Source organism: Lynx canadensis, chromosome D1, assembly GCF_007474595.2.
Source record: "Lynx canadensis isolate LIC74 chromosome D1, mLynCan4.pri.v2, whole genome shotgun sequence".
NCBI lineage: Eukaryota > Metazoa > Chordata > Mammalia > Carnivora > Felidae > Lynx > Lynx canadensis.
In genome coordinates, this window is record NC_044312.2 from 96417704 (window position 1) to 96681658 (window position 263955).

General features: G+C 41.8%; 3 protein-coding genes and 1 non-coding gene across 5 annotated transcripts; all 4 read left to right on the forward strand.

Moving 5' to 3' along the window:
- The first annotated feature begins 13138 nt into the window (after window positions 1-13138).
- HSD17B12 (hydroxysteroid 17-beta dehydrogenase 12) lies at window positions 13139-180357 on the forward strand. Its single transcript, XM_030331660.1, has 11 exons — window positions 13139-13443; window positions 72969-73015; window positions 76353-76428; window positions 119882-119989; window positions 135911-135975; window positions 137064-137108; window positions 154721-154755; window positions 162427-162508; window positions 164570-164635; window positions 178756-178905; window positions 179289-180357. Exons 1-11 carry the CDS (start codon window positions 13284-13286, stop codon window positions 179391-179393), a joined length of 939 nt encoding a protein of 312 aa, XP_030187520.1. The 5' UTR covers window positions 13139-13283; the 3' UTR covers window positions 179394-180357.
- LOC115526603 lies at window positions 149574-149677 on the forward strand. The gene has a single exon (XR_003972659.1). It is a non-coding gene; the product is annotated as a U6 spliceosomal RNA (small nuclear RNA).
- A 14440-nt stretch (window positions 180358-194797) lies between the features above and the next one.
- ALKBH3 (alkB homolog 3, alpha-ketoglutarate dependent dioxygenase) lies at window positions 194798-227702 on the forward strand. 2 transcript variants are annotated; one of them, XM_030332555.1, is made up of 10 exons: window positions 194798-194901; window positions 196011-196159; window positions 196466-196569; window positions 198023-198057; window positions 200917-200964; window positions 202585-202688; window positions 204162-204250; window positions 209370-209579; window positions 226505-226603; window positions 227337-227702. In XM_030332555.1, exons 2-10 carry the CDS (start codon window positions 196081-196083, stop codon window positions 227445-227447), a joined length of 879 nt encoding a protein of 292 aa, XP_030188415.1. In that variant the 5' UTR covers window positions 194798-194901; window positions 196011-196080; the 3' UTR covers window positions 227448-227702. The 2 variants fall into 2 exon arrangements, with proteins under 2 accessions (XP_030188415.1, XP_030188416.1); XM_030332556.1 differs by lacking the exon at window positions 194798-194901 and adding an exon at window positions 195220-195241.
- Window positions 227703-248485: 20783 nt separating this feature from the next.
- On the forward strand, window positions 248486-249465 carry CD1H11orf96 (chromosome D1 C11orf96 homolog). Its single transcript, XM_030332045.1, has one exon. It carries the CDS (start codon window positions 248507-248509, stop codon window positions 248876-248878), a length of 372 nt encoding a protein of 123 aa, XP_030187905.1. The 5' UTR covers window positions 248486-248506; the 3' UTR covers window positions 248879-249465.
- Window positions 249466-263955: the final 14490 nt, after the last annotated feature.

Genomic DNA, 263955 nt, shown 5'->3' on the forward strand with positions numbered 1-263955 from the left:
GGCTCGAACTCACGAACCGTGAGATCGTGACCTGAGCTGAAGTCGGACACTCAACCGACTGAGCCACCCAGGCGCCCCGGTCTCTATCCATTCTTATTGGCTCAGAGCTCCCCAAGCCCTTGGACTTTCCTAAGGAAAAAGAGCAATGGGAGCCTCTTTTGTCATAATATTTGGCCTTATGTGATCAGTTCCTGAAATAACACCATAGTCATAAAGGTGAAAGGAGTGTATTGTTGTTCGTAACAGGCCCTGTCAGCCACGTCTAAGTTTATGTTAATGAGGTGAGTTTTGAAGAACCCTTAGGAATGGGGCTAGTTGTCAGGGGAGCCAACTGGCATTAGGGGGTTGGAACTTTCAGTCCCATCCCTCACCCTACCTCTGGAGAGAAGACAGGGGCTGGAGGTTGAATCAGTGGCCAATGGCCAATGGTTTAATCAATTGTGCCTAAGTAATGCAACTTTCATAAGAAACCCAATAGTATGGGGTTCAGGGATCTTCCAGGTTGCTGACCATGTGGATGTGCTGGGAGGGTGGCATGTCTAGAGAGGGCACTGAAGCACCACGTCCCTTCCCACATATCTTATCTTCCCCTATGTGTGTTTTCCACCCGGCTGTTCCTGACTTATATCCTTTCCTAATAAACTGGTAACCTAGTAAATAAACTGTTTTCCTGAGTTCTGTGAGCTGTTCTACAAATTAATAGAACCCCAGGAGGGAGTCTTGGGAACCTCCAGTTACAGCCAGTTGGTCAGAAGCACAGGGGACAGCCTGGACTTGGAACTGGTATCTGAATGGGGAGTGGTCTCCTGGGACCTAATGCCATCACCACATAGCATCCAAATTGAGTTCATTTAATTGCTTGGTGGTTGTGGAAAACACATTTGGAAATGAGATAACTTTTTTTTTCACTTGTAGAATTGACAGAGAAAAAAGTTTAACAATAACTACTATTGACGAGGATGAGGTAAAGCAATAGTCCATTTACGACTCACTAGTAGACAGATAAATCCAGTAGGTCCCTAGGGATTTCTTGGTTGTCATCTCTACCTTCTCTGAAGGGTGGGCATTATTTGTCATTCCCATTTTACATGTGAGCTTACTAAATACCAGAATTATCCAAGGTCACACAACTAAGGGCTTGTTTTTTTCCTTCTACTACTGGAAAAGAAGATTCTGTTGATGAAATATTTTGCAATATATATGATAATGAGTTCTCCAGAGTTATTTTCTGACCTGGGTGATCCCAGATGATTGAGAAACAGAGCAGACGTAAGCCCAGCCCATGGCTGGGAGCAAAACCCAGCTGATGCCAGCCTGTATCAGCCAAACCCTAGTCTACCCACGGACTTGGGAGTGAGAAATAAAAGTAGTTCATTGTACACCAAGGAGGTTTTGTGGTTGCATGCAGCCAGCAGCTGCCTGAGGCGTCACCTCCCTCCCCTCCCTACTGCTCTTACACAGCAGTCCAGCTAGTGCTTTAGCCCTACAGACACTAGGCATGCTTCTCCCTCAGTTCCCTCAATACTGGGGTGTTAGGAAAGGCAGGCCGCTTATTTTTCCACCTTTTTACCTTGTTTCAAAGAAGACTTGAGGAAGCTTATTAAAATTCTCATAATGCAAAATAAAGAAAACTAGAAGGGCACTAGAGATAGGGAAATCTGTTTAGATCCCCTATATAGATAAAGTGAACATAGGCCACTAACGATATCTATCTCAGAGAAGTGTAACAGGTATTCTGATTTTTTTCCACGTCCTATATATAAACTGGGTAACATGAGATACTTTTCCAAAGATCCCATCATTCTTGAGTAAGAGGTGGCAATGAAGTTGGAGACTTACTACATGGCCTACCTGGGATGACAAATAGTAACTGATAGTTCACTACTTTTAACAGCTTGCTTTTCCCACTGCAGACAGCAAACAAACTAGTTTCGGACAGCTGGACAATAAAACGTGGCTCTTTCCATTGTTTCACAATTTCGGTTCTTGGTTCTATATAGGAAAACTCCATGAGTTATAACTGAAGAGAAAAGTAGAGCCAACAGACAAGCTATATAGTTTAAAATTTTTAAATTATTATTATTGTTTTGAGAGAGACAGACAGAGCATGAGCAGGGGCAGGCAGAAAGAGAGAGAGGGAGACACTGAATCCGAAGCAGTTTCCAGACTCTGAGCTGTCAGCACAGAGCCTGACGCAGGGCTTGAACTAGTGATCTGCAAGATCATGACCTGAGCTGAAGTCAGATGCTTAACCGACTGAACCACCCAGGCACTCCAAGCTATATAGTTTTTTAAGTGGTGACTGATTTTTTCAACTGGAAGTTATTGCTCCCGGCCACTAATATTTACTCTTTTCTTCAACAGTAATCCATTCAGGGGTGCCTGGGCGGCTCAGTCCATTGAGTGTCCAACTCTCAATTTCAGCTCAATTCATGATCCCAAGGTTGTGGGACCAAGCCCTGTTTCAGCTCCATGCTAAGTGTAGAGTGTGCTTAAGATTCTCTCTCTCTCTCTCTCTCTCTCTCTCTCTCTCTCCCCCCCCCGCCCCTCTTCCCCTCGCACACCTCTCTCTCTCTCAACAAAACAAAACAAAACAAAATAAAACAAAAACAAAACAACCCAATAATCCATTGGTTCACTTAATGAATGCTTATTGAGAGCCTACTGTACATTTATCAGGACTACATTGGTGAATGAAAAAAATGGACCTTTATGGAGCTTTAAGTATGGATGCCATAGGATGAACTTTGGTGCTTTTGAAGACCATAGGGTAGGCCCTTATGGCTTTGAGCTCGGTAACAAGAGAGGGCAGGGGCCAGAGTCAGGTACGCTTCCTTAGGATATATCCATGCACAGTATTAGTTTTCTATTGTTGCTGTTACAAATTCCCGCAAATTAGTGACTTAAAGCAACACACACTTAATATCTGACAATTCTTTAGGTTAGGATTACCAGAAAGAACTCACTGGACTAAAGTTAAAACGTTCCTTTCAGAGACTGTAGGGAAGAGTTTGTCTCCTTGCTTCTTTTCAGCTTCTAGAGGCTGCCCACATTCTTTGGGTCACTGACCCCTTCCTCCTTCTTCCAGCCAGCATCACTGCAGGTCTCTGACCATTCTCCCATGGCTGTATCTCCTTTTCTGACCAAAGTTGTGACAGGTTCTCCAATTTTAAGAACCCATGTTCTTAGGTTAAGCTCACCTGGAAAATCTCCCCATCTCGAGGTCCTTAACTTAGTCATATCATCACAATATGTTGTCCTATAAAGTAGCATTCACAGGTTCCAGTAGTTAGGATGTGGATCTCCTTAAGTGTGGGGAGTATCGATGTTTTGCCTAACACACACTTACACATACAAAGGTAGTTATGTAATGAATATTAAAACTTATATAGAAATTATTTCAAAAAATGGAAATAAATAAAATGAACACAAACAAAAGACTGGACCCTGAAACAGGAGCATAATCATTTAGAAAGAATAGTTTTTCATGTATATATTATCAATATGTCTCTGATGAGATACTGCCACTGACATGGAAGAAAAAAGAAATCGAGAACTACAGCTATAGTAAACAACATGGATAATTCTTAGAAACGTGATGTTGAGTAAAAAAGCAAGTCCCAGACGACTACCCAAGTACAGTTCATAGGTCTATAGATGAGTTTCTTTAGGGCTACAATGCAGATTGATAAACTAGGTGGCTTTAAAGAATAAAAATTAATTCTCTCTCAGTCTGTTGGCTAGAAGTCTAAAATCAAGGTATGGGTAGGGTCATACTCCTTCTGAAGGCTCTAGGGAAGAATTCTTCCTTGCCTCTTCTGTTTTCTGGTGGTTGTTGGCAATCCTTAACATTTTTCGGTTTGTGGCTATACCACTACATTCTCCAGCTCATAGGACCTTCTTTCCTCTGTCTCTCTGTGTAACTCCAAATCTCCCTGTCCACATAAGGATACAGTCATTGGATTTAAGGCCCATCCTAGTTTAGTCTCACCTCATCTTAATTTGATTACATCTGCCAAGACCCTATTTCCAAATAAGGCCACATTCATAGGTGGGGGTGAGGGGAGTTAGGATTTCAGCATATCTTTTGGGGGACACAAACCCATATAGTCAGGTTTCCCAGGAAACAGACTCTGAGACTGAGATTTGCTTGCAGGGGATTTATTTATGGAGTACTCTGGGAAACAACATCAGTAAGGGAGGAAGGGAATTGGGATTAAGCTGAGGGAGAAGTTGAACTGTGACGCAGGAGTAACAGAAGCCTGGGATGATGCCACAGAGGGCTCTGAAGGTAGGATGGCCTCACAGATGTCCATATTTGGGATAAGTGGGCCAGGCATTTGTATTTCTGCTTTAACTAGGCATTGGATGCAGCCTGCCCATGTGAAAGGGGAAAAGAAGCTCCCTTCAGCCAAGAATAATTCCATAGAGGAACACAACTGGAACTCAGCAACCAGAACTCTGCAAATAAATGTCTTGGTCCTGGAGGGGATATCAAGATTGCGTACCCTACTGTATTATGGTTTTCAATAGATCTCAAAAATCAGCAAAAGTGAACAATATATTATTAATTCATATAACTTTGTGATAAATTATTTACATGTATGTATATGTCTATATATGTTCTTAGTTTTTTGGTTCTTGAGTTGGATGGTGAGTTTATAGTTTTTCATTATATTATGATTTATAACTAACTTATGTATTTCATGTAATCTTTTGCATGTATCAGGTATGTAATCTCTGTACCCAATGTGGGACTTGAACTCATGACCCCAAGATCAAAAGTTTCATGCTCTACTGACAGGGCCAGCCAGGCGCCCCTGTGTCAAATATATTTACAAATATCATAAGAGGAAGAAAGAAAACTAGGCAAAAGTAATAAATATTAAAGTAGCTAGAAATTTTAGAAAAAACATGAGTAAAGATAGCAAATCCTGAGTCCATTGCAAAGTAAGAATTCAGAGGAAGAAAAACTTCCCCTGAAATTCCCTAATGTTCTTTGCTTTAGTTTGCTTGTATTACCGTCTAATGTTATGTTATTTTTGGCTGAAAGTATGATATTGATGAAGTATATTGTTTATTTTCCTTTTCACTTAATTTTGAATTGATTTGTTCACCATGGCACTAATTTATTTTAAGTGAAAGAGGGGGTAAGGTGTTGGAGTGATTAATAGATCTGTTTGGTGCAATAAGAAATCCAGTTAATGCACAATATTGATATGTCAAGTTTTCACCACGGTATTTTTTTTAAAGTGTATTTGTTTATTTAAGTAATCTCTACACCCAATGTGGGGATGGAACTCACAACTCCAAGAACAAGAGTTGCATGCTTATAGGACAACTGGGTGGCTCAGTGGGTTAAGCCTCAGATGCTTGAGTTTGGCTCAGGTCATCATCTCACAATTCATGAGATCGAGCCCTGCGTAGGGCTCTTCTGGGTTCTATTGGGCTCTGCGCTGACAGTGCGGAGCCTGCTTGGAATTCGCTCTGTCTCTCTCTCTCTCTCTCTCTGCCTCCCCCTGCTCACACTTTCTCTCTCTAAAAATAAATAAATAAACATTAAAAAAAAAGTCACATGTTTTTATGCCTGAGCCAGCTAGGCACCACTCACCATGGTAGTTTTGATGGTATATTGAGTGGAGAAAGAAAGTTGTTGGAGTATGTTTGTATGATCACAGTTTTTACTTTAAAAAACGTGTGTGCAGGGGCATGTAGGTGGCTTAATTGGTTAAGCATCTGACTCTTGATTTGGGCTCAGGTCATGATCTCACCATTTGTGAATTTGAACCCCATGTCAGGCTCTGTGCTGAGAGTAGAGAGTTCACTTGGGATTCTCTCTCTCTCTCTCTCTCTCTCTCTCTCTCTCTCTCTCTCTCTGCCCTTTCTCTGCTCATGCTCTCTCTCTCGCTCAAAATAAACTTAAAAAAATTTTAAAAGTGTGTGTATGTTGTATATATCATATAGCTTTATATTTACGTAGAAAAAGAAATGGAAGAATGCACTCCAAGTTGCCAGGTGCCATCTGTGGGGATCAGAAATGGAGTGGGCTACTTTTTCACTTTATATACTTCTGTGAGCTTTTGAAACTAAAAAATAACATTAAAACATATGTTTTAATCACTTGTTTCAAAATGACTGGCTTTAGTTTTTTTAGGCAAGAGTTCATCTTCATGCGTTTTTTTTCCTTGTTGGAAAAATGGCAGTGCTACCATGACATTCGAATGGGAAAATAATGTATGTGAAGTCGGGGCGCCTGGGTGGCGCAGTCGGTTAAGCGTCCGACTTCAGCCAGGTCACGATCTCGCGGTCCTTGAGTTCGAGCCCCGCGTCGGGCTCTGGGCTGATGGCTCAGAGCCTGGAGCCTGTTTCCGATTCTGTGTCTCCCTCTCTCTCTGCCCCTCCCCCGTTCATGCTGTGTCTCTCTCTGTCCCAAAAATAAATAAACGTTGAAAAAAAAATTAAAAAAAAAATAATGTATGTGAAGTCAAGTTTGAAAATGCTAATGCAGTATTGCGGCACAATAAATGTGAATGTGCATGTCTTATGGTAATATTATTTTTTAAAGAAATTAAATATTAACCTGTTGGAAATCTCCCAATTATTTTTTAAAGAAATTAAATATTAACCTGTTGGAAATCTCCCAATTTCTCATGCCAAAAAATTTAGTTTCTTTTATCAAAATTTTAATGTTTATTTATTTTTGAGACAGCAAGACAATACGAATGGGGGGAAGGGCAGAGAGAGAGAGGGAGACACAGAATCTGAAACAGGCTCTAGGCTCTGAGCTGTCAGCACAGAGCCCGATGCAGGGCTTGAACTTGGGAATGGGGAGATCATGACTTAGGCCGAAGTCAGTCATCCAATCAACTGAGATACCCAGGTGCCCCCAAAATTCAGTTTCTTTTAAATGTGTTAGTTCATCATGCACTTTTTTTTTTTAATTCTAGGATTGAACACCTTCTCACCTGAATTTAAAGGAGAGATTAAGTGCAATGTTTTGAGCTATGCTTAAATGAAGATGAAATAGAAGAAGACAGAACTGTTAAAAATACGTAAGTTTTATTACATGGCCAAATGAAGGATTCAGCTTTGTTGTCATGGTATTCTTAAAAATTCCTAGCTTCTATGAAATTCCCTAATTATGGAATTTTCTTTCATTGTATTGAACTACTCCTGATTTCATCATGAAAATTTGATCTGAAACTCAATTTACAGAAATACTGAAAATGAATTTAAAATTAAATGGGACCATCTGTATACTAATATGATTCAATGTTGTTGATTCACATTTTCTCCAGATTAAAGACTGTTCTGAACTCTAAGTCTTTGAAATAAATGAGACTGAAATTTAATGTGGTTGTGTCTGAGTATGTTACTTGTAAAATGGCCAATTATTTCTAGAAACTCTTCTACTCTCTGTTAATCATTTTTTTTATGTTGCCTTCTCTGAGCTAGTATTGAGACACAATTTCATAACCACACCTTTTTAGCCGAAATCCCAATTCTGCCACTTACTCTCTATATGTCCATAGGAAAGTTACTGAAATGTTTTAGGCCTCATTTTCCTCATCTGTAAAATGGGGTAAGAATAGTACCTACCTCACTGAACACTTAATGCCTCTCTGCCAATCACTGCTAAATGCTTATATGGTCTTGTCCCATTTTACTGTTGTAAAATTTTAATGCTTAATAGCTAAATCTGTACAAGATCATACAGCCAATAAGAGGTGGAGTTGGGATCTGGTCCCAGGTTTATCTGACACCAAAGCCTGAAGTTTTATAGTACTCCTTCCTCTTTGGAAAGTTATTAATGGTTCCATATGTTTGGTTAGGATGGCTCTGCAAATCTCTGGAAACCCTGGTCTGTACATTAAATTTTAGCATAGAATACTGCTGAATAGGAGTAGACCATCATTAAGGGTTCCTGTATGCATTAGAGTTTTTAAGTGGTTCATAAAATTTATCCATAGACAAAGGACTGCTGTTCAATTCCAAAAGTCTATAACCATCTGGAACCCAAAGGGCTTACTCTGGCATAGATCATTTCACTCTGTGGTGCTACTGTTCTTCTAGTCAATAGAATAGTTAATATTCATAAAAGGCTGAGGTAATCAGAATAAATGTGTGCATTTTTAATAAAGATTATTCCTGTTAATTGCTCAGACATTATAGGAAAAAAAATGGCTACCAAAATGAGGTGGTTTCAGTCTTCAACATTCCCTCAGTAAAAATACCATACTCAATATGAATTCTAACAACAGTAGAAAGTCAATTTCTTTTTTTACTTTTTTTTCTTTTTTAAATTTATTTTTGAGAGAGAGACAGACAGACAGAGTGTGAGCAGTGGAGAGGCAGAGAGCAAGGGAGACATAGAATCCAAAGCAGGCTCCAGGCCCTGAGCTGTCAGCACAGAGCCCGACACGGGGCTCGAACTCACCAACTGTGAGATTATGACCCGAGCTCAAGTTGGACACCTAACTTATTGAGCAAGCCAGGTGCCCCAAAAGTCAATTTCTATGGTACCTGTCCTTGTTTATTAAAAAAAATCCAAAATCAACAATTATTTTTTATTGTCTGTTTATTTTTATGTCAGTTGCTGTGGTAGGTCCTGGAGGCACATGTGTGTGTTCTTCAAAATCACAACCAAACCCTTAGTGGGTATTTGTTGCTCTCTCCTTTCCTCTACCCGGCCTTCCTCTGCCAAGTTTATTTCTACTTAACCTTAGATCCCAGCTCAAAAGTCACTTCCTTAGACCTTTCTGGGCAGTCTTCTCTTCCCATGAAAATTAGGTCCTCCCTTTATCCTCTTTCCTTAAGCCCTATTCTTTTCTTCTTTGTACTCATTACAATTTTTATCATATAATCAATTGGAAATGTACTTAATGTCTGCCTCTCCAGCTATTTTCATTTATTCGTCATTCATTCATTCCATGGGTATTTATTGCATACCTACCAAGTGTCAGTTACTCTTAGATGCACATCTTAGGTGAACATACAGTGGTGAACAAGAAAAGGTTATTGTCTTCATGATCTTACGTTACTGGGAAGATGGACAAAACCCAAGTAATCAAACACTTTGAAAGCATTAAGTGTTATAAGGAAAATAAATTAGGGTAAAAAGATAAGTAGTGAGGGGGCAAAGGAGAGGAGGCTATTTGGTCTATTCATGTAGGTCCATCAGAGAAAACCACTTTAAGTGGGAGATCGTGTGAACAGAAGCCCAAATAATATAAAGAAGTGAGCTTTAGGAGATAGAGGGTAAGAGGTTCTGGGAAGAGAACAGGAAATAGAACTACTCTGAGACTGCAGTGAACTTGACTTATTTGAGGAAATGCAAGAGGTGTGGCTGGAATCAAGTGAACACAGGAGAGCATGATCGATGCTGCTGGAGAGGTGAGGGCAGAGAAACGAGTCTTGGAGGATTTTGTTTTTAATCTGATTTATAAAGTCATTGAAGGGATTTGAGCAGAAGAAATGATATCTAATCTACTGGGGGGAAAAAACCCACTCAAGTTGCACAGAGAACAAACCCCACGACAGATTCAGGGAGACCAGTTAGGAGGAGGCTATTCCCATATTCCAGGCAAGAAATGCTTGTCGTTTGGATTAGGTTGTTAGTAGCAGAAGTGGGGAGTAGTGATCAGTCAAGATATATTTTGGAGATAGTGTGAACAAGACTTGTTGAAGAATTGAAGACGGGAATGAAATGCAAAGAAAAAAAATCTAGGTTGACCCCTAGGTTTTACACCTTAGAAAGCCAGTAAATAGTGGTGCCTTTAACAGATTGGAAGAAAAGACGAGGTGTGTGTGTGTGTGTGTGTGTGTGTGTGTGTTTGATGGGGATGGATTCCGCTTTGAACACGTTTCCCTTGAGATGTTTATTTAAAAAAAATTTTTTTTCAATGTTTATTTATTTTTGAGAGAGAGAGAGAGAGAAAGAGACAGAGAGTGGGCAGGGGAGGGGCGGAGAGAGAGAGACATAGAATCCGAAGCAGGCTCCAGGCTCTCAGCTGTCAGCACAGAGCCCGACGCAGGGCTTGAACTCACAAACTGTGAGATCATGACCTGAGCTGAAGTTGGATGCTTAACCAACTGAGCCAACCAGGCGCCCCTGAGGTGTCTATTTTTATTTTACATCTGAATGAAGATGTTGAGTAGGCAGGTAGAGATTACATGTTTATATACACCTCTGAGCAGAAGTTGAGCCTGCCTAGAGACATTAGGAATTCATCAACTTACAGTTGATATTTAACGTTTATTTATTTTTGGGACAGAGAGAGACAGAGCATGAACGGGGGAGGGGCAGAGAGAGAGGGAGACACAGAATCGGAAACAGGCTCCAGGCTCTGAGCCATCAGCCCAGAGCCCGACGCGGGGCTCGAACTCACGGACCGCGAGATCGTGACCTGGCTGAAGTCGGACGCTTAACCGACTGCGCCACCCAGGCGCCCCAACAGTTGATATTTAAAACCAAGGGATGGGATAAAATCATGTAGGGAGACTGCGGAGAGAAATAAAGAGACCTGGGGTCTGAGCCCAAGGGCACTGCATCATATAGAGGCCAGCATGATGAGGGGCCACTTAAGGATTCTGGGAAGGATCAGCTGTTGAGGATAACAGTGGTTACCCATTGTTGAATGGTAGAGCAGGATGAGGACTAACAATTGACCATTTGCTCACTACTGTATATCCAGTACCTAGCTCAGTTTCCGGTACATAAGGACATAATATTTGTTGAATGAATGAATCTTCACTTCCATTTATTTGACACATCCTAGAGTGTCTCTAGGATCCAGGCACTGTTCTACATTCTATGGATTCACAACATCGTGTTCGCAATAATTTTAAGTTCTAGTGGGGGTCATAGACAGACATACAAATGCATCAAAAATACACATTGTCAGTTTATTTTTTTAAGATTTTAAAATAATCTCTATACCCAACGTGGGGCTCAAACTTACAACCCTGAGATCAAGAGTCACACACTCTCATGGTGCGCCCGGGGGGCTCAGCCGGTGAAGCATCCGACTTCAGCTCAGGTTATGATCTCATGGTTTGTGAGTTGTAGCCCGGTGTCGGGCTCTGTGCTGACTGACAGCTAGGAACCTGGAGCCTGCTTTGGATTCTGTGTCTCCCTCTCTCTCTGCCCCTCCCCCACACTCACTGTCTCTCGAAAATAAACATTAAAAAAAAAGAGTCACACGCTCTTCCTACTGAGCCAGCCATGTGCCCCTGAATTATTAGTTTATACCTCTCTTTCCCTCCTAATGCCCTATTCTATTTTTTAATACAAAATTTTTAAGTTTATTTATTTTGATAGAAGGAGAGAGAATCCAGCGTGGAGCCCAAGGTGGGGCTGGACTCAGGGCTCCACCTCACAGACTGTGAGATCATGACTCGAGTTGAAACCTACTGATCTGCCCAGGTGCCCCCCTTCTGCCCTATTCTAAGGAGCATGAATATTTGGAGGGCCCTTAGCAGATGAGCCATGATGAATCAGGATATATACATTTGCGGCTATATGGCACATGAAGACTTTGGCAAAAGGGAGAGGCTGAGGGGGAGGAATGGTGGGATTTCACTGAATTGGACAGGCAGCCTCAGCCAAAGATATCAAATTCAATTAATATAAAATGTGCCTGCTCAAATCCCTTGGCTGAATTCAGTTGACAGTTTATAAAAAACAGTAGCAGCCTTAAGGTTATACTTTTATAAGAGAGTAGAAAAAGAGTGGGAGGGTGTGGTTGGGCAGGGAGAGAGAAGGCTCTTAAACTAAATATTAGAAAATTATAGGGGCGCCTGGGTGGCGCAGTCGGTTAAGCGTCCGACTTCAGCCAGGTCACGATCTCGCGGTCCGTGAGTTCGAGCCCCGCGTCGGGCTCTGGGCTGATGGCTCAGAGCCTGGAGCCTGTTTCCGATTCTGTGTCTCCCTCTCTCTCTGCCCCTCCCCCGTTCATGCTCTGTCTCTCTCTGTCCCCAAAATAAATAAACGTTGAAAAAAAAAATTAAAAAAAAAAAAAAAAGAAAATTATGATCTTTGCTTCAAGTTAACCGTTGACCCTCAGAAGTATTACCCTTAAATTCCTGCCTTTTTTTTAAAAAAAGAAAATCTCCAGTCTTGAATCAGCAGTCTCTACTGGTTAGGAAAAATTTTAGGTGTCTTACATGAACTCAAATCCATGCCAGAAAAAGAAACAACTCTTGATGGGGCGATGAGAGTTGCATTACACAATTTCTTTATTGCATTACACAATTTCTTATACTTAACTTTGCTGAGGTAGTTTTCTTATCTCTACTAGGACCGCACACTTTTGTGTCCCCTCGCACCCATCTCTCCTCACAGAAAATGTAAATTAAAAAGAGAATAAAAGAAACATCTCTATTGTCCTTTAAGGTCCAGTTAAACAAGGAGTCCCTTCCTCAAACTACTTATTCGTCAAGCTGTGTTCCTCCATTTTTCATTCATCTTACAGCTCTTCTGCCACTGTGCATTATAGTTGTTTGAGTCCATGTAGTTATTTGCTTTGAACTCCAAGACCTTGGGAACCGTGCTGTTTAATGCTCAGGGCGGAAGGGAGCATTTAGAAGGTCCACAGTAAGTGCCTGTAACCTGAGGGAAGATGCGCTGGGTGGAAGGCATAGAAACGGGAGATGCAAGCCTTTATTCGGAAAAGTTTATGGGAACAATAACGGCACATTTAACAATGAAAAAGAAGTGTTTAATAAAGAGGTGAAAATAAAACCATGACTCCACGCCCACTTCTTACTACCACCTTTCCATTCACTCGTGGCTTCTCAGACCCCATTCCCTCCTAAATCCCGAGCTCAAACGAGGCTGTCTCACTGGCCAATCGGAGCGCTGTCTTCCGTAGTCGTGAGGACTGCTGCAGCCAATGAGAGACCTGGGCGAATTGGTGGGGTGAGACACGCCGCCCTCTGGCGGAATCCTGGGGGCGTGGTGGCGTGCTGGGCGGGGCTGAAGCTTGATTGGCAGGCGAACGATCAGCAGTCTTAGAACGGAAACGCGGCCGGGGACACGCCAGGGGGGACATGGGCGGGGTAGCGAAACTGGAATCAGCCAATGGGTGACGCACTAAGCACAGAAGGAACGCTAGACCACCAATGGCGGCACGGATATGGCGCCGTGGGCGGGGTTTAGGCCGAAAGAGGCGCAAGAGAAGCGCCTGTTAGTGTCGTCCTCACCGTCACGGGCAGGCGCTTCTTCCTGGATTCATTCATTCGTTTTTTTCATTCACGAAGGTAGTAAGGCCTAGTTGAAAGCCATGGAGAGCGCTCTTCCTGCCGCTGGCTTCCTGTACTGGGTGGGCGCAGGCACCGTGGCCTACCTGGCCCTGCGCATCTCGTGCTCGCTCTTCACGGCCCTTCGGGTCTGGGGTTTGAGTCACGAGGTAGGGGTCGGACCCGGCCTCGGAGAATGGGCAGGTGAGTGCAGTCCAGCGCCGCCGGCCCCTTCGCCTCTGCGGCGGCTCGCGCTGCTCCGGGCCGGGGCCTGGCGGGTGGTGACCAGCGCCGGGCCTTCCCCTTTCCAGGTCCCCTGTCCTTCCTGAAGCTCCTGCGTCCCGCGTACGCCCCTGACCCCATTAGTCAGCTACTGGCTTGCCTAGACTTGTAGAGGTTTTAAATACTTAATACGTTGTTGGCCCAGCTCAGCGAAATCTGAAGTGCCACTTGGTGGGTGCGGGAGGAATCTGGCCGGAACTGCCAGGGGCTTGTGTCCTTTAAGCCATTCCTGGTTCATGGCCGGGAGTCAGTCACCTTGCTGCCTCCCCAGTCACGGTGTACGCACCTTCGTTAACCCCTAATGAGTGTTTTTAAAGTAAAGTTTTTCGCTTGACCTGAATAATGGCCCCGTGCTGACGATGAAAGCATTTTGTTGACTTTTTTGGGGGGCAGGGTGGACGAGAAGGACATAGAATTTCAGAAGTCTTTCTGCCTTTTGGAACTTTACCTCTCTCTAGTTACTTGGATTCGGCCTATTTCGTATCATTTGCAATTTTTAAAAAAAATTCTCCTTAAACTTTTCTGGAGCCTTAATGTGCAACATAAGTATTGCTTCTGCAAAACGGTAACTTGCTCTCTAGCAATCAGAAATACTTTTTGCAGAAGAACATTTGTAGCAAAAAGTATTCCCACTAAGAGCTAAGCACATGGATCTAGTTCCATTCAGTTGGAGGATTTTAAAAATGAAAGAGAAAGGTCGGATTGGAGAAGTTGGGAAAATTACCTGCAGGGAAGTTGTGCACTGGCTTTTTTTTCTATATTTTTTGTTTCTGTATTTTTCATTTCTTTGGGCTTAAACTTTAAAAATTTTTTTTAAAATTTATTTTAGGGGCGCCTGGGTGGCGCAGTCGGTTAAGCGTCCGACTTCAGCCAGGTCACGATCTCGCGGTCTGTGAGTTCGAGCCCCGCGTCGGGCTCTGGGCTGATGGCTCAGAGCCTGGAGCCTGTTTCCGATTCTGTGTCTCCCTCTCTCTCTGCCCCTCCCCCGTTCATGCTCTGTCTCTCTCTGTCCCAAAATAAATAAACGTTGAAAAAAAAAAAAAAAAAATTAAAAAAAAAAAAAAAAAAAAAATAAAATTTATTTTAGAAAAAGAGAGCACAAGCGGGGAGGGGCAGAGGGAGGGAGAGAGAATCTTAAGCAGGCCACACACCCAGCGCTGAGCCTGACTCTGAGTCTGATCCTACCTGTGAGCCACCACTCTGGGATCAGGACCTGAGCCGACATGAAGAGTCTGACCCTCAGCCAAGTCAGCGGCGCCTCTGGGTTTTGTTTTGTTTTTTTAAACCAAGTAGTGTGCTATGGTTGTTCTCTGTAATGATTTATTCTGCTGGTTTATGATTGAATGTTCACTTGACTGAGCATTTTATTGAATTTTGGGATAGTTAAGGGTTTGCCTTCAGACTAGGCTCAAGTAAGGTAGACAAATAATGTAACAACATAGTCTTTATTCATTCAAAAACATTTAAACATAAGATGTAAGAAATTAACCTTTTGGGACAGCCACATAAACAGAACACATCTCAAGTAGGAATGGATTTGTATGAGTTCTGTCCATGATGTGAAGCAGCTATTCACATTATAGTACTTATTTTTAAAAAATCACTTAGTGTTTTTTGATATTCCTTGAAAAACAAGTGAAGTGCTCAAGTTGATTAGAATAAAGTTTATGATTTTGCAATTGACTTGCCCAATTTCTTGATTGTTGTTTGGAAAACTTGCTTGTGAACTTTTGAAATAGTTACACAAGATTCCAATGCATTAGGAAATTCTATATCAAGATGAAGTTTTGTGATTTGTAAGCAAAGAGTAATGTTAATAATTTTTTTTTAACTAAAATTGACCCTGGTGTCTAATAATTCTAATGATCAAAGTCATCTATATATGAGTTTACAGTAAAAGTATTGAAAAGATTTGATTCCAGAGGAAGGATATTTGATAAATTGAAGGAAATGTTTAAAAGATTTAGAAGTGGAATTTGAACCAGAACACTGGGATATAACTGAAAGGATCATAGTGTCTAAGTGACACTTTGTTGAGTTCAGTCTACCTTGGATTGTTAGAAAAAATCTCTTTTTCAAGTACTTATGCAGAAGAAATGATCAAGTTATTATTTGTAGCATTACATGTATGTTGTGGCCTGGATCTTAAAATATTTCCTTTACCTCTCCAAATTCAGGGAATCTTTGAGAAACAAAATTAAGAGTAGCTCATCTTAAACAGGTTATTTGTATCAGTTGGAGGGATGAACTGCAATAATTTGACAAAGAAAGCAGCAGAGATGACACTTGAATAATTAGGGTTAAACAGATTAAAATTAGATAATTTTTTCAACCAAAGTTATGATTTTGGAATTAATTTTTGTGCGTAAATAGCACTAATAAGTTTTTCCCCTATAAAATGGGTATCTTAATCCTGTGCAGCCTTCTTCGAATAAGTGGTGTTAGCAGGCCGTATTATGGAGGCATTATCTACTTTCTGGTACTAACATTTAACATCTTCCTCTCCATAACCTATTAAATATTTTAAGTGTTATGTAGTAGTGTGCACTGAGTTGATAATATGTTTTTATTCTTGTTATTCTTAAGTCCCTTCGTGTGAGTATGTTTAATTTCTCAGATTTTAGAATCTGAAGGGGAGGGAGTGTGGGTCCCAATTTTTTTTTTTTTTTGTCTTTTCCTATAGTAACTGGTGCATTGATCACATAGCTTTTCTAAATTTAAAAACAAAAGCTTAGAAAAATAAATACATCGTATGTATAGCATGGCAACTATAGTTAATAATACCTTACTGGAAATCTGAAAGTTGCCAACAGATTAAATCTTGAAAGTTCTCACAGCAAGGGGTGCCTGGCTGGCTCAGTCAATAGAGCATGTGACTCTTGATCTTGGGGTCATGAGTTCAAGCCCCACGTTGGGCATAGAGCTTACTTAAAAAAAAAAAAAAAGTTGTCACTACAAGAAAAAAATTCTGTAACTATTATGGTGATGGATGTTACCTAGACTTATTGTGGTGATCATTTCACAATATATACAACTGTCAAATCGTGATTTGTATACTTGAAACTAATATAATGTTTTATGTCATTATATCTCAACAAGAAATAAACAAACCCTGAAGGTTTGCAAAAACTCGAAAGCAGGTATTCTTTGCAATAAGTAAAAATATTTCAGATCACATATTCCTAGTTAGGGTCTTAAGACCATCCATTACTTGGCCCACACTCTAATCTATCTCCTTTGTGAGTTAGGTCATCTCTTTTCCCTGCTTCTTTTCCAGTACCATTTCCACCCGAGTTAGGAATTGTGCTGATTTCACTAGGACCGGGCGAAGAGGGTTTTGCCAATATTGCCTGTCATTGTTATGCGATACTTGTATCTCTTAGGAGAACAAAGAACTCCTGTGAAAGTGGAGCTTTAGTTGTTGGAAGGTCACTGTTGCAAATAATCAGAAGAAGATTGCTAACAAAAGTGGTCAGTTTGTACTAAATAAAGGAGAGAACAGTCGTTGCTGTGGAGAAATAAAGAATGTAATCTGTAGGCTTTGGTTTAAGCATAGATAAATTTTGCATTTATTTAAGCAGTTTTCATCGTACAATTCATCTAAAATGATTGATATTGAAATAAAGTGGAGGTGATAGATGTAAAGGCAAGGTAAGTATACTTCTAAAGCCAAGATACTTCATAACTTTCAACCCACGACCACACTCTGAGCTCTTGTGTTTAGTTTTTAATGGAGAGGATATTGCTGCAAGCAGCAAAGAATAAAGGATCCACTAGGGCGCCTGGGTGGCTCAGTGGGTTAAGCGGCCGATATCAGCTCAGGTCATGATCTCCTGGTTCGAGAGTTTGAGCCCTGCATCAGGCTCTGTGCTGACAGCTCGGAGCCTGGAGCCTGCTTCGGAATCTGTGTCTCCCTCCTTCTCTCCTCCTCCCCTGCTTACACTCTCTCTTTCTCTCTCAAAAATAAACAAACATTAGAAGAAAAAAAAAAAAAGAATAAAGGATCCACTAACCAGTTAGATTTAAAAAATAACTTCATTGAGATATAATTCATACCATACAAGTTACCCATTTAAAGTGTATAGTTCAATATTTTTATTATATTCACAGGTTGTGAATATAACCATTATAATTTAAGATTGGAATGTTTTCATCCTCCTTAAAAGAAAACCTATACCTGTTAGCTATCACCCCCCAACCCTCACCCCTTCAAGCCCTAGTCAACCACTAATCTACTTTCTGTCTATATGCATTTACTTATTCTGGATATTTCATATAAATGGGATCCTACAATATGAAGTATTTTGTGACTGCCTTTCATTTAGCACAGTGTTTTAAAGGTTCACCCATGTTGTGGCATATTTCAGTGCTTCATTTCTTATCATTGCTGAATACTATTCCATTCTGTGGAGTGAGTTTAGATTTTGCAAAGGGTTTTTACCTCTGCATTTTGCTGTCTGCACATCTATATTAGCAGATCCCTGAGATTTTGCAGCTTTGGATGCTGATGGAACTCCATTTGGCCCTGTAATATTCCAAGGTTTTCCTAATTTAGTGGACAGTGAAGACTTAGAAAGGTTATGGGTTGGTGGGGTTCTTTTGTAGAAAAGCCATTCATCAAAACTGGCTTTGTTTAGCCAAGCTCCAAGAATCAAAGGATTCTGAAAATCAGGTGTGATGCATAATTTCTGTTTTTACAGTGGATAACTACACAGGATTGGTCTAGTTACCTCCAGTGGTTGAAGGCTGCTTGAGTAACTAGGGCCTGTTGACAGTAGGTCCCTTTCTTAGGCTTTGCGGTATCACATCATTTGAGGAATTATGTATGAAATGTTAATTATTTCGATTGGCAAGCCCGGAAAAAATAAATACCATTGAATGCTTGAAGTGTTCCAGGCACTTGACATAGTCTATATTTAATCTGTCTCTGAGCTATGCTCTATTATCCCCGGTGTACAGAGGAAGAAACAGAGGCTTAGGTGAATGACTTCCCTTGTCTATGGTTTCATAGCTAGTGAGAGAAGATCAGGATTTGAAGCCAAGTTGTCCATTCTGCAGTGCACGTGTTTGCGTGTTGGTGATTGGTTTACACACTGCATGAGTAAGTACTTGGGGGGGGTGGCTTCCTTTATATCCTAGGCATATATTGCTTTTTATTAAATAATTCTTGAAGCTTTTATTTTTAAGTAATCTTGACCCTGAGATCAAGAGTCACGTGCTCTACCGACCGAGGCAGCCAGGTACCCCAGAACACATTGCTTTTAATTGAAGGCACACTTTCAAATTTGCACATGCTTGGTATGTCTGGAAGCATTGTAGACTAGGGTAGAACGTTTTGGAATCAAGTAGCTCAGGATTTTCTTCAGATTTATAACCATGAATCTTGTTGCTCCATGAAAAAAACACTGGAAAGGCAGTCAGGCGCCTTAATAAAGCAAAGCGTTTGACTACCATCACTATGGGTGGATCTGACCTCAGATGCTGTTTATTTTTTGTTTATTACTCTGGTGTTCTCCGATGGATTCAGTGATGCCCTGGAAGTCTAGCTTGATACATGTAATATGCTTCCTGTTGACATTCAGGAGACTTGAGTATACCTGTTCTTGCTGGTGAGCTGATGTTGTTCACAGTCGTGCCATGTTTTTTGAGAACCCAATTTTGTTTGTTTTTTGTTTTAAAGCAGGGCAGGTGAAGGAGGGCAGAGAAACAACATAACAGTTCTGGAAGGTATTTGTTCGTTCTGCAAGTTAGCTCCAAAAAGGGAGTCCATGGGCCTAAATGGAACAAGGTTTCCAGATTGGAGTTAGCAGGACAGCCTTAAAGACGTTGTGCTAGAGCTGTGTGAGAGGAAGCAGAGGCGGAGGAGAGTCAGGCCGAGAGCATGCCTTGGTCTTACTTGGAGGAGAAACCAAAGAAGGTTTTCTGGAGTTAGAAATTCAGCCTCTGTACTCTGAGCTAGAATATCTTTTCCCCACACCCTCCCATTAGCCCTCACTATCCCCCTGCCCCCCTCTTTTTTTCTTCCTTCTTTCTCCCCCTCCCCCCCTTTTTTTATGCAGTGTTAAAGTTTCCTATTTAGAGGTCAAACCTGAACCCTTGGAGGCTCACACCTAGACTTGAATTTTAGCTTCTCTACTCACGAGCAGTGTGTAACATTGAGGAGGGTAGTAAACGTCTCTGAGCCTCACTTTCCTCATCTGCAAAATGAGGATAATAGTGCGTGCCTGTTTCATAGGATTCTTTTAAAGGGTAAATGGGAATACTTATTCTATGTAAAACAGATAGTACAGTGCCTGACACACAAAGGCTGATAACATTATTAGTAATCTTATTAGCCTCACTAGCATTATGTACTAATTACTTGAGCTAATTGACAAGGTAAGTCTTGGTAAGAAAAAGTTAATATCTGGGGCGCCTGCATGGCTCAGTCAGTTAAGCGTCTGACTCTTGATTTAGGCTGAGGTCATGACCTCACGATTCTTGAGACTGAGCCCCGCGTCGGGCTTTGCGCTGACAATGCAGAGCTTGCTTGGGATTCTGTCTCTTTCCCTCTCTCTGCCCCTCCCCTGCTCATGTTCTCTGTCTCTCTCTCTCTCTCTCTCTCTTTCAAAATAAACTTTAAAAAAAAAAAGTTGATATCCGGGTGACCACAGAAAGATAATCTTCAGAAAGAAGATTATCATTGTTGTTGCAACTGAGATTATTGAGCTTCAAAACTATTTTTTTTCATTGTTTTGCTTGTTTGAATTGAGGATAATTTATTTCTTTCAGTTTCTGAAAAAAATATGCTGAAAGATTTAAATAATGAGATTTATAAGTTTAGAATACATGGGTAAGTGGATTTGAATAGATCAGTTTCCATGCCATCAAATGCCATTTGTAGAGAAGGATAAGTTAAAAAAACGCTTTTTAAAAATAGTGTACCTTGGGGTGCCTGGATGGCTTAGTCGGTTCAGCATTCGACTCTTGATTTTGGCTCAGGTCATGATCTCATAGTTTGTGAGTTGGAGCCTTGCAGCTCCTTGGAGCTGATAGCACAGAGCCTTCTTGGGGTTCTCTCTCCCTCTCTCTCTGCCCCTCCCCTGCTCTCTCTCTCTCTCCCCACTCTCTCTCAAAAAATAAAAAAAATAAAAATAGCGTATCTTTTTCACTTGAGCTGCTGTAACAAAAATACTGTAGACTAGATGGCATCTATAGACACCATAGACTGTGTCATCACATGGCAGAAGGGCCAGGGAATCCTCCAGAGTCTCTCTTATAAGAGCACTAATCCCATTCATTAGGCTTTACCCTCATGACCCACTCACCTCCCAAAGGCCCCCCTTCCTAATGCCGTCACATTGGGAATTAGGATTTCCACATAAATTTGGTCCTTACCACACAAATTCAGTCTATAGCACAGTGGATCCTTTATTCCATTTCTCTTCTCATATTTAGTGAAAATAAAAATTTGGCAGTTTTCATCCATCTTCTGGGATAGATGGAGGTTAATGTTGGGAAGCTGGGTAAGCAGAGCCTTCACTGTGCTTGGTGGAGAGTTTGATATATTCATTTGTCCATCCACAACCACAAATACTGTTGAGTGCTGTCCATGGACCTTGGAATAGACCAACGGGCTGGTGAACAGCAATCAGATGAACAAATTGTGCTGTTAAGTGATAAAGAAGACCTGCTTAGTTCTGTGAGAGCTTGTGAGTGAGGCCCAAGAGAGCTGCCCTGGGGACGTGATGAGGGAGCTGAGATCTGAAGGGAAGGGAAGAGTAGCAGCAGGAACAGAAGGAACAGTAGGTGTTTGGCTCCTGAGGCCGGATGTTGGGCGGCTTGCATGAAACAAGGCCTGAGTGACTAGAGCCGAGAACGGGTGGGCACGATGCAAGATGAAGAGTGGAGGGGGGGAGATTGGGCCGGCAAGCGGGGCTACTGAATCTAGGCGAAGGTCAGGGAGAACAATTGAAGGGATTTTAAGCACAAGGATAATGTTGTGGATTGCAACTTTAAACAGAATTCCTTGTTTCTATGACCTTCCTGACACTGTTGCATTGCCATAGAGATGGACCAGTGCAAGTTATTCAGATCACCACAGTCAAAATTGCCTTAAAAAACCCAAACAAACCCAAAATGCAAATTCATACTTTAGAGTGTGGGTGACTACTCTTGTGCCATTCATTCCTGGTTATCATCTTTCAGAGACCATTTCTTCCCTGGGGAAAAATATCTAATCACCATGGTGTAGGAAGTTCTGCTCTTACCAGGGACTGGGTGATAGGGTTGTTGAATGAACTCTGAAACTGGGCTACTGCTTTTTCGAGGTCAGTCCATAAAACCATGGTGTGCTAGCTGAGAAGCCTGCCATAAATCCAGCACCAGAGGGAATGCTGTGTTTTATTTACTCATTTTGTCTAGTGAAACAATGGGTTTGCCCTGTCTCTGACTGGCAGTTCCAGGGAGACTATCCAGTTTCTGCAGAGTTCATCTTTACCACCATTAAGTGAAGTTACTTCTATTTAAATGATCTAGTCAGTGGGGCAGGGGAGGAAAGGCTAGCAGACTTACGATTTAGAACAATGACTATCTCTCAAGAGTATTACATGGGTTAACAGTAGTGATAAGGGGACCATTGGCTTTGGAATCAGAATAGCAAGGGTAAGCTTTGCTAGTGGCTAAAATGTTTGAAGTTGGGGTGCCTGGGTGGGTCAGTCGGTTAAGTGTCTAACTTTTTTTTTTAAATTTTTTTAACGTTTATTTTTGAGAGACAGAGAGAGGCAGAGTATGAGCAGGGGAGGAGCAGAGAGAGAGGGAGACACAGAATCTGAAGCAGGCTCCAGGCTCTGAGCTGTCAGCACAGAGCCCAACACGGGCCCGAACTCACAAATCACGAGATCATGACCTGAGCCTAAGTCGGACGCTCAACCAACTGAGCCACCCAGGCGCCCCCCCACTTTAAAAAAAAAAAAATTTTTTTTTAACATTTATTTATTTATTTATTTATTTATTTATTTTTTTCAACATTTATTTATTTTTGGGACAGAGAGAGACAGAGCATGAACGGGGGAGGGGCAGAGAGAGAGGGAGACACAGAATCGGAAACAGGCTCCAGGCTCTGAGCCATCAGCCCAGAGCCTGACGCGGGGCTCGAACTCACGGACCGCGAGATCGTGACCTGGCTGAAGTCGGATGCTTAACCGACTGCGCCACCCAGGCGCCCCAACATTTATTTATTTTTAAACGTCTATTTTTTTTTTTTTTAATTTTTTTTTTTCCTTCAACGTTTATTTATTTTTGGGACAGAGAGAGACAGAGCGTGAACGGGGGAGGGGCAGAGAGAGAGGGAGACACAGAATCGGAAACAGGCTCCAGGCTCCGAGCCATCAGCCCAGAGCCTGACGCGGGGCTCGAACTCACGGACCGCGAGATTGTGACCTGGCTGAAGTCGGATGCTTAACCGACTGCGCCACCCAGGCGCCCCAACATTTATTTATTTTTAAACGTCTAATTCTTGATTTCAGCTCAGGTCCTGACTTCCTGGTTCGGTTCAGGAGATCGCACTGTGCTGACAGCATGGAGCCCTGCTTGGAATTCTCTTTCCCGCTCTCTGCCTCTCCCCTGCTCACACACGTGCCTCTCTCTCAAAATAAATGAACATTAAAAAATAAATAAAATATTTGACATTGGGCAAAGATAGTTAACCTCTGAGAATAACTTTCTTCATCTATCAAATGGGGCTGATACTTTTCAGGAGTATTATGACAATGAAGTGAGTTGTGAATGAGGTTCTAGTGACATCTTTTATTTGTATACATTACTCTTATTTGATGAAGAAGGATTATTGAAGCCAAGAATAATGTAGTTCACTCAGCTGATAAACTATTAGAAATATGAAGTTATGAACTGATCAGTTAAGAGGAGATTAGTGCCATGAGAGGAAGATTTCTGGCTTTGTGAAAAGATTTACCAAGTGTTTCCTTGAAATCTGGCTCCCCTTAGTGAACCTCAGATACGAAGGTTTAGGAAGATTCAGTTATGTGCAACTTTTCCACTGAATTTGTAAAGACCTTAAAATTATCTTTGACTCTTCTTCTCTCACCCCACGTACAGTCTGTTAGGAAAGCTCATTGACTTTAACTTAAGAATATCTAGAATCCAGTCCCTTCTACACTCTGGTGTAAGCCACTGAAATCTCTTATCTTGATAAAATAGCAGCCTCCTGTCTCTCTAATCCAACATTGGCATCCCCCTACAGTCGATTCTTCTACAACAGCCAGAGTGATCCTTGAAAAGCTCATGTTGAATCATGTGATCCTGCACTCAGATCCCTCCCCTGGCTTTTCATCCTGTTCCTATTAAAAACTTCTGTGGTTGACAAGGCTTTCAACCACCTGCCTTCTTGCTTCTTTTATCTCTGACCTCATTTCTGCCTACTTTTCCTCTCTCTCTCTCTGTCTCCCTCCCAGTCACTTTCACTTCCTGCTTGAACACGCTTCCTTGAACTCACTTCCTTGGACGTGTTTGGCACTGCTGCCTTAGAGCCTTTGGTTAGTCATTCCTCCTGGAATGTCCACCCCTCCGCCCCTGCCCATATCCACATGGCTAACTCTTACCTTCCTCCTGCCTTTAAACTCACAATCCTCTGTCCCTGACCCCACTTCTGATCCCCATTACCCTGCTGTCCTTGTCCTTTCTCATAGCACTTGTCACTGTCTCCCATGTTGTATACTTTGCTCATTTATGATGTTTCTTGTTTGCCTACCCCTTTTTTGAATGGAAGCGCCATGAAGGACCAAAGTCTGTCTTTTTTGTTCACTTATGTATCTCAAGCACCTAGAACAGTGCCCACACATAGTAAATGCTGATATATATTGGTTGAATGGATAAAAATATCTATTAAGTAAGGTTTTCCAGTATTGTTGAGACTGAGGGTTAATGAACTTGGTGGGGGAATTATATTTTCTTTCTCTATTCTCTTAAGTGATTAGTTATAAATGTAAGAAATATTAACAGTTTCCCAATCTCTAAAATGAAATTATTTATTTATTTATTTGTTTGTTTTTAATATATGAAATTTATTGTCAAATTGGTTTCCATACAACACCCAGTGCTCATCCCAAAAGATGCCCTCTTCAATGCCCATCACCTACCCTCCTCTCCCTCCCACCCCCATCAACCCACAGTTTGTTCTCAGTTTTTAAGAGTCTCTTATGCTTTGGCTGTCTCCCACTCTAACCTCTTTTTTTTTTTTTCTCCTTCCCCTCCCCCATGGTCTTCTGTTAAGTTTCTCAGGATCCACGTAAGAGTGAAACCATATGGTATCTGTCTTTCTCTGTATGGCTTATTTCACTTAGCATTACACTCTCCAGTTCCATCCACGTTGCTACAAAAGGCCATATTTCATTCTTTCTCATCGCCACGTAGTATTCCATTGTGTATATAAACCACAATTTCTTTATCCATTCATCAGTTGATGGACATAAAATGAGATTATTTAGTATAAAACCAAAATATAGATTATAATCTCAGGAAGAAGTTCTCCCAATATAGACTCTGGAATTAGACAACCTGCTTTTGAACCCCAACTCTGCCAGTTACAAACTACATCATGCTGACTTCTGTGTGCCTCAGTTTTCTCTTCTGTCAAATCGGGATAATAATAGGTTTGATATGATGATTACATGAGTTAATAGGTGTGAAATACTTAGAACAGTCTTTGGCATTTATTTACCAAATGCTATATAAATGTTAGGTGATACTGTTGTTATATCAGCTGTCACTTTTACTTGTGGGGGTAATTCTTCTTCCCATCTATATCCATCTTCTTTTTCCCAGAGTTTTCATAATAATTTACTGCATATTCCCTTCGGGATGGTTATCAAAGATCTCAATCCTAGCATGTCTAAAATTCAGCTTCTTTGCTCTGTCTTGCTTGTTCTGGACATCCTTATTTTTGCTAATTTTAGAGTCACCCAGCCTCTAAATCAGGATGGCAAATTCAAATGTCTCTAGCAGGTTAAGCAAATGAGTGAAGTGGACCAGGTGTAAATGCGTGTGTGGGTACCGTCCCAGAGATCAGTCATGGCATAGACTCCTCCTCCAGTTGTTACCTGTCAGTAACATTGGCCCTGTCCCCTTGGATTCTTCCTGAGAAGCCCCAGATAGCAATTTTCAAATGGAAAGTTTCTTAATTTTTTCAGACTGAGGCACATTTCTCAAGTGTACTCTGTGGACCAAGTAAATTACTCCAGGGGGTCAAATGCAGCAAGTGGCCAGCCTGCTCCTTCACCTCACATCTTAGAATCACACTCCTTTCCCCCTCTAGCTAGGAGAGTGCCATCACACTGAATCTACCAGCACAGGCTCTCTCCCATCCGTACTTTTCTCCAGGTTCCTTGATGTATCACCTCCCTATGGTGGTGTGTTGCAAGTTTCACATTCCCCCAAAATCTTGAAACAAGTTACCTGGTACACCTTACTCAAAAACTTCAAGTTACCTAATTTCTACACAGATACCAAGCTGCTTAGCCCTTTTTCATCATGTTCTTATGTCTATTTCTGGTCTCATTTCATAATGTGGCCCTTTCTGCATCTTTTCTTGGATGCATCTCCAAATGACTTACTGTGTCCTAGACATGCCTGTCCTTGAATATTCTTTCTGCTTCTGTGTCTTTGTGCAGGGACATGTAGTAGTTTCATTGGTTGTTGAATGTTGATCTCACTCTGCTAGGAGTGCTCTTTCTCTTCCTATTACACACCCTTCCTCACTCTTCCTCTGTGTGAAATTCTACCCACTTTTCAGAGGCCAGATTATGAATTTTTCTGGCTGCCCAGGTGGAAGTGTACTTTTGGAACCCTGATAGTGCTTGTTTTCTATCTTGTGGGCTTTTCCCCATTTTGCCTTATTAGTCATTTGTGTATACACACACATGCATATGCAATACCTCATTTGTTCTGAACTATAAGCCCCTGCATAGTGCACAGTAAGTAATATTTGGTGAGTGAATATTTTTTCCTTGAGGTTCTGGTGTATTTCAGTTGGGGGTGGGGTGTTTTGCTTGGGTTTTGTATTTTTTTTTGCAAAATGTGCACACCATATTTGTTTTTTGCTTAAAAAATTTTTTTTTAATGTTTATTTTTGAGACAGAGTGCAAGTGGGAGAGGGACAGAGGGAGACAGAATCTGAAGCAGGTTCCAGGCTCTGAGCTGTCAGCACGGAACCTGATGAGGGGCAGATCATGATCTGAGCCAAAGTCGATGCTTAACCAACTGAGCCAAAATAGGTGCCCCATTTTTTTTTTAAGTTTATTTATTTTGAGAGAGATAGTGAGGTAGTGAGTAGGGGAGGGGCAGCAAGAGAGGGAGAGAATCCAAAGACTGTCAGCATAGAACCCAACACAGGGCTCGAACTCGTAGTTCAGGAGATCGTGGCCTGAGACAAAGTCGAGAGTTGGACGCTTAACCAACTGAGCCACCGAAGCACCCCCATTTTTCTTTTTTGCTTTAAAATTTCAAGTGACACACACCTAAAAATCTAGATTGAAATTAAACCAAGGCTGGTTAGATAAAGAATGGTTATAGAATTATTATATTACAGCAGGGCCTGGATAACAATTTGAAAGTGTGAAATGCAGTGAGATCAAAAAGATGTCCTTAAGTAGAATTGGTAATAAGCTAACCTTTTTTCATCTGTGGTTTTAGGAAATTGTTACAGGGAACCAACCACTCTGCCACATGTAATAAACACTTAACTATTAATGGAATTTTAATAATATATATATTGTTCATCTCCAAATCTTTACAGAATTCTTGGAAATAGATTTTCTTTTAGGAAGAAAGACTTTTCCAATTAAAGTTTTGGCAAAATCTTGCTAATTGGTAAGGTTGAGTGAATTAGTGAAAAAAGAACTCTAGGATATGTTATTTTGAAGTCCTGCTAAAATGTGCCCAAACCTTCTAAACACTTAGACTTTTTAAATTGTTGGAGACATTGAACCAAATTCCCTGGAAAACCTCTTGGGTGGGAAAGTCATTGATTGGTAAATATGTATAGCCAATAACTTCTAGAAAGTTCGACAGAGTGTGTTGGATATGTAGTTTATTTGCCTCATGGAAAGAAATGAATATGACTGTTGGTTGATAATTTTTACAAAACTTTAGTCAGTCATTTTGTGAGAAACTTAAGAAAATTGGAATGTCATCAGGAAGCAGAAGAGAACAATGATGGAGTGATGAAACCAGAAGGGCTATTGAAGAGGGTGACCTCTTCAGTTGAACTCTTAGGGAAATGTTCTGAAAGAGGTAATGACTTGCTCAAGATCATACATCCAGTTAGAGAATGGCCAGGCAAGGCAGGTCGGTGGCAAAGGGCAGAGAATGGTGGACTCATCCATGGTAGACTGAGCTAAAACAGTGGCAGGAGAGATGTAGAGTAGAAGGGATTTGTCAGGGTGGTCGGTGCTGACAACAAGGATGTGGGCAGAATTGGACTTCTTTATATATTCAGCAACTGGTATGGGGCAAAAACAGCCCTCACTGTCCAAGTGCCCGACCTCTTGAAGAAATGACATGCACCTCTACCCATCAAGGGTGCCATTATGTCATGCTCTTGGTACACCCTTTCACAGTCATTAAGACTGGGGTAACTTTCTCATTAAATACAATGGTGTAAGCTGAGTGAGTTGATCCAAATATCTTACCTACTGTCTCAGCTGTGCTTATACCCCCAACTACAGATTATGTTGATGACACTGAATTGCCAAGGAAATATTGTATTGTTTTAGTATGTGTTCCTCAAGGTGGCCAGGAAAGGCTACAGTATCTTTTAGAAGTTTAAATGCCAGTTTTAGTGCTCCCTTAACATTCCTAGTATGTAGAAAACTCATTCTCCAGATTGGTTTTATTGTAATGACTGGCATTAACTGCTCACGACCAAGCTAACTCCAGTAGAAATATTGCCAAGCTTGCTTTAATGATAGCTGAACCTCCAGACTTGTCACATAAACAGAGCTAATGCAGTAAACAAGCTTTCCTAATCTTGCGCATTCAGTCTAATAATTTTGCTATGGAACAGGGAACTGCTGCTTATCTGTGTTTTCCAATACCTCTCTTTGCCTGTCATGTGAAAGGAGGTGATGATCTCTTTATAGATAATGTGAAAAAAAAAACACAGTGGGTTAGACAATAGTGTTTACACATTCTGAATTAGAGGAGGCTGAATTAATGAAATTTTACTGTAATGATGACATATTAATTTGCAAAGTGATTTTGCAAGTATTCTCAGATGGTTTCCACAACATCCCTGCAAAGCAGGTTAGGGTTGGTTTTGTTATTTCTGCATAATATGCCAGAATCAGGGGGAGATACAGTGACCGACATCAGGGTTACAGCCAATGACAGAAGAAATTGAACCTAGGTTTTCTGGCTCCAGCCTCCATGTTCTTTCCACTTGCCTGCCAAAGTTCCTGATAATGATTTTTAAGGCAAGTTGGAATACCTGTACAAGAGCTTATACGTTGGAGACTTCCTCAGACGTTGTCTAAATGTGAAAGGTCTGTTTATGCCACGGTAGTGTCCAAACTCCCATGGATCACAAGAATAACTGGATGTGCTTGTTAAAAATAAGGACTTGTAGGTCTTCGCTATAGACCTACTAAATCAAAATCTCTAAGAAAAGAATGTGGGCAAATGTATTTTTAACAAATAAAGAGGATTCTTAAGATCATGCATTTCGGGAAACACTGGACTATGGTCAGGCTAGCCATAAAAGAAGACAGGGGACTTAGACACGCAGGCTTTTTAGCCAGATGTCTATTCTCCGTACCAGGGCTTGATTTATAATAGTGTTAAAACTTCGGCGATTTCTGTACTAAATATTTACTAATAGTTTTGACAGTGAATAGAGATTCTATTTTAGGCTATTTCTGTGTTTCTGCATTTGAAATAGATTCGGAAAAAAATAAAACACTTGGAACTTAAATATGTTGCTATACAATGAGAACCACAAGCAGCACATTCAGAATTTCCCAGTCTTTACTAATTGGAGATTTGGGGTGAGAATAGGAGTGTTAATAAGAATGCTTTTTTGGTAGATGCAAATAATAGAAGTTTAATTTGCTTTTGGTTTAAGTAGGATCATAGAAGGATAGCTGAAGACTTTGGAAGCTTAACTATAAAGAATTGAGAGAATAATACTTTCTTCTTTTCTGTTTGTGATACTATTTTTTTAGTGACTTTTTTGTAGTTTATTTTTATAACATTTAGAGAAAAGAAACCTTTAAATCTGCTTTCTTTCTTTATAGGTAGATTTAAAAAAATTATCTTTACTATGAAATTAATGTAAGTGATACATATTGATGGTTCCTTTTTAAAAACTTTATTTATTTTGAGAGAGAGAGAGGGCACGCGTGCGTGAGTGGAGGGAGGGTCAGAGAGAATCCCAAGAATGATTCCATGAACTGTGAGATCGTGACCTGAGCCGAAATTAAGAGTCAGATGCTCAACTGACTGAGCCGCCCAGGTGCCCCAGTATTGAGTTTTAAAGGGCCAAGAGACTAGAGAGGATGTTCTAATTATTTTTTTCTCTTTTTAAAAAATGTTAAGTTCTTCAAATGATGAAGAAGGAAAATGGGTTTAGGTTTAATCGAAGGAATTTCCATTTTAGTTGGCTATGGGCCAGACTCAGTACTGAGTATGGGAATATAGTGGTGATCAGGAATGCCGTAGTCTCTGTCTCCACTGGTCTAGCAGAGGACACAGATCATTACATAAGCAGCTCCAGAAAGGGCTTAGAGAAGGTTTTCTGGAAGAAATAATGTTTAATCCAAAGTATGGAAGAAAAAGAGAAGGAAGATGATGATGTTAATAATGGTAATAAGACATAATACTTATGAAAAATCTATGTCCCAGATACTTTTTTTTCCCCATTAAATTTTTTTTTGTGTCCTTTTAGGGGTTTTTAAGAGCTGTAAATTCAAAGCTGCCCATGACAGAAAAAATGTAACTTTAACAATCGCATAACTCATTATGGGGAACCCCAGATACTTTTCTAAATACCTCATCGAACTTACTTAATCCTCATATAATCCAATAAGGTAGGTCCTATTCATATCCCCATTTTACTGAAAGAAAGCTAAGTTAATAGAGGGAAAGCGATTTGCTCAAAGACACATAGCTAGTAAGTGGAGAAAGATCCAGGATTTGAACTGTCCCCTGAACTTACTGTTAACCACTATGCAAACTACACTGATGAATTAGAGATGAGCAAGTGAGGGCGGCTGGAGGACCAGGGAGCCTTACCAGCCAAGGGACTGAACATTCAGGAAGTTTGGGCCGAATGTCCTGGAGGAGAGAGGCAAGAGGTAAGGCTGGAGAAATGGGCGGGGTGGGGGGAGAAGTCATAAAGTACCTTGAGGCTCTGGTGAGGGTTTAGTATCCTAAGGGCCTTGGGAAGTCATTGAAAGATTTCAAGCAGTAGAGTGTCATGATCAAATTTATAGTTTGGACAGCTGAAATTTTGGAGAATGGATGTGAAGGGAGCAACTCAGGATGTAGGAGACCCGCAGGAGACCGGTTGTTGTTGGTGGTGGTGGTGGGGGTGGTTTGGGTTAAGATAATGGGGGCAGGGACTGAGACAGGGAATCAGAGAGAGGAGGTGCAAGTCACGGGCCTTCACCATAAATAGGTCGTGGGGGAGAAGGAGACGGCAAAGTCCAGAAGGATTGTGACACGTCTGGACTCTGGGCAGATGATGCCACTAGTCACTGATGTTGGAAACACAAGAGAAGGAGCAGACTTTGAGGGGGGAATAATGAGGTTGATTTCTTACAGGTTCTGTGTGGATGTCAGGCAATCTGGCAACAGATTAGGACCAGGCTGAGCCTAATGTTGTGAGTTCTTTACTGAAGTCCTTTGGTTTAGCTGTCATTCTATAGTTTTCATAAAGTTTGTGCTATAGGAAAGTTTGGAGACTCAGCATGTAATATCTTAGGAAAGGTAGCATAGTATTTTTGAACGGTTTGAGGGAGTATGGCCCATGTAGCACTTTGTGCCTTAGTTCAGTGAATGTTGGCTGTTTCCTTGTCAGCAGAAAAGCCGGGAAGTGTAGTGGACAGTGTATTAAACTTAACAGAAGACCTGAGTTCATAGTCCACCTTCTCACCTTTGACACTTACTGGCTGTGGAATCTTGGGTCAGCTATTCTATTTCATCTCTCAAATATGTCTAAAAATACCCACTTTATGTTCAGAGATGTTGAATCTCTCTCTGAATCCTCTTTGTAGAAAGTACAAAGCATTTTATACATATTAGACATTGGGCCTTTTTCCCTCTTCCGTTTTCAATTAGAAATCTAGAAATAGAATTGCTCCAGAAGTTGATTAAATTGTTTGTGTGAGGTTCAAGTTGCTTCCGAGATTTATTTTGAGATTTATTGCAACTTTGTCGTGATCAACACCTGAGTCTCTTCTGATGTGATTATCTAATATTATCTAACATATGTCAATTTTAGAATGTACCTAAAACAAAAAAAATTTTTTTACAACTTTGTTAGAACATAAGCTTGGTTTCTGTATTTAAAGTGAAACTAATTTGGGGTGGGAGCCTGGGTGGCTCAGGCAGGTAAGCATCTGGCTCTTAACTTTGGCTCAGGTCATGATCTCACAGTGAGTTTGAGCCCCACATCAGTTTCTGTGCTGACAGCTCAGAGCCTGCTTGGGATTCTCTCTCTCCCCGGCCTCTCTCTGTCTCACTCTCTCCCTTGCTCATGTGCTCTGTTTCTCTCTCTCTCTCAAATAAATAAACTTAAAAAATTTTTTTTAAAAAGTAAAACTAATTTAACCACGAATTGTGTTAGTTTCTTTTATTAAATTTTTTTTTAATGTTTATTTATTTTTGAGAGAGAGACAGAGACAGAGCATGGGCAGGGGAGAGGCAGACAGAGAGGGAGACACAGAATCTGAGGCAGGCTCCAGTTTCTGAGCCGTCAGCATGGAGCCCCATGCAGGGCTGGAACTCACAGACAGTGAGATCATGACCTGAGCCAAAGTTGGACCCTTAACCGACTGAGTCACCCAGGCGCCCCACGAACTGTGTTAATTTTAAAGAAATACCTTCAGCTTCAACTTTATTTTTAATATATACAAAAGCTATGATTAGCTATAGTGGATTAAGGATATAGTTAAATTATTGGTAGCAAAGTGTTATTTCAACTGTGACATAATTGGAAGACTTTCAAGCTTGACATAACTGTTTAAAGTCCCATTTTTGTATTATAAGCATTATTATAAGAGGTGATTATAAGTTCCCGTCATTTCTTACTCAATACCCCACTGTTCCTGTCTTAGGCTTAAAGATATTTAGAGAGTTCTTTTTTCTTCAGTGAAAGATTTTCTTTTGTTCTCATCTTTATTTCAGCTAGATTCTTATGAATTATAAGGTTGATGACAAAGCAGTACCTTTTAGATCTCTATAGCAAAGGTATTATCTTTGAAATGAGGGCATATTTTCCAGAATGTACTTGGAATCTAATTTTTTAAAATATAGCAAAATTTAGGACCATATATAAATATCCAAATCTTTTAATAATATTTGCTTCAGAAGTACATTGCTTCTTTGAAAATTGTGAGTTAATTTTTTTGACAATTTATTTGTTGATATTACTACAACTGGAAACATTCGCTTTTCTCTCCTTTTGCACTCCTGTCTTTGAGTTGTCTCAGAAGCAGGTGTTGAGGGACAGGGATTCTCAGGTGCAGTCAGTTTATTTGGAAGGTGATCCCGAGGAACCCCAATAGGGAGTGAGACAGGGAAGGGAACACAGCCAGTAAAGGGGGCATTTTATCAAGCACTGTGGTGAACTAGAACCTAATCCCACCGCAGAACTCTGGAGCTAGTGCAGAACTCAAGTTTCAGAGTTACTTCACCTGCAGGGCCAGGGAGCTCGGATATTTATACACCAATGGCCATTAGTCACTGGTTGAGGGCCGTTGGTGGGGAGGAACATTAATTTGATAGAACTTCTGTCTTCTGTGCACTTGGGTGTTGCTGGCTTCAGCCACTTAAGTCCTTGGGCAAAGACATGCGTTTGAAGTGTGTGCTCCATTGGTATTGCCAGAGTAGGGGGGCACCAGCTTAGCCATATTTGCCATCAGGCTAGTTACTCTTGGTTTCTTTCTCCTTAAACAAAACAAAATAAGCCCAAGGAAAAGAGAGAAGGAGCTAATTCCTGGAGAAATAAAAAGAAGTACGGCAAATCTGAGGCATAAGTTGATGCCTGTTGTAATCTTCCGTTGGGGGTGGAGGCTCTGCCACCTCTCGGGGTTGAGGTGTTGGCCTGTTTTCAGTATTTTAACATTAAAAAGATACAGGTGACTGACTAAATATTGAATGGACCTCATGAGTTTATGTTTGTGTTAAAGTATGCATTAATCTCTTCATAATTTAATTCTGATCTAGCGAATAGGAGATGGTTTCCACATGGTCAGTACAGAGTGAGTACAGCATTTGGAGGACTTGGAGGCAGATGTGGTTCGTTGCTTGTTGACGGAATCCTAATTTTGTATAAATACTGGATAACCATATACTTCAGGGGAGGTTGGCTCCCTCCTCGGCCCCGGGGGCCCAGTCTTGGGTAATTTCAGCTTATCTTGCTGATTGTTTTCCCCTTGCTGGAGGTTGGTTTAGGAATAGGCATGTAACGAGGTTCTGGCCAGTGAGATGTAAGAGGTGATCTGCCGGAAGGAGGGCTTCTGAGAAGGCTTTCCTCCTCAGTAAAAAGAGGCAGAAGGAAAGGTGTTATATAAGGATGCGAAGGCCTGTGTCCATCCTTGGGACCAGAGGGTACAAACTGGGGAAAGAACCAACACATGAGGACTGCAGAACAGAAAGATGGCAAGCACCTGGGATTTGATGCTGTCACTGAGCTTCTGAATGTACTTACTGTGGAGGTGCCTTATACTTCCTGTTAATTTGAGATAATAAATTCCATTTTTCAGGGCACCTGGGTGGCTCAAACAGCTGAGCATCCAACTTCGGCTCACAATATCTATCTATCTATATCTATCTATCTATATCTATCTATCTATGTATCTATATCTATATCTATATCTATATCTATATATCTATATCTATATCTATATCTATATCTATATCTATATCTATATCATGACCTATTTTGTGGTTAGATCATCAAGGATAAGATACCATCAGGGAGACTGTATCCTCTATTCTCGAGCTCTTTCAATACTCCCATAATTATCCTTTCATGTACAAATATTTGTTCACCTTTGGTGTGCCAGATACTTTGCAATGTGCAGGGGGTATAGCAGTGAACAAAATGGGCAAAGTCTTGGCTCTCATGGAGCTTGCCTTGGAATAGGAAAGATGAACAATACACAAGTAAATATTTGGTAAGTCTGGTGGTGAGAGATGTACTAAGAAGAAGAATAAAACAAGGTAGATAATAGAGCATTACTGAGGAGGATGGAGGGAAGTTTGTGTCCTCTTACATAGGGGGGTTAGGCAAGATTTTCCCAGTAAGGTGACATTCGAACTCAGACCTGAATGGAATTTTCTCTTTTCACCCAACCGTAACGTCCTCCTTGCTGTTCTTTGTGCGTCTCCAGCACAAGCTTTGCACTAACTTATTCCTCTGTCTAGAATACTCTTTTTAACGGATAGTGGTGATTTGAATAAATAGGGAGGAGGATTGGGAGCTGTGTTATAAGGCAAATGGAATTCCTTCTTCTCTTAGAACTGCAGAGGTAGGTCTGGCTGCCAGTGAATTCTGTTGAAGACCGTAGCTGGGACTTTTGTTTTGTTTTGTTTTGTTTTTTTGGTGAGTCACTTTTAAAATAACATAAATATGGCACAAAAACAGACACATAGACCAATGGAATAGCATAGAAACCCCAGAACTAGACCCACAAACGTATGGCCAACTAATCTTTGACAAAGCAGGAAAGAACATCCAATGGAAAAAAGACAGTCTCTTTAACAAATGGTGCTGGGAGAACTGGACAGCAACATGCAGAAGGTTGAAACTAGACCACTTTCTCACACCATTCACAAAAATAAACTCAAAATGGATAAAGGACCTGAATGTGAGACAGGAAACCATCAAAACCTTAGAGGAGAAAGCAGGAAAAGACCTCTCTGACCTCAGCCGTAGCAATCTCTTACTCGACACATCCCCAAAGGCAAGGGAATTAAAAGCAAAAATGAATTACTGGGACCTTATGAAGATAAAAAGCTTCTGTACAGCAAAGGAAACAACCAACAAAACTAAAAGGCAACCAACGGAATGGGAAAAGATATTTGCAAATGATATATCGGACAAAGGGCTAGTATCCAAAATCTATAAAAAGCTCACCAAACTCCACACCCGAAAAACAAATAACCCAGTGAAGAAATGGGCAGAAAACATGAATAGACACTTCTCTAAAGAAGACATCCGGATGGCCAACAGCCACATGAAAAGATGCTCAACGTCGCTCCTCATCAGGGAAATACAAATCAAAACCACACTCAGATATCACCTCACGCCAGTCAGAGTGGCCAAAATGAACAAATCAGGAGACTATAGATGCTGGCGAGGATGTGGAGAAACGGGAACCCTCTTGCACTGTTGGTGGGAATGCAAATTGGTGCAGCCACTCTGGAAAACAGTGTGGAGGTTCCTCAGAAAATTAAAAATAGACCTACCCTATGACCCAGCAATAGCACTGCTAGGAATTTACCCAAGGGATACAGGAGTACTGATACACAGGGGCACTTGTACCCCAATGTTTATAGCAGCACTCTCAACCATAGCCAAATTATGGAAAGAGCCTAAATGTCCATCAACTGATGAATGGATAAAGAAATTGTGGTTTATATACACAATGGAGTACTACATGGCAATGAGAAAGAACGAAATATGGCCCTTTGTAGCAACGTGGATGGAACTGGAGAGTGTGATGCTAAGTGAAATAAGCCATACAGAGAAAGACAGATACCATATGTTTTCACTCTTATGTGGATCCTGAGAAACTTAGCGGAAACCCATGGGGGAGGGGAAGGGAAAAAAAAACAAAACAGGTTAGAGTGGGAGAGAGCCAAAGCATAAGAGACTGTTAAAAACTGAGAACAAACTGAGGGTTGATGGGGGGTGGGAGGGAGGGGAGGGTGGGTGATGGGTATTGAGGAGGGCACCTTTTGGGATGAGCACTGGGTGTTGTATGGAAACCAATTTGACAATAAATTTCATATAAAAAAAAAAATACGTGATCTTTAGGCGCACCTGGGTGGCTCAGTTGGTTGAGCGACCCGACTTCGGCTCAGGTCATGATTTGTGAGTTCCAGCCCCGCATCTGGCTCTGCGCTGACAGCTCCGAGCCTGGAGCGTGCTTCGGATTCATTGTCTCCCCTTCTTTCTGCCCCTTCCAAGCTCATGCTCTGTCTCTCTCTGTTTTTCAATAATAAAGAAACGTTAAAAAATTTTTTTAAAAAGAAAAAAAAAAAACCGTGATCTTTAGATGATCTTTTTGAAGACTTAAACCCACCCAAGTTATTTTGCCCCATTTGCTGCTTTAAAAAAAATTAACTTGGACTGTAAGAAAAAACAAAGTTAAAATATTTTGTCAGTTGACCTAATAATAAAACATGATGCCCTGGGTAATATCTGTAGAGTATCCTCTATCACAATACTTTCAACACAATAAAAGCTTAGAAACCTTACTGGTAAGTTGAAGTTTAATAACAGTTTTATTCACAAGTAATGTTTAAACAACAAAAGACCAAAGTTTTATGAGCTCCTCTGAAAACTGTACATTTATTGACTTTATCTAGAAGTTCAGTGTTTATATGTCTCTTTACTAGTCTTTTTTCTAAATGTATTGAAAATATTTTGCACCACACCCGTATGATTGCTTAGGTTTGTAAAAAAAAAAAGGGGGGGGGGTACTTTGAATGAATTGCCAAATAGCATCTCCCATTGGCTTATCTCTAAAGTGATAATGCAAAAATAGAAAATAAAAACAAGTATTTTTGCTGAGCATGTGATTTATGTTATAGCAAAAGAACCAAGTGATGCAACACTCCATTTCCTTGGCGATGCCTTGTTGGGACTCTAGTAGCTGTGCATACTCTTGTTGAAGAGGAGAATTTCTGTTTGCACTTTTTCTTTGGGTTATTCTGTACCTAGAGTGGCTCATTTCCACTCTTTTTTAAATTCATTTTTTACTGCCCATCTTATCTTTTAAGTATACTTTGTAGGTAGTGGTGTTTGGAACAAAGTTTTTTTTCTGTCTTTGCTGTTAGCCAATTAGTGATTATCTTTTATAATGGTTTTCAAGGAGAACAGAGATAAATGAAATTCAGATATATTACTGAAAGATCCTTTTTGAGAGCAGCTTTAACCTCTTCTCACCTATACTTTTTCTGGAACTGTAGAACAGACCAAATTAGGTTTCACCAAATTTTCTTTTAGCTAACTGTGCCCTCCAGTGGAGAAAACACAGGGCAGTGAAATAGCCCAAGTAATAAAAGCAGCAGGGAGGAGAGGATGTAACGCATCCAGGTAAGATCCAAGCTGCATAACAATTTTCTACATAAAAGAGGTTGTTTTCACTCACCATAAGCAAGAATATTATGCATGAGTACTCCGTGAGTTTTTTGAAGATCCATAGAGGGATTTATTAGCAGTGCTTTGACATAATTGCCTTTCACAAAGTAGCTGATTCAGTGCGTTGCTGTGTTTTGTGCCCTCCATAATGACGTATTCAGTGTATGAAACGTTCGGCAAGTCTGGTAAGAGTTGAGAGTAGGGAGTAATTGGCTTTTTGTTCTTCCCCTAGAATGAACTCAGATGATGACTTCTTATATTTTTAATTTTTGAAGACAAAAGAAAATCCCACATTAATTTAGTGGGTATAAACAAGAAACATTTTGATGCAGCACCTGTGAATGATTATAGCACTCAGAAAATTGCAAATTGACCACTACTTTCCTGTTTTCTAAGTAGAAAGGGCTGCTGTCTTTGCTGTGACTCCTGGCCTCTTCTGTGGTCTCTTGGTGTCTATGAGAATGGTGATTGCACACGTCTGAGCCCCTGAGAGCGTTGCAGTGGCTCATGCTCAGAACACGGGCTGGTACACGTGCAGGTCTGGGCTGGGCATTGGAACCAGAGTTAGCGGGTGCTGAATTTTGCTGCATGATGATGTGCACATTGTGCCTGCAGGCTTCCTCTGTCTCTGTCAGCGGAAGGGAGGGAGAACTAGATTACTGAGTTGAAGCAGGAATGTAAAACATTTGATAGTAGTTTTGTGCTTGGTGCAAATTGGAGGTATGTTTCACTAAAATAATTTAGTGAGTAACCTCTGAGAAACAGTAAACGCAGGCTTTCTTTTTCTTGACACTTACAAAATTTGGGCCAATTGTCCTTACCACAAATTGTTGTCATTTGAATTTTTCTATATATCCAAGAAATAGAAGCTTTCTTCTTTATCTTATTTTAAGTGACTATGTATTATATAAACCTTTCTATATTTAGAGTGGTCCTAAGATTTAGGCATAAGGAGGACAATTAGAAATAAAAATACATGATTAAAAACCTTAATAAATTTATAAGCTTTTAAGCAAGGATCTTTGCATAGTAAGGTTTCAAAGGCATAGTGTCTTTCATTTGAACCATCTTGCAGAACAACATAAGTTTCTTAAAGAGATACTGCCAAACTGAAGTTAAAAAAAAAAAAGCATGATATGGGGCGCCTGGGTGGCTCGGTTGGTTGAGTGTCTGGTTTTGGCTCTGGTCATGATCTCACTGTTCGTGAGTTCTGAGCCCCACATCGGGCTCTGCTGACAGCTCAGAGCCTGGAGCCTGCTTCAGATTCTGTGTCCCCCTCTCTCTCTGCCCCACCCCTGCTTGTACTCTGTCTCTCTCTGTCTTTCAAAAATGATAAACATTTAAAAAAAATTAAAAATAAAAGCATGATATGTGGACTTTTAGAGGGGAATTTTGAAATACTTGAAGGAAAATTATAATATGAACGTGATTGGGGCGTCTGGGCGACTCAGTCGGTTAAGCATCCGGTTAAGCATCCGACTCTTGATTTTGGCTCAAGTCTTGATCTCACAGTTAATGAGTTTGAGCCCTGCATTGGGCTCTGTGCTGAAGGCGCAGAGCCTGCTTGGGATTCTGTGTCTCCCTCTCTCTCTGCCCCTCCTTTGCACCCTCTCTCTCTCAAAATAAATAAATGAACATTAAAAAAAGTTTAAAAAGGTAATAATATGAATGTGGATTTATGTTTCTTAAAAATTGTTTACCTCTATTTTATCACTTTTATTTTAAATAATGAATTACTATGTTTTAAGATCTGTAGTAACTGTAATAACTGAACTCTTGAGGGTGCTGATGAGCACCGAACACTTTCTGACAGTTTGTACTGATGATCCTCATTAAAATTGAGTTTTCTCTGGGTTTTAATATAGTTACGTGAACATAGGCATATAGCTTGCTTCCCAGGATACTTCAAAGCAAAGATACTTAGTTGTTGTTGTTTAGTTGGGTAAATAATTTACCATGTGCTTTGAAATTCTTCGAAAGTTCCACCGAATTTGTGCACTTTATCAAAACTATCTTTGGATCCCATTTTTTTTTTTAGTGTTTATTTATTTTTGAGAGAGAGAATGAGCGGGGGGTGGGGCAGAGAGAGAGCGAGATAGAGGATGCTAAGTGGGCTCTGTGCTGATAGCAGCATGCCCAATTAGGGGCTCGAACTCACGAACTGTGAGATCATGACTTGAGCTGAAGTTAAACTGTGAGATTGTGACTTGAGCTGAAGTCGGACGCTCAACTGAGCCATCCAGGTGCCCTGGATCCCACTTTTGAATGCTTGTTTAATATTTCAAATGAAAAGACCTATTTCATCACTATGAAATGTAAGTTTTATTACTGGATAAATTTGTTATCTTTTGATTTTGGGTAAATTTGCAGAGATGTTTATTTTATCTTTAGAAAGAAGCCATTCAAAAGTGTATGCTAACGTTAGGTTTCAGAGAATTAGCATTTAGCTGTTAGGGTCCCAAATAACATATGCCTTCTATCTCTTAGCAGGTAGAATACTTTAAAACTATAGTGTGGTATATTAATTTGAAGAAAATGATCAGACTTTCAGGATGGGAAGGCTTTTAGAGTATGGCTCCCTTCATTCAAATTCTAGAGGTGGTGATGTTGAAGATGTAGGTTAAGAAAAAGGTCTGTGTTACAAGGAGAGTAGTATACTAAACAAAATGAATTGTCTTTAATTGGAATATTAGTCATTTTAAAGGATGAATTTTAATGGAAACTTTGCATCCTCTCAACCTGTGAACAAAATGATGTATTTCCTTTTCCCCAGACTGTGCCCCTCTGTTTAACATTTCTTCTGAAATATCACACTGTTTTCATTACTGGGAGCTGAAAGCCATATTGGAAGATTTCTCTCAGCAGTTTGGTTTGAAACTGTGTTCCTTTCATTTAAGGCAGTGTTGTCCAATAGAACTTTCTGTGATGCTGGAAATGTTCTGTGTCTGTGCCGTCCTTGGCAGCCACCAACTACATGTGGCTTTTGGGCATTTGAAATATGGCTAGTGCAACTGAGGAACTGAATTTTTAATTTTATCTACTTTTAATTTAAGTTAAATTAACAGCCATGTATGGCCAGTGGCTATGGTGTTGGACAGTGTCGATTTAAAGTGCCTCTGCTAGGTGATAGATGGATCAGGGTTTGAATTATGACTCTCACAGTACGTGTGCATAGCCATTCGGTCCTCTGCATTTTTATAATGTTGTGTGGGATACTGTAACCTTACTTTCAAATAACTATATGCGAAAAGAAGAGGAATTATGTCCTGAAAACGAAGTTGGTAAGTCTAAATAGACTTAAATAGGTCTAAGATCTTGTGGCTCTTAAAACCCACAAATTAAATTGCATTTGCCCTTTGGGTGTGTCTCAAAACCCAAAGGTTTGTTTTTGTTTTTGTTTTCCTGGTGCTTTTGAATTAAAATACAGCTACCTAGGATAGAATAGGTGACCGCAAAATGGAGTGACTGATTACACAAAAAAAGAAACAACAAACCAAAATTCATATGTACCTGTGCAGGAACTTTATCTGGGAGTTGGTATGCTTTTCTGAACGTCCTTAAGTGTGGCAAGTCTTCCTATTTTGAGAGTAAACTTGAGGATTGGAAAGAGGACATTTGTGCTCATGTCTGGTAAATAATGATAAAAAATTTGAATAATGCTTTAGAGTTCCCCAGGCAGTTGCAATTTCATCTTGTGCCTGGATTATTAGCCCCTTGTTACAGATGAGAGAACAATGATTTCATCAAAGTTTTAACATTCATTCATTGAACAGACATTTATTGCTTACTATTACATGTAAGTTTCAAGGTTGGGACTGGAAGAACAGTCACTTCCCTGGAGAAGCAGGGAATTTATAGCAGGGGCAATTAAACAAAAACCACAAGAAATTATAATATGGTGTGCCTGATACTATGCTGTACAATTCTATAGCTTTCTCTGGTTTCAGTTACTTGTGGTCAATTGTGGTTCTGGAAGCAGAGGATTTTCCTTTGGATATAACTGTCAAACACTTCATCTTTATCACGTAGGCATTTTATCATCTCATCACAGGAAGAGTGAGTACAGTAAGATATTTTGAGAGAGAGACCAGATTCACATAAATTATTACAGTATATTGTTATAATGTTCCATCTTACTATTAGTTATCATTGTTAATCTCTTAATGTGCCTAATTTACAAGTGAAACTTTATCAGAGGCATGGATATATAGGAAAAAATACAGTATGTATAAGGTTTGATACAGTCTGTGGTTTCAGGCCTCTGCTGGGGCTCTGTGTTGGGGACTACTATATGTATGCATGGGATGCATCGAGAGAGCAGAAGCACCTGGGGTGGGGGTGATTGATGAGGGCAGCAGGACTCCTCCAGGTGGAGAAGGCAAGGGAAGGGCACTCCAGGAAGAGGAGACAGCAGGGGCAAAGGTGTGAAAGTGCTAATGTTCTAAGTCAGGGAATAAATTTAGTACACGGAAGATATCTGAAAACTCAGGTGCACAAAATTTACTCGTGTTCTTATATCATCTTGACCTTGTTTTTCTTCTAGTTCAGTCTGAAGAAGGGCTGGGCTAAAAATAGCTCCTGGTACAGTGATAAAACATTCAAGTAACAATTTCAAGGAGAAAGTTAAAACTAGATTTAGTTATTTGGCAAACACTTACTTAGAATATTGATGGGCTAATTAAAAATCACTTTCGTTATTAAAGCAGATCCCTAAAGGCCTCTCCTTGTTCTCACTAAGCTTTATGGGGCTTTAATTCATGGCTTTTTTTGCAGGGCCCAGAACAGTGCCTGACACATACTAGATGCTCAGTAAATATTTGTGGTGAATGAAAAAGTGAATCCTAGGTTATTTTAAAAGTCACTGTGAATGTTTAAAAGTATTAAACATGTGTTTTTTCAAAACTGGAACATTTAGACATTTCCATACTTCAGACTGGCCTTTGTCCCAATGTTTCTGTCATCTATTGCTATATAATAAGCTGTTCTAAAGCTCAGTGGCTTAGAAAAACAACCAAAAATATTATTGCTAATGATTTGTGGATCAGGAATTTGGGCAGGGCCCAGTAGAGACAGTTTTTCTCTATTCCACATGATGTTGGCTGAGGCAGCCCCACTGTGGCTTGAAGATTCAAGATGACTTCACCTCCTTGTATGGGGTCTTGGTACTAGTTGTTGACTGGGGAGCCTTAGTTCTCCATGTAGCCTCTCCATAGGGTCACTTGTCATTCACTAGACGTCACTGAGCTGTCCTTCCATGGCATGGACGTTGTTCTGAGAAGGTGAAAACAGAAATTGCAGGATATCTTAAGGCCTTGACCTGGAAGTCATACAGTGTCACTTCTGCCACATTCTTTTGGTCAAAGCAAGTCATAGGAGCAGCCCAGAATCGGGCAGAGGAGAAAAGATTCTGCCTTATGATGGAAAAATGGCATATTCCTGTTGCAAGGTGGCATAAGATGGGAGGTATTTTTGCAGCTGCTTTTGGAAATATTCTACTATAGCCAGCTCACTGAGTATATATAACAAGTCATACCTCTTCCACACGCAGAAAACACTTCCCCTCCCCCAGAAGTTTTATCTCATTATGGCATCAACTTGAAGTCCAGGATTGTATCATTTAAGTAAAGTCCAGATGCACATGAAGTTTCTCAGGCACAGATGCTTAGGCAGCTTCTGATCTAGAAATCCGTGAACCAAACGACAAAGTTGCCTACCCTTCCACCTCATCTGCCCACACCCAGCATCCAGTGGTGAGACAGGGATGGGAATACTGCAATAGATACTCGAGGAACGTAGGCATCACTGGTCCATAGCAATTTTGAAACCCAGCTGGACATATGTTACCAGTTCTTTTATGACACACACTGAGAATCATGAGAGTAGTAAGAGAGTTTTGCTCTTGACTTAATTTCCTAATGTATTGTTTCTTGAGGCCATGCGTTGTACCCTCTGCTCTTGGCTCTCTTCTGTGCTGTTTTGTTTTGTTGTTTTTTTCTTTTTTTAAATAAGAAATGAGTCATTTTGCAGCTGAGTACCTTTTCAGCCTACTTCTTCTCTGTGTGAAGTCGCAACCCCTCAGAGACTTTTTTTTCATTTTGAATGACTTATGTCTCTTTTAATCCAACTTTGTGGTACTTTTAACACTGTCATTTTCTTAAAAACATCGAGAGTTTTCTATGAATCTTACTGGGGGTTGATTCCATGCCCCCAAAGCAACATCTATAATTCCGTGCCAAGGCCGACTTCTCTATGCTTTGGAGCAATTAGACTGTTATGAGATAAAGTCCTCAAGATTCTTAGAAGTACCTTTATACAGGTGAGAGGGTTTGTTGGGCAATACTTAAATCTTTCCAAGGTCTCAACAAAAGATTTTATGGACAAACTCTTGATTTGATACTTACCCTGAGGCCATTTCTTAATTTGAGAATATTATGCTGGGTGGCAAGACTGTCTCGTGCCCTCTGTATCTTTAGGTTCTGCTTGAAAATTACACAGATCTTTATTTCTCTCTTCCTGTATTTTATGACATGCATTCAGAAGAAGCCAGTTGGCACTTACAACATTCTACCTGGAGATATCTTTAGCCAGATCCACCAGTTGGTTAGGTAAATAGTCGGTCTTTCACATTATTGCGGGCAACATCCTTGCCTAGCATCCCACTGCTGTATAACCTGGCTGACACTCTACATGCCACTTTTCCAGCCTCCACCTGCCACTTGGTCCCAAACAAATGCTGCATATTTCAGGTTTTTGTTTTTGGCACCTCACTTTTGGGTATCCATTTCTGTCTCAGTGAGCTGTTACTGAGAAACTACTGCAAAATATAATTGCTTAAGACAGCAGTCATTTTGGGACGCCTGGGTGGCTCAGTCAGTTGAGTGTCTGACTCTTGATTTCAGCTTAGGTCATAATCCCAGGCTTGTGGAATCGAGTCCTGTGTGGGGCCCTGCTCTGAGCATGGAGCCTGCTTAAGATTCATTCTCTCTGTCTTGCTTGCTCTCACTCTCTGTCTCTCCCCTTCTATCCTTCTTTCCCACTTTCTCTCTCTCTCTCCTTCTGCTCCTCTCCCCTCCCCCACCCCATAAACACACACACACACACACACACACACACACACAACCCACCAAAAACAGCAATCATTTCATTTCTCCCCACAATTTTGTCAGTCAGGAATTTGGGCAGGGCTAGCTGGGATGGCTCCCCTTGGTACCATATGGAGTCAGTGTAGATGGCTTTGATGGTGCAGGAGGATTCAAAATATGTTCTCACATGTGCGGGGTCTAGTGCTGCTTTTGGAGTATTGGTGGAGACTAAAGGATCTCAGATGGCCCCTCTCATCTTTGGGGTCTTGGATCTCCACATACTCTCTCATCCTTTAGTGGTTATTGCTGGACTTCCTTACATGACTGCAAGACCTCCAAAGGCCTAGGTCAGAAGAAACAAAGCAAGTAAATCAAAGCAAGCCATATAACCAAAGAGAGGGGAAAATAGATTACCTCTGTTGATAGGAGGAATGACAATTGTACCTTGTAAATGGACATGCAGAATGAGGGACTGTTCTTCAGAATAATCTGTCACATTGAATAAGTCTAAATTTAAGAATGATGGCCTTTGTATGTATCTGGTTTACAGACATGGTTTATTTGGCAATATTTGGTACAGAGTTTTAATTAAAAAAAAGAAGGCCCAATAAGTTGTCAACATTAAACATTTGGAAGATTTCATCTAGAAGTTTGTGTATCTGACCTCTCTTGAAAAATAGCAAGCAATTATATTAGGCCTGCATTTCCACATTAGCTGGAAATTGCCTGCTTTATTCATATTATCTGTCTGGCTTCTATAGGTATTTGAGTTTGTATTCTCTGTTCTGTAGATGATTGATTTATACACTAAGATTTTTAGGGGATACAGTGATGTATAAGACAGATACAGAACTTACAGTAGGGGAAGATTGACAATAATCAACTCGACCCATACATAATATAATCACTAATGGTGATATGTGCTCTAGTGGAATAAAGCAAGGATAAAGAGGATAGAAGGTAACTGGTATGTGAGTCAGAGGCCTCTCTGAAGACATGTTGAGTGGAGGACTTAGTGATAAGAAGGAGCCAGTCTTCTGAAGTGCTGGGCTAAGAGGGTTCTAGACAGGGAAAAGCAAGTAAAAGACCCACTGTGGGACTGGGCTTGATGTGTTTGATAAAAGGCAAGACCTTTGGCTGAGCTACATGAGTAAGTAGACAGGGTGCAAGGGGGGGAAATGGTTAGTAAAAGAAGTGAGTGTGGATGAGATCATGAAAGATCCTGTAGGACGTGGGAAGATCTTTGGATTTTATTCTGAGTAATGGAAAGTCACTGGAGGAATTCAAGAGGGGTAGTGATGTGATGTCATTTACTTTTTATAAAGATGACTCTGGCTGCTGTGTGGTGAATAAACTATAGGGGCCTAGGGTGGACATTAAGGAGCCTTACGGTCATCTAGGTTAGATACGAATGATGGAGCATTGAACCTAGGGAGCAGTACTTTAGGGAATGAGGAGTGCTCGTATATGGTATGTACTTGAGAGAGAGTAGACAGGTCTTGGGGATGGGTTAGCTACAGAATGTGGGGAAGAAAGGACTCAAAGCTGACTATGAGGCTTTTGGCTTGATCAGTGGAATGAATTGATGAGCCCAAGGGGAATTCCGACAGAGAATCAAGCTTGAAATGAGTATCAAGAGTTTTATTTTGACCATTACTAAGTTTGTGATGCCTACTCTGACAATAAGACCAATGATAAGGAAAACTCCTGAAGTTGAAATTGTTTTTATTTTATGGTTTGTTATACATGCATGTTTTTTCATTAAGAAACTTTGCTCTTATTTAGATTGAGATGTGAACTGCCATGGAGGGAGTACATGGATGTGTACCGGAGGATGTATTTATTCAATGTGTAACTATTTAGTGTGCAATGAGTAGGACAACTGAATACCATTAAGAATTAGGTGGTGTTGGTACTGTGTTGTGAAAATGTCACTGGTCCCTGAAATATTGATCTGTTTTTTTGTTTTCCTATTTATGCCAGCTGGGTGTGTGTGGTTATCAAGTATCGAGTGTAAATATTATTCATGTCATATTGTTATGGAGAATGAATTTATCTTTACTATTAAAAATAGTGGCATGATAGTAATCTAAATGTTCTGGGAGAGCTTCCCAGAAGTTTGTAACTCTTAAAGTTGAAACTACCATTTAGCTAAGACCAGAATCATAGCACATAAGGCAGGATGGAGTAAGGTGAATGGACTTGATGAATTGAAGAGCTGCTTGGGAAGGACAGAAATTTGCTTTTGCATTGTAGCCCACAGCTTTTCATTATAGAATTCAGCTGCAAAATGAGATAATAGCTTTTCACCCCATCACCAGAGTCATTTGGACATAGCATTTTGACTAGATCTGCCATTCAAACCAGCCTGGCTTAGACATAATTTATAATTTTATTTTTAGATTGTGACTTTAGGATATTATCACGAGATAGCTATAATACCATTCTGTTTTACTGTAATTGGCTTGGGAGGAAAATCTTTTATATAAGATGAGTTAATGGTTTATTGCTATTACCATTTATTTTACCTCTTTTTAGTAAATGAAAATCATTTGAACTTAAATTCAGATGTATATTGTACAGAGAACGTAACTGATTTAAAACCATGTAAAATATCTTATCTTGCTAACAAAATGTTCAGTTTTTCTTTCTTTGTGAAACCTTGAGTCAGAATGTACTAGTGAGTGAGAGTGTTTGTATTCCAGTGGTGTAGCTGAACCAGACAGGTCTGCAGAACAGTGGTTTATTTTTAGACACTGGGTTGCCATTTTTATCCTGCAAAAATATTCATCAGTGTCTCGCTGACAGGCCATCAGTTTTATAAATGTGTCACACAGACCAGATTTTGTTCTTTGTCTCATTCTCTTTCCAATTTCTTTCTTTTCCCTTTGACTTGTTCATACAACTATTTGGAGGAGGAGAATGTTTTTTAGTTCAGTTCATGTATTAGATACTTCAATTCACAGATTTTCAGCATCACACAATTCATTCAGCTATCTGCAGCTGCTTACACATCTCTACTTATTGTCTGTCATGGGAAACTGTTGTAGATCACTGAGTTGAAGGTGAGGAAAAGAGAAACACATGCATTGTAGGCTCTTTTCATGGGTCCATTCAGCTTTTGGCTTTGGCTTCTCCAAACATGCTGTTTTATGTATGTATGTGTATGCAGGGCATGCGTGTGTGTGTGTGTGTGTGTGTGTGTGTGTGTGTGTGTGTCTCACCCAGCTAGAGACTGGCATTATTTTGTATGAGCCATGGCTGCGTAAGGGCCTAGAGGTTACCATGTGGCAGACAGCCTACTGGCTTGCATTGGAAATAAATCTGTCATTATCTCTAAATACGTACAACACCAATCACTTAATTAGTTAGGAGACTCCCCTTATTTTTATTCTAGATCCTTGAGTGGCAAATACAATCACAACAGGAGAATCCCTGCAATCAAAAGAAAGCAAGGGGCAACTCATAAATATAGTAAATTAATTTTTTAATAGTATATATTTACATCTCATTTTTATAAAGGTTCAGTTTTCCAAAGCAGGTTTGGTGTTCACTTGTCCATGCAAACAAATGTTTGCAGAGTAGATATTTAAGGGGCTAACACATTAATTGCTTTGGTGGATGGCAGGGCTTGGAAAATAGGATTCCTACCTTGTAGAGCTTAGTTATTTTAAGGGGAGAAGACGTATTTATGGATATTTCACAGACCTAGCAGTATGGTACTAGGTAAAAAGTGTAGGCACTTTTTACCAGAAGTAGTGCCAGAAACTTGGGTTTACAACTTGTGCTCATCATTTCTTATCTGTGTTACCTTGAGCAAGTTGTTTTAGCTTCTCTGAGCCTCAGTTTATTCATCTGTAAAATTGGTATGTACCTCAAAACTTACTGTAAAGGTTAAAAAAGATGATGCTTATTTAGTAATATGTAAAAATATGGAATATCATATCTAGAACATAGTAAGCACGTAATGCATACTAGTTAATTCATAATAACAGTAATAATACTAGCAGGGATAGTAACAAATATTTTACAGGTATTCTATAGTGCTTTAACAGTCAGGAATGTATTCAGGGAGCCTGGGAGGCTCAATAGGTTAAGGGTCCGACTCAACTTTGGCTCAGGTCATGATCTCGTGGTTCACAAGTTTGAGCTCCACATTGGGCTCTGTGCTGACAGCGCAGAGCCTGCTCGAGATTCTCTGTCTCCTATCTCTCTGCCCCTTCCCCACTTGTACTCTCTCTCTCTCAAAAATAAATAAGCTTACATAAAAAAAGCATTTAAGGGGCGCCTGGTGGCTCAGTTGGTTAACCGTGGGACTTCAGCTCAGGTCACGATCTCGTAGTTCTTGGGTGCTTGACAGGTCAGAGCCGGGACCCTGCTTGGGATTCTGTGTCTCTGTCGCACTCTGCCTCTCCACCCATCGCGTTCTGTCTGTCTCTCTCTCTCTCTAAAATAAACAAAAAAATAATGAAAAAAAAGGAATATATCCAGCCATAAGTAGCAGAACACCTGAGTATGGTGATTTAAACAGAGATTTATTTGATAAGTTTGGGGTAGGCCAGATTGAACAGTCAGCATTTAACAATATTGAAAATCTATGTGCCAGGTACCATTCTAGGCACAGGGATTCAACTATAAATAAAATTTAACAGTCCGTATTCTCAGGAAGCTTATATTCTAATTGAGGGGAGAGGCAAAATAAACAAAACGAAAATGTAAGTTATTAGTGTATTAAATGGTGGGCCTCAAAAAGCTTTGGAAAGGAGAACCCATTTAATTAGGCCACAAGAGAACAATTGAGTTTTAATAAATGAAAGCTCAGTAGGAGAAAGGCACAATAGAGGTATAAATATGAGAAAGGATGGAGGTGCCATCCTCAAAATGGACTTGGGGTGAGAGTGCGGTTAGTCAGCAAAGTAGTCAGGAACCAAGAATATAAGATAAGATTTGTGTAAGATTTCTAAATTTAAAAAAGTTTCCCATGTTGTTGTTTTTATTCTCGCTGTATATTACAACTAGCAACCGGATAGTTAAAACAAATACGGATACTAATATACAATGCTCTTCTAAACAACAGTAATAATAACACGCAATGGCTGACACTTAACATCGTGCTAATTGTGTGCCAGGAACTGTTGCAAGGATTTGATATCCATACTTCCATCTTACTCTGTGAGTTAGGTACTTTTATTGTTGCCATTTTATGGATGAGTGAATTGAGCTAGTGAAGTAACTCAGACCAGGGTTATTTGTCTGTGAGGACAAGAGGGGATGGGGTAGGTGGGAGTAATACTGACAGAAGTGGAAGCAGACAGAATCCCCAAAGCCTGAGCAGAGGAAGAAAGAAGAAATTGAGAGTCTGTGTCGGCCTGTGATGGCTCATATAAACACACTTTCCCCTGATTTTCTGCCGCTCTGACTGAGGCTTACTTTTGGATGTAATTTGGTCCAGAGCTCTGTCCTGCTTCTGACACAGGCTTCCCAGTGTTAAGGCCCAAGAATATACCTTGCTCAACAGGTACCATTAGAGTCCTTTGCTCATGGAGAGGATATCCTTTTTTTGTTTGATTCTCTACTTTAGGTTATCCTTTGAATGAAAGAGGAATTTCCCAGCTTCATTATTGGCAGTCTGATGGACTGAGTTTCCAAGATTAAGCACATTTAGGTAGTATCTGAAAAACCCTTATAAGAACAAATGTTATGATATACATGGCCTGTCTATTAAAATTTCCATCTGGTTTCTTCTACACATTCTGTCCCAAATTAGAAGCTGCCAGCCTGTCAGAATACAGGTGTGGTCCACTCTTAAGAAAACTTGGTGTAAGGAAAATATAAACTTACAGAAATAACTAAAGTTGGGTGGGGGGATGTTTGCATTACAAAGATTCTTTAGCGTTCTAAGTTAATTGGTGGGTGAGGGGAATTTGTTTTACATAATGATTCAAAGAACAGATTTTATTTATATAGTAAGTATATAAATGTGAAGCCACAGCTATTACTTTGAGGGTAAACCTACTTAAATATATTTTACATTGAGGACTTGGTCATGATATAATATCATGCTCATTCTCAGTGAAGGGGACAGATAGTATATGAGGCTTGTTACAGACCAGGAGTCCTGCTGAAGCTGAGGGTGGCCTTGCTCGTCCTGTTGGATTGAGAAGCCCTTGTTGGAAGGAATAAGTAGATTCTATCAGACAACAGATTCAGTGTAAAATATTACAGCGGTCCTGATTATTTCTCAGTAGATGTTGCCCTGAATATTCTTAGATGGTATCTGCTAAGTCTCCCAAAGTGACCCTTTGTATTTAAATAAAACCTGACTGGAAGACTCCAGTGAAGACCCAGTTTAGAAGGAACTTTATGTGAACTTTGAGACTATGTGAATCTTTTGGATGCTAGAGGAGTAACTCATGATTACAAGGCACTTTGTTGGTATAACTTACCCTCATAGAACAAACCCCCATCTCTTAATGCTGTTTTACAACTCTTTCTTCAAGTACTTGCTATTAGGGTGAAGCAGTAGAAACCCAGAGTAATTCCCCCTTCGGCCCTTTTATCCTTTCTTTGATCAGTCCTGTCTCTCTGTGCTTTGTGTTTTGTACCTCTTACTCTCCGGTCAGGAGAGGTGGATTGAAGCAGGCAGTACGTGTACAGTGGGCAGTGGCTGTCCACTTTTGCAGAAGTGGTAGGGTAGATCTAGTGCTTTTTTTTGTTTGTTTCATTTCTGGAAAGCCTGAGCTTATCAAGTGCTTTTCTGTTCTCGGCTTTAAATGCTAACTAGTGAAACATACCACCTCACCGTGGCGGTTACCATATAGGAGCTTCCTTATTCTGGTTAAGTTAGCATTTACAGAATGTAGTTTTATTTTAATTTTAAACTTTATAAAGAATTAAGAAATACCGTTAGTTATTATTAAAAAATAGAAATGCCTCCAAGTAAAGAAAAATTACTTAACCTCTGAAGTAACTCCCATCAACGTTTTGGTCTATGTTTGAGCTTTCAGACTTTTTAGACCTTCTCCGGTGTGCATACAAACATACACATATGTGTGTATATAAATCTTTTTTTTATACAAAAGATGGTAACTGGACTTGTTACTCCTGTTGCATCTGTTAATTGGCTTATTTATAAGCTAGATTTTTGGCAAAATTCTTTTGGCTCATCATTAGTTAATGGTCATTAGAAATTCCAATTAAAGGTCTTCAGGAGAAATAAACATTGTTAAAACAAATATGGTCAATTTTGCTCTATACAACTTTGCTCTAATTTGTCCTCACCAAACAATATATTATAGACACCTTTTACTGTCAACTGTTCTTTGGTGCTATAATGTTTGATAGCTGCATTGTGTTTCCATTGTATTGATGTACTATAATATATAATATAGATATTCTACATATAATATGAATATAGGTATACTATATATTCCCATATATGCCATAATTATATACCATTTATGCTATATATATATATATATACATATACTATATATACACTATATACACTCTATATATATTCTTTATGTATTATAATTTATATATACACACTATATACACACTATATATACACTATATACACTCTATATATATTCTTTATGTATTATAATTTATTTAGTGGTTCTTTGGTGTTGAATGGTTTCAATTTTGCTCTTGCAAATATTGCTGCAGTATACCAGCATCTTAAATGTCACGTTCATTCTGAAAAACCGAAAAGGAAAGGCATTGGAGCATTAAGTTAGTAAGGGCCAGCAGATGGCATGGAAAGGCGCATGACATTTAAAGAATTGCTTCAGATGCCCTTGTATCTTAAGGAGCAACAACCAATTAAGCAAAACATCTAATAAAACCCAATAGAATACTGAAACTTATAAATTCAGCAGTGTCCTAATCTTATGAAGAATTGAAGGTGTTTTCAAAACATTAAATAGCAGAGTAGTGTTATCCTTCAGCATACCTGCAAGGTAGGTGAGTAGGTCAGTAAACAAGATGACTTTAACCTAAGGCATCAGACACCTTATTCTTTCAGTCTAGGTCAGGTAATCAAACTCTGTTAAATAATTTACATTTGAAAAAGTTATGGGAACTTTAACTAGACCAGTGACTTTCTATAGTTCCTTTTTTAGAATAAAAAGAGATGTGAGTAATGAATAAAGACCATTGAAAGAACATATGATTGCATTTTAGATCAATCAGATTTTTGTTAGAGTTGTTTTTTGTTTTTTTTTTTTCAGAACCATGTAGTTATCAATGAGTGGGTTTTTTTTTCTTTTTAAAGTTCATATATGTATTTATTTAAAGAGCATGCACAAGCAGGGAAGGGGCAGAGAGAGGGAGAGAAAGAATCCCAAGCATGCTCCATGCTGTCAGCGCAGAGCCTAAAGCTGGGCTCAGTCTCATGAAATGTGAGATAATGACCTGAGCTGAGATTGAGAGTTGGGTGCTTAACCAACTGAGCCACCCAGGTGCCCCTGGAAGATCTGTTTTTAAGAAGTAGCATCTTGAAGGAAGGAGAGTATGCTTCTTTTGATTCCTTAATGCTCCAGTCAGCTATGTCTAGAGTAGTAGGTTATCCATGAACTTGAATGAAGTAGGCTTCAAATGGCAAGGAGAAAATTATTTCACTAGTTTTTAGCTCCCACCCAGGGGTTCACAGGTAAAATACAAATTCCAGAAACAGACCTCAAGTTTTCTACCTTTCATGTTAAAGATCTGTGGAAGAAAAGTTCAAAATAATTAAAAGACTGTTGGGGGGAGTGTGCCTGGGTGGCTCAGCCCATTAAGCAACAAACTTGATTTTGGCCCAGGTCATGATCTCAGAGTCATGAGATTGAGCCCCACATTGGGCTGTGTGCTGAGTGTAGAGCCTGCTTAAGATCCTTCCCCCCGCCCCTTCCCCCCTTCTGACCCTCTCTTGCACTTGCTTGGACACTCTCTCTTAAAAAAAAAAAAAAAAAAAAAAAGTTTTTTTTTAAATTTAGTAATTCATGTTCTTTCTCCCTTGAATTTCTGACAATGAGCTAGCTATAGGTGTATTTGATCATTTTCTTTTTAAAAAAAAATTTTTTTTAATGTTTATTTTTGAGAGAGAGAGAGAGAGAGAGAGAGAGAGAGAGTGTGAGCAGGGGAGGAGCAGAGAGAGAGGGAGTCACAGAATCTGAAGCAGGCTCCAGGCTTTGAACTGTTAGCACAGAGCCAGACAAGAGGCTGGAACCCAAAGACTGGGAGATCATGACCTGAGGCAAAGCCGGATGCTTAACCAACTGAGCCACCCAGGCATCCCTCAATTATTTTCAGTAAATCACAGCTCTGACTTCACTTACACTTTCTTTTTCTTTTCTTTTCTTTCTTTCTTTCTTTCTTGAGAGAGCACGCAAATGAGGGAGGGGCAGAGGGAGAGAGAGAATCTTAAGCAGGCTCTGTTCCCAGCATAGAACCCAACATGTGGCTTGATCTCATGACCCTGGAATCATGATCTGAGCCAGAATCAAGAGTTGGATGCTTAAGTGACTGAGTCACCCAGGAGCCCCAACTTACAATGTTTCTAAAGTTTCTGGATGTTTGTTCCAGAAATTAAAGTTGAGAGAGAAGTTACTACTATAACTTTATATTCATCATAGGTATGGGATCAGAGTCTTGGCCATTCATTTAATGTTACTACACTTTAAGAGATGCTGGAAGTGAGGCTCAGAAGTGTTATTTACTGGTCCAGGGACACTTAGCTAGCAGAGCCAGGACTAGATCGTAGGTTTCCCAACTGCTGGTCAACTCACCACTATTTTATGTAGAATCTAATCTCTGTAACTGAGAAAAATAGTAGTGGATTGCACAAAGCTCCTTTAAAAGATCCTGTTGGAAATGTATCTCATTGAGTGTTCATTTTGAAAAATGTGATAGGCGTGAGTTGCTGAGCATAATTACATTGGCAGCATTGGGTTTTCCTAAAAAGTAGAATGAGGATCAGCCAGATGTTGTCTGACAGGCAGGAATTGTGCTTCCATGGTTTTGGCTCTTCCAGGATGAGGAGGAAAAAAAAAGACCTTGGAGAGAATAGATTAGATTTCTTCATTTTCTTCCTCAAATTTGTTGTTGAGGAGTGCTTGGCTGGTTCAGTCGGTAGAGCATGCTACTCTTGATCTTGAAGTTGTGAGTTCAAGGTATATATCAGACTGTCTTTTGGGGTGGCTGTTCTGAAGTTCTTGTCCAGACCTAAGTTAGGCATGACAAGTAGATGAACTTGATTTCTCTTACATATAACCTACCGAGGAAGGTGGTGAGGCTTCTTTGACTGAAGCATTACCGTTTAGGCCTTTATGGAAGTATTTAATGCCTTGAGGAAGAAAGTATTCACTAGGAGACTCTGGCTCAAATTATGACTTTATTGTAGTGTTACTGTGATAAGCCTAGTGGCTTAAAAGCAGCATAACTTCTTAGTGGGGAGGGACTTATTCATCAGAGTGAATGAAATCCAAGTCCCTTTGTTCTGAAGGATTTTACTGACTTCTTATCTGAAGAATATTGTTAAAAGCTTAAACTGTATGAGTTAAGTTGAAACAAGCCAACTTATCTACACCCTCCCTGGATACTTATCTACCTAGGTGTGTATAGATTTGTACCATTCAGAAGTTAATTGTTGGAATTACCAAGTAGATCTCCTTACAACTCTCACTTTTATCAGGCCTGAGTTCTAGATTTCAAGGACACTCTAAGTGCTATTGTCCTACTAGTGTGTTTGCATACTGTTTATAAGCTAAGGAAATGTTGGACTTAGTTATTACTCTACCAGTTGAACGTGTACAATCATAAGATATGGCAAAAGCTAATATTTCTTATTTTGAGCTACAGGACTGTTCCAATTTGGACTTGTTTAAGTAACTTGAAGCCTACAGGCATTTATGAGATGTAAATTTCTTACATGGGAGTAAAGGGAATGTGATGGTTTATGTTGAAACATAAAACAGTTGTATAGACAGGGCAGTTATCATTTGAATGTTAGCTAGTCCATCCACATTAAAAAGAAAAAGCCATGGGGCACCTGGGTGGCTCAGTCAGAAAGTGTCTGAGTCTTGATTTTGGCTCAGGTCATGATCTTGCAGTGCATGAGCCCCACATCCGGCTCTGTGCTGACAGCACGGATTACATAACATATCAGAAATAAGAATCTCATAACTATAGGATCAACTTTTTCCTTGATCTGATTAATGATTAGAATTAAGAACTGGCCAAAAAGTCAGGGAACTTTAGTTCTGTTTCTTTGCTGCTTCTAGTTGTTTTAAACTTGTACACATTATTTAGCTTCTACTAATAGGAGAATGGTCAGGGTTTTGATATCCCAGAGGCCACATAGCCAGACTTAATGACTGTTGTGGTCTGTAAGGCTTAGAAGCTCAGGTGATTGAAAGGTGGCTGATGGCAGTGGGGAGTGCAGAGAATTGCCATTCTCTATATGAGGGTTGACTTGGGCACAACATAGAGCTGATTCCATAGCATGTTCTTTTTGGGAAACATCAGGCAGACGGGCTTGGGCTAAGAGGCTGGTTAAGGAATAATGAAAAATAAAGTTGGATTCTGCATGATCAGACTCTTTGGAGTATTTGTGTATGCACCGTGCATTATTGGTAATGTGAGTGTTGTAGATAGTTCCAGGTTTATAATTCACATTCTGTTGTATAGTGGGTTAATGTTCTGGCAGTTAGACTTAGGGTGGTGTGACCATATGCAAGTCACTTAAGCTCTCTTGAGATGGTTTATTTGTAAAATTAGATGCTATAATAAGCTGTTATTTACTGTAACCCTCATTTAGTTGCTGGGGCAGCTACTAATTGTGCTCAGTAGAGTGCTGGGGACAATTCAGATAGTGTCTATAAAGTGCTTGCTACTGTGTTTGGCACATATTAGGTACTCAGTATTAGATACATGGAAAGGGGCTGTTCTCCTCATAGGAGCAGTCCAAACTCAGGTTCCTCTGTATCCTGTTGTGTGAATTGAATGCTGTACCGATTGGAGTTTTGCTTCCTAAATTCAAGGGATGGTACAACAAGAGAAATAGCAATTTGTTTTTCTGGTCTAGCCCGTGGTAAAAAGCTAATCTTTACTAACTTTTGAAAGAGGGTTTTTTTTTTTTTAATTGAGGTAAAATTCTCATATCATAAAATGAACCATGAACCATTTTAAAATGTACAATTCAGTGAGATTTAGTACCTTCACAATGTACAACCATCACTTCTACCTAGTTTCAAGACATTCTTATCACATCGAAAGGAAACACCATACCCATTGAGCAGTCACTCCCTGTCCCTCTTTCTCCTGTTCCTGGTAACCACTAATCTTTCTTTCTCTGTGGATTTACCTATTCTGGATATTTCATATAAATGGAATCATACAGCTTGTGATCTTTGTACCTGGCTTCTTTCACTTGCTATAATGTTCATATATATGGTTCATCCATATTTTAACATGTGTCAGCACTAAATTCCTTTTCATGGCTGAATAATATTTCATGATATGGGTATACCACATGGGGTTTATCCATTTACCAGTTGATGGACATTTAATCATTTCCACCTTTTGGCTATTGTGAATAGCACTGCTACAAACATTCATGTACAAGTTTCTGTTTGAATACTTGATTTCAGTTCTTTTGACCATATATATAGAAGAGGAAGTATGGTGTCACATGGGAACTCCACGTTTATCCTTTTGAAGAACCACTGAACTGTTTTCCTCAGCAACCGCACCTTTTTACATTCCTACAGCATGTAGTAGGGCTCCAGTTTTTCCACATCCTCACCAGCACTTGTTATTTTCCATTTTCACTTTAAAATAATTATGGCTAAACTAGTTTGTCATTATAGTTTTGATTTGCATTTCCCTAATGATGCTGAACATTTTTTCCTGTGCTTGTTGGTCATTTGTATACCTTCTTTGGGTAGATATCTCTGGAAATCCTTTGCCCATTTTAATATGGAGTTGTCTTCTTATTGTTGAGTAGTTAGGAGTTCTTTATATATTCTGAATCTGGACCCTTATTAGAGCTATGATTTACATATTCTCCCATTCTTTGGTTTGTCTTTTCACTCTCTTGATATGGTCCTTTGATGTTCAAGAAGTCTTAGGTGTGTTTTTTTTTTTGTTTTTTTGTTTTTTTAAGATTTTATTTTTAAGTAATCTCTGAACCCAACGTGGGACTTGAACTCCGGACCTTGAGATCAAGAGTCACACACTCCAGGGGCATCTGGTTAATGGGTCAGTTGGGCATCCAACTTCAGCTCAGGTCATGATCTTGCAGTCTGTGAGTTTGAGTCCCACATCAGGCTCTGTGCTGACAGCTCAGAGCCTGGAGCCTGCTTCAGATTCTGTGTCTCCCTCTCTGTCCCTCTTCCATTTACACTGTCTCTCTCTCTCTCTCTCTCTCTCAGAAATAAATAAACATTAAAAAAAAAAATTAAAAAAAAAAGTCACACACTCCATGGACTGAGCCCCTAAGAAGTTTTAGTTTTGATGAAGTCCACCTTGCCTATTTTTCTTTTGTTGTTTGTACTTTTAGTGTCATAGCTAACCTTAGTTGCTCATTTAGTTTTCTTTCTATACTTTCACTTTCTAGTGTTTCTTGTCTGTTGCTAACATTTATTGGGAATTTAGTATGTCTCAAGTTGGGTGTTAAGTACATTGTATTATGTATCCTGTTTCACTCTCAAACAATCTTGAATGATGAGTACTATTATAAAGATTATTTTATTACTTTTTTACAATACTATACTATCTGTCCCATAGTCATTGTCTTCACTTTACAAATAAAGAAATCGAAACTAGCCTCTGATAGATAGCAGAGTTGGGATTTGAAACTGGACTTGAACTTTGAATGTGGTCTGATTTTTCTGCCCATGTTCTTTTTTTTTCTTTTTTTTTGAGAGAGAGAGAGAAAAAGCAAGTGCATGCATGAGTGGGGGAAAGGGCAGAGAGAGAGAGAGAAAGAGAGAGGGAGAGGGAATCCCAAGCAGACTCCATGCTGGCAGCACAGAGCCCAGTGCGGGGCTGGCTTGATCTCACAAATCATGACCTGAGCCCAAACCAAGAGTCCCACACTTAAAGACTGAGCCACCCAGGTGCCCTGCCCCCCTTCCTCCCACTCATGTTCTTAACCACTTCACATGCTGATTTTGTACGAAAATAGCAAAAGTCTCAAGTCCTTCCACTGTAGGTAAGGAAAAATTGTTCTACCCTGGAGGTCTTCCATCTGAGCTAATAATTAAATTTACATGAGATAGTTTAACAGGAGAAAAAACTCAGTGTTTTATTACATGTACTTGGAGGCCCAGATTGAAATTGAGACCCAAAGAAATGACCAAGGCAGGCAGCGTTTATACTTTTTGGGCAAAGAGACAATTATATTTGTGAGGAATTGTTGGGATAAAGAAAACATGTTTGGGAGCTTTAACCAGTATGGAATTGTAAACAGAATTTGGGCTGAGATAGTAAAAAAGTAACAGGTCTGTTTCTACAGCTTTCTTGGTTTTAAAGTTCCTGTCTGGTGATAAGGATGTCTTTTTATTTCTTCTTGCAGGGAGGGTAACTTTCATGTGGGAAATTTATTTCCTGTTCTCAGAGGGACAGGGGAGAGTCTGAGTGTCCCTGCACCAGCTGTTTCTTCAGTAACTTTTTAAAAAATAATCAATATGCCAAAGTGGCACGTTTGGGGGCAGCTTGCCCTTGGCCTGGACCCCACTGTGGTGTCTTCCTAGGTTTATGATCGAGGAGTGGTAACTTCTCTGTTCCCGGTCAGAATTCCCACACTCATGATACCCTTTCCACGTTCCCTTCCCACTTTGGGTATTCCCAAAGGAAACCACAAAGCCCTCTGAATGCACTAATTCGCTGAGGCATAAGGATTAATAGCCTTTTAATTCTTACACAAGGGTTTGCATTTTTACAGAGGATGTAACATTAACTGAAATGAATCATTAGCTGGAAAGGTTTTCAGTTAACCAAGCAAGTGCAAAAGTCAGGCAGAAGATATTTTGGGGTTGAGGTGCCACCACAAGAGATATAAGTAAGGCCTTGCCAGGAAGTTCACCCATGGGATTAGCTGCCTTAACCAGATTTTGCTTCAGTTTCTCCTTTTTCTGTGTCCTGAACCAAGGTGCTTTGAATGTTGTTTTATTTTGGTTTTCCTGTTTGTTAGTTTTTTAAGTGATAAACTCTGTCTGCAGTGTCTGGTTGGGTCAAGATAGGAAGAGGAAGGAAGGGTGAGAGAGGACCTCTCTCCCTGGTGGGCCAACTGAGTGGGAAAAGGGGCTCCTCTATTGGGATAGCACCTTTGGGAACTGTGCATTTTCTTTCTATAGTAATGCACTCTGTGTTCAGGAGATTGAGCCCCACAGGGTTGTGGGAAATGCCCACACTATCTGGGTTACTGCATAATCTGATTATTTTTCCTGTAAAATTATTTATTTATTTTTTTATTTTTTTTATTTTTTTATTTAAAAAAAATTTTTTTTTTCAACGTTTATTTATCTTTGGGACAGAGAGAGGCAGAGCATGAACGGGGGAGGGGCAGAGAGAGAGGGAGACACAGAATCGGAAACAGGCTCCAGGCTCTGAGCCATCAGCCCAGAGCCCGACGCGGGGCTCGAACTCACGGACCGCGAGATCGTGACCTGGCTGAAGTCGGATGCTTAACCGACTGCGCCACCCAGGCGCCCCTCCTGTAAAATTATTTTTTATTAAAACATGGTTAGGAGACTAAGTTATAGTTGTCTTATTTTGCATCCCTCTTACTGCCTCTCTTGGATAAAAATGCAGGAAGTTGCCGCTGTTTTATTAACCTGCAGCCTGCATGCTTCTCTTTGTTCTTTGTTAAATATGAGCTGGCATGTGTTAGACTACGTTAGCATTTGCTCTTTGGGACTTCAGTGGTTTCTAAATTCAGCACTGCTAAGCCCTTCCCGGTTTGCTTGAATCAATTGAGACTGCTATTTTTAGCAACAAAAGGGAATTGAAATAGCAATTTTCTTTCCATGTAATAGATCCCCAAGAGGAATACTGATGCAAGCTCTCTGCCATTTTCTCTTCTTCCCATCCCCCAAAAGCACTCAGAGGAAAGGCAGCTGTCATGGTTTGCGGCAGTATTAATCTTTAATCAATTGAGTGTTTTCTGCATTCAGGTGTTCAGGGAGAAAAAAAAAAAAAAAGCGTAAGGAGAAGGAACCTGCCTAGAATAACTAAGTGCTTATGCATGGGCTGTGCAGTCAGAATTTGGTGGGTAGTGGCAGAGAATAGTCAGAAGAGCTAAAAATAGCGTATTTGCTTCCAGTGTTCCTCTAGTCTATTTTTGATGTTTGATTTTGATAAGGTTGATTTGGTTTTACTAAAAATATCTGTTCTTAGCAAGTTGAGGACAAAAAGAGTAGAATATTTTTAACCTACACAAACTAAAGTATTTTTGTTGACTGTATAAAATCTGGAAGCTGAGTTCTGGTCAGTTGCCAGTATTTTATATAATCTGTAACAAGCTAGACACTTCTGGATGCCAACTTGGGATATTCTTTATAGTTGTCAGTTTCCATCTTCACAAAGGCTTGCAAATTTGGGTTCTGGTGTTATATTTATATATGAAGACAGAAACCTTTTTTTTTAATCTCCCATTTCCCTCTCCCTTCTTTACTTCCTCTACCTCAGTTCTGGCCATCATACATACTCTCGCAAAAGGGTTATGGGCGATACCTGTAGCTTTTTTCTGTGTATTGTTGCAAACTAACTTTGCCACTCACTCCATAGCAAAATGGAATCTGAGGACATTCAGTGTTAATCGAAGAAGCAAATCTTAATGACAAGAACAGTGAATTGTCACTACTTTGGTAATTTGCCATGCCTTTTACTAAACCAAAATGGTTCATCTCCCCTCCCCCTTAATCCTGCTTTGGATTTGTTCACATCCTATCCCCTCTGGCACATTATGAATGAAGTAGTTCTCTGCCATTGAAAATCATCTCTTTTCAAAGACAGCCTCAGATTCATCTACAGAAAATGTGTACCTACAGATTCATCATAAATAAAGTTAAATTTCTCTCTGTTAAATTTCTTAAATTTCATTTTAGATCACTGATCCTTGATGTTGAGAGGTGCTATGGAGTATATGGGGTTGTGTATAGTAGGCGATTCCACCTTATTTCTAAAAAAAGAGTTGACAAAACAGTGGATAGTATCCTAAGAGGCTGGTTTTCCATTCATAATTTTTTTTCATTCATTCAGTCATTCATTCATCCAGCAAAACCTCATTAATCATATACTTGTTGCCAGGCACTGTGCTAGCAGTTAGACTGGGTGACCCAGACAGACCCTTATGTAAACCTTTGTGATGAATGTCATGAAGGGGGGAAGTACCGAGTGCTGTGAGGGCAGAAAGCTATGAGATTTCTGTTAGTGTAGAAGGAAGGCTTAATGGGAGAGGAGGTGTTCAAGTGAAGACCTCAAGGATGGGAGGGAGATGCTGGTTGAAGTGAAATTGGGACTAGAACAACAGTTGTGAGAGAGAGCTTGGTACCTTGGAGGAACTGGAAACATTTCAGCATGTCCAGGGCAGTGAGTGGTAGGAAGAAAGTAGTGGACATAAGATAAGCCCATGGAAGACCTTATGAAGAATAGGGACAGTGGGAAGCCATTGACTAGTTTTAGGTAGGGAAGTGATGTCAGATTTGCCCTTTGGAGGGATCACTTTGCGGTGAATTGAAGAGGAATAGGAATGGGAGCAGGTGAATGATTTAGTAGACTGCTGGAGTAGTTATTGTGAGAGATGAATGATGGTAGCCCTGGGTGGTGGCAGTGGGGAGAAGCGAATGGATTTGTGTTTCAGGTTTTATATAATTGGCAATAGGGAAACATTATCACTTCTTGACAGAAGAATGAGATCATAAAAATGGTGTTTGAGAAAGAGAATTCTTAACTATGTAGGGTATGAATTGAGTGAGAAAGGACTGAAAGGGTCGTTGGACGAGTCTGTATATGTTGGGATGATAGCTTAGGTTGGGGTGATAGCTATTGTGAGAATTAACTGGAGAATATGAATGAGGTACCTTGAGCACATATTCTTGTAATCATGTGAATAATAAATATTTTGGTTTAATAATTAACTTTATTGACAGCTTACTCTTGCTTTTCTGTGCCTATAATCGTAACTTTAACAAGACAGAAGTTTTTCACCCAGTTTAAAGGAGACTAGAATTTCTGTGTATGTTTGATTCTCTGTGGGAAGCAGTAAAAAAGGAAATGATTAGTTAAAAAAAAAAAAGTGGCATGGTAATTCCATGGAGTCCTCAGGAACCTTGATTCCTGTGAGTATGTTCCTTCATCTTAGCCCGTCTTCTACCCTCAAAGTTACTTATGATTCAAGACCGCCGGACTTACAGCCATTGCTTGGGAATTGGCCAGATGAAGGTCAAAAGGGGCCTCTCCCTGCTGAGTAAGCTTCCTATGAGCGGCCTTTCTCAAAGACCCTCATATTCCTGTTTGCATCTTATTTCCAGAATCTAATCACATGGCCACCCACACCTGGCTGCTGGGGAGTTTGGGAAGTAGGGTCTACATTCCAGGCCATAGATGTTAGCAAAGAAGGAAGGGGAGACCGTTGCTAACTGGACTCTGGCCCAGATGTGCATATCACATGAGAAAGATGGGTCCCTGGGGTTGTTTCTCTACTTTGTGCCTTATTTCATTGTGGCTTTCATTTTAAGAAACCCAACAAAACCCAAGCAAGACTGCAAATATGAATGATTTGGGAGTTGCTCTTTGCTTCTTTGGTTTCCATTGCAAGGTGGTAGGTATTTCAGGGTGGTTAGTGCTTATATCAAAGGTTTCCCAAAAGATAGACCAAAAGATGATCTTAGGTACTACATTGATGAACTAAAAAAAATTTTTAATAGTTATGTATATACATATTTTACACTAATATTCTGTTTATATTAATTGAAACTGGTGGTCTTTTACAATAACCAAGTAATTCAGTAAATAGTAATCAAGTAAGTTTTCGATTAAATTTTATTATTAAGAAATCTGTTTTTTTGTTTTTTTTTTAATCTTTTAAATTTTATTTATTTATTTTTGGGAGATAGAGCGCGAGCACATGTTAAGTGACCTTTGGAAGTAGGGTTAAGCAATGCTGCACTGATTTTTGGTAAACTGGAATAGATAAAGAGTCTGCTCTCTCAATTTACACCATCTTTCTATTCATGGTGGGAAAGCACTTCTTTGTTAAAAAGGGAGGACATGCACATGGGCAAAAAATACCAACAATAAGAAGGATAAAAAAATAGTAATCTATTTCATGTTTTTTTCCCAATGCCCCAGAAGCAATGCTAAAAGACTTTTGATTTAAGATATGGTATGCTTTGATTAGCTTCCTAAAATTAATGATGATGAGTTGACTCCCCAGACAATATGGTATCATCTTAATAGTGAGAATCAGGGGCGCCTGGGTGGCGCAGTCGGTTAAGCGTCCGACTTCAGCCAGGTCACGATCTCGCGGTCCGTGAGTTCGAGCCCCGCGTCAGGCTCTGGGCTGATGGCTCAGAGCCTGGAGCCTGTTTCCGATTCTGTGTCTCCCTCTCTCTCTGCCCCTCCCCCGTTCATGCTCTGTCTCTCTCTGTCCCAAAAATAAATAAACGTTGAAAAAAAAATTAAAAAAAAAATAGTGAGAATCACACTATTATTTTATAAAAGTAAAAAATTAATGAAGTCGATTAGGGGATTTTTCTGTCCCAACTACCAGCGGCTACCTCTGCTGCTACTGTTGGAAGATATGTAGCTTTAAAGCTAAGAATGGATCTTTCAAAGTAAAAGCAGCAGGATGATCCTTGTCTCCATTGCCTGTGTCTTAAATAAATTAAAGTTCTCTTTTTGCATTGCATAAAATGTTTATGATTGAAATTTGACATGACTGAGTCATGTTTGTATGCCGTTCAAACACTTACCTATCATATGACATAGAGAACTAAAGAATTTGTCATTTCCTTTGATAGAAATGATCGCTGATCCCCCATTGCCTGGCCATTGTAGGTGACTGATTATTGTAGAACTATAGCGGTGCTTACCGGGATGCTTAAGGGAGCCTGTGAATTTCCAACTTTATTTTTTACTTCTTTGTGCCCATAAAAATGATTTTTATACTTTACAATTTTCTCAGAAAAAAAATGTACTTGTGAGGTCATATTTGGCTCATGTATAACTATGCAGCTCTAGATTTGATTTTAATTATTAGAATATAGAAAAATGATATTATCGTCTATCTAAAAAATCAGGCTATGTTTTGGGGCGCCTGGGTGGCGCAGTCGGTTAAGCGTCCGACTTCAGCCAGGTCACGATCTCGCGGTCCGGGAGTTCGAGCCCCGCGTCAGGCTCTGGGCTGATGGCTCAGAGCCTGGAGCCTGTTTCCGATTCTGTGTCTCCCTCTCTCTCTGCCCCTCGCCCGTTCATGCTCTGTCTCTCTCTGTCCCAAAAATAAATAAACGTTGAAAAAAAAAATTAAAAAAAAAAAATCAGGCTATGTTTTTAATATTTGCACTATTTAAAGTCATATTGTTTCTGCTTAATATTTGAAGTCCTAACTGTGGAATGGATGACTTATTGAACACCTAATAGAGTGGATCTTCTACATTGTTGTAGTCTCTATAGCTGTGCACATAATAGTTTCTAAAAACTGTTAATTTGATTTAAATTTGATAGTCAATAGACGAAGATGATAGGAAAAAAATTCTTGCTGGGAGCATAAAGCCAAATTTTTTTTGAGAAGAGTGTTTAGTACCTTGTTCTCAATTAAAGTTAGTCTACTTTTAGTATAATATGTTTAAGAGGAAACTTGGGTAACTTACAGTTTTAAAATGACCAAATTGCTATATTTCTAGCCTTTTATTTCTTGGAAATCCTCTCTAAGAATTAGGAGAATGAGAAAAAGAGAGCTCCATTTTGATGAAACTAGGGAACTTCTGAAATCCCTCATTGCCCAGTCACCGCAAATGAAGGTGGAAGAGTGGTAACTGACTTCAGAGAGCGGAGACCACAGAGTGCTCACAGACAGTCCACCATTAGGAAGCAGGAAGCATACAGATTTGCTTTTGGATGCCAGAAAAGCACAGCAGTTGGAAGTGTCAGGTACTTCAAAAGACAGGGGTGGGGAAGGGCACTGAGCCAAATGTGCTTGAGACTCAGGAAAATTGGGCACAACAGAAGGCAGAGGTGAGATACCTGACTGAGAACAGGGGTTGAGTAAAAAATCTGCAAACTACCCAGCAGCCAAAAGATTTAAATTGGGAAATGCTTCTTAAGAGATATTGAAGGGTCTCAAAAAAGACAAATACTTTTATGGAATCCCTAATAAAAAAGGTCGTTTGTCCTTTGATTACCCTAGAGTGAGGCTAAAAGTGTAATCACCCCACATGTGCACACTAATTGCTATATTAATGCTTCCAAGATGAGACAGCCAAATCAGTCAAAAGGAAAGTAGAGGAAACAGAATATAAGGAGTAGAAGAAAATATAAATGTAGTTGACCCTTGAACAACGTGGGAATTAGGGGCCCTGTGCAGTCGAGAGCCTGCGTATAACTTCTGACTCCCCAGTAACTTAATTACTAATAGCCTGCTGTTGACTGGCAGCCCTACTGATAACAACAGTTGATTAACATATTTTTGATATTATGTGGATTAGCTGACTATATTCTTACACTCAGCTAGAGAGGAGATAATGTTTTTAAGAAAATCTTAAGAATGGGCGGGGGGTGCCTGGGTGGCTCAATTGGTTAATTACCTGACTCTTGATTTTGGTTCAAGTCATGATCTCTTGGTTCATGGGATCGAGCCCTGCATCAGGTTCTGTGCTGGGCATGGAGCCTGCTTGAGATTCTCTCTCCCTCTCCTGCTTGCATGCATGCAAGTGCTTGCATGCTCTCTCTCTAGAAAAATTTTAAAAAATCATAAGGAAAGGAAAATACATTTACCATATTATACTGTCTTTGTATAAAAAAAATCTGTATATAAGTGAACTTGTGCAGTTCAAACCCCTGTTGTTTAAGGACCAACTGTATATAAATAAAATATAATTCATATCCTCAGAGATAAGAGAAGATAATGGGTTTATAATAAGAACAAGATGCTCTTTAAAAAAAAAGGTACAAGCAATCAGAATAGAGGAGAGCTCTTCAAAATTAAAAATTTGACCCCTAAAATTTAAAAGTCATATAATAGAAAGTTTGGAAGATAAAACTGAAGAAATTTCCAAGAAAGTAGGACAAAAAGAAAAGTATGATTAATAGAGAAACTGTTAAATCTAAATTCTTATTAGGGGCGCCTGGGTGGCTCAATTGGTTAAGCATCTGGCTCTTGATTTCAGCTCATGTCATGATCTCATGGTTTGTAGGTTTAAGTCCCATGTCAGGCTCCATGTGGAGCCTGCTTGGGGATTCTCTCAACCTCTCTGTGCCCCTCCCCTGCTCACATACCTGTGGACATGTGCTCTCTGTCAAAAATAAATAACTAAACATTTTTAAAAAATCTAAATTCTGATTAATAAGAATTATACATTTTTTTTTAATGTATATTCATTTTTGAGAACAGAGGCAAATAGGGGAGGGGCAGAGAGAGAGGGAATTTGAAGCAGGCTCCAGGCTCCAAGTTGTCAGCACAGAGCCCGATGTGGGGCTTGAACATATGAACCATGAGATCATGACCTGAGCTGAAGTCGACACTTAACTGACTGAGCCACCCATGTGCCCCTGATTAATAAGAATTGTAGAAAGAGAAGTGGTGTAGAAAGAGAAGTGGTGAAGAAATTATCCAAGAATTAATGGAAGAGAATTGCCAGAATTGAAGATCATGGATTTTAAGGCCCACTAGTATCTAGCACCAATGAATGGAAAAAAAAACACTGAAAGATACATTATCATGACAGAGTGTTAAAGATTAAATGATAATTCTAAAAGCTCCATGACAAAAAAGCTGGTACTTACAAATGATCTGAACTCAGAATAGTGAAACACATATTAAACATTATTGGTGCTGGAAGACAGTGGAGAATTGTCTTCAATATTTTTGTTAAAAATTATTTCCTGCTGAGAATTTTATACCCAGTTGAACTATTATGTGTGAAGTTAGAATATATAGACTTAAAAAAAAAAAGATACAATCAGAAAGTTTCTCCTAAACTGTCAAAAAACTGTCTCTTAAATTGTCACATGAAGAAACATGACAACTAAATAGGATATTCTGGATGGCATTGTAGAACAGAAGGACATTCAGTAACAAGAATATCTGAAAAAGATACAGGCTTTTGTTAATAATATAGTAGCCCCCCTTCTTTTATGTATATATGTATGTATGTATTTTGAAAGAGACAGATTGTGAGTAGGGGAGGGACAGAGAGAAAGGGAGAATCTGATGCAGGCTCTGCTGTCTGCATAGAACCCAACTCAGGGCTCGAATCCACAAACCATGAGATCATGACCCGAGCTGAAGTCAAGAGTCAGAAGCTTAACCAACTGAGCCACACAGGCACCCTGTCCCTCCTCTTATTTGAGATTTTGCTCTTCACTGTCAAATACCTGCGTCAACTGTGGTCTGGAAGCAGGTGATCCTCCTCCTGCCATATTGTCAGAAGGTCAGTAGTAGCTTGACACTATGTCCTAATGCCTACATCGTTCACCTCACTTCATCATGTGGACCTTTTATCATCTCACATATCACAAGAAGAAGAAGGGTGGGTACAGTACAATAAGGTATTGTGAAAGAGAGAACACATTGGTATAACTGTTATTATGGTATGTTAGAATTGTTCTATTTTATTGTGAAGTTTTTAATCTCTTACTATGCCCAATTCATAAGTTGAACTTTATCATAGGTATGTATTTATAGGAAAAACCATAGTATATATAGGATGTGGTATTATCCACAGTTTCAGGCATCACTGGGGGTCTTGGAATGTATCCCTGGTGGAAAAGAGGGGACTACTGTAATGTACCAGTATTCATTGATGAATTGTGACAAATATAAGATGTTAGGAATAGGAGAAACTGACTTGGAGTATAGGGATCACCCTGTATTATCTTCACATTTTTTTTGGTAAGTCTAAAATAAAAAATTTATTTACAAAAATGTTTACAAAAATGTGTCTTCATGTATCCATTGTTGGAAAGCTTCTGGTGGGTGTGCTTCCTAATGAGAGACTAGAACAAGATCTAGAAAACAAGAGCTTCAACATTGGAGAGAGAGGCCAAGGGAATTCTCATGGTTAGGTTCTAGAATAATAGCTGTGCAGCAGAGTAGCCATTCCAAGGAGGAGCAGGATAAAAGCTGGAGGGCTCAAGGGAAGTAATCTCTAAGGGGAAAAAAAAGAATGGAACACATTCATGGGATTGATTGTGTGGAAAATTGTATCGAGAGACTGTTAGAAAATGGGGGAAATTTTAAAAAGAAAACTATGGAAATGGAAGAAAAAGGCAATTTTAACTACAGGAAAAGAAAAATGTTGACCAAGAAGGGAAAGGTAATTATACTATACTATTTGCTTCAGTAGTGAATATTATATTTATCTAACCACAGTAATTGTTGTATAATAAAGAATATGAAAAGCCTTCATCCCTGGTTTCTGCTGGGGAGAATCTAAATCCTTGGAATTTCCTGAATGATAGGATTGTCTTTGTTATTCACGATTGGCCCTGATACTTTATGCCAATGAGATGACTCATGGTAGGACCTAGATAGCTTCAAGATGGGGGCTGGTCATGCCAGAAAGACCAACCATTGATTAGAAGATTGGGGATTTGAGTCATTTGATGATATCAGCTCAACCTTCCAACCTCTGGGAAGGGAAGGGGGGGGTGGAAGTTGAGTTCAGTGACATGGTCCGTGATTCGGTCAGCCATGCCTTTGTAATGAAACCCAATAAAAACTCTGGACACTGAAGTTTGATGTAGCTTCCTAACTGGTGAACACATTGATGTGCTGTGAGGGTAAAATGCCCTGATTCAGGCAAGGCATGGAAGCTCTACATTCAGGACCCTCCTAGACCTCACCCCATGTGGCTATGCATTTGGTTCGTTCTGATTTGTATCCTTTATTTAAAAACTGTAATTACAAGTTGTGAAGTTGTCCTGAGTTCTGTGACTTGTTTAGTGAATTACTGAACCTGAGGGGTTGTGGGAACCCTTAATTTTATAGTCAGTTAGTTAGAGTATGGATGCCTGTTGGGATGTCTAAACTTGTGGCTGATGCCTAAAGTGTGGGCAGCTTTGCTAGGGCCCATGTCCTCTGGTTTATGTCAGAATTGAGGTGCATTATTATAATAATGTGCACACTGACTATTGACAGAACCTTGTGATATAACTTGATTGGAAGGAGGGGGAAAACAAAGGGGAATGGGAGTTCTCATCAACTGTAATAAGTGATATAAAAATTAATGGATCAGGAGATAACAGTGTGAGCACAGGATTTAGAACAAGGATGATAACATAAGGAAAACCAACTGAAACGATGAAAATGGTTACTTCTGGAGCTGGAGCAGAATGGGGTGCTATGATGCAGAAGGGTGGGGTGAGGTACTGCTGTTTTTCACTTTAAACCTTTTGTAACTATTTTCTTTTTCAAACCAAGTTCATGTATTGCTTCAATCTACATACAATTATGTAAAAAAGAAGAGGCTTGACTGCAGGCTCAGTAGTTCATCAGGAAACACTCGGACATTGATTGAAATGTGTGTGCACGGGGGTGCATTGGGGGGGTACACTTAGGAATAACCTCTGTACGGAAGCACCAGAAGCAGAATAGGACAGGAAGATGTGCAACTGTGACGCAAGTGTAGCAGAGGTCACAGCTGATCCCATGGGAATTTCTGAACCTTGCGTAGCCCTTCAGAGATGCCTGAGTGAGGTAAAGGAGTCAGACCTTTGTCCCCAAGTGTGGACCAGTCATTAGACATACTGCCCAGGGGAGGGGCTATAACCTTGGGCAAGGCAGCTCTCTTTGTCTGAGGACAGTTCTTGGTTGGTACTCAGCAGATAACACTCCTAGTGCTGGAAGGGGGGTATGTGGTTGGTGCTCTAACAGTATCTACTATAAACTCCAAAACCAGAGACTCTGGAAAAGGAAGACTTGATATCCATTAGGCAAATTTTATAATCTCTAGTCCTTCCAATATTCTGGGCTTTCCAGGACTTTTAAAGTATGATAGCGCCAGCTGGGTGGCTCAGTTGGTTAAGGGTCCGACTTCGGCTCAGGTCATGATCTCATGGTTTGTGAGTTCGAGCCCTGCATCAGGCTCTCTGCTGTCAGCACAGAGCCTGCTTCAGATCCTCTGTCCCCCTCTCTCACTGCCCCTCCCCCCCAAATAAATAAACATTAAAAAAAGAGTAAAGTATGATAGATATGCCGGTTTGATAAGTGTGGGGTTGGCAATTTAAAAGCACACATACACTTGTGCATGCACACACACATGCGCTCCACTGTCATCTGTATTCTTTTGAAATATGTATATTTCAGCTAAAAATCTATCCCTCCCCTGCTTGTGCAAGAGCATGTTCTCTCTCTCACTAAAAAATAAATAAACATTTAGGGGAGCCTGGGCGACCCAGTTGGTTAAGCGTCTAACTTCGGCTCAGGTTATGATCTCACAGTTAGTGAGTTTGAGCTCCATATCGGGCTCTGTGCTGACAGCACAGAGCCAGCTTTGGATCCTCTGTCTCCCTCTCTCTCTGCCCCTCCCCCCCCCCCATTCTCTCCCTCTTTCTCAAAATAAATAAACATTAAAATAAATAGACAAACATACAAAAAAAAAAAAAAACAATTGAGGCACATCCCTAACACTTTGGAGTAGATGGCAATGCTCTGAATTTGTAACAAACATCATTCCAGTATTTCAGAGAGAAGATACCATGATGAAGAGAAATATACTTTCCCATAGAAGAAATCAAATTTTTGGTTGCCCATAATTTTGAAAAATTGAGTTTATTAAGGTGTAACAGGGATAGTAATATGTGCTTAAGTATACATTTTTGAAGTGAATTTTTACACACTCAGGTACCCAAATCAAAATACAGGATATATCCTCCACCCTAGAGGTCCCTTCATGCCCCTTTCTTGTCATCTACCCCCTTACCCAGATGTGACCAATATTCTGACTTTCGTCATCACAGATTAGTTTTACCTTTTTTTTTTTAAACCTTAATAAATGCAGTTTGTATACTTTTATGTCAGACTTTTTTCACTTAACATAATATGTGGGAGGTTTGTGCATGTTTCGTGTAAATCAATAGTTCTTTTTTATTGCTATTTAGTATCCCATTATATGAACATACCTCGGTTTACTTCCTTACTCTCTTGTAGATCAGTAGTTGGGTATGTTTACCTGTTATGCATAAATAAAGAGATCATGGGCATTCTTTTGGCAGACACGATGCATTCATACCTCTTGGGAATTGCTAGGTCATAGGGTAGGCACATGTTTAGTTCTGGACATAATGCCAAATATTTTTTTTCTCAGAATGATTGTATCAGTTTCCAGTGCCACCAACAATATGTGAAAGTTCCAGTTGCTGCACAACCATGTCAATACTTGGTATTGCAGTCTTTCAAATTTTAGCCATTGTGGTGGGTATTCAGTCTTAAATTTGAACCACTGGTGTGGCTGCATCTTTTACATCAAAGTATTACACAGGTCTTCTTGTGTATAAGTAACTGATGGGTCCTCACGATGATTGGTTCTTCGTTGTACTTCTTCACCTAAACTGTTTTTTTCTTTTCTCAGTTGTCACAGGTAGTACTGATGGAATTGGGAAGTCATATGCAGAAGAGGTAGGTAATTTTCAAGACCTTTCTTTTTGGCTTAAAAATATAAGAACAAATATGGGATGGTCTCTTACAGTAGTTTTGATGTTTGAAGTTAAAAACAAATATAATGTTGCATAGTACAATACATATACTTTGTAATCAGAAACACCATGTTTGCTTAAGCAAAGACAGTTTTAAAATAAATTTTTGTGCAAAAGTGAGTATAAAACTTTCTATCCCAGTATGTTGGAAAAAATGTAGTGTAATTTTATTTTATATTGCGTGATTATGGACAGTCCTTAGTTTTATTTGTTTATTTTTTAAAAGAATGTTTATTCATTTATTTTGAGAGAAAAAGAGCATTGGGGAGGGCAAAGGGAGAGGGGGAGAGAGAGAATCCCAAGCAGGCTCTGCCCTGTGAGTGCAGAGCCGGATGCAGGGCTTGAACTCACAAACTGTGGCATCACGACCTAAGCTGAAATCAAGAGTCAGTCACTTAACTGACTGAGCCACCCAGGTGCCCTGGACAGTCCTTAGTTTTAAAGTCAGTTGTTTTGAACTATTTTCCAATAGGTGGATTTACTATTATAGAGTAGTTTCATTTCTAGGCTAGTCCATGGCATCATTTTTTTTTTTTTTAAGTTTATTCATTTTGAGAGGCAGAGCATTAGCAGGGGAGTGTCAGAGAGAGACAGGGAGAGGGAGACACAGAATCCAAAGCAGGCTCCAGGCTCCGAGCTGTCAGCACAGAGCCCAACGTGGGGCTCAAACTCATGAACTGAGAGATCATGACCTGAGCCAAAGTCTGATGCTCAACCGACTGAGCCACCCAGGTGCCCCCATGGCATCATTTTTTAATAAGGACTGTAATTGACAGAAAGATACTGACAGATATAGGCAAAGAGTTCTCAAGTTCTCTTGAATGTCATGAAAGGATAGGGACCATGATAGTCTGAGGACGACTGTACAAAGCAGGAGCGTTGATAGTACTGTACTCTTTTAAGACAAGCTTCCCTGCCTTCTAGTTCCACTAAGGCACCCAAAGCTAATGATATGGCCCAGTTGTGATGACGATCCTGGCAGATCCACTGGATTTCTCATTTGTCATTCCCAAAGAGTTTTGTTTTTTTTTTTTTTTCCAATCTCCTTTTGTTGTGCCAGGTTTTTATTTCGAGTGTCAAAACTCCAGGAAGGTTGCAAGAAAAATACAACAAATACCCTGTACCTTTCACCTGCATTCACCAGTTATTAACATTTTGTCACATTTAACTTTCATTTACTATTATGGATATTTTTAAGTTAATATTGTTTGCTGGGACCATTTGTGAGTTGCAGACATCCTAACAACTCACCCTTAAAGATTTCAGCATGCATCTTCTAAGAACTAGGAACGTTCAACCTTATAACCACGGTGCAATGGTCACACACAGGAAGTTTAACTTGATATGGTATTATATAAAACCTATATATGCAAGTTTCCCAAATTGTTTCAGTAATGGTCTTTATAGCTCTTTTTATTTATTTATTCATTTGTTTATTTAAGTACTCTCTACACCCAACGTGGGGCTTGAACTCATGACCCCGAGATCAAGAGTTAACATGCTCTTACAATTGAACCAGCCAGGTTTATAGCTCTTTTTGGTTTCAAGATTCAGTTAAGGATCATACATTGCATTTAGGTGTCATGTCTTTTGACTAGAAGAGTTTCCTAGCTTTAAAAAAAATTTTTTTTATAACAATGGCATTTTTGAAAAATACAGGCCAGTTGTTTTGCAGATTTCTCAGTTTGTCTGATGTTTCCTCATGATTAGCTCAGGTTAGACATTTTTTAGCAGGAATGCTACCCAGATGATATTTTATCTTTCTGAGTTCATTTTATCAGGAGGTACAAGAACTCTCTTGTCCCATTATTATGTTAAGATAAATCATTTATTAAGATGCTGTCTACCACCATTCTCTGTTATGAAGGTACTTCTTCCCCTTTGTAATTAATATAGAATCTGTGGGATGATACTTTGAGACTGTATGAAAAAAATATCCGTTTCCCAACAGTCTTTTGTCCAGTGGATTTAACATCCATTGACAGTTTTTTCCTAAATTAGTTATTACCATGGTTGTGAAAAAATCGGTAATTTTTGTAATAATATCTTTCCTTCTACATTTACTAGATGCTTCTTTTCTATAATTAAGAGCTCTTATTTGTCTTTCCTCCTTTGTTAATTTTTTTTTAATTGTAAGCATGGACTCAGGTTCTTTAGTGGTTTTATAGCAGATTAATTTAGCAAATTATTATTAACCCTTGTTATTTTAATAAAAAATGTTTTTCCATATTTTCTCATTTGCAAAACTGCTCACTACTTAATAAAAACTGACTTTAGGATTCAAGACTGGAATATTAGTTTACTAAATTACTTTTAGTTTAAATATCTGAATTATTGCTCATTTATATACGGTTTGGAATAGTTCACTAAAACATTTCGTATGTATCAGTGTATTTTTCCTCTGCTTGTCTATTTAGAAACCACATTCCTATAAATCCTACTCATTCTATATAGCACTTACATAGTTCTGTGTATACACACGGAAGGTGTTTTCAGGAAATACTTTATTTTATCCAATCAACTACCTCAGTTTACCTTTGTTGTCCACAAAACATCATGCCTAAATAAAATTTTAAGAATTTCTTCTAGTTTTAGGAATTTATAACATTTGAACTGTAGTTTTCTTTGCCAGTCTTCCAATCTTTATGTATCCAGTCCAAAACAAAATCTTTTTTATTTTTTTTTTTAAATTTTTTTTTTTTCAACGTTTATTTATTTTGGGGACAGAGAGAGACAGAGCATGAACGGGGGAGGGGCAGAGAGAGAGGGAGACACAGAATCGGAAACAGGCTCCAGGCTCTGAGCCATCAGCCCAGAGCCCGACGCGGGGCTCGAACTCCCGGACCGCGAGATCGTGACCTGGCTGAAGTCGGACGCTTAACCGACTGCGCCACCCAGGCGCCCCAACAAAATCTTTTTTAAAGCTAGCTTTTAAATTATAGAAGTAATAGATATTTATGATTTTAAAAAACTTAAAGCAGTGTAGGTAGGTGCAAAATGAAAAGTAAAAGTCCTACTCCTTCTGAGATCCTTTGACATTTATGTACTTGCTTTAATCTAGAAAGATAGCCCTGTGGGGAATCCTTTTGTAGTGTCTTCATTTGGTTTGTCCATTCATTACAACTTGGGTTTATTGGTTTTTTAGTTAGGTATATCATATTATCAGGTTTTCTTAAAATGAGAATATATCTGATTTCTGTCTTTTAATGAAATATACAGGTGATTCAACTCTTCAGTGTTTTTTTTTTTATTGTTTTCAGTTAGCAAAACATGGAATGAAGATTGTCCTTATCAGCAGATCACAAGATAAACTGAACCAAGTTTCCAGTGAAATAAGTAAGTTTCTCCTTACACCCTCTCCTGCTTTCATGTTTACAAAAGGAATACAGTAATCTAAGTTGAATGTTTTCATGTAGGTATCTAGCACTGACATTTATTTATAGCTCAGAAAGCTTTTTTCTTATGTTGTTGAAGGGATGTTTTAAAATGGGGTCATCAGTTTTTTTCAAATTCATATGGGACTGTTAAAATTTCCTTAAAACGTGTTTTACTGACTCAGTTAGTCGCTGTTAGGAATCAGAATCTCTGAGTATTTTATCATGTTCTACTTAAATACCTGAATTCCTTTTCTGTTGCTTTATTTCAGTATTCTTGTGCTTTTTTTTTTTTTTTTTACTCTTTGACATTGTTATCTCTAATGTATATCGTATATAATTGAAGAAAAATATAAAAGGCAGCCTGTCTACGTATGGGAAGGAATCTTTGGAGCTTTCTTCTTAGCCAGCTATGCTTAAGACCTGAATTACCATATAGCAAAGATTCTGAACTGACGTTTAATTAACCAAGCAGGTGGATTAAGCCGTACTGTCCGTTTCCTTGGGAGAACATACTGACTGGTGTTCCCAGTGTGCTGTTTGTAGCCCATAGGCTTCTCAGTGTGATGCTGGTGCACTTTTACCCCCACAAGTCAAATTATTTGCTTTAAGAGTCAGCTGAGTTTGTCCACAAACTATGCAGGATACATTTATTATTTAATGTTCTGCAAACTGATGCAATATTTGTATTAAAAAGGGGAGTTGTTTCTACGAAAACTAATTTGAATGCTGTGAAAAATAGTGAGAAAAGAGAGTTCTTTCCAAAATTACCTGTCAAATTAGCAGTGAACAAGACAAATGCAAAATAATAGCGGAAAATGATGAAAAGTAAGAAATTTGCTCTCTGATTGTTTCATATGTGTTGAAATTTTTGCTGCACTTTAAAGGAACTGAAAACTGCAGTCATAAATGATGCATTACCGGCATGGGTTCTGCAGGAAAGACTGGAATACCAGTCAGCAGATCTCAGTTCAGATGTAAGGCAGGGGTCCTACACAGAGAATGGGTGAATGAATTATATTTATACACAGTTTAAATGAAATAAAATGGTTACATGTATATTTATCATTCTCTAGGATTCCTGCTTTAACTAACTTCTGTGAGTAGCCAACTAACAAACTGGTCCAGTTCTTTCAGATGAGAGAGGCATTCTGCTGTATTTTTTTTTCAGCTTTATTGAGATAATTGATGTATAACATTGTGTGTAAGTATGTTAAATCTTTTTTTTTTTTAATCTTTTTGTTTGTTTGTTTGTTTGTTTGTTTTAAACCCTGCTGGGAGCACAGATCTTTACATCTTTGGCATCTAAGGATTTTAACTTTGAAGGTTTGAACTATGTAAACACAACCCTGAAGGTCCAAGGCATACAGTATTTTGCAGTTTTGCTAAGGTGTGAATTCGAAGTAAGCCATGATACTAATGAGCCAGAGGCAGTTAATTTAGATAGTAGTTGAACTTAACATATTGCCTAGATCTTAATACTGTTTCTCTCTTAGTTGCTTGTGATCATGTATATACTTAACTCTTGTAGTGATAAAAATGTGTTTGTGCATGTGTGTGGGTAAAATTGGCTGCTAATGAAAGCATCTACTGGATGCTGGAAGTAAAGGTTCATAGGTGGAAAATAGAACCTTCGATTAAAGGGCATGTTGAATTTTGAAATGCTGTGATCTGAATGAATCCATCATCTACTTGAAACAAGTAAAAGCTACCTCATGACAGTCTTTTAGAAAGTGCTCCAGCCTGTACAAGAATTGCTCAATGAGTCAGAAGTATACTTTAATGATATTTGGGAATTTATCAACTTGTGATATGAGGTGACATGTGACTGAGGTCAGAGATGTGGTTCTGGATAAAGACAGGATCCTGTTCAAACATTCTCATGAAGGGACAGATGGTGACACACTGAATTGACCTTTATTATGTTTTTCTCGGCATCATATAAGTTAATGAAAGCGGTGGTATCAGCAGACCAGGTCGTCCGTTCTAAGCTGAAGAAATACAAAGAGGAGATTATAGATGCCTGTGCTAGTTTTTAACTCACATGTAAATCTTCTCTTTGGGAGGATAGTGTTTTTGTGAACGTATCTATTCCATGAGAAAGGAGGACCAGAATTTAATGTGGACAAAGACCAACTATTTATGCCTTCAACACATCCTTATTGAATGCCAGTGCACCAGGTACTGTGCTAGGCAGTCAGCATAGAGTGGTGAACATGATAGAGACAGCCCTGCTTTCATGGAACTTATGTGCTAGAGGGGGAGACAGAGGAAAAAAAAATAGGTAAAAAAGTGAATAAACCAGAACAAACCAGACAAATAAATTAAATACTTGGAGTTTGTAATAGTGCCATAGAAGAAACCAAGGGGAGAAAATGGAGAGGTTCTTACCTTTGTAGCAACGTGGTGAATTCTGTGACTGATGGGGTGTTAAAGGGCCAGACTAATAACCTTTTGCCCATATAATGGCACTTCAGTTATGAAGCTGGAGCCTTAGTGAACAGAGAATCCACTGGGCCCTCTTACAGAGTATCATGGTGGATGGGTTGTATGTGCAAGTTGCACATGATAAATCCACTCCAACATACCTGTTTTCTTAAGCCATTGGGTTTCTGCCTCGGCATTATGACGGGGCAGTTGCAGCTTCCCAGTCTTACTAAATGGAGGGCTGTCATGGGTCCAAGTCTCAATCAGCCAGCAAAATTAACTCTTAGAGCCCCTTCTAGTTGTACATGATAACCATTAAATCTCTGGTAAGTGATTTGTTTTTTAAAAAATATCCCAATCTGGCATTATATTATGTTTTCCTTGATCTAACACTCTTAGAATCATTCTCACACAGATTTCCTAGGTATCTACCAACACAAATTAGCCAACTTTTGCAGTTATTTTTGTGTATAAGTTATTACTTTGTGGACCAGACTTTATACTTACTCCCCAAAGAATGCTGTGAGTTTACCCTGTTATGAGTAACAGTAGAGATCTTGATCGTGAGGAGAAGAGGAATTCTTCTGCAAGGAAACTGCCCTTAGAGTTATCGTGAGGTAAGCGCAGGTTCTTCAACCCAGGGGAAAGGTAATCTCTTCAGACACAGGAGAGCAGGCTATTTCTATTTCCACTGGCAAGGGAGGCTCAGAATAGCTTGGGGGTTCAAGATCCTTGGCTTCAGCTGAGTTCACCCAGATAATCCCCATCCCAAGTCTTGCTCAGTGCTTTCACTTTCATGCATGAGACATGGTGAGTCTTTGGAGGTCAGCTTACATTGTAATTGTGCAACTGGCACAGTTAAATCTGATGTGAGCAAGGTGAGCTCTGTGGCTGTAAGACATCAAGGTTTTTATTCGGGCTGCCATTGAAGTTCTCTGGTTCTCTGTTCATAAATGGGAGCTGAACGTTTAAAGACCCAAGCTTGTCATTTTCTTTCAGTGAGTGCTTCAGTGCATTCAGAAACCATGCCATACCACAATCTTTGTACTCATTTCTGCCCAACTCAAATGTGACAGCCCTTTGGTCCCTTAAGGCATTTCTTCAGCGGATACTTTGTTATAATCCGTAGCCAGCATTAATTTGATTAATGGTGATGTGGCATTATGGATCAAATCAAACCAATACCAAAGTCCTTTGAAGTCTGTTTTTGGGGATCCCACTCCTGATACCAGTTCTGCATCTGTCTGACTTCAATCAGGAAACCTAAGTCAAGCAAGTTAGTTTAACTAGGCTAACTTGTCTTCTCTAGTCCAACTCTTACATTCACTCTAGGAGGTTAAACTCATCCTCCTTCCCTATGTGATTGAAAGAAGAAAAGAGGAAAGGAGGAGATTGAAAAAGAAACCATGTACCAATTGAGAAAAATTAGGGACCTCTTCTGGGCTCCTATCACCTTCTGACTCTCCACTGTTGTTATGTAAACTTGGGGATTCTGTTTCTTTTTAAAAAAAAAATTATTTTTTTTTTACATTTATTTATTTTTGATAGAGAGAGACAGAGCACAAGTGGGGGAGGGGCAGAGAGAGAAGGAGACACAGAATCTGAAGCAGGCTCCAGGCTCCAAGCTGTCAGCACAGAGCATGATGTGGGGCCTGAACTCACAAACCGCGAGGTCATGACCTGAGCCAAAGTTGGATGCTCAACCGACTGAGCCACCCAGGCGCCCCTGGGATCCTGTTTCTTTAGAAGCAATTCCTTGTGAGTGTGGAGGACAGCCTACGTATCAGAGTTGTTCAGAAAAAATTTTCAAAGGGTTATATATAATTTAGTAGGGAACTAAATGTTTTGCCAACAATGGGTAAATGCTTTCTCAGGATCTGCTTAGATGAAATTACACTTCTTTGTAAGGATACCTGTCACCCGTTAAATTAATATAGGCTGAGAGTCAACACATATATAATAAGCTTATTTTGTTATCTTTGTTGGCCAGGATTATTAACATAATCAGTATTTTTGTCAAGTTTGATTTCTCCAAGAAAAAAAAACTCCTAATTTTTGAGCTCTGAGGTAATTTTTATTTGCAGTAAAGCACAATGCAAAGAAGACTAGCTTTCAGAACAACCTAGTGGCTCACAGAATAAAGAGATGGTGATATTTACAGTTCCTATTCTTATGTGGCAGTTGGTAATTCTGATTGTGTACAGTTTAATCAGCTTCAGGTTTTAAAAACCACACATCTCTGTTTTTGATTAAAAAAAACCAGATACGGTGTTTCTCTTTTTTTTTTGTTAACTTATGTCAGGGTGCAAAGCTTTGGGATTGCCATGTAATTCCATGATCTCTTGAAATGTAAACCTTTTAGAAATGTAAATCTTACTGGTCTGTAGTCACAGAGGAATAGGGTAAGGTAAAAAAAATATATATCAGTTTCACTTTTTCATATCTTACCTATGATCAAATCTGTATAGTTAAGTGTAGATTTCACCAAATGTTTGTTTCACAATTTCTTGATGTACTAGCAGTACTATTAATATGATGCTTTGTTATATTTAGCTTATTTCATTTTTGTAGGGACAAGGTACTAGTTAACGTTTTTAACTTCCATGTTTAATTAAACCAAAATCACATGATGTTAAGATCAGAGAGTTAATCTTAGCACATAGCCCCTAGTCATATATATTTTTCTGTCACTTCTATAGTACCAGAAATATTTTTATTGCCCTTACAGTTCATAAAATCTAAGCTAAGGAACCATTAGGAACCCAAAAGCAGCCTGTTTGCCTGCATTGGTTTTTGCCTGTGGTACTTATGATTGTGGAGGTACCCTACTACTCCAAGATCCCCAAATTCATCAGCGTTTGCAGAAAGTGACATTCTTTACTACCCATAACACTGAGATTCCACAAGCCATCGAGCAGGTACCAGGATAGTTGCTTCGAAGCATTGTTTCTGCATATTGGAGTGTAATTATTGTTCTTACTAGTGAGCTTGTCATGCCTAATTAAATGAGATTTACCGTTAAATGAAACATTTCTGGCATGGTCATGGTTACAAATTTGTCTCATCTAATTATATCCTTGCAGGAAGAAGGATAGATTCTTTTTTTTTTTTTTTTAAGTTTATTTATTTTGAGATCAGAAAGAGTTCGTGCACATGCTAGCGTTGAGGGAGGGAGGGGCAGACAGAGAAGGAGAGAGAGAGAATCCCAACCAGGCTCCGTGCTGCCACTGCAGAGCCAGATGCGGGGCTTGAATTCAAGAACCTCGAGATCATGACCTGAGCTGAAACCAAGAGTCAGACACGTAACTGACTGAGCTACCCAGGCGTCCCAGAAGGATAGATTCTTACTGAGCCTATGCAAATAATTACATTGCCGTGTAAGGTGAAACAACTCAGTAAAGACACGTATACTCTCTGACCATTGTTCTGATTAGTTTTGCAGGCAGGGCCAATTAATATGTGTTGTATCTTCTATACAATTTCCATCTTTAAATTTACCTAACAATTACATAGTTTATGTTGCAGTTGCTATGGCTGCATAACAACTACCTCAAACTTATCAATGTGAAATAATAACCATTTTAAGGTGCTCAAAAATTCTGCTGATCAGTTTTACCAGGACTTGGGGGACATAATTCTTTTGCTTCTCATGGCATTACTGAGTTCCCTAAGTGATACTCAGCTAGTGGAGAGGCTGGTCCAAAAGATTTAAGATGGCTTCTCTCACAAGGCTGGGGCCGTGATGGGGAATGACTGGAAAGCCAGATTCAGCTGGGACTGTTGACTGAAGTGCCTTTGCATAGCCTCTCTAGCATGGCCAGATCAGGGGAGTTGGACGCCCCACAGGGGAACTATCATCCCTCAGTGAATGTGCCAAGACAATGAGGCAGAAGCTGATATCTTTTTGTGACCTACTCTCAGAATTCATACAGCATTACTTTTTTTGCCATATTCTATTGGTCAAAGCAGACATGAGCCTGCCCAGAATCAAGGTGAGAGGAATAGACCCCACCTCTTGAGGGAAGAGAGACAAGGTAATGTTGGAAAAGAACGTGTGGGAAGGGAGATATTTTTGGAAAATAAAATCTGGATCTGGAAAATACAATCTGCTACAGTTTATGAACTATAGTAAGGTTTTTCAGAGAATATTTTTCCTGATTTCTGAGGGATCAGTAGGAGCAGCATACCCTTCCAAGAGTTGAATACCATCAACATATCATTCAAACCATTCATTTCATTCCCGTTTGCCCAAGGACAGCCAGTCACCAAAGAGGGGTAATGAAAAATGAAGAAAGAAAGCTATTTTCTCAAAACCACTATTTCATTCAGCTGCAAAATTAATTCTTGTTCTATTGGACCTTGGGCCAAAAGCATGCTTGTATCTGATTTTCAAATAAAAGAGTTCTGTAGGTACTGACTCGGTTTCCTGGTATAATCTGTTCCATAGTCTGAGCTTGGTGGCAGTGTCAGGTTACACTGGGAAGGAAGTCCGACACAGGAATTGATTTTTTTTTTTTACGGCATCAGTGACAGTCAGGTGCACTCAAAAGGCCTCTGCTGAGGCTATTATTCTTTGGATGTTCCTTCCTAAAGACTGTATTTTCTGACCTCCAGCTTCTGGGCCTCTAGCTTTTGGCAAACTTGAAGGAAATGTAGGAACCACCTGTTAATAGGACTGATGGTCTCTGGTTCATTTATTACAGTAATTAACAGTAACAGAATAGAATACTATTCTGGTATAATATAGAGCTAATTGATGATTTAGTCCACGATTTTCCTTAAGGCAGGACCCTAATGATGGACACTAAAGGCATTGATAAATCTCCAGGGACATCTATAAAGTATGTTTTAAAATTGCCACCAATTAGCAAGAATATTTTATACTTAGAAACATAATCTTGGGACTCTTGAGTGGCTCAGTTGAATCTGATTTCAGCTCAGATCATGATCTCACGGCTAGTTTGAGCCCTGTGTTGGGCTCTGTGCTAAGAACTCAGAGCATGGAGCCTACTTCAGATTCTTTGTCTCTCTCTCTCTCTCTCTCTCTCTCTCTCTGCCCTTCCCCTACTCACTCCATCTCTCTGTCTCTCAAAAATAAAAGCATTAAAAAATAAAAAAATAAAAGAAACATAATCTTAGGTATCACTTTGTTCATAGTTGTGTGGCCAGTCTGTATACACAGGATCATGAATATGATTCTGTCTATCCTGGCAAGTACACATGTTGAATAATATTCATTTTTAGTCACATCTGGGCTCTGCCCATGTTTTGGGCTTGATAAACAGGGCAGCTCTCATAAGACAGCTGAGCTAATTAAAGATAGGAAGAATTTACTTTTTTTCCCAATACCCTCTCTGCTCAGTAGTGCTACCTAGTGACTATCTGGGAAATACCAATGATAGTTTTGGTATATAAAATATACCTTATGTCTTAATCAGTTTTACTATGTTTCATTTTGTGGCCCAAATTTATGAAGGTAGTAGCATAAAGAGTTGCCAGCAGCCTAGAGATTATAGCAGAATATAATTATAGGTCATAGGTGTCCAAGATAAGAAATGATTAGAGTCTTGGTTTAGAGTGACAGGAATTAAAATAAAACATAGCCACAAGAAACAATAATTATTAGGAAATTCAGCTTTTTTAGAAATGAGAAACTTTTGTTTAAAAAAAAAAAACGATTCAAGGGCATGACAAAAGTCAACACAAAAGCTTAAAAAGTTAACAGGCTGTTAGAAAGTGAGAGTGTTTGAGGGAGATAAGGAACCTATGTTGGCCAGGCTGCCTACTGGAGTTACAGAATAATTTTTTTTTTCTTACAGCTTTCTCATTAAGAGAAGACTATATTATCAAAGATCAAGTTTCTTCTCAACAACTGGTTTCAAACTATTTAATTCATAAGCTTTCTTTGTTGATTTTAATACATTTTATACACTTACGCATATAAAGTTAACACTTTCACCTGAAGCTTCAAATGTATTAACTTTATGTCTGTTATTACATTATAAGAAAATTCACCTACCACTTTGACTTTGCCATCCCAATTGGAGTCTTCTTTAAGAATTTTAGTCTTTAGACTCTTAAAAACTGAGAATAAACTGAGGGTTGATGGGGAGTGGGGGCGAGGGGGTGGGTGTGTGATGGGTATTGAGGAGGGCACCTCTTAGGAGGAGCACTGGGTGTTGTGTGGAAACCAATGTGACAATAAATTTCATATTAAAAAAAATAAACCAAAAAAATTTTTTTTTGGTCTTTAGAAATGATCCAGGTAACAAAGATGCCTCTTTCTTTAACTCACTATATTAGTATAGTATCTTAGGATTAATTAAGAATCATAGAAGTTATATTTAAGTTGACAATGCAAAACAATACGATCATTATTGATACCAAGTTCGTCAGAGAGATGACATTTGAAACTTTTATACAGGGGACATGAAGAGTAACATCAAATGATGTTACTTCAGCATTGTCTGAAGTTTAGAAGAGTCATAAAAGACACCAATTCTCATAATTTTAGTTGGTGGAAGCAGTGATAATATAGCTAACTGATAAAACCTATGTGGAAAATATAAAAGTTCAATGAATGAAATGTTAGAGTGACATTATGTTTCAGTCTGTGATATGATCAGAGAGAAGACATAGCCACTTTAAAAATTACAATGATAGAACCAGTTCTAATTTGGCCAAAGATTTACCTTAATTAGGACTTTTATATACATCTTGGATTCTTATATAATTCTTATTTACCAATTATTAAAAATACTTTAAAAGTTTATTAGAGCATTGAAAAATAACTATTACTTGCTAGCCGAGTGTCTGTTTGAATTTTTTAACTGTACTGCTCAAGCCAGCCTTTTCTGTGAGAATGATTTTTCTGAAATTTCCAGCACACTTAAAGCATTAGAAGTTTTTGTCCTTGTCTGGCAGTTCTTGAATTTTCTCTTCTCAGATTTAAGGGAGCACTGATTAGTATCCATATGCTACTCAGAAGAGGCTTTTTAAAACATAGAACTCTTGGTTGACAGTATTGTTCAAATCTGTATCTCCATTGATTTTTCTGTCTACTTGCCCTTATCAGTTACTGTGAAAGGGGAATTGAAATCTCCAAGTAGAATTATGGATTTATCTGTCTCTGTGTGTCTATTTCTTTGTTTTTAGATGCATTAACATTTAAGGATGTTATATTCTCTTGATGAATTCATTCCTTTTATCATTATGAATCACCTTCTTTATTCTTGGTAGTATTATTTGCACTGAAATCAACTTTATTTTTCTTTTGATTAGTTTTAGCATGGTATATATTTCTGCCTTTACTTTTAACAAATATGTGCTTTCTATTTAAAGTAAGTTTCTTGTAGACAGCGTAGGTTTGGTCTTTTAAAAAAAATCCAATTTGATAACTTATTAATCAGGGTTCTCAGACCATTTGCATCTAATGTTATTGTTGATAGGATTGGGTTAAGATCTACCCATTTACTCTTTATTTTCTGGTCATCTTGTCTGTTCTTTTTCCCTTGTTTTGTTTTTTTCTGCCTATGTTTAAATTAATAGTATGTTTTTTTATCATTTCATATTATTTCCTTCTTTGGCTATTGGCTGTGCATCTTTTCTCTTTGTTTTGAGTGATTGCTTTAGACTTTGTAGTATGTATCTTTAGCTTGTCACAATCAGCTACTACTTTATATAGAGCATGAGAACCTAATGACAGTGTACTTTCATTCCCTTTTGTGTTTTATTTCTGTGTATGTTATGAATTGTGTAACATTTTTGCTATAAATAGCTATATTTTAACGAGAATTAAATTTATTTTTAAAGTCTTCTGTATTTACACACAATATTTTCTGCTCCTCATTCCTTTGTATACATACATAATTCAGTCAAGAATCTTGTGGGGTTTTTTTTTGTTTTGTTTTTTCCCTGTCTGAAAGACCTCCTTTTATATTTCTTGTAGTACTGGTCTCCTAGTGATGAATTCTTTTTGTAAGTCTGAACAAAAACCTTTATTTTTGAAATGTATTTTCTCTGGGTATAAAATCTTAAGATGACCGATTCTTTTTTTCCCGTTTAGTACTTTGCTTTGCTGCATTCTGGCCTGTCATGTTTTTGAGAAGTCTGCTGTCACTCCTATCTTTTTTACCACCTTGTGTAAGACACTTTTATTATTAATAATTTATTTTTAAATTTATATCCAAGTTAGTTAGAATATGGTGCAATAATGATTTCAGGAGTAGATTCCTTAATGGTCCTTAACCATTTAGCCCATCCTCCTCCCACAACCCTTCCAGCAACCTTCTGTTTCTTCTCAATATTTAAGAGTTTCTTATGTTTTGTCCCCCTCCCTGTTTTTCTATTATTTTTGCTTCCCTTCCCTTATGTTCATCTGTTTTGTATGTAAGACACTTTCTTTCTTCTTTTTTTTTCGTCTTTCACTTTTAAGATTGTTCTCTTATCACTGGCTGTAAGTAATTTGTCCCTTGGTGTACTTTTCTTCATGTTTATCCTTTTTGGAGTTTATTGAGCTGAAATTTATGGGTTTATAGTTTTCACTATATTTGGAGAAATTGGGGCCATCAAATACTTTTTCTATCCTTCACTCTTTGTAGGAATCCACTTATACATATATTAAATGGATTAAACTTGTCTATCAGCTTAACTGATTGTTGTCTTCTTTCTTTTTTTGTTTTTGTTTTTGGTCTCTTTTCTCTTTGTATTTCATTTTAGACAGTGTCTATTGCTGTGTGTTCACATTCACTAATCTTTCTTTGTTTAGTGTCTAACTTGCTGTTAGGATTATTATTTTTTTTTAATCTAGACATTATTTTTGTCTCAATATAAAATTTTAGGGCATTTTTGTATTTCCCTTATATCTTTTAAAAATTTTCATGCTGTTCCTTTTTGAACATACGGCAGCCCCCCTTGTTTGTGGTGGATATGTTCCAAGACCCCTAGTGGATGTCTGAAACCACAGATCATATTGGACCCAGTACATACTCTGTTTTTTTCTATATATACTTACTTATGATAAAGTTGAATTTATAAATTAGGTGCAATAAGAGATTTACAACAAAGATAATAAAGTAGAATAATTACAACAGAAGTTATATGAATGCAGTCTTTCTCTCAAAATATTTTATTGTACTGGACTCACTCTTCTTGTGACAATCCGAGATGATAAAATGCCTACATGATGAGATGGCATGAGATGAGATAATGGCGTAGGCATTGTGACCTAGCATTAGGCTACTATGGACCTTTTGACGATTCATCAGAAGGAGAATCATCTGCTTCCAGACCATAGTTGATTGTGGCTAACTCAAACCATGGAAAGCAATACTGTGAATAAGGGAGGATTACAGAATATAGTGTGCTCTTGTGTTGTTTGTCTTTGTTTTTTATTTTTTTAAAGATTTTATTTCCAGGTAATCTCTACACCCAACTTGAGGCTCGAACCCACAACTCCAAGACCAACAGTTGCACACTCCATTGACTGATCCAGGCAGGAGCCCCACTCTTGATCTTGTTTTACTCATGTTTTTCTTGCTGTTGGTCTGGCTCATGCTCTCTCAGTCCTCTGGTAAATTCTAGGGGCTCTGTCTTCCTCACATGCTCAAATCTGTTTCCTCAACTGGGGGGAACTGCTTATCTCTATTCTGGTGTAGAAAATCTCTAGGCAGTAAGTTAGGGCAGCCTTAGAGCTCACCTCATTTGTTTCCCTTCTCTTGAGTATTGCTGTCCTGAACTATCTGTCTTCCAGGGACAGAAAACCATTGTTTCATATATTTTGTCCTTTTTTTGTTTTTCTTTTTTTTAACTTAAGGTGATGGAGTAGATCTAGTCTTTGTTACACCATCATGGCTGGAAACAGAAGAACCCCGTACCCCCTCCTTTTTACCATTATAGATTTCCTGGTAAATGTACTTATTATCTTTGCACATGTCTATAAATGTTGTTTGGTCTGCATTAGGCTTTAAAGAAAGAACAGGACTAAAATTTTTGCATTTCTGCACTGGGCATGGCATGGTTAAGGGGGATGTGTCCACTAACCAGTGTTATTTTGGTGACTGAAGAACTATTGTGAAACCTCTTAATATTCATAATCTTGCACTGAAAGATACTTTTGAAATTTAGTTTCTGTTCCAATTTTGGCACAAGTGGTTTTCTAAGCTAATGTGGGATCCCGCCGTAAAGCTTTCCAACTAAACGATTTCACCAAGTGTACCTTATTTCAACTTCATTACTGTTTGTTACCAGTCGTTTTTGCTGACGGAGAACAACATCTGTAATATGGGTGGATATTTTGTTAGAAATGTAGCATACCTACCAATTAGTTGGCCCAGCCAAATTAGCATGTGTTGGTCTGCATCTCCAATTACCGCAGCTGCTTGAGTGTTGCTGTTCTACAGCTGGCATTAGGCATGTGGGAGTGTACTGCACCATGGCCAGACACTAGCTCTACCTCTTAATTAAAACATTGGCTTATGTTTGCATGATTTCTTTAAAACAGTAAGTGGTCTTTCCAATTGGATTATTGATGGTTCAGTAACTTCTATATAAAAAAAAAAAAGCAAACCTTTTTTTTGGTTGAGGAAATGTGGGACCAAGGTGTTCGGAAAAGAGTCCCATTTAAGTAGATGATTAGTGTTTCTCCTCCCACTTTCAGATTATTAGTTGTTATTCTAAGTGGATAATTGTAATTTGGGGTACAGACTTAAAGTATAAAAGAATTCATAGAAAGGCATATTCTTTGGATGTATTTATTAAGTTCTTCAGTACTTTTATTTAGGGATTGCTTCCCTTTTCATCATGGAGAGAAAGTACTTTTGAGAGTTTTATGGAAAAGGTTCACTTAACTTGATTCTTCCATCAAATAAAGTTATAGATTTTCTTGTCAGTTTCCACTGTTTTGATAATCTTGTACCATTACTGATTAAATGCACAGTTTGTTACATGCTACCATTTACAAATCTTTAACTACAAAGCACTAATTTAAATGACTCCGTGCTATATCTAATAGTAGAAACAAAGAGGAGTCCATTAAAACCAACAAGAAATTTCATAAATTTTGAATTACTCTATTCCTTTACTGTTAAGAAAAACCAATAGAATTAATATCTAATGACAGCAGGCTACTAGTAATAAAAATGTTGATGTAGAATCAGCTTTTATTGTACTTCTGTTTAATGCTACAGAGCTGTGTAAAATCTAAAATGTAATCACTCTAATAACTGATATAAATATTAAGCCACAAATAAGTATACTCATTTTTGTGGAACACTTAGCATCATGTTTAGACATGTGTAGTTCAGAAACCATACCCATACCCAGAAACCATACATGATGTTAAAGGTCATTCCTATTCAGGAACTGATAGACTAAGCCCCTCACTTTTTAAATACGGAAACCAAGTCTGAAAACCAAGTCATACCTAGTAAATGACTGACGTGAACAGAGTCTTTGGCTTCTTCTACTATGTTCTCTATTACCCCATGCCCTTAATTTGTGCTTTAAATATTGTAGCTGGGGAACCAAATGATAATTTGGGGGGAAGTAAACATCCCCAGAACGTGATATCACAGTTACATATATAGCATCAAGGGAATAAAAAACAAACTAAACTCAACTTGCATCGTGACTGTATTTAAATGCAGTTACTTACTACAGTTATTATCATTGGACCAATTTTAGGATTTGTGAGCATTTTTATTAAAATGGGCATATTTATTCCTTTTCACTTTTTAAGACGTAGCCATGTTCAACTGGATACTTAAGGATGATTTGGAGTTAGTAAAATCCTAACATAACTACATAAAATGGTCTATTTATGCTAACACAAGCTTTGATTAAAAACAAGTAATTTTCCAGGGGTGCCTGGGTGGCTCAGTGAGTTAAGCGTCCAACTTCAGCTCAGGTCATGATCTCACCGTTCGTGAGTTTGAGCCCCACGTCGGGCTCTGGGCTGACAGCTCAGAGCCTGGAGCTTGCTTCAGATTCTGTGTCTCCCTCTCTCTCTCTCTCTCTCTCTCTCTCTGCCCCACCCCTGCTTATGCTTTCTCTGTCTCTCAGAAATGAATAAACATTAAAAAAAAAGTTAAAAAAAACAAATAATCTTCCAATAATAGTTGAGATATTTCCTGTAATAAGTGATGAAATAGGGGCGACTGGGTGGCTCAGTCAGTTAAGTGTCCGACTCTTGATCTCGACTCAGGTCATCATCTCACTGTACGTGAGTTCAAGACCCACATGGGGCTCTGCACTGATGGCACAGAGCCTGCTTGGGATTTTGTCTCTTCTTCTCTCTGCGCCTCCTCTGCTTGTGCGCGTGCTCTCTCTCTTTCAAAATAAATAAATTAAAAAAAAATAAGTGATGAAATAGGTATCCAATGTTGATCCTTAGAGCAATTCTGAGGACAGGCTGGCTAGGTTCCCTAAGACTCCACCATAGGCAATAAAACTGATCTTCAGTTTTAGGTCATCAACTCAGGTCTAGTTTTGCTTCTACTGCTATGTGGTATTTCTTTGTGTTCTTTCTAATTATTCATGCCCCTCTCCCACAAGTTATCCTTATGGTATTAATCCAGAATCCCAAGGTGCCTTGAATGTACACGTTGTTTTCCAGTCTTGAATTCCTCAAAATGGTGTTTTTGGTTCCCATTTCTGACTTGCGTGGGGGACGGTGCTGTCACTCCCCAATTCTGGAAGGCCTTTATTCATCCTTTGGGTGTCTTCTAGTACTGGTTTGTGTGGCTGGATGTTGGACCAGCAGCCAGGTAGGTGGGACCCGGCTTTCCTACTGCTACAGGGTTGGCCATTCTCCTTTGATCAGTTTTGTACGTTGAGTTTTGCATCCTTTTGATAAATGGGTTTATTGCAGTGAAGTTTTAGAACCATTGCTATAGATTTCTCCCTGTACCTTCTTGGTCATTCCTTACTGTTCACTTCTAACAAAGGAGCTATTTTACTCAGCATGTGTCTCCAGATGCCTAGCCTTTCATCCTCCTCACAGAAAGAAATGTCCTCTTCTCCAAGAGCAACGTTTTGCTGATGTCTCAGTTACCAGTCTCTTGCTGGTTCTTAAGGCCTTGTTCCCATAACATTTTTGTCTGATGTCTTTCACAGGGACCCTTTAGACACGTTTTTTTGGGGGGGAGGGGGCTGCTTTTTGTTTTACAAAATAAGCATATTTCACTTGATCACGTAAATCTTAATTTATGTCTTCTTTTGAAATTCCAAATGATCTGTTAACTCTGGGCCCAGCATTCATGTAGGGCAGCACTCAGTTGGTGCTGAGAACCATTTGCCCTTTTAGGTGGGGCCTGCGCTGTCAAGTTTGGCCCAGCCCGTCCCCGCTCACGTAGTGCACACACATATACTTTTATTAGGCTCTCTGCAAACTTGAGTAACATGCTTGGCCCCAAAGACATTTCAGTTTGCTACCTCTGTTATCCTTCACAGTCTTTCTAAGCACTTCTAGAGAGAAATTCTGTTTCATTTGCAAGGCATTGTAGAACACTTGCAGGACATGTAGACCCTTTTGTCACATGGATAGGCCTCATTGTCAGTCAAATGAATTTCTTCTAGTATGGTATATTTCTATTTCATAAATATTCCCCATTAATTTTGGTTTTTTCTCAGAAACATACCTATCAATGTTAATACAATATAAACTTACGGATGTAGAACTATATACATACAGTGAGTGAGCAAATACAAAATGGAGGAAATCACAGTGTTCCCTCCGAATTACTATTCCTTCTTTCCCCCCTGGATTTCTTAATTTTAATTTTACCTAGATTTTTGATATTATCTAATATTAACTAATGTCTAATATTATAATTTAGTGGCTCCTTTGGATTTTATATACATTGCATAACATACTGTGTATTCTTTTGAGTTTTGGCTTCTTCAGTTCAGCATATAATATATAGATCCAACAGAAATGCACGTACATGTGCTCTGAAGACCTGGACGGGATTTTCATAAGTAACATTACGGAAATAGCAAAAAACTGTAGTTCGTTTATTTTCATTCCTTTGTAAATATACCACAATTTCGTTATCTGTTCCACTGTTGATGGACATTTGGGTTGTTTCCAGTTTTTGAGTATTTCTTTTGGATCTCTAGCTGTAAGTGGACTTGAGACATACTGAGAGGCTCTTTGTCATACATAAAACATTGCTGTTTCTAACAAATACATTTCTTAAGATAATGTTGCAAATACTTGGAATTAGTACCTAGACCTTATGTCCTTCTGTTACTGCCATGTCACAAACAAAACAAAAACTGTCTAAAGAGACTGCGGACTATTTTTATGTCATAGCTTTTGGTACGATGTATGAATTTTAAACCTAAACGTGTCTATACTTTGAAAGCTGAATGTCCAACCTTTTTACATAACTGATATAAAATTTTTTAACGTGCAGAAATTTTAGAAGTTCGTTTACCTGGCAGTTTGCCCTCAGTTGGCATGGTTCCAAGTGTGTAAAGTACATTTAAAAAATCATGTTAAGGGTATTGGAGACTATGCTGTAAAAATACTGCCTTAAATGGAAAATAAGCAGTTGTAAGATCCCCGTTCACCCGTTTTCTCTTAAAAGTTCATTCTTGAAAATGTAAGAATAAGAATAGATATGCGTGTTTATGTAAGTTAACTTGTACCATCATAATCAAACGGTGAGTTTAAATATTTTTGTTATTTCTTTCGCTTGGTCTTGTTTCTGTCACCCTTTCGCACACAGTGCTAAAGCGTTATTAATTGAATTTTCTCCTGCACAATTACATGGTGATTTCTACAAGAAGGGCTTAATATTCCTTACAGCATCATCTTACATGGCAGCATTGCCTCTGGGACTTTTATACAATGCAGCTGCTTGTGGTAAATGAAGGAAATCAAGTATTGTAGTACAGACTTTTAGGGATATTAACATGTTTTTGAAAGCAAGTAAAATATCCTGCATACTGCATACTAGCTTGTGATCCTCTGTGAATGGAGAATAAATCCATAGGAATGGTTACTTTTTTTCTTGAATAGAACAAAGCATTGTGGGACTGTGAACTGTTTCTGCTCTTCTAGTGAGTGAATTTTAAATCGTCAGATTCTTATGAATGATTTGGGGAGAAAGAAGATATTTTCAAGACATTATTTTGAGGAGGAATTTTTTGTCTCACTACATTTTAAAAGTATTTTGTAGTTGATTTATCTATTTTTTAAAGTAAACTTTATTTTTTTGAGCAGTTGTAGGTTCGTAGCAAAATTGAACAGAAGGTACAGAGACTTCCCATATACACACAGCTTCCCTAACTCTCGGAATCCAGAGTGGTACCTTTATTCTGTCTGATGCACCTGTCATGACATACCACTGTCACCCCAGATCCGTATGCAGTGTAAGTTGTTCATACTCCTGGAAGGAGTAAGTTTAAATCTCAAACTTTTGTTGTTACATGTTGCCTACAAAATGTTTCTCTTTGATGTCTGCATTTGGATTCCTTAGCTTATTCCCCTTTGGCTTTTAAAAAATGGCATGGGAAGTGTATTTTTTGCTCTTCGTCCTTTTATTTTTTTAAGCTTAACATTTAATATTTTTCAAAAAACCTATTTTACGATATGCCTGTCTTTTCTGCCTTTATCTTGTACACTTGGCATAGGCTGAAAGGGATCAGTTTAGATTTCCAGTCAGAAATGCATATGCTTATAGAGACCAGGCAGCTATGGAAATGAGTCAGGGAGGCTGGGGTGAGGCAAGAAGGAGTGGTGAGGTCTGGAGAACTGAAGAACTCCTCCCCACGTATAGATGGCAGCTCTAACTTACTGCTACTGCTTGTGTGGCAGTGCAAGCCTGGGGTGCCGTATTTTCCAGTTACATTAAAAGAATTTGAGGGGTGCCTGAGTGGCTCAGTCGGTTAAGTGTCCAACTTCAGCTCAGGTCATGATCTTGCAGTTCGTGAGTTTGATCCCCGTGTCGGGCTCTGTGCTGACAGCTCGGAGCCTGGAGCCTGCTTCAGATTCTTGTCTCCCTCTCTCTGCCCCTCCCCCGCTCAAGCTCTGTCTTTCTCTCTCTCTCTCTCAAAAATAAATAAACATTAAAAAAAATTAGAAAAGGATTTGAGGGGCACCTGGGTGGCTCCGTTGGTTAAGCCTCCAACTCTTGATCTTGGCTCAGGTCATGGTCTCACAGTTCGTGAGCTTCAGCTCCACATTGGGCTCTGTGCTGACAGTACAGAGCCTCTTGATGTCTCTGTCTTTCTGCCCTCACCCCGCTTGTGCTCTCTCTCTCTGTCTCTCAAAATAAATAAATAAACTTAAAAAATTTTTAACAAAAAAATAATGATAAAGAATTTGAGGGGCGCCTGGGTGGCCCAGTCGGTTAGGCGTCTGACTTCAGCTTAGGTCATGATCTCAGGTTCGTGGGTGTGAGCCCCACAGTGGACTCTGTGCTGACAGCTCAGAGCCTGGACCCTGCTTCGGGTTCTGTGTCTCCCTCTCTCTCTGCCCCTTCCCTGCTCATGCTCACGTATATACTCACTCCCTCTCAAAAATAAATATTAACAATAACAAATTTTTTTAATTAAAAAAAGAATTTGAAAAGGAAACTAAGATGACTTATAGAAGACTTTGCAATTTTATATCAACTTAGTCTTTATTTTTTTAATTTTTTTTACATTTCTTTATTTTTGAGAAACAGAGTGAGACAAAGCCTGAATGGGGGGAGGGGCAGAGAGCGAAGGAGACACAGAATCCGAAGCAGGCTCCAGGTTCTGAGCAAGTAGTCAGCACAGAGCCCGATGCGGGGCTCGAACCCACACACTGTGAGATCATGACCTGAGCCAAAGTCAGACACTCAACCGACTGAGCCACCCAGGCGCCCCTCAACTTAGCCTTAATTGGGGCCAAAGTTGAAGATCCAACAACTCATGGGCCACTGTTTTCATTTATTTATTTTTATTGAGCCATTATTTCTAAAATGATTACATGTGCTGGGGACTGCCTTAAGAGCTTTGTAGAAATCAACTCATTGAATCATTGAACAACTCTCTGAGACTGGAACTTCTGTTATCCTCATTTGAGAGAAGGTACACCTAAGATACAGAGGGGTAATTGTCTGCGGTAAGCAGAATTAAATTCTAAGATGCTCCTGAAGATTCCTGCCCCATGGTGTACACACCCCATGCATCCCCTTCCTCTTGAGTGTAGGCAGGACTCGTTGATATAATGGATGACATTCTTGTGGTTAGGTGACATTATATGGCAAAGATGAAGTGAGTTTACAGATACCATGTATGGTCTGTCATCAGTTGAGTTGGAGTTCATCAAAAGGGAGATTATCTTTGGCCGGCTGACCTAATCAGGTGAGCTCTTTAGAAACCTACTCAAGTCTTTCCTGAGGTTAGAGATTCAAAGCATCAGAAATGGTCTTCTTTTGGCCTTGAAGAAGCACACTGCTGTGTTGTGGGGAGGGCGTGTCGCAGGGAGCGGCAGGTGGCCTTGAGGAGAGAGGTCCCCGGTTTTACAACTGCAAGGAATAGAATCCTGTCAGCAAACAACGATCGGGTTTAAAAGTGGAGCCTGAGCCTCAGATGAGATCGCAGCCTTCTGAGACCCTGAGCAAAGGACCCAGGTAATACCAAGACTGCATTCTTGACCTACAGAAACCGAGATGATGAACGTATGTTGTTTTAAACAGCTAAGTCTGTGGTAATTTTTGATGCAGCAATAGAAAACTAATAGGGTCACATTGCTAAGGAGTGACAGAACTGGGGTTTGGCCCCAGGGAGCCCAGGTACAGAGTACACTGCCTTGTGTGATCACTCCTATCCAGAGGGCTCTTTGAACAAGTAATTGAATGGATGCTTTTTTAAAGCTTCTTTTCTGTCCCACATGACCACAAGGTGTACATTCTACTATGATGTTCTGCTTCATAAATCCACTTTTATGGGCAACTCAGAAATTAATTTCTTCAAGTTCTCTTTTTATCTTTTCCCCCAGATTAAAAAGCTGATAGGTATATACATACCCCCACACAGTTATATATACATATAACAATTACTCACATAATATATATTAAAACTTGTTTTATTAAAAAGGCAGATTTTTTCCCCTGTATTGTGAACTAATATTAATGTTCCTTTTCTAATCTCTTTGGTGTAAAATTGTTTTTAGAGTCTGTAAATAAAGCATTTGCTGAAAGCTCCATGAAGTATTGTGGAAAGCTTATTTTTCTTGATTCAGTTTTAAAAAGATATGGAATATTTTAAAACTTGGTAATTTAATTAATGACATTCATCTTGAACTTTTTAACCTTCAGAATTTACAGTTTACCTTACATTCACAATCATGAGATGGAATTTATTATTTTTCATTTTACCTTTATCTACTTTTAAAATTTTTTTTTTTCAACGTTTATTTATTTTTGGGACAGAGAGAGACAGAGCATGAACAGGGGAGGGGCAGAGAGAGAGGGAGACACAGAATCGGAAACAGGCTCCAGGCTCTGAGCCATCAGCCCAGAGCCTGACGCGGGGCTCGAACTCACAGACCGCGAGATCGTGACCTGGCTGAAGTCGGACACCCAACCGACTGCGCCACCCAGGCGCCCCTATCTACTTTTAAATGTGTGGATGGCAAATGAGAGCTGCTTAAAGCAGTGAGGAGGACATAGCAGGAGTGTATATAATCTTTGTGGGCACTAAAAACTCTAAGGAAAAACTAATAGGTATTTATTAAGTTTTGTTGTAAGCATTAATAATTTTTTAATGTTTATTTATTTATTTTGAGAGAGAGAGGAGAGGGGCAGAGAGAGGGACAGAGAGAATCTCAAGCAGGTTCCACACTGTCAGCATAGAGCCTGATGTGGGGCTCACACTCACGAACTGTGAGATCATGACCTGGGCCAAAATCAAGAGCCAGACGCTCAACTGACTGAGCCACCCAGGTGCCCCTGTACACATTAATAATTAATGGATCTGAATGATTAAAGATTATTAAGCTTCTTACGTGAGCTGGAATCCAGACTTTTTAAAGAATGTTCCATTTTAGAATGTGAAATAAACTGACAGAATTGCTTTTATCTTGACTGCCCTATTAAATACCAAGAATTGTTACCAGAACATGATGCTGTGAGGGTAGATCAGTCATTAGGCGACCTGGATCCATCTTGGGTCTTCCACTGAAAATCTTTGTTACTGGAGATACCTGGTTGCCTGTTGTACTCTGTGTAGGACAGGTATATTTCTCTCTGTGATGGTGATAATATCTGCTCTATATCACTTAGCTGTTAGTTTTGAAGATCAAACAAGGTAATATACTTGAGACATTTTTGAATGTAGGGGAAAGCTTAACTTTCAGTCTTTGCCTTTCCAGATAGAATATGTTAATTGTTTTCTTGGGGCAAAATGAGAACTTGAACTGCTCTTTACCCAGGGCAATCCACAAAATGTCTTCCCCATGATCCACTGCTGCTTTCCCTGTGGGCAGGATGCTTGAGGCAAATTACTGAATTTTGTTCATCTTTCTGTTTTTCATCATCCTGGCCTCTAGTACCTACTGATAAAGAAAATTTTCTGATCCTAATTGGCTGCCACTTTAAAAATTGTTGGAATCCATTGACATTTGCAGAATAATTTTGCTGACTCAGACGTTTGAGAACATAATAAAGGTTAGCATCTCTGTAGTTTCATGGGAGATATCGGTAGCAGGATACAGGTGACCTACTCGCTCCCTTTCCCCTGTCCCCTCCTCACTCCCTTTTCTCCGTGTTCCATTGCCTCATATACGTCTGCTGTGCAAGGTATCATCTCCTGTGTGTGCTATTCTTATATGTTGCATTTGTACACATCATACAGATGACATAATCACACATAAGGATATCATCTTATGTATTGTCTTAATCTTCCTAAGGAAGAGGTAGATGCTTCTCTGCTGCTTTTTTTTTCCTTCCAAGTTTTTATTTAAATTCCAGTTAATTAACATACAGTGTAATACTAGTTTCAGGTGTAGGATTTATCCTTTCATCACTTACGTAGAACACCCAGTGCTTTTTTTTTTTTTTTAAACAAAACTCTCTACAGTGAAGTACTTTTCATGACTTCCCAATGAAATCTGATGTACTTTCAAAGCTCTTAATTCTTGTGTGCTTATGGCATTTGATAACAAGGAATAAGAGCGTAAAAAAGGGAGAGAAAAGACATTGGCCCTTACTTTTCCAGGTAATTTTTCACGGCAGTGATGCTGTGGTCTTTGTTAAAGCTTATAAAGTTAAATGGATATGGGCACCTGGCTAGCTCAGTTGGTAGAGCATGCGACGCTTGATCTCAGGGTCGTGAGTTCAAGCCCCATGTTGGGCGTAGAGCTTACTTAACTAAATGAATAAGTAAATAAATACATACATACCAAATTTTAAAAGGTAAAATGTTGTGTTACTGAAGAAGGATATTCTCTGAGAAACCAGTTCAATGACCCCCAGAAGTTGGCTGACAAATCCTAAAGGATCTGTCCATTGATTTCCTCAAGGCTACTGGTTAGACTTCCTAAAAATTTGACTGAAAATACATATATAGAGACATGGGGTTTATTAAGATAGGCACATTGTGTTTTATATTTTACATTAAATTATGACATTTTCAATTGAAAGTTTTCAACACTTTTTTTTTTTTGCTTAGAAATAATTGAAAAGTATAGCACAAGCAAATAAATAAAATTCACCTCTTAAGGACTCAGCATTTAATCAGTTGTGTAATTTGATCCCTTAATTACCTGTGATAGGACAGATTTGTTGGACACTAGGATTTGACACAGGAATTTAAACAGAATGATGTACCAGTTTAACCAATTTGAAATGGGCATTTTTTAGCTTCAAAAAAGGCTTAAATTCCTTTTTAAAGAATTGTTGTTCTTTCATTCCTTATCCCCCTTGCCTTGCTTCATATTTTCTTGATGGCATTTATTACCAAATCTGACACATTATATTTAAACAATTTTTTCATGTTTATTTGTGTTTGAGAGAGAGAGAGACAGAGTGCGAGCAGGGAATGTGCAGAGAGAAAGGGAGACGCAGAATCGGAAGCAGGCTCCAGGCTCCGAGCTGTCGGCACAGAGCCCAACACGGGGCTCGAACGCAGTAACTGCGAGATCATGACCTGAGCCGAAGTTGGACGCTTAACTCAGTGAGCCACCAAGCGCCCTCTGACGCATTATATTTTTACTTGTTTCATTACTTTCTCCCCCAGATAGACTCTGTGCTCCAAGGCTAGCAACTTGGTTTGGGTAATGGCTGATGTCCCCAGTACCTTTAACAATGCCTGACCCATAGTAGCAAATACTCACTAAAAATTTGTCTAGTGAGGGAATGAATGTCCGTAGCATCAACTGCCTTCTAAAAACAAACTTTGGAAGATATGCTTTTTACCATTATGAGTCTATGAGACTCTCCAGATTTGAATTATTTGTAAACGAAAGGAGATTGGCCAGAATCAAAGTGTTCACGGCCATGTTGCTGGATACTCACACAGTGAGAGTTTCAGAAGTAAATTTATGAGATAAATGTAGTGGCAGTCTTCAGCAAGGCAAGAGTGATTCTAAAACTGAAAATTTTATTTTTCTGTTCCTCACAAAAATTTGGATCTAAATGTAGGGCCGCCAGCCTCGTGAGGGGACCACATACCCTGTGTGGCTGGTAGTGATGTGTTAGCGATTGCTGCCAGAGGCCACTGTCTTGGGAGGGGGCCAGAGAGAGAGCCCAAGAACCTCGGTGTCCAAGACTAAAAGCTTAAACTCCACACTATTATGTTCAAAAGGGAACTCCTGGAGAACCGACCAAGATTTAGGAACTGACAAATGAATTTGCAGGCCCTGAAACCTGCTTTTGTTGGCACGCTCAAGGGTGAATATGCCTTTTAGGGGAAAACTTGCCCGAAATCAAGTTTAGTAGGATGATAAAACTGAATGCCCAGTTCTGGGTTTTTTTTTTAAAAGAAGTGTAATGGCGGTGCAGGCTGCAATACTTACCAGTATAACTGCTCCCTGTGGCAGATGTATGAAGGAAACCATAGTAAAACCAGAGGCTCCCCTCATGAGCAGGCCGTCTATTGCCAGAGAGCATGTGTGGTGAGGAGTATCACGTGAGGGGGTCTGGCGTGTTTATTTCCAGGAGAGGAGCAACCTGTGGGGAGACCTAAGCATTTGATGCCTCTGGCCAGTTCCCCAGCCAGTTCTTGGATGAACATTTGCAAGACCTACCTCAGTGACTCATTTTTCTTCCATCCAGGTCTCTCCAGCAACTCCTCTGGCTTCTGATCAGCACTTTGTTTCTTTATGTATTTTGCTATGTGCAGCCTGGCTCTCTTTATAGGTCTTATAGGCCTGGGAGGGGATCCTGACCCAAGGAAGCATTTTTTTCTTCTCAAAGGACAGAAGTACTACTTAGTTTCTGAAATTAATCAACTAGTTAATTTAAACTGTATAGAAGTAGGGGTGCCTGGGTGGCTCAGTAGGTTGGGCGTCCGACTTCGGCTCAAGTCATGAACTCACTGTCCGTGGGTTCAAGCCCCATGTTGGGCTCTGTGCTGACAGCTTGGAGCCTGGAGCCGGCTTCGTATTCTGTGTCTCCCTCTCCCTCTGCCCCTCCCTGGCTCAAGCTCTGTCTCTGTCTCTCTCAAAAATAAATAAACATTAAAAAAAAATTTAAACTGTATAGAAGTATAAAAAGTGAAAGTTGATTCCCTTTTTCTCCTGTACTCGATCTATAAACACACACACATCCTTTGATCGGACTTTTCTACTTCTAGAAGTTTATTCTACAGAAGAACTCTGGTAACTGCACAAAGATTTATATGCAGGACATTCACAGTGTTGCTTATGGAAGTGAAAAATGGGAAGTTATTTGAATGTCTGTCAGTGACTCCTATTCCAGGGTCCTCTTTGAGCAAAGATAGGGCCCAAGCCTCACAGGAGATAGAAAGAGCATGATTGCTCTGTGTTATCAGATCAGCTTATTCACAGGGTGTCGAGAACGTGAGCTTCTCTTCCTGGTCGGTGATTCCTTCCAGGCCTTGGTATGGATGATTAAAACTGCAGCCGTGTGATCTGTCACCTGTTTGACCATAATTTGGGGGGTAAAATAGTGACCAGTGTCCACAAATACTCTTGAATGCTTTGGCTCAGTATGGCTCTTTAATACATTACTCAAATCTCTCCTTTTGTGACTTTATGTCTTTGTTGCCTGTAATACAGCCTTTGTCAGATTCTTCCCCAGACCTTTCCCCAAGGGGGGCTTAACTAGACTACATGGAGCCCTGCCTTGGATTATGACTAATTTTGCTTACTTTTTTTGATTATGTGTTTTGTTCCTCTTCTCTTATCATACCTTTGGCACGGGGAGGGGTCCTGGAAGAGGGAGTATATGTGAGGAGCATGGTCTTAGTTGCACCCATAACTGGTTTTGGTCAAACTGCTTTTGGTGTTGGTGGCAACATATGAGCATCTTGTAATTTCTCCATCCTTATTTGTCTTTTTCATTATGTTTTGTTTGTTTGTTTTTTGTTTTCAATAAGGTCTTGGTGACCTATAAAATTTCTCCTGAATTCATTGGCATTCCGGATTTCCTTTATAACTTACCATGATACACTCCCCTTCTTTGGTGCAATGAATTCTTCCTTTGATCTGTGCCTGCTCGTACTGTGTTTTGAATGACCGGTTAAATAAATTATGGCCCAGCTATTCTGTGTAATTAAAAATGTCTATCAGGGTGCCTGTGTGGCTCAGTTGGTTGGGTGTCCAACTTCAGCTCAGGTCATGATCTCACAGCTCATGAGTTCAAGCCCCACGTCAGGCTCTCTGCTGACGGCTGGGAGCCTGGAACCTGCTTCAGATTCTGTGTCTCCGTCTCTCTCTGCCCCTCCCCTGCTTGTGCTCTTAAAAAAAAAAAAAAGTTACCTCTACGTATTGACATGGAAGGCTATCTTTAGTGAAAAACAAGTTGCAGAGTAGCATATTTAGAGAAAGCGCTCTTTTATTAAAAAAAAAAATAGATAAGGGGCGCCTGGGTGGTGCAGTCGGTTAAGCGTCCGACTTCAGCCAGGTCACGATCTTGCGGTCCGTGAGTTCGAGCCCCGAGTCAGGCTCTGGGCTGATGGCTCGGAGCCTGGAGCCTGTTTCCGATTCTGTGTCTCCCTCTCTCTCTGCCCCTCCCCCGTTCATGCTCTGTCTCTCTCTGTCCCAAAAATAAATAAACGTTGAAAAAAAAATTTTTTTTTAAAAAATAGATAACAAAAACCCCACATACGACAAATACTAAACTTATGAACCAGCTTTGTGTGTATATAACATATATAGATAATGCATCAAAAAAGGTCTGCAGGATTACAGCCCAGACCAGTTAGAGTGGTTATTTCTGAGGAGTTGTTAAACCACAAATTTTTACTCTTTTGAGGGTCATGGAACTTTTTGTGAATCCAAATGATAAAAAAACTTACCCTATCAAAATATGTGTATATACAGTTGGCCAGTGAACAATGTGGTGTAGGATGCTGACCCCACACACAATCAGAAACTCATGTGTAGCTTTTGGCTCCTTAAAAACTTAACTGATCCCCTCTTGGCCGGAAGTTAAATACATTATATACTCTGTTTTTATAATAAAATAAGCTAGAGAAAGGAAAATGGTATTCAGAAAGTCATAAAGGAGAGAAAATGCATTTATAGTGTGATAAAAAATCCATGTGTAAGTGGACCTGTGCTGTTCAACCCATGTTCAAGGGGCCTCTGTACATACAGAATATTCTGCCTACGATTTTCGGGAATCCAGGGCCTCCTCTGATAACTGCTCCCATCCAGCCAATGTGTATTGGCATTACGGTCTAATTAATATCAATCCTCGTTCATTTTTTTTTGTAAGTACCGAGGAAACCCCTCAGTTTTGCCTTCATTGTAATGATATCTGTTGAGCTCCTACAGCAGTACTTTGAGGCCACTGTAAGGGCAGTGGAAGGGACACTGTTTCCGTCAGCCAGAGGGAAATTTGTTAATATAAGAGAGGTTTTGGTTATACCTCCTTGAACTTCTTTTTTAAAGACCTGTGCTATCCAAATCATTCTCCTAAATCCTAAGAAGGCTGTTTTACTGTATATTAAGATAAGTGGGACTGACTAATGTGTTTTAAGGCCAAATATATATGAGAATTACATTTTTATATGCCATCCACACACATATACATATATACACATACACATAATTTACAGTAAATTGGGTCCTCAAAACAATCAGTATTTGGGAACATAATTTTACCATTTTAAATTATTATAGAGGCCAGTGGTATTATATGTTTGTGTATATAGTATATTATTGGTCTTAACTATGATTGATTTTAGTGACAGAAATTCCAATTATGAATGGTTTCTGTAGACAAACCGGCTTTACTTTTCAATATCTGTTTGGCACACTTTCCGGAAGTGCTTTGGTCAAAGTACGGAGTTGTCTATGTATGTTTAGCATGAAGCTCAGTAAGTAACTAAGAGCATGTTTTGCCCCTACAAAACTCAGATATTTATTTACTATTTACATTTCTAGCTACCAAGTGAAGGCCACAAAGCTATCCCTTCTGAAACTGAACCTTAACTTATAGTATTTTATCAGCCTTTATTACACGGTATGTGTCAAAGACATTTGTGTGTTTAGTATCTAAGATGATTTATAATGTTCTGAACTCTGGAGAGGAACCCCAAGGCCTCCCTGCCTCATCTTTGGCTATGGTATAAAAGTATCTCTCAGGGGTGCCTGGGTGGCTTAGTCAGTTGAGCATCTGACTTGGGCTCAGGTCATGGTCTCAAGGCTCATGGGTTCGAGCCCTGCATTGGGCTCTGTGCTGACAACTCAGAGTCAGTGCCTGTTACACTGCCAAAGTTGGTTGCCTAGGCTTTATATATGGTCTTTCCTGAGAGCAGCACCACCCCAACTGTACCAAACACAGCACCCAGATCTTGGTTTCCAGATAGGTTTTTAATAAAGGATCCAGGGCTCCTTGGAGAAATGAGTAGTTCAGGGCTGGGGCAGAGAGAATAGAAGCTGAGTCTGGAGTATCTCTTAAGAGTAGACTTATCTTGGGGCACCTGAGTGGCTCATTCGGTTAAGCATTTGACTCTTGATTTCCACTCAGGTCATGATCTCATGGTTCATGAGATTGAGCCCCCCCAGGGGGCTTGGGATTTTCTCTCTCTCCCTCTCTCTCTCTGCCCCTCCCCTACTTGTGCTTGTTCTGTCTCTGTCTCAAAATAAGTAAACAAACTTAAAAAAAAAAAAGTATATCTATCTCGATGAACAATGAGAAATGTACAGAATTGTTGGATCATTATATTGTAACCTAAAACTAATGTAACACTGTATGTTAACTTATATTTAAATTTACAAAAAGGAATAAATGGGATTTTATATATTCTCAAGGTATCTCCCTATAGAATAGCAAAATACTTGTTCATTACAAAGGGAAAAATAGTAACTCTACAGGGGAGGAGCCTGGCAGGCACCACCTTAATAAGAGATCAAAGTTATCTTCATCAGTAGTGGGACAATTAGAACTGTGTACCACCTGATAGGATGCAGTGGGAAACACAACTTCACTTCTGTGATAGTCCTGCCAAGGATGCATAGTCTAAATCTAATCGTGCGGAAACACACACTTAAGTTGAGGGATACTCTACAAAGTAATTGGCCTGTAATCTTCAAAGTGTCACAGTCAAGAGAATGAATAAAGGTCAAGAGAAGACTGAAAAACTGTTCCAGATTAGAAGAGGCTAAACAGATATGGCAGCTAAATGTGACGACTGATTCTGATTTGGATCCTTTTTCTGTAAAGGACATTGTTGGAGCAGTTGGTAAAATTTGATCGGGTTCTGAGGACTAGAAGGCAGTAATGCATCAATGTTAATTTCCTGATTTTGATGGCTATCTTATTTAGGAGACTATCTTTGTAGGAAATACATATTAAAGCAATGTTCGTAAACTTCTTAGTTTCAGGACGCCTTTACACTCTTAATATATTGAGGGCCCCAAAGAGCTTTTGTTTATGTGGGACAGAGTTATCAATGTTGGTTATGCTACAAATTCAAACTGACTAATTAAAAAATTATTTAATTCATGTAAGAATAACAGTAAACCCATTACATATTCATATAACATTTTTAAGCAGGAAAAATAACTATATGTTCTGAAACAAAACAAAATTCAGTGACCAGAGTGGAGTTGTTTTACATGTTTGCAAATCTCTTTAATATGTGGCACAGTAGAAAGGAGTTAGTTACATTTGCATATCTCCTGCATTTAGTCTGCTGTGATGTTAGTTTGGTTAAAGTAGAAGAAAATCTGGCTTTACATGGTAATGTAGTTGGAAAATAGGAAGTGATTTCAATAGCCTCTTGAGGTAATTGGATATCCTTTTTTGGATATCCAAAAAAGATATTGGATATTCTTCTTTGATACTACATCAGAACTCCTTAAGTGGAGGTTTCTTAAAAGTTAGCTGCAATGTGGAGTCTGAAAACATATCAATGTATCTTCAGACTCAGTTACTTTGAAATCCATTTGTCTACCCCGCACTTTGAGTAGATCTTTTATCTATTATGATTTAGTAACTGTGTGTAGTGACCAAAATCAGACAAAACTGGTTCCTGAGTTTTACACATGTCATAAATGTTGACCCAGCACAAATAAAAATCACACCTATTAATCTCAGTCCCATCCCAATCTTACGCTTAAAATCGTCTCTCTCAAGCACATGAAGGTAGCTACAAGTTTTCCAAAATTCTGATTTTCATTTAAAAGCTCAAATTTTATCATGGGCGACAAATACTGTTGATTTTCTTTTCTTTTCTTTTTTACTTATGTTGAGAGAGAGATCACGCACGAGCCAGGGGAGGGGCAGAGAGAGAGAATCCCAAGCAGGCTTTGCGCTGGATCTCAAGAAGCTTGAAATCATGACCTGAGCCGAACTCAAGAGACGCTTAACTGACCGAACCACCCATAATGCCCCTGTTGGTTGTTTTTCTTAAAGTGACAAACTCACTTCATTTTTTAAAATGTCTGCCAAATCTGAATAAGCATAGTTTTTATGTCCATTCTTTCATGTAAAATGGTATAGTATGAAAACGGCCTGATTCAGTTTGCACGACTCAGTTGCACAAATGCTTCTCCCCAAGACACCTGTACACAGAGAAAATGTGTTATGCATACTTTTTGTCACACAACACATTAAAAAGATGTGTACTCAAGGGTAGAGATTTAATAAAATTAGTGGTTTTACTGCTAAGGTATATTCTTTTTTTTTTTTTTAATGTTTATTTTGAGAGAGAGAGAGAAAGAGAGAGTTCATGCACGCATGTGTGTCGGGGAGGGACAGAGAGAGGGAGACATAGAATCCAAAGCAGATCATGACCTGAGCCGATGTTGGTCGCTTAAGGGACTGTGCCACCCAGGCGCCCCTCAAGGGACATTCTTAAACAAAACTGACTTTTTCTTTCTTACTACAGGTATGTAAAGGATATCATGAGGTGTCACTGCTTTAATTCACGTTAAGGTTTTAGCACTTTCACCCACCATTGCTTTTGTGCCATCACTGAAGCTTGCAGATAATTAACGTCTGAGTATTTTTGACTCTCAGGGACCCATAAAATCATGGACCACGCTTTGAGAACCACTATATGGAAGTATTTATGGGTGATGGATTACATCTTGTTAGCAGCTGAATCTGACATGGTTCAGGGAAGAAACTTACTTGTACACTGTTTGCTACTTTCCTCTGCTTGAAATTACTTCAAAATTAAAAATTGCCTTTTGGATGTTGAAAACTGAAATTTATGGGAATAATCATTTGCAAGTTTCGGCAGTATAATGGTACGTTCTTATGCAGATTAAATGATGTAATGCCACTTGGAGTTCTTGGCAGGTAGCTGATGTTCAGTCATTGATAACTCTAATAGTTATTCCTCGTGTGTAGTTGGTAGAATATGAACTGCAACCCTATGCATTTTTTTACATGGTACCTTTGGGTTCTTTAGGGCATCTTAGACTCAGGCTGATCTGTGCCAAGTGTTTATCCTTAGTATTAAAAGGAGACTCTAAATCAGGCATTTTTTGCTTTCCTTTTGGTTTAATATGTGAAAACTATGTTCTTTTAACAATTTAAATGAAGAGGGGTTTTTTTGTGTGTGTGTTGAACAGAAAAGATGGTTCTACTCTTGGCAAAATGTCGTTGAACTATATTTATCTTCAAAGTGTTAATTGCCATAAAGTAAATATTCATTTCAATAGATGATATTTTAAATTTTATGGTAATTTTTTCAAAAGTTCTTTTTTTGTTGTTGTTAAGAAACAAAAGCAACTGTTAAGCTTCCTTTTTCTAAATACCAAAATGAGAGACCCAGATCTTGAAAAGAATACTTTTTTCCTGTGGCACGATTTCAAAAAACCAGAATGGAATCTCATGAGAACAGAGTGACAGGTTAAAATAAAAAGTAGTTACTTAAAAAAAAAAACAAAAAAAACCCAAAAAAAACCCAGTAGCTCAATCAGAATTTTTAGAAGAAAGGTACTGTGTGATATTTGACTTCTAATTCATTTTCGTGATCTTTCTTTTTGAAAGATGAAAGGAGGAATGTGTGGTGGGTTACACATATATCTCTCTTGCTTTGCCGACTTGGTTTTTAGTTCACAGCTATCCTGCATGGAAAATTGGTCAACTCTGGCCCAAATCTCATTGGTAATAATTTCATTTTTCAAGCCAACAAAGAGAAGTAAGCTACCTCAAGAAAAAACTTGATTAACTAAAAAATAAACATTTTTTTTTATGATTTTAAAAAATGGTGAGACATAATTACAAGGACAGTGCCTCTGACGGAAATCTATGAAGACTCTTTTAGCTCTGAGGTGGGATAGTTTATTAACCAGATTTCTAAAGCAAATGAATAAAACCATTGTGTCCTCTCTCCCTAGAGCTGCGTGTCTAATCAGACTCTAACTCAGAAGTCTCTCCTAGCCGGCCTGCCTCTCTCCTTGGGGGCCTCCTTTCTCATGGGACTAAAGCACCAGCTGCTGTGTTCTCTCCTTGCCGCCTGCCACTTTCTTATAGCAGGCTGTGTGTCCTGTCCTCTGCCACTAGCATTTCCTTCCTGAGCTACAAGTGTGATCTTGTCACTTTCCAGTTTAATAGCCTTATTATACGGCTGCCTTCATAGGTGTGTGGCCTCTACATTTTCATAGCACCTCCCCTACCTGCCCCTTAGAGGGGCCCACACTTGGTTTAATGCTCTGCTCTTGCCATCTTGAAATTCTTAATAATTTTTGAACAGGGGGCCCCACAAATTATGTCATTAGTCCTGTTTGTTATCTTGGCACATAAATCCTCTACCAGCTTCCTTCTACAGGGTATTTTCTTTCCTCTTCTCCCTGTGCATGACATACTCCAGCCACAGGGGTTCTGAAAACATGCTTTTCCTTTCCTCCACTTTCTACCCCTGCCTGCTTCTTTCTCCCACTTCTTTGCATGGCCAGTTCCTACACAAGGACTCAACACAAATGTCCTGTTTAAAGCCCCACTCTGCAAGAGTGAGTTGCTTTCTTCTATTGCTCTTTGTTCCTATTTATTAGAACATCAGTTGGGTTCACACATATCTCTTGCGCCAAATACAGCCTGTTCGAGAGGATCTGTTATACTCGGAGTAAAGTCTGACATGGGGAGACTATTCAGGGTGTACTTCATGAATTTACTTAGTCAAAACGTATCTGTTCAGCACCTATTGTGAATCAGGTGTTGTTGGGTTCTGAGGATATGGTGGCAAAGAAAATCCCAGACATGGACGCTGCTCTCCTATCTGACAACGTAGGGAGTGAGAGGAGTTGTCTGATGGCAAATGCTTATGGCCCCTGACCACGTGAATGAGCAGAGTGCTAAGGTTTTTGGGTCTTAGTTTAGAGTGGGGAATCTCCTGCCTTCTTGACTGGTGGTGGTGGTGGAGGATTGTTACAAGCACAGGCATACCAGAGGATCTTGCTTTTGGAAGCCATCCTTGGTTCATTTTGTGACATTACAGAAAGGCTGGATTGTCAGCAGGGTCCTAGGGTTCTTTCATCACATCTGATGTGGTAGTGGTCATGAAACCATGGTGCAGCTTCTAAGCATTAAGATAGAAAAACCACCGATTAAACTGGCATGCCATAACTCGTATGGCATCTTGATTTCAAAGACAAAACACGAGTAAAAATCTGCATTTTGGAACAGATAAAACGTAATTCAAAGGTTAATTACAGGCAGATTGGGTCAAGGAAATACTTGGGCACCAAAGGCATTGCTAAAAATAGCGTATCATGACCAGTGATTCCATGAATAATATGCTAATAACTCAGTCACTTTTTAAAGTAGGGTGGGATGTGCGTGTGCAGTTTGAAAACAGCTATGGAGCTGATGCAAAGGAGAAAAAATGAATGATACAGAATATGCCTATGGCAGCCTATGCCATTTAGGGAAAACAACTGTATGTGATGTGGTTGTCTTTGTCAGTGTTGGCAGATATAAAAAAAGATAACATTTGTAGACTTTACAGGTTTGTAAAACACATTCTCATGTACTCGCAAGAACTCTGCAGGGTGAGTGTTATTTCTTGTAGGAAAGGGAATTCCTGCAGGTTAAAAGGCTTGAGTGAAGGGCCCTCAGCCAACAAGTGGCTGAGGTGGTTCTCAGGTCCGGAGCTTCTAACTGCATCCCATGCTTTGTTGAACAAATTCTGTTTTGGTCAGCTCAGGCCGCCATAACAAAATATCATAGTCTGTGTGTGTGTGTATGTGTGTATTTTTTTTTAATGTTTATTCTTGAGGGAGAAAGACAAGAGCATAGGTGGGGGAGGGGCAGAAAGAGAAGGAGACACAAAATCCGAAGCAGGCTCCAGGCTCTGAGCTGTCAGCACAGAGCCTGACACCGGGCTCAAACCCATGAACCGTGAGATCATGACCCGAGCCGAAATTGGACGTTTAACTGACTCAGCCACCCAGGCACCCCTAATAGTCTGGGTATCTCAAACAACGTGCATTTATTTCTCACAATTGGGAAGTCCAAGATCAAGGTCCTGGCAGTTTCGGTTCCTGGTGAGGGCCTGCTTCTTGGCTTATTAGATGGCTGCCCTCTCACTGTGTCCCCACATGGCCTTTCCTTGGTGCATGCATGTGGGGAGAGAGCTCTCTGTCTTCCTCTTCTTTTTTTAAAATTGTGTTATTTTTGAGAGAGACAAAGCACAAGCTTTAGAGAGAGGAAGACACAGAATCCGAAGCAGGCTCCAGGCTCCAAGCTTCAGCACAGACCCAATGTGGGGCTTGAACAAATGGACTGCAAGATCATGACCTGAGCTGAAGTCAGACGCTTAACTGACTGAGCCACCCAGGCACCCCTCTGTCTTCCTCTTCTTATGAGGACTCTACTCCCATCATGAGAACCTCACCCTCAAGACCTCACCTAAACCTAGTTAGTTACCTGCCAAAGGTCCTACCTCCAGATGCCATCGCACTGGGAGGTAGGCCTTCAACATATGAATTTGGGGGCACAAACCTGCAGCCCATAACACTCTGCTTACATGGTATTGGCTACATCATCTGGGAATCTTTAGTAATGTTAGGAATATCTTTTGCATTTTTCTCACCTCAAAACATAAAATTCAGATGTTTCCATTGGCAGGCCTTTTTCTTTTCCTTGAGTGTGGAAAATAAACATCCTTATTTGAAAATGTCTTCAAAGGTGCCTTGTCCAAGGGTCTACAATATTTGAACCAAGTGTAGAACTCAGAGCTTTCAAAAGAATGGGATCTATTCATGTGCTATCAATAAAATAAATTTGCATGATATACGGTTTTTATTTATTACAGATGGTTGTTCTAGTTAAATAGCCTATAATGAATAAAATATAATAACCTTGGCTTAAAATAAAGAAATACTTGGTTTGGGATGGAATCCTGATGATGCTATGATGAATTTTTTTTATTTGACTCAAAGTGGGTCTCTTCTTATGAGATTAAAATGATCTTGAGAATGTTTTCAAGGACAATGAAAAAAAGAATTGTACCATTATTTGTGTAACATCTCTGATAATTATAATTAAGTGGGTCTTTAAAAATGGAGTCAGATGAATTATTCCCTTCTAAGGCACTATCTATCACCTTTTCTCCATAGCTACCTAAGGGAGGCTTTCTCTGTGGGGAGATATCTCACCCTGAGGGGTAAGGGAAGAGGGAGATGATAAGGCCTGGGGGAAGAAAGGAAAATAGCAAAAGGAGGGAAGTACAATTTAGGGGACATTTTGTTCTTTGTTTTCCCCTTCAAATTCAGAAAGTACAAAAGACTTCTGGTACTTTTTACATTTCTAACTACTCTAAAACATTTTATGTGAAAATGGAGAGGTTCTTCAAAACATGGAGTGTATTTTTATGGTTATAAACTGCATTTAATGAATTTAGATTTAAGGAGCTAAAATTGGTAGTCATTGAATATAGTACTATTTCCCCAAGAGTCGCTCCTCTCCCCTAATTATCTTTTTGAGGACGGGATAGGGAGAGTGGTCCATGACTAAAATATCTTCAACCTTCATCTCTGTGCCCTGAGTTAAGCTCCCGGAAGTACTTTTTTTTTTTTTTTTTTAGATGGGACTGGATGGTTTCATACAACTCTAAAATGTTTCTGTCTCTATGAGAATTATAATCCGACCCATGCAGGACAGAGGAATGGACTTGTTTCTCAATTTATCTTAATGCTTTATAATGCCTAATAGTAAGTACTGTATGTTATTATGTCTCATAATGGACATCTCTTACCACCCTACAGTTTTATTTCTATAGGGAAGAGTTTAAGAAGTACTGAAAAGATGATTTTATTTAAAAAAAAATTTTTTTTTAACATTTATTTTCAAGAGAGACAGAGACAGTGTGAGCTGGGGAAGGGCAAAGAGAGAGGGAGACACAGAATCCGAAGCAGGCTCCAGGCTTTGAGCTGTCAGCACAGGGCCCAACGTGGGACTCGAACTCACAAACTGCGAGATCATGACCTGAGCCGAAGTTGGCCACTTAACCAACTGAGCCACCCAGACACCCCGTGATTTTAATAAACCAGCTGTATCAGCCTGGATGTATTTACTCACTCAGCAAACATTTGAGTCACCTCTGTTATGCTCCAGGCATTGTGCTAGGTGCTGTATATACAAAGGTGACAGAGAATGATCCATGTTTGTTAGGAAATAGACTGTTTGCACAATACATTATGCTAAGTTTACTAAGTTTAGAAGGTCTTTAGGAACACAGCTGAGAGAGTAAATGGCTTTACCTTGGAAGAAATGGGAATCATGAAAAGACAGTACACAGGGCTGGTGGCACAACTTGAGTCTTTTTTTTTTTTTATGTTTATTTATTTTGTGAGAGAGAGAGAGAGAGAGAGAGAGAGCATGCGAATGAGTGTGCATGCGTGTGCGAGGGGAGGGGGGCAGAGAGCAAGGGAGAGAGAGAATCTGAAACAGACTGCTTGCTTAGTGTGGAGCCTGATGCTGCAGGGCTGGATCCCACAACTGCGAGCTCATGACCTGAGCTGAGGTCAAGTGTCCCACGCTCAACTGACTGAGCCACCCAGATGCCCCACAACTGGAATCTTAAATGATGAAATTTATAATATGGAAAAGATGGGGAAGGGTGAATGCAACAAGAGTTTCATAATGGAAAGTACCTGAAACTTAGGAGAATAGCAGATTGTTTATTTGGAGCAGATGTAGGGACAAAAGAGAACCAATATATTATTTTTGGTTTTATTAATAGAAAAAATTATAAATAATACATGAGTTTATGTAGATTAGACCTCTTTGCTAGCATTCTCAGACCCACTATCCCGATACCCAGGGGAAAAATGAGACAAGTCTTTCCTTTTTTTTTTTTTTTATTTTTAAAAAAAAAAATTTTTTTTTTCAACGTTTATTTATTTTTGGGACAGAGAGAGACAGAGCATGAACGGGCGAGGGGCAGAGAGAGAGGGGGACACAGAATCGGAGACAGGCTCCAGGCTCTGAGCCATCAGCCCAGAGCCCTATGCGGGGCTCGAACTCACGGACCGCGAGATCGTGACCTGGCTGAAGTCGGACGCTTAACCGACTGCGCCACCCAGGCGCCCCTCTTTTTTTTTTTTTTTTTAAATGTTTATTTATTTATTTTGAGAAAGAGAGAGAAATAGACCATGAGCAGGGGAGGAGCAGAAAGAGGGGGAGAGAGAGACTCCTAAGCAGGTTCCACACTATCACTGCAGAGCCCACGCAGGGCTCCATGTCATGAATCGAGGGATCATGACCTGATCTGAAACCAAGATTTGGATGCTTAACCAACTGAGCCACCCAGGCGCCCCAAGAGCAGTCTTTCTGAGACCTATACAATTATCCTTAGGGAAAGATTATTTAGGAGATGTGAATCTGTTGAGCAAAATGAAAATAATGATGGCCAGACTTAGAAGGATTTTAAACTAAGACTATTCTGAATATGTTTCGTGACCTTTTAAGATGTGAACCTAATAATGTGATAGTTTTAATATTGAGAGGGTTTAGCAGCATCTTGAGACTACTTATATGTGCAGTTCCTTCTCTGTCAATTCCGGACTTGACCCTACACTAATTTACAGTCCTCTGAATAACCATGTGACTGGAGGAGCACGGCACCCATGCTTGGAAGTAACGGAATGGTTTCAGACAGTGAGGACGCTCATTATTATATAGGTTTGTAGTTACAAGCAATATTTTTTTCTCTGATTCCACAATTGTGGTTGGATGACTTTCGGTGGACTGGTAAATAAAAAGGGAATAATGGGGGCGCCTGGGTGGCGCAGTCGGTTATGCGTCCGACTTCAGCCAGGTCACGATCTCGCGGTCCGTGAGTTCGAGCCCCGCGTCAGGCTCTGGGCTGATGGCTCGGAGCCTGGAGCCTGTTTCCGATTCTGTGTCTCCCTCTCTCTCTGCCCCTCCCCCGTTCATGCTCTGTCTCTCTCTGTCCCAAAAATAAATAAAAAACGTTGAAAAAAAAATTAAAAAAAAAAAAGGGAATAATGTTATCAACCCAGCTATTTCTTAGCTTCATTTCCCACAAGCCAGAGCTGATTTTCAGCCTCCATTTCTGGTGAGTTGACTGCCTTGAGCAGCTCATACCACTTGTCAGCTTTTTGCTTCTTAGTTTTTGGTCTCTGCCACTAGGCTGAGAAATAGTGGGCCAAGACCATCCCAGAATCATTCCAATCTGAAAAAAGGGAGGAGGGCATGATTGTATGTGGCCACAATTGTAAGTGGCAGGATGCCAGCCTACCCAGTTTGAAATACCAAGTGGTTTGACAGTAGGAATTATCAACAGTATTGAGTATCTTTGCATAACGGTGTGTAATATTCTAATAATGGCATTCTTTAGTTCTTTAATTTCTTTAACAATTTACAACCACAAGATTTTACTGTGAGACACTGAGTAAATGGAGGGCCTGGAGGGAATGCCACATTGTCATCCTTCATAAATTTAATTGAAACATTTTATGTAACCCCAGTGAAAACTGACTAAACAAGTAAGGATAACCAATAAACTTTTGAAAAAGAATAGTAATGAAGGAGCATTGTACCACTAGAAATATTAAAACTTGTTTTAAAGTTAGTATAATTATAACTAGGGCATTATGAAAGAATAGAAAATAGGACAGTAAACAGACTATGATTTTGGAGTCAGAAGCTGATATGTACAAGTGGTCCAATGGCTTTATACTCCCACCTCAATCAGTCATATGTGGACATCATGGGAAAGGCATGATCTCAGTCCAGGCAGCTCTGTGAAGCCGAGGCAATCCCTAAAGGGGCTGACACCTGAAAGCTCTCTGCTGATGATACTCCAATAGCCAAGGGCAACCAGAATTTCCTGGAAGGGGCAGTTGAGTGCCTGTGTCTTTCCATTGCAACATCCAAATTCATTTGTTTGTGTACCTTTATCCTACACTTATAGGGTATTCATTTTAACTTATTACCCAGCTGTCATCCCTTGTGCCTTTGTGGTGGCTGAGGATCAGAGTACTCACAAGTACCTCTCCAGAGGCTTTGATAAAGTTCTTATTCTTCCCTAGCAGTGGGCTGTTGCTGAGTGGTGTGGACTGGTGGTCTTATGAAGAGCCTGGGTTTAGGGAGGTGGTGAAGGAGGAAATGAAGGTTGTATTATGTGTATATGGTACCCACGTCTGTTCCAGGTGCTTTATTACCTCCTCAAATTAGAGGATGTTTGTTCATCTGTGTGATTTCTGTTGGCGGGGTCAGATGAGGGCTGGTAGGTGATGGGAAGGGGGAAGATGCCTAGATTTAGTTCCCCAGTTCCTTCAGGAAGCCAGCTACCTCCCACCTCAGCTTTTAGAATACTCCTCATAATTCTCTTCTGATTGCCTGGACCCCTGTCCCGTCCTATTCTTATGTGCATGCTGCTCTTTCTCTCCAACACAACTTGGCGGTGGTAGTGGGGACAGTGCATGGAATCCTTAAAGCCTGTCCATGGGCCCGGTCAAGAGCATGCATATCTCATAATCCTGGAAAGGAAATGTGAGGGGAGTTTGCTGGACTCGGGAAATTTTCCTCACTCTCTAGAAGGGACATGTAACAGGATGTCGCATTTCTGCCACTGCACGTTGCTGTCTGTATGGGATGTTTGGAAGGGCAGTGGCTTTCGTGAAACCAGGAGGGGAGCCAGCCTAAGGGAATAAGAGAGGAGGGAGGAAAGACCCTGGATCCTTTGTGATACTGTTGAGCAACTGAACAAAATAGACCCAAGTTCTTGTCTTTACAAAGCTTAATGTGGGGCTGGGGGGAGGGGGAGAGATGATAGCAAATACAGGTATTATTAAGATACATAGTATATTAGAGGATGGGTGGTTAAGTGCCATGGAATGAAATAAAGCTGGGAAGGGGGACCGGGGGTGCTAGTGGAGGAGTGGTTGCATTTTTTTTAAAGGTAGTCAAGGAGGGTTTCCATGAAGAGGTAACATTTGCCTAAAGATCCAACAGACACAGGGATGCAGAAGAGCATTCTAGGCAGAGGGAACCGTAAGTGCAAAAGCCCTGAGTGTGTTTGGGGAGTTTAAAGACTTGCTCGGGGCCTGTGCAGCTAGAACTGGGGACACCCAGGAGAATAGGGAGGTGGAGGTGAGTTCAAAGCAGTGTTAGGCTATCGCGGCTGACTGTGACGCTCACTGTAAGGTTTGTAAGCCAGCTGGAGCTCTGGGGGTTTGGTGGGGGTGGGGTGGGGGGGTGGGGAGATGTGAGCAGACCTACTTTGCAGAAGAAGCTCATGATGGAGGCAGTGGAGCCCAGGAGAAGAACAGCAGTGTTAACTGGAGTAGGACATGATTCAGGGTAATTCAGGGTCAAGTTCAAAATTGTATCTACCTTGAAAAACTTGCATCAGAAGCCATTTTGCTTATCCTAACGTGAGTACAAAGAAAAGCTTACTTGAGGGTTCTTATTAAATAAAATGACATTCTTTCCAAAAGGGTCTCTGAATATTTTTAGCAGCCCATCTATAATAAGACTCTATGTTATAAGACATTCCCCAAATCCTGTGAGATTTAAAAGAGTAAATTTGATTCAGGGGTTGTGAGGTGGCTTTTATTACTGGAGAGAATTTTCCTAAATGTCAGTATATAGCACTGGTGTGGAAACATACTTTGCTTTTCTCAAAATAAATAGATAAGTTTATCTTATTTTATTCCTGAATAAAGTTTTACATTTAATAAAAGGTATCCTTCAGCCTTTTGATTTGGCTCTTTTTTTCTTGTGAATCTGTGGCTCTAATAAGGGCAGTGTTCTTTACTTTCTGGTGATAAATCCTGGGAACCATTTATAATAAGACCTGTTGAACCAGCTATTATAAAATGACAACTGTGTATGTGGCTCTCCATTACATGAACACATATAATAACTCATTTATATTGGAATAGTAAGTGTGCCTTTAACACCAGATACGATATTTTGTAGGTCAGATATTCTCATCTCTAGTTCGTTCATGGGTTCCTACCTAAGGTCAATACTTCCTTGAGACTAAGAAACTGATCTCTCGTGAACCAGCTCTTTAGTGGTGGATCAAGAACGGTGACCTGTGTGGATCAGTGTTGCATACCCTGTGATGAGCCAGCATCAACTTCAAATGAAGAAAAATCTATTTTTTTGGAAGCAGGATTTTTAAATTCTTTTGGATTCTCATCAAGTTCCAAAGAGTAAACATTCTCGGTTACCTGAACTTCACTAAGTGAAGTGAGAACAGGGTTAGTGGAGGAGAGAGGGGACCAACATTTATGGAGTGCCTCTTGTATATCACTAGATACCACATGAGCCTCGAATCTTAAGCTGGGTAGCCTCACCTTCATTTTCGGGAGAGGTTGCTGAGTGAGGCTCATGGAGGAAATGTGACTTGCAAAGCCATTTAGCAAATGGCTCAAAGCCATTTAGCAAATATGTATGAAAGTAAAATTGGTACCCGTGCCTGGGGGACCTCACAGTCCATGCCATCTTCTCAAATGGGCTCATGAGTGAGGGCAGAAGTAAAATTCTGCATTACCTCAGTAAGATCAGTTTCTCCAGAGTCTCATTTCTCAATCTGTTATTTTCATTAGCTCTGTTTGTACCTCAGTAGTCCTGTACAAAGTAGAAAACTGAGTGAGGTCTTTTCTTATGTCACTTTGCAGCTGTATTATTGTGCGTTTGTGTGGATTCTTTAATGTAGTGGGCTATTAACTATTAACCAAGCGTCTAAATTCCATTACGATCATATTAATTTTATTTCCATTTTAAGAAGATGTACTTTTTTTTTTTTAATGTTTATTTATTTTCGAAAGAGAGAGCAAGCAGAGGAGGGGCAGAGAGAGGAGATACAGAATCCAAATCACACTCCAGGCTCTGAGCTGTCATCAGAAAGTCCAATGAGGGGCTCAAACTCATGAACCACGAGACAGGACCTGGGCCAAAGTCAGATGCTTAACCGACTGAGCCACCATGTGCCCTAATAACCGACTGAGCCACCAGGTGCCCTAATAAGATGGACTTTTATATATCACACTTTAAAACATTTTGGAATATAAATCCTTCTTCCTGAAATTATGAAGCATTGTTTGCAATTAAAATCACAAAACCAGTGGTATTTAAAATTGTTTTTTTTTTAACGTTTATTTATTTTTGAGACAGAGAGAGGCAGAGCATGAACAGGGGAGGGTCAGAGAGAGAGGGAGACACAGAATCGGAAGCAGGCTCCAGGCTCTGGGCCATCATCAGCCCCTAGCCCGACGTGGGGCTCGAACTCACGGACCGTGAGATCGTGACCTGAGCTGAAGTCGGATGCTTAACCGACTGAGCCACCCAGGCGCCCCAAACCAGTGGTATTTAAACAGTATATAACATTATGATACGAATCATGTTTTATTATTTGTTTTTTATTTTTTTATTGTTTATTAATTTTGAGAGACAGAGACAGAGACAGAGAGCAAGCAGGGAAGGGGCAGAGCGAGGGGGAGACACAGATTCGGAAGCAGGCTCCAGGCTCTGAGCTCTCAGCACAAACCCCGATGCGGGGCTTGAACTCACAGACCACAAGATCATGACCTGAGCTATAGTCGGCCGCCCAACCGACTGAGCCACCCAGGTGCCCTACATGTTTTATTATTTGTACCTACAGGTCTAAAAAGGAGTCATTACTGATTTATAGAGGAAGAACTGATTAAGGAGCAGTCAGCCAGCTCTGTAACAACATTGGAATTTTTATTGCAGAATTATTGTGTTGACTCTGTATCATCTCTTAGATGGTCTCATGATTGCTTAAAATTATCCTGGTCTAAATTTCATATCGAATTGGACAGGGAAAAGGGTTTGAAAAGATAATATCATCAGTTGTTTTCATCTTAATTGTCATGTTGTAATTCTCCCTCTCTCTCTCCATTTGTGTTTTTTTTCCCCTAGGAGAAAAATTCAAGGTGGAAACAATGACCATTGCTGTTGACTTTGCATCAGAAGATATTTATGATAAAATTAAAACAAGCTTGGCAGGCCTGAAAATTGGTGTTTTAGGTTTGTATCTTTGTCGCATTTATAGATTCTTCTTACATTTACTAATTGACTTTTACTATGATTGTACATTTTCTTTTTGGATTAAGTATTCAGTTGGTAAAATGAGTAGTGAGAAGAAAACGGTCTTGTTATACAATTGATTATTAGATGGCATTAATCTATATACATTTAGGTCTTTGTGTTTTCTATTTTAATGACTATTTTACAATTTTGCTTGTTTTCTCTATTTTCTGTCTCTCATTCTCTGTATGTATTTAGATATGATTCTATCATAATAATTCTTTAGGGTGGGTAATACCCATTTTGACAGGTGAGGAAATGGAGGCCAAGGAAAGTGTTTCTCAACCTTTTGTTTGTTACCACCTTCTCTCACCCAAAGAGCCCTTTTAGACATTACTTTCTCCTAATCTTCCCTCTCATGAAGTATGTCTTATTTATGTACTGTGTGTATATCTGGTGCCTTAACAGACAAAGAATAAGATCTTAAACTACCCACTCCCTGAGCCAGTTTTTGTACCATTGGGATGGATCACCCCAGCTGAGAATATGTGGCTGAGAGTCTTGCCTAAGGTCATGTGAAGACCAAGTAGTAAAGTCAGGATTCTGCCCTCTATTTGTTTTTTCCAAGTCTGCTACTTCATTTTGTTATATCTTGGCTACCTTGCTCTTATTGATTACTAAAAGAGATGCTTTTGCTAAGATAGGGCAAGTGTTTGAACATTATTATGGAAAAGAGTCACCCACATTTAAGGGAAAAAAATGGCTCTGTGAAGGTACTCATCACTTTTTGAGTCATTTCCAGAAAGACACAGAACATCTAGTACAGAAAAGCTTTGCTTCTTTGCCAAATTTCTTTATCCCACTGCCTAAATTGGTGTGAGCCTGGTTGGTAATTGTCATCATTTTCTTCTGGGGGTTATCGGAGGAGAAAAAAAGAGAGAAATAATTAAAAAAAAAAAGTCTTGGTGCCTGGGTGGCTCAGTCGGTTGGGTAGCTGACTTCGGCTCAGGTCATGATCTCACAGCTCATGAGTTTGAGCCCCATGTTGGGCTCTGTTGTGACAGGTTGGAGCCTGGAGCCTGCTTCAGATTCTGTGTCTCCCTCTCTCTCTCTCTGCCCCTCTCCTGCTCACACTCTGTTTCTCTCTCTCTCAAAAATAAATAAACATTGGGGCGCCTGGATGGCTCAGTCGGTTAAGCGTCCGACTTCAGCTCAGGTCACGATCTCACGGTCCGTGGGTTCGAGCCCCGCGTTGGGCTCTGGGCTGACGGCTCAGAGCCTGGAGCCTGCTTCCGATTCTGTGTCTCCCTCTCTGTCTGCCCCTCCCCTGTTCATGCTCTGTCTGCCCCTCCCCCGTTCATGCTCTGTCTGCCCCTCCCCCGTTCATGCTCTGTCTCTCTCTGTCTCAAAAATAAATAAAAAGGTGTGTTCCTATTTAATAAATAAATAAATAAATAAATAAATAAATAAATAAATATTAAAAAAATTTTTTTTAAGTCTATTTATTTTTGAGAGAGAGAGAGCACAAGCACACACACGGGGGTGAGGGGCAGAGAGAGAGAGGTAAAGAGAGAATCCCAGGCAGCCTCCACGCTGTCAGCTCAGAGCCCTACTCATGGCTCAATTCCACAAACCATGAGATCATGACCTGAGCCTAAATCAAGAGTCAGACGCTCTGATTGAGCCCCACATCCGGCTCTGAGCTGACAGCACAGAGCCTGCTTGAGATTCTCTATCTCCCTCTCTCTCTGCCCCTCAGCCCTGTATGTGTGCTTATTCTCTCTCTCACTCTCTCTCTGTCTCTCTCTCTCTCTCAAAATAAATAAATAAACTTAAAAAAAAGTTTCCTAACCTTTCTTTAGTTGAGACCCCACTTCCCCTCCTCATACTGTAAGAGTGGTCTTTTATATAATTTCTGGATAAGACAATAAAAGAAAAGAGTTACATATATGTAGCCTATGTAGTGCCCTTGGACCTGCAATTCACCCTGGCCTTGACGTGCTGTGCTTCAGCTCCTGCCTGGTCCCTATCACATAACACCACACCCTGCCTACCCACACCACTACTCTCCCACTTATAGGAGAGCCCATGGCAAAAGGTGAATGGAGACATGGGTGTGGTTTTTGCCCATGTGTCTACATGTTCTTCTCTAAATACATACATTGCCTGGAATCTTTTACAAGTTCCTCCTTCTTAGCCCAGTTCTGGAATACCCAGAACACCACTAACATCTATAAAATTCTTGTCATTTCAAACTTCCTAATCAGCAGCAGCTGTAACTTACTAGTTAGGATACACACGGCCATGGTCCATTCTCCACCCTTTCAAACTAGTTGTACATGGATAGGGGAATGAAGGCTGGCTTAGGCGCAGAGGTAGATTGAGGATCCCTAATGAGAAGAGATTTGTCTTGAACTTCTATTCTTGGAGAATAATTTTCTTTCAGAAATAGTTCATGATTGTTTAAAGCTTTGTATAACTTTTAGCTGCTTTTCACTGGGTAACTTTGAAACTATAGATACTCTGAGACAATGGTGCTGAAGATGGGAAATGTCAGGCATCATTTTCCCGGAGGGCTGGAGGATTTTAAAAGGCACTCTCAGCTGTTCTTTCCTGACCCAACATATAGAGAGTTTACAGTGTGAGTTTAGGCACAGTAGAGAGATCTGTGAAGGATGAGAGTACAGGGCATGTGGTGCCCAAGCACATTTCCCCACTTCTGGAACCCTAGGTCTGGTGTCTACACCTAAGTCTGGTGTCTACACCTACACCTAATATTAGACATAAAGACTGATATTTTCCAGGCCTCATATGCTAATGGAACCCTTGTTCTTACAGTCCAGCTCCTTAGTAAATTGCAACCTGTAAGGTAGCAGTTTGTACCCTCTTTATGCTTTCATTCATTTTTTCGTCAAAGAACCAGAGACATAGCAACAAACAAGAAAGCACCTGACTTCATGTAGTATGATGTTCTAGTAGGAAAGACAGCACTTTTGAGAAGGGCAGGGTATGGTGTAGTAAGAGTATAAAGGGGAAGAGGGAGTTGATATAGGGCACAGTAATGGTGACTTGGCCTAGGCTGTGGGGTGGGAGAAAGGAGGATTCCAGAAATATTAGGAAGTAAATGAAGCAGAATTTTGTGAGAGATTGCAAGGGGGATGAAGAAGAGAGCACTCATGGATGACTTTCAGGTTTCTGGCCTGAGAACCTGGTCAATGGGGCCATTTACTAAAATGAGGAATCCTGAAGGAATCTTGTTTGGGATGAGGATCATTTAAGTTTGGGGTTCATCCAGGATGCCCAAGTGGGGTTGTTAAGTTGATAGTTGGATATATGGATCTAGGATTGATTTATTTATTTACTTATTTATTTAAAGTAGGGTTCTCTCTGTCTCTCTTTTTTTTTTTAAAGTTTATTTATTTTTTAAATAATGTCTACAGCTAATGTGGGGCCCAAATTCATGATGCTGACATCAGGAGTCCCATGCGCTATCAACTTAGCCAGCCAGGTGCCCTGGATCTAGGTTTTAGTTGAGCTATGAACAGGAGATAGAGTTTGGAGATTAGTTATCTGTAAATAGTAATCTCATTGAAACATTGAGACTAGAGCTCATCCAAGGCGAATATAGAGAATGTAAGGAAAAAACTGAGGACAGAGCTCTTTTGAGTTCCCTTCCCTGTCATCAAAGAAAGGCTGCTTAGAATATTAGTGTGAAGGAGGGATAGTTTTCGCTCAAGTTCAGCCCTTGTCTGATAGAAATACAGAAATATAACATGAGCCAGTGTGTCATTTTAGCTTCTCTAGTAGCCACATTTAAAAAAAGTAAACAGTAACAGATAAAGTTCATTTTGGTAATGTATTTTATTTTAGCCCTCCATATCCAAAATATCACCTTAGCGTGTAATCCATATAAAAAGTTATTGAAATCGTTTGCATTCTTTTTCTCCTACTACGTCTTCCTTTCCTACATATGTTACGCTTGCAACATTTCTCATTTCTGATTAGCCACGTTTTAAGTGTTCAGTAGCCATATTGTGCCCAGTGAGGGACATCTTTGCTTCCAGTTCATACTGGCTGTCTCTCATCCTCAGTTTGTGTGGGTGAGCCATAATTTTTACATTTTTCTTAGGCTTTAACAGGGTTTTCAGCCAGGAGCAATTTTGCATTGTCTGGCATTGTCCAGAGACATTTCTAATGGTGACTAATTGAGGGAGGAGGTGAAAGAATTTCTAGTAGCCCTTAGTGGGTCAGGTCTAGCGGGTCAGGGAAGCTGCTAAACATCCTACAACACACGGACAGACTCTCCCACAGCAAGGACATCACCTAAAATCTTAGTAGTGCTGAGGCTGAGAAACCCCGCTTTAAAGTTACACTGCAATTAAACTGATTGATTACTTATTGGCATACACACACACACACACACACACACACACACACACACACAACTTACATGCATAAATTTCTATTTGGTGACAAATCGATGATAAAAATAATTGTAGCTTATGTTTGCATAATCCTTTCAAGTCTATAGCACCATCTTCACGTACATTATCTTATTAACTGGCTGAGTGTTTCGTTTTCTTCCTACTCTATTACAACTGTCTCCTTAATCATAAGGTGTACATAATTATTGACAATTATTAGCAGATAGACTTATATTGCATCGTAATTTTGTCAAGGTTTTGGAGGGAACTACTAAAACACCTTATAAATATAAATATAAATATAAATATAAATATAAATATAAATATAAAACACTTTATGAGCTACATTTTATCACTACGTCATATTTCAACTCTAATCTTACAGTTCGTTCTCTAGTGTAGAACAGGTTGTATTGTAGAACCTGTTGTTGGGGGAGGAATCTAATGTTTATGTTTTCATTTTATGTATTTTTTTCTTTTAAAAAATATTTTTAAATGTTTATTTTGGAAAGAGAGACACACACACACACACACACACACACACACACACACACAGTGTGAGCGGGGGAGGGGTAGAGAGAGAGGGAGACACAGAATCTGAAGCAGGCTCCAGGCTCCGAGCTGTCAGCACAGAGCCCAACACAGGTCTTGAACCCATGAACCGCGAGATCGTGACCTGGGCCGAAGTCAGACGCTTAACCAACTGAGCCACCCAGGTGCCCCCGTTTCCTTTTTTTTTTTTTATAATTCCCTGGGTATGTATCTTCTTCACCTTCCTCCCTCTTTCCTCCCCACCCAGATCCCACATACCCTAACCTCTGTCTCATAAGGAGGAAATAATCTCATTTATTCTCCTTCCTCCTTCGTGTAATGTCATGGCCTCACCTTTCTTACATTTGCTAAAATAATAAACATGTAGATGGATTTCTGGTAAGACCTAGCAATCTATATGAAGACGTAGAAAGGAATTTTTTCTACTGAGTATTAATGAAACTGGGAATGATAAAAGGAAAAATAAATCACCAAGGTATACTCCATTTGTTTGAATAGCATTAACCACCAAAGTATATAGTCAGTGCTTAATAAAGAAAATTAGCATTGTCAGAATTTCAAAGGAAAATGCTAAAGCCCTTTGTCATGAAAGAAACATCAAGTTTTCGGTAAGATAAGTGGGAAGAAAATGGCCATGAATTGTTTGAATTTATACTGAAAGGTCACAGTAACTTGATAGACTATAAATGCTTAAGGTTGAGAAGTTGGATTCTTAACTCTGTTATGTAAAATAAGTAAGCATCTGCTGTCTTCTTTCAGGCAAATGCCAAGAAACACAGATTTGAGAAAGCTTAAAAAACTTCAACTATTTAGAGAAAATGACATCAATACTGCTTTGAATAAGCAAACAATCGGGTTAACAAAATGCAAATGCTACAATGCTTACTTGCTTGCTTCCTCAGGAGAGATTCTCATGTGTGCTCCACTGTTGGTTTGGAGGACTTGGCATAACACATCGCAGGAGGCGTAATTTACCAAGGCCAAAAGAGTAGCCTTGGATTTGAAGTATGCCACAGACAACACTGTTTTCAAATTCCACTACTATGACTTTTTTTTAACCTTTAAAAAGTGACATTCTTTGTCCTAGAAGAAAAAATAAAAAGGTCTTCATGGAAAAAACAGCTACTTCATTTGTGAATCATTAAAAAAAATCAATCACAGCTTTATTGAAGCTCTTAATGCGTCCTAGACCAAGAATCTCACCATGCCAAACGCTATCAAGGTCTTCTCCATGCATACTGTCATGCTTTGTGTAAGTTGCAGAATCAAGAGAATTAGTTGGTACAGGCTGATGTGACACTGTGCTGGCTTAGTGTATTCAGGAGTGTTTATTACCTATTGACCTTTTCCTATGTGCATGCAGTGCCATAATTTTCTGAAGAGGCATCATTTTAATAGTGTAATATTAAAAATAGTATAGACATAGTATAGACAATAGCAATAGTATAAATAACAGTATAGATAATAGTATGTAGCCAACAATAGTATAGATAATAAAAGTCAATTAATTGCAAAAATTATTGACTGCAAAAGCTAGAATAGAACTTACTCTTCTTTTTCTTCCCATGCCATTTTAAGTGAATACTTGCTCCGCTTATATATTCGATGGGATATTTTCTTTTAATTTGTGTCCTTCCTTTCTCCTCAGCCAAATGCAAAGATATCTTTTTGTTATCTTTGCCCATGTAACCTTATAGTTTATGGGTAATGCTTTGGAGGCATGTGTTCCATTTTTCTCCTCTAAAACCTAGTATTTTCCAGAATGTTATACGATAGAGAATGGTCAAATGTTGAGAATATTGATCCTCAAATATGGTTTGAGCAGAGATGAATAGTTAAGATCAGTCTACTCTATCTCTGTTTATACTTAAGTCTTTAAAGCTTCTCAACAGAAGGCCCAAGAATATTATTCACTAGTCAGGGAAAGGGCCAGTTAGCTTCCAAATGGCAAACTCCTAGGTTATTTGGGTTGGAATCCAGAGGTGACTTCCTTATAGTTCAATATAAGTCCCCAATATATCAAAGGAAGAGAAATAGGTATAGGCTGAGGAGAGAGAGCCAAGGCCTGTAGGAACTGGGTTGTGGAAAATTCTTCAGGACCGCTGGGAAGGAAGGAACTTGTTAAGAGTTGTGTAGCTTCCCAGTCCCAGCTGACTAAGGAAGTTACAAGTAGAAGAGTCTTGCTTCTTCAGAGGATTTAGAAATTTATAAAGCTACTTCTTAACTTCTTGCTCTCTTCAGGAACTTTACCAATTAGAAATTAGCTTTAAGTTGACTTTTAAAATGTCTCTGAAAGGGCCAGTGACATCTTCATTTACATCTTATTGGGATTAGTACATTTAGTTTATGACCTTGATGGATTAGTCACCTGCAGGAAATGGCTGTTGTAGTTAGTGAAAGACATGAAAAAATCATTTTGAAATGGAAAGGAAGAGACTTAAAGAGGAAACTGTAGAAGGGTACAGCTGGCTTAGTCAATAGAGTGTGTGACTCTTGATCTCAGGGTCCCCTGAGTCCTCAAGCCCCATGTTCAACTGTAGAGATTACTTAAAATCTTAAAAAAACAACAAAAAAGAGGAAACTGTAGTGGTAGGTTGGTCAGTGGGGTGTTGTGAAAGGGAGGAAGAATAGAAGGGCAAGAGAAAGTTAGTTGAGAGAGTACCAAAGATAAATTTTCATGTTTGGAAATACCACCACCTGCCCCCATAGCTCAGGTATAAAATGGCTCACGCCCAAGAAAGGGCAGAGGCTATTAGCTTAAGTATATAGGAAAGGCTTATAGGAACATGATGGGATGATAGCACAGATGGTCGTTTGCCTATTACATCAGGATATGATTTATGGGTTTAAGACACTTCCAAAACTTCCCTTTTGTAATGCAATCCAATTTTGTCCCTAACCACCCAGAGTTAATGTGCACTCCACAAGTTCAGGGCATAGTCCCCAACAAGACTGCCGTTAGTTCAAATATAGCAGTCTCCAGGCCACCTGCACTTCTGACCAACGGACTACAAATTTGGGGGTTCCCATCACCCCTTCAGGTTTAATAATTTGCTAGAACATCTTACAGAACTAGGAGAACACTACACTCACAAGTAGAGTTTTATTATGAAGGATAGGAATTAATACTAGCCAAATAAAGAGACCCATAGGGCAAGATCTGAGAGGGTTCTGAACTCTGTGCCTCTCTGTGGGGTTAAGGTGAACCCCCTCCCTGTGCTTAATGTTCACCAACCAGAAAGCTCAGTGTCCAGAATTTTTATTGGAGTTTCATTATGTAGACATGATTAATTGAATCTTTGGCTATGTGACTGAACTTAGTTTCTAGTCCCTCTCCCTTTTCGCAGGTTGGGCTGGCTCAAGGCCTTAGCCTCCTAGTCACACAGTTTGGTCTCTTTGGTGACCAAGCCCCATCCTGATTCATCTCATTAGCATAATCTCAGTTGTGATCCAAAGGCCAACCAACCTGGCTGGCTCAGTCAGTAGAGCAGGCAGAGCATGTGACTCTTGGTCTCAGGGTCATGAGTTCAAGCCCTACATTGAGTGTAGAGATTACTTAAATAAATAAAGCTTAAAAAAAAAAAAAAAAAGGCCCACCATGAATTACAAAGAAACTCCTATCATCTTGGAAATAGCAAGGGTTTAGAACCTCTACCCCAGAAATCTGGGACAAAGACCAGACAAATACTTTATTCTAGGGCACCTTTCCTTTCTGTTTGTTGATTGATTCATGTGCTAATTCATTCAACACGTAAAATTCCAGAGATAGGGCAGTAAATAAAACTGATACTCATTCTGCTTTTATGGAAGACAGCTATTGAACAAGCTGTGAATGTAATGAAAGAATATGTTACTGAGAAAGCTGAGGGTGTCAGAGATGGTCTCTGAGAAAGTAATATTTAAAGTGAGCCCTAAAGGCTGATTAACCCTGGGAGAAGAGATGTGGGAAGGGTTTCCAGGTAGAAGAAAAGGCTGGAGGTGAATGTGCTTGACAGGTTGGAGGAACTGATGGAAGAACTGTAAATCTAGAGCACGGACTGCAAAGGGGACAGTGGCCAGTCAGGAGATAACCAGGGCCAGCTCACGAAAGGCTTAGAAAATCAGGTTAATAGGTTTGGGCTCTACTGGAAAGACAGTATAGACATTGTAGAGTTTTAAGCAGTAAATTGACATCATTTTAGAGAGATTATTCTGACTTTAAGTGGAAGAGGGCAGGAATTGATAAAAGGAAACCAGTAAGCTTCTTTCAGCAATGACACATAAGATGACAGTGGTTACATTAGGATGCAGGCACTGGGAATGGTTAGAAGTAGCCTGACTACAGAGATGTTTAGGAAGTAGAAGCAGGACCAGGGTCTATTGAGAGAGGGTCCTCATCAGAGGTTTTGTCTGATAGAAGCACTGATTAATAACAATAGCAGTTGTTTGGTGTGTCCAATCATTATTGCCAACATCCCCAAGTGCTTTTATATGCCAAACACCATTCTAACAAATCTCATGCAATCCTCAGCACTACTATAAAGTAGACATTACTGCTTTTGTGCCCATTTTAGGACAAGAAACAGACTTAAGGAGGTTAAATATTGTCCAGGATTATACAAGTAGTGGTTTGCAATTTGCAGGTTCTGACTTGAGCAACTCTGTGCTGTTTCCCTAAGACAAGAAACCCTAGATCAGGAGAAAATTCTGGAAAGAAAATGATGATTTCACTTTGGGATATGTTAAGCTTGAGAGAGCTATGAGAAGTCCAAGTGGGGATTCAAGTGGACCTGTGGATCCCTGGCACCAGTGCCCTCCTTTGTGTTGAATGAGGCCAAAGCCTGGGGTCGCCAATCACAGTGAGTGGAATAGATACATGGATTTTTTTTTTTTTTTTTTAAGACTAGGAGACTCATCAGGAACATTATCAGACTAAGTATAGTGCCGTATAATTCCATTAGATGTGTTGTATGAGATTGGATTTCTAAAGTGAGAATAAGACTTAGAATTCAAATGTATCTCCTTTCACTTGAAAACCACTAATGGTATTATTAAAGCAGAACCTTTAACTTAAAACTGGGTAATTAGCTGTGATCTCAGAAATGTAAACAGAACATTAATGCATGAAGTTGACGAATGTTCCTCCCATTCGCTCAGATTTAACCACCAACCTCCTGTCATCCTTCTTTCCTCCTCTCTTCTGAGTTTATGGATGGCAGATCTTACCTAGTTTTGTAATGAGGATCACATAGCAATTTATAATTAAACAGTAGAAATAAAGTGTTCTGTTGTGTTGCTTCTGACTCAGTCTTAACTTTTCAATTTCTGATTAAAGGCACTGCAAATTTAAAGCCTTGTAAACTCTCTTTTATTTAGAAATTGCTACTCACAAGTGTATGAAAACTGTAAAGTTTGCAAAATGTTTTACATGGTGTTCCAAATATCATCTGTCAGAGTATGAACATGTGCTAGCTACAGCAATATGTTAAATAAGGCAAAGAAGGAATTTTCTTTGCCTCACTTTGCAAACTCTCTATAGACTGTCAGACTAGATCTACTTGAAAGAAATAGAGGGTAGAGGAACAACTGGGATACCCTTAATCAGTACGAGCAGTTATTCTGGCTGTTTCCACAGGATCTCTCCACTTTGCTGCTGTCCACATATGATAAAAGCAGGGACTTTGCCTCTCCTGCTGCATCCCAGCACCTAGAATAGTGTTGGGTACAGAGTGGTTCAGGAACTACCTGTTGAATTAATGACCACACAGGGGCATCTGGGTGGCTCAGTCGGTTATGTGTCCAACTCTCGATTTTGGCTCAGGCCGTGATCTCATAGTTTGTGAGTGTGAGCTCTGCATTGGGCTCTGCACTGACAGTGCAGAGCTTGCTTGGGATTCTCTCTCTCTCTCTCTCTGCCCCTTCCCTGCTTGCTGTCTCTCTCAAAATAAATAAACTAAAAACGAAGAAGGAGGAGGAGGAGGAGAAATGATCACCCAAAAATAAACACTCTTCCTCTTCCACTGATTAACATACTGATATTTCCAGGAATTGGGTTAAAGATTTGATGCCTATCATTTCTTAAATTATTAGCCCTGTTTTATATATAAGGACATTGAGAAAACCGAGGCTCACTGGGGTGAAATCACTTGCTTCTTGTCAGGAGCTCGTAGTAGTAGAGCTAGGACTGAAACGTGGGTCTGTTGGACCCTGTGAGTTCAAAAGCTTAAGACGGGAGAAGTTTCTACCTGCTTTTGGCTTATACGCTATTCCTGAAGTCTGCATTCAAAAAAACTCAGTTTGTTTTGAAAAGGGATGAAGTGGCAGCATTTTTTTTCGAATCCATTTTATTAATGAACTATAATAGGTTTTCCATTTCTCTAGTCTTTAATTTGAGTGCTTGGACTGGATTAGTCTGTATAACTATAAATGTGACTGAAATTACCTTAACATCTGTACTTTGATATGATGAGTGGGAAATCGGGAATACTTTACATTATTTGACATCTACTGGGAAGCCCAACCATTAGATGATGTATTTTTATATTACCTTAATTTCTTAAGCCTCTGATTAATCTAAAAAAAGCAGATTGAAGGTGTTTTGTGTGTGGTCACCTGTGTCGGTTATCACTGTTTCTTCGAGTAGATTTTCATTTTCTAGTAACTTAGTGTATTTTCCTCCCTCATGCCCAACCCAGATACCAAATATCTGGTTTTCTAATGACATCACTATCTCAAAAGCACATGGTTTTATTTTTAAAAAAATTTTTTTTTCAACGTTTATTTATTTTTGGGACAGAGAGAGACAGAGCATGAACGGGGGAGGGGCAGAGAGAGAGGGAGACACAGAATCGGAGACAGGCTCCAGGCTCTGAGCCATCAGCCCAGAGCCTGACGCGGGGCTCGAACTCACGGACCGCGAGATCGTGACCTGGCTGAAGTCGGACGCTTAACCGACTGCGCCACCCAGGCGCCCCAAAAGCACATGGTTTTAATAAATGATTCGAAGTTTGGTAAGGTCAGAAACAGCGGCAAATGAATTTAGAAGAAACAGAAATCTTGTGTATGTTCTTTTTAAGTATGAGAGATGTGGAAGTGATTTTTAGCAATCATATGATACAGAATATCTACATAACATTTCAGAATTACTCTGGATTTTGAGTCTTTATAATACAATACTTTATCAGTATTGGTGTTTTCAGAAGTTCTGCATGGGGGTGTGGGAGGGCACTGCTGAGCACCAGGCATTGACTGTTCTTTCCAGCGAGGGCCAGCTCTTTTAAAATTGCTCCTTTCACCACCGCGTCCTTCTTTTTCCAATTACCCTGCCCTTGTTCTTGGTCTTTTGTGACCTCTGCTCTCTGTTTGCCTCATCTCTTCTCTTGAACTTTTCTTATCTTAGCACTCCAATGAGAAGCTGACAGGAAAGATTGCCTATCTGTTCATGATCCTGTGGTGATTGTTGAAGTCCTGGTTGGAATTCTGAGATGACATGGGCATCCTTTGTTTTTGGAAAGACACAGTGTCTTTGATGCGAGTGAAAGGTTTTTGTGGGTCACTGAGTAAAAAATTTAAAATTTGTCTCTCGTGTCTTACTTGAGGAAATAAAAAAAAAAAAAAGCGACCCTGACTAATAAACAAATATTTAATGCCAACTTAAAATGCTACCGTTTAGAAGCGATTTTCAACTATCTGAATACTTTTGGAACCACTTGTGGCACTGTTTAGTTTGGTGAATTCTATAATGAATTCTGTAATATTGGCATTGCACGCACCGATTCTTAACGAGATTACATTATAATGGAAATATTTCCATCCTTCACTCCTACCCAAAGCCTGTTTTCTTCCTTTTCCAATTCCCTTAAAGCTTTCCGCCCGCCCTTTGGTTATTGCTGCCACCTAATGTCTCAAAATAAAATTGCAGCGGGGTTGCCTTTTTCAAAAGATGTGCACTATTGTGCAGTTTATGGAAATAGCTATTTGAGAGCAACAGTTGTTTTTCCCTGTACTCTTAAATAATAGCACTCTAAAGTGATTACCAACCGTGGAGAGATTACGGGTAGTGAATATTTCACAAGCAAAAGGCGCAACTAACAAAACAGGAAGGGATTTTAGAGTCCTAAGCCCTGGAATAGGACAAATTGCCAGTCTGACCTTGTAATGTACTTCCCCTCATAAAATTGGGCTTGATGCTCTGAAAGATCTATTCCAGCTTTAACATTTTTTTGTTGTGTATGTTTTTGGTTATAATAACATGGCCCTTATACATGATTCTATTTCTTTGGGCTAAAGTGTTGAACATGTTTTTTTTTTTTTAGAACTATATTAAATAGATGTTCACATTTTCATTGTGTGAGTATGTAGTTTTGATGGCTCCCTTTGCTCAATTAGAAACAGATCGGAAGATTGTCCATTGTTAGTGCCTTAATCAGAGTGACATTGCCCTGCTTGCTTAGTTTTTTGTGGGCTTCCTTAGCTCAACTTTGTGCAGTACATGTTGAAATTACTAAATCAAGTGTACTGTTTATGGAGTTCCCAGATTAAACACACACACACACAACACACACACACACATAACACACACACACACACACACACACAACACACACAATCTGGATTTTAAAAGATTTGGGGGGTGCCAGCGTGGCTCAGTTGGTTAAGCATCCGACTCTTGGTTTCAGCTCAGGTCGTGATCTCATGGTTCGAGAGATTGAGCCCACATCAGGCTCCGCACTGACAGTGTGGAACCTGCTTGAGATTCTCTGTTTCCCTCTCTCTGCCTCTCCCTTTCTTGTGCACGCACACTGTCTCAAAATAAATGAACTCCTAAAAAAGCATCAAGTCTTTAAAAAAATGTGAGTAAAACATTTATAATTACACTATCCAGTTTTCTTCAGCACTTTGAACTGGAGTATTAGTATTTCCATTGGCTACAAAGAAAACTAAAAAAGGTATTCTAGATCCAGGAGAGTGAGGGGAAATGGAGTTGGCTGTGAGTGTCAGAATTTTTCCTCAATCCTGAAGAACATTACAATTTGGCAAAACCTTTCTTTGAAGAGTCTATTTTAAGCTGACTTTGTAACAAATGTTTTGTTTATTTGTAGCATTTTAACAGATACTACTTTAGTTGTGTTTCTCTTAGGCTGTGAGTTATTCATCCTTTATGATTCTATCCATGGGTAAAGCAAAGTCAAGGGCACATAATGCCTCACCTTTAACTAGTTTAGCCTTAATTGTTAAAGGTCTGTATAAAATCGATTCCTTGAACCTCTGATGGGTAGAGAACCTGTTGAATAAATTACAAATAGATTTGGACCTGTGGTTATTAATTATGTTTAGATATAATCCTTGTTCACAAGAGCATACATTGTAATTACGTACAATTTGCTTTGCCGCTGTTCTTTGCTTTCTGATTTTCAGATAATTTTCAGTGATTTTGTTTAGTCCATCCCGACCAAGTTGTGCAGGTAGAATCTTGAGACTCACAGCCTCAAGTGACTGGCTTACTGCTAACTATAGAACCCTTATTGAGTTATTTCACACCACTAATTTTGTTAGTCTATTGAAAGAGTTACTGCTACTGTTACCAGGTTTATTTGGCACAATGCCTTCTGAGTTTTAGCAGACGGATCGTAATTTCACCATCTTTTTACTACCAAAACCTTTCTTTTCTAATACTCCAGTTTTATTAAACATGGCTACCAGATTTCTTTTTTACCCAATTACTGCTGATATTTTTTTCTGAACTGAATACTGGGTGAAGGCATATGCAGCTTTAATATGCTGGTTAAGAGCCCAGCCTCTGAAGTCAAATTTCCAGAGTTGGAGTCCCAGTCTTACTTTGCTCTATGTCCTATGGCAAATTATTTAACCGCTGTGAACTTTGGTTTCCTACTATGTAAAAGGGAGATAGTAATAGGAACTGCCTAGTAGGGTTGTTGTAGTGATTAAATGTAGATAGAGATTATCCACTTCATTATTAATTAAAATAAATTCCGAGATATTTTATGTATTCCTACAAACGTTCCTTATTCTGGGTTTGTCTTTCCAGAGCTAGGGAGAACCATAGGATATCTGAGTATTAGTCATGTACCTAATTGTATATAAATTTCTTCTTGGCTTCTCAGTTGTCCTGTAGTCCCAGCCTTAGGTGAGGTGACTGAGGAGGGAGGATATAGAAAGACAAGGACATGATCTTGATTTTCAGGGCTTATGGTCTGGTAGGGATGGATGGTTCATTGGAGACATTTAGTCTGAACCTACTCTCGGCCTCCACGAAGAAGTCTTCCCTCACTCCCTGAATGATGTCAGACCCCGTACTTTGTAATGAAATGAATGTTTTATTCTTTTTGTTCAGTGTCTTTCTCTTCCTACAACACAGTATGCACCATGATGCCAAAGATTGCCTTTTTCTTTCTGGTGTTTCTAGTTTCTAGTGCATGTCTTGTATGTAGGCATATGGCAAGTATTTGTTGAATGATTAAACAAGCTCTCATGTTAGAGATGAAGAAACTGAGATGCGTCTCATACGTGACTTATCCCTAGTCACACGTTTTCCGTTTCTAGTAGAATGCAGGTTTCTGGTCCCCTACGCTGCAATACCCTTCACTCTTTCTACTCCATTATGAAAATGTAAGTCTAGAGAGGGATCAAGCGATATCTACAAATAACTATCACAGAGGCAGAATACACACTCCAAGGGGCTATGGAAATTAAAGCAAAGAGAAAGTCCCTTTATAGGGGGGGTTGGATGGTAGGTTCAGGAAGGGCTTAATGAGGAATACATTTGAACTATACAAATACCGATAGATTTTGGGTGGAAAAGTGTGGGAAACATTACTCCAGTCATAAACAGTATTTGATTTCATTGTATGTATCACTTTAGTCTTGATATTATTAATCTCCTTATTTCAATAAATGTATAAAATGTAGTTTACGTTAGCCAGCTAATGATCTTGTCTTATTTCAGTGAACAATGTGGGAGTGTCATATGAGTATCCTGAATACTTTCTGGACGTTCCTGACTTGGACAATGTAAGTCCTTTTTTTTTTTTTTAATAGTATGGAAACAAAAGGAGAGCATGTGAATATTGGCAAGGCAGTATGGTATAATGGTTCACACTGTGAGCACTTGAGTCCAGCTGCCCAGGGTTTGCACTGTGGCTTGTCTTCTTGTTCCCTGAGTTACCTTGGGGGTGATCCCACCATCCCACATCCACAAGATGGATGTCCATTCCCACATCCACAAAATAGGTGCCTTCATAGGGATCTTAGAAGGATTGAACGAGAAGATGTTTATAACCTCATTAGTATAGTACAAAGTTCAGTAGTAGCTCATCTTGTTACCCTTATTTCTATATTTATTATATCAAAATAGCTCTGTTTTAAGTATCAGGATTATAAACTTCAATTTAGAAATCATAAATATGTTAATATATAGCAATATGGTTGATTCAGGTAAACTTACCAAAATGAAAGCTATATTCTTGAGGCAGGCATAAATCTTTTTTTTTTTTTTTTGTTGTTTATTTTTGAGAGCAAGAGAGCACGTGTCTGGGGGAGGTGGAGAGGCAGAGACAGAGGGAGAGAGAAAATCCCAAACAGGCTCCGCACTGTCAGCGCAGAGCCTGATGTGGGACTCAAACTCACAAACCGTGAGATCATGACCGGAGCTGAAATCAAGAGTTGGACGCTTAACCAACTGAGCCACCCAGGCACCGCCGTGCATAATTCTTTAATAAAAATTAGAAAAGCATATCCTTGAAGGAATATGTGAATTAAAAAGAATTGTTGAAAATCTTAGATTCAATAATTTCTCCTTTCAATATTAGCAGAAAGAAAATAGCATATTTCTTTTAGATTTAGTGTCTTTTGCTTCCAGATTTTTCTTACACGTCTACCTTGGATTTTGCATTTTAGCATGAATTGTTACTTTTGGTAGAAGTGTTGTAGCACTGAGAATAAAACAAAATCTGCCTTTGTACCCCAACTCCTGCCATTTTCCTGTGTCTCTACTCTATCTGGGGAAACTTTCTGTGGTTTGCTAGATCACGTATGTATGTATCTAATATGGTTACTTCCACGATCAGAGGTATATAAAATTGTCCATATTTGTTTTACAGACCATCAAGAAACTGATAAATGTTAATGTTCTTTCTGTTTGTAAGGTAAGCAGCTTTTTTACAAATATGTCATCCTTTTTTGGTTCATTCTATTTAAAAACTCACGACCAGTTTGTTCACATTAGTCATCTCTTCTTTCCATGTAAATACGTATCCCTGATGAAGGCGGTCTTATTTCCTTATGTTTTGGGGGTGTAGAAAGAGCTGAAGACCAAACAAGTTTCTGTGTAATTTTGCTTTTGAACAATTGAACATTTATGAAATGCCTCCTCTGTGCAAACAGTGCAGTAGGCCCTGGGACTACACAAACGAACTTAGGCTGAAGATGGATTTTTACAAAGTTTGCATCTACACACGGTTCTTCACTGATAAATTATTTCCATTTTTGTATCCCCTGTAACACATTGTAAGCAGGTGAATGAAATGTTGTGGGAAAGCATTGTGTGGCAGTATGGGGCTAAAAGTAATGGGAACGATTTTTATTAGCCACACATAAAAATTACTCTGGCTTCTAGTTGGTAGGCATGCATTAAAGTCGTGTTACTTGTATGTGCCTAGAAAAGACACCATAGCTAATATGTGCTAAAAGGAAGAACAGGCAGCAAAGAAAAAAAAAAAGTGGGAGGTGGGGAATAAGTAGCAAATATGAGCATCTGAGCACTACTTTTCCTTATATGTTAGCAGTCACTGATACCATACTTTGATTCCGCACACTAGCCTAGCAAAAAACATTGCCCGAGACAGAATTTGCATAGGCAACGTCAGAAGCTTCAGATTTGAACACACAGCAGTGTCCCTCTTATCCACTGGGGATATGTTCCAAGACTTCCGGCAGATGCCTGAAGCCCCAGATGCCATCGAACCCTATATACACTGTTTTTTGCTATCCGTACATACCCCTGATAAAGTTTCATCTCTAAATTAGGCTCAGTAAGAGGTTAACAATAACTAACAATAAAATAGAACAATTATAGTGATAATGCTGTAATTAAAGTTAGGTGAGTGTGGTCTCTCCCAGAATATCTTACTGTGCTGTACTCACCCTTCTGGTGAGGACGTGGAATGATAAAATGCCCACATGCTGCGATGAACTGAGGGGAAGGACATAGGCACTGTGACCTGACCGGGTGTTAGGCTGCTCTTGACCTTCTGACATTGTGTCTGAAGGAGGATCATCTGCTTGCAGACCACAGTTGACCTCAGTTGACTCTGGGCAACTGAAACCTTGGAAGGTGGAAACCACAGGTGAGGGGGACCGTTGTACTGACAGAAAAGCCAAACCCGTGTTTAGTAACTCTTCGAGTTTAAGGAAATAAAAAAATATTTTACTCAAATCTATTAGAGTTAACCAGATAAATATAAATAAGAACTTAATTACTAGTTTTCAGCTGATGGCACAGTCTTGATCATTTTCTCTGTTGTGAATGTTTAAAGAAAAACTCTCTTTATGTCTTCATGCCCTGAGAAGTGATGTCTGTTGCATGCTTGATTTCAAGTCCAAGGGCCCTAAAATCTTATGCCTTGTCCACCTCTTCACGTATGGCTGTGCTTCTCCCTGGATACTACAACGTGTTGCATTTCAAGTACTTAGTTAATTCAGTTATTGTGTGGTTTTATATGATTTGAACAACATGTTGGTTCATGTAAACCAGTTACCAAAACAAAACCTTCATCATCCCTGCATACGTACCGTGTAACATTTGGTAGCTTGCTACTTAAAGGCACCTCATCTGAATTATATTATAATATGACAAATAATTTTATAAAAGAAAATAATCAGTGTATCTTTTCCATTATCGTTTTAGCCAGAGTTGTTTTCTTACTTAAGATTCATTTAAGTGAGGTAAACTACTAACAATCTTTAAGTAGATTTGGAGCAAGAACCCCCAGACACAAAAACGGATGCTTTTAAACCATTGGTTGATATGAATATATCTGTATAGTTTTAAGGCTATTTCTCTTGGCATACCTGTATAAATGTTGTCGTTGGACAATAATCTGTATGAGGTTTCAAGTCAATTAAATAACTCTACAGTTTACGAGTTGTTTGACCCGGAACAGATTACTTGCCCCGCTGTGCTTCCATTTTTTCGTGTGTAAAATTGAGGGTGTTAATCTCTTTACCTCACAGAGTTGTTTTGGGAATTAAATAAGGTAATGTACCCAGCTCCTAGTGAGGGCCTTCAAGAATGTTACTATTATTCTCAGAGCTGATAAAGATGTTTAGTATCTGTGTGCAACTCTGAGTTTATTCGTTAGTAGGCAAAAGCTTTTTTTTTTTTTAATTTTTGTTTTTAACGTTTATTTATTTTTGAGACAGAGAGAGACAGAGCATGCACGGGGGAGGGTCAGAGAGAGAGGGAGACACAGAATCTGAAACAGGCTCCAGGCTCTGAGCGGTCAGCACAGAGCCCGACGCAGGGCTCGAACTCACCGACTGTGAGATCATGACCTGAGCTGAAGTCGGATGCTTAACCAATTGAGCCATCCAGGCGCCCCTGTAGGCAAAGTTTTTTGATCAAAACTAACATTCTGGTCTATAATTAATATACTTTGTGGTTTTGCCTCTTGAAATGACTGTTGTGTGCTATTGTTTTGATAATGTTTTCTAGCACATTTGGCCAAATGCCTAAAAATAATGAGTTGTTACAACTGTGTACATGTATTTCCTAATATATTTTAATGAGTTAATGATGAAAAGTATATTGAAGTGTTTAAATTTTATTTTATAGAAGTGTTAATATTAGCTACAAATTAATGTCCTGATATTTTTTTTTTATGAAAAAATTTTTTAATGTTTATTTTTGAGAGAGACGGAGTGTGAGTGGGGAAGGGGCAGAAAGAGACAGGGAGGGGCGCCTGGATGGGTCAGTCGGTTAAGCGTCTGACGTCAGTTCAGGTCATGATCTCACAGTTTGTGAGTTTGAGCCCTGAGTTGGGCTCTGTGCTGACAGCTCAGAGCCTGGAGCCTGCTTCGGATTCAGTGTCTCCTCCTCTCTCTGCGCCTCCCATGCTCATGCTCTATCTATCTCTCTCTGTCTCTCAATAGTAAATAAACATTAAAAACAAATTTTTTTTTAAAAAGAAAGAAAGAGAGAGGGAGACACAGAATCTGAAACAGTCTCCTGGCTCTGAGCTGTCAGCACAGAGACCGATGTGGGGCTCGAACTTGGGAACGGCGAGATCATGACCTGAGCCAAAGTCTTGCTTAAGCGACTGAGCCACCCAGGCGCCCCAGTCTCCTGAAAATTTAACCCCTTTGTCAGATAAGCCATATATAATTTTTACTCTAGATACAGTAGTATTTTCTCCTGTAGCCTTCTGCTTGTCAGTGCTTCCATGTTTATATGCCTTGATATTAAAAAAACACGGCCTCCTCTGTCTCCCAAGACATGCATTTTTGGCTGGCAGTCTACTGAATACTAACGGTAAAAGCCCAGGGTCTTGACCTTGACCTGTGAGAACCAGTCAGCTTGCTGTGTTTCACGGCCACACACTGCATCCTTCAAGCAGCTTCTGAGCCAGAGCAACACGGGTGGTGGTGGTCACCTCATGCCCTGCTTGAAGACAAGTAGGCAGGGGGTCAGTGCCGAAAGAGCAGCACAAATCCAACAGCACTGTAGAGTACCTCTCAGGTTTTTTTAAATAACTGTGAAATAAGAATGGTGGCACCAGTCCTAACATCTCGACAGATTATGAAATGCTTCTCCCTATTCTTCCTTCTTCCTCTTCTACTTTGTCTTTCCATATTGGCATACGTACTTGTTCAACCACGAAATGAGTCAGGGAGACAAATGCTAACTTATTAAACATGTCATAGCATATCATATGGTGAACCATATTGGTGGGAAGTGTCCACCGCCACAGGAACTGGTTTAGGCTTACCATGTCTGTAAGCCTGATTTTGCAAATCACATCCCATTTACAAAGCACTAAGGGCGTTTGCTATTCAAAACACTGGAGCGCCTGGGTGGCTCAGTCGGGTTGAGCGTCCAACCTCGATTCAGGTCATGATCTTGGCTGGCTTGTGGGTTCAAGTCCTGCGTTGGGCTCTGCGCTGACAGCTCAGAGCCTGGAATCTGTTTTGGATTCTGTGTCTCCCTCTCTCTCTCTGCCCCTCTTTCCTTTTGTGTTCTTCTATCGTCTGTCTCTCTCTCTGAAATAATAAACATTAAAAAAATTTTTAAAACACTTGTACATTAAGCTGAATAGTCATCCTTTATTTTATCTTTAGAGTAAATACGAACCTTCCTGTACCTTTGTGATGTGCACTTTTAGTGGAAAAACAGTTCAAAACTCTTGCTTTATTCACCACGGAATGAATAGCATCTGGAGGGTAGCCAAGTGGTCTTTGTTGTGCTGCAGACAGGATCCGTGTGGTTGGCATCTCTGTTGCATAGATGACTAGTGAGTGTTCAGGTGTGAGAATGGTTTGACTCGAGGAGGCAGAGGCGAGTGGTGTGCACTGGGTAACCAGTCAGCGGCCAGAAAGACGAGTTAGGACATGATTGTGCACGAGCTTGGGCAGTGGCTAAGAGGGATGGAGAGCCTTGAGCAGAAAAGTAAGGTGTCATCTGATGCACGTTTTAATTTTTTTTTTTTTCAACGTTATTTATTTTTTGGGACAGAGAGAGACAGAGCATGAACGGGGGAGGGGCAGAGAGAGAGGGAGACACAGAATCGGAAACAGGCTCCAGGCTCTGAGCAGTCAGCACAGAGCCCGACGCGGGGCTCGAACTCACGGACCGCGAGATCGTGACCTGGCTGAAGTCAGACGCTTAACCGACTGCGCCACCCAGGCGCCCCTGATGCACGTTTTAGAAAGGTGGTTCTAGTGGCAGAGTGGCCATATGTGTTTATGGTATATGAGTTGATTTTCTGTCTACTGAAGAAAGGGCATTCACCTGGATAAGGTTTTCTGTGTGAGGCTCCCAGGCTCAGTGTTCTTCCATGCTGCTGTGATTTGCCCTATGGTGTATTTTGATGAATTGGGCCTATTGCGCTTTAGTTGACTGTGTTATGTTGCCAGGGCCAGGGCTACATTTCCTGTAGAAATGTAACTATGTTCGGAGCCCCGGGGTAACTTAAAAGAAGATGAAAATTGGTCTGGCTGTAGAATCTTCGAAGATTTTATGGTGGCTGGACATCAGGGGAACTAGGGCATGGGTGTCTGCTGCCTAATGTCATAATAAATGTATTGAAAATAGTTTATACCAGAAAGAAGACAGCTTCTTCTCATCATCAGTACTGGTCCAAGTTTTGCCTCCTCGCACAAACCGCTCGATAGGGACGCCTGACTTGAGAAGCATGCCAGGAAAGAGGAATGAAATCAGTATACCCCTGTGACCCTGGGTTTGTTCCCCTAATCTGGAGATGTTTGTTGGGTGAGGCCCCAGCATCTTGTTGTAGGTCCTGTGCCACCTCACAGGCATTGAATGACCTGGATGCGTCAGGTCCGGGATTATCATGTGGTCTGTGTGCTCCTGTGTTAGTAGGTCAGATGATTATAAAAAGTCACATAAGTTCCACATCCCGACAGAGGAATAAGAGAAGTGAAATATCCTGACCAGAGAAATTATGGGTCATCACCAGATGCAGTAGTGGTGAGTGGCCCAGAAGAATACTGGGCCAGAATACTTTTGACTATAGACCCTTGATGTGTAATCATAGAGTCCAGTCACCTCTCTTAGGCCATTGTCTAAGTCCTGCTTAACTCGACTTTCCCTTCACCAGACATAAAACTGTTAGTTGAGGTCACCCAAGAGGTGTTTAGGAGACTTGTTGCTTGCCTTACAGTTTTGCTTCACATCCTTCAGGGGTAAATTTAGTCCTGTCCTTGTTCTCCGCAGAGCGGGTAAGTGCCAAGGCGAGGAGGGCAGTGGTGTGGAAGTTCTGTCTAATTGACCAACATGGCAGGTAGATCAGCCTCAAGAGCTCGGAAGAGAGGTCCTACTAGCTGGGGCTTTTCCTTTTGTGATTTGAGATGCGCTGTGACTAAAATCTAGGATAAGTCTTATTTCTCCTCCAGAACGATGACCTTCGGACCAGAAATCGCCAAGTTTAGAGATAATTAAGCCTCCAGACATTGAACCAAACTCTTCTAAAACAGTTGCAGTTTTGTGCCTGGAGGGCTTTCCATCTCTGAATACTGAGAGTTTGCACATGAAATTGTTGTAGTACTGTTGATTACTCTGGGGGAAATAATAGGAAACGGGAGAAGTCCCGCAACTCCAGAGACAGATCAGTACGAGCCTGATTTTAAACAGGCAGGACACCGAGCTCCCCACAATTCAAAGACCAGTTCTAAAGCAGATCTTGCTCGCATTGTTTGTTTCTGATTTGAGATCACTTGTTTGATTTGGAGTTCCCTTCCTTCTGTAGGCCTGACAGTTTTTTGATGCCTTTAATGACAGTTTTAGGACCTCAAGACACTTTTTACTCCTTTTCAGATGAACACTACCCAAACAGTATTCCCTAAACTACTTGCAGTTCTTACCTAAGGGTGGGAAAACCATTTCTTCTGATGGTAGTGGGTCCCTGAAGCTGCCACTGGCATTTGTGAAGAAGGTGGACAGTAGGTAGGGGCCCTGCCTATACCTCAATCCCTTTGGAAATTTCCAGTCTACCATTCTGACAAGTGGAGAGGGACATTTCAACCTTCTTTATTACTACCTCTTTTAGAACAAAGAAGAAAGTGGGTGGGGTGTGACCCAGAATAGAATTTATTAACAACCTCTACTTACAGTGAGAAATTATACAGTAACTTTTGTTTGTTTTATTTGGGGTGGGGAGAAGTCCTTTTTTTTTTTAATAAAATTTTTAATGTTTTATTTATTTTTGAGAGGCAGAGACAGAGCATGAGTGGAGGAGGGGCAGAGAGAGAGGGAGACACAGAATCCAAAGTAGCCTCCATCTCTGAGCTGTCAGCACAGAGCCCAACGTGGGGCTCGAATCACAAACCACGAGATCATGACCTGAGCCGGAGTCGGATGTTAACTGACTGAGCCACCCAGGCACTCCAAGATGAGGGGAGAGGTCTTAAGCAGGGCATCAGAGTTTAGTTTTTCCTTCACTCAACCAAAGAGGGGGCTTGAAATCATGTCTTATTAGGAGTGGCTGAAAGAATTAGAGATGTTTAGCATGGAGAAAGGAAGCATGACATCACACACACACACACACACACACACACACACACACACACCCCAATGCCAGTTAATTCTACCTCCTTAGTATTTCGCAAATCAGCTCACTTCTTTTCATGCCCAGTGATGCCTTCCAAATTCCAAGCCCCTACCCCTTTCATTGGGAACTACTAGAATAGCCCCACCAGCCTTTTCGAAACAGCTTGTCTCCCTCTAGTCCAGTCTCCGTACCCCAACCAGAGTGTTACTTTGCATTAGGACATATCACACCACTGTGAGGTCCTTCAGTGATTTCTTTCCCTCAAGTCCTAACTCCTTGGTGTGACCTGTAGGGAAGGACCTACTTGATGTGGATGCTGCCCACCTCTCCAGTTCCACCTCTGGTCTGTCTCCCTCTACTTCCCTGCGTTCAGGTCAAAGCACCTTGAGTCTCTTGCACCTCATGTCCCTTCAGGCAGTTCCCTGTCCGTGGAAGCTCCCTCCTCTCCCACTTACGCTACTCATCCTTCAGTTCGCCCCCACAGTGTTCTGTCCTCGGGAGCTGGTAGGGAGCCTTCGAGACTACGCCTGGTCTCCCGGCCACACGGTTTCACTGCGCACTGCACATCTTCCCTTCCCTCAGCAGCTCATTTTCGGTGTAGTGCCTCTCTGCAATTTGTGAGCCCCATGAGTGTTGGTACCGTGTTCTTTTTGTTCTCTGCTGTTCCCTAGCCCTGGGCCTCACCTATGGCAGGTGTGCAGCAAATGCTTTTGAATAAGTGAGTGAGTTAAAAAGTGAAAATCTTCTTTCTTTGGGAAGAAGCAACCCACTTACTGTATGTGGCCCTAAAAGGCTGGACGTAGATCAATTATGGATATTTATACTGAAGGAAATCATGAGAACTTTACACCCTTTGGACCCGCCAGCAGTGGAATGGGCAAAAAGGGAGTTCCCTTCTGATTCTAGGCCGAAGGCTCAAACCAGTAGTCTCGACTGCACATGCCCTACCAACGTATTTCACTTAGTGCACGTTTCAAAATTGGGACAATTCAGGGGCACCTGGGTGGCTCAGTTGGTAAAGCAGCTGACTTAGGCTCAAGGCATGGTCTCGCAGTTTGTAGGTCGAGCCCTGCATCAGACTCTGTGCTGACAGTTTAGAGCCTGCAGCCTGCTTTGGATTCTGTGTCCCCACCTCTTTCTCTGCCCCTCCCCACTCCTGCTCTGTCTCTCCCTCTCAAAATTAAATAGACGTTAAAAAAAAATTTTTTTTTTAATTGGGACATTTCACACCCACATTTCTAGCTATTCTTGGGGGAAACTCTGAAGATGAGGTAATGCAGACCTGAAGTGTGGCATGACAGTATAAGTGGGGAGGGCAGAGTGGCCAGCAGGTGAGTGTGCTGGGTAATGAGGCCTGCCCTCTCCAGATCGCCACCGTCCCCACCCGGCCCTGCTCCCTGACTCACTGTGCTCGTATATGTTGCCCAATCCTTCCAGGCATTTGAGTTTGTACCCCCCTGTACAGGCAACCCCAGATATTCAGTCTACTCCAACTGAAAACCTGCTTCATGGACTTGAAGGATTAGAACGGTTTTAACTAAATCGGTCTCTTCCATCCCTATGATTATCTGAAATCAGAGCACTTGGTGTGCTTTGCCTGCTTTTGAAAAGCTGTTTTTTTCCTGTTAATGCCAGTATATATTCACTGTATGTGGCTCAGCCAGGAGGGTATAGTGCTGTGCCCGGCCCACGGTGTAGATAATAAATGTTTGGATGGATGAGAAGCACAGAAGCGTTGGTTTTCTTTTCCTACCTGGATTTGCCTTTGGCGTGTGACATGGTACCAGTAGAGGGAGCCCTCTGTTAATCTGGAAATCCTGGAGAAGAGGAATCTCTGTGCAGCCATCTAATTGTATTTAATTTAGGCATTATGTTAAGAATGTATTCCTCCACCCAGCCCCAAGAATTTAAGTTAACAACATTGGGAAATTAATAACTTGTAGGAAAGAAGAGTATGACTCTCAGCTCTGACCCCCCACTTGGGGCTTTTCTAGATGAAGACATTCCAAGTTAGTGCCTAGAGTCTTTTCATCCATTTTGAGAGCTGCTGTCATAATGCTCCTAACAATTTTCAAATAATGGGTACATTTGGCTCTTAGGGTCTCCTGGTAACAGGCTGCTTTGAGCATAACTGCAAAATGATGGTTTTGCCTAACTGCATGAGGACCACTCTTTGTGTGAAAAGCGAGTAGTTGTAGATTGTTTCTAAGGTTCTTTCCAGTTCAAAGCAAAGCTGGTTTATGGGAGAGAAAGAAATGCCTTATTTTGGGCTGAAATGTAAAAATCTCCTTGAAGGGGTGCCTGGCTGGCTCAGGTCAGTGGAAGTGTGCAACTCTTGATCTCAGGGTTGTGAGTTGAGCCCCACGTTAGCTGTAGAGATACTTTAAAAATAAAATCTTTTTAAAAATCTCTTTGAGAACTTTAGAAATTATTTTCTCCTAAAATTGTCACTTTTTGAGAAGTCAGCTTATTTGGGCGAAATTTTAAGGAATGGAAACTCTTAGCAAATTGTAACATGCCAAACTTGGAAAAGCAGTGTATGCTGTGTATATGTGCTTTTTAAATTTTTTCAGCATTTGTAGATTATGGCTTTTGATTATGTTATTATCCATTGGCATGCAACCCTCTGTTCTGGGAAGTTCTTTTATTTGTTCTTTAGTTCCATATTTTAACATGTATCAAAACAATTGACTACAAAAGGAAAAATGGGGTTGAATTTCAGGCTAAGTAGTATGTGGTGGGGGCGGGGAGAATGGCAAGGAGGGCTCTTACCTCAAAGACTTAAAACATTACCAAAGAGGAAAATCAAACAATACTTGGAGATCTCAAAGCACTTGAAAATTTTTACCTAATTAAGCTTTTCACCCCCTGTGCGTAAATATTCCATTAGCCATATAGGTGAGATTCAAAGAATTTCTAATGAAGTTGTATTCTCAGTATGACAGAGCTCACATGACAGCTTCTAAAGGAAAACTGTGCCGTGCCACGCCAGCATGACTTCCATGTGAGTCACCCTCATTTCTCCCAAAGAGGGCTGGCATAACATTATTGTTACTTTATGTGGTTCTTTTCACGATCAGACTATGGATTTTGTAAACTGCTGTTAATGATTCCAGTTGAAAACTTGTATAAGGCATTTGTATCTGCCTTCCTTCTAATTTTATGGGTTCTGTTTCACTTGCTTGAACTTAGATCCTGTTTACTCCAAGCAGGTGTCTCTGGGGTAAGAAGATGGGCAGATGTGGACAGAGTGGCTATCTGTGGTGTCCTAATTATTTATACGAATAGCCTGGATTCTGGGACTTTGCCCAGATTCTAGGGTTAAGTTGTTACACTTTAAATTCTATTTATATATAATGGTGGGTACAAGTGAAGTAATTTGTTGTCTTATTTTACGAAGTTATCTTGAATTTTAACCCTTTCCATTTGGGTTTTTGGTTGTCTTTTTTGAGCATAATGCGGTAGTATTTTCTTTGTACTGTTCTCTGTAGAAAACTGACTGAATGCCAGAGGTTACATGAGACAAAAATTATTTGATTGTAAAAATAAATCACTTGCTTGTAAGAGAATTTGCATGATTTGTGTAATTTGCTGTGTTACAAGTTTTCATGATAAACTAAAACGCAGGAAAACCTAAATTGACTATTGCGTTATAAATAAAGTTCCTTATATAAGCTCTTGATTACTGATGCCAGAGAAGGTGAAAGAGAAGAAAAAATTATTCATTTTAATTTCTTTAGAAATAGTATTAATTGTAGGGGCTTTTCTAATTGCAAAAGCAGTGCACGTAATTGCCAAAAATGTGAGCAGTATTTATAACACTAAGATGGTTATATTTTAATGTAACATTTCAGAAATTTTTTTTTTTTAGGCCCGCCAATGCATTTTTAAGTCAGGTATCTCAACTAAATGATCTAATGAAACAGATTTTGATGGTTTTATAAGCTAAATCAGCCTCTTATTTATTTCCAGGCCAGAATATACATAGCTGTGGTAATAAGTACAATAAATATTTCACTCTTTTTTTGAAGATACAATTTATTGTCCAGTTGGCTTACATACAACACCCAGTGCTCATCTTGAAAATGAATATGTGGTATGCCCAGAAGGAATTCTAAATTGAGCTGGCATTGCTAAAGACTTTTCATTTATCTTAACTTTTCTTTGTGTATCTTTGTGTATCTTTGTGTATTTGTATACTCTATGGGCAGCTGGCACACAGAGTGATGCAATATCTAGGTGCCATATAATATATATTGACCTTTCTTCTTTGACTTTAGGCTTCTGGGACTTTTTTTTTTTGTGGTGAGGATTAATGAAACTGTCACTAAAAATATATATATAAATAGGAAATGCTTGTTTTTTCCGCAAAGATTGAAGCTTTTCATTGCTGTAGAGGTACTACTGCAGCAACTTTTGCCACTTTTTAGACAAAAATTAAATTAAATTGTTTGCTGTATACTTTTGAAATAACTTCAACCCAGACGCAAACAAGTCCAAAATCATTGTTTACTGCTACTTTTCTAATATTCTTAACCACTGAACACACAAGTTATGGTAACCTTATTTAAGCAATATCTTAAGAGGAACAAAAAAATTTCCTGGTACAGCAATTATCACCTGCAGATGGCCTAAAATTAGCATATTGAGTTAACTCCAGAAAACAGCTTGTGAGCTGTGAAATGGAGTTCAGATAGATAGTGAGATTTCACAGAAATGCTGGTACATGGTATAAATAACCAGATATCAGATACCAATTGATGCATACAAAGTAAAATGAGAGTACTAATAGCATTAGTTAAAATATCCTATGTAAAACTTGATGTCAAAGAGATGCAATTTGATGTGAACATAGGGAAGCTTCTCTGCTTATTTGTATTGTTATTTGTGTACACATATGCAGCCAAAGAAGGCTTGACGTTGAATTTATCATGACTTATAATCTGATTAGAAGAGATTTAAGTATAGAACGAGGTGTTAGTCAGTGCTATAAAAGCATGCAGATTTCAAGTTAAACTTTCTCAAGCTTTTCAGGGTTGTTACTATTTGGCAGGTCAAAAAGCTGGTCCATTGTGTGGCAAGGAGAAATAGTTTAGAGCCAGAATTTAAAAGGAGAAGCCAACGAAACGATGCAAAAGAATTTTTCTAAAAAGAACTGAACTTTTTCCCGAGAGGACCTGAGGGATTATTTGGTCATTGAGCATCCAACAAATATTTCTGGCCCTTTAATAGCTAGACATCGAACACACTGTTTTTTCCTTTGTCTTTGTGCTAAATTATTTAAACTTGTTGAGTGTTAGCTCACATCTTTAAAGAATACATTTTGGAGCTGTCTTCGGCAGCACAAATCCTAAAGTTGGAATGATGTGGAGAAGATCAGCATGGCCCATATGCAAGGTGACCCAGAAATGCTTGCAGCGTTCCATAATTTTTGATGGTAACTTATTGCGGTAATCCTTTTGCAGTATCTACATCTATCAAATTGTTAATGTTGTACAGCTTAAACTAATACAATGTTCTCTGTCGGTTCTATCTTAATAAAGCTGGGAGTGGGAGGGTATATTTTGAATGTGTCCATACATTGAAGACCATCCAGAAAACATTTAGTGTTTAGCTATTAATGTGGTTTTGTAAGTAAGATTCTATCAAATGGGGTTTTATTTGGTCTCCAATTATGGATAACTATTGCCATTCAGAAAGAAAACATTAATGTATGACATATACATAGTGTAAGGAAAAAAATAGCTCCCAATGCACGCATTTATATTTCTTTAATATCCCAGCCAAAGTGGTATTCTATTGGATTATATTTAGAGTATAAATTTATGTCATAGAAAAAAATCTTAATTGAACTATAAAACTCCTGCACAACCACTAGGTAATAGTCATATGGTTCTGAGATCCCTGGTCAGAATAAAAGAATCCATCCACAGATTTTGTAGACTTTTCCTGGTAGTTTTCTGGGTAGATCACTGCCCACAAATCCTATCCCTTCTTCTCTCCTTTTGTGTCGGCTAAACAGTCAGTGGCTACCCCTATGAACTGAACTCCACTTAGCTACTCTTCAGTTAACAGGTCTCATTTCCTGTTTACATAGATGTGTGCACATGCACACACACATATATTCATGCCCTTGGGTGGGAGCGTGTTTATTATCAGTCTTCTTCCTCGTTCTGATTCTGGTGGGTCTCAGGACTTAGAGGACTGAATGATAGCTTCTCTCCACAGACTGCTTGGGGGACCTCTTACATTAGCTAAGCGTTATGGTCCCTGATGAAATGTGCTAAATAAATGTTTTCAGATGTTGCTAGAAATGCGTATAATCAACCCTTATCACAAAATACTCCACAACTGTTAATATGCCTGAAGAACATCCATTTATACTAGCATGGGAAGCTGTCCATGATGTGGTATAATATGCAGATTGAATGACATATATAACATGTTGGATGTGCATGTTTTCCCTCTATAAAAAGCTCCATTCAACAAAAGGCTTTTTTGAAGGCCTCAGGTCTCTAGCAAAGATTGTAGTTTCTTACAGCCGTTTGCCTTTTTGTATTCTATTCCTTCGGCTAGAATATTTTTTCCTCCTGATGAATTCCTGTTTATTCTTTCAGAACTTAACTGAAATGTAATCTGGGAAGCTCGACCTGATACCCCAGACATGATGAGTCTTGCTCCTAAGCATAATGCCCTCTGTCCTTACACTCAGAGTGCGTCTTGTAATGATTTGTTTATATGTGTATCTGTGCTCCTCCTAGGTAGTGCACCCCTATTGGCCAGCCCCAGGTTTGAGTAAAGAACATGGCCTCGACTAAGTAGGAGAATGTCTCTTATTACTTCATGTTGCTCAGACCATAAGTTGATATGCATAGAACATTTTAGGAGCTCTTTTTTTCTCCTGGGTTTGATAAAGTAACATCCAGTGTATTTTGTGATTCCATATCTTTAACTCTTATCCATAAGATGAAGATTCTTTTCAAAGCCTTATTGAGGGATAATTTTATAAGCCTATAATTCACTGACTTTAAGTGTACAATTGAATGGTAAATGAATTCACAGAGTTGTGCAGTTGTCACTAAATCCAATTTTAGAACAATTCCAGGAGGATCCTGACAGAAGTATTTTTAAATACTGACAGAACTATCTGGAAACTTGTGTCGTGGGTTGAATTTGATGACCTCAAAATGGGTCACTGTTTGTGGCTTTGAACTGTGTAGGGCACCACATGCTTAAAGGAGGCCCCGATACTTAGTGGTGCTGCATCATGAAAGAATAGTGCATGCTGGCAATAAGGGATGCTGATTTCTCTTCAGAGGCTTGCTCTGTGCTGAGCTCTGTGCCAGGTCCATTATATACATTACCTCATTTGAGATTCAGAATATAATAACCTGTAATGAAGATGCCTTCTTTATTTAATAATACATATGGACTCCGCAGACGAGAAGGAAGCTAATTTGACGTCACACTGCTAGTTAAGTGAAAGGGCTGGGATATGAACTTGGGCCTGACTTGTAGCACATTTGGCCTAAACGTTCAGTAGCTGTATTTTGAGCAATTACTATGGGGGTACCATAAAAGAGAAATCTTAGGAAACGTGTAAGCAAGTTGGAAGAGTCGTTTTAATCTGAAAAGAGAGGAGGTGAGTATACTGTGGAAAAGATCAACATCTGGAAATCAGCGTTTTTTTTGACTTGGCCCCATCCAGTTTGGTTTGAGGCCCCGTGGGCATACCCTCAGTTGGGTCCAGCAAACCTAGAAAGGGAACAAACAGGACTGTGTTGTAAAAATTACAAAGTAGCGGAGGCCATTTGGGCTCAGCATAATCTCTGGGTGAGTTTGCTTTGGGAATTGTTTCATCTTTTTATAAAAATTTCTTCAAGGTTTATTTATTTTTGAAAGAGAGAGAGAGTGTGTGAATAGGTGAGGGGCAGAGAGAGAGAGAGAGAGAGAGAGAGAGAGACGCAGTATCCACAGTAGGCTCCAGGCTCTGGGCTGTCAGCATGGAGCCCAGTGTGGGGCTTGAACTCATGAACTGTGAGATCATGACCTGAGCTGAAGTCAGATGCTTAACTGACTGAGCCACCCAGGTGCTCAAGGGGATTGTTTCATCTTTAAGTCTTAAAATGTTAACACTGCTTGGTCTCTATCAACATAAGTGGTCAACTTTATGAATTAGAATAGGGCTTGGCCGTTGTAACAGAGTCCTTATAGTGGCCTAAACAAGATAGAAATTTATTTTTCTCTCAGATAAAAAGCTGGATAGGTAATCAAGGTAGGGCATCGTAGTTCTCCAGGCATCAGGAGTTCTGCCTCTTTATCTCTTTGCTCTGCCACCGTTATCACACAGCTCTCATTTTGAGGTTCAAATGGGTTCTTTTGGCTCCTCCCACCACATCAACATTCTAACCCTCAAGAGGAGGAACCGGTAAGGAGGAGGACAAGGAGGAGAACGTGTAGTTTTCTTTACTTGAAGGGCATGACCAAGAAGGTGCATATGTTACTTCTAGTCACATCTTGTTCTATAGGATGTAGTCACTGGGCACATCCCCCCCCCCCATTTTATCAAGACAAGTTTAATACGAAAAACATAGACTTGTATGTAAGAAGGAGGGAGATGTGGAATGCTTTAGACCAAACTCTTTTTTAGCATTTCTTTTTTTATCTGGGCCAGAAGATTCGGCCAAATCCAAAACCTTCTGTCAAAATGATTCCCCTAGGCTTTGAAGACACTTCTTTGTTTCAAAGTTGGCGCTGTGTCAGTCTGTCTTTCATGATACAGTGTCAGTTTGAACTCAGTTTTCCTGGGAAAGTATATGCAGCAGGCTCCCGGCCTGACATCTGGGTTGGGAGTGCTGCAGATTTTACCTTTGTAAAGCTGAATACATTTCCTTTCTTCAAAATATTGCTAGGAAAAAATTTACTTTCTCATCGAAGTACTGTTTTCGTTAAGACATAGGAGTATTCAAGATAAAAAGCTTAAAATTCCTGTGTTTGGCATGCATGCAAGCATGTGACAAAGCGGCGTTTGTTTCTTAGAAAATTGATGACGTCCTGGGCACCTGGGTGGCTCAGTCGGTGAAGCATCTGACTTCGGCTCAGGTCATGGTTTCGCAGTTCATGGGTTCAAGCCCTGCGTCAGGCTCTGTGCTGACAGCAGCTATGGAGCCTGCTTCAGATTCTGTGTCTCCCTCTGTCTCTGCCCATCTCCCATTCATACTCTCTCTCTCTCTCTCTCTCTCAAATAAAGATTTAAAATAAAAAAAAAGAAATTTGATGATATCTGGGAATCCAGAATTCACGTTCTAACCTCAGTCTTAAACTGTGACGTGGCCTTGACCAACCCAGTGGATGTCTTAACTTTTCTTAGTTAATAATATCTTTAAAAAAAAATTTTTTTTAATGTTTATTTATTTTTGACAGAGAGAGAGACAGAACATGAGCAGGGGAGGGGCAGAGAGACAGGGAGACACAGAATCCGAAGCAGGCTCCAGGCTCCGAGCTGCCAGCGCGTCGCTCGAACTCACGAACCGTGAGATCATGACCTGAGCTGAAGTCAGATGCTTAACCGACTGAGCCACCCAGGCGCCCCTAGTTAATAATATCTTAAAAAAGAATTTTTTTAATGTATTTATTTTGAGAGAGAGAGAGAGAGAGAGAATGAGAGACAGAGCATGAGTGGGCGAGGGGCAAAGAGAGAGGGAGACACAGAATCTGAAGCAGGCTCCAGGCTCTGAGCTGTCAGCCCAGAGCCCGATGTGGGGCTCGAACCTGTTAACCATGAGATCATGACCTGAGCTGAAGTCGGACGCTTAACCGACTGAGCCACCCAGGCACCCCAGTTCATAATATCTTAAAACACAGTTTAGAAGTAGCTTCTCTCTCATATTATATGTATTTAATCAACAATTATGACACCCTTTAAAAATGCAGGTGTCTTTTTTTGTTGTTGTTGTTAAGGATGAGTTTTCCTCACAACTAGCTAGACCAACAAGGGGAATGAATGTGAGGATACACTTAACATTTGCCTTCAGTTGACAGCATTCTTCTAAACGCTTTTTGATAGGAAAAGGTCATTTGAGCTTTAAGTTAGAAATCGTCAGTAATCTTGGTTGGCAGATATTTCTTTCCATAACGGATGTTTTTTTCCAGGAGTGCATTTTGGGAGTCCTGATTTCACCATAGGCCCTTAATTATTTGAAGATCTCTGTGCCAGTGTTCCTTTTCAGGCAAGGCCCATTTTCGCCAAGTTTACTGAAAGTATTCCCAGTGTTATCTCCAGTAATTTCATCTGATTTCCTTTTTATGTACTGTTACCACAGCCAAATTATATAGAGCGTATAAAATAAATTGCTGTCTGTCGAGTGGGGCGTGGTTTAGTGATCCCCTTCTGTTTTGAGGGCGAAGCTTCCTTCACTCTTTATCTGTTGCTTGCATCCTCAGCCATCACGAAGGTTTTGTTTTCTCTTTTGCAGATGACACGATTGGTGCTGCCTGGCATGGTGGAAAGGTGAGTCACAAGCTCACACACAAGCACCAGAGAGACAGAGCTCATGATTATTTATAGGGAGAATCCTTTCTTTGCAAAATTCATTAAAGTGACTAATGAACCTGTCCCCCATGTCTTAGCAACAGAGTAACTGTGCTGGGCGAGTCACACGGTGGAGCATGAGTCATCTGGTGGTGGAGGCCTTTTCCACTCGATTCCCTTTTTATTTCCCTCTCCAGGGTTGTGGTGGTTCCTTTAGATCAGGATTAAAAAGTCTGCCTGAGTCACCATCACTAACTCAATTGCCTGCTATTCTGAGGGGGTGGATAGAATTCCTGGGGTATTCCCGGGAATGCCTTCTTAAAGCTATATGCTCTCAGAACTAAAATCAGAGGAGTTTCACAAATCAAGACCCCATCTCCTGGTTTTTTAGTTCTTAATGGGTGAAAGGATATATAGGGAACTTAGGCATGTTATAAAATGGTTATAAGATATCAGACCCACCTTGGAGCAGAAACCCACACCTTGGAGCCCCATCTGTGTCCTAGTTTGAGTCGAGTTCCAGTAGGATATGCTAGGTGTCTTCATTTTCATTGAGAAATGTGTTGTAGAGTTCTTCTTGAAATAGCAGGAAGTGTAAAATTGTAATTAAGCTCTGTCTCTCCCTTGGAAAAGCCTGAATGATGTCTAGGCTTTCAAAGAAAACCCGTTGAAAAGATCTGGGCTTGCATCTTGAGCAAGCTTGATCATTTGCTAAATTTAGGACTTCACAGTCATCCTTCCTCTGCAAAAGAGCTTTGAGTTTGGAAGAGATCCAAAGGAATCACGGCTTGGAAAAGGGCAGAGCCCAAAGACCCTATTGCTGTGAAGAAACTCTATGACCAACTGCCGGCAGGGTTTACAGCTACTGTTTATTGAGCACCTATTGTATGCCAAGTGTTGTGCTGAGGAAGTGTTAACTCATTTAACTTTGATAACCTCCTGTTGTATGAAGGAGGAAACAAGGTTAGGAATCCATTTTGTTTGGCATCTACAGAGGCTGGTTGAGAAACTGTGTCTTAGCAGGGTTTTTTTGTAACTCCATTTTATATGAGATTTGGTACATATATTTTTTAATGTTATTTATTTGGAGAGAGGGGGAGAGAGGATCCCAAGCAGGCTCTGCACTGTCAGCTCATGGCCCGACATGGGGCTCCCTCTCACAAACCGTGAGATCATGACCTGAACTGAAACCAAGAGTTGGAAGCTTAACCGCCCAAGTCACCCAGGCGCCCTTGAGGTTTGGTGTGTTTTAATTCCTTTAGTAAAAATTCTCTTTAAAACCTTCAGACTGCTTTGTGTTGATTGACAGTGGGAGTGTGCCCCTAATGGTCAGATATGGAAGTGACAGGCAGTAGTCAAACCAGACAAAACCTTAGGAGATGGCAGAGAATTGGGGTCGACAGAGTAGGACGAAGGAGGGATGAATTTCGGCCATCATCTTAATGCACTTTTGACATCTGCAAGTGAGTTGACATTAGTTTAGGATAATAAGTCCATGCTTTAAGAACGAAATACTTAGAAACCACAGTAGTGTTATAAAAGGAATTTTAAGGAATTAAGGATTTTGGTGACATCTGTATGAAAAGAGATAGTGGAGGCACCTTGGTGTTTCAGTCAGTTAAGTGTCCAACTTCGGCTCAGGTCATGATCTCACAGTCTGAATTCAAGCCCTCCATCAGGCTCTGCTGTCGACATAGAGCTTGCTTCAGATCCTCTGTCCCCCTCTCTCTTTGGCACTCCATGCCCCACTCTCTCTCTCAAAATAATAAACATTAAAAAAAAAGATAATGGTTGTGAAATAATTTTGCAGATCACAATGGATTTATATAGTCATGGAATTTTAGTACTCTAAATGAATTGAAACCAGCCACCCTTATTTGATAGATAGAAAGTGAGTCCCAAAGAGATTGAGTGCTGTGAACCTTCATAATTAGTACCAGATACAGACATAGGGTGCCAGGAACTTCACCCCTATCTTTATAGACCTAGGCAGCCATGACCACATTTACAGCTGAAGCATTAGATAAAAACAATGCAAAGAAGAGGACCTGAGTAAAGTGTATCATGGCGTGTACAGAAGATGAACTGGATCTTTGCCTTTAGGAAATCAAGTGGATTTTACGCCAAGGTTGAGAAATGATCTGGTGGAAAGCCATCGTAGTCTATGGGCTGAAACCGACACCATAGGGTGAATGTGGCACTTGCTAAGAACTAGTAAGAAACGTAAGTGGACTTTATGAATCACTAGTTTTGGTTAGGAGAGGGAATAGCTCTGTCCCCTTGAACTCAAGGAGTTACTAGTTGTATTAATTAGGGCAGGCTGTAAGAGACCATCGCTCTCATACACAGCCGGTGTGTATCAGGGGTTGGGGCTGTGCTCTACCCAGGCATTATCTCAGGCTCCTTCCACGCAGGGCTGCTCTTCCCTTGGGTCTTGCAGTTCTCCGCTGCGTTTTCTGCATCCAGCCAGCAGACGAAGGAAGAGAGAATAAGGGTGATTTTACGGGAGGTTTCATGGGCCAGGCCTGGAAGTAGTGTCCATCCCTTCCGCCAACATCCCGTTGCCCACAACTCAGTCACCGGCTACAGCTAACTGCAGAGGAGGCCAGAAATGTTGTTAGCCGTGTGCCCGAGAGGAGAGGAATAACTCCAAGGTAAACAATCATCTGAAAGCCTTCTTACTTACACAATATAAATGATTTTATTATACCCTGCCCTTTACACCAGCCTCAAATGGCGTATTTCCTATGGTTGGTTTCCATGGGATTCTTATTTCCATTCAGTAACAGCAGAGTCCTTTATAAAGATCCTTTGTTGTTGTTGTTGTTTTCCCCTTTCACTGATTCTACCTCTGATGTATGAGATTTTCCAAACCCTCTAGAACTATAGCCTAGGGCCAGCTGACTATCACTAAACGAGGATCTATAATTAAACTAAGGTATTATTACCATAGAAGTAGAAAGTGCATAATTACATTATAGAGGAAACTTGCTCTTTCCACTTCTCTGGAATTATAAACATTGTGTATAGCTGGAGCCAGGAGGTGGTTGCCATAAACAACCATGGAAAAGCTAAAAATAGCCCCTTTCATACTGTATTGCTTAAGGTGGAATTATGACATGTTATGGTGTTTTAGGGCAGGCAGTTCTCTTTCATGTGGTAAATGTTTGCAAACTTTCTCCAGCAAAGCAGGATTTGTATAATGTATTTGGATTGCTGGTTCTAATTATATGTCTGACCCCTCTGTTCCAGGATTCTTTTCTGACCAAGGACTCTGTTTTGATATGTTTCTTAGTCTTCTTGAGAGTCTCTTAGTGAATTGTCTTTACCAATTTCAGTGTTGTGTTTAAGCTTTAAAAAAAAAAAAAAATTATGGCTCTCCTGAGTACATTTATGCACTCCTTGATAAGAAATGGAAATAGGAAGAAGCGTCATGGAGTCTTTTTTTGCACAATCTCCCTTGCCTGTCGTCAAACTCTCTGAGTACAGTTAGTTCCCTCCATTGGAGTCAACCCCGTGTCCCAGTTCTTCATGGTAGCACGTAACACCTCCCTATCTCTCTCCCCTGCATTGCGGAGCAGAAGGTACCTGAGGAAGGTGGAAATCAGTGACTTATTCAAAGGAGACCTATCACTTCCTCTATGGCAGTAGTAGTTTCATAGAGCTGTAGACAAGGATACTGCAACAGTCTGATGGAGTAGTGGAGCATTTATAGGAAAATAAAGGCTTGGCAATTGTTTTTTTAAGTTTATATATTTTGAGAGAGAGAGAGAGAGAGAGAGCAGGGGAGGGCAGAGAGAGGGAGCGGGAGAGTCCCAAGCAGATTCCACAAGGTCAGCACAGAGTCCGATGCAGGGGTTGAACCCACGAACCATGAGATCATGACCTGAGCCAAAGTTGGACTTTTAGTGCTCGCTTCGGCAGCACATATACAAAGTTGGACTTTTAACTGACTGAGCCACCCAGGTGCCACTGCTTGGCAATTTTTTTTATCCAAGTGACAATGAAGGAGAGTATTAGGATGGGGCTTTCACAGGTCTGAGGGAATTCTACCGGACAGCATAGCTGCAGGAAGCTGTAATTACAAGATGCTGAATTTTATAGGGTTGGGTGCGTTTAATGTTGGCTTGTGAAAGGGCTAGTAATTGAAGAGAATATATTTCTATGAAAAGGTGCTTCCTTATCAGCAGTGGTGTTTCTGCTTTGTTTTTGCAGTATTTTAGTTCTGGTGGGCCCTCAGTAATTTGTACCACTGAGACACCATCGTGTGGCTGTTAGCAAGTAAGCAGTGTGATGAATGAAGAATGTTATATCACAGAAAATATTACTTGACTTGTTTATCTGGATGTTTGTCATAACAAACTGGAAAGTATGAAGTATGAGCAACATGAGTCTTCATTATGGAACTTCAGCAAATATTGTTAATGTACCTTCCAATCTTAGAATTGTTCCCCAAGTCCCCGGAAAATGAGAGATTAACTAAGGTTCAGTTTTATGTTTGTTTTCGTGTGCAATTAAGCGCAGCCCATTTTGTCCTTCTGCTTGATATAACAGAGCTGTCGTGAGTCGGCCTGTGCCATGGAAACTGGTTTGACGTCACTAATTCTGCTTAGATGGAGGATTAGAGCCAGACAAAGTAGTTGATTTTAAAGACGAGTCCTTTGTGCCTTGCAGCCCCAAATGTTCATCCCCATCTCTGCATGAAGGATAGATACTGTATACAGTACAAGGATTAAGACGGCTCCACCCGCGTGTTGTTTATGATTCAGACAAAACTCAGTTGAATATTATTACCCTTGGAGAGAAAGAGAGAATTCTGTGCTGTTGTGGGTGTGGGTGTGGGAGGAAGGTTTTGCTAGACAAACACGTGTGCTTCTCGTTAGCACAGAGTTTTCGTAGAGAGGTGTCTCACTGCTGTCATTATGATACAATTATAAATGCCATCATTGTATTTCCTGAGGTCTAGTGCATTCTTGCTCGAGACTTTGTTGGTCTTGGGGTTGTTTAATATATGCTAGAGTGCAAATACTTTGTTTTGAATAACGTTCCCTCAAATTCTGACTTTTCATGAATTCAAACTCTACCTCCCAGAGATTTTAATCAGTGTATATTATTGGCAAAACAAAGATGTTAGTTGCCTCAAGGAGTAAACAATTAAAGGAGCATCCCTGCACAATTGTGACATATTTGACTATTAGTCTATTATTTTTGAAAACGGGAAAGAAGTTTTTACTGTCTTTAAACACATTTTCCTGGATTGAAATCATGGCTTTGTTGAGTGAAGTCTTCAGAGTGTGTTTTGATGAGATCCAGATTTAATTTTTAAAATATATTTGATAACGTTAAACTTTAATTTTGGAAGACTTTTAGGTTGTACCTCATTTGTGAGGAACGAAATAAAAAAAATACAAGATTTTTGTTCAAGGGCACATGTAATCGCTCCAGCCAATCTAAGTATAAGGGAGCACATAATCCAGGTGAAAACAACAGTGATATACTACAGCTTTGGTGAAAAACAACATCATCTGCAACTAGCTTCTTTCTTCATTTGCTCCGAATGAGTGAGGCCGTAGCAGTTCCTGGTTGTATGAGAAGTTAAAGGAAAATGCTACCTAAAAGCTAGAAGGATGCATAGGGCTCAGGAAGGGGGTGCAACTTGTTGGGATCTGGGGTTACTTCTCAGGAAGCATTCTGGGATGTATAAGATACCATAGCTTTCTTAGCATGCACTTGATTGGGACACTCTCTGAGTTTAAAGGTGACACATTACAATATATCATAAAGAGACTTCTCTCTCTCTTTTTCTTTTACAGATTTATTGAGATACGTTTCACATACCCTAAAACCCACCCACTTTAACGTATACAATTTGGTGGTTTCTAGTATGTTCACAGAGCTGTGCAACCGTCACCAGAATCTAATTTGAGAACATTTTTAACACCCTGAAAAGATAAAGATGTTCTAAACATCATAAATTAATACTCCATTAAAAGTCTCCAGTAACCAAAGTGGCTTTTAGTCAAATTTGATCAAAGGAGTTTCTCACAAATACAGATAAAATCAAAATCTTAGATAGTCGTTGCTAATTACTGGTTTTTTATCTTCGGGTGATAGGGTTCTAACTCCTGATAGACACTCTTACTCTCTTATCAATATTTAAAATGAAAAGGCTTTTTCTGTCTCTGAGACACAAGCAAAACACACAAGAATGATACAACCAATACAATGACTAAATATTTCCAACTTTCTTTAAAACCCTAATATAACATTTTTAGATTTGAGATTTGATTTCTGTGACCAAAATGTGAGCGGATTTCATTGCTTAGGAATATTACTAATAAGCACTTCAGTTCAAAATCTAAAACCAAAGACACCTTGTTTCCAGCGACACAGTAAACGGAGGGTCCAGACTTCTGTTTGATGGTTGAAGTGGCATCTCGCCTAGAGGCTGGCAGATGGACTGGGTGACCTTTGGGGATTATTTCTTTTCAGATTTGCATCTAAAATAACTTAGATGCCATTTAATCATGTTTCTTTTATTATTTTGCATAAAAAGGGTCTGTATAGTCCTTTTTTAAAAAAAATACTGAAAAAAATAGATCTTGGGGGAGGTAAATTCAGACAGAGAACAGTGAGAATCTGTGTGGAAGAAAAGGAACCTCACTGGGAGGATAGGAAGTAGGTAGGGTTGTTTGCAGTGGCTGGAGGGGACTGGCAGCGCGCCCCCCCCCCCCCCCCGTTCCCTCCTCTGGGAGGAATGTGTTTGGAGGGGAGGAGTTGGTTGTTAATTCTGTTTAAAATTCCTAAAACCCTAATTCCACATGTTACCCAACCCTTATGTACTTGCTAACAACTAGTGTATTTACAGCATTGCTTTTCTCGGATTAATATTCATTCATTAATGAAATTAGTAATTCCTGGTAACTTTCTGACTTTAGTTTTCAGTAATCTCTAGGAGTTACTGTAGAATTGCCCTTTGCCCTTTGGCAGAGAATATGGTTTGATCTCCTGTAGAGTCACATGATTTTTCAGTCAGCTCTTTGTTTAGTGCCTGAATATCTACAACCTAGAGGAAGTAGGAGGGCAGCACATAACTGTTCACTCATTGCCAGGAGGTTTCGTTAAGTACCTGTTACATGCTCATGACTGTGCAGGAGGTTTTGAGGAAGAGTGTAAGACAAGGGCTATGGTGTCCAGAAGCTTATGGTTTTGTTGAGGGAGAAAAGCGTGTATACACATACAGTGATTAAATACTACAGTAAGGTAGTATGTGATGGATGATAAACCAGAATAAAGGCATCAGAATATTGAGAGCATTTCCAAGAAGGAGGATTCTTGGTGATGTGGCCAGAGAAGACCTCAGACAGGAGAGATTAACTCGAGGAGACTGTAGCTCTGATCTGGTCATGCCCTGCATTGCTAAAACAGAAATGAGCTAATTGCAAACAGGAGCTATTTTTAGTTGATTGAGTTATGCCTCATTCACTGACTGAGTGTATCATGTGCTGATGAAAGGCAAGGAAGGAGTGATGTGTGCTAGAAAAACAGCTATGTTCTTCTGTTTCAGGTAGTTCTGTATCTCAAGCTGTAATTTACAAATGGTTGCGTGTATGATTTCATTCTGTTGACTTGGTGCATTTTCCTTTTTAGATCGAAAGGGGCCATTCTGAACATCTCCTCTGCCAGCGGCCTAGTCCCTGTTCCACTGTTGGCCATGTACTCTGCGACCAAGGTGAACAATTTTTTAGTGAATCATGTCAGAATGAGAATGAGGAATACTTTTCGGTCTGAGAAATAAGCATGGAAGCTTCTTGAAGTTCTGTTCTTGGCTGTTTTCAAATGGACTGGGAAGAAAAGGAATGGGGCACCGTGATCTCAGATCCACAGATGCTTTTTTCTCCTAGTAGTCGACTGGTTTTGAAACTGGTACAGGCATACCTCAGAGTTATTACCAGCTTGGTTCCCGACCCCCATAATAGAGTGAATCATCACAATAAAGCAAGTCAAATGAGTGTTTTAATTTTCCAGTGTATATAAAAATTATGTTTACACTAGGGTCAAGGTAAAAAAAAAAAGCTACGTTTATACTGTAGTCTATTAAGTGTGCGATAGCGTTATGTCTAGAGAAGCAGTGCACATATTTTAATTAAAAATACTTTATTGCTAGAAAATGACGTCATCTGAGCTTTCAACATGTGGTAATCACTGAACACAGATCACCATAACACATACAATAATAAAGAAAAGACTGAAATATTAGGAGAACTACCAAAATATGACACAAAGACAGGAAGTGAGCAGATGCTGTTGGAAAGGTGGTGCCAATGATTTGCTTGAGGCAGGGTTGCCATAAACCTTCGATTTTATAAAGAATACGGCACTTGTGAAGTAAAGTGAAATGCAAGGAAGTGCGGTATGCCTGTGTTTGTACGTCCCAGAGAGAGAGAGCTGGTCTGGGCCAGTTAGATCAGTTGATCAGAACACGATGTTAATGATTGGGGATTTGGTCCATGAATGAGAGTCCACTCCATCCAGCAAAAGTTGCCACTCTGCGGAGCTTAGTGGAAGAATTTGCAGCCGGTCAGGATAGAAATACACACAGTAGGCGCAAGATAAGCCTGGATGAGAGTGTGAGCATTTTGCCACATTATTCAGAATTCATAGATATGAATTGTCACTTCTGGAGTGAGACAAGAATTTTCTAGAACTCTCTGTAAGATGTCATAATTTTATACACTATCACCATTCACCTGTTCACATTACTAGTAGGAAAAATCATTTAGAATACATTTCCTGCTGCCTCCAGGTCCATAGCATCTTTATATACATTGTTGAGGCACAGGATACATCCCTGAAATGAAAATGACCATTGAGACGCTCAAGTTAAACTAGCTTTTAGGGAAAAATGAGCACGATCTAATACTCTAAGAACTTGCGATATGTCAGAGAAGGAACAGAGCAAAACTCCTGCTTTCTTTTTCATTTGGCCCTTTGTCCACGGGAAAATCATGAACAGTGACTACTGTTTTGAAAAAGCTTGGCTCCACGCCCCACTCCTGCAATCTACTTGCTTCCTGTATCTGAAACATACAGGAGGGAGGTTTCAAATGAACACCCTGTTTTGTGAAGTGATTGTTGAACTCTAGCTTCTCACCTGTTCTGCTCCATGTGGCCACAAGACTGTTATTAGTTGGGAGCCTCGAAGAGTCATCATTGATACTTGGCATTTTAAGCCTGAGGTTGAGTCCGTACTTGAAAAATGGTACATTATATTTTACAAATAGATTTAAAGTTGTACTAGCAGAAGAAGATGGGCTGTCACATTCATCCATACGCTTCTTGGATCTTGCCATCCCCAAGGACCAAGAGGAAGCTTGCTCTTTTCTTTTCTTTACTGACAACAAAATCCCTATAGAGGAGAGTTGAACGGAATTCATATTGTGTTTCTGTTTGAATGGCAAGTGGGGAGGAGGAATGTGTCCTTTGTTATATAATAAAATATTTCTTCTTGGAAAGTCATTTTCTGAAAAAAGGGAAGAGAAGACTCTTTTCTGGTTAAGTCACAATTGATCTGGAGACTCTAGTTGGTGAGAGAATACTTAATTTAGTGGCAGATAAAAACGACTTGAGGTTTTGAGGTGTTTTTTTTAAGGTCTCTTCTGTATGTGAAATAAAAAGAATGATTAGGAACTCGAGTGTTAAATGGTTAGTTTGTTATTTTTGTTGCCATGGCTACAAATCAGGCCGATTGATGTAATATGTGTGTTTCCTTCCCACTCCCACCCCATCCCAGGCTTTTGTGGATTTCTTCTCTCAGTGCCTCCATGAGGAGTACAGGAGCAAGGGCATCTTTGTGCAGGTGAGTGGGGTATGTTTCAGTTGCATATCCCTGTTTTTGTGTGGTTTCCACAGCAACTGTTGCTGTCTTGGCAACGAAAGAAAATCACATTCCTAAGGAAAGTGTGACGTTAGCACACCATTAAAGACATGATTTCTTTTTCTTTTATGCACTTTAAGTCTAGATTTTAAAAAAGTTATCCCCTAGAATTCTTAAGTAGGGGTACTTAAAGTAGAACTAAACGCACAGTTTTATTTTTTTACAGTTTTATTTTGAGAAAATTAGACCATCCGTATCTCTTAGCTGCCAGGTGTTCAAGGCGTGTGGTGACTGTGTTCCCAGAGCCACTGGGTAATAACCACGGGGGAAGGTGGAGGGCTGAGTAAAACTCACTCTGTGCAGAGGAAGGACGACCGCGTGTACCAGGATGCCTTAGGTGTGGTAGTGAGTTTTAACTTTTTTTTTTAAATTGTGGTAAAAGTCCATAACAGAAATACCATTTCAATCACGTTCAAGTATTTGTTTCAGTGGCATCAAGTACATTCACATTGTTGTGCGGCCGTTAGCACCATCCTCTCCAGAACTTTTCATCTTCCAAAACTGAAATAACGTGTTTATTAAACAGTCACGCCTCACTTCCCCCTCTCCCAGCCCTGGACAACCTCCGTCCTACTCTCTGTCTCTCTGAATCAGACTAGCGTAGGTACCTCTTATGGGTGGAATCGTACAGTATTTGTCTTTCTATGTCTGGCTTATCGCACTTCGTGTAACATCTTCAGGGTTCATCCATGTTGTAGAGCATGTGTCAGACTTTCCTTCCTTTTAAGGCTGAATAAAATTACACGGTATGTATACACCACATTGTGTTTGTTCATTCATATGTTGTTGGACATTCAGCTTGCGCTCACCTTTTGGCTGCTGTGAATAATGTGGCTGTGAACGTGAGGGGTACGCCTATCTTTTGAGACCCTGCTTTCAGTTCTTGTACATATGTCCCCAGAGGTGGAGTCACTGGATCAGGTGGTAATTTTATTTATATCTATTTTCTATTCTCTGAACTGCCTTTTTTCCATAGTAGCTTACATATTTTATACTCCCACAGCAATGCCCCAGGGGTCCCAATTTTTTCATATCCTTGCCAATACTTATTTTCTGTTTTGTTTTTGTTTTTAAATAATAGAGGTCCTAATGGGTAGGAAGTGGTCTTTCACTGTGGTTTTGATTTGCATTTCCCCAATGACGAGTGACGTTGAGCACTTTTTCAGCCGCTTATTGGCCATTTTATATATTCTTTGGAGAAACGGCTATTCAAGTCTTTCACCCTTTTTTAATTGGGTTGCTTGCTTTTTATTTTTGAATTGTAGGAGTACTTGATATATTCTGGATATTAATCCTTTATTAGATATATGGATTGTAGATATTTTCTTCCACTCTGTGGGTTGCCTTTTCACTCTATGGATAGTGTCCTTTGATGCACAAAAGTTTTTGTGATGTAGTCAGTTTATCCATTTTTTCCTTCATTGCCTGTGCTTTTGGTGTCCTATCCAAGAAATCATTGCCAAATCCCATGTCATGAAGCTTCCCCCTGTGTTTTGTTTTAAGAGTTTTATAGTTTTAGCTTTTGCATTTAGGCCTTTGATCCAATTTGACTTAATTTTTGTAGAGACCTTTGATTTGATCATATAGCTAACAGATACAGAGCTGTGAAGATACAATACAAAATATGAAAGGAAGCAAATGTAGGAGTTTTCATGAGTATCTGTCTCCAATCAGCTATTGTTCAACACAAAGAAATAATGGCTCACAGTATTTCCATGCTTAGGCACGTTTTCAACAATGTCCTGGGAGAGGCTTGCAATTCTTCCCCCTTTCCTGCTCCTGCCCACGACCTGCCCCTACTGGTTCACACACCCCATTGTTCTTCATGGCTTCCTTACTGCAAGCCTAGTATTTAGATTTTTGCATTCCAAAGCCCCAGATGATCAAACATCTAATAGCTAGTAGTTGAGGCGTTACTTTCAGGCACAGGGCTGAGCCCTTTATATGCATCCATTTATTTCATTTCATCTCATAACGACTTCATAAGGTAGTGTGATTATCATCTTCTTTAAATTTATGGAAATTGGAGTTAGAGAGGTTAAGCCACTCATCCATGTTGAACCAGGACTCAAATCCAAGTCTGTTTGGCACCAAAGCCTTTGTTCTTCATCACTGGCCTCCTTACTCGAAGCCTTTAGGACAGCATTGAACACATTGGATCCTTCTATGCTCAGGGAGTTATGGAATCAGAATGTGATTGGCTGCCTAGTTCCATTTGCTCCCTTGGATCTTTAGACAGTCAGGATCCCTAAGTGATGGGTGGGAGGGAGGGGAGGGTGGGTGATAGGCATTGAGGAGGGCACCTGTTGGGATGAGCACTGGGTGTTGTATGGAAACCAATTTGACAAGAAATTTCATATTAAAGAAAAAAAAAAAAAGATCCCTAAAGTGTTGTCTGAATCTAGCTTCTAAACCCTTTTCTTCTATGAGTGGATATAGTAGCTCAGTCACCCACAGTGAGAGGGAGTGGTAGTTAAGGGAAGGTTAGATGAATGTTTCCTCATCTTCCGGGACCATCTTACAGTCTGCTACTTCTATACCCTGACCTGGGGTCTCGCCCAAGTAGTCCTTAGATGTCCTAGCCCTGTGGTGTTATTTTGATTTGCAGCTTCCCATAAATGTAGGGTACACTGAGGAGGAAGACAGGGTTTTCGAGAATCCTGAATTTTATACCCAACTGCCATACTCCCTCTTCCCCCCTTGACCCTGTCATGTCAGTGCTCATAGCTGAAATCTGCTGTGTAGAATATGGTATATTTTGGTAACAAGGAAACCAGTAGAGCATCCATGGGAGGTAAGGTGCCACATGCCACACAGTGTTGTGCCATTTTCTCATTCTGAGGAATCGGTTGTCATCAAGTTACTAATTTAGTAATTTTTAAACACCTACTGAGACTAAGCAGAAATCTTACAGATCCATTGGCGGGTGACCATCAGGCAGCAAGGCCGGAAGCTGGAAGTGTTTGAATGACAAAAGGGAATATTCCACTCTGTGAGCACAGATGAGCGGTTTCTAAAATTCTCTGAACAGACAAGACTGCCTCCTCTCTCATTCCCACAGCTTGCTTGCCTCAAAGATCTTTTCTCCATATTCTCTGCCTATTAATCTGCTGTGTCTAGAAGCTACTGGAAAAACACATTAGCATTTGTTTTTTGAAATATTTAACTTTGATAAACTTGTTTTTCCCCCGGAATGAATATCAATTATGTAATTTCATTGATCATTGTCTTCCTTCAAATAGATTCAATCAAGGTTTAAATGCAGTGTGAATCTGGTAAAAAAATAAAAACTCACATGTTTGTGAGAAAAAGTAGAGTTGTCATTTCTGTGCGAGCACATCAGAATGCTAAAGTAGATAGAACAGAATCTTGTACTTGTTCTGACCAAAGGGACAAAGACATCTGGTCTAAATGAAGCTGAGTTAAAAATTGTTGGTTTTTCATCGGTGGTGTTTTATGTCTGCACATTTTTTTGGCCCAGGAGTATTTATCAACGATTTCCTCTTCCACTCCATCCCACGTACTGTTTGCTGGGTGATCTTGCTAAAATCCTAGGCAGGCAATGTTGCTTCCTTCATAGTCCGCCCGTGGCTGCCCGCAAGGTTCAGGATTGAACCCAGGCTCCACGGGGCCATCGCCAGAGTGGACGTTGTGCTGCCCGGTACCTGCTCTGCCCTCAGCAGGGTCCAGGACTGCCTTCTCTGCAGGCACGCCTTTCCCTCTTCATGCCCCATCTCCCCATCTCCCAGAGCCTGTGACCCGTATCCGTCGTTCAGGGCTCAGGCCACACTTCACCAGCCCTGGGAAAGCGAATGTCAGCATGCGACGTGCCTTTCCTTCTGCCCTCCTATTTTTTATTATATACTTCAGCCTGATACGCTCTGGCCCCCTCCTGCTCTCTCCCCCCCCCCCCGCCCTCCTGCTTCAATGTATTCTTGAGATCTGGATTTTTGTTTGTTTGCCTCTGTGTTGCTAATGGCACATGTAATTGGGGGCATACTAGGGACCTGCCTTTTGCTTGGTATCACGGGAGACTCTGGTTGTACATGGCCATGCTTTGCGATACACAGACATTCGTTTTAAGGGCTTTTTTGAGCTTCTTCTCTTGCTGCCATATGCCTCTGGTCTTGAATTGTCAACCTCTGTATCTAGAGGGTTTCCGGGCTAATGCCATGTTGCCAAATTTCAGTTTCTTCTAATCCTTGGGAGGAAAGCTGTCTTTTCAGGTCTACCTCTGTGTGAATATGTATTAGATTGTTCTTTAGGGAGAGGAAGAGAGTCTGTTTTTTGAATTTAGCTTTTTTATATTAATTCCTTATTCATATTTTTTGCTTTTTTCTTTCCTATAATTTTGTGAGAGCATTTAACATTTCCTTCCATGAATTCAGACTTGCCATTAAATAAGCATTTTCTGGAAAGGCAAATGAACACTAGAGACAATAAATGAAAAAAAGGTGAATTTGGGACCTGATAAATTCCATCTGTGCTTTTGAGTTTTGAATTGAAGGTAAGAAGTTCATTCTTGAGTCAACCATATCAAAAGCGTGCTCTGTTGGTGAGGACTATCTGTTCTCATTATTGTCCTGTAATTAAAGCCCAGTCAGAATTATGCTTAACTCTTTCAAAGGGCAAAATCCAAAGTGATCTGACCGGCTAGTTGATGGGCCCCAGGACCAGCTCCTTCTGTATGCCATGTACCAACTAGCCATGGATGCTGAAAAAGTGTAAGAAATAGCTAAGACAAGGACAGCCACCTTCTTGAACTCTTCTTCTGGAAAACCTTCACAAACCTTGTTTTTTTGAAAACTTTCTATTCAGAAATAATTTCAAATCTACAGAAAAGTTGTCAGAGAATAATATAAAGGACACTCCAATCCCCTTTACCTAGAGTCACTTAACGTTACGCATTTTACTGTTTGCTTTATTATTGAAAGGTAAGTTGCATGCATCATGGTTCTTTACCTCTGAATAGTGTGCATTTCCAGAGAATAAGGATATCCTTTTGTGTAACCACAACACAGTTATCCACTTCAGAGTTAACACGGATGTAACATTTTTATCTAATCTTCCATCTGTATTCCAGTTTTTGACTCCTTAATAATCCTTATAACATTTTTTATCCTCCAGTAAAGAATTCCGTCTACATTATCGGGTATGACATAGTACATAGTTGTTCTGTCTCCTTAGTTTCCTTGAATCTGGAATATGTCCACGGCCTTTCTTTGCCTTTGTGACGTTGACATTTTTGAAGAGCACCGTATTCCTCCTGCTCTTTTTGATCGAACATTCCTTATTTGGCATGTATCTGATGTTTCCTCATGGTTGGATTCACGTTATGCTTTCCTAGCCAAAATTATACATGTGAGTTTGTATCTTTCTCAGGGATTCACATCTAGGGACACACAATATCCATCTGTCCTTCACCGCTGGTGTTGATTTTGTTGCTTCAGTCAAGGTGTTAACCCACTTTCTCTGCTGTATAGTTACTGTCTTTTTCCCTTGCACTAATAAGCCACCTGTGGGGAGACACTGTAAGACCACGCAGATACCCTGCACCCTATCACAGTTGCCCCTAGAGTTAGCATCCTGTGGTGATGCCTCGCAAACCTGCCGTATGAAAGGGGTTTTTGATGCTAAGGAATTCATGAAGCCCTGTCTGGATATTTGGTCATTTCGAAGCAAGAAGTCACAGCTTCCTCAATCCAAGCCATGGTTTTTTGTTTGTTGGTTTTGTTTTGTTTTTTTAATGTTTTTTATTTACTTTGAGAGAGAGAGTGCAAGAGGAGGACAGATGCAGGGCTCAAACTCAGGAACCCTGAGATCATGACCTGAGCCGAAGTCGGACGCTTCACCGACTGAGCCATCCAGGTGCCCCAGGCCATGGTTTTATGCAGACCACGTTAATTACTGACTGGTATGCTTAAGGGCAGTGAGGAAGGGACGCTGGGCTTGGCATCAGCAAACCAAGGTTTTAGTTCTGATATCGCCAGTCAGTGGTCATCTGACCTACAGAAAGCTGCTTCATTACTTTGAGCCTTAGCCTCCCCTTCTGGCAAATGGGGACAAAGGATGGGGCATATGTAAGAACACTGGAAACTAAAATGACACACAAGTGTGAAGAAGAAAGACATTTGCATGTTTTGAATATCTACAATATGCTCCAAGTTTTCAACCATTTTGTTATCTTATTTGAAGTGGACATTAACCTAGGTCCATTTGACAAGTAGGAAACTAAGAATCAAGAGGAGTCATGTCACTCGCCTAAGGTCAGTCCAGTTTGTCAGACAGCGAATGCCTGCTATTTGACAGATCCTTAGCTAGGCAGGGAGGCAGCCAAGGTGAATCAGACACACCCTGTCCTCAAGGCTCAAGGCACACACACAACGAGAAGACAGATCGTGAAAGCACATTACAAAGACGAGGGATAGCAGGTCAAAAACTAGAGGTATATATTGTGTGCCACGTTTCTTCAATCAAGAAATATTTAGAGTGTGCCTGGTAGTCTGGTAATTGGGGATACAGTGGCAAAAAGAGAGAGATGGGTGTGGTAGAACTTAGGTTTAGTGGGGAGACAGACAATAAACAAGTAAACAAATACATGAATGGGATGACCTTGCGGAGTGATAAGCGCTACGAAGAAACTAGAGAAGGGTGACGTGTTCAAGAACGTTGGCGAGTGCGGGGAATTTACTGAGCTCTGGATTTGTAGCCTGGGTTCGAATCACTCTGGAGTCTGTGTTCTTTCTGTTTCTCTGCACCATACAGTTCTCCTCCTGGGAAGCCATCCCTTAGGGTTCAGTTTACCTGGCTCGTTATCAGAGGACAGACGAGGACACAGGTTGAGACCACTAAACCCAGAGAAGACAGTTGCAGGTTTCAGCAGGCCTGAAAATGAAATGGGTTTTCTTTCTTTCCTTTTTTTTTTTAGCAGGAAATTGCAGAAGAATACTCCGTTTCGAGGTAAACTTAACCATAATGGGGACATTCACCTGGCCCCCTTCTCTTAAGTTACCACCTTCCAGTGCTTTGGTCCTCTTGGGTGATGAGAGTTGGTGGCTTTGTTAATTCAGCTAAATGTAGTAATCAGAATAAATTTAGAAAATAAATAAGACACATAGAGATGAGGGAGAAGACAAAATTGAAGTTTTTTTTAAATGAAAGAAGATATTTCCTCTTTTATATTTTGTTAAATATTTTATAGCTTAGAGTAATCATATGGATCTACTGGGCTTCAAAGAGCTAGCAAGCCAAATACTAAGAAGTGGCTATTGGGATTGAAAACAGGATTCTTCATCCATTCTTCTTTTTAATTGCCAATGCCAATAAAAGAAGGTAATGGAGTGTGTCTTTGTTAGTACAGATGGAATCTAAATAGAACTATAAAGCAATATAATTCTCCCAGGAGATAATCATATCTGGTCAATTGCACCAACTTTGAGAAATGGCTTAAGAACAGTAACATTAATCCTGTTGGGATCCGTGGTCTCCAGTCCCTTCCAGCCAGGTGACTCTCCATGTTTGTCATTGGTAACATCTTTTTTGCTTGGCCCCTTAAAACAGTGTTGCCCCACAAGAAGTAAAAACTTAAGGGGCAATAATTTTAAAACGTGAGAGGTAGTAAGTCCAGAAACAGCTGACACATCCAGGTGGTTATCTCAATAGTCATTCTTTATAAATACGGCATCCTTACAAGCTATAAAAATTCAGCCAAGTTTTTCTTTCTAAATTTATCCTGAAAAATATACATAGTCTAAAACTTAGAAAGTAATTGCAAATACATACCAGGGTTCAAATTCCACATTCTTTACCTGACAGTATTTTATTTAATCCTCACAATAGCACAGTAAGGAAGATGCTGTCTCCCCCAGTTGCAAAGGAAGAAACTGAATCTCAGTATTTTGGTCAGATCAGACACCTGGTATGTGGTCAAGGCTGTCTGATTTCAACACTGACATTCTCCCACCTCATACCCTGCTGCCTCTTTCTCTCATATTTCAAATTCATTCCATTGGGAAATCCTACCAACTTCGGTTTATCCACTATCTGACCACTTCTTGTGACCACCACTGCTACCAGTAATTTAAGCTGTCATGATCTCTTGCCCTAGACATTCTGCAGTCCCTTCCTCCTCAGCCTCCCTACTCCCATCCTTGCCTGTAGCCCCAGTCTGCTCCCAGCAGTCACAGTCATCTCTTTAAAGCTAAATCAAGGACATTTTACCTCTCTACTAAAAAAAATTCTCCCGTGGCTTTTCATTTCTTTCAGAGTAAAAGCATGAATTCTTAGGACCTACCATGTTCTGATTTCAGATGTTCCACATTATCTCGCCCCCTCCCAATCCCTCCCCCCGCTGCTATATCTCTGGTCCCCTTGAAGTTCCTCAAACACTCCAAGCACATGTCCACCTCAGGGCCTTTGCACTTGCTGTTCTTGCAGTCTAAAAGGATCTTTACCCAGATAGCCTTTTGCTAGCTCATATAAGCAAAGATTGACATCTTTGTCACCACATCAGAGAGGTCTTTCTTGGTCACCTGCAGGAACAGCTGCTGTCACCTCTGTCGCTACTCAGCTTTACTTTTCTTTTTCCTTTTTATTATTGCCTCCCAATATAGCATACATTTTTTGCTGTTTGTAGTCTGTGGGCCCCCACCCCCACCCCAGATGTAAGCTCTGTAAGATTAGGGACTTTCCTTTTGTTCACAACCATATTCCACTGCCTAAAACAGTGTCCTACCAGGTGCTCAGGAAATATTTGTTGTTAAATAAATGCTTTTTGTGATATTACTCTGTTTCTCCTTTTGTTCTATGAATGTTAACATATAAATTCCACATATTCAGAAATAGGCCATTTGTAAGATTATCAGTCAGTGTTGATCAAGTTATTTTCTTTGTACAGGGGCACCTGGGTGGCTCAGTCAGTTAAGGTCCAACTCTTGGTTTCGGCTCAGGTCATGATCACACAGTTTACAAGTTCGAGCCCTGCATTGGGCTCCATGCTAAGAGTGCAGAGCCTGCTTGATCTTCTCTCTCTCTCTCTCTCTCTCTCTCCCTCCCTCCCTCTCTCCCCCCACCACCTCTCTTTCTGTCCCTCTCCTGCTTGCTCTCTCTCTCTTTCAAAATAAATAAACTTTAAAAAAAAGGGGGAGGATTTTCTTTGTACAGAACATACAACATTTGAACACCTTCATATGGGGCTTAGGTGTTAAGGTTTATAGGTAATGTTACCGTGAGGCCTTCTCTCAATGCCATGTAGTCAGGGATCTCTGCATCATCAGAGTGATTCCTTTTCCCAAACATTTTCTAGGAAGTCCAGGTAAAAAGCAACAGCCTTTTTGTGGAAATGCTCATCTCATGGTCTGCAAGTAAAATAACACAAACTCCAAAGCTAGGATCTAAGTATAGAGTTAGATCTTCTGGAGGATATCAGATCCTGAAATGGAAGATGAATACACAGATGTAAGGAGAAAAGATTCTCTAAAATGCCTCATAGGAGCCACAGCCTCTGCCTTCAGAATGTGAGCCAGTCACACTGTCGAACGTAATACTCCTAAAAGGCAGATGAGACATCGTGTCTAGAATTCCATATTGTGCAAATAGACTGGAGCCCGGTGCCCTCTGGATCCATGTTTGCCAAAGCATGGTTGTGAGTTGTTCCGGTCGTTTTTATTCATTTACTATTAATTTTTTAAATGTTTATTTATTTTTGAGAGAGAGAGAGAGGCAGAGCACGAGCAGGGAGGCTGCAAAGAGAGAGGGAGACACAGAGGCTGAAGCAGGCTCCAGGCTCTGAGCTGTCAGCACAGAGCCCGACGCGGGGCTTGAACCCACAAACCATGAGATCATGACCTGAACTGAAGTCAGATGCTTAACCGACTGAGCCACCCAGGTGCCCCTGTTCTGGTCATTTTTAAATTCAAGAAGACGTGTTTAGTACACGGGTGACGGTATGAGAGATACTTTATCACCTGAAATTACAAGGTTCAGTAATTGATTCTTGAATATCTGCCACACAGTGTTGGGCTCCATCTTTCCATTACTCCATGATATGAAGTTCCAGTGGCCTTCCTTCCTATTCTGAGCAAGGCCCCCTAAATTGTCTTGTAAAGACCAAATTACCTAAGCAAGCTACTCCAGTGCATGAGAAAAGGGATACCAGGTTGTCTTCAGGGATTTTTTTTTTTTTTCTTGTAAACAGGCTGAATAAGGACAAAACATCAACAGCTTTGCTTTATGGCCTAGTTAGTTATTTTCACTTTGGGATTCTAAGTCGGAAGACCAGGGCACTTGCCTGCACCTATGGCTGTGAAGACCCAGGTTGTTTCCAAGGAGTAGTGTTTATAGTGGCAAAGTTTTGAGCTTAAGCAAATTGTAAAATTTGTTCTGCCCAAAATACTAACTATAGAAGGGTGAGTACACTCGACCAGTTCACTGTAATGTTTGCATGAGTAGACAGGAAAATGGATTAATTATTGTTTGGGGCTTCTTTTGTTTTTGTTGTTGCTGTTGTTGTTGTTTTAAGAGAGAGAGAGAGAGGGAGAGAGGGAATGTGAACGGGGGAGGGGCAGAGAAAGAGGGAGACACAGAATCCGAAGCAGGCTCCAGGCTCCCAGCTGTCAGCACAGACTCCGACGTGGGGCTCAAACTCATGAACTGCGAGATCATGACCTGAGCTGAAGTTGAATGTTTAACCAACTTAGCCACCCACGCGCTCCCTTGTTTATTGTGTTTTTGTTGAAGTTTTTAAGGAGGGACCTAGATGACATTTTGAGTTACATTTCTTTTACAATAACTTGAAATATCCTTTTTATTTTTTAAATTTAATTTATTTTTTAAATTTACATCCAAGTTAGTTAGCGTATAGTGCAACAATGATTTCAGGAGTAGATTCCTTAATGCCCCTTACCCGTTTAGCCCATCGCCCTTCCCACAACCCCTCCTGTAACCCTCTGTTTATTCTCTGTATTTAAGAGTCTCTTATGTTTTGTCTCCCTCCCTGTTTTTATATTATTTTGCTTCCCTTCCCTTGTGTTCATCTGTTTTGTATCTTAATTCCTCATATGAGTGAAGTCATATATTTGTCTTTCTCTGACTAATTTTGCTTAGCATAATACCCTCTAGTTCCATCCATGTGGTTGCAAACGGCAAGATTTCATTCTTTTTGATTGCTGAGTAATACTCCATTGTATATATATACACCACATCTTTTTATCCATTCATCCATCGATGGACATTCGGGCTCTTTCCATACTTTGGCTATTGTCGATAGTGCTGCTATAAACATTGGGGTGCACGTACCCTTTCGAAACAGCATACCTGTATCCCTTGGATAAATACCTAGTTGTGCAATTGCTGGGTCATAGGGTAGTTCTATTTTCAACTTTTTGAGGAACCTCCATACTGGTTTCCAGAGTGGCTGCGCCAGCTTGCGTTGCCACCATCAGTGCAAAAGAGATCCTCTTTCTCCGCATCCTCGCCAACATCTGTTGTTGCCTGAGTTGTTAATGTTAGCCATTCTGCCAGGTGTGAGGTGGTATCCCATTGTGGTTTTGATTTGTATTTCCCTGATGATGAGTGATGCTGAGCATTTTGAAATATCCTTTTTAAATTCTTAGCAAGTAACGAGACCTATATATTTATCTTGGTTTAGATAGATGATCTTGCTTAAGCTTCGGAATATCTAAAATTTTGGTCTAACCTCTCATATTAACACTGTCAACTTACTGGTATAATTAATTTTCTGGACTGCAGCAGTGGAAGGGGACCCCACAACAGTTCTTCAGTGCTGTGCACACTGAGGTATTCTGTTGCTAAGTCACTCAGGAAATCTGTGCGCCCCTCCTGTGTGCTAGGTCTGCTCTAAGTACTGGCAATAGAGTGGTGATTAACACCATGTTTTCTTAGGGTTTGTGCTCTAGAAATCACTACTGTCCAGTGCTTGGGTTTAGTTTTCTGTTGAGTGTAGCTTTCCTCCTGCCCCTGCCTCACACAATTCCAACACTTGAACCGCACTGCACAGCTCCCAGCTCCCTGAGAACATCACGCTCATTTTCTCTCTCTCTCTCTCTCTCTCTCTCTCTCTCTCTCTCTCTCTCTCTTTTTCTCTGCCCCTGCTATTCTCAGTACCCGAAACATTCTCCACTTGTTTGTTTACCTGGCAAACTCCTCCACTTTATTTAAGACGGAGCTCTAAAGTTATTTCATCTCTGAATCCTTTGCATCTTCTGCCAGCCCACGTTAATTGCCTTGACTTTAAACCACTGTCAGAAATTAATAAATACCCTTTCCAGAATTGGATTGGCATTTCTTTACTGGAAGAACATTGATTAAGTTGGGATTCCTAGGCATGTGTCTCCTGTCTCCACCTCTGGAGCTGGGAGGCTCCCTAGGCTATCTGGATGGGTTAGCTGAATGGTGAGCTAACTTGTGCTGCCATCAAGTGGTTCAGCCAGGCAGTGCGACTTAATTCTTCTGCAAGATCAAACTAGTCCGATTTCTGCCAGGTATCTACAGAGAGAGGGAGGGTGATAATCTCATTGTGTAATCGGGAGGTATGATTATCAGACCATATTCATCCTGAGGCACTTAAAACTTTATGGTATCCTTGGCAGGCTTGTGATCTGTAAATGGGAACGTGTTTTTGATCTTTACTTTTCTGTAACCAGGAAACCCGAGACAGAGATGTGACACGGCTTGCTTATGCACCTTCATTATTTGAGACAGAGCACAGTGCATATGCTTTCTTTGGCTTTGCTTTTGCTACTCAGCTTGGTGAACAACGTTTTCTTTCCTTATCCATTGTATGAGCCTCAGCAAACATTTCATACTGTGTTAGTCTGAGATCTCTCTTCGGTTTGTGCTCTCATATACTGTATCCTTGCTGCAATATGGCTTTAAAAGTAAAGGCCTTTTGACCAAATATTTTTGCTCCGTAAGTGGGAGACAGGTGGATAGTGACAAACAAATTCTCAAAAACCAAGAGTCACCTAATCACAGTCTGCCCAGGTATGGAGTTACTTTGGGGACGTTAGTTTACTTAGTGCACATCTCAATTTTACTTCTGTACCTCTAGTAAAGTTTTTTATTTTGACCGCCAGGTGTTGGATCCTTTTGTTTAATAGAAATATCATTGTAATTTGTACTCTTTCCTCTCATGCATGTGTGATAAACAGAATACATTCCCTCTTTGGTGAAGAGACAAGCCCAAGTTACTTCAAGCTAGAAGGGTCCTTTTGCATCATGACTCAGTACCATTGTAATAGGGTTCCTTTATATTCTATGTTGGATCCTGTCCTAATGTATCAAACATAAGCAGTAGAGAACCTGACACTAGTTAAGTTCTTCTAACAGGTAGTGTTCAGACTTGTCATCCCACACCACCCCCATCAAGTGTCCCTTGCTTACCCAAGCTGTTGCCATATGGTCATAGTGTCTCCCCCACAAAGAACAAAAGAAAGAAAAGGCGAGGTGGCCCTATCTTATTAGTAGCAAAGTTTATAAAGCTCAGATGCAGAATGATAATAAACTAGGGAAGAAGAGTGGTTGTCAAAGGCTGAGAAAGGGAAATGCTTAGTTTAGAGGGACCAAAGCTGGTAGAACCATCTTAATGAACCACAAATTGTGAAGACAATTAGCATCATCTCTTGAGGAGGATCAGATGTCAAAAATATACGTGGTGGTTTTGTAATGGTGCTCAATTCAGAGTAGAAAGAGTATCCTATCTGGAATCTCTGCCCTCTAGATTTGTTCATTGCCTTCTTTTGAAAGGTTCACAGACGTTTACTTCTGCTTATATTTAATACTTTTTCAGTCTCATATTGTTTCATTGATACATTGCCTTGTTACAATTTACTTTATCTGTCATGTATCCTCTCAAGCTGGCTTTCCATGTGCTTCTCTCTCTCAAGATACACACTTTAGATTTCACCAAAAGGTGTCTGCGTTTGTGCCACTGAGAGCAATCAGGCGTCATTAGATTCTGGATTAGTTGCTTTCCTAATTACCAGTGTGTTTTTTGGGGGGGGCGGGGGCTGTTGCCTTTCTAGAGTGTCCTGCCATTCTTCATAGCTACAAAGCTGTCTAAAATCCGAAAGCCCACTCTGGATACGCCCTCTGCAGAGACCTTCGTGAAGTCTGCGATTAAAACGGTGGGCTTGCAGTCCCGAACCACTGGATACCTGATCCATTCTCTTATGGTATGTAGATTTTCAAGTCTCAAATCAGTAGTTTGCTGTGGGGTTTTCATTCCCACTGAGTCACAAAATAGCATGTGATGTATTAGCATATATGCATTGTCTAGACTTACTAACAAGGCATCTGTGTTGTGTTTTGTTTTTAAGTTTATTTATTTTGAGAGATAGAGAGTGTGTGTGGGTGTGGGTGTGTGCACAAGCCGGGGAGGTGCAGAGAGAGAGAGCGGGGAGAGAGAGAATCCCAAGCAGGTTCCATGCTGTCAGCGTGGTTTTATTTTAGAAGTTACCTACGAAGAAAACAACAATAAAGTAAAACATAAGATCAGATGCTTTAAGTTAGCTCAAATTATAGGCTGTAATTACCTATCTCCCATTTCTTTCCCTAGGGCTCGATAATTTCAGTCATGCCTACCTGGCTGTATTTTAAAATAACCATGAATATGGGCAAATCCACACGGGCTCGCTATCTGAAGAAAGCCAAGAAGAATTAAGCATCGATAACTGCACTGAGTAGCTTGGCTGGGTGCACCAACCTACACAGGATTACGGCAAGACACCCCCCTCTCCAAAATCTGCGGTTGTCATTTATCAATTACTAATAAGGCTAAATGTTGTCATAATTAGGAAGAGAGCAGAAGTTGCTTTCAGGAATTCCAGACATATATTCTGGATACTACCAGGAGTTATTTTGAAGTTTAATATAAATGCTCATATCAAATGGACATAGAACTAATACTAGCAAGAACAGTGTAATGGGAAGGAACATGATTGTAGCAAATCACAGAACGACAGAGACAGACGTAATGCTTCAGTGGTTTCGTCTGGCCAAAATGCCAACGATGATGATCTTTGTATTTTCTCTGAAATATACTTTAAAAAGTAATGGCCAGCTCCCCCCACCCCCCATTTTTTTTTTAAACACTTTTGGGGGAGTGGAGCTGAATTGATTCACTTATGGGAGGACATATTGCAATATACATCACTAGAAGGTTTTCTAAAAGTATGTCCCGGCTTGTACATTTATATGGAACTTTTTATGCTCAAAGGTAGCTGATCACATAAAAATAAGACATGAAATATGGAGTTCTTTTTGACACATGAAGCCTGCTAAAATATGCTTTCCTCTGATACATATTTCTTTTCAGTTTAAATGCATGTAAATACTGAAGGCTATATGGTATGATTTATAAAGGTAAATGGACCAGAAAGTACACTGAGATGGGCAGCCGCTTATGGTGTCACTAAAACCGTTATCCAGGAAAGTGGCTTGCTTAGTCCCCAGCCTCTTCTGTTTCTGCACTGCACCAATACTGCTCACATATGTGACCACACGCTATTCCCACAACAGTAATGATAACAGAGAAGTGGCCTTGTAGTTTTAAACTGATACCCTATTGATAGCAATATGACTAGTTTTAATAAAAGGTGATATAACCATGGTGTTGATTGAAAAAATGTATTTCTTTCGTACTCGAAATTAAGGCTGTTTTTACACTGGCTTAATATAAATTGAGACTTACTTTTGTCCTGCTCCATAACTTGTTTGAAGGAAATCATCAAGAAATAATTCAATATTGTAAAACATGCAATACAGAAGATAGGTCTTTACCAAGGCTGTGGTTCTTAGGCTCTGAGTTTTAAGCACTAGGAGATTTGTCCAAAAAAAAAAAAAAAAGTAAATTGCAGTGTTTAGGCGTTTCTAGCTTTTAATTTTGCCAGCTGAGGACGCAAAATAAAAACAGGAAGATCCAAAGTACTATCTGCTGTTAGCATCATTGTATAGTTGAAAAGGCATTTGAGTACCAAAAAAAGTAAGAACATAATCTCAGAATCATTTAAATTGAATTAACTTAATTTTATGAAAAACACACTGCCTTTTTTGCTCTCATTTTGTTGTAGAAAGGTGAAGCCACAGTGACCTGGGCAATATTTTATTTTACACATTGGTTGGTTAATGGTTGCAGGTGATAGCTTTCAGTGGAGAGTTGGTAGAACCGGGAAGGGATTGATTTACAAGCGTACAAAATACTTCCTCTTCTGTCCGAGTTAGAAAATAGTTGCATTCTGATTAGGAAATCCCTTAGCAATCTCAAAACTTCTGAAGCTATAGTTTTTGCTACTTCAACTTGGCAACTAGTATCTCTTATATTTGACACTCAGGTTTGCAGATAAGTGCATGAAAGTCTGTTTCCAGGCACATGGAAAGAAAAAGCTCATGAAAAGAGAAACCACTGTAGTCCAAACTTTCAAAATAGCAGAGCACAATTTTTAGACCTAACTTTATATCAACTTGATATTATGTCTGATATGTGCCAGGTAAGGTCTGAACCCGAAAAAAGGAGAATAAAAGAGACCTGTAGATTCATATAGAATCAGCTCACCTCACAACACAGTGAGCCAGATTTTCATTTCCTGTTCTTCCATTGGTCCCACATGGTAGCACGGGGGCGGGGCGGGGGGAACGGGAGGAACTGCCCTACACACATGATGACGTTGCCATTCTCATTTGTCTTTGTGCTCATCCCACGTGCACTGGGAATGAATACAGATGTTCTGATCATTCTCAACTTCCTCACATGTGGTCCTGTCCTAAATGAAGGAGGCCGTCTCATTTGATACTTGGTGCAAGAAAATCCGATAGCACTGAATTTTCTAGGGCGCGAACATTAGTGCGACACCACACAGACGGTGTCTATGTGGTGTGAGAGAGCTTTATTGTGATGACAATGAAATGAACTTTAAGTAGCACTCTAAGTGTTTAAGTCTGTTGACACCAAAAATTACCTGAGGTTGAGATGGTCCTGGGTTCTGCTACCTTCTCTGGAGTTTACCAGCATCAAAAGAAATCATCAGAGCTTTTTATTGAATATGTTGGAAACTAATTCAATTTAAAAAAATTTTTTAAGGACTCACTACTTTGTACTTTGATACTCCTCTCATGATGAAAACTTATAAATGTGGACAGAATTTAAGTTCCCTTGTGTAATGTATTTCTGTTGAGGATCATATGGAGACATCTAGTAATGGAACACTGTGTAGCGTGTACATAAACATATTACATCAATGTTGATGTGATGATGGCATATTACAGCTTGTTCACTCTCCTTTTTACATGCGTCACTGAAAAGCAAGCAAAATGGGTAGGACAAAAGGATGTAAGGCAGGCTTGTCTTCCTAATTACAAAAGTTTCTAGACATACTGTTGTGTGCGTTTATTGAGCACTAACCATGTGCTCTTCTGGATGCCAGAGAAACTATAGTGAACAAAGCAGACAAAAACTCTTGCCCCTGTAGAGCTTCCATGTGAACGGGGGGAAGGGGAGGCGAGCAAATTAGGGAGACAGGTGAAAAAACAAGCAAATAGGGGCACCTGGGTGGCGCAGTCGGTTAAGCGTCCGACTTCAGCCAGGTCACGATCTCGCGGTCCGGGAGTTCGAGCCCCGCGTCGGGCTCTGGGCTGATGGCTCAGAGCCTGGAGCCTGTTTCCGATTCTGTGTCTCCCTCTCTCTCTGCCCCTCCCCTGTTCATGCTCTGTCTCTCTCTGTCCCAAAAATAAATAAACGTTGAAAAAAAAAAAAAACAAGCAAATAAAGAAAAATAATAACATAGTATAAGTCCTGTATGCTATGGGGGGAACATGAAGCAAGGTAAGGAGGAGGGGGAATCCACGTATGTAGGGTAAGGGTGGGAGGCTTGTGAATTTAAATAAGGTACTCATGGTAGGCCGTGGAGAAAGGTGGCATTTGAACAGTCCTGGGGAAGCCTTTCAGCTATGTGGGAGAAGGGCATATCAGGCAGACCAGCCTGTGCAAAGAACCCAAGGAGAGCGTGTGCCTGGTATGTTCCAAGAATAGCTAGGAGTGCATACATATACTCAAAGTGTATGCTAGGTGAACTCTTCCCTGAAGATTTCAGAGATCTAGGTTAGTTACGACTTTCTACCATAAAATCACCTTTTCGTTCTTGGTTATAATTCACGATCTTTGTATTGCTGAATTCAATTTGCTGGTATTTTATTTGGAATTTTTGCATCTCTATTGAGAACATTGGTTTGCAATCTTTCTCCTACTTGTCTGGCTTTCATATCAGTGTTATAAGTTCATTAAATGAGCTGGGACGTGTTGCTTATTTTACTATGCCCTGGAAGACTCTGTAAAAGATTGGAGCGATCTTTTTCTGTCGAAGCTTATAAAACCATCTGGCCCTAGTATTTATTTGTGGGAAGATTCTTAACTACCGATTATGTTGCTTTAATGGTAAATAAGACAACTCAAGCTTTATACTTTTTCTTGAGTTAATTTTGAAAAAAAAATTATTTCTAAACATTTACTCATATTTCCCCCCCAGATTTATTAACATAATGTAATTCAAGGTATCTTTGTATTTTTTAAGCTTTCTCTTTCCTTTACCAATAATCTTTGTGTCCTCTCATTTTCTTTTCCTTGACCATTTTGCTAGAAATTTGTCTCCTTTATTAGTTTTTTTAATGTTTATTTATTAATTTTTGAGAGAGAGTGAGCATGTGAGCAGGGGAGGAACAGAGAGAAAAGGAGAGACAGAGAATCCCAAGCAGGCTCTGCACTGTCAGTGCAGAGAGCCCAATGTGGGGCTTGAACTCAGCCCATGAACTGTGAGATCATGACCCGAGCCAAAGTCAGATGCTTAACTGACTAAGCTACCCAGGCACCCCCTTTATTAGTTTTTAAAGAACTATCTTTTGGCTTTGTTGATCCTCTCTGCCCTTTTCACTTTATGGTCTCCTGATTTTTGGCAGTTTATTCTGTTATTTTTCTTATTTCATAAATTGAACATTTCATTCAGGTTTAATATTTTTTTCTATTCTGACGTAAACATCTACTGTTCCAGGTTTAATTATCTTTTGCTACATTCCACAATTTGTGTGTGTGTGTGTATACATAAACATGTATATACACGTTTTTTTGAGTGCTAATATTGAAATTTACATTAAGACTTCTTTGACCTATGAATTGTTTAGAAATGTTTTTATTTTTACTTTTTAATGTTTATTCTTGAGAGAGAGAGAGAGAGAGACTGAGTGCGAGTGGGAGAGGGGCAGAGAGTGAGAAAGAGACACAGAATCCGAAGCAGGCTCCAGGCTCTGAGCTGTCAGCACAGAGCCTGACGTGGGGCTTGAACTCACGAACAGCGAGATCAAGACATGAGCCGAAGTTGAACGCTTAACTGACTGAGCCGCCCAGGCGCCCCTAGAAATGTTTTTAAAAGCACAAATTCAAGTTTTTATAAATGCTATTTCCTTTTTGAAGAGCTTGTGTTGGTATCATCATTAATAAGACAACTTTACATTTTGTGCATTGTGATATCATGGACTGAAGATACTATGTCACTTATGTGGTATTCCTGCCAAAAATTTATAATCTGAACCTAATCAAGTAGAAATATCAGAAAAATTGAGGGATATTTCACAATATAACCAGCTTATATTTGTCAAAACCTTCAGATTAAAGAAGATTGAAGAGGGGCGCCTGGGTGGCGCAGTCGGTTAAGCGTCCGACTTCAGCCAGGTCACGATCTCGCAGTCCGTGAGTTTGAGCCCCACGTCAGGCTCTGGGCTGATGGCTCAGAGCCTGGAGCCTGTTTCCGATTCTGTGTCTCCCTCTCTCTCTGCCCCTCCCCCGTTCATGCTCTGTCTCTCTCTGTCCCAAAAATAAATAAACGTTGAAAAAAAAAAATTCTTAAAGAAGATTGAAGAAATGTCACAAGTAAATGTTACATGATCTTGGATTGAATCTTAAGAAATTTTTGAGACAATGGGTGAGGTTTAAGTAAGGTCTGTAGAATATATAATAGCATTGTATCAATGTGAATTTCCTGAGTTTGATCATTGTACTGTGGTTATTCAAGGAAAAGCCCTTGGTTTTTAAGAAAATGCACACTAGATGGGAGCCTGGGTGGCTCAGTCGGTTAAGCATCTGACTTCAGCTCAGGTCATGATCTCACGGTTCGTGGGTTCAAGCCCCACTTCAGACTCTGTGCTGACAGCTCAGCATGGAGCCTGCTTCGGATGCTGTGTCTCCCTCTCTCTCTGCCCCTCCCCCACTCACTCACGCACTCTCTCTCTCTCTCTCTCAAAAATAAATAAACCATTAAAAAAAAAGAAAATACACACTAGAGTATTTAGGGATAATGGAACATTATATTTGCAATCTTAAAAGGTTCATAAAAAATCATGTATACAGAAAACGATAAAGCAAATGTGTTAAAATGTTAACGTTGAAAGAATCTAGGTGAAAGGTAGTATTGGGAATTCTTTGTACTGCTTTGCAGATTTCCTATAAATCTGAAATTGTTTCAGAATACAAAAGTTAAATTTTTGTTACTGATTTCTAAATAATTGCATTGTGGTCAAAGAACATGTGAGTACGACACAGCTTGGGCAAGTCGGAACCATTCTCGACTTCAGTTTTGCCTTCTGAAAACGGAATAGTAACAGCACCTATCTTGTGGATTGTTGGTGAGCATGATTTCATATTTTTAAAGTACTCAGAATCTAGCCTGGCATATTTTACATATATATATATATATATATATATATATATATATACACACACACACACATACACACACACACACACACACACACACACACACCTGTTGTAGTGGCTGAATAATGGTCCCCAAAGATAACCAGGTCCAAATCCCTGTACCCTGTAAATGCTATTATCTTATGTGGAAAGAGGTCTTTGCAGGTTAATGGAGGATCTTGAGATGAGATGAGATTATCCAGATGGGCCCCGTGGAATCCTAGATATCCTTAGTAGAAGGAAGATAACACACAGAAGAGGAGACAGCAGTGTGACCCCAGAGGCAGAGATTGCAATGTTGCAGCCACAGGTCAAGGAATGCCACTGGCCACCAGAAACTGTTAGAGGCTAGGAATGGATTATTCCCCAGAGGTTCTGGAGCATTCAGGGTCCAGCCAACATTTTGATTTTGGCCTAGCACCTGGCTTTGGACTTCTGGCCCCCAGAACTGTGAGGGAGTAATCTTGTTTTAAGCCACCGAGTTTATGGTAATGTTCCAGCAGCCATAGAAAACCAATAAAAGTGTCAACTTTTTATTACTATTCTCAGAAATTTTATGAGATGTATTTTATGTCTATGGCCAATTTTTAAAACGTACCATACGTGCTTTAGAAAAATGTTTATTTACTAATTGTTATCTTCTATATATGTCCATTAAGTTAAGCTTGTTAACTGAATCCAAATCTTCCACATCTTTGCTAACGTTTGTTTGCCTGACCTGTCAATAGCTGAGAGAAGTGTTTTGAATTCCCTCACTGTAATGATGGATTGTCAGATCCCCCTGCTTTATCAGCTCTTGCTTCATACATTTTGAGGCTATCTTGTTACATGAATAAAGTTAGAATCATGCCTTTCTGGTGAGTTGAGCTCTTTTTTGGTCATGTAGTGACAATCTCATTACTAATGCTTTTTGCCTTAAAGCCTGTTTCCTGCAGTACCCAACTAGCTCTCTCTGCTTTATTTTGGTTAGTATTTAGTAGTATTTAGTTTTCAATCATTTTACTATTTTTCTATGTATCTTTCATGTAAATTCCAACTATCTGTTGAAAATCTACCTTTTTCACCTTCCTTTCCTCTGTTTTTATAAGTCTTCATAATAGTTTTAAAGTTCTTATCTGCTTCCTCCTGCATGTGGATCACCCATGGGTCTACTTATTTTTTTCTTTTGATGATCAGTCACATTTTTCTGCCTCCTTGCAGGTCCCATAATTTTTTCTTTTTTTTTTTTGTATGCCAGACATTCCATATAAAAGAACCATTAAGACTGAAGTCAGTGTTATTCTCCAGAGAGGGTTTGCCTCTTCCCTGTTGGATAGGGTGAGAACTGATCACTCCAATCCAAACAGGTATTGAGCCTGAGCTAGGGCTAGGTTGCCTCTTTATTAGACTCAGTGCCCCTGCAGTTCCAAATGTCAGAGGGATGAAACCTGTCACATGCTTCTTGTGGGCTCTTCCTCCTCAGAACTTTATTTTTTAAGCACAGTAAGACTATAGAAGGTTTCACCTTGTCTTCTCAGTCCCTTCCTCTCCCTTCTGTTGTTCTAATACTCAGCAAATGTCTCAAAGGGCAAACTCTTGCATTTGGGGGTTCCTCCAGATTCCAAGCCATCATGCCATCCTGATGGCTGCCAAAAGGTCTGTTGGATTCTCCTTCGCCTCATAGAAATGCCACTGCCTTTAGCAAGCCCAATCCTCAGCTCTTGCACTCAGAAAATGTCCCCGGAGAAAAACATGGCCAACGTACTTGGCCAGGGTTATCATTTTAGTTAAGCCCATTGTATCACAGATCTCTAGAGTCTTCAAAGAAAAACAAAACTCATTTACTTGTTTATTTTCTATGTACAATGGAGTAATTGCTTGCTACTAACATGCCCCCCCCCCGCCCCCGCAAAGTAGCGTCTTCACTGAGGTTTTAGTTTTCGTTGTTACATTTGGTTCTTCAAAAATAGCTTTGCATTTTTTGATGATTTTGAATTAATGCTTGAATACTTTTATTTATTTAAACGTTAAGCATCCTTATATTGTGTATCTAATAGTTCCCAATAATCCAACAATTTTTTGGTAGATATTTCTACTGTTTCTGCTGACTCTTGCTAATGGTGCTTTAGTTCCCTGTATTTTCCATGATGTGTGTGTGTGTGTGTGTGTGTGTGTGTGTGTGTACACACGTGTGTTTATGGTCACTAGAACTGTATGGGAATTATTCAAGGCCTTATTGAGTGTAAATTTGCCTGGCGGGATTTGTGTTTGCATTAGACATGGGGGCGCTACCAGTTTTCATCTGCCTTAAAATTCCTACTTTGTGCAGTTTGGGGGTTTTTGTTGTTCTTGGGTTTGGGGAAAAGGCCAGGGGGTTTGTGTAAATGGGGTTAATTCAGCCCCTATGTAAAGTTAGGCTAGTGGCCTTGAATTCTCAGGGGTGACTTTTTTCCATCCTGAGTTAAGGCCAAAACAAAAAAAGTTTTCTTGTTGTTGGCCTCTGTGAGATTTCTCTTCTGTCACACCCCACAGCCCCAGTTCATCCTTTCTCTGAGTATGGAGTCCTCCCTGGGTCCTGCTTTATGCAGAAGGTCTCTGCTACACTCCCCTTCAACCAGCTTTGTCACCATTCTGTCCCAAGCCATCTACCCTCCTCTCCCAGGAATATCCAAGCAGTTAAGGCCACCAGGAAGAAGATGTATGTGTCCCAGCTTACTCTGGACTCTGGTTCCCACATTATTCCTGGTCTCAGAGGAAATTTCTTTCACACAGGCAGGCAAATTCATTTATTGAAGTGTGTGTGTGTGTGTGTGTGTGTGTGTGTGTGTGTGTGTTTTAATGTTTATTTTTGATAGAGAGAGAGCATGTGCTCTGGGGAAGGGGAGAGAAAGAGGGAGACAGGATGCCAAGTGGGCTCTGCGCTGACAGCGGAGAGACCGATGTGGGGCTCGAACTCACCCACCATGAGATCAAGATCATAACCTGAGCCGAAGTCGAACTCTTAGGAGCCACCCAAGCGCCCCTGAAAAGAGTGATTTATCTTTCATTTGTAAGTATTTTGTGGCAAACAGCCTTTAGGATCTCCAACCTGATTTCTAGAAATGGAAACTCTGTGTGCTTTTAATACATTGAGTCCGTCTCCTACCTACTGTACCACTGACTAGATCATTTCTGCAAAGCCACTGTTCTGCCCCTAGGAGAACAATAGGGCAAGCATGGAAAAATCCTTTCAAACTCCACCTTAAAAATGTGCTTCCTAGCAAGTGGTTTTAGATGTCTGAAAGATTTAAGACCACTTTTTAACATGCCCATTTATCTAGTGTTATTCCATGCATGAGAATAACTTGGGCTTATTATGTTTTTCATCCATGCACCCACCCTGGTGCAGATGTTGGCTGCATTTGACCACCAAGCACTACATAACCTAAGGAAAAGCTTTAAGGAGAACCTCAGATGAATCCTTTTTTTTTTTTTTTTTTTAACAGCTATGCTGTCTTTGGTTCTTTCAGAGCAAAGGACAACCTAGACCCATCGGTTTAGTTTTTGTGCTTTTTCTACATAATGAATTTGCTTCTAAAAAGTGGATCATTTATTTCTAAGGCATGAGGGGAAAGACTCCACTAGTCATTAACTTATTATTTCAGGTGCTTTTAAATTATTTTAGAAATATGCTTTTGTTGCATATTTGCTTATCAGCATCCTGATCACTTGAAAGAAAACAATCCCTGCCTTAGGCACACACGAAAAACAAATGGACTCAACGGTTCCAAAGTGTTCTGTAAGATGGAAAGGAAGAGAAGGAGTGTAAATGTTGATCCTAGGCTTCAGACCATATACAAACATTGAATGCTTATTCTGCCTCTCAAGGCCTGCCTGGTCTGACTTCTTTCTACTCCATTGCAAAGCACCCCTCTTTCTCTATTCCCACAGGAGCCCTCTTTCGGTCTCGCCAGTGCACCCCTTCCCTTAGTGTGGTAGAGTGATTGCAAAAGTCGCTCCAATATTCTACTCCCAGTATCCACGCTCTTTGCAACGTGACTTTGCAACAACTCCATCAAGAGGTGAGGTCTATTTCCCCACTCCTTGAACCTGGGCTAGCTTGCTTTGGCCAATAAATGTGGTTTTGTGCCACTTCGAAGCCTAGACCTTAAGAGGTCTTGTGTGTTTGTCCACACCTCCCCTGACAGCACCGTTGGAACATGCCTGGTGAGCTTATTCATGGATGAGACAGCACACGGGGTCTAGGCCAGTCTAGATCAGCCAACCACCAGCTGCTGATGCACCAGCTGAATCAAATCCAAGTCAGAACTCCCAGCCAACACAAGACTCGGCACACAATGGGGAGATTACTCCACTAGGTTAAGTTACCATGAGAGTCTTGTATCAAATATGACAACAGTAACCATTGTGTATTTTTTTAAATGTTTGTTTATTTGGGGGGGGGGCGGAGCAGAGAGAGAGGGAGACACAGAATCTGAAGCGGGCTCCAGGCTCTGAGCTGTCAGCACAGAGCCTGATGTGGGGCTCAAACTCATCAACTGCGAGATCATGACCTGAGCCAAAGTCGGCCGCTTAACCGATGGAGCCACCCAGATGCCCCTACATTTGTGTCTTGATATGACCCAGATATCTGAAGTTACCCACCAAGGAAGTAGTGAGGCTGACATTTGAATAAAGCCTTACCTGACATCACAGTTCATACACTTGAAATAATGTGGTTCACATGGCTCGGAGAACTCCGTGACGCTAAAGGAGAATCTGCTAAACCATCTAGATAAAGTCATCAAGAACAATTTAAAATCTAGGGTCTGATGGATTACATTGCTACCAGTCCTTCACTTTTAAAGTCTCTAAAAGAACCCAGCTATTAGGCCCCAGGAAATGGCTCCATATATCATTCCAGAAATAGTCCTGTCTTTCCTAATTTGGCTTTCCTTCTGCCACGTATTTGCAGAGAAGTGGCATCGTGGCCTCACGTAGCATATGGTTCAGTTTTTTCCTTTGTCAATGAGACTAATAGAAAATTGGATCAGTGTATGCATATAACTACAGTATCCCTTGACATGCCCTCAGGAAGTGTTAATATTATATGCTATTACTTAGAAATCAGATGTGTAAAATGATTTCTTTTTAGAAAGAAAATCCACTACTCTTTTTAGGATTAATAGGACTATCACTATCTTTCAGCCACGGAATGCTCCATACTGTGTGAGACTGACATGGGGCGCCTGGGTGGCTCAATTGGTTAAGCATCCGGCTCTTGAGTTCAGCGCATGTCATGATCTCAAGGTTCCTGAGATTGAGCCCCATATCAGGCTCTGCACTTACAGAACGGAGCCTGCTTAGGATTCTCTTTCTCCCTCTCTCTCTCTGTCCCTCCCCCACTCACACTCTGTCTCTCAAAAATCAGTAAATAAACTAAAAAGCAAACAAAACATTTTTTGTTAAATTTTTTTAATATTTATTTTTGAGAGAGACACACACACAGAGTGCGAGTGGGGGAGGGGCAGAGAGACAGGGAGAATCCGAAGCAGGCTCCAGGCTCCAAGCTGTCAGCACAGAGCCCGACATGACTCAAACTCATGAACTTTGAGATCATGGCCTGAGTCGAAGTCAGACACTTAACCAACTGAGCCACCCAGGCGCCCCAAACAAACAAAACTTCTGACATAACTCCCTATTTGCCTTAAAGCCTTCACTGATGACTGTAACCTCTAGTGACCTCTCCTGTCCCGGATTGTTGTCCGCTCTCCACAATTTCCCCTCCAATTATATTGTTCTTTAATTGTTCCTCACAGCATACACTATGGCTTACTGGAAGATTTTATCTCGAGCAGCATCTGCTCTTGTGCTGGGCGTCAAATGGGAGCAGTTCCTGTGTAGAGTCTGGGGAAGCATCCTGTCTTCCTCAACATTGTTTAGAGTTGGAGACGTGAAAGCCTCCAAGCCACCACGCTGCAGTTGGCAGGTCCTGCCCCACCTTCCTCCCTCCAGCTGGGAACTGCTAAGCCTCTGGCAGTGAGACACGGGCCGGGAATTTCTCTACACAGTACCTTCGCTGAGAGCTATTAGCATGATGTGCCGTTATTTTCCTTGGATTGGATTTTCTCCGGAATTCTCAGCAGGCACTCCACGAGCAGCATATGATCGAAACAGGCAATGTTTGGCAAGAGTCTGGTGTGAAAATCAGCGACTGAAAATAGGTGCAGTGTGTAGCTCGCTCAGAATCATTCTGGTAAGAGCTACCAGCACTTAAAGCATCTATCAGTTTTGCCATCCAAGGGATGAGGTATCTGTTGAGTGAAAAGTGGTCACCTGCAGAAAGCAGGCAGTTAGGAAAGGCTGAGCTCTGGCAGGTTCTTGGAAAATGAAACAAGGCACTGTTAAATATGCAAGGTGCTAGGCCCTGCCCCAGACCTAACCCACAATCTTGATAGGCAGCCTGGAATCTTCACTTAAAATTTTTTTTAAATGTTTATTTTCGAGAGAGAGACAGCGCAAGTAGGGGGGAGCAGAGAGAGAGGGAGACACAGAATCCGAAGCAGGCTCCAGGCTCTAAGCTGTCAGCACAGAGCCTGATGCGGGGCTCGAACTCATGAACCGTGAGATCATGACCTGAGCTGAAGTCAGATGCTCAACCAACTGAGCCACCCAGGTGCCCCTTTTATCTTCGTTTTTAACAAGCATCCCTTAGCAACTCTGATGCAGATGGTCTTCCAACCATACTCTGAAATGCTGGTTTCAGAGTAGAGGCAAGGGGACCAGATCGGCACAACCGATCTGCAATTTTGGGAAGCCTGTCTCAGGTGAAGGGAAACGAGAGCAGCACAAGAGTAAAGGGCCAGGGAGAGCAAGGGAGACCAAATGAGAGCCAGAATGATTACTTACAGTTCGAGACCAACTCTGGAGCCAGCCACTTGCCCGCTATTGCTCCCAACCCCTGATATCACAACCGCACTGTAACAGTTAGGAATCGAATGGGAGACAGAAACTATACAGTATAATTCAGGGGAAAAAATAATCGTTATAGGGTATCACCTACAAGGGGAAAGGAAAATAATAAGAATACAGAAAACAGTAGATATAGGGAACAGCCACTACCACATCTAGGTCCGGGCAGGTGTGCGTGCACAACACACAACACACAACACACACACACACACAACCACCAAGGAAGGCACAACTGTGGAAGCACCCTCCACCTGTTAGGAAGTTCAGATCTAGGCTGCATTTTTCAAGTTATCTGCTCCAGGTGAGCGTTTCACAGGGTTTTCAAGCAAAAGTCTCCTCAGACACAGGAAAGCAAGCTACTGCCCCTGCCCAGGGAGGTTCAGGGTGACTTGGGTGTTCAAGAATGTCAGTCCAAGTAGATGTCACTATTTCAGATTTGGGGATCCCATTCCTTCCCAATCGATGCCTTAACTTCACAAGAGGAACTTAACAAGGCTGTAAATGCCACTAACATTCCAGTCCAGCCCACAAAGAGATGCCAAACACCGTTGGCTGCTCTGCATTGCCCAGCCATCTGGGAGGAGCACTCTGGAATCAGGAAGAACCACTTCCTCCTCTAATGTCCCTCCAGCACCCTCTACTGTTGACGCTTAACGTCAGACCAAACTGCAAGGGAGAAATTCCAGGATTGCAAGCAGGGTTCTGGAGGATGGGTTTGGAGCTGAGAATGAGTGGGCTGATAACTGGCATCGCACCTCGCTTTCATTCCCTCTCCCACGGTCTCCACCACCACCCCCTGATGAAAACACAAATACTGCAAATAGAAATGGGGAAAACCCAGGGAGTAAGACTCAAAAGAACATCTTTTTAATGCTATATAATCTCACGTATTTAGGGTAACCAGCCATCTCAGTTGCCCGGTACTGTCCTGCCTTTAGCACTTAAAGTCCTATCTCCTGGAACACCTCTTAGTGTCAGACAAACGGGAATGATTTGTCAACTGACATGCATCCTAAAGGTTTCTAAACTTTCTCTGCATTCGAATCACCTTGAGCACTTGGTAAAAATGCAGGTGATTGTTAAAAATGCAGTTATTTTGGAAGCAAGCAGGCCGTAGATTGATTTTTGAGAAATGTTCTACTTGGAGGCTGAAGATGTGTTAATCACTACTTTTAGGGAGTCCTCAATCCAAACTTCTTTGTTCCTGTTCCAAAACCATAATCATTGAAAAGAAAGAATGGCATTCTTTAGAAGACACAGCCAAGGTTCCTGAACCAGAAACAGACACTGACAAATTACTAGTTGATGGGGACCAAAAAAAAAAAAAAAAAGGTAAAAATTATAGTCTGGCCTTACCACTTTTCTCTCCTTTCAGTTCTAGGATAAATCATTTTCCTTCATTGTCACAAAGTATAACAAAGAATGATGGGTGCTGTGAAGATTAGATTGGTGGGGTACACTGAACTTCTCTAGGTAAGCAGTATATAATACAAGTCTTATTTCAAAGACTTCCACAGTGACTACTATTTGGTAGGTCTTAGAGAATAAGCCACACAAAACAGGCAGTTCGGTGCTACGTTTGCTATTTTCACAGTGTAAGACACATGGTTTAACATGGCCAGTTTAAAGATGCTTCTTAAAAACTCAGATGGGGTGAAGAGAAGACATTCTTAGTATCAATTGAATTTCTATTGTGTTTCAAGCATCCTGCTAAATTCTTTAAATGCATTACCGCATTTAGCCCTCCCAACAAGAGCTATGCCAATTTCATAAAGAAATGGAGAATTCGCCCTAGATTATACATCTAGTAAATGGTGTCGTCTGGACTGAAACTGAGGTCTGTTCACTCAAGCAAAATTTGGTTAGCAGTGGAGAGCCACGGAGAAGGTGTGGTCCCATGACTCTTTGTGTTATTGATGGAAGTGTGCACAGGCTGCAATGGGGGCACAAAGGAAGTGCATATTACATTCTCCAGAGCTTTCAGGGTAGAATTCAAATCCTTCTACTTAGCACGTCACTACCTGGTTTCCCAACCCTGTCGCCCTTCCACCAGCCCCGCAGGTACCCTGTCACTCCGTATAGACCAAGGGTGCTGGAGCTTAGACTTCTGCAGTTTGGCTTTCGGAGGCGGGAGGCGGGGGTGAAGGGGGGACTATGTCCAGCAGTACCTGGGCCTGGCAAACACGCCTTCTTTCCCACCCTCGCCACGCCCCACTCCTCACCGGGCTCCACACCACCTTCAATCTGTGCTCGGGTCCAATCCCGGCCCGCCCACCGGCGCCTTTAGCGACCCGGCCCTCCCTGCGCAGGGATCGCGGAGCTGCCCGGACTCTGGCGGGTGGCGCCGGAAGCGGCGGCGGTGGCGGCGCGTGACGTCAGGAGGAAATGCCTGACGCCGCGGCCCGTGGTTGCGAGCTGTTGGAGTCGGTGCTGCACCCTAAAGGTTCCCCAAGCGCAGGCGGCGGAGCGGCTCCGGGACGGCGGGGTTCGCCTCGGGGCCGAGCAGGTTTGTACCTGCGCGCCCGGCTCCGCTGCTGCTGTGGCGACCCGGCCCCCCGCTCGGTGCCTGGGGGTGTGGGGACCGTCCCCCGAGGACCCTTCCCGGCCTACCTCTGGGACCGCATCCCGGGGCTCCTGGAAGAGAAGAGTCTAATAATAGGGAAAGTTGCGCACTCTTCTTGAGGACCAGCCTTTTTCAGTGGTGAGAGAGGTATTGGTTCCCCTCTTAACAGAGGAAGAAACTGAGGCGCGGAAAGGTGAAGTCATCTGACACAGGTCATGTAGCTGGGAACTGATAGATTTAGGTTCAGAGCGAGCCAGGCTGGCGCCAGAGCCCTCGTGTTTTGGTTTTTTTGTTTGTTTGCCTTCTGCAGGGTTCTCAAGCTTTGTATGGGGTAAAGAATCCCAGGGTGGAAGGTGGGGTTAGTTAAACAGTTTCTGGGACGCCACAAAATCATTGGGTCTAGGGGGAGGCTCCGAAATCTGTTATTTTCAACAGCTGTCCCCTGGCACATAATATTACTCCCCTGTGACCAGAGCAATGGTCGTGTTAAGAGCTTTTATGGTCTCAGTTGAGAGAAAATACAAACTTCCTCTACACATCTGGTGGGAGTGGAGGGTTAGTATTTGACTCTGCCATGAACTCTTTTTGGGCAGATGGCAGTCTCCGTCGTCTCCCCACCTATTAAATGAGAAGGAGCTACACGCCCTTACCCACCTGGGGAAATTTGTTAAATGTACAGATTCCTGGGCCCATCTCAGCTCGGAAGATCTGGGAAGGTCTGGAAATTGGTGGGCTAAATAAGCCATAAGATGAGCTGGTAACATTTGAGAACTTGAGATGTGAAGCCTTCTTAGATCAGTAAAGAAATGGGTCATAGGTTCAGAACATGTGCTGTGAATCTCCCCGTTTTTGTCTTTTTGTACCTGTGCTCCTGTATGTGGGCTGTGAGCTAAAATTTCATTGGCAAAAATGCCAAAAAAGTGGTTTTGATGTAGAATCTTTGAATGCTGTTGAGCTTGAAAGGATTATAATTACTCCCTTAGGTAGTCTACGCTCTCATAATCCTAACTAAAAGCACTTTCCTTTTTTTTTTTTTTTTTTTTTTTAAACAGATACCATTGGGTGGTTTTAATCAGGAATGAAATGTTCTGAAAGCTAAGAGCAGAAGCCTTTTTGGTCAACATGGAAGACAAAAGACGGCGAGCCCGAGTGCAGGGAGCCTGGGCTGGCCCTGCTAAGAGCCAGGCCACTGCTCAGCCAGGCAAGAACCTGTGGGGACCTTGTGTGAATGCACCTGCATTTCAGTAGATGTTAAGGAATTATTTAAAACGTAGCTGGTACTTTGATTTTCTTGATGGCGATCTTTTATTGAGGGTTGATATTTAGTATTCCTCATATTTAGTGCCTGCTCTCAAACCTTACAGTGTGTGTTTTGGGGTCTTCGACAGACTTTACTAATTAATTTCTAGATGTAATGTACATTATCTTCAAGTAGACTCTATTGGCTCTTGCTCAGTAGAGCAGACATTTTGGAGTCTGGTTTGAGTCTGTTCTTGCCTTACTTTAGCTACCACTGCTAAGAGCCATCTCCACCAGAGGCCTGGTCAGACCTGGACAAACAAGGAGCATCATCTTTTGGATAGACAGTTCGTATTCAGAGAACCCCAGGAGGTAAATTCTTTTTCTCTCACAACACTAAGAGGTTTGCTTGTAAAAGCTGTAGTCACACAGTAGATCCTCAAATAGTGACTGAATACATTCGCTAATAAAAGGAGCATGCAAGGCATATAATAATAATAATGAAATGTGGACTATCAGCTCCTTAGTGTATCTGAAGATTTCTTTCTAGTCTGCTCCCAACTCATGGCTGTATAAAGTTCCCACTTTGGGGGCAAGGAGGTTATACCATGACTAGTGCTTACATGACTAGTGCTTACATTGGTTATTGGAGTACTTTTTTTTTTAATGTTTATTTATTTATTTTGAGAGAGAGAGTGAGCAGGGAGAGGTGTAGAGAGAGGGAGAGAGGGAGAGAACCCCAAGCAGGCTCTGTGGGGCTTGATCCCACGAACTGGGAGATCATGACCTGAGCCAAAATCCAGAATCAGATGCTTAACCAACTGAACCACCGAGGGGCCCCCTTTTTTTTTTTAATGTTTATTTTTGAGAGAGAGAGAGAATGAATGCGTATGCATGAGCAAGGAATAAGCAGAGAGAGAGAGGGAGACAGAATCCTAAGCAAGCTCTGCATAGTCAGTGCAAAGCCCGGCAGGGGACTCAAACCTACCAACTGTGAAATCGTGACCTTGGCTGAAGTCAGACGCTCAACTGAACCGAGCCACCCATGCGCCCTGGTTATCTGAGTTCTAACAGTCCTAAACCCTTGCTGTCTTTAGTACTAGTGTAGCAGGTGTCTCTGGAATTGGATTGAAGTTTTCAACTACTACAATGCCTGATTTTTTAGCGTTTTTTTCCCCATGGGGGAAAAGTTGTAGGAAATAGCGAAGATTCACTGTTTTTTAATAGCATGGGAACATGTTATTAAAAATCAGGCATTTTGCTTTAGTAGTGCTTGTAAAAATAACGATTAAGACTTATTTCTTCATGTATCTTCTATTTTTAAAAATATCCTGGGCTGCCTGGTGGCTCAGTCGGTTGAGCGTCCGACTTCAGCTCAGGTCATGATCTCACAGCTCATGAGTTCGAGCCCCATGTTGGGCTCTGTGCTGACAGCTCAGAGCCTGGAGCCTGCTTCAGATTCTGTGTCTCCCTCTCTCTCTGCCCCTCCCCCACTTATGCCATGTCTCTCTCTCTCTCTCTCTCAAAAATAAATAAACATTAAAAAAAAAAATCTCCTGGAAAGATTTTTCCAGAATTACTGGGTGCTTGGAAAATGGATTGATTCTACTTTTATTATTTTTTCTTGCCCCACTAGTAACTGTGAAGTAGTTCTAAGAAAAGCAGACACGGGTCTCTAGTGGCATAGTAAGAGCTTGGAATAAAAAAGGATAGTTTTAAACTTGATTTATTTTTACCAGTAATGAGAGGATATGATAATCCTGCAGATAAGTCTTTCTGAGGATTAGGGATCATTCCAGAAGTAAAATCTGCCTGTTCCTTGCAGGTAGTACGCAGAGCCCCAGAGCCACGAGTGATTGAGTAAGTAATTTGCTGCCATACTGTATTTTTTGCCCGCAGTAAAATGGAGAGCCCAGATAACTCACCCAGTTTTTTTCCAGCTGGAAGGAAGCTAATGGCCCAATTACTGTCTTAATTTTAGGCTGGGGTATTTGTATCTTAGACATCTTTAAACTTGGTCTTTTGGGAAACCTTTCACAATTTGTTAATGGTGTGGAAAATGCCATAAGATGCCTGTACGTTGATCTCTGACTTGTGTAGGTTTCTTGACCCTGTTTCACTAAGATATCTGCAGACAGTAAGTGAAAATATCTCCTAGGTAAAGACAGAGTGGGGGCAGCTGGATGGTTCCGTTGGTTGAGTGTCCACCTCTTGATCTCAGCTCAGGTCTTGATCTCAGGTTCGTGAGTTCAAGCCCCATGTTGGGCTCCACGCTGGGTGTGGAGCCTACTTAAAAAAAGAAAAAAAAGACAGGGAGGTTTTTTCCTAGTCCTTAAAACCTGGATATTTGAGAAGACTTTAGTTAGGTACTGTTCGACTAGCAATGCTTATGAAAGCTGTTAGAAATCTAGAGGGCTTTAAACGTTTACTTACTTGTTCCAGAGCAGTTTAAATTCTTAAATTGATCTGTATATAAAATAACCTCTTTAATTTATAATTCCTCTTATACTGAGCAGCATATAAAACATTCTTTTCCAAAATTAACGAAAGATGCTTTGACTTCTCTTTTCCTGCTTTTCAGTTTCCATCTGATGTACATAAATTGCCAGTAGAAAGCATCCTTTTATTTATTTATTTATTTATTTATTTATTTATTTTAATGTTTATTTATTTTTGAGGAAGAGAGACAGTGTGAGTGGGGAAGGGACAGAGAGAGAGGGAGACACAGAATCCGAAGCAGGTTCCAGGCTCTGAGCTGTCAGCACAGAGCCCGACGTGGGACTCATACTCACAGACTGCGAGATTGTGACCTGAGCCAAAGTCGGACGCTTAACCGACTGAGCCATCCAGGCGCCCCAAGCATCCTTTTATTTTAACAAATTAGCGTTTGCATGTTATTGCTCATGAACAATCTGTTAGTCTGTTTGGCTATTTGCAGGTCGACTTGTATAGCTTAGAAAAATGTGAAACTAACACGAGGTCATCATACTTTGAAAGAGGGTATCAAAGTTGTGGCCTTACCACTAGTTAGCTATGTAACGAGTCCTTAGGTAAGTTAAGGCCATTTCTCAGGACTTTAGTTTCCTTGTCTGTGATATTAGGATTTGGACCACATAGTCACTTAAGGCAGAGTGTGGTAGCTCTAACACTCTTTGATTGTTTGTAAGTACCAGTGTGACATTGCCTCCATTGGTGATAAAGAGAAGAAACAAAACCATGAAACCTATTACGAGGTACATGTGGGACATGCAGGCTGAAAAAATGGGCAGTTGTGAATATTCAGGTCATAGCAAAATGACAAAACTTCCTGTTTGATCCCAGCATTTGTTAATTCTGGTTATGTAAAGTTAGCTCTGTTAGATTTTTATTTAATAACCAGAAATGTCACCCACATTTGAACTGAGCCAGTTTCTTAATGTGGCCCAAAATATATCACACTGAAACATTGTGTTCACACTATGGGAAACTATAGGCCGCTCATTTAGAGACATGATAAATGTATGTGAATAACCCTGCCTACATTTTGGCTCAGAGGGGCTTGCACAATCTGCCTGAGAGCCCAGCTCACAGATCATGAACTTCTGGCTCGCATGGCAGAGGGTGATGTGAACACTGTCCCTTTATATTATTTTCTGTAACTTACCCCTGTCTGGGAGGATCTGACACCATTATTCTGGCATAGGAACCTATGCAGTCTGGGTGTCTGTTTTCTCACTGTGGACCTCACCACCTTGCACATCTGGAACAGTTTTGTACTTTTGCACATTTGGTTAAATTCTAAGCTTTTTACTGCCCATCTACTATGTTCTAGGCACTGGGAAACAACGGTAACCCATTGCTTGCCCGTCAGTAGCCCACAGTCTTGTAAATGAAATAGACATGTAATAAGGTAAATTGCAGTAGTGTATATCTTGAAACAGTAGACTTATAGTAAGGTCTACTGGTAGCATGGAGAATGAGATGGTTAACATTATTTGGGTGGATTAATGGTCAGGAAAGCGCTACAGGAGGTGAGACTGAGCTGAGATTTTGAAGGATGAATTAGAATTTTCTGTGGGACCAAAGCTCGGGTGGGTTGGATTGCGGGTGCCAGATGACGGAGGAGGGCGAGGGGGTATTCCAGCTTGTGGAAAAGCAGGATTAGAAATACGGTAGTGTATTCAGGAGATTCCAAATAGCAATGGGAGGATCATGAGTGGGTGGGAGCTGTCAGGGAGTGGAGCCACATCATGGGACCCTTGAAAAGTTGGTGGGGAACCTTTTTTAATCAGGCAGGAACCTCATTAGACATGTATCTGAAAGCAACAGCAGCTCATAGCCCTGAGATGGACTTGCTTCCTGTTAAATGCACCTATTCCAGGGTCTCCAAAGGGATGTGCTGTTTGGTACCCCTTCGTGTGATAGATTTCTGGACCATAGCAGCCTCAATTGTGGATGACGTACAGAGGGGTAGAATCAGAATTTATTTTATGTCCGTTTTTGTCTCCATGGCCTGATTCCATCAGGATTCAATTCCCAGTGACATCAGTGGTCTGCCACCATCTTACTCTTCGTCTCGCTGGTGGAAGAAGGTGGGGTTAGGCCTCCCTCATAGTGCACCCTCGTTGTGAAATCATTCTGGTGATCAGGAGTTTGGAAACTGCAAAGCACAGCCCTTCCACTGGGTGGAGTGTATTATTTTGCCTGATACCAATGAGTCTGTTTTCTTGATTTATGTAGCAGAGAAGGTGTGTATGATATCAGCGTGTCACCCACAGGCGTATCTAGGTAAGTGAATCCTCCCTGGAAAGTTCATAATTATTTTTCAGTTAATAGTCTCTTAAAATGTTCTACTCCCTTACTTGAGATAGGTAACTTCTGCCTCTGAAAATCTTGGGGAGTGAGACTTTGGTAATACCTCTTTTTATATAACATTTCTGACTCCAAAACATTTTCATAGCCTCTCTGTCAGGTGTAGTAACTATTCTGCAATTTTTCAGGTGAGAAAATGAGACCCAGGGAGATTAAGTACTTTCTCCTAGTACCACATAGTAACTTAAAATTACAGGTGACCTAGCCTCTACTTCTGTTTTTTGAATGCTCCATTTTATTACTATTATATTACATTATATATATCATTTCATTTATTTATTTATTTATTTTTTTTTTCAACGTTTATTTATTTTTGGGACAGAGAGAAGACAGAACATGAACGGGGGAGGGGCAGAGAGAGAGGGAGACACAGAATCGGAAACAGGCTCCAGGCTCTGAGCCATCAGCCCAGAGCCCCACGCGGGGCTCGAACTCACGGACCGCGAGATCGTGACCTGGCTGAAGTCAGACGCTTAACCGACTGCGCCACCCAGGCGCCCCTATCATTTCATTTATTATCGCATTAATCATATTACTACATATATTTTTATATGTGTTACATTATGTTAATCTTTAATCTACATGAGTAAGTTAATACCTTAATCTACATTAAGGTAGATTTCATTAAAGTTAAAGCATGTGCAATTTAGGGTATAGTAGGCATTAATCATTATTAAAATGAAAATTTTGGAAGCATCCCCTTAATGCATGAGTTTGCTAAGTCACTATAAAATAATTTATTTTAAATGGCTATTTAAAATAAATATATCAGAACTTGCATATCTAAATGAATTGCTTAGAAAGAGCTTCAGAATCTCTTTTAAAGCAAGTTTAACAGTCACACAAGAAAACCAGTTGCATTATTTTGGTCGCATCTCATTGTTAAACAGGTATGGCTTCAGGTGCGTTTTGGCTCTGAAAAAATCAAAGACACCTTCAAAGAGTGAAGTTTGACAGAATGTTCCAAGGGCTTTCAGAACAAAGAAGGATATCCAAAATGATTTTGAGCTGACTTGGCATTAATGAAATAAGTATATATTCAGTGACAGAAAGAACCCTCATTTGGAAGTGTTTATTTTGATACAGTCATAAATGGTCATTTTCCCTACAGTTGACATAGTCTCAGAAGACAACCAATTGTTAGAATAACACAGGGACAGGCATTTTGTTAGTTTACTTTTCACAGTGAGCCTGTGAGGGGGATATCATTTTTGTGTTACAGGTAAGAAAAACCAGCCTTCATAGAAGTTACGTAATTTACCCGAAGTTTCACAGCAAGTGGTAGGGGAGCAGTATTTGAAGTGTGTCTGTAAAAGCCCTCATGCGTTCTTTTTCCTTTATTGCCTCTTATTTGTCTTAACGTGAAAGTTTGTTTCACATCTGGAACATCATGTCCTGCTTGCCAGGGGAGGTATGGCAAGATGAGTTCATCTACCCATGAAAGGAAGCATCCAAATTAACTGACTTCACTAATGGTTAGAGACTAGCCCATCTTTTCTGTGTTCTTTAGTTAATAATGGTTCTTTCTTCATCAAGGGTGTGTTTGTATCCTGGCTTTGTTGACCTGAAAGAAGCCGACTGGGTATTGGAACAACTTTGTGAGGTTGTTCCCTGGAAACAGAGGACCGGCATCAGAGAGGGTAAGCACGTGTCTGAGATGGCACTTGTTGCCACTTGGTCTCTCTAGAGACACCGTTGCTTCTTTCACCACGGCCAGTCTTAATTAAAGGGACAGGGAAGAGTGTTCCAGGCAGATGAAAGAGCAGGTGGAAGGCCCAGAGGTCAGAGAACAGGGCAGGAGCCAGGAGGTGGCAGTTCAAGGAACCAGAGGATATGTGGTTTGGCTGACCTGTGCTTGACATACTTTTATCTTTTTGAGTTTGTTTGCTACCATTATTACTTCAAATAGTGACAGCTTACCTCTTTCTTCATAGAAACCTCCAGAGCTTTCTTTTTTCCAAATCTGTTCGGCATATGTTCTTGTATGATCCTTATTGCCAGCTTTTTATCCTCATTTTAGTTTCAGTAGAAGAGTCCAGTGTCTTTCCATTTCAGCATTTGTACTCTCCTGAACTTGCAAAGATGACAGGACTCGGAGCCTGCTCCTCCGTGGTCACCCACAAGCAGCACAGCTGCTGGACCAGAGGTGTCCACTGGAGGGCGTCTATGCCCTAGCGTAAAATTTCCTGTCGGGCACATTGTGTGAATTCAGATTTTCTGTAAAGAAAGAGGCAGAGTATACTGGCTTCATTTGTGGGACTTGGAAGTCAGAATAGGAGTCTGCTTTTTCTACTAACTCCCAGAGATTCCACAGCAGTGGCAGACTTGGCTTTGATTGCTGGCTTTGTCATTCAAACTAATTGTTAATTTTAGGCAAATTACAGTTACATAGTTTTCCAATTCTTGGTTTTCTGGTCTGTAAAATGGACTAATGATAATACCTATCTTGTGATAATTAAGGGAGGTAATGCATGATAAGTGCTTAGTAGAATGACTGGTGCATACACAGTAAGCCTTCAGTGAATGTTAGCTGCCTTTATAATTATTGTTCTTATTGTAGCAGTTGATATCAATTGTGGGAAAAAATAGTAGATTGTGGATAACCCCCTACTAAATATATTGAACATCAGAAACTTCTGACTACAGTCAGCTACATGCTATGGTTGGTCAGAGCACTTTTTTCTTCATCAAAATCAAAAGGTGGCACATGGATGAACAGTTTATCTTGTTTCTTATATGGATGTTGGTGCCACAGATTCCTGCCTATGAGGGTTCAGACTCCATATCCTGCTTTTTAGACCTTCTCTAATCTGAACCTTTCTGAAGTGTGACTCCGCCCTTGTTTATGTCATCACTGATGCAGACGAGTCACATGTACTCTCAGAGCTTTGCCAATACGGTTTCTGCCAACATACCTTCTCTTGTCTTCTTTCTTTGAGCTCTTACCCATTCTTCTCCTGAAATCCCATGTCCTCAAGGTGGAACCGTGGGTCAGAGCCCATCTTTACTCTGCCTTTGTATTTCTCATAGCTTCTTGCACATTGCATGGTGCTCAGTAGGTACACCTTAAATAGCGTTAAACCATTTCAAAGGCCCTGTATTTTCTTTCTCAGATGTAACTTACAAGCAACCAAGACTTACAGCATGGTATGGAGAACTTCCTTACACTTATTCAAGAATCACTATGGAACCAAATGCTCACGTATGTTGGAATGTTGTTGGTATGGTTTTATGGACTGTGTACTATAAATGTAGAGTACTATAAAATAACAGTACTATAAAATAGCTTGCAGAGTTGCATGATGGTTCCTAGCTTAAAAAATCCTCTGGGTTCAAACACTGAGTTTTTGTGCTTGTCACTCTTGATGTGCTTTTTTGATCTAGAGATAAACTCTGAGGATGAGAAAAAAATTGGAACTAGAATAAACTGGAACCAGACTCAAGGATTTCAGGAAGAGGAACCATTTCTTCACATCCCTTCCTTCCCCCAGCTTTTCTGGTCATAGCCTTCTGTGTACACCCTTGTACACGTTTGCTGTGGAGCCAAGTTCTTATGACTGGCCAGTGAGGTCAGAACATCTCCTTCCATTTCTCAGGCTCTTTTGCCATTTGTGAAAAAATCTGGTATTTTTCTTGTTGACTTTGTACTCATTCTGTGGCTGTAGTTCTTAGACTTCCATCTTATCATTGCTTTGGCTTATTTCTTATTTCACATCTTTTGTTTTTAAAAGTTTCCATGACAGTAGACAAAGAGATTCTAGTATATAAATTAAGCTTGTCCAAAGGATAGAGTTAAGGTCCAAGAAATAGCTCCCTGTTTAGTTCCTGGAATCTTGCCCTTTGGCAAATAATTTTATGCTTTATTGAAAGAGACTTTGAAGAAAACGGAGTTTTGCTTAATGGCTTTGGGATACATAGAAATATGACACATTTTAGAGCTTGTAGTAATTTGTTGTAATAAACTACCACTTTACTAACATGTTCAGGGACAGAATATTGATGGGGATGGGAGTGGGGACATGGCTTTTTCACATAAGGAGATAGCTGCATGCTTTTGTTTGTAGGGCTGCATTTAGAATGTGACCCAGGGAAAGGCTGAGACCCTTTATATCTGAGGTTGATTTGGAAACATGAAGAGAACGAAATTAGATCAATCCAACAGATGGCTGGCCACATTTCTGTCAGAATTAATTTACCTTCTTGTCAACAGCCATAGCAGAGAAGTTGAGGATTAAACAGGCTCTAGGGAAGAAGTTCTTTGTCATCATTTTAGCTCATCTTTTAAAACAGGATTTCTCAACCTTGGTGTTACTGACATTTTGGGCTGGGTAATTCTTTGTTGTTGGGCTGTCCTGTACGTCGTGGGATGTTTAGCAGTATCCATGACTTGTACCCAGTAGATGCCAGAAGCACTCTTCACCCAGTTGTGACAACAGAAATGACTCCAAACATTGCCAGGCATCTGCTGGGGGCGGGTGGAGAGGGGGGCAGAATTACCCTTGGCTGAGAACCACTGCTTTAGAATAAACATAAGGCACATGAGATATCCTGATAGAATGGCTGTTTACGCTTTGAGGACTTTTTGACAACCCTTCAAAAGAATTTTTTAATGACAGTCTTTTTCTTACAATGTATGTAATATGAATTTATTATTGGAAATTTAGAAACTATAGATAAGCATGAAGAATATTAAAATTTTGGATAATTCTTCCACCTAATGTTTGGCTCCAGTCTTTTTTTTTTTTTTTAGGTAAATATATAGAGTTTTTCTATAAAAATAACAATTAGGTATACTGCATTTCATTTAACTATATCCTTAACATATATCATTGAATAGTCTTTTCCATCATATTAATAGCTACATAATATTCCATAATCTACGTGTACATACCCTAATTTATTGAAGCAAGCTTTTTTGTTAGATGTTAAGGTTGTCAAATTAGAATTCTTTAATTTGAATTTGGCTGGCTTATAACTTTGTATTTACTGCTAACAGATTTAGTTTGTTTATATCCCATCTTGAACAAAATCAAAAGAGATGCCTCTTTCATAGGTTTTTTTAAGGGTATATGTGTGTGTTCGGGGTTCTTGTTTAATTTTAACTTTAAAAATTATTATTACCTCAAGCTTAATAACCCAAAGCACAGAGGCAAATTCAGTCAGAGGTTATTAAACTTCCTTTAGTCTTTTTTGACCTAAATCTTATATGAACCTGATGTGTGAAAACCAAGGAGTGCCTTGACTGGCTGGGGTCCCCCCAGCTTGACCCTTCTTCTGTCCTCCCATAATCCCAGAGAGACACCTCTGTGGTACCTAGGACTGTGCAAAACACTTTGAAATCCACTGAATAGGTCCTTTTACTTCTGTGATTCATATTTTCTCATACTCTTTTCCTCAAATGTCTTTTAAGGATAGAATGCCTTCACTGAACGGTGAGATGATGCTGAATTTTAATTTAGACATTCAGTTCTGAGGGATCTGTATATAGAGTATTGGTTGGAGAGTCTAAATTAATCCTCTAGTTCATTATCCCCTTTTTTCTCCTTACTTCACCACCAAAAATAGCCAGTAAAAATATATACCCACTTAGAAACATAATGCAAACTTGGAGTTATCACAGTGCTCAGTCCCTAAGCAAGTCAGGGAAGTGCTAATTAGTTTCCCAGTCACATTGCAGAAAAGCTATCTTCCTCTTTTACTTTCTTGTTTTTCTTGCTAAGTGTATAATTCTAGCATCTGATCTTTATCTCCGTGAAGATAATAGCCATAAAACAAATAGGAAATACAGCTTGCTAACATTATTATGGAATTTCACTTTGACATTTATTCTCTTGAACATAGGTTAGTTTAATAACATTTATGTTTCACTGATGTGAGTTTGGTTTGTTGTTGTCATTGTTTATTTTAAAAAATACTCTGCTTAGAATGTAATGTTCATATCCATAATAAGGAACCCCAGTTTACCACAATTTCTACATCACAGCAAAGCTGAGTGATTCCGTGGCAGTTTTACCTGACAGTAGCCATGGGATATACTTAGAATATTATGCTTGCCTTGCTGAAGATGTATTCCTTCACTGCAATACATTGAACATGACTTTGAAGGGATTCTTTAAAGTAGAGTTTTTAAAGTAGACTCTGTGGATACCTGGAAGGGTCCACTAAATCCTTTTGGGGAGTCCACAGGTCAAAACTATCTCTGTAATAATACTAAAACTATATGATACGTGACACTTTCACTGTGCCTAATTTGTGTTGATGATACAAAAGTAACGGTGGATAGAACTGTTGGTATCTTAGCATGAATCAGGGTGTTGTTGCCAGACTATTATGAGTAATCACAGTGTTCTTCCCCACCATGCACTTCCAGTTTAAGAAAAAAAAGCTGATTTCATTTAAGAATGTTCCTCGAAGCAGTAAACATTACTACTTTTATTAAGTGTCAATATTGAGTTCATCTCTTTTTAATAGTTTGATGAAATGGAAGGTATGCATAAAGCACTCCTGCTACAAAGCCAAGTATAATGGTTGTCAAGGAAAAACACTTGTGTGATTGTTTAAGCTATAGCTGAACTATCTGCTTTTATCATGGACCACATTTATTTGGAAGAACAACTGACAGACAAACTGTAGTTATTCAGACTTGAATATTTGGCAGACGTAAATGAACGAAGTGACTGTCACTTCAAGGGGAACAGTAGATATGATTTGTTACTTATAAAAGTTGAGTTTCCAAGCAAAATTACTAATTTGGAAAAAGTCATATCTGTCACTTTGAGCCTGACCTCTTCCTATTACTTAGACTTTTCTGATGAGATCATTGGTAATATTAATGGATATGATTTTTTATATCGTATAATGAAATGTGTCAGCAGGAGATCTGCATTACTCATTGGATCAATATTTTCCACATGACCAATACTTGATATTACAGAATCATGCAAGATTAAAAGACTCACTCAAAGTGCAGTCTGGCCCAGTGGATTTAAATGTAAGAGAATATGAGAAGTTTATTGATATGGTTTCAGATTCCACACTGTAACTAACCTTTAAGAAATCAGTACTTGTGGAGTTTTGGTGTAATATCAAAGAATATCCACAATTATTTGGAAAAGCTGGAAAAGACTCCTCCATTTTCTAACTACATATCCGTGTGAAGCCAATTTTCTTCATATACTTCAACAAAAACAACATATTGTAACAGATTGAATGCAGAAGCAGATAGGAGAATCAACTCTCTTGAAACAAACATTAAAGATATATGCAAAACAGTGCCACTTTTCCTGCCATTTTTTTTTGTATTGGAAGATACAGTTATTTTTCATAAGATAATATTTGTATTAACATATAATGGGTTTGTATTTTTTTTAATGAATTAACCAATAGTTTAATTTTTTTAGTTTAATTTTTAACATGATAAACATCATAGCTGCAGCCCATATAAACAGGTTCTTTGGGGGTCCTCAATCATTTTTGATAGTGGTGTGAGAACCACTGTCATAAAGGAAGCTCTGTAATGCACTTGGGGTTTCTTGGAGAAAGGACAGAATTCTAACAACTAATACAGCCATGCTGATTGTAACTCCCCAAGTACAGCGTAAGGTCAGGGGTCATAGCTTCCTGTAGTATATGTGGCAAGACTGTGTTCCAAATATAAACTACATACGAGAACTGGGTGCTCAGGAGACAGGGCTGTGGAATCTGTTTAAACTGTATGTAGTTCACAGCCCATGTATTTATCAAGGCCACGTCATGATTCCATTCTGTACAATGTTTTTTCCTTCTAGGTTCTATTTTTAGGAAGATAGCCACTCTGGAAATATTGAATACCTTTTTTAAAAGCAATTCTGTCATTCATGATAAAATAGAAATCGAATGAACAGAGAGCCACCCAGCAGAAAAGTTGTTTGATTCCTCAGACTTCGGTCTGTATCTGCCAACTACCTGGCAACCCATCAGCCATGGCGGCAGAGCCCAGACTATTCCATTCACCTTCTCAATGACTCACTGAGGTGACTGCCCTGAATATAATGACACTTGCTTCTTTGTGGGGTCATGTATTTAACACAGAACAGTTGAGATGGGTAGAAAGGCTTGGTCCTCATGATAGTGCTGTACCAAATTTTAGTACCTTAATAAAATGATAGAGGTCAATTTGCTTCAAAATAGAAATAATGGGAGGGAATTAAACTATTCCTCTTGCCATTGGTTATTGCATTCCAAGTGTGTTTTGCTTATTCCATGGCCCTGTTGATTTAAGACTGACTTTGCACTTTCTGTTTTACATGTGGCTGTCCCTTCTCTTGGCCTGATGATTGCAGTGGCATCCTGTGCTGCTCACACTGAAGGACCAGATTGAAAAGAACACTGGCCACACCTTCAACTCCTTGCTCTGCAACCTTTACCGAAATGAGAAAGACAGTGTCGACTGGCATAGTGACGATGAACCGTCGCTAGGGAGATGTCCCATCATTGCTTCGCTGAGTTTTGGTGCCACACGCACTTTTGAGATGAGAAGGAAGCCCCCACCAGTGAGTATTCTCTCTTTTTTTTTTCTTTTTCATGTTCTTCCTGCCTTCTAATATTCTGTGAAAAAAGTAGAGTTCTTAAAAGCTGCTGTTTTCAGGTTTAGAGGGTAAGAGTACATGTTTTGTTGTTGAAACCTGTTCAACTGATCGCCTACCCCATGGTTACCTTTTGTCTCCCAGAGTGGCCATTTATTCATTCATTCACTTATCCAACAGAAATTGCTTGCCATGTGCCAGGCTTCGGGGGCTCATTTCCTTTGGTGGAAAGAACAGAGATAGCTCCTGTCCTCATGAATACAGGGGATAGACAGATGTTACTAATTACTGAAATGACTGAAATTATGATAAGTGCTGTGAAGGAGGGGTTATAAAGGGAAGACTCGAGCTGGGAGGTACAAGACTGGAAAGGAAGAAAGCATGAGGAAGACACCCCTGAGGAAGGCTTCATTGTAAGTCTTCTCCATGGCAGTGTTGCCACCTTTCTGGAAGGGAACATCGTGAGCATCCTCATTGCCTTCTTAGCCATCTTCTGAAATACGGATGAACCTGTAATTCTCTCAGAAAGATGAAGTTCAAGCCAAATTCTCAGAGATGGTTGTCCAAATTCAGGGAGAGAAGCAGTAACTAAACATAATAACTTTAGTTTTCCGTCCTGGGTTTTACGTATGTTATAGGATATTTCAGGGACACTAGGAGTTTTGACTTTCTTAAATCAAAAAAGTATAAGACCCTAGGATTAAGATAGGTAGAAAGGTAGTAGAAACTCAAAGAAAAGAGCAAACCTCTACCAAATGATCTTATTATCTTTGTGTCTTTCTCTTACCAAGGTTCCCAGTCATTTAGTTTATAACAGTAAACCAGAGCCAGTCAGTGTGGAAAGGCTTATAAGGCTGTGTTTAGAATATGACCTAATCCAGACCAAATAATTATTAGCCTGCCAGTGCTCATGTCTGTTTTTCATCAGATATGCTTCCTCTAAGAACATAGTTAATGGACTGGGCTGCTTTCCTGACATGTATTTCGGTTTCCAAGCATGGTATTTTGAAGCATATTGTGTTATTTTGCATTTATGCCATTAGGCAGCTTTTGTTGGTATAATTTCCCTTGATTAGGTTTTCTTTGCTTTGTTTCTTTGGTCTGTGCTAGCAGGGGATTGTCAATTGCCAGTGATGTATTGAGTGAACTTGCTTCTGAGCAGTTTGACTGGCCTTCCCAGTTTCATTGGTGATTGATTAGCCTTCTCCTGTACCAGGGGGAGTACCACTTGAGAAGCAGACGACCCAACCTTTGCCATACTCTCTTTGGATATGGTTATGCTTTTATATGCGGCCTTCTACTTGGTGAAAACCCAGTCAGATAAATTACATGAATAATTCATCCTGCCCTTGGTAAGGCTCCTGTTATGTGAATAGCAGAGGAACACCACATGTTTCATTTTTAAGTTCAGATCCTCTTCTCAAGCCGGACATAACCACACCAACTTTTTGTCAAGCCTGGTCCTGGGATCTGCTGTAGCAGTAATTGAGTAAGATGAAGTCGTCTTTCCCTCCTGGTGCTGTGCCTTCCTATGGAAGTCACCCTTCCATCTCTCCAAGTGGCACGTCCGCTGGTAGAGCCAGCACGATGTTTGGGATAATCCTCACTTGCAGCCTTACAGGTATTTTCTTTGTTGCCAGGTAGTTACTTGTCCAATCACTGTTTCTTTACACACATACAGTCACATACACATACACACCACCCCTTTCTTAAAAACACTTGTGGCCTATTTACAGATTTGAAGCTTAAGGATTCCCAAAGCATGCTTTCTGGATAATTAGTTTTACTGTAGAAGCAGTTTCCAGTCATTAAGCATTAGCAGTGTTCTTGTGCCCAGAATATTCCCATTCCATTTCCCCTCCAGGCAACTGAAGGTCTTCATTTTCGCATATAAAAACATTATTCGTGGCCATCAAGAGCTATTTCTTGGTAATGAACCTCACTTACGTTATAGGTTAACGAGTAGATGGGTAATACAACTACCACACAGCCTTGTGTCCGAAAGCAACCATTTGGAATAAGATCTCTATTTGAGGGAGATGGCCCATACTGAAGGTTTATCTTCTGAAGTCTTACAGTTTATTTTGATGAGTGTAGTGAAAGCACAGGTCATGAAATACTAAAGATGTGGTAAAGTCCCTGTAATTGTCTGCTAGTAGCAAGGGAATCTGCACTACACTCATGATGGCAGATTTGACAAAAATATAGACCTAATAAGTAAGAAAATTCGTCTGAGATCTTAAAGTTGGCTGAGGAAACAGATTTGGGAAGAAATATAAAGGTGTCAATGCCTCACCTCAGACTATTGACTGTAATCAGTTTTGGCTTCCTGCGTCATCGTAATTATGATTAATTTGAAGTAATTGCATGTCCTTTCAATTCTGGCTTTTGTTTAAAATAGGAAAATTGAATACATATTAAAAAAAAATTTTTTTAAAGGTTGGGGGGGTGCGCCTGGGTGGCTCAGTCGGTTGAGCATCCGACTTCAGCTTAGGTCATGATCTCGCGGTCTGAATTTGAGCCCCGTGTCAGGCTCTGTGCTGACAGCTCAGAGCCTGGAGCCTGCTTCAGATTCTGTCTCCCTCTCTCTTTGCCTCTCCCCTGCTCATGCTCTGTCTCTCTCTGTCCAAAATAAATAAATATTTAAAAAAAATTTTTTATGGGAAAATTGAAGGGTGCCTGAGTGGCTCAGTCAGTTAAGTGTCCGACTTCAGCTCAGGTCATGATCTCACAGTTCGTGAGTTCAAGCCCCGCATCAGGCTTTGTGCTGACAGCTCAGAGCCTGGAGCCTGCTTTGGATTCTGGGTCTCCCTCTCTCTCTGCTCCTCCCCCGCTCATGCTCTATCTCTCTCTCCTTCAAAAATAAATAAAAAATTTAAAAAAAGGTTTTTTTAATGGGAAAATTGAAGGTTAATATATTGGGAATTATAATCATGCATTACTGAACCCAGTTTATTTAAAAATGGCTTTTATCCCCCAGAACCTGTAAGTTCCATTCTTGGGTAAAAAAGACCCAAGTTTAAACTTTTGGAAAGACTTGTTCAAGTTTTTAACATAGATTTCAAAAAATTCATGGCTCCACAAATCTAGCTAAACTAGAAGTGCACAGAAGCCTTTCTTTGAGTTGACAGCCTTAGGGTGCATCATCTTTATCTTATTATAATGATCTCTTTTCTGAAGGATTGAAAGGAAGTGGTTATTGCAAATCTGTGTCTACTTTTCTTTCTAAACTCCAGTGAGAGCTCTGAGAACATGACTCATGATTCATACAACTCAAGGTAAAAGCATAAATTAAAAAGCATAAATTACGTTAGTCTTCTGTGTAGAATTTGTAGGAGTCTGACTTTCTGTCAGGAAACTCTTAGGAACCTAACTTAGTATGCCACTGTGGGTTGTAATTTTCATGTCTGTCAACAAGACATTTGGAATGTTAGAGGTTGTGGGAGGGCATCTCTTGTCAAAATCCAGTTCGTTTTAACCTATCAGAAGGGAATCTAAATACCTGTTGACTTGAGTCAGAGTTTCTCATCTGGAAGTGACATAGAAGAATCATAAGATTTTTGTGTACTTTATTCAAGTATGCAGTTTTGAGACAGAAAAGCATATGTTTGGGCCACTTTTTCTTTTTTTTTTTTTAAACATTCAGTCTCCTCCACCCCTGCAGCAGCTGTTTGTTGTGCAGTCTGGCACTTTAGGCAGATCTCTGTAGCTGCTGCTCTTCTGAAAGCTGCCCCAGTTCTACACATTGCATTCCTCACAATTTCTCCCTGTGCCGAGATGGTGAGGAGATCTTTGTTTTCCTAAGTATGAGGGCCCCTCTGATTCATACAGTTGGCTCAGTCAGCTTCATGCATGCATCATCCCCAGGACAGACATTTCTCTCCCCTAAGAGATCCTTCTTCACTGTTCTCTAGTCCAAGCAGGCAACTCCTGCCCGTTCAGTTCGATTTCAGAGTAACTTACATTTCCTTTAATGGTAACAAGGTACCTGGGGGCATGGTAGACTTGCTTGATCTTGGCCGTTCCATTCATCCCATCCCTTCTTTTGTTAATTCAGTTAAAGACAGAGTGGATGGCACCATATCTGTCTTCCAGACAATATCAGGATATACTATCTCAAGACAGAAAGCTTACCAAATATACTTGAGTAGACATTTTTTAGAAACCAAGAACCTTTTTTTATTCTATCAAGCTGGGCTCATTAAAGTTTGTCTACACTCCTTGTCCCAAACCTAGTTGTACTTTCCAAAATGCATCGTGTCCCTGCTGTAAAGATTAGTCTCGTTCTTTCCCAGCTAGCTTTAATTCTATACTGAAAAACAAGCCAGAAAAGGAACCACAAAAGCCATTTGGCAGGCTGCTATTTCTCTGTCGGTTACCATGGAAACAGTGATGGCTGAGTTGGGGGGATATTAGATAATAGCAGGAAGTTTGTGATGTGCTGGAGGTTTAGATGCCAAAAGCCTTGTTTTTGTAGCACATTATGTATGGATAAGCTCCGTCTTTGATCAGCCGAATCCTAAAAAATATCCACCTCAGGGTGATTGAGTTGAGGCAAGTTCAGCATTTCTGTAGCCACTTCTCTCTCTAACACCTTCTGAAGAATGTGAACCTTATTTGTAGCACCAGAAGAGATGGTTGTAAAACCACTTCCTATGGTGGAGGCTCTGAGAGTCCCCAGTGAATTGGAGTTCCTACTACCTATCTTGCTAATTGATTTTTTGCCCACTACTGGGAAGAGTGGAGTATGAAAAGGTCAGTTTGGTCATAAATACTGATATTTTTCCAGAACCTCAGAAGAAATGAAGATCTTAGAATCCAACATACTGTAATACTGACTAGCTTAAATTTGAAAGGTGACTAAATTACACTGTGCAGTATTTCATGGAGCGGTAACTGAACCTCCGCTTTAGCACCCCACTGCTGCTGGCCCAGTCATCCATATTGCTTTTTTTTTTTTTTTAACTTTATTTATTTTGAGAGTGAGAGAGCGAGAATACAAATGGGGAAAGGACAGAGAGAGACAGAGAATCTCAAGCAGGCTCCGTGCTCAGCATGGAACCCAATGCGGTACTCGCGCCCACAAACCGTAAGGTCATGACCTGAGCCGATATCAAGAGTCGGACAGTCAATCCACTGAGCCACCCAGGTGCCCCCAGTCATCCATATTTCTTAATCAGCCCCTCTTCGGATTACAGCATCTATTCTGAGGAGTTACAAGAAATACTGGAAAGAAATTGTTAATAATCATTGTTCTTTCAATATATCCCTAAATGAAGTCTAGAAAGTCAGTTTTATTTTTTGTATCTGTCACTGATGGTAAAAAGCACCTATCTTCCTCATTTATATCTCTTTTTTTTGCAAATGGGGTGATGATTGTAGCTACTTTATCGAGCAATAGAAAAGTTACCCCATGAAAGGCACTATGAAAGTTTTTGCAATAATCAGTGCATTTTAAGCTGTTAAGAATAGTAGATGCCACAGTGACTTTTCAGATGTGGAAAATTGGAAAAGGAAATGAGTAGTAGTGAAACCAAATCCCAAGATTCCCTTGGCCTGTGAAATGGAGTAGAAGGGAGACTCGCAGAGGGTGAAGTGGCCTGTGGAACGGAATGGTGACTGAGTTTTTGAGCTGCTATCTCTAGGGCTAGTTAGTGGTTTGGAGAGAGTGAGTGAGTGGGTGGGTAGATGAAAATGTGCATGTTTGAGCAGATAAAGCTAAGTAGTTTTAGTAAGACTGAATTATCTTCAGACTTGAAATCCCATAAGAGTTGGAATCATCATTTCTGCCTTGGGGCCTTGTCTCAGTTGGAATCCGTACCCTCACTGCCACTGGGAAGAATTCACTTTTTGCCAAGGACCATCTAGTTTTATAGTGCCACCAATGGTCCTTTAGTCTTGGGAGAACAACCTTTCCAAAGTGATTCATCAGATTTGCATGTGATTAGGAATGGGGTCTGCTTCCAAACTTGTCTTTTTAAACAGTGTCCAATGTGAGAATTTTGTCCTCCCTTTGCCATACTCATAAAACTATTCCTAACCCTTCTGGTGATGTTCTCCTCTTTCCCCAGGTGCAGTTTTCATGGTAGTGATGACTCTTAGCTGGGCAGAAGAGAGCTTAGTGAGTTTAAGGAAGGAGAAGGAGGCCCCACCACCAGAGCAGATGTGAGCAAGCGAGGAGCAGAGCAGGTGATAAGATGGGGAGAGTAGACGGGGGCCAGATCATGCAGAGGCTCGGGAGCCTCAGGAAGGAGCAGATTTTAAGTACATCAGGAAGCCATGGAAATGTGTTGTAAGCAGAAGAATGACATGATCTGATGGATAATTTTATAAAAGTAAGTTGCTGCTGTGTGGAGCCTGGACTAAAAAGGAGCAAGAGTGGAAGCCAGGAGACCAGTTAAGAACTTTGATACTTTGTGCATACCGGGACCAAGGCAGAGAAGGACAGAGGTGGCCAGGTCAATGACATGAGCTCAGAGGAACAGGGATTTTTTTTTTTTTTTTTTTTTTTTTTTTTTTACATTTACTTATTTATTTATTTTGAGAGACAGAGACAGAACACAAGCAGGGGATGGGCAGAGAGAGAAGGAACACAGAATCCGAAGCGGGCTCCAGGCTCCGAGTTGTCAGTACAGAGCCCAACGCAGGGCTCTAATTCACAAACCGCGAGATCATGACCTGAGCCAAAGTCGGACGCTCAACCTATTGAGCCCCGCAGTCGCCCCTGGAGCAGGGATTTTTAAGAGAGTATAGCAATAGTGGTCTGAAAGTGTTAATGTGGATTATCTCCTGGCTCTCTGGATGGGACAGACAAGATCACTTTCCACATGAGAAGTCTTCAGAGATTTGAAATCCTAGAGATGGCTAGGTTTCAATTAAGACAGGCAAGTCAAGGGAACGTTCAGAGCACATGAAGTTGGGGATCTAAGGTGTTTGCTCATCACTGACTGGGAATTCCAGAGGACATAGTGCACAGGGGCAGGAAGGACCAGAGGACATAGTGCACAGGGGCAGGAAGGAGAGAGTTTGGGGAGGCGGTGGGAAAGGGGGAGTTGTGTCTGATCAGGTGATGTCCAGGAACGGGTTGGGAATGAGTTGTCTTGTTTTAATGGATGACTAGAGAACCCTGCACTTTTGCTAGTGACTGAGGTCAGCTGGATGTCAGACATGGTGGAATTTGTCCTCATATGCTCTTAGAGGAAGGAGAACATTAGTTTCTGTTTCTACAGTCTTGGGGTGGGGGAGCTCTTTCAAGATAATAGTTTAAGGTTGCATTTCTTGGAAATATATTACCAAGAACGGAATCATCATTTCATGAAGTCTTCTGATTTTAAATGCACATTCAGTGTCTCTAGAATGACTATAACAGTAAGCGTAAAGCCATGTTTATTTTTGCGAAATTCAGTACCTTCTTGCCCCCATGCTACCCCCCCAGTACAATGTCAACACAAAGCTGAACAACAAACGCTGTCAGCAGGCATTTCACTCCATTTGCCTTTCAGTGTGTCCAGTCCAGAAGGAAAGGCAAGAAGTTCTCATGCTAGTCTGATGTACAGTGCTAAGTTTTAGATGCCTGCAGAGAGAGCCTCCGTTGCATTGAACAATTGCCCAGACCTCCCAAGCAAGAGGTCGGGAGGTCTTATTGAACTATTGAGATCACTGGTCATCTCTGGTATAGGGTGATTGATTGCCCATACCAGTCCCTCATGCTTACTTCGTATTCCTCACTCACCTCATCAGAACCTTCCATGGGAAATCAGTACCAAAAATCAGGAAAGAGTTGGGTAAACACCCAAAGATGTGTATCTGGCAAAGGGAGTTTAAAACCGGTTTTGAATAGATAACCTTGGCAATTTCAAGATCTATGCTCTTCCAGCAGCCTTTTACTTGTAGCAGATCTTATTTCAGAAAGAGCTGCTTTTCTTTTTAAAGTTAATGTATTTCAGATCAATATTGAGGATGCCATCATTTAAAGCGTGGTTTGAGTCAGCAGAATAACTAGAGATGACATTGTCGGGTCCTAGCTTTATTCTCTTTCCATAAAAATATATTAAAAAATGTTACCACTGTGAACAGTAAGTCCAGCTGTGTTCTTGTATCAACACTGTAGGAACAGTTTCGTATTCCAAATCAGCTGCAAGTTTAGGTGATCCGTGAAGCAGTCTAGAAGCCAGCCAGGTCTCAAAGGCAAGGGAACACCACAATTTGATTGGGAAAACAAGCTGAAAAAAAATCTTTAAAAAAGCAAGAGAGGGAAACTTATTGGCATAGTCGTAAGTTGGGAGATAGGGCAAGTAAATGGACAGCTGGCCCTCAGCAGGTTAAGAGCGGGCTGTAACATGGGCTAACATTCAGTTTTCAATATCATTTCAGTCTGCAAAAAAAGCCTTAATCATACTTGTCAATCAGTTCTACCATGTATCTGATCTTGACCAGAAGGCTGGGGAAATCTCTTATATCTGTTACCATCTTGAGAAAACGCTGTGCTTGACTCTGCAGGCATTCTTACTTACACCTGAGGGTGGTTTGGGTTTGTTTACTTGCTTTTGAAGTACAAATTCGGGAGTAAGTTTTCTATGTCTGCAGTTTCCCTTTCCTTACAACTGAACTCACTCTTTTTTTTTTTTTTTATCGTTTATTTATTTTTGAGACAGAGAGAACCGAGCATGTACGGGGGGAGGGGCAGAGAGAGAGGGAGACACAGAATCGGAAGCAGGCTCCAGGCTCCGAGCCATCAGCCCAGAGCCCGACGCGGGGCTCGAACGTGAGATCGTGACCTGAGCTGAAGTCGGACGCTTACCGACTGCGCCACCCAGGCGCCCCTTAACTCTTAAAACACCTGTTCTATAGATCCACCCACCACTTTGCTAATATACAGATACCATTGTCCAAAAAAGCCTTTTCCCGATTGTCATTCTGTTCTTCCTTGTAATACCGTATCCATCACCTCACTGCTGGAAACTCGGCCATTTCTTAGCTCCCTTTTCCTTTCCTAATGTCACACTTTTCTCATTGCTATTTCCATACCTTTTAAAGGTTTTTCCTTTACATTCAGCCTCTAAAGTGTGGATATTCAGATTATCTTTGATTCTGTTATCTTTGTTTATATGAGTTTTTAGGAGATTATAAACTGGCAATAGATTGTAATGCCATATGGGCAAGGTCAGTTTCTGTCTTATTATGTCTCCAGGATTTAGCATTGTGTGTGTGTTGGTTATATAAGTAATAAACAAGATTTCACTTGCTCTTATGGCTTCAACTGTTCCTTCTTTGGTGGAGTGACTTCTGAATCTCTTATCTCCAGCTTTGACTTTTATCTCACTTAGGGATCACATGTACATATTCACAGGACATTGCCACCTATAATAGCACATGTGACTTGACCTGAAAATGTAAAATCAGATTTATTGTTCTCTCAGAAAACTCCACAGTTCCATCTGCTAATAAGTTCATTTATGTTCACGATATCACTGTTCTCTTGGTCAGGTTCACATGTAGTTATTTTTAGTTCTTTCCTGTTCTCTTAAGTGTTTTAATTCCCAGATCTTCTTAATTTGTTCTTGAATCCCTCTCCTAGTGGCCATCTTTATCCCAGGCTCTTTTACCACATACCTAGGGTACTGAAATGTCTTTTAATTTCAATCTTTTCTCTCCCAGTTCTATTTGATGCCCAGATGACAGCTATTTTCAGGAATAGGTCACTCTCTCTCTCTATCTCCTCTCTTCTCTGTCCCACAATTACTAACTGAGCACCTACTATGTGTCAGGTGCTATGCTCAAATCTGGGGATATAGCAGTGAATATGACAAGTATGGGGCCTTTCTCATAGAGGTCATAGGAGCTAGACTACAATCAAATGAACAAAGAGCAACGATCACAACTTAAATAGAAGGTGGGAGACTCTGTGGTTACTGCTGGTTTGGACTAAGGTGTGGGCAGTGGGGATGAAGAGAAGAGGATGAACTTGAGGCATGATTTTGAAGGTGAACCAATAAAACTTGCATTTCTACTTTAGAGGTAAGGGTAAGAATCGAGAGTGACTCCCAGGTTCATGGCTGAGCAGTGGTGGTGGGTAGCTCCTCGGAGGAGGAGGAGCAGGGACTTTTGCATTTGATTGTGGTCTTGTTGAAGGAGGATTCATAAATGGAGTTAAGAGTTCTTCTTCTACATGCTAGGTTGAAGAAGCCTGAGACTTCCAGTGGGAAGTAGGCCAATTGGCTTGTATAGGTCTGTGGTTCAGATGACAGGCCTGTGCTGGAGACGTCATCTGGAAATTGTCAGAATAACAACAGGAAAGTGATGATGATAAATAACAAATGTGTAGGGTTGACTCTGTGCCTGGCCTGTTCTAAGTGCTTTATAGTCAATCTTCCAGGAATCCCATGGAGTCGATACCACTATTATCCCTGTTGTACAGATGAGGTGGCTGAAGCATCCTGTTAAATCACTTAGTCAGTGTGGCTCAGACAACCGTTGAATTGAGTTAGAACTAGTAATGTAGATAATATGGAAAACTATGGAATTGCACGTCATCATTCAGAGCAAAAGGAGAGCAGAGAGCCAAGATTTGAGCTCACTGCTTTCATCGCTTTGTTTCCACTCAGAAGCCTTTATTTGCTCCTACTGGAACAAAAGATAAAATGTCAGTTCCTTAGCCAGACTGTCAAATCTTACATAATCTGTGCCCAGTCTGCCCTGGTGTCTTGCTGTTCCCTGTGTGATCGCCCCATTGTGCGAGGTCATCTCTCTGCTCTCCCTTGCGCTCGCTCTCTGCCTTCTCATTAATGTGCTCCTCTCCAGGATTCAAGGGCCCACTGTAGCCTTGAAGCCTCCAGTGCAGAAACTAATCATAGTTACTGCATGTCAAGGGCTTCCTGAGAGCTCGGAAAATGAGAAACAGGTTGCGGGCCCCCACTTTGTCCTTTCTGCTCATTTGCGTTTGGTTTTATCAGCATCTTCTTGGTTAAAATGATGGAAAATTTTCACATAGTAGCTCATCGACTTACCAGGATCGGGATCACTTGAAGAATCAAAGGGGTCTCACTGTAGACTCAGACCACTAACTCGGAACTGTATTCTGCTTTCAAGGGCCTTTTCTCCTTGAGTTGGGTCGCTGAAATTAAGAATGTGTGCCTGAAGTGACATGTGTGTCCTGAGCTTTCTGTCAAGCACTACCGTGTGGAATGGCGAAGCAGGATCAAAGAAGCCCAGCAGATCATAACTGGCCTTGCTCGGGAGCTTCCAGGCTAGGTAGAATGACGAGATGTGGGCATAAAAGGGGTCAGGCGATGGGTTCCCACCAGCAGCACGGCTGGGCCGCTCCTGAGGTGAATCTGGTTCTCAGACTTGCTTATGCTGCCCAGCGTTTGAAAAGAAATTGTATTACTTGCCAAAATTTATAACTCGGGAGATTTTTTCATAAAAATCCCATTTCTCATCTTCCCTGGCAAACCCAGAAATCAGACAACCCTGAGGCAATGGTGAGCTGGAGCTGCGGAGTGGCTACACCTGTGTGCAGGCCCGTGCTCTCCGGTTCTCCGTGGCCCTCGCTCCCCACTCCCCACTGTCTTGTGTCCTACCGCCACTCCTCATTTATGCTGCCTGCTGCTGTTTGTGACCCTTGCGGTTCAGTCCCGTGCCTTGTAATTAGAACGGGAGATATTACAGAATTCCAAAAGGAGTAGAGATCACTTCGGAGAGCACAGTGGAAGGAATAGAAGCTTTAGAGTCCAGCAGATCTAAATTCAAAATACTAGCCCCTGCCTGCCTCCTGTCAGTCTTCTGCCTTAGAGATGTGCTTTCCCTCTAGCTCCTTTGCTTACGATAAATGGGCAATATCACCTCCTTCACAGGGCTGTAATGAGCGTTAGCAATGACGTACACATAGTTCCTGACATGCCTGGCCCTGGCAGCATACACTGTGGTTGATCCTATCCAAAAGTATTTGGAAACTTATAAAAAGAAGCCTGGGGGAAATAAAAGCACCAAATTCCAGATAGATTAAAGAGTTAAATCTAAAAAAATGTAGACTTTTTTTTTTTTTTTATTAACCAAAAAGGAAATGTAGTTGTATGTTTAACTTCCCTCAGGATGAGAAAAAGACTTTCTAAGCATAAAAACCATGAAGGAGAGCCAAAGAAAGGTCAGAGTTGACTCTAAAAGTTTTTGAGCTACTCTAACGTTAAATATCATAACACAGTTAAGGGACAAATAGCAAATGAGAAAAATATTTGCAGAAACTATGACAAGGGTAAATATCTCACTATCTGTGGTTACAGATCAGTAAGAACAATACAACACCTTAGAACAATGGACAAAGAACGTGAGCAGAGAGTTCACAACAGAATAAATTGCAAACAGCGAATAGACATGTGAAAAAGTGTTGGACTAGGTTAGTAATTAAAAGAACTCTCTGTTTGAATAATGAGTTGTCATTTTCCCCCTAAATTTTTAGGGGAGGGATAAGTACTGCCGTATTTTCCTGATGGAATTAGAAATTTCCACAACCTTCTTAAGAAAGCATTGTTGGTACACAATCAACTGCTTTAAGGATCCAGTAATTCCACTTTTGACAATATATCCTTAGAAAAAACACCCAGAAGTGTTTTGCCCAGGATCTACTTGCAGTAGCCCTGCCTACCTGCCTCCCTCCTTCCCCTCCCTTCTTCCCTACCCTTCTTCCTGCCTTCCTTCTTTCCTTCCTCCTCCCCTCCCTCCCTCCCTTCCTTCCTTCCTCCCTCCCTTCCTTCCGTCCATCCATCCATCCATCCATCCTGCTTTCCTTTCTTTCTCTCCCTTTCTTTTCTCTTTTTTTTTCTTATCAGTACCGGCATAGTTAAAATCTCAGTGTCTAATAGTATGTTCCTTACTGCTATATTCTTAGCATTAGGCCCAGTGCCTGACATAATATAGGTGGTCAAAATAATTTGTGAGTTTGAAGAAGGAAAGATATGTTCATATAAAGGAATATTATAGAACCACATTTGCGAATACTGTACCTTTAAGATGTAAACACATGCTCACAATATAATGATAAAAATGTAAAGTGCGTAATTATATTTATACAGTGTTTCCTGGCATTCATTGCATGAATTCTGGGATAATAGGATTATGTTTTCCTGGTACTTTGTCCTCAGTCATTCCATATTTATGATATGTGTGATAATATATTCAAAAGGGCAAGACCACATAATCCTCCTTATAGAACTTATCAGAGAGTAGGAAGGCAGACATTGAACCAGTAATTCACAAGTGTGTCGTTTACTTCAGTGAACTTGTGTTACTCTTACAATAGGAAGAAAAACTATGCTGCTGCTGATTTTCAAGCATTGATGGTTGCTTATAATTTCTACTTAGGATGAGAAAGGAGCGATTCCATGAAAACTCTATATAGAGCTTGTAAAATGTGAACTTAACCTTTCCAATGGAAAAAAAAAATGTTGCGGTTTCCTGTCTGTTGGATAGTTAGTAATGATAGAATGATTCAATACACCCAGATTTTTTCCCCTAAATACCATTTTTCTAAAGGAAACTAGGGAGGCTTGTGTCAGGAGGTGGAGGTGAGATTGTAGAACTTTGGGAGGGCCCAGAAGACCTTGGGAATCCTAATCAAGTGTTCAGATAAACTGGCTGTGCTTGCAAGGATGGAGGGAGAGTATTGATCATAATTAATATAGAAGTATATATTTTTTGCTTTATCTGCTTGTGAAGTTTTGAGTGTGTGGAAAACCAAATCATCAACAACAAAACCACCTTGTAGACTGATTATAACCCTAAAGCCTCTTTTTTTAAGTAAGCTTTGTGTCCAATGTGGGGGCTTGAACTCACACCCTGAGTTCAAGAGTCGCATATTCTACTGACTGAGCCAGCCAACGGCCTCTAAAAAGCCTCTTTTCACCAGGGTCAGGGATGGAAAATTTTATCCTATGCCATGGTTTTTTTAGGGGTGTTTCTTTTTTTTTTTTTTTCTTTTGTCTCGAAAAGACCTAAGTAAATCAAAAGGGTTACAGAACCATTGTTTTTGGTAACTTTACCATGCCTAATGGTCTAAACATTCTGACTGGTGCTTCCAGTATTGCTCATCCATTTATCAATTTGTGCCTTTATTCACTGCCACGTGAGCTCCACTGGCCTTTACGTGCTTCCTGACTGAAGAAGTCTCTGCGTGTCTTGGTTAAGTTAAGAGTGGCTCTGGGTCTGTTGGCACTCTGGCCTCAAGAAAAGAAGAAAGCATTTGTGAGCTCTGTGTTGCTTTGGTAGACCCCTTGCCCTTTTTTCTAATCTCCTTCCGCAAATTAGAATGTGTTTCTGAGCCAAGGGATTGGAAGGAATAAATAACAACCAGCAAAGTAATGACATCACCTCTTCACTGGGTGCACTGGGTATCATTGTCTCTTTCAGAGACTGATTAAGAGTAGCTCCATGGGGCGCCGGGGTGGCTCAGTTGGTTGAGCGTCCGACTTCAGCTCAGGTCGTGATCTCGCGGTCCGTGAGTTCGAGCCCCGCGTCGGGCTCTGTGCTGACGGCTCAGAGCCTGGAGCCTGCTTCATATTCTGTGTCTCCCTCTCTCTCTGCCCCTCCCCCACTCACACTCTGTCTGTCTCTCTCAAAAAGTAAACATTAAAAAAAAAAAAAAAGAGTAACTCCATCCCCGGGACACCTGGGTGACTCAGTCGGTTAAGCAGCTGACTCCTTGATGTCGTTGATGTCGGTTTGGGTCCTGATCTCACGGTCTTGAGATCAAGCCCTGTGTCAGGCTCAGTACAGACAGTGCAGAGCCTGCTTGGGATTCTCTGTCTCCCTCTCTCTCTCTCCCTCTCTCTCTCTCTCTCTCTGCCCCTCCACTGCTCGCACTCTCAATCTCTCAAAATAAATAAACATTACAAAAAAAAAGAGTAGCTCCATCGCAAGTGAAGGATCACCCCCTTCTGCTTTTATGTACAACTAAAGGTTATATTGGAGGTAGTGTATTTAAAATCAACTTGAGGCTTTTTCTCATTTGAAAAATTCAGATCTTAGGAACATTAAGTGAAACGTGGCTCTGTTGAATATCACTTTCTATCAGTGCTGGTATTTTCCCCTTGCATCCGGAATTCTCTCTCACTTGTTACGTCTATTCCTGGTGCATGTTTCCAGGCAGAATTACAGTGCTCACCCCCGTCTCTCCATTGGCCTTGGTACTCCCTCTTCCCTAATAATGTTTTTACTGTTCTAAGAGATCTTCGTCTCAGAATTGTCTTTGTGTCTGGCTCAGTGTCTTTCCTCTCTACTTCATTTTTCTGCCCTGTCCTTGTGTCTGTGCTTGAGTTATAGACGAAGATGCTGCTGCACTCCCTGAGTGTAGGGCACTCCTCCTGTACAGGGCAAGAGGTCTGCTCCTAGCTGTGTTGAATCTTGATTTGGCAACTGACTTTACAGCCCCAGTGAAGGAGCCCTGAGCCCTCTAATCTCATGGCCGATGCACTCCCTTCTGATACCTTTTCTCCAGTAGGACATACATTTGTGGTTGGAATCCTTTTTTATAGAGAGCCGCTCAGCTTTTCTGAGATGCAGCTGGGCCACCCGAGAACAGGGTCACCTTCCCACTGCTCTCTGATTGGCTGACGGGTCAGAGGTTAATGCTTCACGCTTACTTGCTACTGAAAAAGAAAAGGTGGCAGGCACAATTAAAATCAATCACTGAAACCAAAAGTTATGTTTAAACATCGCTTTTATCTTCTGCCTGGAAAAGTTATGACTGTGCTCGACAAGTCACTGCCAAGGGTTGGGACCTAGAACTTAAACTGTTTATGCAAGTTCATTGTTGTTTTGATTTTGATTTTCCTGAAGGAAATCATTGTAAATAGTTACATTCTCCGAAGCACTCCTGCAATAATAAACATAAACACAGTATTGCAGTGAAATCAATCCTGCAGTAACCTAAATGCAGTCCCTTGCATCCGAAGTGAAGCAGATGAATGGGTGGATCTGCCCAGAACGGAAGTGGAAAGATCAGGAAGGTTGGGTCTCAGCTCTTGATAGCTCTTCGTTGCTGTGAGCACGGAAGTTGTTAAACGCACCCCTTTGTCGGCTGCGAAGGAAGAGTGACCCCCACCTGTTGGCTGTTTCGCAGGCCACTCTGTGAAGCTTCCATCAGAGGACTGGACATGAATGGACTTTGAGCTCTCTGGAAGAGAGGGGCAATGTGAATACAAGGCATTTGTATCCGAAGTGTTGTGATCTATGCTCTCAGGCTTAAATAGCCAGTCTCAGTTTGCAACACTGTTCTGGTCAAGCCAGAGCTCCCTTCTTTAAGAAAATCCTGCTGCTGACTATCTGGAAAGAAACAAGAATGTATCTCCAAGACACCAGAGGAGCTATAGGAAGAGTTGTGACTAGTTTAACATAGGTACCATTAATGAATTATCATAACTTCTGAAAAAGCATGAGAACTCACAATCCCACACCACATCTGTTAAAAGCCTGTTTTCCACACTATGTCAGAACACAGAGCATGGCATAAAGCAGATGTAAGGAGTTCTCGTAAATGACTTAATTTCTTCACAGGTCAGAATGGGCTGTTCTGCATTTTAGATGCTGATAATAATAGCTGGCACTTATACTGTACTTAATATGTGCCAGTCTCCAAGGAATTTACACGTATTCGATCGGTGGAGGCTCATAACAGCCCTGTGTGGCAGGTCCTGTCATCATCATCCTTCTACAGATGAGTAAATTAAGGTACCGACGGTGACGCAGCTTGCCTAAGGCCAAACAGCTGCCAAGTGACAGAACCAGTATACGAGCCCCTATAGTCTAGCTGAGTAGAGGTTTGCATTTCTTGACCATCGTCAGCTTCTGTTGCGTCTTGATCACACCACAAAAAATGTAGTGCAATGAATGCTGTTTTCTAGGAAGAGAATGGAGACTACACCTATGTGGAAAGAGTGAAGATACCCTTGGATCATGGGACCTTGTTAATCATGGAAGGAGCTACACAAGCTGACTGGCAGGTGAGAACATGCAAGTGATTTGGATTCACTCCTATGGAGGCAGTGTCCTGACAGCTTGTGATTGTTAATTTCTGTAACAGATGTGGTGAAAAGCAAGGTGCTTTTATTGTGAGCGAGAGGCGGTAGAGTGATGTCATTATCAAGGAGTTTTGATGCTACTGACAATCAGAACGGACCTCTGCGGCAGCAACGTGCAGCAGAACTTTCTGTGACAGCAGAAAAGTTCTGCATCTCTTAAGTCCCCGTGTAGTAGCCTCTAGACACACACGACTATTCTTCATCTCTTGAAATGTGGCTAGTGTGTGGAAGGACTTAAGTTTGAATAGCATCAGGTAGCCAGTGGCTAGCACATCACCTTGGGCCGCACAGCTCCACGGCTCAGGCCAGACCGTAAAGCAAGGTCATGTTTAAGGTGTGCAGGTTCACGTAAGAGCACTTGGCACAAGAGTGGAAATTTCACGCCTGTCTTTGGTCCTCAGCCGTTTACATGCTGTTTTAGGAGATTGGGGGAAATGGCAGGAAGCTGAGAGGGAGAACAGGTAGAAGAGGTGAAAATACTTCACTGCGAGGGCGCTGGCCAATCAGAGCAATGGTGGTGGGGGAAGTGTTCTTCAAGAAGAAAAACCTTTCTCACAAGACTTCCAAGAGCTCATTGGTACTTACGGGGGTCGCGGGACGGGGTCCGTCTCCTCATAAATGTGTTTATGTCAGAGTTGTCTGTGTTTCCATTTAGCATCGAGTGCCCCAAAGAATACCACTCCAGAGAACCGAGAATAAACCTGACCTTTCGGACAGTTTATCCAGACCCCAGAGGGGGCGCGCTGGTGACGGGTGGTCTTTGTGAGGAGCTCTGCTGAGACTGAGCTGAGACTCCCACCCTGAAGAGACTTCCAGAGGCTGGTCCAGCTGATCTCGTGGTGCAGCTGCTTGGAGGGTGAGGGTGTGGTTGCTTCCCAGCTTGGAGTCCTGTTAAACGACAGCTGGCCTCTCCCATTCACAGTATGCATACTGTGGGGACAGTGCTCCCTGCTCACATCCTGAAATCGTACATGATATGTTCTTTAGGCAAATTAAAAACTGCTGTGGCTGTGCTCACGAGTGATTTTTGTCCATAAGCAGTTTTTCTCTTGCCCTCCCTGCTTCACTGGAAGAAACGTGAATGTGCTTTGCCTCCAGAGTAAATCCGCACGTGTTCATTCCTTGTGACTTGGTGAAATAGAGCCACAAATATGTGTCAGCGACTCCGGAGCCCCCGCAGGCCCACCAGCTGCTGAGACCCAAGCAGAGTGGCTTCTCAGAGCTTTGTGGAAGGCTGCCCTGACTCCTCAGCATCTTGGCTTGTGTGCTTTTGTCATGGAAAGCTGCCTGCTCTGGGAGCACTTTATTTAGTTGAGGTCTCTTTCCTGGGACACAGACAGGTTACTGGCCTCTGAACAAAGAGGGGAGGCCAGGTTCTCTCGCCCCAGCCATCTTCAGGCAGCCGCCCTGGGTACTTGTCACATGAGAGAAAACTGTCCCTCAAAGGCGGAAGTAGGTTGAGTGATGTCATGAGAAATTAGGGCTGAAAGAACAGCAAATGTCCTGATGGTGACAGCTGTCCCACATAGATGAATTTCCCCTAGAGAATAACTTGAGTCATTTGAAGCCCGATAGAAGCGGGAGCCGTCCTACGGGGATGGACTCAGTTACCTAATAGTGTCTTTACTTTGAGTTCCAGGGGCCCCTATGATGAAAATTTTCTTCTGACTCAGTGCTGTCTTAGACACAAGTTCCCGAGATTCAGCGCTTAGTCCATGATGTCACCAGGTTCCCCAAACAGAACAGAGTGGCTGCCCTTTATTGCATCATAAAGTCACATGTCTTCTGACCTGTTGACTTAGGAGCACTGTGCCAGACTGATTCCAAACCAAGATATGGAGAGATACTTGAGAGAAAGAAAATGGATGAAAACAGGGCAAGAGAATTAGAGTTTCCCTAGCTGCCGGTGGGGAAAATTTACAGAGCCTTCTTGCTTTTGATCTTGTTTCCAAGATTTATGGCCTCTGTGATTTTGGTGAAGTGCCAAAGGCTGGGCAGGCTCTTCCCCCGAACTCAGATGTAATACCGGGCCTGGCCAGGCCCTGTTCTTTGACAGTCTTTCTGGCTTCTTGCGGTTGGGGTTCTCCCCACCCCAATTTTTTAAATGTTTCACATGTGGATGGCTCCTTTTTGTAAAAAACACTAAGTGCTTTATAAAATCTGGGCATTATAACGCACTTTTCAGTGAGGGAATACAAATCACCTTAAAATAAAATAAAACCTCTGATCCTAGCTTTTTTCTTTTTTTAAAAAATTTTTTTTTCGTTTTTTTTAATTTATTTTGGGACAGAGAGAGACAGAGCATGAACGGGGAGGGTCAGAGAGAGGGAGACACAGAATCTGAAACAGGCTCCAGGCTCTGAGCCATCAGCCCAGAGCCCGACGCGGGGCTCGAACTCACGGACCGCGAGATCGTGACCTGGCTGAAGTCGGACGCTTAACCGACTGCGCCACCCAGGCGCCCCCCTAGCTTTTTTCTTAAAAAAAAAATTTTTTTTAATGTTTATTTATTTTGAACAGAGAGAAAGAGCATGAGCAGGGGAGGGGCAGAGAGAGAGGGAGACACAGAATCTGAAGCAGGCTCCAGGCTCAGCTGTCAGCACAGAGCCCGACGCGAGGCTCAAACTCACAGACCGAGAGATCGTGACCTGAGCCGAAGTCGGGACACTCAACCGACTGAGCCACCCAGGCGCCCCTCCTACCTTTTTTCTTATTAAACAAAATCTGGCCAGGGTGGTACAGCCAGCTTTGGTTTTGAGTTTGATGCATGACATTGGGAAATTCCTCTTCCATTCCCACAAACGAAAGAACTGGCAGATGGTTCCCAGCCTTACGGCATCCCTCCTAATGGGTCATGATCTCCCCTTGCGTCAGCTGCAGATTTGATCTCTTCACTCATCGCTGCCATGTCTGTCAGGGAAATGAATTCCTACTCGACAGCTGACAGCCTGGGCCACCACCTGGGCTTCTTCATCTGAGAGCAGCAGTCTTAACTTTTGCTTGCTGTCCAGTGCTAGAGTGCTAGAACTGCCTTTTGTTTTTGTTTTTTGTTTTTTTTTTTTACCACTAAGATAATGTCCCTTTTGAAATGAGAAGGTAGGTACTTGCCGTAGAGTTAAAGTGTAGGGTTTACGACTGGGACGGGAATTCCAGAACCTGGCAAAGGTTGCTCAGTCACTGTACCAACTTGTTGCTGTATTTTCCTGGCCGTAGATCTTAACTAGGAATTAGGGGAAAACTACTTTGCCGACATTACTTATAAAGCAAGAGGAAGCAAATGTAACAACATGGCATGAAGAAAACAGCTTGAGTTTTTTGCTTCCCTTTTTTTGAGCTTTAATAACCTGCTAGGCACTGTCCTGGGAGCTTTTTATACATAATCCCTAATCCTCCCCACGGCCCTGCAAGAAAGACATACTATTTCCATTGTAGAGACCAGGCAGCTGAGCCCCAAGAAGGGTTAGTGATTTAATAGGACTTGTAAGCAGCAGAAGCAGAATTCCAACCACAGGTGAATCCTTAAACTGTGTGCTTCTTCCTGTGCCGTCATGAACTTAGGCTGAATAGTTTACTGGGCATCCCTGGGAGCCGGAGCCTCAGGGCTTGCCCCTGCACAGCTGGCCACCCAGCTCGCCCTGGTCCCCTGCTGGCAGAGCTGACTGCCAGGCCACCCTGTTTGTCCTCTGGCATTCTGGTACGTGAAGGCAGGCATCTGTAGCTCATCTCTCTTCACTACTAGCAGCTCCTGGTCAGAAACCGTCCTGCCAACTGGACTAATGATTGGCCATTTAACTAGGGAAGCTCTTTTTTGGGGGGACAGAACCCAATTTCTGGCAATTTAGGTAAATTCTCATCCAACCTTCCTGCCAAGTGACCCAGAACAACGTTTCTTGGTCGTATCCCAGGAACTCTCTTGAGGGTAGATGCATGGTCCCTTCCACTCTTCACTCTAACCTGTGAGTCCAGCTGAGGGCTCTGAATGATGCCCAAACTCAGCATCAGGCTTCTTCATGATACTTCCCGACAGCCGTACTCCAGTCAGCAGACAGCCCAAAGAAACGGGTCAGGTTGTACACTAAAAATGTCTTGACAGGGGGCTCCCGCCTGGGTGGTTCAGTCAATTAAGTGGCCGACTCTTGGTTTCGGCTCAGGTTGTTATCTCATGGTTGTGAGTTCAAAGCCCTTGCTGGGCTCTGCGCTGGCAGTGTGGAGCCTGCTTAGGGATCCTGTCTCTCTCTCTCTCTCTCTCCCCCTCCCCTGCTCACACATGCTTGCTCTCGCTCTCTCTCTCTCTCTCTCTCTCTGCCCCTCCCCTGCTCATGCTCGCTCTCTCTCTCTCTCTCTCAAAATAAATAAACTTCAAAAAATAAAAATAAAATATAAAGATGTCTTCACAACAGGCAGCTTGCCTCAGAGCACAGAACTTGCCCTCAGAAACACTGTACCCCCAGCCTCAGATGGTATCCTTAGTACTGAAATCGCTATCCGCATTGTTGACTAAGCCACTAACTCAAACGGCATTGACTGTTGCTCATAAGTTCGGATCACGGCTCACAAACCTGACATTTCCTCGTGGTGCTCGCGTTCTGCGGCCCTCCATGGCTGATGTGACCTTGTCCTCGTGCGTGGCAGGTCTCTCTGGGCCTGGTCAGTGTGTGGCACCGTCTCCTGAACTGTGTCATGGCAAACCCCTCAAGAGCTGAGTGGGTTCTGCACTGAGCAGAATGCCCCGGTTGGGGGACTTGAGAGAAGTCCCTGACACATGATGGGTGCCTGCCCTGCTGGGAATATTTCTTTTTTGAATTTTGGCAGCTTTTACTTGGCTGCAGATTATCTAAGACCCGCTTTGCCTTTTCTGGTCATAGTACTTGTAAACTGTTGAATCTAAAGTCTCGATGGCTTTATTTTTCTTAACAATGCCTTCGAAAAAGCCGGATGTTTCAATAGTGATGCATTCTGTTTGTTTAAATCGTAACCTCTACCTGGTTCCACCCACATGCTCTCCTCAGGAGGACTTAGTCTGCAGCTGTCCCCATCGTTCCTCCCCATTATCTCTTTGGAAAGAACTCTCACAGGAGATCCCTGTCAGTTTTGTGCTCCTGGAATCCATTCTTAAATATGGTGATTCCCGTATCTGAGGGTCATTGGGGAAATGGCATCGATGTTTGTTTATTAGAGCAGAACACAGACTGAGGGTGCCTTTTCCAGCTGGCTTAGTTGCTACGCCCATTTAGAAGTGCATTTCCAGCCTGTGAACAGAGCCCCATGTTGGGCTATTTTTTTAGTGTTAGAGCTGGGCGAGGAGCCCAGTGTCAGAGAGCCGTGTAGGAAAACAGGACAAGTTAGGCAGGACATTTGTAGCCTGCATCACCAGAAAGATTGCTTTCTTAGATAAGCCGACTCAGAGCCGACCAACGTATGTGTGACAGCGTTGTCATTACAGTTATGTCTGTGCTGTCACTCCCCCTCATCGTACGGGTGATGTCACACCCCCTGAACACCAGGGACGGTCCCTCTTCTCGTGGGCCTCCAGAATTTGTGGGCATGTTCAGGCAGGACCCTGGCCTCTGACCCCACTAGCTTTTAACTCTGGACACAAATTATAAGTTTCTGAATGGGAAGGAAAGTTGAAAGGTGAAACCCAGAAGGGAGTGTGCAGACTGTATGTGTATGTGTGCGTGTATGTGTATATACTGTGTTGGGCCTACTACGTCCCTAATTCTGATTTCTTCCTAAATGCAATCCTAATGAGGTGGGAAAAGTGTACCTAGAAGATTGGTCAGATCCTGATACCTGGTGTCCCAGGGTGGGCTGGAAAAGGCCTGCAGGGCTAATTGTCAGCTAGCCTTCTGTGTTGTCTTTGGGCTTCCTCCACCTCGACCCTGGCTCCAGGCATGGGGGGAAGAGCCGCAGTCAATGTCTCCTGGGGCTGGGGCTTTCTTGGTGCCTTCACCTGGAAGCACTGTAGAGATGCCAGGAGGAAGTGTGGGCCAGCGTGGGGCTCTCAAGAGGGGCTGGGTGATCAGGTTGCAATTAGCCGCCTACGGCAGGAAAGGCGTGGGCAAACGCACTGTGACAAGCACCTGCCACACAGCGCCTGTGATGATCCAGATGCCCCTGGAAAGGCCATCAGGATGCACGCACCCTCCTGCTAGATGTGGCCCGAAGGTTTCCTGCTGCAGCAAGTGGCAGAGACTGTAGGGCTGCCTCGCCCTGAGAAGGCATGCCCCAGGCCCTTCTGCAGGTGCTGTGATGACCAAGTTTGTCCACAACAGTGGCTCTTGTCCTGCCTTTCTTGTCTGTACTTGAGAATGGGCATGGGTGGGGCCCTAGGATGGGAATCCACACCCTCCAAAAACAATTGTGGTTTGAGGGCTGTATCCTCCCTGCCTAAAGAATGTTTCTGGTATGGGTGGATGAAGGATGCCATGGGGATGGGGGGTGCTTCGCAAATTCTGGCCCAGGGGTATTCAGGCTGCAGACCACCCAGGCAGGACTCAGAAGTGTCTTCCTGCACCCTTGTTGGTTAGAGAAAACTCTCCTGGAATGTTTCCTCTGAACTTGTCTAAGAGATTAACCCCCAGTTTCTTCCCTGCACCCTCTCTCTGATAGCTTTTAGTCTCCATTCACCTGCAGTGAAGGGGAAAGGAAGACAGCTAGCCTAGAGGTAGAAATCACGGGGGAGTGTGGGTGTGTGGCTTCCCTCTCACTGCCCTCCCTCTCCCCCAGTCTGCCTCTGCCTGCAGCCTCCTGCCCTGCGCTGGGTGCAGGTGGCCAGAGAGGAGAGCAAGTGAGCTCACATGCACGCCTTGCCCTCGTCTCCCAGAGTACTCTGAGGCTGTAAGTTAGGAGCTGCTCTCCCCATTGGACAGATGAGGAAACTAAGTTGCAGAGGTGCTCATCCCAGAGGCACCCAGGGAGTGAGGCAGAACAGGCACGAAGACGTATCAAGTGCGTAGGCCGTTGTTCTTTCTACCACTCAGAGGTTCTGTGGCCTTCTCTGAGATTTCTAGCTAAAAGCAGCACCTGGTGACAAGAGGGAACATGGGCACAGACAGCCCAGAAAGTCACAGTGCCCGTTGGGCTCAGCCCTCCGAGGAGTGGTCCTGGCGGTGTCGGTGCCGCACCAGCCAGGTGGCTCGGTTCGTGGCAAGGATCCCTGCTGCAGCTTCAGGGAGCCTCCTCCTGCCGAAAATACTGCGAGCCGAGCTCTGCACCAAGTGCTGAGGGCAACTTCCAGTGAGACCGGCCTGGATCTGGCCTTGCAAAGGGGTGTGCCTCCACTTACAGCGCTGCCTGCAGGGGTGGGGGGAATTAGAGAGCAGCCGCGACACCCCCACTCCTGCCGCAGCCTCCACATCTGTCGGAATTGCCGCCAGAGAGCCTCCGCTTGAGTGTCACTCTCCCCTTTATAGCTGAGACGCCTTGGACCAGTCAGTGAGCCCCCAAGCCTCAGTTCCCTCAGTGGCGCAGCAGACACAGAAGACCACCTCTGCCAGGTCTCGTGAGGGCCGAGATCATGAATGCAACACTCCTGACAGTAGTGTGCTCAGTAATGTAATTGTCTTAAGTAGAACATTCAGCCCAGCCCTGACCCTGGCGTGGGGTGGCTGCCCAGTGGCCCTGTGGTCCCTCCCTTCCTCTCAGCAGGCTCCCTGGGTGCCCACACCTCTGTTGCAGTCAGCCAGGGGAGGCCCAGAGGCCCTGCTTGGGAGGAGTGGCGAAATGAAATGGTCTGTGAGCGAGGCTGAGCATATTAAGATCCAGCTGCACTTAAGTGTCTCCTGGGAAGTTCTTTAGACCAAGCTGACGAGAGCTCCCAGATGCCAAAGTGGCCTCCCATCAAGGCTCTGCTCACTCTCTGCAGCCCCACCACATGCTCCCCGGGTGACTGGTCTCCTAATGCACCGTCCCCGGCCCCCAGCCCGATTCCACCACCTCTTCCCCCTGGGGCAGCGTTTGAGCTTTCCCAGCCCAGCGAGCGGGTCACCAACCAGGCCCAGACGCACCCCGCCGGTCACATTGTTATCTTGTCCTCGCTGGCAGTTTCTAAATTCCGTACAGAACGCCTCGGCCTGGAAGATTAAACAAGATTGCCAGTTTGGAATTCTGTTCAAGACCAGGGCTTTTATGTCCACAGATTGTGTATTAGATGCAGTGGGGAGTATATAAAAGGAGGACACAATCCCTTCCATTACAGATAGAAGTAAGCCGGCAGGGCTTTGAATTTCTTCCTCAGAATTAGTTTTTATTCCTGAAGGAATATGTGTTGTTTGCAAGAAATTGAAAGGAAAAGATAAAAAGAAAAAGGAAAATCATTATTAACTTTACGACCAGAGAGAAGAGCTCTTCACGTTTTGCAGTGTATTTTTTCCACATATTTGTATACTTTAAGAAAAAAAGCTTCATACCGAACTCACCATTAGCCTTCCCCTATCTAAGATGAACATTAGTGCATGACATTAATTACTGTTCCATAACATGGTTTTGAATGGCTGCATAGTATTGTATGTGCTTGTGGTATTATGTAACCAGACCCACTATGTTGGATATTTAGATTGTTGTTGGTGTTGGGGTGGTTTTTGCTAGTATTAGTAACTGTTCTGTTGGTTTTGGAAATCAGGAGAGTGGATGGTGGGAGGCAGGGTGGTGGTGTAGCTAAGAGCCCAGGATTTGGCCTCATTCAGACCTCAATTCAAATAAAAAGAACAGGTAACATTTTTATAGAGCCTAAGTATGGTGCCAGGCACTGTATTAAATGCTTTATGTATATTAACTCATGATTTATTAACCCTCACAGCAGCCCATGGACTAGGAACTATTTTTATCCCCATTTAACAATTCAGGAAACAGAAGCACCACCCCTCCACTTACGCTTCTGTCCTGTGGCTAAACCTTTGTGCACATCTATTATTGTTTCTTAGAATACATTCCTAAAAGTGGCGTCCTGGCTGGGATTTGGAAGGCTGTGCATATTTTTAAGGCCTTGAATCTATAATGTAAATGGCTTTCCACAAAGGTTACACCAACTTCTCCTCCTACCATTGGTGTTGGAGCATATCTGAGCTCATGCTGTGCTTTGAGCACCAGTAATGTGCCAGGCCCTGCACTCAGTATCCTATAGAGCTTCTCTCCCCGAAAGAGAAGCCGTCTGTGCCCTGCACAGAGCAAGCGAGCACTCAGTACATCGTAGCCAGCATTGGCATCAAGGTTATATTTTGTGTCGTTTGTTGAGAAAACATGACACACACCTGGAAAACCTCAGTGACAGTGCAAAACAAGGGGCCCTGACAATGAGTACTGCAGGGCTTGGAGGAGCACGAGATGTAATTTGGGGTGGTGGTCAGGAAGGGCTGCCCAGTGGAGGGGGAGCACTTGCAGGATGGGAAGGAGGACTGTGAAATGACAGCCTGAAGGCTCTTGAGCAGGGGTGGGGGTGCCCTAGGGTTCCTAGGTAGCTTGTGTCCAGGGCTTGTCTAGCTGGAGTGTGAGCTGGAGGAGAGACAGTGAGAGAGGCCTGGGAGCCATGGAGGGCTGGGAAAAATTGCATTTACCAGGAGGGAGTGAGAGCATGGGGCCGGAGGTGGGAAGACCTGTGGGGCAGGAGCCCAAGCAGAGAGACTGACGTGTGTGGCCTGGTGGGTACCCCTGGGAGTGGTGAGGAGAAAAGACGTTGGGTTTTCTGGTGCTGATAACACCCTTTCTCGCCATGAGTGCTGAAGCAAAAGAGAAACAGAGGACTCAGCTGTGAGGTCAAAATAGCAGCGTTCTTAACTGAGAAAGCTAGATGGGAGACCTTGATGGGCAGACTTCTTGCTACTCCTTCACCAAGTCTAGGGGCACCCTGGGCACTTGGGGCACCCTGTTCGGGAAACAGTACAGCAGGCTGTCCCTGCCAGCTGCCACCTCCCCCCACCCTCCCCAAGCCTGCAAGGAAGGAGATTCCCCATTTCCTTCCTCTGAGCTTCCCTATCAGAGAAGTCCCTGCCACCCTCCTGGGGAAAGGAAGGGGGTCAGGAGAAGCGTGGATGCTGCCTTTCCTCATTGCAGTGTGAGGTGAGAGATACTTCCCGTATCCCCTTGCTGCCGTCTTCCCCTCAACCCGGGATGCTCTGGGGGACAGTCCGCCAGGAATCAGCCAGGCAGGGTAGTGCCAAAGGTGTACATTTTGGTGTCATACAGACCTGCTTCTAGAGCAGGCTCCTCCACAGACAGCGTGTGATCTTCGGCAAGTCTCTTGGCCTGAGTTTTTCCACCTATAAAACAGGATTGTTGTAAGAACTGAGTGTGATGTGTTTCTCTAGGGCAACTATTCCCAAATAGTGTATAGATGTGAAGGAGAGTCCTTCACCCCGGGGGCGGGGTGGGCAGGGGCTCGCAGTGGGCTTGGGGCAGATCTCACTGCCAGTGGAGGTAGAATGACTTATGTGTAGACGGGTCTAGGACAAGGCCTCGGGGGCGAGAGGCCCAGCATGGCCAAGAGAGACTGGGGTGACGGCTGCTTAGGGGTCTCTGTGGAGGCAGGTGAGAGAGAGTGTGGAAAGGGCCCTGGTTCTGGAGTGTTCCCACAGAGGGATAGTTGGGGGATGAAAGGAGGCAGGGAAAGAGCCAGAGTAGGACCAGCCTAGAGGAAGGAGAGCCTGAGGATGTCCTGTCACAGCACTCCCACATGAAGCCACGGATTCTTCCTACTCTAGCCTGGGAACAACATAGGATAAGAGTGGCCAAGGCAGAGGGTGTCTAAGGTTGAAAGACGAGCAAGGAATCAGGCCTTGGACAGACAGCCTGTGGGTACTGGGCAAGTAGCGTCCAACTGTCAGGAGACTGGGTTCCCGTCCTGTCTCTGGCCCCTGGGCCAAGCCTTTCCTACCCTTGGCCCCACTTTCCCATCTGCAGAATACAGGGATTGAACCAACAATGTTTTTTATAGCTTTTTGACCAAAGCCCATGGTAAAAAAAAAAAAGTGCGCGCGCACACACACACACACACACACACACACTCCCTGTTTAAAAACTAAAGCTTCATGAAACAGTACTTTATTACATGTGTTTACTCTGATGTTTTTTGTTCTGTTGTATATCATTAAAAAATGCTGGTCTTGGGGGCACCTTGGTGGCTCAGTCGGGTAAGCGTCCAACTTTGGCTCAGGTCATGATCTTATGGTTTATGGGTTTGAGCCCCGCATTGGGCTCTGTGCTGACAGCTTGGAGCCTGGGAGCCTGCTTTGGATTCTATGTCTGCCTCTTTCTCTCTCTGTCTCTCAAAAATAAATAAAAACAGGGGTGCCTGTGTGGCTCAGTTGGTTGGTTAAGCGTCCAACTTCAGCCCAGGTCATGATCTCACGTCTCGTGAGTGCAAACCCCGCATCAGGCTCTGTGCTGACAGCTCGGAGTTTGGAGCCTGCTTCAGATTCTGTGTCTCCCTCTCTCTCTGCCCCTCCCTAGCTCACGCTCGCTTGCTCTCTGTGTCAAAAATAAACTTTAAAAATAAATAAATAAATAAATAAATAATAAATAAATAAATAAATAAATAAGTAAAAACATTAAAAAAAATTTTTTTTTTAAATACTGGTCATGGCCCTCTAGCTGTTGGCATGGCCCACCAATGAGTCACGCTTCTTGGTCTCAAAACACTGCCCCAGTTCATCTGGAAGATTCCTTTCTCCTCTGGCAGCCTGCAGTTCTGTTCCATTTCCTCTGGCCTCACGACCCTCATCAGCCGAGCCTTTGTGGTTTTCTTCTCTGTATCTGCGAACAGTGGTTTCAAGTCTCGGGTGCCAGAGACTCTTGACTGGCGTCATCAAGAGATGCAGGAAAGTCATCTTTGCAGGCGTCGTCGTGAGGCTGTGGTGCTGGAGTGTGCTGCTCTGGGCAGCCTCCCACCTGAGTTCACCACGTGAGGTCCTGGCTCATCCGCTGTCTGCCTGTGCACCGCCGCTCTGTCTCACATGCTGGGGCATCGTGAGTGGGGAGGGGCTCCCAGGCCTTCTGCATCTCCACAGGAAAGGAGGGGGTTTTGATGTCACCCACCCTCCCCTCCTTCCCCCACCCGGCTCTACTGCTTGGCCCACAGGACACCAAATGTTGGGGAGTAGAGCCTGTCCCAGTTAGAGTACCAGGCTCTTCTCTGGACCCAACCCTCTTCACCCTGGCCCTCCTCCCACTGAGCCCCTCCCTGGTCACGTTCAGGAGCCACTGTCATGGGAATGACTGATAGATGAGAAGAGCAACTGATAGACCTGGGAGCAAATCCCAGCTCTATCTCTGCCTGGCTTTGTGGCCTTGGGAAAGTTCCTGAACATCTCTGAGCCTGTTGCCTCATCTGAAGCTTGGAGATAATAACACCTATCTCAGAGGATAAGCATGAGGCTGCAGTGATAGGTTCAATGTGCTTTGTGTTTGTGACATGTCCAAAGTATGCAAAGAGACTGGCGCCCCGCAGGCATCTCGTGTCCACTGGGAAGCCTGAGGCAGTGTCTGAAGAAGAAGATAGGCAGGGCTTGAGGACAACAGACTCTCTGGGCCCCCAGAATGGGCCAGCAGCTGTTTACAAGGCTGATGGTGTGCCCTGTCTCAAGGCCAGGCTCAAAACACATTACACGGAAGGGCATCTTTTCAACACTGATTTCTTGGAATCTGTTTAAAAATTCACCCTCCTACAGGGCTAGTTTAACCTCAGTATGTTTTAATAAATCATCTAGTTTGGTCAGGGAGAAGGATGGGGCAGGCACGAGGCTTCCACTATCACAGAGTAGTGAGAAGAACTTGCTAGCAAATACCAGAACGAGGGTAGTTTTGAGAAGTCTTGAGAAGCTGTTGGCTTATTTGCATGCTGTTGCCTATTACCAAGGCTGCAGGAAAGTCATCTTTGCAGGGTGTCTTCAGAGCCCACAGCACTTTCTTGGTGCCCAACCCCTCCCTCCATGCTGGTAAATAATTGAAAAGTAGCTTTAAGCCAGGCTGGAGACAGGCATCAGGATACCTCTGTCATCTGAGACTGCAGTTCCCAGAGCTTGGAAAGCAGTTCCTTTGAGGGCTCCTGTGCACCTTGGCTCTCGATAGCTACAGAAACTGGGGCTCCGACAGCCAAAGTGACTTGCCCAAGGCTGCACGGCTCCAATAGCAGAGGATGGGAGGCCCTTCGCAAGACTTCCTTATGCAGCTGGGACTTGATGGTGCCTGGGAGAACCTCTGACCTCCTTGCCTCTGTGTTCCTGGCCAGCTCCCGCTGCCCTCTGCTCTGTTTTGGCAATAACCAGAAGACTCTCCTTCCAAGGCAGAGGCTGGCACTTTAACCTTGGAACATAAGTGAGTCCCTGAGGCTTATTTTAGACAGTGCATGGGGCTGGCTCGTGGTTCACTAGAGGCAGTGAAACTTCCTAGGATCTGAGGCTGCAAGCTCTGGCTTTATGCTTACTAGCTGGGGATGTCTCTGGGCCTCAGTTTCCCAGTCCATATGTGAAGGGATAATGCCAAAGAGACCCATTCCAGAAAACCTGTCTTCCCTGAGGACGGTGAGGCTAGGTAAAGTCCAGGACTGGGTTCCGTCCTGACTCTGCCTCCACGTTGCTACTTGCTATGTGCACTTGGTCTAGTTCCCGCCCCTTTCTGGGTCTCTATGACCTCATCTCAAGAGATAGCAGAAATATCCCTGCCTTAGCCACAGGGAGGAAAAAACTGCTCTGCAAAGCTAAAGGGCCACAGATTGTGTGGGATTTCATCCTTACCCATGTAGTGGTTCTCAGACCAGTGGTCCTTGGAGAGGGACACTCAGGCCTTCGAGAAAGCACACGAGAAAGAGCCACAGACTCTGGACCGTCCAAGCTGTGCCAGGAAGCAGGCCCTGGCAGGGAAGTGTGCTCCCATTACCCATCTCAGCAGAGCCAGGCCCACAGGCTGGCCGTGATTCTTGGGAGACTTCCCTGGGCTCTGAGTCCCTGAGGCAGTGTCTCCCTGCCTCCACTCCAGCCTGCTATTCCCGGGGGCTCGTCCCGGGAGTGGAGGGTGCCGGGGTGCCTCGCGCGGTGGGACCAGTGGGACCAGCCCTGCCCTGCCAGCTCTGGCAGCCTGCCTGCCGGCAGCTGGTATCCCATTGCACTGTCTACAGTGAGGCCCAGATTTAGATCGTGAGCTCATTGTGGCATGAAGGGGGCCACTGGGGTGTGGGTGCTGAAGGCTGAAGGTCTGACTTGGGGATCTCACTGGGGGGGGGGGTCTCCCTGGATCCTCTCCCTGCTCTCTCTGTCTCTCCCTCTCCGTGTCTCTCGGGCTCTCTTTCTCTCCCTCTCTCTCTCCCTCCCTCCCGTGCACACTGACACCCCCTCTTGGAGCTCGCTGGGGATTGTCATGGCAACCCTCCAGCAAAATTATCAAAACACTTTTATGCTCACACTCGTACCAGACGAAGTGCTAATTCTGAGTGAGGCAGAAGCAGTTGGTAGGATGCTGAAGTCACAGGCTTTGTATGGAAGGCTTGCTGGGGGGCAGAATGGGCACTAGCTAGAGGTGAGGGGTGGGGTCAGGAGGCAAGAAAGGCCCTGCCACAGAGGTTGTGTTTTTGTTGACCCTTCCCCCACCTACCCACACCTGGATGCACGCACACACGTTTGTACACACACACACACACACACACACAGAGTGGCTGGGCCGAATACACCCATAGTGCAGATTGACCCAAACAGCAACATCTGGAATAATATCACCTCATTCAGCCCTTGGAGGACTGAGATCAACTCTGGGCAGACTTCTGTGTGAGTGTAGGGGGAGAGCCACCTGACCGAGGCTTCTAGCTGGCAATCGGTCTGTGCCAGGGTGGCAAACCAGTCACAGGAAGGGGCCTGACCCTCTTGTCCCCTGAACCCCAGGAAGCAGAGGAGCATCTGTGAACAGAACTGCCCCAAGCTGGTTCTTTCCGCTGTGCTCTGCCTCTCTGCATCCCCAGCCAGACTTGGCATCCCTGCTCCCATCTGACCCGGGCTGGGGTACTGCAGGCTCCCTTGGAAACAAAGCCCTGTTAATAGCTGAAGAACTGGTGGTTGCTTTTTTTAAACCCGGGCTCTGCCCAAAAGCCAAAGTGTGGGCGGGGATGGTGGAGGAGGTGGTGGCAGAAGCCCCTCCCCCGTCTGCTACCATCTTCCTGCCCCATCTGCTCCCCCGGCAACCCCCACCATGGAAGAGAGCCTTCCCCCGCAGCCTTAGCCTGGGCCGTTTGCCACTCTCTGGCTCAAGAGGAAGCATCTCCTTCTTCTGAATGGGTCACCTCATCCCTGATCCCCTGGAGGATTCTAAAATGTCACAACTGGACGGGGCCCCCCGTCAATGAGTCTGCTTCCTCACTTCACAGATAGGGAAATTAAGGTGGGAGGTGGGAAGCAACTGGTTCAAGACCACAGTACATGGGTGATGGAGCTGATACCACATCCCACGCGTCTGACTGGTCCAGTGCTGCTCACATCACATCAGGGGGACAGTGAGATGCGGTGGTCCAAATGATGAGCACTGATTTCTAGGTCAGGCAGACCCGACTTTGAGTCGACCCGACTTAGCACTGAGTGGGACCCTGGCAAGCTACAAAGCACCCTGAGTCCTCATCTGTAAAATGGGGATGATAACTAGGCTCCCCCTTAAAGGACGCCATGGGCATGATTTAGGTAAGGCTCTTGCAAAGCACCATTGGCAGAACGCCGGACACGTTCTGTAAATTACACATCTGTAAATGTTCAACAGGTGACATTTCTATGTCCCTCTGTAATCCCAGGTCTACAGGCCTACCAAGAAGAGGAACCATCCTTCATCCCCTTTAATGACTACCCTCTGCCCCACTGAGCCAGGGGGAGGTAATTTAGATTGTCCTGGAAAGCCAACACTGACCCAGCAAACTCAGCAAGGCCCAGAGGGCAACAGACCCCAGGCCCTGATTCCTGGGCAGGCCTCCAGGACCCTCAGATCTGCACACCCCTCCTTCACACATGCAGTTCTCACTGGTTCTCTCACCCCGTGCACCCCATGCACCCCATGCATCATTGGAGGAAGGTGGATAGGGGGTGGAGGTTCTGTTGAAAGAGGCCGATATCCCCAGATAACACCCTAGGGCCACCTTTGGGCACTGGCAGTAACACCTGACAGTGGAGACGTTGCTTAGTTACATAGAGCTTGCCATTGCTCTGTCTGGCTTTCCCCTTGACATTGTGAGTCAGGCAGAGAGCATAAGTCACTCAAACCCTCACATGCCCTCTGGAGCAGGAGCTCCGTGGTGTCTTTCCCTCCTCTTCTCAATCATGTTGGGGGCTGGGGAGGTGTGAGTATGAGATAATGAAAACAAAAGCAACTTGTATTTCATGCTTAAGACAGGATGGGTGGGCACTGTGCTAGGTGCTTTCCATACACTAATTGTGGACTCCCAGCAGCGTTGCTTATGCGTCGAGGTGCAAATAAAGGCGTCTCAGAGAGTGTGACCTGCTCAAGGTCACAGAATGAGCTCAGGGCGGAGTGGGGTTAGTATCTAGTTTTGTGTTCTCCTGACCTGACAGTGGCCCTTGGCTGACTCCTATGGATCTAGAAGGACACAGAACATCTGAAAAGGCCACCGAGGCCTGGGGTTGGTCCTCAAGACATCCTGAGAGGTAGAGAGCGGTGGATGGGGGAGGCAGGGGTTCAGTGGTAGAACAGAGGAATCTAGGTCATGTGGGAGCCCAGATTCCATCCTTGGGGTGAGGACCATCTCTCCACCCTCCTTTCTCTTCCCCCTGTGAGCAGGGCCCAAAGCCAGACTTCCAGACAGAGTGGAAGCAAAGAGGGCTGATGTCGTCGTTAACCCGGGACCATTGCTGTGAAGCACAGGCCTCCTTTCCTACTTTAACCTCCCTGGGGCTGGGGCTAGGGGAGTCTTCTATCCAGGGAAGCTGAGAGGAGTGACCTAGGGTACCCCAGTCCCTGGCATGGGAATTTGGGGTCTGGAGGAACTGTGTGTGTGTTGGGAAGAAGCCCTGGTGGAGATGACGTTGCCCCCTTGCTGATTGCCAGGAGCCGTGGGAGCAGAGGTCATGAGGAGAAGAGGAACAGGGTGGTGGTCCACTCAGGAGGAACCTGGAGCACTGGCCTGGCTGCTGGGGAAAGACAGAGACTGGCAGTCTAGTCCAGTGGGGAAGGCAGACCATGCTGATGAGGGGGACAAACAAGTGAGAAGGCCTTTTAGTTAGTGGTGTAGAGTGACTGAGGGACAACCTTAAATAGGGTGGCCAGGGAAGGCTGCCCTGACGAGGCAGCTTTGAGCTGAGGCCTCTGCAGTGCAGAGCACACAGTGGCTTGCCCAAGGCCACACAGGAAGTTCAGGTAGAGCCAGGCCAGGACCTGTCTCTGGACTCCCATTGTAATCTTCTCCCTCCTTCTAGAAACATCCTTCTCTTGCATTTTGACATGTTCTCCTGGTTTCCCTTTTACACTGCTGGACATTGCTTCTCCGAGCCCTTGACTGGTCCCAACCCTTCTTTCTCTGGAAAGTGGGCTTTCCCACACTTTCCCTTCTGTCCCCTGAAGACTCCCAAACTGTCCCCTCCATCCCTCACCTCTCCCCTGAGTTCTCCCAGTGTCCCGCTTGACCTCTCCACTTGGATGTCTAATGGCTGTCTTGGTTAAGACAATGCTGAGTCGATATAATAGAGACCTGAAATTAGAGAAGTTTAAAAATATTCAGTTGACTGCTTTCTCATATAATAGCTCCAAGGGAAGTGTTTCAGGTTGGTAGATAGCTGTGCCTGACAGGGTCATTAGGGATCTAGACTAACACGAAGCATCCAGGGTCTGTCTGGTGATTAGTCTTCCAGTCTGTGTGCGGAAAAACATGGAAGCGCGGGGCAGGATTCTCCTCTTACGCAAATTGGGGCAGAAGTTGACTTCTGCTCACATTCCACACTTGAGAGTTTAGACACTTGGCCCCGCCTCAGCTGGAAGGGAAGCTGGGAAATGTGACCCAGCCGGGTGGACAGCTAGCAGTCTCTGCCACAGTCCCTTCTAGAACTGTGAGCACTTCCCTGTCTTGGTGGTGGAGGAGGTTCTCTGGGGCAATACCCAAGTCCAGTGTCTCCCTGATCCTTGGCTTTGCCCCTAGCAAGTTCCTTCTTGTTTATTACTCTTCACTACCACCCGACAGTATTGAAAGTCTGTTTTCTTTGAGCACATATCTGGGCTGTAACAATCAAGGGCTTTTGAAGTCCAGCCTTGCAACTTTGTTGGTAATAATAATTCCTTCAAAAACTTAGGACGTCTGTCTGCTTCTAGTCAGTTCCATGGGCCAGCAACCACACCTTAGAGCTCCTTTCTTGTCAGAGTTATTAAATCTGTCTGCCTTGCCCAACTCATCTCTTTCTCATTTTAAATGAAAGTTATCCTAAGGGCATCTGAAGTAATAGACTTGAATGACAAGGCAACAGTGCTAACGTAATACTTCGCTACAGGGCTGATCCCTTTGCCGGGCCTACCGTTCGGCCTAACAGACAGGCTTTAAGAGAGGCTGCAAGCCACAACAGTCTCATCTCCTGCTCCTTGGACAACAACAGCTGGTTTTTCCAACCCTGACAACGGCAGTTTTCTGTATTATTTCCTCCTCTGTTCATCTCTTCTCGCAAATGAGCCCATCTCTTTCCTGTAGCATCTTGCTCAAAGCATCACTGGGCAGCCAACATGTTCCAATGTTTTTAGCTCTTTCCAACTATTTTTCTAGAAATACAGGCTCAGCAGGCATGTGGTCCGTCTTCCAAATTAGCACAGGTAATGTTTTCAATAAATGTTTTGTCATAGTGTAAAAAGGGTCACCAACGTTCCATCCTCACTAATTGTTTCCGTATTGCTTACCACCTGTTGGCTGAGCCAGTGCCACATATTTTAGGGTTTTCACACACGGCAGCTTTGCATTCCTGTTACTAGTTTCTGTATTAGAGTATACTGCTAAGTTGCTGTTAAAAGCAAATCCCAGATATAATGGCCTTAAGATTATATAAATTGACTTTTCTCTCACATAATACAGTTCTGATATGAGCATTGCTCAGGCCAAATCCATTAAAGTCAACCTTGATCCCTCCCACTGTCCCATCTAATCCATCAGCAAGTACTCTCATCCTCTCCTCAGACAAATCCCCAATCTGACCGGTTCCCTACATGTCCACTGTCTTCACCCAATCCATGTCTTCGGTGTCTGTATCTGGGGGTGATGTAACAATCTTGTAAGTGGGCTCCCTGCTTCTTCCCCACCCCTCTCCAGTCCACACTTTACATGGCAGCCAGAATGAGCTTTTAATAACATGAATTGGAGGGGCACCTGGGTGGCTTATTGGGTTGAGTGTCCGACTTTGACTCAGGTCATGATCTTGCGGTTTGTGGGTTCGAGCCCTGTGTCGGGCTCTGTGCTGGCAGCTCAGACCCTGGAGCCTGCTTGGGATTCTGTGTCTCCCTGTCTCTCTGTCCTTCCCCCACTCACACTCTGTCTCTCTCTCCCTTAAAAACAAATAAACATGAAATTAAAAAAAAAACATGGAGTATGTAGCTTGCCTGCCCCAAACTCTTCAGTGCCTTACCATTACCCTTAGAATAAAATGCTGTTTAAAAAAATAAATAAATAAAATAAAATGTTGTCTCCTTAACCTTAACATGGCTGCCCAGGCCTTCTGTGACCATCCCTTCTTCTCATTGCCCTCACCCACTCTGCTTTAGCCACGTGGGGCTTTCTCACTGTTCCCTGAATAAGCCAAGCTCTTTCCTGCCCTAGTTAGTGCCTTTGCACTAGGGGTCCCTTTGCCTGAAACGCTCTCCTCTCACTTGGTCACACTCTGGTTCCTTCTTCGTATGCCACAGGGCAAAGGGCTTCCGTGTAAGATAGGAGTGAGGGCTTAGGAGCTAAGTCACCTGAGTTTGAATCTCAAATCTGCTGCTTACTAGCTGCGTGACCTTGGGTAAGTTTTTCTATCTGTAAATGGCAATAAGAAAAGTGCTTGTTATCCAAGGTTGTTGAGAGGATTAAATACAGTACTTAAACGCATTAAATGTGTTAATGCGTAAAAAGTACTCAGAGCAGGGCACATATTAAGCACATTAGCAGTGTTATTATTGTCCCTTAGGGTCACCTTAAATATCACCCACTCTGAGAAGCCTTTCCTGGCCACCCCTTCTGCACATTTCTCCATCTGCGTCCCTATCACACCACCCAAGTACATGTTCCGGTTGAGGTGTTTATTGTCTGTCCCTCCCCCTGGAATGTAACTTTCGTGAGGACACGGACTGTCCTGAGCTGGTACACAGGAGGTCCTTAGTGAATCTTTGTTGAATGGCTGTAGAAGGAATGGAGACCAACGCCATGGATTCCCTCCTTTCCCAGCGGCCCTGTGAGCCTTGCTGGGCGCCTGTGGGGAAGATGGTGATGGGGAGCTCTGCTCTGTGCCTGCCATACTTGAGGCCCATGTAGTCTGGGGCAGTGCTCAGTTTCTTCTTGGGAGTCAGGAAAACTAGGGGACTTGCTCTCAGAAGCCCTAGGGGGCACAGGTGGGTACTCTCCTTTAGCAAGGGTCTATATTAGTATGGACTGTGCAGTCCGTGCTGCCTGGTTCCATCAGTTACTAGAGGACCAGTTACTTACCCTCTCTGTGCCTCCACTATCTCATATGTAAAGTTGGGAGAATACCAATTACCGCACAGGGCTATTATGAAGATTAAATAGGATAATATATGTAAAACGAAGCTCACTGGCTGGCTTGGAGTGAAGCTCTCCGGATTGTAGTTATTATCGCTGTTATTAGTGCCTATGCAAGTGTCATTCTTCTGAGCATGAATAGGGGGCTGGTGCCCGAGGGACTTGGGGGTGGGGTTGTGAGGAGACAGAAGACAGCTAGGGAAGGGAAGAACTGGAATGGGATCATCAGGGTGTACTTTTCTACGTGAATGCCTCCCTGCGTGTTTGTGTGTGTATGCATTTGTGTCTGTCTGGGCAGGGGGTGGCAAGGATCCAGAGAAGAAACCCAACCCGTTCTCCGAACTCAGTTCTGGGGAACCAGGCGCCCGGGCGCTCCCCGCGCCCGGCTCCCCGCGCCCAGCTCTCTTCCAGCTGCGAGGAGGGCTGGGAACTGCCTCCACCCTGCGCCCAACACAGAACCCGCGGCGGAATCATTAGCGTCTCTGAGTGTGTGCGTTTGGGATCACAGAGGGGGATGGGCACCTGCGCCGCCGCGGCCACCACTGTCGGCACGAACTTGGGGATCCCGGGACGGCCAGTGGCAGCCCAGCGGGGCCGATCCGAGGGCTCCTGCCTGCTCTCCGGCCACCCCGCCCAGCCGCGTGCTCCCGGGGCCTCGGATGCTCCCGGAACCCCGCGGGCGGGGCCTGCCTTCCGGAGCCGGGTTGGCTGGGGGCGGGCGGCGCCGGGGAAAGGGCCGTTACTTTCCCAGAGCGGCGGGGCGACGTCAGGCGGAAGGGCGCGGGGCGCGCACGCTTTAAATGGCATTCGCTGTCATCCGAGCTCGCGGCCGTGTGGGCAGGAGCGGGCTATATAAGCGGCGGGCCGGGCCGCCGCGGGGCAGACGGTGACAGCCGCGGCGGCGAGCGCCCGGGAGCGCAGCCCAGCAGCGCGCGCCGAGCCCCGCGCCCCCCGACGGGCCCGCCCGCCCGCCCTCCCGAGGAACGCTGACCCGGGCCCGCGAGGGCCGCCGCCACCCCGCAGCAGATTTGGATCCCCCGCCCGGCGAGCCCCAGGCTGCTGCCTCCCGGGGGGCCCCGGCGCAGCGGCCGCCCCCCGAGAGCCCCGGCGCCCCGCCGCCGCCCGGCCCCGGAGACGCGGGCGGCGCCATGGCGGCCGCCAAGCCCAGCGAGCTGATGGGCATCTGCTCCAGCTACCAGGCGGTGATGCCGCACTTCGTGTGCCTGGCGGACGAGTTCCCGCAGCCCGTGCGGCCCGCCAAGCTGTCCAAGGGCAAGGGCCGGCTGCGGCGGCCGCGCCAGTCCCGCTTCAAGACGCAGCCGGTGACCTTCGACGAGATCCAGGAGGTGGAGGAGGAAGGGGTGTCCCCCATGGAGGAGGAAAAGGCCAAGAAGTCGTTCCTGCAGAGCCTGGAGTGCCTGCGCCGCAGCACGCAGAGCCTGTCGCTGCAGAGGGAGCAGCTCAGCAGCTGCAAACTGAGGAACAGCCTGGACTCCAGCGACTCCGACTCGGCCCTGTGAGGGGCGCCGCCCGCCCGGGGACCGAGAGCGAAGCCCCAGAGGACCGGGGCCCCGCACTCCGGGGACCCGCGAGGACCGGGACCTCTCGCGCGGCCGCGAACTGCTCGGTGCGCCCCGCGCTGCGCTCGTCCGGGGCCCGAGCACGCGGGGGTGCCGGGGAGGGGGGCTGCTTTCTTTGCCCTTGTAAATGTTTATTTTTTAACTCTTCCCAGTACGGACTCTGCTGTGAGTGTGTGCGGGAGGCGCGCCCGCGCTGAGTCGACCCCGGGTCGCCAGGGCTTCCCGGAGGGCCGCTCCACGCCCTTGTCCGATGGTTTGCAACTCCGATTTTGCACGCCGCTCCACCGTGCCCCCCAGCGCACACCCGTTCACACTCACGCCAACACACTCTCGCTGAACACTTTTATAATTGTTAGGCGCGGCCGATGGGACTTGGGGCGCAGCGCAGCTGCTGCTGCGGCCGGAGGATGGATATTTATTTTTGCATTGCGATGGCTGACGGCGTTTATTTAACGATCTTTTTACTTGGATATGTCTGTGAGGCTCCCGAACGGAGACAAATAAAGTCAATATATTTGCACAGTGCATTTCTCCAGGCTCTTGACTTCTTGAACCTTCGGGGACCAGGCTCCCAAGACTGGGGGAGGTGGGAGAAGGATGTGGCTGGAATGGGGGGGGGGGGCAGGGATCCCCGGTGGAGGTAGCCCCACAAGCTTCAGTCGCCGGAACGAGGTCTCGCCCACGGTGCCTCGGGCCGTTACCCGCCTCCCCAAGTCGATCCACACCTGGCCCAGAGCGCTGCTGCCTCCCTGGTCTGTTCTCGGTCGCCGGCGTCCGGGATGGAGTGTAGCCGCTGGCTCGGCGAAGGTCAGCGCTGTGAGGACAGAGAGAACCTTCCTTGGTGCAGTTGACCACTCAGCGAGGCCGGGGGCAGGGTCATCGGCCCGCATTCACCGAAGGAGACCCCGCTCACTCGGTTCCCCTTCCGGGCGACGGGTGGGGACATGCCCGAGCCATCAGTGGGAGACCTAGGCTGGGATATTTGGGTGGTGGGACCGACAGAGTGCTGCGCGTAACGCCGGGGCTGGGCGAGAGCGCCCAGGGGAGGCCTCGCGTCCCCCGCGCTGATTCAGCGCAGTGCCGGGCACCCCAGCACTGTCCCAGCCACCCGCGGCCGTTTCGGTTCCTTGGTCCGTTTCTCCAGCGTCCTATGCCCTCTTCAGCGTTCCTCAAGGAGGGTGGGGCATGGCTTTGGTCCGAGTCTGAAGGGCGCTTGGGTACCACCGCACCCCCTCTGTCTACAGATGAGAAAACAAACTTAGCGGAGAGGGAGAGGTCACATGGAAAGTAGTGGCGTCGCAGTCCTCTGTCTGGGCTCCGCGTCCGGTGCTCTTTCTATCACACTGAGTCCCTTCCCAGTGCTCTCCAGCAGCTGCCCTGCGCTTCTGTGTACACCCTGAACCCTCTGGGTTAGCAGCATATAACACTATCACCTGGCAGTAGGTGGCGATCTGTGTAATAAACAACATTCAGTTGAGAAGGGCAGGCCCCCACGCTTGGGGCCCCCACCCAGTCAACCCCTCCAGGGTTACTTCAGAGCTGACCCACCATGGCCAAACCCTAGGCAGAGTAGTTCAGAGACACGCAGAGAGTTTGAGTGCTGTTCCTACCCCTCTCTCTGGAGATTGCCAGTTTCTGTGCTCGGGGGCCCTCTGGTGGTGGGGGCTGATGCTCAGCTCGGCCCCGCAGGGCATTTGAAGTGCGTATCTTTCCCTAGCATTGAACTCTGCAGAAAATGAGAGAGGAAGGAAGGGAGGAAGGGAGGAAGGGGGGGAGGGGGAAGGGGGAGGGGGGAGAGAGGGAGGGAGGAAAAGAAAAGAAAAGAGAAGAAAAGAAAAGAAAAGAAAAGAAAAGAGGAAATGAAACAAACAAAAATAGAACCCAAAGGGCCTGGAAGAATGCCCTCCCATCTGGCTCAGAGGGAGGAAGCCTGCTCAGGACGTTGGGGGCTGGGGTCTTTGGAGGTGCCTGACCCATGGGAACACATGGCCTATTGCAGTCCTCAGCCACAGTTTCACTGTGCTGGGGTTCCTTAACTTCAAAGGCCTCAACCTGGGGAGGTAGCCAGGCTTTTATTCCAGTCGCTGCAGCTGTCATGGCTAAGCTGGTTTGAGCTCCTTGGGGTGGGGGGAGGGTGGCTGAAGCTTAGAACCACACCCACACGGGACCCTATTCTGTGTCCTCATCCTCCTCCCCCATCTTATCTTAGGTGTTTAGCAGTAGGTCCTGTTTTGCTCTTCCAGTGGTGAGTGCCCCAAGCCTTCCTGGGTGCGGTTCATACCCTTCAGGCTTGAGATCCTAGCTAGGCAGCTCCAGTAACTTTGCCACAGGGAGCCTCTTCTGTTCGCCTTCAACCCCTGCCTGAGCTGAAGACCTACCTGAAGGGTCTCCTTGGGTCACCCTGGTCAATGTGTGGGGTGGTTGTAGGACCTGTTGCATATCGGATCGCCCTAGTCTCTGCTCTTCAGAAATATTTGTTGGGTTAAAACCAATGAAGAGGCAGTGAGGAAGATTGGCACCCATTTGCCTAAATCCTGGTTCGTTTTATTTGTTCATTACAATACAAAACAAGCCACTGCCACCACCCTGAAATAAATATGTTATTTTGGACATTATACATATGTATTTTCTTCTACAAAATGAGTTTATGTCCTAAATACTATTTTTGTTAATGTTTATTTGTTTTTGAGAGAGAGAGAGAGAAAGAGCCAGCATGAGCCGGGGAGGGGCAGAGAGAAAGGGAGACGCAGAGTCCCAAGCAGGCTTCCGGCTCTGAGCTGTCAGCACAGAGCCCATTGTGGGGCTCGAACTCACAAACCGTGAGATCATGACCTGAGTCCAAGTTGGATGCTTACCCAACTGAGTCACCCAGGTGCCCCCTAAATACTATTTTAAATCTGCTTTTGGCTTACCTGGATTTGTATTTAATATCAGTATGTATGTATATGGTGCCTCGGTGGCTTGGTTGAGCCACTGACTCTTGATTTTGGCCCAGGTCATGATCCCACAGTCTTGAGATCTAGCCCCCGGTGTGGGGCTCCATGCTGAGCGTGGAGCCTGCTTGAGATTCTCTCTCTCTCTCTCTCTCTCTCTCTTTTTCTCTGTCTCTTTCTCTCTCTCTCTCCCTCCCTCTGTCCCTCTGTCCCTCTCCCCCACTGGCTCATACTCTCTCTCCCTCTCTAAAAAATAAAAATAAAATTTAAAAATGCTTTAAACCCTAAATTAAAATAATAATAATAATAATAATAATAATATCAGTATATATGGGTCTACATCATGGTTTTTATAAAGTTCTGTTGAATAGATACTCCACATTTAATTAAGCCAATTTCTCACTCTGGTATAAAAATGATGTCCTGTTTGTCCCAGTTTCTTAGTATTGCCTGTAACTAGCAGTGAGTTCTAAGGGTTGAATATAGAGAGAAGTTTGGAAGAGGCAGTGATACAGAGAGGGGTGGGTGAGGGAGGGGGAGGTTGAGATGCTGTGTTATTAGAGGGAGCAGGCTGGGTCTGGGGTGCCGTGGCCCCTGGGCTGCACTGGGGGCACTGTCTCGTTCTGAACATGTCTACCCTGCACAGAGGAAGAAAGAGGGCAGATGGGAGATAGGGGTCCGATTCCAAGGTCCCTATGGAACTTCGGGAGCTCAGCTGCTCCTTGTGCCTTGAAGGCATTCCAAGGCAGCACACAGCTCCAAGGAAGTGGCTGGGCTGGGAGGCCAAAGGGTGGAAGAGGAGGAAAGAGAGGGAGAGACCAGGGCTGAGGGAACAAGAGAGCATGAGAAACAGAAAGAGAGGAATGAGGCCTCTGGGGGAGACAGGGAAACTCAGAGACCCAGAGAGAGGGGGATGTACAGAGAGGTATAAACTCAGGACCCCGAAGGTGTCAAGAGATGGAGAAGAATCAGAGCCACCACTGGACAGAGAGAAGAAAGCAGGAGAGGGGCGCCACAGAGAGTAGGAGGGAGGGAAGGCAAGAGAGAAAGTGCTCTGGAGAGCGGGCACTGAAGGAGAGAAACCAGAGAGCGAGAGCCTTTCCGGACCTGTAGAGCAGGCATGTGCCTGCCGTCTACCGCTGGGATTTACAGGCCTGTCCAAGGAGCCGCCTCCTTCCTTCCCTTCCCCACCTGGGCCTCAGCCCACAGTCCTAGCCTGGCCCTCAGTCTCTTCTAGATATTTCTCTTTGGCCTTGGGGGAGATACCTATCAGAGTGCTTCTTGGATTGGTTTATAAGCCAGCTTGGCCTCTGCAGCCCACTCCGTGCTAACTCTGGGCCCATTCGGTATGGGGTTTGGAGGGAAGGGCTGTCTTCTGTCCCAGGGAATCAAGGTCAGCATCGGGACTTGGGATTCCTCCCTCAGGGAGTGCATGTGGAATAGCCCCTAGATCCGCTGAGCTCTGGGCAAATGGGGAGGGGATAAAGGCCACCATTTAGTGAGCATCTCCTGTGGGTTCTCTACTCTCATGCTGATAACATTTCCCAGGCATGTTACAGATGAGGAAACTAATAAGGATCAGAGGAATTAAGTTTCTTGCCCAATGCCACACAGCTTATCAGTGGTGAGCATGGTTTCAATCCAGGATAGATAGATAGATAGATATGTGTGTGTGTATGTACATATATTTTTTTTTCATTCCAGAATTTTTAAATGTTGTGCTCTGACTAGAATGTGAATCCTAGTTCTTTCTGTAGCCCCCACTCCCCTGTGGCAGCCCTGAGAATGGGCCTTGTCAGACATCCTATGACAGGGGGGTGTAAATGACCTGTGCAGGGCAGCCCTGGCTTTGAAATCCATCCCATGCCCCCCACGAGCGGCTCCCCACCAATGACCGTGTGCACCTGGGCACTGGGGCAGAATGGTTCCCAGCAGACACGATCTCTTTGTTGGCCGACTTTGGCTCAATGATTTCCCAGTGGCTCTACTGAGGCTTTCTTAGATGGCCATAGTTACCTTTCCATACGTCCTCTGCCTGCCCTGCTGACTCCCCCAGGCCTTCTCTGTCTCCCTCTCCAGTCCATTTCACACGTGCGTGTCTCCTAATGACATCATTGCACACTCAATCTCACACCTTGATGTCTGCTTCTTGGAGACCCCCAGGCTAGCACACCCTTCCATCCCCTAGCAGGTTCCTGAGGCTGCCATGCGTCTCTCAGGCACCTACTGGCACAGGATGGTGGGCGTCATTTTAGAGAGTAGCGTAGAGTACATTTTAGATATGGCCAAATTTCCCAAGCAAACGTGCGTCATGGTGGTCTGCTGGCCCAGTGTTCTGGATTGGCAATGGGCATGTTGTAGCCTGTGCCCGGGGCAGGAGGGCCAGGGCCTCCCACAGAGACAAATGTCCTCTCAGCTTATACTTAAGGCCACGTGACTCATAATGACCACCTGCCCATTCAACTCCCAGGCCCCTGGCAGAGACTGCTAACTGTCCACCAATACTGATTTTCCCCTTTCTCCAGGACACACGGCCAAACTCCTTGTCCCAGACGCTCGTGCACATAGGTCTCTCCATGTGATTCCGTTTTTGCCAATGGCGTATATTGGGAGCAGAAGTGTGTTTCTCCCAGGCCTTGGCCTTAAGACGTATTCTCCCACCACCCCCGTGCCTTCCCTTCCCCTTCCCACAAGTAGGGACATGGATGTGTCTGTAACCCAGTGGTGATCAAGTTGCCAAGGCCAATGGCCTACAGGATGGCAGAGAAACACCCCAGGCTCCTGGATGACCTTGTGGAAACCAACAGCCTGCCAATCTGGAATGGTCATCATAGACTATTACGTGTGAAAGAAACACATTTCTCTCTTCTTTGAGCCACTAAATGATTATTGGATCTCATTATTATAGCAGCCTTCCCTTACCCTGAATAAAAAAAACAAAAACAAAAACAAAAAACATTACTGGCAGTTTATTATTACTGTTTTAACAGAAGCCCTAAAATATGAGTCATTGACCTCATGGTTTTGCTGCAGGTGGGAAGGGTACAGGTATTGCACGCTGGAAAGTTGGAGACTCTTGTTATACCTTGGGAAAGCATCTGATAAAATAGTTTTTATGACGCTTTGGACATATATTGGCTGAGCCCACAGCTCTAGAGAAGGTGGTTGGGAAGAAGTGGAATATTAGTAGATGTTGGTTGTTGTTCTTTGTGGCTTTCAGCAAATTATTAAAGAAAGACGTGAGAGGGGCACCTGGGTGGCTCAGTCGGTTAAGCGTCCAACTTCAGCTCAGATCATGATCTCATAGCCCGTGAGTTCAAGCCCCACATTTGGCTCTGTGCTGACAGCTCAGAGCTTGGAGCCTGCTTAGGATTCTGTGTCTCCCTCTTTCTCTGTCACTTCCCCCCTCACACTCTGTCTCTCTCTCCTTCAAAAATAAACATAGAAAGAAAGAAAGAAAGAAAGAAAGAAAGAAAGAAAGAAAGAAAGAAAGAAAGAAAAGAAAGACACAGGAGAAATGGAAAGGAATAGAGAGTATCTAAAAACGTGGTGCCTGAGAGGTGAAATCCACCACCCTCTGTAACCTTCATAAAAGGAGATAAGTTGTTGTAGCTCAGAGTCTTTCTGGAACACTACCCAGGAGCCCCAGAACAGGATCCAGCCCTGAAGCGAGGTTAGGTTAAGGGTATTGTCTTCCCACTCAGACTTATTGTTTTAGAATCCCCCTGTGTAGCCCAAATGAAAGTGAGCTGGGGCAGAGCAGGAAACAAAGTAATAAAGCAGCCTTCAGAACACTGCTGAGAAAACATCTTGGGGTGTGGTTATTGGCACCTGGAACTAGCTAGAAGCAACTAGACCAGAAATCTTTTGAGGAAATTGCCAAGGAAAGTAGGATTTGACTGGTGATTAGGATTGTTTGAGCTCCAAGGATGTCAGACCTTTTAATCCTCACTTCAGAAGTGGCCACAGAGGATGATGGGGAAAGGAGAATTTTCCAGAACTGGGTTGACCAGATTAGCTTCATCTGTCAGAGCAAGTCCTCACCAGTTGTCAAAACAATTTGCAGTGAACCAGTGACTTCTTTTTTTTTAATTTTAATTCCAGTAGAGTTAACATACAGTGTTATGTTGGATTCAAGCATACAATGTAGTGATTCAGCAATTCCATACATCACCCGGGGATCATCACAAGTGCACTCCTTAACCCCATCACCTATTTCACTCATCCCCCCACCTCCCCTCTGTAACCACCAGTGTGTTCCTCTATAGTTAAGAGTCTGTTTCTTGGGGGGCCTGGGTGGCTCAGTCAGTTAAGCGTCTGACTTCGGCTCAGGTCACGATCTCACGGTTTGTGGGTTCGAGCCCCGCGTCAGGATCTGTGCTGACAGCTCAGAGCCTGGAGCCTGCTTTGGATTCGGTGTCTCCCTCTCTCTGCCCCTCTCTCTGTTTCTCGAAAAAAGAATAAACATTAAAAAAAAAAAAAAGAGTCTGTTTCTTGGTTTCTCTCTCTTTTTCCTTTGCTTATTTGTTTTGTTTCTTAAATTGCACATATGAGTGAAATCGTATGGTATTTGTCTTTCTCTGACTGACTATTTCACTTAGCATTATACTTTCTAGCTCTCTCCATTTTCTTGCAAATGGCCAGATTTCATTCTTTTTTTAACGACTGAGTAATATTCCATTGTCTACATGTACCACCTCTCCTTTATCCGTTCATCAGTTGATGGACACTAGGACTGCTTCCTTATCTTGGCTATTGTAAATAATGCTGCTATAAAGGTAGGGATATGTGTATCCCTTTGAATTAGCGTTTTTGCATTTTTTAAGTAAATGTTCAGTAGTGCAATTACTGGATCCTAGGGTAGTTCTATTTTTAATTTCTTAGGGAACCTCCATACTGTTTTCCACATTGGCTGCAGCAGTTTGCATTCCCACCAGCTGTGCGAGAGGATTCCTTTTACTCCATATCCTCGCCAATACTTACTGTTTCTTGTGTTTTGATTTTAGCCATTCTGACAGATGTGATTTTGATTTTTGATTTTTAATTTGCATTCCCCTGATGATGAGTGATATTGAGCATCTTCATGTATGGACTAATGACTTTTGAGTGTTTCTCTTCCTTTTTCTACATGGAAGGTTTTTTTTTTTAATGTTTATTTATTTTTGCGAGAGAGAGAGAGAGAAAGAGAGTGTGAACAGGGGAGGAACAGAGAGAGGGGGAGACACAGAATCTGAAGCAGCCTCCTTGCTCTCAGCAGTCAGCACAGAGCCTAACGTGGGGCTCAAACCCACAAACCCTGAGATCATGACCTGAGCCAAAGTCGGACGCTTAACCGACTGAGCCACCCAGGTGCCTCCACGTGGGAGTTTTTATTGTGGTTTCCCCATTCCTGTCCACCACTGTATTTGGGTGTGTGGGGAGGGGGCAGCTGGGGTGGTAGTTGGGGGGACAGGGGAGCTGTCTTGCAGTTTACATCTCCCTGGGCCATGAGGAACCATATGTCGCTCTGGAGAGGACTTCCCTTCTCCAAGATAAACCGCACTTTGACCTGGAGTGTAGCCAGATGGAGTTTGGAATTGACGTCCTTGGAAAGGGGGCAGTGTGTTCTATTGTGGGAACACACTCATTGCAAAGGAGGACAAGAGACAAATCTCTTGTCCTCCTTTGCAATGAGTGTGGCCACGTGCCCAAGTTTTCTGGAATAAGCAGACAAGCAATGCATACCATGCTAGGCCTAGGCTTTCGGACTGTGGGCATGGCCCTCTTGTTCTTCCCAGAAGAATGTAGGCATGCCTGCAGGCCGCCATTGACCACGCATGAGCATAAGGCCTGGGAACCTCATGACACTGAGCTGCCCATGGAGGTGAAATGTAGACTCAAGAAGGACCGTTAGCTGAGAGAGAAAGGAACTCCCGTCTTCCTTAAACCGTTGCATTCCTGCTGGGTCTCTTCGTATCAGCGAGGCCTCACTCTCAACCCGCAGCAGAGTAAGAGGGTGTTCTTCACTAATCGGACCCAGAAAAATGTCCCATTCTCCTGACTGGGGTGGGGACATCAGCTTCCCACCCCAAACGTGTTCCAGCAGTGGGGGTGGGGGAGGATGGGAGTGGCTCAGGAACGGGACAGGAAGCAAATAAACTTTGATCCCTAATAAATCATCCAGGGAATTGTTTTTCCAAAGAAATCACAAAAGCCCATAATTGTTGAGGCGCCTGGGTAGCTCAGTCACTTAAGCATTGGACTCTTGGTTTCGGCTCAAGTCATGATCTCACACTTTGTGGGTTTGAGCCCCATGTTGGGCTCTGTGCTGATGGTGTGGAGCCTGCTTGAGATTCTCTCTCACGCCCTCTCTCTCTGCCCTTCCCCCACCTTCAAAAATAAATATCTTTTTAATTCTTTTTTTTTTTTTAACGTTTATTTATTTTTGAGACAGAGAGAGACAGAGCATGAACGGGGGAGGGTCAGAGAGAGAGGGAGACACAGAATCTGAAACAGGCTCCAGGCTCTGAGCGGTCAGCACAGAGCCTGACGCGGGGCTTGAACTCACGGACTGCGAGATCATGACCTGAGCCGAAGTCGGCCGCCCAACCGACTGAGCCACCCAGGCGCCCCAATAAATATCTTTTTAAAAGCCCATAATTGCTTAGGCCCCAAAACAACCCCACGGAAGACGTATTTTCTGACACCCACTTCCGATGAGGATGGAAGACAAGGGAGAATCTTCCAGAGGACAAAACCAGAGCGGCTTGCACTTCCACTCCCAGGGCAGGGTCATCACAGTTCCTGCCCAGGACTGCTGTGTATTGCCCGTGCTCTGTCTTCTGTAGCCAGTATATATTGCAGTCTTATTTTTCTCTGCTCCACTCTTGTCTATTGGTCAGGTCGGTGGAACAAGTGAATTGTCTTTTAGCCTACAGGTCATTAGACCACAAGGAACCACATCTGAACCCGGCAGAGAGGTCTGTGCATCACTCAAAGGTACAGTAACTTTGAGTGTCCCTCATGGAGACAGGTTGAGTGTGTCCCACCCGTGAGGGAATGAGCACACTCAGGTGTTTAGTGGCCATACATTGGTAGTGATGCCCTAAGAGCCGTTCCATCCTCTGTCCTAGGCATGAGGCTAGGTCACTCCCAGCCCACCTCATTCCTTGGATTTAGTTTTGTCCAGTGACAGATTTTCTCCAATAAAACGTGAGTGCGAGTAATATTTGCCGCTTCAGAACCCAGGCCTGAGATTATGGGTGTACTAGCTCTATAATCTCTCCTTCCTCCTGCTAGGATCAAACTGGGTCCATAGTGGTGGTTAGCGTCCAGCAAGCAAAAGATGGCATGATCTTCGGGGATGATGGAGCCACAGCTGGGAAGGAACTTAGGTCCCTGAACCACTGCATGAGCAGAGCTATTTACCATCCTGGACTGTTCCAGGAGAGAAAATAAAGTTCTTTCTTCTCTCAGGTACCGTGCTGTAGGTCTTTTGTATTACAGCAGAGCTCTCTTACTTATCACACTACCCTTGCTCTTTGGTCCATTGATCCGCCGTGAGAGATGAGTTCAAATCTCCTGCTACTCACGTGCTCTGATTTTCCTTGCCGCGCTGTGATTAATTCTGGTGAATGTAGCTACTGGGTTGTCTGCTGCACAAATATTCATAGTTATAGCTGCATTTGAGTGGCACATAACAGCTGCTTTTCACTGTGCTTAATTCTCTTTAGACTGAATTGCACCTGCTGGCTACTTAAATCATGACTTCTGCTAATCATTATTATTATTTTTTATTTGCCTGGTTTGCCTTTGCTTGTCTTCCAGTTTCAGCCTCTTGAGTTTGTATTAGGTATGCCTCTTGCACACCATGGAGAGTTGGATTTTATTTTGAGATTTAATCTGAAGAAATATATATATATATATATATATATATATATATATATTTAAAATTAGTTAAATACAGACCTATAACAAATAAAGAGATTGAATCACTAATCAGAAACTGTCCAACAAAGAAAAGTCTCGGGCCAGATGGCTTCACTGGTGAATTCTACCAAACATTTAAAGAGTTAACACCAATACTGCTCAAAATCTTCCAAAAATTAGGGGCGCCTGGGTGGCGCAGTCGGTTAAGCGTCCGAGTTCAGCCAGGTCACGATCTCGCGGTCCGTGAGTTCGAGCCCCGCGTCAGGCTCTGGGCTGATGTCTCAGAGCCTGGAGCCTGTTTCCGATTCTGTGTCTCCCTCTCTCTCTCTGCCCCTCCCCCGTTCATGCTCTGTCTCTCTCTGTCCCAAAAATAAATAAATGTTGAAAAAAAATTAAAAAAAAAAAAATCTTCCAAAAATTAGAAGACAAAAGAACACTTCCTAACTCATTTGATGAGGCCTGTATTACTTTGCTACTAAAGCCAGACAAAGAAACCATGAGAAAAGAAGACTACATACCAGTATCCCTTATGAATATAGATGCAAAAATCCTCAACAAAATGCTAGCAAACAGAATCCAGCGGCATATTGAAAGAATTATACACCATGACCAAATGAAATATATCTCAGGAATGCAAGGGTGGTTCAACCAATCCTACGTATTTTCATGCTAAGAACACTTAGCAACTAGGAATAAAAGGAACTTCCTCAACATGATATGAGACATTTATGGAAAACCCACAGCTAACACCATACCTAACGGTCTAGAATGGAAGTTTACCCTGAGATCAGGAACAAGACAGGAGTGCCTCCTCCCGCCACTTCCATTCAACATTGCACTGAAAGTCCTAGCCAGAGCAATGAAGATTCTTATGTAGGAAGGCTTCTTTCTATTTTTCTCGTGTTTACCGTTATAATTATAACATTGTATAGCGACCTCAGTTCCCTACTTGACTAGACAGTCTCTAATAACGTCCAGGAACGAGCAATGAAAAATTGGCACACGTTTTCCCATCCCCCCATCCCTTTCTTCAACACGATGTCTACACATGTTTAACTTTGTATTGTTAAATATGCTATATTAAATATACTTCTATTGTTTTATTTCTCAGCTTTTGATGGTGTTCTTTAACTCCTAACTACCACAGACAGACAGGGCTGTCTAGGGACGTTCTCTTGTGTCGTCTTCTTTCTACTTTCCCCTCTCACTTTGTATTAGATGTGTTTACATGATCCCAGCCTGTACAAATTTACACTCAGATGTCCACATCTGCTTTTGTCTTTGCTCTACATTTTAGTATCTTCAGCGCTTTCTCCTGGCCCTCCTTTTGCTGTGGGTTCCCCAGTCACCTCTTGGTGATCTAAATTGGTTCTCTGGTAGTTTTCTCAAGAAGGGTCCGTGCACACATTACTCCCTGAGTTCTTGCATGTCTAACAATGTTTGTTTGTAGCTTTTATACTTGAGGGACAGCTTAATGGCATAGCAAATCCTTTGGCTGACACTTTTTTTCCTTATATCCCATGAGTGTTTGCCCTTGAGTATTGGTGGGGCTGGCCCAATTTTATCCCTGTGTGAGTGACCAGATTTGGTTTTTGATTTTTGTTTGTTTGTTTGGCCTGGCTGCTCAAAGGCTATTTTCTTTATCTCTAAAGTCTGATAATTTTACCAGGAGAGTCTTGGAATTGACTGTCCTCAGTCCAGTTTCTCTGACACACATAGTATCCTTCACCTAGATTCAAATATTTTATTTCAAGAACGTTTCCCTCATTTCTATTAAGTATTCATTGTATTTCATTGCTTTGTTTTTCATGTCCAGAGGCTCCAATTATGCATATATTGGCTCTCTTTTGTCTTTTTATAATATCTATCATTTTCTCTCTAATTTAAAACACACACTTTTTTCCATTTTGTCTCATTTTATTCACGTTCCTAGGTCTGTCCTCCATTTTTATCGTGTTGTGTCTAAGCCCTCCTCCCATCTGCATCCTCATTTCTGAAATTATTTTGTTTTCTCTCATCTCTCCCTTCTTCCAGTTCTCATTTCGTCTCCTCCCATTGCATAGCTGTCTCTTCCTTGAGTCGTTCTATTTCTGCTTCCTGATCTTCCCTCAGAGGTAATCGTTTTAGTAAAATTTGTTCATTCATAGAAGACTTTGGTCAGACTTTTCATCTATTCTTTTTTTTTATTATTTTTTAAATATTTTTTTATTTTTGAGAGAGAGACAGAGACAGACCACAAGTGGGGGAGGGGCAGAGAGAGAGGAAGATACAGAATTCGAACCAGGCTGTCAGCACAGAGCAGGGCTTGAGCTCATGAACCGTGAGATCGTGACCTGTGCCGAAGTCAAACACGCAACCAACTGAGCCCCCCAGGGGCCCTCAGACTTTCATCTGGTCTGTGGTAACTCCATCTGCTAAGCTTTGCTGACCTTTCCCACCCTTTTTCTTAGCACCTTTGCATTGATTTGGGGCTAACTCCATTTAAAAAATCATGTGCCATGAAATGAGTTGGATTTTCATGCCCCAGATATTTGTGGAAGGTTCTTCCAGGGAGTGTAATTTTGCTGGCTCTTTCTGACATCTGCCGCCATTGGGCTATTGTACTATTTGCTCTGCACGCTAGTTGCCTCACCCCACCTCCCACCACCTACAGTGAGGCTTTTCCATCTCTACCCTTGCTTCTCAGATCTGTAGCCCATGCTGTATACAGGGGACCTGGGTTCATTATTTTAGGTCGCTGGTCCTGAACTAAGGGCAATTTCCCCCCTTAAGGGATATTTAGCAATGTCTGAAGACATTTTTGGTTCCACAGTCTAGAGTGGGTCTTGATGGTACTGGCCTCTAGTGGGTAGAACCCAGGGATGCTGCTGAACACCCTACAACAAAGAATTATGGACCCCAAGTGCCAGCAGTGCTGAGGTTGAGTGACTCATCTTTAGACTGAGCCTTTGGCTAAAGGTAAAGTATTTTGGCCAGAGTTCTTTGAAATTGACCACTCCTGGGCTAACCTGCTATTTATTCACCTCCCCCCCAGTCCCCACCAACCAATTCCTGTTGTACTTCACTCTCATGGCTTTGGTGTGAAATCTTTATTTTCGCCAGTCTTTGTGTATTTTTGAATATGTGGTTTATATAATGGAGATGGCATTATTTTTTCTGTTTACCTTTTCGCTTGTTGAACGTCCGGGAAAGAAGAGGAAATTTGATGCTTCCTGCTGTTAAGTCCATCCCAAAATCCCTGGAGAGGGGGATACTTATATCTAGAATTTGAGCTTGAGATGTTTTAGTTTAACCGGGGAATGTGAATTCAGGCTTCAAAACCACTGATAGCCCATTTGGGGTATTGAATTCTTTTTTTTTTTTTTTTTTTAATTTTCTAATGTTTATTTTGAGACAGAGAGAGAGTGTGTGTGTGTGTGAACAAGGGAGGGGCAGAGAGAGAGAGGGAGACACAGAATCTGAAACAGGCTCCAGACTCGGAGCTGTCAGCATAGAGCAACACGGGGCTCGAATTCATGAACAGTGATCGTGACCTGAGTCGAAGTCGGTCGATTAACCAACTGAGCCACCCAGGTGCCCCAAGGGGTTATGAATTCTTAAGGAAAATGCTTTTCCCCTTAACTCAGTGCTAAGATCCCTTTGTAGGTTTTGGTGGCGATGGTGGGGGAAGGGTGCAGGTTGCTCCTGGTTCCCCTTCTCCGGATGGAGGTCAGCTTTGTGTGGGGCTGGGTCTTCCATTAGTCTTCCACCTTGGGCTGGCCCCTGTTTCTCATCTTTATCAGCCCGTAAGAAACAAAGCCAAGGTTCACATGATCAGACAAATGCTCTCAAGGTGAAAGGCGACCTCCTTCCCTGCCCACCTCTCTGGGTGCCTGATTTCACCTGTATTTTGGCTTCTGAGTGTTCTATACTTTCTTGCCAGATCATCGATTAATTTTTTTAACAATTTTTTAAGTTTATTTCATTATTTAGAAGAGAGAGAGAGAGAGAGGGAGAGAGAGAGAACCAGCAGGGAAGGAGCAAAGAGAAAGGGAGACAAAAGATCCAAAGCAGGCTCTTGTGCTGACAGCAGAGAGCCCAGTGTGGGGCTCTCTAAACTCACCGACCACGAGATCATGACCTGAGCCAAAGTTGGCACTTAACCGACTGAGCTACCCAGGCACCCATTTAATTTTT

What these genes read in the sequence shown, in the direction of transcription:
- HSD17B12 (XM_030331660.1), top strand. Translation starts at nt 13,284, where the DNA reads ATGGAGAGCGCTCTTCCTGCCGCTGGCTTCCTGTACTGGGTGGGCGCA. An exon ending in CCAAGTTTCCAGTGAAATAA is followed by an intron (nt 76,429 to 119,881) that starts GTAAGTTTCTCC and finishes TTTTTCCCCTAG; the next exon opens with GAGAAAAATTCAAGGTGGAA. An exon ending in ACCTGATCCATTCTCTTATG is followed by an intron (nt 178,906 to 179,288) that starts GTATGTAGATTT and finishes TTCTTTCCCTAG; the next exon opens with GGCTCGATAATTTCAGTCAT.
- ALKBH3 (XM_030332555.1), top strand. Translation starts at nt 196,081, where the DNA reads ATGGAAGACAAAAGACGGCGAGCCCGAGTGCAGGGAGCCTGGGCTGGC. An exon ending in TATTCAGAGAACCCCAGGAG is followed by an intron (nt 196,570 to 198,022) that starts GTAAATTCTTTT and finishes TGTTCCTTGCAG; the next exon opens with GTAGTACGCAGAGCCCCAGA. An exon ending in GAGGACCGGCATCAGAGAGG is followed by an intron (nt 202,689 to 204,161) that starts GTAAGCACGTGT and finishes TTTCTTTCTCAG; the next exon opens with ATGTAACTTACAAGCAACCA.
- CD1H11orf96 (XM_030332045.1), top strand. Translation starts at nt 248,507, where the DNA reads ATGGCGGCCGCCAAGCCCAGCGAGCTGATGGGCATCTGCTCCAGCTAC.